Source organism: Cricetulus griseus, chromosome 2 (assembly GCF_003668045.3).
Source record: "Cricetulus griseus strain 17A/GY chromosome 2, alternate assembly CriGri-PICRH-1.0, whole genome shotgun sequence".
In the NCBI taxonomy this organism is placed as follows: domain Eukaryota; kingdom Metazoa; phylum Chordata; class Mammalia; order Rodentia; family Cricetidae; genus Cricetulus; species Cricetulus griseus.
In genome coordinates, this window is record NC_048595.1 from 48,338,309 (window position 1) to 48,626,666 (window position 288,358).

General features: G+C 42.9%; 2 protein-coding genes and 1 non-coding gene across 5 annotated transcripts; 1 reads left to right on the forward strand and 2 right to left on the reverse strand.

The window, feature by feature from the left end:
- Positions 1-43,162: 43,162 nt before the first annotated feature.
- Jak1 (Janus kinase 1) lies at positions 43,163-162,344 on the forward strand. Of its 2 annotated transcripts, XM_027400501.2 has the most exons (25): positions 43,163-43,373; positions 117,920-118,001; positions 120,289-120,487; positions 123,308-123,431; positions 128,231-128,384; positions 130,425-130,588; positions 131,916-132,255; positions 133,970-134,155; positions 136,957-137,114; positions 139,524-139,647; positions 142,334-142,520; positions 147,590-147,696; positions 149,704-149,847; positions 150,533-150,620; positions 151,495-151,622; positions 152,580-152,715; positions 154,286-154,437; positions 155,467-155,617; positions 155,726-155,820; positions 156,631-156,823; positions 157,486-157,610; positions 157,955-158,127; positions 159,437-159,554; positions 159,974-160,084; positions 161,156-162,344. In XM_027400501.2, exons 2-25 carry the CDS (start codon positions 117,996-117,998, stop codon positions 161,249-161,251), a joined length of 3,459 nt encoding a protein of 1,152 aa, XP_027256302.1. In that variant the 5' UTR covers positions 43,163-43,373; positions 117,920-117,995; the 3' UTR covers positions 161,252-162,344. The 2 variants fall into 2 exon arrangements, with proteins under 2 accessions (XP_027256302.1, XP_035295666.1); XM_035439775.1 differs by lacking the exons at positions 43,163-43,373; positions 117,920-118,001 and adding an exon at positions 118,722-118,740.
- Positions 125,889-125,997, reverse strand: LOC113834009. Its single transcript, XR_003482259.1, has one exon. It is a non-coding gene; the product is annotated as a U6 spliceosomal RNA (small nuclear RNA).
- Positions 162,345-162,351: 7 nt separating the features above from the next.
- On the reverse strand, positions 162,352-242,711 carry Raver2 (ribonucleoprotein, PTB binding 2). Of its 2 annotated transcripts, none has more exons than XM_035439777.1 (13): positions 242,496-242,711; positions 217,246-217,312; positions 210,458-210,927; positions 207,420-207,611; positions 192,327-192,453; positions 191,360-191,362; positions 184,294-184,376; positions 180,743-180,808; positions 180,489-180,600; positions 178,120-178,388; positions 176,601-176,709; positions 175,028-175,164; positions 162,352-164,396 (listed from the first exon to the last, which is right to left on the reverse strand). In XM_035439777.1, the coding sequence occupies exons 1-13, from the start codon at positions 242,709-242,711 to the stop codon at positions 164,250-164,252; spliced, it is 1,998 nt and encodes a 665-aa protein (XP_035295668.1). In that variant the 3' UTR covers positions 162,352-164,249. The 2 variants fall into 2 exon arrangements, with proteins under 2 accessions (XP_035295668.1, XP_035295667.1); XM_035439776.1 differs by having other exon boundaries at positions 180,743-180,847.
- Between the last annotated feature and the right edge of the window lie 45,647 nt (positions 242,712-288,358).

A 288,358-nucleotide genomic window follows, 5' to 3' on the forward strand; every position in this document is an offset into this window, starting at 1 on the left:
TAAGGTGCCTGCTGTCAAACCTGATGACCCAAGTTCAATCCCCAGAACCCACATGAGAGAAGAAGAACCCTAATTCCCACAAGTTTCCTCTGACCTTTCATGAGCACTGTGTTCTCAGCAAATACACACACAGACACACACAGAGACACACACACACACAACACACAACACACACACACACAAGTACACACAGAGGCACACACACCTATACACACACAGAGTCACACGTACAAACACCCATGTACACAAACAAAACACACGCACAGAGGCACACATACACAAACACAAATACACTCATACACACACATGCATAAACACAAGTGCATATACACACACAAACACACTCACACACATATAGTAAATAAGTAAATGTAAAAGAAAGAGACAGCCATTCTCCTCTAGCTCGGGTCTAGGCATCAGAGACAGAGTGTCTGGTCCCAGTTGATGTACCAATGATGCAAACTTGGGTAGACATCTCAAATCTGTTTGCTTTTGGTGTCCTCATCTAGAAATATGAAGCATGAGGAAATAGTCTTGAGAATTCAAGATCCTTATTCCCTAACCTGCCATGCCTAACTTCTCTCCTTTTTAATAAGCAAAGGTGGGAATGTAAGGATTCAGGCATTATTCTGGGCTGCCCCTGTCACCTGGCAGAATGCACTCAGGCAGTACTCTGGTCAGCCCAGGGTTCCATGAGTGCTAGTCTGCACGAAGGTGTAAAGGATGCCTTTAAGAGACAAACCCCCGCCCACTCATGCTCTCTTCTCTCTCTTACCCCCTTCCTTTTGCCCTCTCTCTCTTCTCTTTGCTCTCTTGCCCTCTCTCTCTTCTCTTACTCTCTTTGCTTGCTCTCTTGCTCTCCCTCCTTTAATAAACTCTATGGTTAATGTAAAAAAAAATATGAAGCATAGTTGACATAATTCCAAAGAAATGGAAGCTAAGCTTTCCTCTGCTCCCTTCCTCAGCCCATATGACTAATTTAGAGAAGGGTTGCCAGGTCCTTCCTAGTAAGTAGTGGGCTGCTACATTTGGGGATGGGTCTGGGTGGCCTTGGCCCTGTGATCTGGACAATGACAAGTGCAGCTGCGCAGTAAAGCATGATTGTTCGTGTCTCAAGCCCGAATGCAACGGAGTTTGGGCCTCTCTAAGCCTGCTTGAGAAAAGTGAAGCAGAAACATCCTTACCCTGGCACAAGGTGGGGTGGGGGAAGACACGTCCAACTGAAATGTTAACAGAAGTGGGAGAGAGAGGAAGAAGGCACAGGAGTGTCAGCATGATCTTGTGATGAGCTACAGAGGCAGGGCGAGGCTAGCCTGGCCCTGTGTTAGGCGGCCATCTTTTCCTCTACCCCTCCCTCTATGTTAGAAGAGAAGCCCTGCAGGTGGTTGCTGTTCTGACATCAGGTAGGAATGTTTCCAGCTCCTCAGCCCTTTAGCTGAGTTCTGTACCATGCTGCACTCGTTGTAGGTCCCCAAGAAGCCATATCAGTAGCATCTCTGGCTGTCTAACTTTAGCTGTCTTCAGCAACAGAATGCACAGACAGCTGATCAGAGGAAGGAAGAGAGGGAAGGAAGGGGAAAAAAATCAAATTCGTCCTTCTCCCATGTCATGGGCTGAGTCCACTCTGCCACTAGTCACCATAGCTCTTAACTAGACTCTCCCTCCACTATAGCACATCTCCTGGTTCTAATACCGCCCCCCCCCCTGCCAATTCCCTGTGGGTGGGAATAGTAAGCCAGTTTACCGAAGTTAGGCTATTTTACTGTTGCCTTTGAGTTTCTTATATCATGCCCACCTGATCATAAATAGTTCCTGTATTAAACCCTTCTCAATTGCCAAAGTTGTATAAGTGATTTCTTTTCTCTTGGAGCCCTAATACACAAGTTTCCAACAGGAACCACAAACACAATTGTCAAATTACCTTTTAGGTCATCACCATGGTTTTGAGACAGGGTCTCTCTGTGTAGACTTGGCTATCTTATAGGTCACATGTGGCTCAGACTACCCTCAGACATGCTGTGCTCCTCCTACCTCAGCCTTCTGAGTTCTGAGAACGCAGAAGTGAGTCACCACACCCAGCCTTATGTAAATTGTCAAATTAGTAAGATCAAATAAGAATTTAAATGAGCCAATGAAACTTTTAAAAAATGAGTGTCATGTTTCCCTGAAGACTATAAATTATTAAAGGCCAAATGAGTCACATGTAATACACACAGAAAAGCACCAAAATAATGTGTGTGTAGTCTAAGGAATAATTATAAAATGGTCCCCCAAATATGCTGTGCTATTCAGACACAGAAAGTCGCTGACTCCTCAGAAGTCTCCCTCTCTATTCCCCTCTCTCCTCACCCTCTCTGTAGTCTCCTTTATCTTGACTTTTAAGGTAATGATCACTGTTTTCCTGTGGTCCCCAGTGACTGTGTTTGATACAAGACTCACGCATCTTTCAAGTCATGTAATATATTGTCTTGTTCTTTGATTCTTGCTGATTTCATGCTAGAGACTTCTGTGTCCTCTGGGCTATTGTGTTCTTTGTTATTGTCATTGCTGTGCACACTTCCTATGTAACAACAATCAACTCTTCCACTGTTGGGCTGTGTCTGGATTATGGTTTTGGGAAAATGTGGAGGAAACGAGTCTCGTGCTTCTGGAGCACAAAGACTCTCTCTCTCTCTCTCTCTCTCTCTCTCTCTCTCTGTGTGTGTGTGTGTGTGTGTGTGTGTGTGTGTGAGTGAGTGTGTGTGTGTGTGTGTGTGTGTGTGTCTGTGTGTCTGTGTGTCTGTGTGTCTGTGTGTCTGTGTGTCTGTGTGATATACATATGTGTGGAAGCCTGAGGTGGATGTTGGGTCTTTCCTCAATTGCTCTCTCTACCTTTATTTTTTGTAACTCAAAATATAAAAGACCCGGAGACAGATATTGGGATTCAAACTTCAAGCTGAAGATCAGAAAAGCAAAGCAGTCTGCCACTAGCTCTTACTCTGCCTCAGACAAAAAGGCAATCTTGGCTCCACCAAACCTCAGATTACTGCCTCTCCTCAGCATGGCTGCAGAATCCCAACTTCAATGTCTTCTTATCCTCAATGTGGCTGGAGAATGAATGCTCTCTCTGAGACCCTGTTCTTATCTTAAATACCTCTCATGAGTCCTGGGATTAAAGGCGAGTCATCCCAAGTGCTCAGATCATCTTTGTGTGAGCTGTTTCTCTTTAGGACTGGATCTATTTCTTGGAGCTCAGTGTGACCTTGAACTAACAGAGATCTGCCTACCTCTACCTCCCAAATGGTGGGATTAAAAATGTGTACCACCACCGCCTGGCTTCTATAGCTTGTGGCTGACTTTGCTTTCTGAATCCTCAGGCAAGTTTTAATAGAGCATAAACAATATAGCACCACAACGTTTCTGTTTTTCATATGTGTTTATGTGTATGTTTGCATGCATGTAAGCATGCTTGTATGGTTACAAATGCATATGTGTGCAAGAACATGTGGAGGCCTGAGGTTAATGTCAGGTCTTATTCCTCAAGGCAGGATTTTTCAGTCAAACCCAGAGCACACCAATAAAGTTAGTCTGGCTAGCCAGCTTGCTCTGGGGATACCCTAACTCTGCCTACTTAGGTAGGAATTATGGGAGAGTTTAGGTGGATTTCTGGAGATCTGACCTCCCAGTTTTTATACTTGCTCAGCAAGCCCTTTAAGAACGAAGCCATACCTATCCATCCATCTATCTATCTCTATCTATCTATCTATCTATCTATCTATCTATCTATCTATCTATCTATCTTTTGAGACATGATCTCAAAAGACCCAAGGCTGGGGCGGTATGTGCTGCCCTGCTTGATCTTGTGTGTATATATATATATATATATATATATATATATATATATATATATATGTTTTGCTTGCATATTTGTCTGTACACCATGTGTGTGCCTGGTGCCATGAAGGCCAGAAGAGAGTGGCTGGAATTACAGATGGGTGGGAGCTGCCATGTGAGTGCTGGGAACTGAAACCTGTTCCTATAGAATGGCAGTTGGTGCCCTTAACCAACGAGCCGCCTCCCCAGCCCCATGCTTGACTTTTTATGCAGGGTTTGGGGATTCCAGCTCATGTGCTTATGCTTACACAGCAACCCTTTACACATACATATACACAATAAATAAATAACACATATAAACATTTTCATTTTAGATGGCAATAATAATCCATTACATTTTAACTTAAATAATACTTTAAATTTAAAACTTGTAATATTGGGCTGGAGAGATGGCTCAGAGATTAAGAGCACTGGCTAATCTTCCAGGACTGGGTTCAATTCCCAAGACCCACATGGTGGCTCACAACCATCTGTAACTCCAGTTCCAGGGGATCTGACACTCTCTTCTGGCCTCCTCCAGCACTGTACCCATGTCATGTACAGACATACGTACAGGTAAAACATTCATACACATAAAATAAGAAAAGGGGGGGTATTAAAATAATATCAAAGAGTTTTTATGACTCTGGTATATATAATTCATGTATAATATAAAATAAAAATAATGATAAATTGGGCTAGAATAAAGAACTTCTATTCGTGAAATAATATATAGAAAATATGAGTTGCAGGGCTAGCAAGACATCTCTACAGGTAAAGTTATTTTCCATTCAATCTGACAACCTGAGTTTGATCCCTAGGACCTGCTTGGTGGAAGGCGAGAACTGACTCCCTCAAGTTGTCCTCTGACTTCCTGTACATACACAAATAGTCAATCCATAAACGTCATGAGAATTTATTTTAAAAATGATTTTAAGAAAAAAATTGGCTAAAGACTGTGGAGAATAGAAATAAGCATGTATTGTTGACATGGGTACAACCATGTCAAGGACCCCAATACCTCAGACGCATGGGATTGGCAAAGCTTTCTCTTGTGAGGCTTGGGGGAATTGCAAAGCCTTCCTCTGGTCCTTGTATGAGTGTTTACTAACCGTTGACCATTGTGTGTACAAACAAGCAATTGTAGCTTCCTGGGACTTTGACCTTAGACTCCTTTCCTAGAGATATTCCTCTTACTGAGACTATATAACTCCTTCTTCTGGTGCTGTACATTAAAAAATGGGTGTTTATTGGGCTTCATAGTAGGTGCCCTCCACCCAAGTGTGCACAGCCCACCCAATTCCAGTTTTTCTGTATGTATGTCTGTCCCTTCTTTAGTGTTATTGTTTCTTCATTCCCATGTCACCCCAGTCAAATTTCCAGAACCAAGCCACCAGGGATGTAGCAAAAGATGTAACTAACAAAGACTTGAGTCTAAAACTTATGCAATCTCGGTATCCATATGGATCCGTAGAGCCACATGAAAAGTCAGGAAACCCAATAAAAAACACTGTAAAAGATCTGAAAAGGTACCACATAAAAGGACTCATTGTAAGCAACAAGTACACAGTGACCGGTTTCATCTCATCCCCCTCATTAATAAGGGAACACAACCCAAAAGCACAAACAACAACAACAACAAAAACACAAAAAACAAACAAATAAAAAAACACCATAGTTCATGCTAAGAATCTTGCCATGTAGTCCAGGCTAGCCTTGGTTTTATAGTTCTTCAGTTTCAGCCTTCTGAGTGATGGGATTCATTCATTGCTATGCCCAATTGAACACATTTTTAAATAAAAATCTGTTACCTGTTATTTCCATTGTGTTGATAACTGAAACAAATGCACTGGTAAGTGGCCACTGTTGGGAGCTTTGTCAAATTTTCTACATACATATACACTTATATGATGTAAGAAAAAAAACAGTTAGTTTTAATTATTAACCTGATTTTGTCTTCCTAGGGTAGTCTGGTTTGATCATATCTTCATGTATTGTTGTGTACAGATTGCCTACTTTTTGTTTTAGATTTTGTCACTTATGTCCATAGATTAACTTCCTTTTAATGTCACCTACTAATGTCCATGACATGTTTTAGTATCTTAATGTGATCTTGAAAAGTTGCTCCTTCTCTTATGTGCTATTCAAACACCTTGCTCCCTAACAGAACGATATCATTACATCAAAGCTTCTAGTTCTTGCATTTCCCACCATGAGTGGCTTGCCTTTTTTTGTATAATTTTAAGATTTGCAAATCTGGTTCAGAGTTTATTTTATATAGTTCATGTTTTCCAAGACATTGGCATTATGGCATTTATTTTATTTTATTATCTTTCCAGTCTGGCAATATATGGAATAATGTACCTACCTTCAGTCTTGTGATCTCTCTCTCTCCCTTTCTCCCTTTCTCTCTCTCTCTCTCTCTCTCTCTCTCTCTCTCTCTCTCTCTCTCTCTCTCTCTCTCTCTCTCCCCCGTGTGTGTGTGTGTGTGTGTGTGTGTGTGTGTGTGTGTGTGTGTGTGTGCAAAAAGGCCAGAGGTAACCTTAGGTGACATTCCTCAGACACCACCCATCTTTCATTTTTGAGACAGGGTTCCTCACTACTCTGGAGCTCATCGAGTAGGCTAGACTGGCTGGCCAGTAGGTCGGAGGCATCCTCCTGTTCACCTCCCCAGCAGTAGAATTACAAATTCTCCCTACCACTCTTGGATTAACCTCCCTTGCTGCTGCTACTCCTCCTTCTATTTGAGTTCTGGGGTTTGAAGTCAGGTCCTCAAGCTTGGAATCCCAGTCCCTTCTGAGCTATCTCCCTAACCCTCCTGGTTGTTCTTGTGTTTTCTTTCTTGTGCTTCAGAATGGCATCATCTAGAATTTCTTCTACTAGGGTCTGAAAAACAAGCAAAATTTTAAGTTGTACTCTCATGATGCCTTATTTTTCCATTTTTATTTTATTTTATTTTATTTTATTTTATTTGAGACAAGGTCTCTTGTGGTCCCAGGCAGCCTAAAGCTGATGATGTAGCTGAGGCTGACTTTGAACTTCTGATCTTCCTGCCTCAGCTTCCCAAGTGGTAGGCTTACAGATATGTGCCATGGTGATTAGACTATGTGGTATTGGGGATCAAACTCAGGGCCTTCTGCGCTGTAGGCAAGCTTTCTATCAACTGAGCCTCAACCCTGGCTTCATTGCCATTATGGAGCGGTCAGTGCTTGACCAAAATGATCTTGCTCTGATGATTTCTCTCCACCTGTATCCTCTCTTCAGCATCTTCATCTGTGCTATTCATTTGTTTTATGATGAGGATGAGAATGTGAATTCTTTTCTTCCTTACTTGAAATATGTTTGGTTTCTTGTGCATATGGACTCCTATCATTCATAGTTTCTATTGGCTAGTATTTCTTCCTTAAAAGTCACTGCTAGGTGGTTCATGGATAAAGCTCTCATATAAGCATTGAAGAGCAGAGTTCAGATCCGGGGACTTCATGTAAGTCTTCTAGGCTGGTGCCAGCCAGTAATCCCAGTGCTTGGGAGATGGAGACAGGGGATCCTGACACAAGCTAGCTAGTCAGACCAGCCCAACCAGTAAGTGCCAGGTTCAGTGAGAGACCCTGACTCAGCAAATAAGACTCATTCAAAGCAGATATCCAACAGCAACCTCCCTCACACACACCCATTGGCACCAGCATACATGTGGGCCCATACAAATGCACGCACACCACACACATATACAAGCAAAATAAAAACAAAGATCTCTGCCATCCAATCTTTCTCTTCTAGACCCCCTACTTATACCTATGTTTCCCTCATCCATGAATCTTTTTAAAGGATTATTTTATTTACTTGTGTGCATGTGGTTATAGTTGCACTCATGAAAGCCAGAGGCAACTTCAGGAGTCCATTCTCTCCTTCCACAGTGGAATCTGGTCATGGAACTCAGGTCATTTCATTTGCTGGGCAAATGCCTTCACCAGCTGAGTCCAGTGCATGTGCTGTGTCCTGTCAAGTCTAGAGAACTGACTCTTGTTCTCTAGTTGGTTTTGTTTGTGGCCAGCCACCACTCATGTTTGTTTTGCCTTTGTTTTCTATTACAGTAAACTCCATTTCTAGATGTTTTATTTGATTCTTCTAAAAATGTCTTGGCCACTTTATGCCTGTCTCTTATTCCTTTAATCTTAATGACTGTGATTATTTTATCATCCTTCCAACAACTCCAGCATGGGAACTCTTTCTGCTTCTGCTTCTATTGCTTCTTTTATGCTTCCCTCTACAGTGATTCTTGCTATGTGCCTAGTTATGTACTCTGCTCTGCCACTGACCTTGAAAATATATTTGTGTAAACACTTGGCTGTCCAAGATAAACTTGACTTCTTCAAATGGATTTGCTACTTTCAGTCTCTAGGGCTGTCCCCAGTATGGCACCAATTGGAGTTTATGGCTTGAATATTTTTGGACCCAAGTGATTATACTGCAGTAATGTCAACAAGCAACCACAGATGGTCAAGGATGGAGGTGCTGGCCCACAGTACTATTCAGCAGTGCACAGGAGTGTAAAGTCGGAAGTTTCAGTTCAGTTCTCTTGATGGGTTCTGACTGGCAAAAGTCATCAGCTTTCAGTGTGTGTCCATAAGTATGTGGGTGTGTGTGTGTGTGTAGAGGCAAGAACAGGAGGTCCAGTGTTTTCCCCTAGCAATTTTCATCTTACTGCTTTGAAAATGGGTCTCTCACTAAACCAGAAGCTCACAGTTTAAGCTGTCAAGTGAGTCCTTGGAAACTTCCCTGTCCCTGTCCCTGTCCCTACATACTGGGGTTATAGGCTCCTGAAGCCATGCCCAGCTTTTTACCTGAGTGCAGGGTTTTGAACTCAAGTCCTCTGCTTGCAAAGCAAGTGCTCTTGGTCACTAAGTTGTCTCCACAGCTCCCTGTACTTTGAAATTTTTAAAGTAAATTTATTTGAATATTTGAATTTTTTTTCTCTCCCATAAGCATTAGGGTGCCTGGGATGAGCTGTGTGTTTCTGGAACTCTGTAGCCAGAGTCCTTCGAAGTTCCCCAGGAGCTCTTTGTAGCTTGATGGGGCCTCTGTTGCTCAGCTCCACCTCTGAGGCATTTTATGGTATTTCACTTCTCCTATTTGATCAGGCTATGGTTGTCTGCCTCTGCTGACGCACACCCAGCACTTCTCTCCAGCACTGTGGGAAGCTCCCTTGACCTGAGCCTTCCTCTTAACTGGACAACACACCTTCCCTCTCTGGGAGTTAGTCCTGGGAATCAAGAATCCTCTTTGCTTCACTTTCCTAACTCCCTTTCCAGGACAGGGAAGAGGTCCAGACACTTGGCTTCCTCAGCATCACCTCCTGTTCCAGCCTGGGACATCAGGCTCAATGACAGCCATCAAAGGAAGGAAGAGTTGTCCCCTTAAACTGTAACAAAAATGTTGGGTCGCCATCAAAAATCCCATTTTCATTAAGAGAGGCTGATTTTTGGTGCTCTCTCTTTTTAAATTGTGTGTGTGTGTGTGTGTGTGTGTGTGTGTGTGTGTGTGTGTGTGTGTGTAGCTTTCTCGGACTGCCAGCCCCCAAATCATGGCAGAGACTCATAATTAGTTACCAATGCTTAGCCTTAGTTTAGGCTTGTTTCTGACTAGCTTTTTTTTTTTTTTAAGTTAAATTAACCTATTTCTCTTCATCTATGTTTTACCTCAGGGTGCTTTATTTTTCTTTCACTCTGTATGTCCTCCTTCCCTGCCCACTCTGTATCTCTCTGTCTAGAAGCTGCCTAGCTGGCTGGCCTTGGGAATCTCTCTCCCTTCCTCCCTCATTCTTTCTTCTCTCCTTACTTTCCAAGCCTAAATTCCTCCTCCTACTTATTCTTTATGTCCATCGGCCACACCTAGCTATCAGCCATTCTGTTATTTATTAGACTAATCAGGTACCTTAGTCAGGCAAGATAAAACAGCAATACATCTTCACATAATTAAACAAATGTAGCACATCATTACATAGCTAAAGTGATATTCCACCACTGTGTGTGTGTGTGCGTGCGCTCGCATGCATGTGTACATGTGCATGAGCACAGATACATGAAGAGTTCAGAAGAAAGCATCAGGTCTCCTGCAGCTGGAGATACAGGTGGTTGTAAGTCTGTGATGTGGATGCTGGGAACTGAACTCTGGTCCTCTGAGAGTACTACATTCTTTTAATCACTGAGCCATCCCTCCAGTCCAGCTCTTTTCTTTTCCTAAGCGCTAGTGTTTTATTGATTTTTTTTAAAGACATGATCTTACTCTGTTGCCCAAGCTGGCTTCTGGGGGTTATGTTTTTTTTATCTTGGTTTATTTTATATCTATAGATAGAGAGAGAGAGAGAGATTTGGTTTTTTTGAAACAGTGTTTCTTCTCCGTGTAGCCCTAGCTGTCCTGGAACTTGCTCTGCAGATCAGGCTGGCCTCAAACTCACAAGAGATCTGCCTGCTTCTGCATCTCCAATGTTGAAAGTAAAGGTGTGCACCTCCGCCATCACCACCTGCTTTGAAATTATATTTTAAATACAACATTTCTCCCTTATCTTTCATCCCTCCAAACTCTCCCACTCCACTCTCCTTCAAATTCATGGCCTCTTCTTCTTTTTTTTTTAAAGTATTTTATTTTTTTTAAAGATTTTATTTTATTTATTTATTATGTATACAGCATTCTGCTTCCATGTATATCTGCACATCAGAACAGGGCACAAGGCCTCATATTGGATGGTTGTGAGCCACCATGTGGTTGCTGGGAATTGAACTCAGGACCTCTGGAAGAGCAGTCAGTGCTCTTAAACTCTGAGCCATCTCTCCAGCCCATCATGGGCTCTTCTTTTTATCAATTGTTATTGCATGCTGTTTTAGTTCGGGTTCCTATTGCTGTGATGAAACAAAACGACCAAAGAAACTTAGGGAGAAAAGGGTTTAATTTAGCTTATACTTCCACAGCACTGTTCATCACCGAAGGAAGTAAGGACAGGAACTAGAACAGGGCGGGAACGTGGAGGCAGGAGCTGATACAGAGGACACAGAGGGATGCTGCCTGCTGGCATGCTCCACATGCCTTGCCCAGCCTGTTTTTTTATACAACAGTGCTTCTCAACTTGTGGTTTGCAACTCCTTTGGTGGTGAGGGTCGAATTACCCTTTCATAGGGGTCACATATCAGATATTGACATTATAATTTATAGCAGTAGCAAAATTACAGTTTTGAAGTAGCAACGAAATAATTTTATGGGTGGGGGTCACTAAACATGAGGAACTGTATAAAGGGTGGAAGCATTAGGGAAGTTGAGAACCACTGCTCTAGAACCTAGGCCCACCAGCCCAGAGATGGCATCACTGGAAATGGCTCAGGTCTTCCTGCATCAGTCACTAATTAAGAAAATGCTCTACACACTGGTCCCAGCCTGATCTTATGGAAGCATTTTCTTAACTGAGTTCTCTCCACTCAAATGACTATAATTTGTGTCAAGTTGACATGTTCAGCCAGCATACATGCATGTATATATTTGTATATGCATATACATTCTAAAATATAACCAGCGAGTCCATATAATGTTACCTGTATGCATGTTTTCAGGGCTGATCACTTGGCACTGGACAAGCAATTGGAGTGCTCTTTCCTGGGGAGGACCACCTCTCACCCTACCCCCAGCTTTCCTCAGTTGCCTTGAGTTCTTTATGTAGGACTGAGGCCTTATGGGCTTTCCCCTTCCCATTCAGTTGGGCATGTCTGTTGTCCTTCTTGTTGAGCTCACATTTGGGTGGTCATGTTGGTGAGACTTTACAGATACTGTGACTGATGTTGCTAGGAGACACAATCTCACAGCAAAGTCTCGGATCCTCTCCAGGTCTTTTTTTTTTTTTTTTTTTTTTTTTTTATCTTCTTCTTTAACAGTCCTAATCCAACCTCCAACATACTGCCCTCAAATCCACAGATGCTTTAGGCCAACTAAGGGAAATATCATATGCTGGAAAACACATTAATTTCCATATATATGTAATATACACGTATATACTTTTTAGTAAAGATATCCTGATACTTAGTGAATTTGGGAAATGATTGTTTATTACCTCACAGTTTCTGTGAGTCCTAAATGTGGAAGCAGCTCAGCTGGAGGACTCTGCTCAGGGTACTGGGTGTCACAGTCCAAATGAGAGCTTGTGGCTGTCATCTGAAGGCTTCCCTGATCTTGGAGAATCAACCTCCAAGCTAGCTAACAGGCCATTAGCAGGAAGCCTCAGGTCCTCTCCAAGTGTTGGCTGGAGGCCTAAACTTCTCACCACAGGAGTCTTTCCTGGTGGCTTGCTCTCCTTGGGAGCATCAAAGGGAAAGGGGCGAAGGAGGAAGAGAGAGAGAGGGAGACAGACAGTGAAATAGAGACAGAGAGGACAGAGAAAATAAAATGTTATCTGTGCCAGTGGTTCTCAACTTGTGGGTTGTGACCCCCCCAAGGGTCAGATATCCCGAGTATCAGACATTTACATTATGATTCATAACAGTAGCAAAACTACAGTTATGAGTAGCATCGTAATAATTTTGTGATTGGGGGTCACTACAACATGAGGAACTTCATTAAAGGTCACAGCATTAGGAAGGCTGAGAACCACTGGACTGTGCCAATGTGACTTTCACATCCTGCCTCCTAAACTCACATGCTACCTTCATTTCATTTTCTTCATTAGAAGTGAGTCACTAAATCCAGTCAATACTCCCAGAGAGGGACATTAAACTACGTCTCAAACTGGGTGTCAGAGAATTTGTGGGCACTTTTAAATAACCACATAGCATTCAAAATTGCCCATTTACTATCAGAGGTATCTTGAGAATAAAATAGATTCCTTGTATGATGGAGCTCAAAAATTTGATGGATCCATGAACTTGAAAAGAGGTATCTCCAAGTACTGAGAGATGAGTGCCAGCTTTCTCGTTGGTGACATGAGGGACAATAGCTACTTGGGGGTGAGTGAATAATACAGTGCTTTTGTATGGATGTGGTTTAGTACAAGTGATCAGAGCAGAGACTAGAGAAATTGGCTATTACATGCACATCTGTAATTCCGGCACTTAGGAGGCAGAGGCAGGAAGATCAGGAGTTCAAGGCCATCTTCACTGACATGGTGAATGAGTTTAAGGCCAACCTGGGTTACAAGAGACCCTGACTTCAAAAAGTCTTGTGACTGTAAACGCATGCGATGGCACATGCCTTTAATCCCAGCACTGGGGAGGGGAGCAGAGGCAGGCAGATCCCTATGAGTTTGAGGCTAGCCTGGGTCTACAGAGTGAGTTCCAGGACAGTCGGGCTACACAGAAAAACCATGTCATGAAAAATCAAAACCAACCAACCAACCAAACAAAAACCCTCAAACAACAAAAAGCAGAGATCCAGGGCCAGAATCTGGACTCTGCCACTTAGCATTAGGGTGATGACAGGCAGTAACATCCTCTCTGAGCCACAGTCCCCTGGTCAGTGAGATGTGAGAACTCGGGCACCCAGCCCATGGGGCCCTTTAAGTGTTGAAGGCTTATCTGTGCCTGCAGTACAGCAAGTACAAGTTGTTGAATGTAAACTTCAGCAGCAGAGTGGCAGGACTGTTATTCGAATACGAGACTCCATGTCCCTTTCCAATGTAACTGAAGACGGAATTGGATCACTTTGTAATTTAGTTTATAATGATGTACTGTACCTCCATTTTTCTTTGAAAGTACACAAACATGTAAAATGTGAGTATCGTTCTTTATCTCCCTCCTCACCATTAATGCCACTTCCTTCCCCTGAGGAAACCACTTTAACAGTTTCGTGAATGTTCTTTCAGACATGTTTCTACTTTTGTTTATTTTATTCTATATGTATGGACGTTTTGCCTGCATTATGAACACTGTGTACAGTGCCCATAGAAGTCAGAAGAGGATTCTCTGGAACTGCAGTTTACAGACAGTTGTGAGTTGCTGGTGGATGCTGGGAACCGAACCTGGGTCCTCTGGAACCACCAAGCCATCTCTTATAACAGCCTGGCTGTCTTGGAACTCACTCTGTAGACCAGGGGGTCCTCAAACTCACAGAGATCCACCTGCCTCTGACTTCTGACTGCTGGGATCAAAGGTGTGTGCCACCATGCCTGGCTGTTTATTTATTTATTAAAAGTGCATTATGCTATTTTGAGTAAAGGTGGAGAAGATGGAAAGGGGTGTGTGTGTGTGTGTGTGTGTGTGTGTGTGTGTGTGTGTGTAAGTACAAACAAACAATGCACATGTTTGTGTAGGCACAGATACATGGACATTCTTGTGGAGGTTGTGCCTCAGCCAGTGCTATCCACTGTGTGTTTTGAGACTGGATCTCTCATTGGATATCACTAAGTAAACTAGGTGGATTAGTAAGCAAGGCTCGAGATCTGCCTGTCTCACCTCCCCAGCTCTGTTTTCCAAGCTCACAGCACCACAACTCACTTCCTTTACTTGTGTTCTGGAATCAAAATCAGGCCCTCGAGAATGAGTAGCAGGCACAGTATGGACTGAGCCATTGTCCCAGCCCCCCAGCTTTCAATGTCCAAAACGCTATGAAGCAAACCATCTGGACCCGAACATATTTTCAATTAGAATATTGCTATGCAAAACATTTTAGACTGTACAGATGAGAAAGCCAAGTTCATGATTCAGTGCAAAGAACTTCGGGGACTGACAATCAGTTACCAAGTAGGAGTTCATTTTACCAAATAGCATTCAGTCTCCATCATGTGGAACTGGATAGTTTTGTTGTTAAATTGAACATGTGTAAAGATCTCTCTTGCTAGAAATATAATATTTATTATTTACTTTATGACTATATGGTCATAAAGGTTAGTGAAATAGACATAATTAGGGATATATCAACATGGGTGTAGCTACAGGCTTGAGAGAGCTCACAAATGTATTTATTGCTAAACTTACATGATGATTGTAATTGGTTTGGTTTGGTTAAAAATGAAAACTCCAGCTTCTAAGAGAAAACCTGCAAGAGGAAGTTATTGTTTGTTTATTTTTTGCCAACTTTGACTTTTAAAAAAATTAATTCCACTTGGGCTAGTGGATAAAGGAGCTTTGCTGTAAAGTTTGATCTCCAGGACCACATGGTAGAACGAGAGAATCAACTGTATAACAAGTTGTCCTCTGACATTGTGCTCACATACATATACACACAAAATAAAAAAATACAATTGCATTTTTCGTAGAAGAATATATAAGGCATAAATACATATATTAAAGAAGTAAAATTAAAGGGACTATGTCTGGCCTATTCCTAGAACATCATCCATGGAACAGCAAGTCTCTCAGAGACCTCAACTGCTCACCTCCCACCCTCCCACCCTGACCCCCTGCACCAAGGTAATCAATGTCCTGAAGTTTAGGATAATCAGTCCCTTCTAGGATAAGCATCACCTGTTTGGTTTTTCCTGTTTTGAACTTTGGTATAAACCAGTGGTTCTCAACCCGTGGGTCTTGACATGTTGGGGTCACATATCAGATATCATGCATATCAGATATTTACATTATGATTCATAACAGTTACAAAACTACAGATATGAAGTAGCAATGGAATAATTTTATGATTGGGGATCATCACAACATGAGGAACTGCATGGGTCGCAGCGTTAGGAAGGACAACTCATAGCATACATTTTCTTCTGACTTGCGTTTTCTAGCACTGCTTCTGTCACAGATGTTAATGATAGTCCATTACTTTTATACTCTGTAACATTCCCTCTTAGGAAGATACTATTATATATTCTACTCTTGGCAGATATTTGGATTGCTTTCAATTCTCTAATTATTAGGGACAATGGTGCTATAATATTAATGGGCATGTTTTTCCTCTCCTTTCTCTTCTTGTTTTTGTGGGTATTGGAAATTTAACCCAAGGCCTTGTGCATGCTAGGCAAGAACTCTATGGAGCATCTTCAGCCTCCTGTAAATGTTCTTAGTGAGAGAGTTTGCACTATGGTAGGTGACCAGGAACACATTATTTACATGCTGCTTATAGTAAGCAATACCAACTGTATTTCAGAGTGCTTGCACAAAGTCACATGCTCACTTGCAGGATACATGAGTTTCCATTGTTACACAGTATTCCTCTTTATTTGGAATTGTCTGTTAGGTGTGCAAAGATGTCCCTGTGAGGTGGAACTTAGCATTTCCCTCCTTACTTACATGGTTAAATAATACTTCATCCCTTACAAGGTTTCATGGTAATTTGGATTTCCTCTTCTGCAAAGAAACTATTTTAGTTTCTAGTAATTTTTCCTATTATGTGTTCCATATCCATACATGTATCTCCTTTGATGGCAGGAATTCTGTGAAATCTGTTGAATAAATGCCAAAGCTTTAATGTATTCCAGTTACTAATTCTTTATTATTTGTGTTCATTTAAGAATACACAAATGCTTAAGAGTTATACTACTCCAACACTACTTATTGAAGGATCCTTCCTTTCTTCATTCTCCAAGCCCTATTTACATATGTGTGGATATAGTTCTAGTCTCTTCAGATTCACTGATTCAGTTTTTTTTATCCAGTACCAATAAATATTATCTAAAGTTATTATTTTTACAAGTTTTTAAAATAAGTTTTATTATTGGGGGTGCAGGGTCTTGTATTTACACACCATGCTGACCTGGGGAACTTGCTATGTATTTTGAACTCAAAATTCTTCTGCCTCTGCTTCCCCAGTGCTGGGGTTATAGGCAAGTGCCACTGTGCCTAGGTCAACTTTACAAATTCTTTTCAGATTCATATTTGTTTACGTATATAGGGAGTATGCCTATGTGTGTTGAGACATCAGCAAGTCCAGAAAAGGGTGTCTGATCCCTAGAGCTGGAGTTAACATGTTTGTGAGCTGCCATCCCAAAACATGAACTTCTTCATGGGTAAGAGTTTGCATTTGGAGCTGGGTAGTGGTGGCACAGGCCTTTAATTCCCACACTTGGGAGGCAGAGTCAGGTAGCTCTTTGTGTGTTCAAGGCCAGCTTGTTCCAGGACAGCTAGGGCTGTTACACAGAGAAACTCTCCTCTCAAAAAGGGGTGGGGCTTATATTTGAGTTGCGTTATTATTGACTGAATTACAACTATCATTGCAGAAACGTTTTTACAACCCACAAACGATTCCCTTTATTTGTGATTACCACTTTTAATTTGGGTTCCTTTGATCCTCACATCTATTTGTTAGGCATCTGGTGCCTAACATTAGGTATAGTTGGTCACTCTTGAAATGTCAAAGACAACAAGCTAGCCTTCAAGCCTGTCATTGAAGTCCCCTATATTTTCACATGTCAAAGACAACAAGCTAGCCTTCAAGCTTGTCATTGAAGTCCCCTATATTTTCACAGATTGTGTGTTTCTAAAAGATGTGCAGCAAATCTATTCCAAGCCTGAATGATACAGACCAGTCCAGAGCAACTCTTGACAATTTACTCCTAGGCGGGCTGTGGTGACAAACTCCTCCAGCACTCAGGAGGCAGAGGCAGGAGGATTTCTGTGAGTTCGAGGCCAGCCTGGTCTACAGACGGAGTTCCAGGACAGGCTCCAAAGCAATACAGAGAAACCCTGTCTCAAAAACAAACAAACAAACAAACAAACAAAACCCAAAGACAATTTACTCCTCAACAAGCTAGTACATTGGCAGAACACTGACCATCTTAACCATCAAAGTAAGATCAGTAGGAAACCTGACATTTTAGATAACGATCTTGGAGAAATACTTGTTCAAGGTCCCTCTCTTTTTCTTTAGATACTTTGTATGCTTAGTGAGTATTTTCAATTCGTGGAGATAACTGAAGTGAGTTAACAGAGTTACTGATACCTTGCGGGGCATTGCTAGACTTACTGGTTTCTTTTAAGCTTCGATGTATGTGTGGCATCAAGACTTGCTGCGATTACTGTGGAAGGCATGCCGTTTTCGTAAAAGGGAAACTATTCCCCACTTCATCCTTATGAATATCAGACTTGTATGCATGCTATTCACATTAGCTAGGTGACTTCAGGCACACATTTAACCCCTAGGTTTCCTGTGTGTAAGGTGATGGCATGATGGTCTTAGGGCAGCCTTCTGAATGCTGCCTCCACACAAGCATGCATCACCTGTTGACTGGGAATCCACAGAGTTCTGGCCGCTTCCTGGAGAGCTCCAAGCTGGCTCTCTAGCACAGCTTCCCTCTTCTTCCTTTATGACAGGCGCCTGCTTGTACCCCAACCCCCAAACACGTGTTGTCTGAAATTGTACCACATAGAAGGGCCAACTCAGCTGCAGCCACCCGGCGCCAGCCTGGAGCTGGAGGGCCTTTCTTTGACAAATGCATTCTACATCTTAAAGTACGGCCCAGTCACCCACCCGAAGAAATAAGGCTTGGAGGGCGCCTGAGGTTAGGGCGGAGACGCCGAGGCTCTCTGCTAGGCTGGGAAACCTGGGAACCATTTTGGGCTGGGTGCAAGTCACGGGGCAATTGCACGGCAGGGATTGTGCAATGGGGCCGCGGCGGGGGACCCCGCAGGAAGCGGGGGAGGCCACCACCACGCCAACTCTTTCCATCTAACTTCCCGGCGGCTCCATCAGAGCGCAGCCGAAACTGGGGGCTCCCGTTCGCCCTCGGGGACTCTGTGCCACCTCCTCCCGGAGGGGCTAAAAAGTCCGCCTCCCTGCCACCATCACTTTCCTGGGGTGGCGCAGAGCCCAGTGCAGTCCCGGTGACTCATGCACGACGGCTCATGGGCACTCCTCAGGCTGTAGTCCGCCTGACGTACACGCTATTATTAGTTTCTCTTCTAAGTCAGGGGACAGGCTAGATATGGGACAGGCTGCTGAGATGCAAATGAATGGGGCATTGGCCGCGATGCTGCTTCCTGTGTCTGTGCGAGTGCTTGGGGCCCTAAATTGTACTGAAGTTGAATTTGTCGAAAGAGCTGAAAGGTATTTTCAGTAAGATGTTGGGGTCCAGAACATCTATTGAACCAGTTGTTGGAAGGGTTGCGGATTGTGGAAGCAGCAGGATTATCCCAGCAGCAGGCTGAGGCAGGAGGACTGTGGCGAGATAGACAGACACAAGCCAACTTGGGATACACAGTGAAACTGAGATACAGAGGAGAAAGGATGAAAGAAGTCCGGTTGAGATTACAGCGATTTTGCCCTCCTCGGGGGGGGGGGGCTTATTTTGCCTCCTTTTTGCAGCGCTCCCAGAAACATCTGGGCCCGGGTTTCTGGACAGTGACACCGGGCAGATACCTGACTGAGCTGGTCTAAATCAACACCCTCTTTTGCAGGCAGAAAGAAGATTGAAATTCAGTCACCAGGAAAATCACTATCTCAACTAAACTAACTAAAGACAGCCACAGCTCAGGGCTGTCTCTTGGTCCCACTCTTGGGCCCTTGTCAGTTCGTTCGTCCACATGCCACTGTCTCCCCTCACCGCAGCTTCCGAGCATCTCAGAGGCTGGAGCGTGACTTCTCAGTGGAGGGGTGGCAGTGGCGTGGGCGGGCACCTCCGGGAAAGCGAGCAGAGGAAGTGGAGTCAGCGAGCAGGCCTCCTGCCAGTGCGAGCCTGGGGACGCTGCGTTGGGCTGCCGAGCTGAGTGGGCCTGTCTGGGCCTCTTGCAAACTCCGGGAAGAGCTGCAGCCCAGGGCGCTGGTTCCAGCTGTGCAAAGTCCAGTAAATGTGAGCTGAGGGCCAGCACTCTCCCTCCAAGACGCCCTCCTGGAGCAGCTTCGGAGTGTGCTGGAAGTTTGGAGAGGCATTTTGTCTGTAAAGCAAAATAGGCTAATTAGGAGGTCCCCCACCCATCCTGAAACCTTAGAAATTATCCAGTCTGTTTGGATGAAACTGTTCACTGCAACAGCTATTTTCCCCTCCCGTGTTTTTGTTTTGGAAATTAGGCTAAAAAGTACCTGTGCAGACCAGGCCCCTGAGGCATCCTGGCATGTTGGGGATCTGAATATCCTGTTCACAAGGTTGGAGCCACAGAGGGAAATACAAGGAAAGGAAAGGTCTCGCTCCTTTAAAAATAAAACCCCCCTTTTAGAGAAAACATAAAATGATGGCTAGTAGATAAGTCAGATTATTTTTTTCAGAACCAGAATCTAAAACAATTGAAATGGCATCACCCAGACCCCACTGTCAACTGTCTGATTTAGTAACAGTATTACACGAACTCATGAGGACCACAACATTTTCTTCTGATCAAATATTACTATATATAAATGTGTTCCATACGTGGTTTTAATGATTAGTATTCATTTTTTTGTTTACTTAACCAATTGAAGGACTTAAGGTTGCTTATTTAAATTGCTATTTAAATAGGATTTTAGTGTGTTGCCTTGAAGCTCAATCTTTGAAAGCAATCCCACTATTTACATAGGTAAATGTCCTACAAGAAGTATATTAATCGAGGGTTGGTGAGCATTGTCCCGCCCACACCTGTGTCCACCAGTTTGCCCAGACTTTCTAGGCCATTTATTCACTAAGAATTTCTTGAGCTCCCATGGCACAACAAATATGCCAGGTGACAAAGTCTACCACAGCACACAGAAACCAATAAGCGGGGTTGACGGTCGCCTCATTAATGGTACAGCCTTGAGCAGCCAGGTCCCGAGTTTGAGAAGAGTCTTGAAGGAATAGTAGATGCTTTCAGACCTGTGGCAGGGTTCATATGAGCAGAAGGTCATTGGTTACATTACAGAAGGATGGAGAGGTTGCAGTAGAAATTCCAATGCAGAAGCATAGTGCCCTGAGAGCCTGGTGTGTCTTCATTGACTTGGGAAATAGTGTATTGTCTTAAGTCACTTCTTGTACTGAGAATTGACTAGGAAAGAGGACAGGGACTTAAGACAAAGAAGCAGCTTATTATGCCAGAGAGAGAGAGGGAGGGAGGGGGAAGAGGAAGAAAAAGAGGAAGAGGAAGAGGAAGAATAAGAAGAATTTGGACTACAGGTATAGCAGAGTGTCAGAGCTTATGTATGAGACCCTGGTCCAATCCCTGCGCCAGAATTAAATTTATGTTTTATTCACATAGCAACTAGAAAGAGTGATTTAGAGATGACAATGAAATTGGATTCCATCACTTAATCCACCAAAGATCTCTGACTTCGGAGGGCCCATAATGTTGTTCCTCCAGAGAAGAAACATGGGAGAGGGAAATCCAAAAAGGGAACATCCCAAAAGAGTTTGAGAAGTACAGAGAATCAACCGAATTCACTGGCACCGGGTACATTGCCCATGACACTTAGACAGTGTACAGTGTATGTCACATTAGTAAATGCATTTTTTTCTACTTAAAAAATTATTGAGGGGGTCTGGAGAGATGGCTCAGTGATTTTCCAGAAGATCTACGTTTAATTCCCAGCACCCAAATGGCAGCTCACAACTGTAACTCCAGTTCCATGGGATCTGGCACCCTCACACAGACATATATGTAGGAGAAACACCAATGCATACAAAATAAAGATAAATAAATTGTTCTTTATTATTATTGTGTATCTTAGAGTGCGAATGTGTATGTGCTTGTGCAACAACCCACAGGTATTCAGTTAGAGGTCAATGGCTGCATTCAGAAGTTGGTTCTGTCCTTCCTCTGTAGCTTCCCGGGATTGGATGAGTCCTAAAATGCTTGCATAGTAAGTGTTTTACCTAGCACAGGGACTGGGGTGTAATTCAGTGGTAGAATGCTTGCCATTGTGCAGATCTATGTGAAAGCCCCCAGAAAACTGTGAACTGATGCTCAGCAAGAGACAGACTTCTGGACTGTGATTAGGAAAAGATTTTACTTATAGACAAGGGGTCAAAACCCTAAATGCCTGCTGTGACTATGTATGCCGTTCCTTTCAGCAATTCTGAAAAATTCTCAACTATTCTCTCTGAATATTCTGTCTCCCACATGTATCTCAATGATGAATTCTGATTACATGTGTACGAGAGCCAGGTGACACCCAAGACTCAAATCTTTCTTTCTTTTCCCAAGATAGGGTTTCTCTGTGGAATAGCCCTGGTTGGAAAATCGATCTGTAGACCAGGCTGGCCTTGAACTTATAGAAATCTGCCTGCTTCCACATCCCGAGTGCTGGGATTAAAGCTGTGTGCCTTCACTGCCTGCCTTTAATCTTCTTTATAGTTTGTATCTCCCTGTAGGTTCTCTGGACTGCGTTTGGGATAGATTTAGGGTCTGCTATCTCCTTAAAAAATTCTTTCTTCAGCTGTGAGCGATCTCCTTTCCAACTGGTTTGAATTTTTAATCTCCATCTTTCTCTCTTTCTCTTTCCTTCCTAGAAGATCTATTGAAGATCTGTTTGGACAATTTCTGTAGTCTCTTGTTTCTTGCTTGAGTTTACTGGCTTTTATTTCTTACAACCAGTTTTCAAAGTAAGATGATCTCTCCTGGTCTCTGGGCTTCCACAAGAGGAACCAAGAGATAGCTGTATAATCTGTGCTTCAGATAAGAACACCCTTTCCCTACCTTGGCTTGGTCTGTGGTCAGGCACAAGAAGGGAGGTCACCCTCCCCACAAGTATCAATTCTAGCTGCCTGGCAACTATATCATCTCCTTGTAGGTCTGTCAGACAAGACCAGACCATATGGTTATAAGGACAGTAGAGATCCTCTATTACAGAGATCCTCATTGCCCTCTTCTAGATTGGTTTTTTATGTCAACTGCTGACAGACCGAATATTTTATTTATACATTTTCCTGGTCATCTTAAAATGTAATATTCTTGAGATCGAGGGGGCTTGTACTGTTGGTCACTTTATTCTCAGGGCTTAGAAAAGTTCTTGGTGAATAGAGGGTGTTCAAATATTTGTCAAATGGGTTAATATTGCATACTTTCACTTTGTATTGTGTGCCTTGTTTATTTATTTAGAGATGGGGTCTCATTATGTATCCCACAATTCTCTTGCGTTAGCTCCCAAGTGTGGGGGTAACAGATGGGTGTGTGTCACCATCCTCAGCAGTTTGGGTTGACTTCTAAAAATCCTGTGGTAGCACATGCCTTTAATCCCAGCACTCAGGGAGGCAGAGGCAGGCAGATCTCTGTGAGTTGGAGGCCAATCTGGTCTATAGAGAAAGTTCAGGACAGCCAGAGCTACACAGAGAAGCCCTGTCTCAAAAAAACAAAAACCAAAACAAAACAAAAAACCCAATGTTTGTAGACTTTCAGATTTCTTTAGATAATTTTATTTTTATGTAAAACTATAAAATTTAAAATATTGGGGAATGATTCACATTAGTGAATTTAGACTTACTTTTAGATACAATCTTGCTTTATAGTCCAAGTTTACCTAGAACTCACAAACTTCCTACTTTAGCCTCTCCTAGTACTGGGATAATAGGCATATGTTACCACACCCAGTTCAAATTCACTTTTATATTCTAGTTTATTTATTATTGTGTGTATGCACATGGTATGTATATGTGTTTGGGGGAGGGTGCATGTGGAGGTCAGAGGACTTTATGAAATCGGTTTACTCCTTCAACCATTATATGCTATGCTGGTTGGTTTTTGTCAACTCTACACAAGCTGTGGTCATCTGGGTAGAGGGAGCCTCCATTGAGAAAATGCTTCCATAAGATTGGTCTAGAGGCAAGTCTGCATGACATTTTCTTGATTAATTGATGTGGGAAGGTTCAGCCTACTGTGGGCAGAGCTACCCTGGGCAGGCATACCTGAGTTGTATTAAAAAGCAAGCTGAGTAAGCCAGTAAGCAGATTCATGGCCTCTGTGTCAGTTCCTGCCTCTAGGCTTCTGTCTTGAGTTCCTTCCTTGGCTTCCCTCAATGATGAAGTGTAATCAGGATGTGTAAGCCAAGTCATCTCTTTCCTCTCCAAGTTACTTTTGGTCAGAACGTTTTATCACAGCAATAGAAAACAAACTAGAATGCATGGGTTCCAGGGATCAAATTCAGGTCTCCAGGCTTATACATCAAGTACCTTACTGGTCTTTAACTTTATTTTTAAGCTAAAAAATCACCATAGACCATATTTTATATTTAATCTACTTGTGTATGATCTGTAGTCTATAATAGCTAAGTAGAGTCAGTTCAACAACCAACCCACAAGTAATATCTTGATGCATCACAATATAGTTTGAATGCATTTGTTGAATACAGTAATCATAGGTGTAGAGGGAAAAGCTCAGTTTTTGCGTTCACATACATATATGAATCTATGTCTCTCTATATGTAATTGTCAGATCATGTGTCTGGGTTTCTATTTCAGGAAATATGGTCATTGTATCTACTTCGTAGGGAAATATATCTAGAACTATATAAAATATATGAATACCTTTTCCTTAACAATTTCACATTCTTTGCAACAGTAGAAAATGGATGGCAGCATCAAAGGATGAAGAGAATCAGGGTATGGTGGCACACACCTGTAATCCTTGCACTTAAAAGGCTAAAGCAGGAGGATCATGTGCCTCAGTCCAGACTACATAACAAGGCTCCATCTAAAACTTAAAAAAGAAAAAAAGAGGCTGGAGAGATGGCTAAGCAATTAGGAACACTTGCTGTTCTTCCTGGGGAGCCAAGTTTCTTCCTTAGCACCTTTATTAAGCAATTCACAAAAACATGTTAAGATCCAGCCCCAAAGGATCCAATGACCCCTTCTAGCAACCATATGAATGCATGTGCTCTCTCTCTCTCTCTCTCTCTTTTCCTCTCTCTCTCTCTCTCTCTCTCTTTCTCAGAAGAGCTTACACAAAGAGTGTGTATACATATAAGTAAAAAATAGAGATTTGAAGAAGAATAACTAGAAAGTCACTGTCTTAGTTTGCTTTAAAATAGATTTTTAAGAAGCCTTAAATATGACAGATGTGATGGCACTAAAAGATAAGCAGCAGAGAGCAAATATTTAGAAGATGATGTTGCAAGGAATGACAAGTACAGAGCAAGAATAAGAGAGAGGTCAGGTGGTGGTGGCACCCACCTTTAATTCCAGCACTCAGGAGGCAGAAGCAGGCAGAGCTCTGTGAGTTCCAGGCCAGCCTGGTTTACATAGTGGGTTCCAGGACAGCAAAGCATTATCTTGATAATTTCTTGTTGACCTACATTCCTTTGTTCAGTGCCTGCCTTTGCCAGAACTTCTATATAATCCAGAAGGGAGGGGTATTCTGTTTGGATTATTTTTATAAAAAGAATTATTTCTAGAATGCCCTGTTTACAATACCTTTTCAGGTGATCTTGTCTGCCACAATTAAAACATTTGACATTTCAATTTTTCTTTAAACCCCTTGAAATCACCTCTCCTATCTATGTATCATCATTATGGTCATGAGCTTCAATCCTGTCTTAGATCCAATCCTCCAAAGGTGCTGATCTTGTTTGAAGACCTAATTATCCTTTTGCATTGGGCATTAGCGTTTTCAAAAACCATAGTTACAATTATTACTTTTCTAGCATCTGAGTCTGATATTGCTCTATTGATTGCTAATGATAGTCTTTGTAAGAAGTCCATGAATGCTTCCTTTGGGCCCTGTATAACTTTTGTAAATGATTTAATTTTCTTTCATGCTTCTCCAATTCTGTCCCAAGCATTCAAATCTGCTGCATGGATCAAATCAGAGAGATTATCATATTGACATTGCCTTTTTAAAGAAGCATAATCTCCTTCTCCAAGAACTTGATCTTGGGAGATGTCTCTACCTTTACCTTTTATTCAATATTCTTAGCCTCTTCTATGAACCAAGAAGTCCACTGTAATTGAGGTCCAGGTTCTATGACAGCTTTAATCAAATCTATCCAATCTATAGGGATAACCCTATTACAAACTGACCACATCTTTACCATCTGCCTCACAAATGATGAATGAATGCAAAGGAGACTACTGCTTCCCTAAATCTAACATTGTCACAGGCTTCCAAGTAGCTTTTATAGAACCTCTTTCATTTGGCATGTCTTGTAAGGCTACAGGATATATTAAAGGTGGTTCTCTTAAGACCTTTGAGTGTTCCTTTTTAACCTTAAAGTGCAATGCTGAATTTGGTTCTCCATGTAATTCTTCAGTTTGAGTTTGAATGTCTTAATAATCTATTTTACTGTGGCCTGCGTCTTACCACTCGTATCAACCAACATTTTTAGAAATAAATCAAGAATTATCAAAATGACAACAAAGATTATCAAAATGATAATTAATAGTATATCAATTCCAGTTGATTATCCCTTCATTTAATTGTTCCATTTTTAAACCATTTATAGCACGAAAAATAAAATACCCAGAGACAGATATTGGGGTTCAAGCTTCAAGCTGAAGATCAGAAAAGAAAATCAGCCAAGCCACTAGATCTTACCTCTACCTCAGCGCAGACCAAAGGGGAGATCCTCAAACTGCTCCCAACTTCACTGCTCCTCGGATTCACACTCAGACTGCTTGTTCTCCTCAAAGTGACTAGAGACTAATTCTCAGACTGAATGCCAGATCTGAGACCCTGATCCTGTCTTATATACCTCCCTAATGCTGGGATTAAGGGCATGTGATCCCAGGTGCTGAGATCACCTTTGTGTGAGTTTTTTTTTTTTTAGGACTGGATCAATTTTGTGTAGTTAGTGTGGCCTTAAACTAACAGAGATCCATCTACGTCTTAATCCTGAGTCCTGGAATTAAAAGTGTGTGTCACCACTGCCTGATCTCTATAGCTTGAGGTTGGCTTTACTTTTGGAATCTTCAGGCTTTAATAAATTGTAAATAATATATCACCACAAATTCTACTACCTCACTTCAAAAAAAGTGGAAGATGTAAATGAACAATTAATAAACATTACCGTCTTCCGTTGTCTTTAGTAAAAAGAATAAGATGGGCATTAATGTTTCTTGACAAGTCAAGATAGTCGCCTTCATCACTACTCCCTTGTGTTATAGAATTCTCTATAGGCCCTCTGAAGGGCTGCCTCCAGATGCTCTGTCTCCATAGCTGCAGCCTATCTTTAGACCTTACATCACTGGCTTCAGTGAACACAACTGGGGGAAGCATGCTCCCTTCCACTCTCTACCCCTCTGCTACCAGCAAATCAGGCCTGGAAAGACTTGCTCCTAACTGATAGGTTTGTTAACCTTGTGAGCTGCAGGGATGTGTCATCTCGCCTTGGCCCCCTGATTAACAAGGTGCTTTATCCAATGTTGGTCCTGCCTGATATCACCACTAATCATGCATTTCTCTGGAAAGTTTGCAAAAGTTTCTCAACCACCCTTGACTGGTAACAATTCTGTGAATGTTAGAATTCTGTGAATGTTAGAACATGGCTGTCCTTTTCCTGTCTTTTTAGATTCAGGCTTGGGTAGGATGCTTTACCTAGCAATATGGGTACTTGCACCCATCTCTAAAATGTTGCCACATGCTTAGTATCTATCCATTCATTCACCCACTCATCCACCCTGTGGCTACAAACACAGAGATGAAAGCCCGGGCCTTGCATTGTATTCACTTACAGCTGGGATGAGATTGTATAAACTGGCCAGAATCTATGTATAAAGGACAATTCTAAGATGTGTAAAATAATCTGAGAGACCAAGGGAGGCACTCTTCCTCCTGGAGGGATCTAAGGAAGTTTTTGTCAACTCCAGCAAATAATATCTGGGGAAGAAAACTAGGCGCAAAATTGTGATGGACTTTCTATTTCAGATGTGTCAACGGTTTCCCCAGCTCCCAGGGCCCACCCCCTCGCTTTTCTGTATCTTAGGGCTTAAAGTCCTAGTCTCTTCTAATAATCAACTTTTTATGTCTTACAACGTGGCAGATATACCAATTGTTACATATTTGTGATTTAGCTTAATTTTCATCACAACCTTAGCAAACATTATGGCTGTCATTTAGAAACGAGAAAACTGATTCTTAAAGTAGCATTGTTCTCAAACTCACACACCTGGGAATAGGAATAAGAGGTAAAAGTACTTCTGATCCACTACCAAGCCTGTGGTCTTAGAAACACAAGGTGACATCAGGAGTGGTGTACATCTGTAATCCTGGCACTCAAGATTAGGAAGCAGGAAGATTGGAAGTTTGAAGGCAATTTGGGTTACAGGGCCAGAAGTAAGAGGAAAGGAAAGGAAGGAAGGAAAGAAGGGAAGAGGGAGGGAGGAGGGAGGGAGGGAGGGAGGGAGGGAGGGAGGAAGGAAGGAAGGAAGGAAGGAAGGAAGGAAGGAAGGAAGGAAAGACAAGGCAGCAGGACTTGGTATAGTTGAGGAACTGGAAGAGAGGATTTTGCCACCCTAAACTCTTCCCAAATGATAGTAGTTGCTAAGGAGAAAACTTCAAAGGATGTTGACAATAGTACCAATTTACCTCCCAGGATGGTGGTTGCCTCCCAGGGTGACGTTGGGCCAATGGTTAATCTGCTCTTGTGTGAGTCAGCAAATACTGCTCATTTATGTAATATGTTTGCTGAATTAGAAACACCTGCTTAACTAATATGAATGTCAGACCTGTGTATTGACTTCCACTTGACACTGTGTAAAAGGAAGAATGATTACCATTTAACCCACAGAAGCTCCAAAGAATGGAATTGGTCTGTCTTTTCAGCTAGTGGCTAGAGTACTTATACCAGTGGCTGGGTATTGTGTGGCTGTTACTTCAGTGTTGACATCAATGGTGCTGAATTGTGTGAGCAAATAAGACCTTGAAGTTCAGAGACGTGAAGGCTCTTGCTTCAGTTTATTGAGTCGATTTTCTTTCTGCTACCCCATTCAGCAAACCTATTTGATTGGTATCTTAGTGAATAGCTGCCCATGTGAGTAGTGATGAGACTTTAAATATCCCTGAAAGGGCCTTACTAGTGGATGTGTGAGACATAGCCAGAAGAGCCAGAGCTTTGAAGTTTGTCAACCCTGCTCTGCCATGCGGTGACCTTTGACAAACACCTAATCTCTCCTCAGAAGTTGGTGGTGGGAATTGAAACAGATGGAAGATACCTTGGGGAACTTTAAATACATGTTTATCCTTTCCAGATCTTTCCTGGCAGGATGTGAATGGACATTTCTAGCAGTCTTAAGCGAACCGGTTAAAGACTCAGTGCATTGTTAGAGAAATTGTCATTTATTTTCACGAGAACAAATACCCGTCATGTGAATTTTTATGGAGGTTTAAGTATTATGAAGCTAGGCAAATCCTACACAGAAGACAAGTCACTGAAGTCCATTACCTGTGAGGCACACAGTGAGGCACAGTAAGAGTTGTGGAAGGAAGTGAGAAAAGTTTGCCATATAGGAGCTGTGAAAAACCTGTAGATAAAACATGCGTGCAGAGAGAGAAAGAGTAAGAGAAGACAGTGAAGCATGCGTGCTCAAGGAGTGATAGGGGCAGTCAATGTATGAATTCAGAAAAGAGAACTCTCCGTGACCCACTCAGCCATGCTTTCTCTGGAACAAGGTGGGGGCCAGCATCTCCTAGAATTCCCGGTTAGGCCAGAAGCTTCTAGATTTTGAAAACCTGGTTGGAAAGGTTTTCTTGCTTTGGTTTGTTTGTTTCAAGTGGGGATTTCTATGTGTAGTCCTGGCTGCCCTGGGTGGAACTCACTCTGTAGACCAGATCTGCCTACATCCAGAATCCTGGGATTAAAGGCATGCACCTGCACCACCTGCCTGAATAACTGGTTGCAAAGTTTTGGTGTAATTAATTAGGTTGGAAAACACTTGGGGTGGAAAGGTGTGGTGGGGGATGTTGCTGGGATCATGTGAGGGACAACTTACCTTGACCCTACAGGGGAACTTGGCTTCTTTGGAACAATCAGCAGTGGAATCTGAGTGACAAGGAACAGCTGGCTAAATGGCAGCCTTGTGATCCCTCCCTACACCTCCCTCCCTCAGCTCGGGGTTTGCTGCCAGCGCAGGCAGGCACCCTGTGAGTGCTGCTGCTGCTTAGAAAACCCAGAAGGTACACATGGCATTTATTTTCACTTCAACACCGCAGAGTAGAGTAGATGTGAGGTGTTGAAAATGGCCTGGAGAGGTGACCTGGCTTTTGAAAGGGCTTTCTTCTTCTACTGGCTTGGGGTCAGGGTCGGGGTCGGGGGTCAAACCAAGTTTGCTCATACCTTTGAGAGGCTCAGGTGACTGCTAGTCATCCTCTAATTCCTTTTTTCTCTTCTTTACTTTAAATCAGTGGTTCTCAACTTTCCTAATGCAGTGACCTCTTAACATAGTTTCTCATGTTGCAGTGACCCCCAACCATAAAATTATTTCATTGCTACTTCATAGATGTCATCTTGCTACTACTCTGAACCGTAATGTAAATAGTCGACATTCAGGATATCTAATATTTAATCCCCAAGGGGATCATGACCCACAGGTTGAGAACCACTGCTTTAAAAGCTTATGTACCACAGTGACTGTTGTAGAGTAGGCGCTCTATAAGTATATTTTACTGGCATAAATATGAGAACACAAGAGTATCTCAAAATCAAACAAGCAAAATAAACAAATAGTACACAGTTGTGCTTCCTTATCTGCAAGTTTTATACCTATAGAGTCCACCAACCACGAATTAAAAAAATATTTTTATGTGGTATTTGGGGTCTAGAGATATGGCTCAGTGGGTAAGACCCCTTGTTTTTTTAAGTGTGAGGACCTGAGTTTAGATCCCCAGCACCCATGTAGAAAGCTGGGTATGATTGCAAGTGCCTATAACCGCTGGGGGCAGGGGTGGGGTAAGGGGAGAAAGGCAGATCTGAAAGCTCACTAGCCAGCCAACCTAGCACAAACAGCTAGCTAGCTTCTTGTTCAGTGAAAAACTCTGTCTCCAGGCAATATGGTGGAGAGGGGTACAGGAAGACACTTGGCATCCTGCTTTGGCCTCTGAGTGCACACTCGAAGGTGTACATACATGCAGTCATGCCTGATCAGCTTTTAACATGGGTGCTGGGGAAGTGAACTCATGTACACACACACACACACACACACACACACACACACACACACGTCTATACTAAACCTATATTGACTTATTTTCATCATTATTCCCTAACAACTGAGCTGAAGTACTATATGTGTGTTCATATAATATATATTATATAACAACCACTTATATAACATTTATAATAGGTATGGTAAGTCATCTAGAGGTTATTTGAAATATATGGAGAATGTGCCTAGGTTACGTGTAAATACTATGTCATTATGTACAGGGACATAAACATCATCAGAACTTGGTGTCCACAGAGGAGGGACTAGGAACCCCCCCCACACACACACACACGCTGAATATTGACAGGTGATTATCCTTGTCATCATGGTATTTAAAATTGAGTGAAGGGGGCTGGAGAGATGGCTCAGTGGTTAAGAGTACTTGTCTTTCTGGGGACCTGGGTGCAGTTCCCAGCATCCACATGGTGGTTCACAAATATCTTTAACTCCAGTTCCATGGGATCTGATGCCTCCTTCTGACCTCCATGGCATTACTGAGCCTGCATGTGGTACACAGACATACATACAGGCAAAACACAAATAAATAACATGAATAAAAACACATTTATTTCAATTGAGTGAAGACAATGCATAGCTCATAGATAAAATGAAAAACAGTCTTAACAGTCCTCAGAAGGACATAAGTGTCTGTTATCTAAATAGCCCTGTTATGATTTGAGCTCATACATACCCCAAGACAGATGCGGTAAACACTTGGTCCCCAGCTGGTGGTGCTATTTTGAGAGTTGTAGAACCTTAGGGAGATGGAGTCCAGCTGGTGCAAGTAGGTCATTAGGGACAGGCCTTTCAAAGTTAGACCACGCTGCTGTTCCAGTCCCTCTTCCTGGCTCACTGTAACTGGAGGAGTGGACTATGTCCTAGAGCTGCCACATTCTATGCCTCAATGGGCTGTAATCTCTCGGAAACTGAACATGCCCTCCCTTAGGTGGAGGCACAGATTATGTACGATACATGGGACTAGGTTAAATATAGGTTAATTTTATTCAGGGAGAAGTCACTTACATAAGAAACTGAGGACCCAAGAGTGCCTACACAGTGGAGAGAGACTGAACTTGAGCAACTGCTGGAGGCCATGTAGATATGCATGGCCTGGTCTACCACCTGAGGCCATGTTGATGTTTGTGGTCCATGCTGCCACTAGGGGTGGTACACGTCTGAATTCATGGCCCTGCTGCAGCCTGGGGCTGTGTTGATATCCAAGGTGACCTGTGGCCTGTATTGCCTGAAGCCATGTTGCTGAGGTCTGTGGCACATGCTGATGCCAGAGGCTAAGTGGATGGATGTCCGTGGTACATCAGATAACATGTGGAAGTCCACGATAATGACTGTAAAGGACAAGGAAGCCTCTTCTGCAGTGCTATTGATGACTGCAGACTCAACAGTCGAGAAAGAGAGACATGGAAGGCTTCTGTGACAACCCCCACTGCAAAAGTAACAGCCTAGACAGGAAGCCATGGAAGAGAATTCTTAAAAATTGTGATAAGGCATGGCGGTGTACAAATTTAAGCTAAGCACTTGGGAGGCAGAGGCAGAGGCAGGCAGATCTCTGAATTTGAGCCCAGCCTGGTCTACAGAGTGAGTTCCAGGACAGTTAGTGTAAGTATTCAGGCATCTGTTCTGGCCTGCCCTTGGGATTCTGACACGCCCTCAGCTGCAGCTGAGCACATTCACTATGTTCCGTTTGAAAGGGCCCTGCCCATCTCCTATTTCTCTCTCTCTCTCTCTCTCTCTCTCTCTCTCTCTCTCTCTCTCTCTCACACACACACACACACACACACACACACACAACTTCTCTGCCTCTCTTTTCTCTTCTGCTGCTCCTGTCTCCCTCCCCTCCCTCCTTTCCCATTCCCTTTCCCCTAATAAATAAACTCCTGTACCCGAGCTCTGTTGCATGGTGTCTTTCTCTCATGTGCTGCTGTTTAAATTACAATAGCTAGGGATGTTAACACAGAGAAACCCTGTCTTAAAAAGCCAAAAAAAAAAAAATGTGATAAAGATACTGAAGTATAGTTGTCCACAATAGATGGCTACTGGCAGGGGTGGGGGTGGGGGTGGGGAAGGACTCACTTTTCTTTAAGAGTCTGGCCACCGTTTGGCCATGCTCCAGTGACTATGTAGACAACACAAATTGGTCTTATTTTATTTTATTGCATGAGGGGAGGCCACAAAAATAAAAAAAAAGTAAAGACACAGCATTTTCATGCTGATGGGCATCATACAATGTAATCCAGTGCAAGGAGAAAAGCTCAAGGGATTGTCCTAAGTTTTTTCCTACTGGCAAGCTTACCATCGTTGAGGACGCCAAACTTAGTTGACAGAGTAGCATGGTGTCTGAATTATTAATGCAGTATGCTAAGTCCCAGGGGCAGAATAAGACTCCTTGTTAATAGTCAGTGCAAAGTAATCTTAACATTCCTGTAAAACAACAGATCTTAAAGTCAAGCTTTCTTGGGCGTCCTGCCCTCAGAAAGAGCCATCAGTTATTTGTAAAAACAAATAAATGAATTTTTAGTATGAAGATTCAATTATTTCCCAGCTTGATTGATTGTTACAGTTCTGTTAATTACAGGAACCGCAAAAGCTTTCAATTTTATTAAGGCCATAATAGATATGATTAGTAACACTTTACTCTCTATGTGGAGTATTCTTAGAATAAACTGATGTTTCTCTTTCTAGACTTTAGTACATTGGTATCATGTAAGATAGCTGGTTTGACTCATAGTTTGGGGGCCAAAAAGCCAAGTGGACTTTAATGACTATTGGTGTTAACTATTATCAACCCTTAAGGCAACCCTGTAAAGTAGACATTATCATTATCCCTACTTACAGAAAAGATTTGGTGTCTTGCTCAGGATGACATCATAGAGAAACCAGGATTGCATGAGATAATGAGTGTGCAGTATTTAGCACAGAGCTAGGCAGACAGTGTGTTGAGTAAATGCAAGTAAATGCGAGTGAAGTGAAAACAAAGTTTAATGAGATGGAGCAGGTATAAAAACAGCACACACAGTGCAGGCCATGCATTGGCACATGTGTGATAGGTGTTTGATTAAAATGTGATGCCCAGCTGCCCAGTAGTCAGATCAGGGGGAGAAGTTTGGTCAACTATATAAATGACAAGTCACCTGACCTTGCCCAAGGGCAGTGTATCTACTTTTAGAGCACAGGTGTAGGGGCAATTCTTCAGGACACCAGATTCCAAAGGATGAGACAACCTTACCATGGGTGTGCTTAGAAGCGTGGGGAAAGGCCTAGGAAGACTCAAATAAAGTGGTAAATAAAGGAAGAAATGAGATTAGGGAAGGGGACATGCTAGATGTTAATCTCTCACAAGACAAATGTCTGTGTTCTATGGGAGACACAAACCTCATACCACTTAACAAAACCATTAAGAATACACTGCCTAAGAGGGCGTTACATGGCAGCCTCCTCTGCAGACTATGGCCCCAAGTAGGAGCATGATCCCAGAGCTGGACTCTGCAGGACAAAGGGCTCATCATAAGGACCAATGATTGAACATCCAGAAGTTAAGAGCTTACAAGCACTTCATGATGAGAGAAGAAACCAAAGGGGCGTGGCTGGCAGGAAGTGCTGGCATGGCTATTAGAGCACTGTGTCCTTAGGGGAAAATGTGCAGCCAACACGAGTACTAGCTAAAGGGCTGGAGGTATGACTCAGTGATAGAGCATTCTCTTAGCATCTGGCTCAATGGGTAAGGTGATTGCCACACAAGCTGGAAGACCTGAGTTCAGTTCCCCAGAAGCCATGCAGTATGCTTCTGCCAGCACACTGACAGGAAGTGGAGACAAGGATATTTGGAAGCGTGGCAGCTCCATCACTAGCATTTGGGGTGAGGTGGGGCATCTATGAAGCACACAGAGCCGATGGCTTATACATTTCACATACAACAATATACAGAGCAATTGGCTCTGTAGAAAGCTGGAGTCGTTTTTCTTTTCTTCTCATTCTGGCAGGTGTATGTGTATATATATACATATGTGTGAGTGTGTGTGCATGTGTAAAGGCAGTGGAGGATGCTAGGTGTGCTGCTCTATCAATCCCCCATGCCACCAATTGGTTCTCACCTTTAATTTTCTTTTGAGACAGGCTCTCTTGTTTTCTGTTAGCTATACCAGGCTAGCTGACCCCCCAAACATCCAGGAATTTTTGTCTCTGCTTCCTATCTCGTTACAGGAGCTCTGGGATTACAGATATACATTACTATATGGGTTCTGGAGACCTGAACTCAGGTGTAGTTGTTATTTGTTTGTTTGTTTGTTTTTACTTTTTGGCTCTTTGTGGGACCCATCACCCAGCTCCTAAATAAACCATATGGAGTCTTATTCTTAATTACAAATGCCTGGCCTTAGTTTGCTTTGTTTCTTGCCATCTTTTCTTTAATTATCCCACCTACCTCTTGCCTCTGGGCTTTTATCTTTATCCTATATATCTTTCTTTACTTCTTACTCCATGGCTTGCTATGTAGCTAGGTGCCTGACCCCTGGAGGAGTCCTCCGTTTCTTGCTCCTCAATCTTTTCATCCCAGATTTCTCCGCCTATTTATTCTCTCTGCCTGCCAACCCCTCCTAGCCTTTCTCCTGCCTTGTTATTAGCTGTTCAGCTCTTTATTAGACTAATCAGGTGTTTTAGACAGGCAAAATAATACAGCTTTAAAGAATTAAACAAATATGACATAAAAGAATGGAACATGGGGCTGGAGAGATGGCTCAGAGGTTAAGAGCACTGACTGCTCTTCCAGAGGTCCTGAGTTCAATTTCCAGCAACCACATGGTGGCTCATAGACATCTGTTATAAGATCTGGTGCCCTCTTCTGGTGTGCAGATATACATGGAAGAATGTTGTATACATAATAAATAAATAAAGTCTTTAAAAAAAAGAATGGAACACATCTTTGCAACATTAAACAAATATTCCACAACATAAACAAATGTACCACATCTAATATTCTACAACACTCTGGCTTGTACGACAATGACTTTACTCATTCCCTAACCTGTATATGTTCTTAAACATAGCTTTATGATAATTTCGTGGGAAACAATGGGCTGGATAGAGTCTGACTTTTGACACTGAAAAGAAGTGGAGGAAACTTCAGGGGTACAAGGCTGTGTCAGGGCTGAGCTGAAGTTCGAGTTTTAGTCACATTGCTACAAAGTCACCACAATTACTCAGCTGTGGCATGTTAGGCTGAGGGCATGGCCAATGAATGTCTTTTTTTAGGAGAGTTGAAGCAGTGAAGAATGAACTTCGTGTCTTACAGAGACCGGCTGAGAAAGTTCTCCAAATTCATATTCAAGATTTTCTTAAGCAATAGTTTGATGGTTTACCCACATGTCAAATTCATAGTAGTGGTGGCATGCCCTCAAATATTTTGGCTCAGGAAGTTTTAACATGAGTATTCACAGTCACGAATGTGTATGACTCACTGGCTTTTCATCTTTTCTCTTTCAATGATTTAGTCAGCAAATACCTTAGTACTTTTATTTCATGCTGTGCATGGTGCCTTTCAGGCAAGAGCTTAGTCAACAATTTTTACACTGGCTTGGAAGTTAGAGATCTGCTTGCCTCTGCTTCCCAAATATTGGGAATAAAGGCATTGCCACCATGATTGGCTCTTTAATCTTTTAATATGTATATGTGCATGTGTGGTATACATGTGTGCACATGTGTGTGGAGGTCAGATATTGACATCAGATTATGTCTTTCTGTATACTCTCCACTTTATTTTTTTGAGACGGGGTGTCTTCACTTAACCTGAAGCTCTCCAATTGACTATACTAGGTGGGAATCTGTCTGTCTCTCATACACACACACACACACACACACACACACACACACACACACACACACACCAAAGCTGGAGTTACTAATGAGTTATGGATGCTGGGCAGTGGTGGTGCACGCCTTTAATCCAGCATTCGGGAGGCAGAGGCTGGTGGATTTCTGTGAGTTCGAGACCAGCCTGGTCTACAAGAGCTAGTTCCAGGACAGCCTCCAAAGCCACAGAGAAACCCTGTCTCGGAAAACAAACAAACAAACAAACAAAAAACCAAAACAACAACAACAATAAAACCTAATGAGTTATGGAGATCTCAACTCGGCTCATCATGCTTGCCTAGCAAGCATTTTACTGATAGGGCCATCCTTTCAGCCTCTTGATTTTTACTTTTAATCTGCCATTAAATATTTAGATGGCTACTGTTTTCACAATACTAAGCAATGGAAAAATTCTCAGTCCAATCATTTCAGTATCAAAGGTGAAGCTGATGTAATAGGTTAGTAAGCACATTGAGAAGGCGCAACTAGTAACCACAGCTAAGCTTAGTTTGGTGGTTAAAAAGATAGCATTCGATTTTACTTTCCTTGTGTTTTAAGGGTGAGGTGAGAGAAAGAGGCTGTTTAAAAACAAAATGAAACAGAAACAAAGGTGAGGGTTGGAGAGATGGCTCATTGAGTGGATGAAGTACTTGCCTTGAAAGAATGAGGAACTGAGTTCAAATCCATGGATAGCTGAGCACAATAGTGAACATCTGTAATTCCAGCATTCCTTTGCCATGATGGGAGACAGAATATTGTGGCTTATCAGGCCACTTACTTGTTTCTGATGATTTTCCTTGTCAAGGAACACTTTCTGTCCTAGTTAGGGTTTCTATTGTTGTGTTGAAACATCATGACCAAAGCAAGTTGGGGAGGAAAGGGTTTATTTCTGCTTACACTTCCACATGGTGGTCCATCATTGAAGGAAGTCAGGACAGGAACTCAAATAGGGCAGGAACCTGGAGGCAGGAGCTGATACAGAGGCCATGGAAGGGGGCTGCTTACTGGCTTTCTCCTCATGGCTTGTTTAGCCAGGTTTCTTATTAACCTCAGCACCACCAGCCCAGGGATAGCCTTACCCATAATGGGCTGAGCCCTTTCCCATCAATCACCAATCAAGAAAATAATCTACAGGTTTTCCTACAGCCCAGTCTTGGGGGGCGGGTATTTTCTTAAAGTTATTGCCTTTCAGATGACTTTAGCTTGTGTCAAGTTGACATAAAACATTCAGTGCACTTTGTAAAAATAAAATTTTAAAAGACTTATTTCTATGTCTATGAGTGTTTGCTTGCATATACATATGTGCACTGTAGGCATGCTTGGTGCCATGGAGGCCAGAAGTGGGTGTCAGATTCCCTGGAACTGAGTTACAGTGGGTTGTGAATTGCCATGTGGGTGATGGGGACTGAACCTTGATCCTTTGTAAGAGTATCAAGTGCTCCTGACACTGAGCCATCTCTCCAGCTCCAAGGAACACATTTTGTCCTACTGAACTTCAGTGTTTATAGTCCAGAACAATGTGTGGCACACAGTTGATACATAGTGTCAGCTGTATCAGTTCATCTAATTTAAGATGAGCTGATCCTTTCTAAAGAGTCTCAGCAAAACCACAGCGCTAACAAAGGAACAACAAACCCCAAGGAAAGCTCAACAGCCTACAACGACCCACTGTACTTGACAATAAGAAAAGGAGAACCAACCACAAAAATAATGTTTTAGGCAAACAGGATGCCAAAAAGCTGAATGCCAAAATGTCACAGTGTCTTTATTAAATATTTCATTATTATAAGCTGACATGACATGCCACATCCCAGAAGGTGGTGGGCTAAGAACAAAGGCAGAGAATAGTCTACCAGTTCCCTCACATGGTCGTTGATAAAGTAAACTTTTTAGAAAGTGGAAATTAGTGAGAAAATACACAAACAATTGTCAGTCTCCTTAATAATCAGGGGAACTCCCAAATCAAACAACAGTGTTTTTAAAATGGTAACGACGAAAACCATTTTCAAAGTTATATTCACTGCTTGCTGCTGAACTTGACACCGCATGGATCTTTGAGGGTATGGCGCCTTTGTGAAAACTGCATGAAAAGTAACTTGTTAGTATGAACATATATGATTGCAGAATCTAAAAATGTGTATCCTATTTAACTCATTAACTTTTTTCCTGTGAATCTCCTTGAAAGTGACTATGCAAATATTCCATTTCATAATTGTTATTTAAATGCTACTTGCATACAGCCATGCGTTAGTTATGAAGACACCCATAACCACAAATTAAGCATTTGAGTTTTCTCGAATTTGGGGAACTTGCAGGCACTGAGAGGTGTCAACTCAAAGGTCAAGATTTGCCTGTAGGTTGTCATGATGCTTGGATTCAGTATGATCTTGTTTTAGGCAGGGCTTCTTAAACATTTTTCCACGTGCACCTCTTTTTGCCTGAGAAATTTTCATGCGATCTTGGATATGTGGATATACAGATCAGTACATCCAGAGTGCAATGGATAAGCCTTGACCTGGGAAAACTACCTTCGAGATCATGGTATCTCCCCTGCTGGGTTAGAAGTATAAGACCAAGTTCATTTTTATGTGGGTATCTGCATTCATATCACTTCCACCTGTTGCTTATGACACAGATAAAAACAAAAGCCACTACAATTTCCCATGCCATATGGTAAGCACCTATCTTAATTCTTTAGCAAACCCCCACAAGGGAGGCATTATCCCTATTTAATAGGCGAGGAAAATGTGCCGAACAGCATGAAGTGTACACAATGTGGCAGGCGTGATAAGACTTGCACACCAACACCCATGGTGCAGGCACTGAGTCCTAATGTCTCCCTGTTTGATTCCACCCAGGTCTTTGGCAGCCCTTCTCCTTTCAGAAGGCACATGGGAAATCATTTAGCTCGCTGCTCAATTTTTATGAGTAAGCCACAAATCATTTAGGGAAACACAGGTGGTAAGGTTGGTGTCAAACCTTAAATCCAATAACTTTAGACCAATAATGCTCTTTTCTCCTCCATAGTATGTCTTTCTCAGAACCCCTAAAACATCAAGTATGTCCAGCAGGGTGAATGGAGTCAGGACAAGTGTGTTGTCCTAGTCTGCAGTAATGTAAGGTGCAGAAATTCTGACCACACATGGCCTGGGAGGATTTTAGGAAGTGACTGGAGTGGCTTGAGCTTAGGCATGGAAAGATTCTGAACATTTAAAAGTGGGAATTGGAGAATTAACTGAGGGGCTAGAGTGAAATCACACTGGCAGCTTAAGAGCTGAACAAGGGTGGCTGCTTGGACCACATAGTGGGGATGCAGAGAAATGAGCTGCTTGAACAGATAAGATACCCAGGAAGAAAGATGGCCAAGATTTGCCTGTAAATCATCATGACTATGACTCTTGGCTCCAGTATGATCTTGTTTTAGGCAGGCCTTCTTGAGCTTTTTTTCCATGTTTAACTCTTTTTGCCTGAGAAATTTCCACGCAACCTTGGATATGGAGACATATAAATCAAACATTTACGATAATAAATTATAAAGCATTCAATTTAAAAATAATTCTTTCGCATATATATAATCACACACATATATAATTTTAATATTTATGAAAGAAAATGAATTTTCACACAAATTAGACTGATGTTTTCCTTGCTATGATAAATAAATTGTCAAAAAACAACTTGAGGGAGGAAAGGGTTATTTTAATTTATAGATTAGAATCCATTATTGAGGAAAGTCAACCTAGAGGTGGGAACTGAAGTAGAGAGCTTGGAAGAACACTATTTTCTACCTTGCTTTTCATGGTGTACTCAGCCTGCTTTCTTATGCCACCCAGGGCCATCTGCACAGGGGTAGTTCTACCTACATTGGGCAGGCACTCTGGCAATCATTAATCAAGAAAATACTCCACAGGACTTGCTATGGGCCAATCTGCTGGAGGTGTTTCTCCAGCAACTGGAGGTTGCTGGAGGGAACTGAGGTTCCCTCTTCCCAGATGACTGTATTTGTATCAAGCTGACAGGAAACTAACCAGAATAGATGTGCTTGCTTGTTTCTACATAAAGCATTTAATCTTGACCAAATATTTGATGCTGCAAACTCAGAGCACCTTTGATGTCTTTCCAAGTTGGCTGGTATTTGACTGTATTACCATCAATGCCAAGAATGCCACGTTGTACAGATGATATATAGTACAAAAATCATAGACATATGTTTAGATCATCTCAGAAACTGCTGGAAGTTCTGTCCTAATTGAAAGTGAAAAATACAATAAACTGTTTTTGGTGTGTCTGAAATTTGATTTTTAATTTACTTTTCACATTTATTTTTATTTGTGTGGTATGTGTGTGAGGGCCACTTATATGCGATGTCACACATGTGGGGGTCAAAAGACAACTTTTGGTGGTCAGATCTTTCCTCCCATGATGTGGGTTCTGGGAATTAAATCAGATTGTCAGGCTGGGCGACAGTCTTGCCATTTTGTCAGCCTCTAACCAGCCAATTTTAAAAATCAAGCATTTTTACAGAATCCAATCTAAGCACATACTAATTTGATGCATGGTGTGAGACAAGTGCAGAAATAGTCAAAGTCTTTGTCAGAAAAAATGTTTCTATAGCAATAGCATGCTTTCTATTTAAATAAATAAATAAATAAATAAATAAACAGTGCAATTCCTAGTGGGTGGATCTGAGCCAAGGTGCTTCAGGCATTGTTTGCTGGTGTGTGTGTTGTGACAGCACACACAGGTCAAAGTGCACTTGTGTATTCAGAACCAAGGCTGCAGTGACATATTTGGACACAGAATGGACAGGCTCTGCCAGAAATACCCCAGATTCATTATATTTGATTATTAAATTAATTTTTGTTTGTTACACATTTTAGGAATCTTTTACTTGATCACAATTTTGTGAGCACCCCCACACTAAATTATGAGAAGACCCACAGTTTAAGAAGGCGAAATTTAAGACACTTGAGCCATACTTTGTGTGTGTGTGTGTGTGTGTAGAATAAGACTAAACCTACTATGAAAGATGACGATTAGTGAGAAATCAAAAGCACTGGGCACACATTAGTGTAATGCAAATAATAAAAACCCAGAGACAGATATTGAGGTTCAAGCTGAAAATCAGAGAAGCAAAGCAGCCAGCTGATAGCTGTTACCTCTACCAAGCTCAAATGGAGATCCTATCTTCCCTGTGACTGGAAACTGAATCTCACATGAGACCTTTTGCTTCTTCCTTGTACATCTCTAGTGCTGGAATTAAAGGTGTGATCTCTGTTACTCTTTTAGACTGATTCACTCTTGTGTAGCCCAGGGTGGTCTTGGACTCAAAGAGATCCATCTGCCTCTGTCTCCTGAGTCCTGGGATTAAAGGTATGTGTCATCATTGGCCAGCTTCTATGGCTAACTAGTGTGGCTGGCTTTGCATTCTGATCCCCAGTGGCTTTATTAAATAATAAACAACATTATCACCACACATTAGATATCAGTGGACGTTAATTCTTAGTACTCTCTTCCATAGTTTGTTTCTCCTGCTCTTACACAGGACATATACTGGGCCTGAAGAAACTTGTGAAAGCCTGAGGCTTGATTTCTGGTTTATTATGATGGTTAGTATTGTCAATTTGACAATTAGAATCGCCCAAGAGGGAGTACATAGTTTAGATATCTCTTGGCCATGCCCAGGAGGATTATCTAGATTATGATCACCTAGAATACAGGCCTTGTGCATGCCTGTGAGGGATTATGTAGATTAGGTTATCTATGGGCAGTATCATTCCATCTGCATGGGTCCTGGATGGAATGCAAAGGAGAAAGCTAACACAAGCATTCATTCTCTCCTCTTCCTGAGCGTGTGCCCAATGTGATCTTCCACCTCAAGCTTCTGTCATCACGACTTCCTCCTCATGATGATGGTCTGTATGCCTTCAACTGTATGGTTGGTGGAATAAACCTTTTCTTCCTTAAACTGCTTTTGTCACATATTTTATCGCAGCAACGGGCAAAGTGACAGACAAAACTCTTGCCAAACAAGTCTCTCCTGACCTCTCCTCTGGCGTGGCTGGATGTGGGCGGAGGTGAACACCGTGGACAGGGCTATTGCCTCCAAGGGCACAGGTCACTTCAGCAGGCAGGCGAATTCTGATGATCTTATTCTCTGCATGAGTTCGTCTTCTTCTTCTCTTCCTTTTTTTGAGACGGGATGTCTCACAGAGATCCTCCTGCCTCTGCTTCCCGGAGTCCTGGGATTAAAGAGTGTGTCATTACACCCAATTCGAGTTCAACTCTTACAAAGTAGTAAGAGGAAACTAGTAGAGACGCCTGCGCGTGTGCGAGACCGGATGGGGGCGTGGCGGGCAGGCGGGGACGCAAACCAGGGTCCTCAGGCTTTGGCTTTGGCTCCTCCCCACCGTGGTGGTGGTGGGAGCACCTGACGTCACGGGAGGCGGGCCGGGCGAGGGGCGTAGTCAGCTGGGGCGGCCCCGTGGGTGGGCGGGGTCTGCGGCGGAGGGGCGGGGCGCTGGCGCGTCCCGGAGCAGAGGCCGCCGCAGCCGCCGAGTATCCGGCAGCTGCTGACGCGCCGCGGGCCCGCGCCCATCCCTGCTCGTCCTCTCGGTGCCTCTTCTCAGCCCCGGGTGTCCGCACCGGGCCCCGCACAGCTGGCCGAGTCGCCAGCCGAACGCCCGACCCGGACGGACGCTGCGCCGAGGAGCCGCGCGGCCCGGCGCACACGGAAGTAGTGAGTGTCACGGTGGGGAGGTGGAGACGGTCGCGGTCAGCTCGGGGACGGTGCGAGGGGCACGAAGCGGGGCGTCCCGGGCGTCCCGTGCGTCCCGGGCGGCCGGGGCGGGGATTTCCAGGCGGCGGCCGGGAGGGAAGGAGAGGGGAGGGCCGCTCTGCTAACAGCGGCCCGCGCCGCCGACATCCTGTTTATGGCCCCGCGGCCTGCGCGCCGACGGCCCCTTGCGCTGGGACAGCCCGATCGCGGGACTCGGCAGGAGTCGCCGAGGGTCGTGGCTGGCGTCCTACCTGGTCGGCTCGTGCAGGGGGACTTTCTGGGTTTTGGGACTGCGTGGGGCGCGTCCGGGAACTCCGGACCGCAGCTTGCTGGAAAGCAGCGTGATGGAAGGCCATGGGTGAATGGACAGGGCAGAGCCCTACCCAGAGGGATTCATCGAAACTGGGACTAGTATCCGTGTGGCTCCACAACTCCTTGCAACGTTTCCGTGCGGCCGCCCGCGTTGCCTCAGATGCAGTAGGAACCCCCCGGAGACACTCCCAGGCTCCTGGGATGAGTGTTTAGGGAGCAAGTTCTTTAGGGAGACTAGATCAGAGGTGTGGTTATCACCAGGTGCCTGTGTGCCCCCTTAGGAGGTGTATTCTCTGTGATTTCCGGGGGGAACAAGGACTGTGCCCTAATTGATAGTCTTAATTCACGGTTGTGACCTGTCTTCTGCTCCTGCTTGGATACATCAGTATCCATGCTATTAAAATTCCTCCCCAGCCATAGAGTTCAGTCGCAGGTACTTACGGTAGTATAAAATTGCCATTGTTTCTTTCACGGAAGAAGGCATAAAAACCTTGGGTCGTTAAATAAGTAGAACACGGAGACAATTAGATACAAGTATCTAGTCTTTGGGTGTTGCCCTCCCCTTTTAAAAAGAAAATATTTGAGTTATGTGTGGGCATATATACAGTGTTGAAAGCTTTTGAAAAAGATGAACATTTTATATTGATTAAATAAGTCTTTGTTCCTTCCTTTACAAAACCACATTTTGTGTTGCTTATTGCTCTTGATTTTGGAGACTGATGTTTTCCAAGTACTAGGATTTGGGGCGGTAGGAAGCAAGAGCTGACGCACCTCCTCACCCCCTGGCTCAATCAGTAGTGCCCAAGTTGAGAGATCATGTGTTGGGGTACAAGGTGAGAATTAAGATTTGGGGTGCTGTGTGGCAAATCATTTCATTCCTGGCTTCAGTTTCCCAGGATCCAGGGAATACTTTTTATTGAGAAACACAATTTATTATGATTGTGTTCCTTTGCACTTTGTGGTGGAGGTTAATGGGGACTACCAGCCAGCATTATAGACAGCTCTGGTATAGCATTCTTTGTAATATGAAGTGAATATCTCTCTTCTGTATGGATCTAGAGCATGTTGAAAGAAACAGATACACCATACTGGAGGAAGCGTGGGCATTATAAATAGTAATTACAACTTAAGTCGACGTGTCATATTAGTTAGGCACTTAAGACTGTATTTGTTTCTTTACACTGCTGTAATTTTTCTTTCTCAGATTTTACTGTTAGGCTTTGTATTGAAAACAGCTAGTTTAAACTGTTTCAACCCCATGTCACAGTATGCTATTTGCTGGCTTTGGGAAATGATGCTAGAAAGTGAATGAATATGGGTACATTATTCAGCATTTCCCCAAATGTAACCATGTTCTATTTTGCTGTAATTTCAGCAAGTGTTAGTGTCATTTTGGCTTACCAGGAAGACCATTACCTTCCTGGCTACTTGGTGTCCTCCCTTTACAAATTTAAGGTGCTAGGGGGCGTTAGCTGTAAAATCTTTAATTCAGGCAACAGCTATAAAAGCTAGTAAAAAATATAGAGTTTTGAGGATAGGGTTCTTTTATAGGAATATGCTTGCCTTTAATTACATGAGGGAACTTAACCTTGGGACTTCCAAAGAAGACCTCGAAGTCTGCCAGTTTAAACAGGCTTACTTTACAAACAGTAATGGTTCTAAGGAAGAAAGATCTCAACAGCACATTACCAGCTATGGATCTTAATACTGTCCAAAAGACATTACTCTGTTCTTCCGAAAAACTTGAAGAAACACATGTATTTTGAGAGAAACACAAATGAAACAGCTACTGAAAATATATGTAGATCTAGACTCACTTTTATACAGAGAACACTAAATATAAATAATTGTATTAATAGAAAACTTTTTACAGCCCAGTGAAGACCAGGCAGGACATGTGTTTTCTCTATTAAGCACACATATTCTGTATATCCTTAGTATAATCTAGTGAGATGATAATAAGCTGCTGGATTTGTTGTCTGAGATATTCATATTTGTGCAAAGAATTTTTCTTTTGTTTTTGTTTTCTTGAGACAGGGTTTCTTTGTATAGCTCTGGGTGTCCCGGAACTAGCTGGCCTCAAACTCAGAGATCCTCCTGCCTTTACCTCCTGAGAGCTGGAAGTAAAGGTGTGTACCACCCGCCTGGCTTGTGTACAAAGAATTTTTAAAAACTAATTTTCATGGAGCTAGGGAGATGGCTCAGCAGTTAATAGCACTGACTACTCTTCTAGAGGACCTGGGGTCAATTCCAACACCCACATTTCAGCTCATAACTGTCTTAATGCTAGTTGCAGGGGATCCATCACCTTCAAACAAACACATGCAGGCAAAACACCAAGGCACATGAAAATAAATCATCTGAAAAATTAAGAAAACTAATTTTCATGTAAGGAATTTCAGGTGGACAGGAAATGGGTTTTTGAAGCAGAATCTAGCTGAGCAAGCAACTTTTGATGTTCTCTCATGTGCTGGGGCTTAATGGTACATGGAGCCCTGCCACTGAATAGAGATGCTTGAAGGAGCCTTGATGAATCTTTCAGACCAGTGGTTAACAGCTTGGTAAAATTTCAGGCTCAGGGAGGCATTGCCATTCTCTGGGGAGTTTTGGAAGGTACACCCTGGGGGAAAGGTGACATCTGGTGAGTAGAGGCTGGGTGTACTGGTAAACACTCAGCAATGCACAGCCCTTCCTATAACAAAGTATGGCCGGCTCAAAATGTCATTAGTGGTCAGGTGGAGAGATCATGCTTGGGGATACCAGGTGAGAAAAAAGATATTGGGGCTCATGTTGTGGCAAGTTATTTCATTCCTGGCACCGGCTTTCGTGTTCTAGAAACAAATGAAAGCACCCAGCTTAGTTATTTTGCAGTCTAGTGGGGAAGCCAGGTATTTAATGCAAACATGATACACGGAAGCCCAAGGACACACAAGCTAGAGCATCTCTGAAGAAACTGCATAATGAATTGTTAGAGTGGAAGCTGGTGAGGAAGGCACTGAGTTCATGTGCTGAGTGTAGAACGGGGGGATAGTTTAATGTTACTGAATTATTATTTTTGTATTTGTAGTGAAGGATTCATTTAGTATGCTTAGCAGAACTTTTTTTTTTTGTAAGTTTTCTTTTTCTTTTTTAACACAAAGCTTATTTTCTCAAGACAAGGAGGAAACTCACTGTAGAAAAATTAGAAAATGTAAGAAACCAGATAAAAAAAATCCCCCATGCTCTATTGCTTTTCCCATTAAAGACAGTCACATTCTTACCACATTTCCTTTGAGCATGGTTAAAATTGGAAGCAGACTCACCATAGAGGAGAGCAGAGCTGTTGTTGGTGGCCCAGTGGGAGAGTGAACACTACCGTTGTTTTTAAAATATTTAATTTTATTTTATGTGCATTGGTGTTTTGACTGCATTCATGTCTGTGTGAGGGTGTTTGGTCCCCTGGAACTGAAGTTATAGACAGTTATGAGGGTCCATGTGAGTGCTGGGAATTGAACCCAGGTCCTCTGGAAGAGCAGCAGTCAGTGCTGTTAACCACTGAGCCATCTCTCTAGCCCTGAATGCTACTTATTTCTATGCCCTCCATTTTCCCTTCTTAAATAATTCTGACCAAGTGAGGTGGAGTGGTGAATGTCTGTAATCCCACGTACTTGGGAGACTGGGGCAGGAGGAGTGCTTGAATTCAGGAGTTGGGGATCAGCCTGGGATAGAAGTAAGAGATCTTTTCCTAAAAAATACTGTAACGCAGAGGTCCAGTATTGACATTGACTAATTGATGCTGATGTGTTTTGTACTAAGTACCAAGCCCTGTCCTTAGTCCTTTGGTTGTTGCTTCCTCTGCTTCTTGTTCTCCTTGGCCTCAGTGAGGTATGCCACTGTAGCTTCCGGTCTCAAAAACTTTCTGGTAACATGGTTTTAGACAGCTGCCATGTTGAAATGCTCGGGTTTCAGGGCTAGGAAACAAATTCCTGTGAATACTCTTCCCTTTGAAGTACACCTACACTTCTGGCAGTTTGTGGCAACCAGAAAGAATAAAACATAAGTTCCTTCCTGTGATACTTCCACTTGAGGTTTTACGGTGTCTGGTTCTTCAGATCATTCCCCAGTACTCTGAGTACATCCCTTCGTCTCAAGACAATATGTGCAATGGTAGCAAAAGGAAGAGCTGTTAATTGTTGTTGTTTTGAGTCTTAGTCTTCCTCTAACCTAGGCTGATCTGGAGCTCTGTATGTGGCCTCAGATGTATGCCACCCTCCTGTTTCAGTCCTCCCAAGTGCTGGGATTAGAGATAGGAGCCAACAGGAAAATTCTTTTAAGTGTACTCTGGCCAGAAGACAGCTGACATTTGTTGAGATATTCTAAATCTATGTAACTGATTTATTTCATATCAATTCACATGATACTTTGTTCAACCATTTATTAATTCAGTAAATATGTATTGACCTCTTACTAATAATAGTCACAGAGAATGAATAAACTGAATAAAATACACAGGAATCCATGCCCTCCTAGGGTGTGCAGTTTGGAAGGAAAACTTTGAGGGAGTAGCAATTTTGGTGGCATGGATTATGCAAGTAGACCAAGTGAGTGCTATGGTGTGATTTCAGAGTGTCCTGCAAACCTTCACAATATTAAGATTTAGGAGTAGCTTATATTTTTAAAAATATACTGCAATTTGTTCTTTTTTGTACACAAACATCTCTTGGTACCTGCTAAGTGCTTGCCAGATGACTAAAGGCACAGCTTATATGGAAATAAACTTGCTGTGTATAAATATACATAGCTTTTACAGTGTGAGTGGTGCTACAACAGAGGTGAAAATTAAGACTCTTAGGGTCTCTCAAGAGAGCTAGATCCTGCTTACAAATGCTTTTTAAAAAGAGATGGGGTGGAGTTGGGAGGTGGCTGAGTAGATGAAGTGCTTGTAGTGCAAGCATGAGGATCCGAGTGTGATCCTCAGCACTCATGTAAAGGACTGGGTGCAATGGCATGCGCTTGTAATTCCAACGCTGAATTGGAGATCCCTGGGACTTGCTGACCAGCCAGGCTTGACAAATATGTGAGCTCCAGGTCAAGTAAGAGGTGCTGTCTTATTTTTTTTTTGGGGGGGGGGCGGGCAGAGACTCTGTGTAGTCCTGGCTGTCCTAGGAACCTCCTGTAGAAATCAGTCTGCCTCTGCCTCCTGGGATTAAGTGCTGGGATTAAAAGTGTGTGTCACCACTCCTGGCCCTTAGATTTTTTTTTTTTTTTTCCAAGATACTCTCTTTAAATACAAGGTGGTGTATGAAAGTATGTACACTCTTCACACAGAAAGATGGGGTCAGGGTCTTTCTCCTGGGTTCAGCTACTCCTGCCTCAGCCTCCCAATAGCTGCTACTTGGGGCACACACTGCTGAACCTGGCAGGCAGCCAGTAGAAGAGGCTTCATTTGAGTAGGTCCTTGAATTCCTTTGTTCTGAGGTCGGATGGGATGCTAGGAAGACATACAGTATGAGCAAAGGCTTGAAGCAAAGGCGTCCATGTACAGAAGATGGGTGACAGACTTATTTGCATGCAACAATTAGATCCCAGCCTTCTCAGGAGAGAGCAGCAGGAGGTGAGACAGTTGTAAGCAGGGACTCTTGAGTCAGAGAGCAGGAAGAGGTCAGGACTATGGCCTCAGTCCAGAGGATGAGTAGGGAAGATGAGAGCATTTGAGGTTTTGAGCTCAAGAATAAAACGAGCAGATGTGAAGCACTTTGTGTTCTCTACAGGGTCAGCATTTACCCTGTGCCGCACCACCCTTTCCTTCTCCTCAGCAACAAAAATGCTGCATTTAGTCACGATTTCTCAGTTCTTTGGAGTCTACCAGGAAGCAGGAAAGCCTAGAGTCCAACTAGGTGGCAAGAAGTCCATATATGCTTTCCCTGGAGTGCAGCAAAACCCATTTTGAGTTGTTTTTAAAGTTATCAGGTACTCTGACAGTTTAACTGGTTTTCAAGTCAATCAAAGATTAAATACAAGAAATCTTAGAGATAGGCATAATTAGAGAATATGGGCAGGAATGTATATCCTTGGAAGCACAGGGCTAATTTTTGTCTTAGTGCTTGAGGAGTAAAGGGATTATGCAAAGTGAGACGACAGCCAGAGTGAAACAGCCTGGGACACTTACTGGAGAGAGAATCTGTGGTAAACAGTGTAGCAATTTGAAATTGACCAGTGTGGCTGATACTGGTTAAGATGAGTATGGCATCCAGAAGGGCTTATGTTGTAGGGCCTGAGTGAAATGGAGGGAGAGTTTAGGCCTGTAGCTGAAGAGGCCACTTCATATACCTTGCTCAGAGGTTGGCTGGTGTGCAAGTAGGGGACAGAAACAGGGTCAGATGCTGTTTCAGGGTTTCTCCAGGGCAAATTCAAAGAGGTGTTTCCTTAGAATGAAAATCCTGCAAGCAATCTCGGCTTTGCTGAGGCAATAGGATAAGAACTGCTGCTAGACAGGACTTTAGTGCCTAGAACCGAAGCTGAAGGTGATGGACTTGGCAGTTTATTACACCTCCACTCAGAAAATAAATCTATTTATTGCATGGCAGTCTTGCTCTTCTCCCTTTCTTTTTTTTCCCTGTTTGTTTCTGTAAAGATTTGTTTATATTTATGTGGATGCGTGTATCTGTGTGAATGTATGGCACTGAACAGGTGCCCACAGAGACCTGAAGAGGATCTCCTGAAGCTGGAGTTACTGGGGGTTTGAACTGTCTGATGCGGGTTCTGGGAACCGAACTCTGGTCCTCTGGAAGTACTCTTAACTAGTGAGCCATCTCCAACCCCTGTTTTCTGGTTTTGATAATCTGTTTTGGACACTCTGAACCCAGACTATGGACTTAGCTGAGAGCAAGTTATTGCTGTTTTTATCCACAGAGTAGGTAGAGACAGTATCTACTTCTAAGATTATTTGAAGATTAACTACTAAAAATTTTGGAATGAGCCGGGCGTTGGTGGTGCACGCCTTTAATCCCAACACTTGGGAGGCAGAGGCAGGCGGATCTCTGTGAGTTCGAGACCAGCCTGGTCTACAAGAGCTAGTTCCAGGACAGTCTCCAAAGCCACAGAGACACCCTGTCTCGAAAAACCAAAACCAAACCAAAACAAAACAAAAAAAATTTTGGAATGGTGTCAGGCACATACTTTGAGGTAAAACTATCTAGCCTGTTTTATTTTTTAACTTTAAAAAATGATTGGTATTAGCCGGGTGGTGGTTCATGCCTTTGATCCCAGCACTTGGGAGACAGAGGAGGCAGATCTCTGTGAGTTCTAGACAACATTAACACCACTGACAAAAGATTGGTATGTATGCTTTGGGTCAATTTTGAAAAGCTTAAGTTATATTCAGAATGTTTAAAGATAGTATGGCATGTCCCCAGAAGATGTCAAGCAGAGCACCTGATATATTGTATTTTTGAAAGATTTCTGTTAATAGTGGGTAAACAAACAAACACTGTTGGTGCTTAAGGAAGGCAGTTAACATTGATGAATTTGTTATGCAGGCAGCATGATAGATGCTAGATAAATTAAGTTTTTCTTTAGTTTTTAATGAAAAATGAGAAACAAAGGTGCTTTTCTGTAAGTTCTGTAGAAGCTGTCCGAGATACAGTTTGGGAGGAACATACTGCACATCCTGGAGGACTAGGGTAAAGGTGCTGTTCAGCCTCTATGACTTCATGTGTGTAGCCAAGAGCGGGCTGCTGGCATAGACACAGGCACACTCGTTTGTGAAATGATGTCTTTAGGGTTGTGTTAACATTAAACATTTTATAAAGGAGATAATACTCCAGGGAGCTTTGCTGCTTAAAGAATTATAAGAAGTTAAAGGAACTTTGAAATGTGTGTTGTTTCCTCTTCTACAGTTTCTGCTCTATGTATATATCATACTTCCCTGAAGCCAGATCTACCCCAAACAGAACATTATAGGGAGTCAGTCCTTTTTCCTAGTTATGTGTGTATGAACATAGAGATATGTGTATTTTAAGTGTATTTCATTCTTAGTAACATTCTTGTTGGACAAGTTTATTGAATTTAGGTATTGGTAAAAACAGTAAGCCAGGCACAGTCGTGTACACCTGTAATCTTAGCACTTGGCAAGTGGAGGCAGGAGGAAGAGCTCAGGGTCATTCTCAGCTATGGAGAGTTTGAGCCCAGCCCAGGTTACCCAGCCTCTGCCTCAAAAACAAACAGGCAAGCAAGCAGTAACAACCTCCTACTCTTCCCTTGTCAAAAGAAAGAAAGAAAAAGGAAAAAGAATGGTGGTTGGAACAGCAGTCTTGATACCATTCTTTTTTTAAATTATTTATTATTATTTATGTTATATGTGTTTTGCTTGCATGAATTTATATGCACAGTGTGTATGCAGGAGCCTACAGAGGCCAGATCCACTTACAGATACTGTGAGCCATCCTGTAGACACTAAGAATTGAACCCAGGTCCTCTGGAGAGCAGCCAGTGTTCTTTTTTTTTTTCAATTGAAAATATTTTTTGTTTAAATATATTTATTTTTTATTTTATATACCAACACCAGTTTCCCCTTCCTCCCCTTCATATCCCCCCATCCATTCCTCATAGGGGGTAATCAGCCAGTGTTCTTAACTGAAAATCTCTCTCTCTATTTCCCCTCCCTCCCCCAGAGACAGGGTTTCTCTTTGTAGCTTTGTAGACCAGGCTGGCCTCGAACTCACAGAGATTCTCCTGTCTCTGCCTTCTGAGTGCTGGGATTAAAGGCATGTGACACCACCACCCTGCTGCAGTCCTCTTCTTACCCATGTGCTTTGACAGCGAAGTACATGTAGACCAATCTTTTCTTGTCTTTCCATTTAAGGTTGAGAAAGACAGAAAACCCCATTCTGATCTGTGGGGAGCAGTGGTGCCAAGGGCCATTCACCTGACTCTGTGGAAAGACTGCCTGGAGAGATTTAAAGAGTGAACTAGGATGTAACATTTTTAGGTGCCTTGGGTGATGAGGCTTGTCTGACTACACAAAGTAGCAATAAGAACAATTTGTAATGAATGCAGCTATCATTTATTTTTAATAACATCTTAAAGAGCTTAAGGGTATTAGAACTGACAGGTTCACCAATTAACCATGATTATATCTGCAGGCTTGTTTACATAGTTAATACAGTTAATTTTCTCTGACCATAATGAGGCTATAATTTATAGCAATTTTTTTTCAATTAGTAGAATTTAAAATAATCTTTCATGCTGGTGGGTTGCTGGCAGAGAGGCACAGGCAGACCTGTTTGTAAAATGATGTCTTTAGAGTTTGTGCTGGTGGTGTATCTGAGACACACACACACACACACACACACACACACACACACACACACACACACCACCCACCCACCCACCCACACACCCACCCACCCGAGAGTGTGGGGCGATAACTTGCTAGATGTATTTCTTCCTGTAGAAATCTTGTTTTTAAGTTGATTTTTTTGGCCCCACACAGGAAGGCAGGCAGATACAATTTGCATTATAAAAATAATTTTCTTTTTGCCTCACACACCTCCAGCTACATTTTAGGATTAATTTGCATACCTTAGACTAAAGAAAGTAGCATATGCATTGCCTAAATTTTGCATACTGCTTGATTTTGCTCAGCTAGAGCTGCTCTAAAATGCTGTTTGCTGACCATTGTGCATCTGTTACCTCATTGGTAAACTCAGCTGATGTCTGATGGCACTTCTACACAGCTTCCTCAGTCTCGTGTTTACAGAGATCTTCTACTCAGGGTGCTTGGACATGGAGGAGGGGGTTGAATTGGCCTGAACGTAGATTGTAAGCCCTCTTGATGTGGCTTTAGGAAGTAGGCCATGTCTGATATGCAAGCTGGCCAATATAAAGATGCTCTCTGGTTTTTACCTTGCTTCATTATTTAGCAGCTCTATGTAGATCATGATATGTGAAAACAAACCTGGCCTGACTTTGTTCTTCAGGCTTCTTGCTACTAGAAAAGAGTGATTTAGCAGTTAAACAAATGTTTGTGATGTTTATGCCATGTGTCAGAATAGATGTCTCATTGGCTCTAAGACAAAGATGGAGCAATAAGAAGCAAGCAGGCTCTGGGCAGTAAGTTTTTGTACACTAAGATCTGAAAGGTAAAAGAGGCTGTGCTAAGAGGTTAAGAAACTTTTCTATCTCTGAAGATGCTTCAGTGTTTAAAGGGTTTGCTCCCTGAGGACCTGAGTTCCATTCCCAGAATCCACATGGTGGAAGGAGAGAACTCACTCCTGCAAGTTGTTCACTGACTTCCATCCCCTCTCTGTCTGCCGATACCCCCCCCCCCCCCGTGTGTGTGTGTGTGTGTGTGTGTGTGTGTGTGTTTAAAAAAAGAAAAGTAAGGTGGAGAATGACTGAGGAAGACATCTGATGTCAGCTTCTGGCCATAATGTACACATGGACATGTACACACACATGGACATGTACACACACATGCAGGCACACACACAGACATGTGCACACACATGCAGGCACACACACAGACATGTGCACACACATGCAGGCATACACACATGGATATGCACACACATATGCAGGCACACACATGGGCATGTACACACACATGCAGACCCACAAAATAAAGATTTCTGGTTAGAAGAAACAACATATGCAAAGTCTTTGACAGACACTCTGAAATTATATACAGAGAGGAAAAAGGGACTGGGTTGTGAGCTAGGTGGCCCTTGATCAGGCAGTGCACTGTGATCCATAATACTTTGGCTTTCTGGCATGGTGAACAGGAAGTCAAAGGTTCTAAATTGGGCAGTAACATGATGGGACTGGTATCATTTATTGAAAAAAGAAAAAGAACATAGAACTCCATTTCTCACTACTGTTCTGGGGGGTCCTCCTCCCTTCACTTCATCAGTTTGCTGCCAAATGTCTTGAAATCTTTCATTTTCTTCCACCCACTCATTCTTTAACCCTTTACAAACAGACTGCTGTCTTCATACTCCGGGTTGCTCCCTTGAGTTCACCTTTCAGTCATGTGTTGAACTCCCCCCCCCCCCCCCTTTGTTGTGTAAAACAGTTCCTTGATGGCAGATGCCTCCAGCCCGACTGTCTTCTGGTGCCAGAGGCACAGTAAGCACTCTTTTCTCTTGTATCTGTCACCTTTGTGGGTAGATGTGTGCTCCTCTTCTGATAGCTCCCCTTCCCGAGGGAGGTTCTCCTCAAGGTTCATGTGTTGTGTAAACCATATAGATGTCCCGTTTTTGCCTATGTCCAGTTCTTTTTATTCCTTCGTCTCTGCTCCTTACATTCTCAAACACTGGTTGAGCCATTTCTCTGCTGTTCGAAACATTGGGGACATGCAGCATAGGTACTTGTGACAAGGACTTGGGTGAAAGAGGCTTGGTGCCTGCCCTGAAGGAGCAAGCATGCTTAGATGTTAAACTTGTCAATAAATAATTTCAGTGTGGCTTCAGATGGTGGAAATAGGGCAGAACATACTAATGAGGAAATAGAGAATGTGTAGGGGTGGGAAATAGGCCACATCTCAGAGGAAGCGATGACTTGAGCTGGAAGGTGAGTATGAAAAGCCAGGCCCTGCTGGAGGAAGCTGATAGGAGGGGGAAGGGGGCGAAGGAGCAGAAGCAGCACCTGCACTCCAATTCTGGATAATTGTCACTTGACGTGCTGGATCTCCTGACCTGGTGACTTGCTTACACTGCACATTTAAGTGCCCCCAAACTGATGCCAGCTCTTTCTGACCCATTGCCATACTGATGGGCAGTTCCCCCGCTTTTCTTAATAACATGTCTCAGCTCCTGGGACTACACTGTGTGTGTTAAAACTGCTGGCCTCTGCCTGTGGGGCATTCCAGCAGACATCGGGCAGCATATAAACTAGCCTGTGTGAAGAAGGGCCAGTGTTTCACATTATATGTGGACACTGAATTTCTACTTGTCTTGAATGTGTAAAAGCCTGTCTGTTTCTGACTGTACAAACAGGTGGCAGGCCAGGTGTGGCCTTTGCTCTGGCTGATCTCTCCCTTCCCTTTTCCCCATCCTACCCTGGTGATGTTCCTTCCTCAAGATTAGCCTTTCCCCTCCTGTGACTCCCAGCTGACCGACTTCACAGCCTTCAAACTGGCTTTCCTTTCCTGGGTTGCTCATCTTTACTCCACCTCTCCTGTCCCCAGCCTTTGTTCCTGGTCTGTCTTCCATGCAGATTCCATGCTTGATTGAGGTCACAAGATTTCTGGGGCTCCAGGCCTTTGAAGCCCTGTTGCCTTTGGGAAATAGCTCCAACTTTTCCACCTAAGTATGTTTTGACATGACCTTAACTTACTTTTCTTTCTCTCCCTAATTTTTTTTTTGAAATCTTTCCTTTTTTTTTTTTTTTTTTTTGAAATAGGGTCTCAGTGTCCAGAGTGGCCTTGAATTCCTCCTGCCTTACTCTGTTACCTGCCTTCTGTCCCACTGTACCCAGGTTTTGGGTCTTTTGCAGACTTAACTTGTACCATCACAGGCTCCTGAGGAAGGGAACTACCTCATGGAAATACTCCCTTCCTTGACAGGTTTCCACGATTTCATTGCATAAATGCTAAACTCTATGTAAGATCATGAATATTATACACACTGTATGAGGAATTCCAAGAATAGGCATTTTACTGCAGGGAGTCTGGGCAAGTTAGGTGGTTCAGTTTTGTGAAAGTTCACAAATTATTTTATATCCTTGGCCCTTTTGGTGGCTAAAATAAATAAATTTCAGGTAAGTTATTAATATTCCTTCTGTGGAATTGATATGCTTTGATTTTATAACCAGAAAGAAAAAAGAAAAATGTGTTGTGTAATTTGTGTTTCCTTGCCAGCAAGCTCAAAGTTAAAATGGGCTTGTTTTTGGTTGCTACATTTTTTTTTTTTACAATAACTTTTGCATCAGCCTTTCTACTAGACTGTCAAATGTTAGATTCCCCCTTTTTGACTAGGTGCTCATGTGTGTGTGAGGGTGCCATTTACATGTGTGGGGGTGAATGCTGGTAGTCATTCTCCATAACTCTTCTACCTTATTCACTGAGGTAGGGTCTCTCAATCAATGCTAAAACTTACACATATGATAAGTCTTGGTAGCCGGCTTGCTCCAGGAATCCTGTCTCTGTCTTCTCAGGTTAGAATTACAGACAGGCCATCATGCTCACCTGGCATTTCCATGAGTTTCTGGGGATCTGGATTCCAGTCCTCATGCTTACACAGCAAGTACTTTAACCACAGAGCCATCTCCCCAGGCCCATAGATCCTTCTTTTCATTAGTGGTTGTTTTGTGTATGTCTTTTATATTTACAGAGGTATTTTCTGCTCTGCCTCCCCTTTTTGGTGATGGAATTATAAATAGGGCAGGCAGAATGTGTATTGGATTTGGGTGTAGGTGATTAAAATTGGGCACTGCAGAGTTGGGCAGATGGTGCTGACTTTTCCTGTCCAGCACATGGCTGCCCCTGTGGGCTGTGGAGTAGCTAAAGGCCTTTGATGAAATCAGTTCGTTTTTTGACAATGTGTTAGGACCCTGAGAGGACAGAGGGCAGTTAATGTTGGATTGTTGTCCTCATACCTTTTCCTTCACTGTCCTTTGTGTGTTTAGGTAACAAACAGATAAGAACAGACCAACTTTTCCTCCTGGGGAATCCTCACCATGTCTAATCTCAGAGTCCTGCTTCTTTCCACATACATGCTGGTAGAGCTCTTTCAGGTTGGGATGGAGGCTACAATTTAGCCATGTCAGAATCTCATGAGTACAGGACGAAAATGTCAGCGATAATCATTTCTGTGAGGATAGGCTGGGAGTAGACAAGAGATTCCTGTTACAATGAACTGACTTGTGTAACAGTGTATCTAATGTCTCTTAAGACAGAAAAGTGTGTGTGTGTGTGTGTGGGGTGTGTGTGTGTGTGTGTGTGTGTGTGTGTGGCGGGGGGGGGCGGGGGGGGCGGGGGGGCGGGGGGGGGGATCCAAGTAGTCTTTGCACCTTGGTTTCTGCCACCTGCACTAACAACATGGTGTTAAAGGACAAATGTCTTGGGTGAAACAGGCAATAGGCAGGCCAGTGAGTGCTTAGGGCAGGGCCTGTCCTCCAGCTCTGAGACTAGTCCTGTCTTCCCAGCTGCTGAGAAAGGGGTGTGAAGCTAAGGCTCCTAATTAGTGAGTGTGCCACTGTGGGATTTGTACTTTGCATTTGTTATTTAGTTTAATATTTGTAAGAGACAGAGAGTAGAGTCTTGATGGAATTTTTTTTTAGAGATGCAACCAGACCACTAGCTTGTCAGTTACAGGCATTGACATTTAAAATGGAACCTGTGACATGTGTTCCTAAAGTTTCTGAAGTAGTTGTTGGTCCTTAGAAACGATAATGTGTGTGTAGTGTTTTGTTAGATACTGTAGCAAAGAAGTGTTAAGATTCCCTACCCTTTTGGACAGTGGATCTATGTTGCCCTAAATTCCTGGGTTCAGTTTGTTTCCCAAGTATCTGGGGCTAAAGGTGTGTACTACCACCATTCCTGGTAGGACCCCTTTATTTTTCTCTCTTTCTCTTTCCTCTCCTCCTCCTTCATTCTTTGTCTTCCACTTCCTCCATCTTCCTACTCCTCCTTCCTCTTTTTTCTTCTTCCTCTTCTTGTTCTCTTTCTTTCCATCTCTCTGTCTCTCTTTCTATTGAGCAGGATATTTGAGTTCACTTAGCTGTCTTAAAATGAGTTTTGTCTTTAATCCCAGGACTTGGGAGGCAGAAGATCTCTGTGCATTCAAGACAGCATGTTCTCCATAGCTTGAAGACAGCCACAGCTACATAATAGAAAGATCCCTTCAAAAACAGAAAAAAAAAATAGGAAATCCCTTATTGTTTGCTGAATGTTTCTCTGTGTCATATACTCGGAGAGTAATCATCTCTAGTATGGGTGTGTAAATAGGTAGAAGCATTGAGCTTTGCAGTGTACTGAATCAAACAGGCTAACCTGACCAGTAGTCTCAGTTCCTGAATCATGCCTTCAGGTCCTGAGATCCCTTGATACTCTCTCTGCATACTCTTCTAGCTTATTCTCTACTGGCCTTTGAGATGACAAAATTACTCCTAGTTTTCTGGCTGTAACACAGTTTTCTGTTTTGGCAGGGCAGAGGTCTAGTGTTTCAGTACTTTCTGTGTTAATTTGGTCTTATTGTGTGTTGACTTGGGAATGTCATCATGTATATAGCAGTGTGTATTGGGGCAAAATGTCTTCTAACTAACAACCACTGAGGGATGAAGTTTCTAAAGTGCAGCAGTATCCTTAAGTTAAAGTCTGCGTGCGTGTGTGCGTGCGTATGTAGAGATGGCTCAGTGGTTAAGAGCACTGGCTGCTCTTTAGAGGACCCAGGTTCAATTTCCAGCACCCACATGGCAGCTCACAACTGTCTGTAACTCCAGTTCCAGGGGATCCAACATCCATTGGCAAAACAGCAGTGCACATAAAATAAAAATAAATAAATTATTTTTAAAAAGACTGTTTTTGTATGTGCTGCTTGCGTTGGCACACTTTAAAGACTTGGATGTCAGACAATCCAGCCATGTTCTGGCACCTATAATTGCACTGCTTAACTGTCATCTTTTGCTGGCCCATATATCTTGAACCACTGCCATTGGGTTTGGCATACAGTAGAAATCCTGTGAAAAGACTGTTGAGTCCTCTAAAAACCAAAGAAGGCTGAGGTAGGTAGAGGTGATGTGAACCCAGGAGTTTAAGACCAATGTTGAGAATATTACAAGAGCTCTCTCAGAGGAAAAAACCTGAGTGCTCATTTCCTTTGCTTAATGTCTGTTCTTTTTCAGGGAGGGAGAGAGAAAGGGAGAGGGAGGGAGAGGGAGAAGGAGTGGGGATGGGAGGTGGAGGGAGAGGGAGAGGGAGAGGGAGAGATGTTCAAGTGTCCTCAAGGGCGGGTTACCTAGGGTCTCACAGACTGACTAGGCTGGCAGGCCTCACCTCCCTAGCCCTGGCATTATGCACATGTGTCACCATGCCTCCTGGAGATGGAGCTCAGGTCCACTTTTTTGTATAGCAAGTTAGTTTACCAGCGGAGCTAGCTCACCAGCTCAGATATGGTTCAACTGGAGAACAAAACAAAAACCCAAAATCAATGGAATAGGAATCAGGCAACACCAAATGACTATTTCTACAAATTGCCACTTAGATGAAAATACTGCTTCTGCTAGGAGAGAAGGGGACATTTGAAGGGGCCTCCGCCAGGCATTTGTGACAGTTTTTATTGTTTTAAGAGATCATGAAGATGGCCAGCCTGAGCACATTAGTTGAGTTCATCAAAACTGTCTAGTAAGAACATTTAAAGTTATCAGCATACATGACCATAAGAATTGGAAGACATCAAAGTGCCAGGAAATGGGGAAAAAGAGTGGCAAGGAAGTGACTGTAGGACCTCTGTGGGCCAGTACTTTAGTAGGTTGTTGCTTTGTTTGACCCAGGTTGGCCTTGAACTTGGGATCCTCACACCTCAGCCTCCCAAGTGCTGTGTGTTACATCATGCTTGATTTGTCATTGATTGATACTGCAGTTCATAAAATAGCCACATGTAGACTTTATTAAAAATTAAGTACCTACCTGTTGAAATAATTCCAAAGAGGCTGAGATAGTTTTAAAGTTTTTAAATTATGTGTATATGTGTATGGGTACTGTGCATTCAGAAGAGGATGTTAGATCCTTGAAAATGGAGTTATAGATGGCTGTGGGTGCTGGGAATTGAACTCTGGTTCTCTGGAAAAGCAGCAAGTGCTTTTAACAGCTGAGCCATTTCTTTAACACTGAGGCTGTTTTATGGCCAGAAGACTTTGAGGTGATCTGAGAGATACTAGGATTCCTTAGGCTTTGTTGGCTAACTTAGATATTAATAATGACAGTGTCCTGTAAAAGACGAGTGATAGAGCTGTTTGTTTTGGGGCAGTGTCCTGGGTGTGCCACAGTCTGAAGGACAGGCTGGGTGGGCAGTGCTGAGCCCAAACCAATCCCAAGTTGTACCTAGGAATGATTAAACTTTTTAAAAATCTGTTTTAAACATTTTAATAATGACTAAATCTTTAATAAAAATGTTCCCTTTTGCCAGGCGGTGGTAGTGCATGCCATTAATCCAGGCACTAGGGAGGCAGAGGTAGGTGGATCTCTGAGTTTGAGGCCAGAGTGAGTTCCAGAATAGCCAGGTCTACACAGACAAACCCTGTCTTGGGGAAAAAAAAAAAAAAAGGAAGAAAAACTTTCTCTTTAGTGTTGGCATTTACTTGTGCATTAAAGCTATTGTTACAATAAACGAGCAATATTTTTACATAAAGTAACTTTACAATAAATAAAATTCTATTCCAGTCTTTGCCACTAATACATATATGAGTCTATATTATATAATTGTTGTTGCAGGCTTTATATAATTGGCTTTTTCTTACTTAAATATTTTAAACATTCTATTTCAGTATAGCCTTCATAAAATAATTTTAAATATCTGTTATTTGGGATAGGTATTATTTTGCTTAGATAAATCATCTATTACATAATATTTAAGCTATTTCTGCCTTTTATACTATGTGTTTATGTGAAGTGGCAGTTTCAGCACTGGCAATTATAAAATAAAAATATTGATCAACTTTGAAAACCATTGAAGACACTGTGTCCTACAGTATCAAATGTTCAGCCAAGATTTAATTCTTGATGTAAAAATAACCAAGCAAGAAATTGCTCTGGTTTTTAGCAAATGGTAAATGTATATTAAGAAGCTATTTTTAAAGTTTCTTTTTGGCATGGTGAGGAATGCCTTTAGCCCCAGCACATGGGAGTAGAAGCAAGCAGATCTTTGTGAGTTCAAGGCCATTCTGGTCTACATAGTGCCATCTGGAATAACCAGGACTATACAATGAGACCCTGTCTCACAAAAGAAAAAGATTTCTTTATGTTTTTCAATTAGTGTTTAATTTATGTTTCTGATTTCTATCCCTATATGTCCTAGATTGTGTAAATTTCTATGTGAAAGTGGTCATACCTGGAAAAACTTTGAAGAAGCCTTTATGGGCTAGAGAGATAGCTGGGTGCTAAGCACACTCACTGATGTTCTTGCAGAGGGCCCAGGTTCAGTTCCCAACATCCATATGGAAACTCATAACTGCGTGTGGCTCCACTTCCCAGGGGTCTGAGACCTCTTCTGGCCTTGTAGGCATCATGTACATAGGCGGTGCACATACACACAGGCAGGTAAACCCTCAAAAATTAAATAAAGTCTTTACAAAAAGCAAGCAGCAGCAGCAGCCCTGTTCTTGAGTACTTCTCTTTTCGTTCTTGTCTTCCCTAGCATGTTCATGCAACAGTTACCTAGTGCAGGAACCTGGTATACTAAGAACAGTAACAGTGAGAAAGGGGTGATGGGCTGGGGATGTGGCCCAGCTTGCTCTGAAAGCATGAGGGTCAGTCCCCAGCATCCCTGTAAAGAACTTGGTGTGGTAGTATGTGCTTTGGAATTCAGTGCTGGTGAAGTAGACAGGAGGGTCCCTAGGGCTCACTGGCTAGCCAGCCTAACCTAATTGGCAAGTCTCAGCAGTTTCCATTGAGAGACCCATTTCAAAACACACATATACTTCGCCACCACTACCACCACCAAAGTTGATGACACTCAAAGTTGACCTCTGGGCTCCTGTGCACACATGGACATGCACTTTACATAGGCACCCTGTCCCTCCCTAACATCCACTTCTCCAGAGGTTTGAAAGCTCCTGACTGATATATGCTTTGGTTTCATTTCACTTAAGACTTAAGGGAATTTGGGCTTAGGAGGTGAAACAGTTTCACACTTCTGGTCCCAAGCTCCATATGCTCCCATTGTGTTCTGTTTAGGGACCACACACCATTCTGTGGAGCCAGGCCTGTAATGCCGGAGCTGTAGTAGTCTGCCTGGCCCCCTGGCTCTGTAGAGCCGCCAGTAGCTTGCTTGTCTTCAGTTGTTCCTCTGGTCACTGTCAATTTTGGCCACGTTTGAGTCAAAATTTACCAACCCATACCTTGTCCTTGTAGAGAGTTCTGTTGTCAGCAAATTCTCAAGGTTGGGTGCAGCCTGAGCAGACAGTTCAGTGAAGTTATTTATGGCTGAGACCCTGAGGCAGAATTGTGTTGACTAAGACTTGGACCTGGACAGGGGTTTTTGTTTTCTTTTTCCTTCTGATAGTCTTTCCTTTTGCTTAATCTTTAAAAGCTGTAGGCTATGCATTTAAATTAATTGTAACTTTCCTATATTGTACAAGAAAGATACGTATTTTAGGAACTCTTCACTGACAGGTATGTTTGATCTCTACTGACATGACACTATGTTTTCTAAAATGTTGAATTGATTTTGTATAATAACTGTATGTTCAAAACATAGTTAGGGCTTCATTAGAATACTGTGCACCCATTGTTAATACCCTTTGAGAGATGTGAGGAGAAAAACCTAGTGATTAGTTCTTTCTAGGCAGTCATTGGGAGTTGCCATACTGCTGAACTGTAAACAATAGCAAATTTGCCTTTTAGAAAACTTAACAGTTTTTTTTTGTTAAGAGCTTAGTATGTATTAATTAATCTTTGTTTTCTGTGTTTATGAACCTATACATTTAAAAAAGAGTTTTTTTTCCTTTTGTTTTATTTTTGAGACAAGGTCTGGATACATAACCTTGGCTGTCCTGGAACTCACTATTGTAGGCAAGATTGGCCTCGAACTCACAGAGATCCACCTGCCTCTGCTTCCGAAGTGCTAGGATTAAAGACACGTACCACCACATCCCGAGAGAGAGAGAGAGAGAGAGAGAGAGAGAGAGAGAGAGAGAGAGAGAGAGAGAGAGAAAAAAAACAGAGTTTTCAAGGACATTGTAGCATATAGTTGTTTTATTATGTGACTTTTTCACCAAATGATTCCTTACCCCCAACTCCATAGTCATAACTTTTAATTGTATGTCACAACTTTTTATGATGCATAGTTTTTATTGCATGGATGAACCAGAGTTTAACCTAATTCTGGACTGTGGGGTCTGTATATTGCTTGTCTGATACGTAGTGCACATATAAACATTTATATCTCTCTCTGTATCTGATTATTTCCTTAGGATATATAAGAGTTATTGTCTGAAAGTTTTTTCCAAATTTTAATTACATGCATGATTTAAAAGCACACATTGATCTTGGGCTAGTGGCATAGATCAGGTGGTAGAGTGTTTGTCTACCACAAATGAAGCACTAGGTTGGAACTTGGGAGGTAGAGGTAGGAGAATAAGTTCAAGGTCATCCTCTGGTACATAATGAGTTCAAAGCCAGTTTGGACTAGAGACTGTACACACACAGAGTGGGGGGAGGGGGGAGGGGGGGAGAGAGAGCGAGAGGGAGGGTGGGAGAGAGAGAGAGAGAGAGAGAGAGAGAGAGAGAGAGAACTTTAAGAGAAACATCATAAATTTGCCCAGGTTTAATTTTTTTTTTGTAAAAATTATTTTATATGTATGAGTGCTTTGCCTATATGTATGTCTTCACAGCATGTGCTCCATACAGGCTCATTGCTGTTGGGGCCAGAAGAGGTCATCAGATCCCCTTCAGCTGGAGTTACAGTTGTGAGCCACCATGTGGATGCTGGGAATTGAATCTGGGTCCTGGAAGAGCATCTAGTTCTTTTAACCACTGAGCCACTTTTCAGCCCACTAGGTAGTTTTTTTTCATTCTTTTCATTCCTTGTTGTATATTCAGTCCTGTGGATGTCCAGAGCAGTGTTACCAGTGGTTTGATTTTTTTTCCCTCAGCCACCCTTAGCAGTCTGAGCTTTTGGATTCTAAGGTTTGGCCTGGAGGTTTGAGCTAGAAGCCACATTACATGGTTTACTGGAAGATAGTTCTCGTGTAAAGAAGCAAACTTGTGGCTACCAGGTATGTTGGAGTGAGCCTTGACAATCCTTCCACGGAAATAGGGGTAGCTTTTGCTGCTAGGATAGAAGTGTTGATTGCTCAAATCCTTTACGATGAACGGAGTCTTAGTATTTTCAGATGTGTCTTAACTTATGAGTACTTATGATGACTTCACATTTGTAGTTTTTTTTTGAAGTATGATTTTTTTTTTTTAAATTTCATATCTAGAAAACACAATCTTGCAGCATATTGGCAGGCCCTCTGGCTCTTACACTTACTCCACTCCCTTCCAGGATGTTCCCTGAACCTTAGATGCACTGCTTGTGGACGTATCAGTTGGGTCTCAGAAACCCATGGCCAGTTGTTCTCTGTCTTGTGACCAGTTGTTGTCTGTAATGGTTCTGTCTGCTGTAGGAGATGGATGCTTCTTTGATCCGGGGTGAGAGCTTCCTGTGGGTCCAAGGATGAGAACTTAGATTGTAGTTAGGAATTTACACTGGTTTAGGAAAGTGGCTGTAGCAGGTCCTCCTTTAAGATCTGTGACCTCACTAGCTTTGGGTACTGTACCAGGCATATTGCTAGTTTTGATGTTACTCAATTGCTCAGGTCTGTTTCAGTGAAATGGCTAACTTATCTTTATAAAGACTTGTGATAACAAGTTTATAGCTACACTCCCTGGGTATGCAGTTCATTTTTAGTATTTTGCCTCAGGCACCTCTGTGTGGCTTGATGCTTTGAGCCTTTCAGATTCTAGATATGAAAGTGGTTTGATATTAATTTATAGCAGGATAGCTTTTAGAGAGCTCTTCTGCATTAAGTCACAGTCAGCTGACTAGCGTCACATTCAATACTGGACCCCCTTTTCTTTCATTTGCCCCTTTTTGTGTGCCTCTTAATTCACATGAGAGTCAGTATACTTAGACAGTCAGTAAACATTTATTGGTTGCGTGGGGGTTTTATAAGATTAAACTTTGTGTATATTGAAAGTCAAACCCAGGGAATACACCATACATGGAGCTGTGTGTTGAAGAGCTGGTACATTGCAAAACACTTCAATAAGAGACTTGGATATAGGGTCTTATCTGTGCGCTTTGCTGCTGTTTTATGACATCATTGTTAGAATGTGCCTTGTAACTTGCAAACATTGGTCTTTCTAGTTGTTTCTATTTGAATGTCTTATGCATGACAACATATCTTCTTAACTATAAAGTATGCACTCAGATTGAGACTGATGAAATTTTTTCCCTTTAGCAGCAAGTAGCATTCTGAGCTAACATACTGATATTTTTGCCTAATGGAAAGAAAGATTACCTTAAATTTGAAATTGTGCTCCCTAAATTACAGAATCGTATGCTTCTGTTTACTAGATAAGATCCCAAAAGAGACAGGGACCTGTTGTTGCTTGTTAAAACTGATTTTCTAGAAGTTTGATGCCCAGCTTTCTTTTTTGTCCCCCCTCCCCCTTGGTGTTTATTTTGTGTAGCCAGAGCCTCTTAAAGACACAGGCAGAACCTGAGGCCTTCTGGTTTAGGGTCCTGGGGATATCTTCCCCTTTCTGGATCTCATTTCTTGCCACAGTGAGATTTTCTCCAGACTTCCCTAATAAAGACCTGCCACAGAATAATGGATGTCTGACCCTCAGTGGACGGTCAGATGTCCTGAGGACTCCTGCTTTTGTCTCCCTGGGTGCAGTAGGTGGACAGTGGTTGGTTGGACCTGAGTCATAGATGGGAGTCAGGCAGCACTCAGTGATCATTTTGTTAATAGAATACATGGCAGGAGAGGTTTCTAGACAGGGAAACTCAAAAATGTGTACTATATCTTGACCCAATAGTTCACAAAAAATTTCTTTTAAAGAAGCCATGGTAAAACATAATGTAAAATGTAAATGCTAACCTTCTAAAACTGTTAGGTCTGTAGTGTCAGTTGACAGTACATCTTCAGAACTCTTCTTATCTTGAAAGTGGAAACTCTGCACCCACAGTATCTGCACCCCCACCACCACCACCCCATTTGGTCTGCAACTCATATAAATGGAAACAGACGTACATATTAGTCATTTTATAAATGGTGTATTTTACTTAAATGCGAAATATGTTGCTGGGTGTGGTGGCGGCATACACCTTTGATCCCAGCAGTCAGGAGGCAGAGACCAGCATATCTCAAGTTTGAAGCCAGCCTGGTCAGAGTGAGTTCTAGGACAGCCAGGGCTACACAGAGAAAATTTGTCTCGAAAAAACAAAACAAACAAACAAACAAAACTCCACGAAGTATCTTCTCAAGGTGTATCCATATTTTTATATATGAGAATTTCATGTTTAAGAATGAATGATATTCTACTGTGCATATGTACCACATTTTGTTCATCTGCTTGTCAATTGACAGACATTTGGGTTGCTTCCGTCTTAACATAATACTTCGTGAACATGTGTACAAATATATGAGACCTGTTTTCAACTGTTTTGTGAATTGACAGTCCTTTTTTTTTTTTTAAAAAAAAACAATTCTAATGCAAACAAGTCCAAAACTATGTTCATCTTTCCTTTTAAAACTGCCCTTTATGTTAAGCCCCTGTCACATTGTTGAACACAAAGTGATGCTCCCTTGGGTGTTTTTCCTCATCCTGCCATAGGTACTAGTCACCAGGTTTTGATTTGGAATTCCTAATTATTCTGTCAGTTCATGAGTATGTTTCCTCTCAAGATGTTCTGTGAATAAGGTGTTCATGGTCAGATGAGTGGGAATTGCTGTAAAATTACCCATTTTCCCTCTTAGAGTCAGTCCAGAATGTGTGCTGATGTGTTCACAGCATGGGATGTCCTGTTGCCAAGAAGCTTATTTGCTCAGCCATTTTCCAGTCTGTCTGGTTATGGAACGGGAAGTCGAGGTTAGAAGGCAGCTTGAGGTGCTCTTTTCTTCCCTCACTCCATTCATTCGTTTGTTTGCTCGATTTATTTATTTATTTGATTGATTGGTTGTGCTGGGGTTGGAACCTGCAGCCTCCTGTGAGCATTCTACCCCTGACCCACATCCCGGCCGTCTACCTAGTCTACCTTTCCCAAAGCTTTATCTCTTGTATAGATTGTTGTACAAACCTGAAATCAGGGATTTCCAATCTTCCTTCATTTACTACTCTCTTTGGCAGTCAGTAGGGTAATAACATTTGGGAACGTAAAATTAAACCTGTACTATTATGAATCATTCATTGCTCTGCAAGGGGTTTGATCTTTTGATTCGACTTCATTCTGGAAGTTGACTAGAAATGTCAAGTGCAGAGATAGTACTGTAAGATGGGAAATAGCTTGGGCCCGTAGTAACAATGTTGTGGGGAGCAAGTTCTTTAACTTATCTCAGTTTACTCACATGTCAAATGGGGAAACAGTAGTATCTACCTTCTAGGTTTGTTGTGAGAATTGAGTCCTTGTGTTTAAAGCACAAACAGTGTCTGGTGTGTGTGTGTCTACATTGTGCATTACTACCCCCCCTTCCCTTTTTTCCCCCTCCTCTGACAACATTTCCTCTAGTTAATGTTTTTGGTGTTCTGAAGAAGAAAATACAGAAAACAGAACATTTGCTTTATTTATTAAGTGTGAATCTTCAAAGCCTAGAAAACAAAGAATACTAGAGGAACACTGGAAGGAATTGTGGTTACAAGTGTCTGGCTGACTAGAAGACTTAAATTTTTATTGAGTCTTTAATATGTACTCCAGAAAGTCTCAGCAGTTCTGAGTGTGAGTTTCAGTCATAGCTCCAGGCCTTGGGACAAGTTACTGTAAAGTCTTGCCAGCCACCATTTGCTTACTTCCAGAAATGGGGCCAGTTATACATCCGGGGTCTAATTGGAATACTAAATGAGATAACTTGCAGAATCCAGCCTGTGTCGGGCAGTCAGGAAAGGCCTTCCAGTGCATATTCCTTATGGGTGGTGAATCTCCCTTTAAGACCTCTTCCCATAGGGTGTGTGTGTGTGTGTGTTTTTCTTTAATTTTAGATTTATTTATGTTTATGAATGTTTTGCCTGCACCTGGTGTACATGAGGGTCAGAAAGGGTGTGGAATCCCCTGGCATTAGAGGTAAGGATGGTTGTGAGCCACCATGTGGGTCCTGAGAACTGAACCCAGGTCCTGTGCAAGAGCAGCCTAAGCTCTCAACCAGTGAACTATCTGTCCATCTCTCCAGCATATGATTTATTTTGTTGTTGTATGACTATAATTCTTTCCTAGTGTAGCACACTGCCACTAATGGGTAAATTTGAATTGTAACTCCAAGATGACAGCTCTGTTAAAATTCAGTCTTTAGCAACAAATGACTTCTTTAGCTTCAACTTTGTACCCTGAGCTTCACAAAAGGGCTCTTCAGCGGGCCCATGTTCTTCCTGAGGTGCTTCAGAGAGTTCCCACGATCATTTTCCTAACTGCTGAGCTGGGCTCTTGTTAGATTCCAGAGGGAGCTCTAGAGGCCAGAAATGTAGAGAACCATTGCTTTCTTTCTTGCCCAGTTCTTGGAAGTCATGCCTATGACCAGAGCTTCCTTGTATAATGGGACTAAGAGCTACGCCAGTTTCCTTTAGAGTTCTTAGAGCTTAGCACTAAGAAATAATTGCTCTTCCAGGACTGGGATGTAGCTTAATAGAATGTTTGCTAGCATATATAAAGACGAGGCTTTAATCCCTAACTCTGTGAGCACAGTGGCTCATGTCTAGAACCCCAGGATTTAGGAGACAGAGTTTAGGAAGACCAAAAATTGTAGCTTACTTTGGCTGTATAGGAAGTTCAAGGCCAGCCTGGGTGGTGGCACACACCTTTAATGCCAACATTTTGGAGGCAGAGGCAGGTGGATCTCTGTGAGTTTGAGGTCAGCCTGATCTACATAGGCAGGTCCAGGCCAGCCAAGAATTGTACCTCTATATACTCTCCTCCTTTCTCATCTCATGTAAAAAGCAAAAAAAAAAAAAAAAAAAAAAAAACCTAAGGAAGAAAAGCCTTGAAAATATTCACCATGACCACATATTAGGTTGGTCAAGATGAAGCATCCTCACTTTGACTTTTCATTTCTGATTGTTTAATGTGAACAAGAGGAAAGAGTTTCTAGGGACACTATTGCATTTTGTGACACAGTGCTTCCCTTGACATAAGAGATGATATTTTTCAGATGTAGATACAAGTTATAGCAAATTCTTGGCTCCCTTAAGTCCTTAGGGAAAAATTATTTTGGGAAAACTTAAGTTTTCTGGATATTGAGAATTTATTTTTATAATAACCATATTTTTTAAACTTTGAGAAAGTTAGAAACTGTATGTGCTTTGTCCTTGTAGTTCATGTTTTATTCATCAAACTCAGTTACGTACACACACACACACACACACACACACACACACACACACACACACACACACACACACACACACACGCAGAGGCATACAGGAACATGTCGTACATTTATGCAAATATAAGATTAAAAACACCTTTGCAAGAATTTCAGGTTGCCAGAAAGTTGCTAGAGTAGTATAAGGAAAGTCTCTGTTCTAGAATTAAACTTGAACATAAGCAAAAATCTTTTAAGTTTTAAAGGCTTTAGATGCATAAAAAACAACTCAAGATACTCAAGGTAGTGTCTAAAGCATCTTTTGGAACTAGTTTCTGAAAGGCTGCAGGTATGACTGGACAATGACTGAAATTTTGGTAGACTATGATGTGGTCTTCATGGAGGGATTTCCCTGGAAACCAGAGATACCACTGGGAGGATCCTGTGGCATTTCCCAGTGGTGAGGTTTGTCCTTTGAATGCCTGTGAGCCTCTTGTGGGATTAGGCTTTGGTGGTAGAAACAGTAGTTGTCAAAGTAACAGGTGGTGGCTGGGAACCAGCATGGTGTTTGAGTAGCTCCCCAAAATACCCATGGGTACTCAGGCTTCCTAAGGTTTTGAGACCAGCGTGGGCTGGGAGGGTTAGTCCCAGACTGACACCTGTCAGTTTCTTTCTGCAGTGTGGATACTTGAGCCTCTCTAGGATTCTGGACTTAGAATGTGCAGCTTTAGCTGGGTGTTGGTGGGGGACACCTTTAATCCCAGCACTCAGGAGGCAGAGGCAGACGGATCTCTGTGACTTCGAGGCCAGCCTGGTCTACAGAGCGAGTTCCAGGACAGGCTCTGTCCAAAACCACACAGAGAAAACCTGTTTCCAAAAACAAAACAAAACAAAACAAAAGTGCTGTTTTTACATTATGTTCATATCTATTAGATATATCCTAGTGAAACTTCCATTTTCCTTCATAAAATGTCAAATATTGGCAATTTCATACAATTGAGTGTTGTCACATTAAGAATTCCTTAAAGGTAGAGTAGCATTTTCCAAGGAAAGTGGCTCTACCTCTCATTTACGTATGAAGTGAGAGCATTTACATGTGTGAAGTGATTAAGTAACCTAATATCTTAATGGTCCTGTGCGGTGTGTACTAACTTTTTCGCATTCATTCATTCATTCATTCATTCATTCATTCATTCATATATATATTCTCACCCACACTCCTGTCTCTTTCTCTGTCTTTCCTGACCATGTAACCCAGGTTGGTTCAGAACCACTCACTGTGTAGTTCAGGCTGACCTTGAACGTGAAACCCTCTCAAGGGCTGGGATTCCAATTGTGTACTGCCCTTCCTAGTTTTCTCCTTTTCATAGATCACAGGACTGCTTCTCACTCCAAGTCCAGTCTCCAGGCTGTGGTGTTCTTAGCCCTTCTGTTTGCCCCCTTGTCTCTGAGTTATGCTTTTCAGAAGTCTTGGAGGTCCAGACAGTGACATGAGGTGCCTCATTTGACTGGATGGGAATATGAACTTATACAAAAATTTCATCATTGAGTATGTCCACAGGGAGATTGGAGAAAGACAATGGGTGACTTCCTCTTTCCCTGTCTGTCTTATTGCTTTAAGGCAGAGTCTTTGCTGGAGCCCTTTCAGCTCAGCTGGCCAGCTGGTGAGCTCTTTGGGTCTGCCTGTCTCTGCCCCCCAGTGCTGTAGCTACATGCACAGCCATGCTTGTTTTTTTCACATGGGTTCTAGGGATTCAGAGTCAGGTCCTTATGCTTGCAGGGCAAACACTATCTTCTGAGACATCTTCCGGCTCCTGATTTTTTTTTAATAATTTATTTAACTTTATTTTATGTGTATTGGTGTGAAGGTGTCAGATCCCCTGAAACTGAAGTAACAGACAGTTATGAGCTGCCATGTGGGTGCTGGGAATTGAACCTGGGTCCTCTGAAAGAGCAGCCAGTGCTCTTAATCACTGAGCCATCTCTCCAGCCCCCTGGCTCCTGATTTTTAAATTTTTTTTTTAAATTTTTAAAATCTTAAACAGGTAGTATTTTTATCTTAAATACGTAGCATAATATCTGTGTGCCTGCAATTTTTGGAAGTTAAGGATAAAGGTAGCGATTTGTTGGTTGCTCTTGTCTTGGAAGAGGAGGGTTGCTGCTTTCTCTCCTTCATTCTGCCCTCTATGTGGTTGAATCCTGTGATGTCCAGTGTGGAAAGAAGGGAAATGAATCACCTCATGAGGAGGAAATCTTGCTTAGAGGTCACTCATCAGCCTCTTGCTTGTTGAGTCTTCTCTTGATACTTGTGAAGACCAGGATGGGTGGGGACTGAGTGAAACGGACAGGGTGAGAGGTGAACTTGGGCCACCTATTTCTGGGGCAGTGTTCTGGTATCCACACACACAAGGTTCTAAGGTGGTCCCTCTGGGTCTTGTCCGTTTTATTTGAACATCACTTTTTACTCTTCCTCCAACCGCCCATCCTCAGCCTTAAAGATACCTTGGGTATTGTCAGGTCAGGGAATGCTGGATAGTCAGTGACTGCCCACTCAGCCCAGCTGGAGGGAAAGACAGGCTGTGGGGGACTTGACTTAAAATGAGTTACAGCCTGTCTTCCTGGTTTCACCCTCTGATTGGCAGTGGGAGGAAAAGGGCAGGAATGAGTTATATAACTGTTTCCAGCAGGCTCCTAGTCTGGTGGTTAGGTTTTGTCACAGGGACAGGAGACTGGAAACCAGTTCATTTTGTTTCTGGGCCAGGGTGAAGGATTTCAGGTGCATCTTTGGTCTCATTGCTGTTGCCAAAGGGGACAGAGTTCACTCCCAAGTAATCCATGCCGAGGATTAAATTGCTGTTAAAAGTGGATCATGAAACCCCTGCCAGCTGCTATAGCCCTGGGAACTCTGGAGTTCGTACCGGTGGATCTTCACTCATTTGATCACATGCTGGACCATATTCTAGTGACTCACTTTGAAGTGAGAAAACAAATAGGACCCAGCCTCAGCACTAAGTAGTCTGGTAGTGACATGAGTGTGTGTTTGCACCATTTATGTGGAGACACAGAGAAGAGAGTGTCCATGTTTTTTTGGGTAAGTCAGGAGACTTCACAGAGGGTGGTGAACTTATTGACCTAGAATGTTGGAGGATGAGCCAGAATCCTTAGTTCCAGTAGCTGGGAATATTTCCTGAGAAAACTCAGAAGAAAGAGCCTATGTGTCAGTCAGGTTGAGGAGATGTGAATAGATCCTTGACCTGAGATTGATCCCATCTTGTTCTGAAATGAAAATGCCAACTCCTCTGTTAGCGGTGGCTTCCCCTTGCTGTCCTTTGGTCTTGTTATGAGTCACCACAACCATTTTCAGGATGCCAGGTATTTCCAATGCAAGTACCACTCAGTGCTGTGCTGCTTGGCTGCTCTGTGGCTCCCTGGCCCTTGCTTCCCTCCTGGAAAAGCAGAGACACTATAGGCAGCTTCCCACAATGTGCCTTTGTGCCACTTAATGCACTGTTTGTTGAGCACGTTTCTGAGTTCCCAAGCTGGAAGAGTTTGGGGTATCTTAGAGGATCCAGTAACTTCTTCAGATCCCTGCTGGTGACCAGGAACAGGGGCTGCTTTTGGTCCCCACTCTCCTCCATGTGTTCTCTGCCTTCTAGGATACCCCTACCTCCTCCATTCCTTGTATCCATTCCTGGGTTCTGGTCAGCATTTACTTTTCTTCATGGTGTTGAGGTTATATTCTATGAATGTCCAGAGGACCCCCGTGTTTACATTCTTGAGGGTATATGTATTTTTACTATTTTCAGACCATCTGTAGAGCAGTGTGGTATCTGCACTTTTTTTTTTTTTTTTTTTTTTTGAGACAGTGTCTTCATGTAGTCCAGATTAGATTAGGAGTTAAAATTCCTGAAAAGAAGCTACACCTTACACTGGTTAGAACTGATTAGAGCATTAATAGTTGTGGAGAGGTTGGAATGTTGCAGGTCCAGAGACTAGGTATAGTTTATCTTGGGCTATCTTTACCCTCCTTAATCAGCATTTGTTGCCCACCACTGTGTTTTGTCTGACCCAACATCCTTATGACTATCATGTCATAAGGGATATATTAACAAACCACAAGCTTCCACCAACCCAAAAGCTTCCACCAACCCAAAAGATTGCCATCAGACAGCCTAAGACCTATAGCAGAGATTTCCCACTTGGACACAGCCTGCCTTCTTGGTGTACTCTCCAATGAATTTGAAAGGTGTCTTTACTTATGGCTTTGTTAGTATAAGAACTTAATGAAATTAGTAACTTGTTGGAACATGTAATTTGGGGTAATCTAAATTTGTGTTCTAAGACTTCAAAGTCAACTCTCACTCATAGCATTTAATATGAGAAATGTGTTATTCATCAGTAGACTGGAACTTGCTATGTGGTCCAAGCTGGCCTTGAACTCATGACCCTCTTGTTTTAGTCTCCTGATTATAGGAGACTATAATCACATTAATGTGCTCCCTACCGTGCTCAGTTTCCAGCAGCATGCTCGATGAAGGAAATAGATTGTATTTTGCAGTGCCAGAAATATACTGTTCATGTTTTATGCTAACTCCATCCTGGGGGGGCATACAGTTATACAGTCTTCTGGGCTAGTGTTAACCCCACAAGCCTGTGTTCAAGTTCCTGTGGAGGGGTCAGCATCAGCATGCTGCCCACATCACTGTAGGAGACAAGGGGTGGAGGATGGCTCCAGGTAGAGGTGTTACGTTCTTAGTGTGAAAAAATGAAGGTGAATGGACTTGATAGCCTGCTCGTAGGCAGTGTGCAGATCTTCTGAAGTCTCACTCCCCTGGAGTCCTGCCCAGAGAACGTGCCTCATCTTGTTTAGGCAAAAAAGTCTCAGGCTGAAAACTGCTGTGCTTAGGGATAGTTTGGCTGAGCTGGTGATTGTTCACATCTGATACCTGGATCATGACTATTGTTGCTAAAAATAGCTTCCTGGAATCTAAGAATCTAGAAGTTCAAAGCCACACTGAGGGGAACTCTGTGCTCTGCTGTGTCAGGAAAGGGGAGGCGTTTTTTTTTTTTTTGTTTTGTTTTTTGTTTTTTTTCTGTGGGAATTTCAGGAAGTTTGGCTTTGCATCTAGTTTGCTTATTTGTAAGATTGAGATCACAGTGGTAGCCACTTTATGTGTCACTGGGTAAATGAGTAAAATTTTTGGCATGGCTATCTTTGGTGTAGTTTTAGTTACATTTATCTTTTCTTGTTATTATTGTCTTTCCTTATTTTTTATTTTCCTGAAGTTCTGTACTTACTTAGAAATTGTAAATTTTGGGATATGGCCTAGAAGTAGAATTCTTAATTAGCATGAATGAAATCTGGGCTTTAATACTAGCACTGCAAAAAGTAGAAAACAGGACCCCCCAAAAGAAAACCCCCACATACCATAAAAAATATAGTTATGTTTTTCCATGGCTGCTGGCTATATCAGCAATGGCTTAAGACTTCTAACTACCCAGGCGTTGGTGGTGCACGCCTTTAATCCCAGCACTCAGGAGGCAGAGGCAGGCGGATCTCTGTGAGTTCGAGGTCAGTGTGGTCTACAGAGTGAGTACCAGGACAGCCTGGGCTATTACAGAGAAACCCCGTCTTTAAAAACCCAAACCAACCAACCAAACAACAAGCAAAAAGACTTTAAACTGGATTAAAGAACTTTTGGTTCATGGTGATAATGCTTGCTAGTCTTATGTCAACTTGCCAGAAGTTAGAGTTATCTGAAAGGAGGAAACATCAATTGAGAAAATGCCTCCATAATATCTAGCTGTAGGGTATTTCTTAATTAGTGATCAATGGGGGAGGGCCCAGCCCATTGTGGGTGGTGCCATCCCTGGACTGGTAGTCTTGGGTTCTATAAGAAAGCAGCCTGAGCAAGCCAGGGGAAGCAAGTCAGTAAGCAGCACTCTTCTGTGCTCTCTGATCAGCTTCTGCCTCCAGGTTCCTGCCCTGCTTGAGTTCCTGTACTAATTGCTTTTGTTATATGGAACTGTGAATGAAGTAAACCCTTCCCCCCCAAGTTGCTTTTGATCATGGTGTTTCATCACAGTAATAGTAACCATGACTAAGACAGTGATTCTCTCTGCTTTGCCCTTGGGATGTTGTAGTTAGGGATAGGGCAGAGTAGGCAGGGGTAATTAGAGATGCCTTGGGATTGTTTGATGATGGACAGATGATTTCACCACTGTGTAGATTTAAAAACCAAAGTAGCATTAATTAGTATTGGACATAGCTGAGCAGCTCTGTACTGTCTTCAAATCTTCTGTAAACCTTCAAAATAAATGCTGGGAAAAAGCTTAGGAACCAAACTGCCTAGCATCATGCCTAGCTTAATTAGCTCTTGTTGGTTGTGCTTACTAGCTGTGTAAATAGCCTTGCATTAAATTGTTTATGAATCGTAATTATATATATATTTTTTGACATGTTAACCAGTTTATTATAGGCCTGGCATAGTAGGGAGACTAAGAAAGAAGAGAAACAGGGTTAATGGCTGACTGCCATGGCTGGTCGCCATAGAGAGAGCTCGTAGGTGGGAGAAGAGAAGAACAGAGAAGAGTAGAGAGCATGAATGGGCAGGGTTGTCTTTTAAAGGGGTCCTTTGCACCTGCGTGCAGACTTAGTTCCCATGGAACCCTGGGCTGACCAGGGTACTACTGCCTGTTCCGCCAGGTAACAGGGGCAGGCCAGCATAATACCTGAACCTTTCAATCCCACCTTTACTTATTATTAAAAAAAGGTGGCGTGTTAGACATGGAAGAATAAGGAATAAAGGCGTCAAATTCTCAAGACTGCTTCCTGCTGATGTGTGTGTGTGGGGGGTTGGCCATCTTTGGGGGACCTGAAAAGGTTGGGGTGCTGCCACGTCCTGGGGTAGCTGGTTGTTTCATTGCAGTCCAGGCTGTATGGAACTCCCTGGTGTCTCTTAGACCTGTCAAGATATTGGCAGAGCAGAGGACAAGGTTAAATTTAGAAAAAAAAGTTTTTTCTTAAGTCGTGTCACTTGAGGGGAAGATTGTAAGATGAGGGAGGGGTTCCTGAGGAGTCCCACCATGAGGGAAGGGAGTCCTGGGACCAAGGAAGGATTGAATAACTGGAGTGAATCTGACCTGTTTGTTTGGATCCAATTAAGCTCCCTGGAACTTACAAGAATCCTTAGAGTTTGTGGAAACATAGGTATTAGAAACATTAGCAGCATATTCATATTAGAAGCAACTTGGATGAAAGCATTAACATTTTAAAATTGACAGATTTTTATTTGGACAATGAAAGCATCTTAATCTTAACCTTGTAGTTATGATCATATAGTGGTATTGTAGAACTTTACTGACTATGAACAGTAGCATGAGAAATAGAGAAATCAGGAACATATTTCATTCTTTTTAATGTCTCAACTCACTTAAGCCTTTTTATCCTCAGACCTTATAACTTTAATTCATACACCTTACATTACCATCTTAGACCTTCCATTTTCAGACCTTCATACCTTCCATTCTCAAACCTTCATAACTTACATTTATCCACCGTGTTAGACCTTTCCATCCTCAGACCTTTGTAACTACATTCCCAGACCTTCGTACACCTTACACTTTCCTATCTTCACATAGATAAACACTAAAATGCCTGTTCCTGAAATCTGTTTTGCTTTGAGCTGGCAAGACTACCAGTCGTCAAAAGCATCAGAGTTCTTAGAAGGATAAGATTTTACCTGAATTAATGATTAAAGAATAACAGAGACTTGCCAGCAGGCTGCATGAACAGCCAGACCCAAGGTCCTTCATCCATAGTAGCGAGCTGCAGGACATCTGCCTTCTTGCTGATAGCATGTGACCTGTAGATTATGGACTACAGGAAGACTCGCCTACCATTGACCCAAGCAATGCAGGGAAAGTCGATTCCACTGTCCTCTTGTCCACCATCTGGAGTACTTTGTAGCAGTTGAGGTGAAGGGCAGGGTTGCTCAGTGACCAGCGTTGTCACTGACTTGAGATGAAGTTTCTTCAGTGCCCATCAGTTTTCTTGAAGGAAATGGGGTGGGGCCAGCAGCTGGACTATCTCTCTATATAAAAAGCTTTTTAACAAAACATTTTAAATGCCATGTTCTCTAGATCTCTGAACATTTGAGGGCTGTCTGTTTAGTATCTCAGCAGTTAAAAATTTGCCTTTAGAGAAAAATCCCTTTTTATAATAAAAATCTGTACCTTTGTAAGTAAAGTGGCTTACAGGATGAACTTAGTGGTACAAATATCTTGTTAATTTGAAATAGACCTTTATGATTTTAAACTTTCATTATCATTTAAAGTTATATGAGTTAAATTTAAGTTGTATAGCTTTAGCTTATATTTTAAGTATAGTTAAATTAGACCTTTATGACTTTAAATGTTTACCATCATTTAAAGATACATAGCAATTTAGAAATATGAGACTTAGCACAGTTTAATTTAAGTTGTATATAGTTAGATAGGTATAAAGTTAAATTACAGGTACAGAGACAAGCAGGACTGGATAACAGTAAAAGGAGGATCCGTGCATTGTAGTAAACAGACAGCAGATTTAAAGGGACAGAGTAGACTTAAACAGAGGGCCCTGGAAAGGCATAGTATTCCATAAACGAGCCATGAGTAACAGGGCCAGTGAAAGAAGAAATCACAGACCAAAAAAAAAAAAAAAAAAAGCAAAAAGATCTGGCAGCCAGGTTTGCTAGCATTGGCCTCTGGAGTGGGTGTGCCTACAGGTAGGTCACATGACCAAGATGGCGGCGACCATAAGCCACTTTTTTGTCTGTTTACTTGCTTGTTAGCTGCAACCAGAAAGGTTCCTTATGCTTTTCCCACGGGTGAGGCAAGTGGAAAAACCAGCAAAAGCTCCTCTCTGGATGCCCGTTGGCCTGTGGGAGTTGCCAGGTACCTGGCCCTGAAGGTGTCACAGCTATCCCAAAACCGAAAAGGGCCCAGGGTCCAAACTGAAAAAGCAAAAAGGCACTGCTCCTGGATTGGGATTCCAAACCTGACCCACGAGAAATTCAAGGAATATCTTACCGGATTGTAGCGAACAGGCACATGAGTGGGTTCCAAAGATGCTTTTGAAGTGTACAGAGTTTTGGCATCTCAGGCCGCTGCAGGAGGAAGTGCCAGGAAAAACTGAGATGGAAAGTGGGTTATGAGTTCAGATTTTAGGATCCCTGAAATTTCCTGTGCCCCTGGCAGGAGAGGTTACAGAGAAAGCTGTGAGAGAGCTTAAAGAGAGAGCCTAAATCACGTGGGCGCCAAATGTTATTCTTTTGCTTAAATTAGAAATAAAAGAAAAGGGGGTGAAGGATGAGACATAAGATGAGACATATTAGACATATTAACTAGTTTATTATAGGGCCCGGCAGAGTACGGAGACTAAGAAAGAAGAGAAACAGGGTTAATGGCTGACTGCCATGGCCGGTCGCCACAGAGAGGGTGCGTAGGTGGGAGAAGAGAAGAGCGAAGAGAGAAGAGTAGAGCAATTTTATATTTTATAAAGTGATGTGATGATGTCTACCTCAAAGTAGTGTTGGTGTGAGCAGTAGATGAAATGAAAAGAATCTTATTAGTGAATCTACAATGTGATAACATTACATAATACAACTTATACTGTTCTAGAGTGGATTGTCTGGATATGGACCTTGAAAGCCAGTATCTATTCAAAAAAAGTATTTAGTTGCTTTTAGTCTTTCTTTTTTAAAGGAGAGAGAGAGAGAGAGAGAGAGAGAGAGAGAGAGAGAGAGAGAGAGAGAGAGAGAGATAGCGAATGAGTGAATTCCTTTAGAGCCCAGAGGAGTCAGATCCCTGGAGCTGGAATTATAGTTGGCTGTGAGTCACCTGATATGGAAGTTGGGCGTGAACTCAGGTCCTTTGCAAGAGTAGCAGGTACTCCTAACTACTGAGTCATCTCTCCAGCAGGGGTTTTTACCCCTATTATGAACAACACATGATTAATACCTAGACAGCTGGATCTCTATGTGTATATATTATGTGTTCTTAGGGTGCATTTCTGGGAGTAACACTGGTGCCTAATTTGAGTCCTTTATTCCTTTATCAGATTCAGATTGTCTCCAGTTAACTTTACTTCTTCCTACAGAAGTGGAAATAGGCATCTGTGGGAGGGTGTGGAGAGTGTGGAATTCCTGCCACCTAGTAAAGCTAAAGAGCAAGGGCTTCCTAAGCATTGGCCTGAGCTCGAAGAGGGTAATAACCTAGGATATATTGGCTGGGTGAGGTGGATTCTTGTTTTTTTTTTTTTTTTTTTTTTTTTTGCATTGTAGGTGTAGGAGGTAGGGACTTGACTGAGTCACACTGAGGCAGTATAGGTGCCTGTTCTAGGTATATGAAACCTCACTGTTGACAGGCAGAAAGGGATTTTAAAGTTTAAAAAAATGTGCTTGTTACTACTGTGTGTGCATGATGTGCCTGTGAGTGTGGCTGTTGCATGCACAGCAGACACATGGAGATGAGAGGATAGCTTCTGGTGTTGGTTCTCCCTTCCACCGTGAGTTCCCGGTATTGAACTCAGCTTGCACAGGTGCTTTTGCCTGCCGAGCCATCTCACCAGCCAAATATTTGTTTATTTTGTTTTGTTTTGTTTTGTTTTGGTTAGGCCCTCTTTCACCAGGAAGTGTCATCTTTGAGGTGTCAAGTCAATGGAGTGGGCAGCTAATCCAAGCCCATCTGAAAATACCTTCCTTTAGGAATGTTAGTACCTGCAGAATACCTAGAGATTTGTTGAGTTTGACTCTAGAAACCAAGAGCTCTGTTTCAAACCTACTGGAACCTGGTGTTAGGTCTCAAGGAAACTCAGGACAAATGGCTACTTGAGGTGCCTATTAACCTGTCTAAGAGCCTGTTGGCTGCCAGGCTCTCAGCATCCCACATACCTGTGACAGAGTTCTGGCTCCTCTCAGCTCTCCTCACCTCCAGCCCCCAGCCCTAAACCTCTCAGGCCCTGAGTTTCACTTCACTTTCCCCAGCCATTTTTCCCTATATAGCTCAGCCATTTTGACCACATGCTCTTTTGGCTCTTGGCTCCTGGTCCCCTTTCTTGCCCCCTACCTCTCTTCTCAAGGCCTGGTCTATTCTGTGGCTCTGTTCATTCTGCTGGCTGTGTTCAATCTACCCCCACCCCTCTCTTTGCTCTGGACTCTTCCGGATGCCTCTGGCTGTCTTCTCCCCTATATCTACAATAAAAACCGTCTTAACCATATCTAGAAATGGTTTTGTCCTCATCTTCATTCCCATAGAACCTGGTGAAATTCTCAGCAAGATTGTATGCTCAGACTTAAGAACCATATCCACTGAAAATAGTCAAGAGAACAGTTCAGGGTCCTGTCCCAAAAAAAATTGGGTTTGGGGGTGCAGACAGTCAAATTGTGTTAATGAACACTGAACTTTGGCTTGAGTTTTTAGAATACCTTGTGAGTTTAGTTTTGGTTGCAGTATATAAGGGGCTGATTTGCATGTATAAGTAATTGCTTATAAGAATGGTTTAGTAATTTTCCTTGCAATTTTTAAGGATGCTCTTTAAATTGACCTAGAAGCATGAAAGATGGATGGGGGAATCTTTGCTCTCAAAGGAGAGTCACATTATTTAAAAAGTGCTTTCATTTTCTGTCACAAAGTGCAAAATGGAGCCGGGCATTGGTGGCGCATGCCTTTAATCCCAGCACTCGGGAGGCAGAGGCAGCCAGATCTTGGTGAATTTGAGGCCAGCCTGGTCTCCAGAGCGAGTGCCAGTACAGGCTCCAAAGCTACAAAGAGAAACCCTGTCTCAAACCCCCCCCTCAAAAAAAAGTGCAAAATGGATGATTATGTGTGCTCACTCATCTTATTACAGTTCAACTTGTTAAAGATTCATCTGTTGTTGCATAATTAGCAGTTTCCTGTGATAAAGAGTACTAGCCAGCAGATGTGTCTACTTTGCCTGACATTTGGGTTGAACCTGCTGTAAGTATATAGTATACTTGATGGAGCAATTTTAAAGGAGCAGTGCCGGCTAAACTGGAAGTAATAGAGATACAGTCTCCTTTAGAACCAGTGAAGTATTAATACAGTCTTAAGATACAAGCTTAGAATTTCTGAGAATAGCTTTGTTCTTGGGTCTACAGAAAGCTGTGTGTAGGTATATATGTGCTTTCCCAGAGGATATTTTTCCCCTATAAAACTTAATTTGGTAGAGGCTTATTTAATCTGAAAAATTGAAATATATATACATATATGTATATATATTTCAGAATGAAATTTGAATGCATATGTAGATAGGTATAGCACCTAGGAATAGCGCCTAGAACCCTTTAGTTTCTCAGAATACAGGTTGAAAATCCTCATGTTACATATTACACACTCATAGCAATGCCTTTCTAAGCCATTTTTTTTTTTTTCTTTCTCGGCTGAGCAGTTGGGACTTCCTGGGGAGCTAGAAGCAAGGACACTTGACCTCTAGCCTGCTCTTGGTTTTTATATGTGCTCATGTGGGGGCATTGCACTCTATAGACATTACCCCACTCTATAGACATTGAGATGCTGGCTTTAGGGTAAATGGCCTGAGCCTACACTTGGTGGTATTCCTTCATCTGGAGTTTTTCTCCTCATTCAGGTCTAAACGTTCAGGTTCCTCTGCTTTGACAAGTAATAGATAGCACCTCATCTGATAAATGAGCTGGGTTGATGTAGTGAACTGACTGGCTACTCCGCCCTGGTTTTGTATATCATTAGCCTGCCTGTTGTAGAATGCTCTTCCCTCAAGTAGCTGTTTCAGGGACATGGGGAGCTTTAGAAGTGGGGTTGATGTTTTAATAGGGAGTCTTTTATGTTACTATCCCACAGTGCCAAACCCTAATCTTAAGAAACAAGAGTGACCATACTACTATTGTGTATGTTGCTTCTGTGAGTATGAGAAAACAGAGCCTTGTCTGGGTCAGGCAGTCTACACCAGAGACGAAGGCTGGCTGGGTTTTTGCCACCCCTCTTTTGGCCATTTTAGGTAGTGTACAGTCTCCCTGGGCTGTAGTTCTTCTGATCCTGCTTTTACCTTCCTGCAAAATACAGTGACCTTGTGTTGCTTTGCATTATATAGGTGGCATAAAGATCTGCTTACTGTGGGTGCTTAGTAGATGTTTGAATTGATTGCTAATTCAGTTGACCAAATAGGAAAAATGGTACTTTGTAAGGTGACAACTGTTTTCATAGTGGCAATGGCCCCCCACATGTTAATGTAAGGATCTTATGGTTGATTCATTTATTATTTTAGTTGGTACTTCTTAAAAACCACTGCAGGAGGAGGTAGGATGGTAGGTCATAAAGAATATAATATTGGGCCAAATCTAGGTTTTAAGTTCATCTTTTCTATTGACTTTCATTTATGATATTATGAAAACTACTAAACCTTTTTGAACATTTATCTATTCAACAAGTATTTAGTGAGCATTGATAACTCATAAGCTTGGCTCTTGTCTGAATGAAGATACATGGTGAGAAAGGCAGTCAGATGGTATAAAACACAAACACAGGGGTCAGAGGTTTAGTGTAACTCAGTGGTAGAAGGCTTGTCTGTTTAGCATTCCTACCTTCCTGGATTCAAACCCAGCACTTCAAAAGCAAAAGACAAATAAAATAAAACTCCTCCTTAGGGGAATGTCTCAGATGAGCATACTCAGATCAAGGTCACAAGGAGATGGCTGGCACAAAAAGAGAGGGTGAAGGCTATGTACCTGTAGAGGCTGGTCTTGCCAGGCCTCATTTTCTTTACCTGAAAAATGGAGGTAGCATGTAGATGAAACAAGATAATTCATATCGAGCTGATCTGACATCTCAAGCATTCAGAGGCAGACTGTGAGTCCAGTGGTTGTAGTCAGTACAGGGTGTCAGGTAACTAGGGACCTAAAGATGTCTGGAGGGGCTACATTCAGAATACTGTAGTATAAAAGTTGGAGAAGGGCCTTAAGGTAGGTGTGAATAAAGAGTGCTGTGAGGGCTCCAAAGTGGGTTCTTAATTCTCTGGAGCAGTTAGGAACAGCTTGAGTGAGCAAGGGGAGACTTGCAGGAGGAGCTGAATATTGGTAGGGGGCATTTCTCCTGAGCCAGGCCATAAGTGGGCACCTATCAGTGTGCTTAGAAACTGGAATACAGGGATGGAGGACCAAGCCACTGGCCATTGTCAAGGAGACAGGAGCAAACGAAGTACCTGAAAGATGATAGCTGGGGCCAGCACCCTATGTGCCTGGTCCCTTTCTGCAGCCTTCTATCTTCATGCATCAGGCCACTTGTGAGCCTGGTGTACACAGCTTGATAGAAAGACCTAGCTTGTGAGCTTTCTGAAGCCCCTTGGCTAAGCAAGAGACAGGTTTTTAAAAATGGTGAATGATTTTTTAAAATTTGTTGTGTGCTCTATGTGTCTGCCCACCTCTGGGGTTTACACACAGGCAAAGTATACTGGAGTAGAAACCTTTGTGACTACTCCTTCAGATAGAATTTTTTATAGGTGCCTGCAGAGATGTAGAGCAGACAGGCTTGGAGCTAGATTTGTGCTCACTTTCTAGCTTTTGACTATGAGTCTTAGATCTAGGTCTCATTTTAGTTCCAGGAAAAGTAGGAATTAGTATCTAGCCCTGTCATTGTTCGAGAGTCAGGTGTGTAACACTGTGTGCCTTAAGGCAGAGCAGCTACCAAAGTGATGGTAGTGGGGACTCCTGGATGCAAGGGTAGAACGCTCTGCATCCCCACCAGAAGTCTCCTTGAATATAATTGTTTTCTCCCATATTATTGAGGTCAGGAAGATTAGTCAGTTGGCAGGACTCATTAGAGTCACTCTGGGGTGGATCTTAAAGCCATTCCCAATTGTAGAGAAACCATGCCACAGCGTGTACTTTTGTTTGTTTTATTATGAAACTATCATCCAAAGTCCATTGTTGATACTAGTTTACTCTTGGTGTACATTCATGAGTTTGGGTGAATGTATCATAATGTATGCTATATCCTTACTGTATCCACCCTCCTAGTTTTGTACAGAGAATTTACGTTGTTTTCCCAGACTTTTGTGTTTGTCTATTCATCTCCCACCTCTCATGTATATTTTTCTGTCCTGGTCTTGGGTGTTCATTATTGGGCAGGAACAATAATAGCCTGTGGAGTGTCTGAGTGTGAGATGTCACATTCTAATCTGAGAAAAGCCATTTCCCTTTTGCTTGAAAGTACTGACTTGCAAGAACTATTTCTCAGTTTCTCAGATCTATTGAATACCTACATAGGGACCAAGTGTAGTCCTAAGGTTACTGCATGAAGTACAAGGCAACAAGATTGCTTGGCATCCTAGCAGTGCATTGCTGGCACAGTGACTGTTCTGCAGTGACTGTTTTGCAAGGCCTTGTTATTCTGTTGATGGGATTCAAATACCGTGATCGCTAAGAGAGCATGACCCACCCCCCCCAAGGATCCTGTAATGTACACAGGACAGCCCTGTGAAAGGAAGCCTTCCATTAGCTTACATGACTATCAGATGTCTCTTCAAACATTCTTGCAAGGAAAAAAATCCTGTTTACAATTGACAGAGCTGAATTCCATTTTATATAAAACAATTTTTATGGCATTTTGATGTACTTAAATTCTAGGAATGTGAGTATATGTGAGTGAATATACTCTATAAATTTCATGTTATTTTACTTGTAACTGTGTCAAAAGCTGTTGGATATTTTTGTAAATGATTGTATTTTTGTCGTCAAAACCAATGTGCCCAGATCTGTCTGCTGTGTTACAATTGCACTCATGGTTATTCTACTGTTGCTGGAAGTGAGGGACTTCATTCACTGTGCCTTCTATTGTCCTCACAGCAGAGCAGATAGGCTGGAATACATATTCTTAAAACTTTTTTTGTTAAATTCTTCTGTAGAGTTAATTTTATTGATTTCTTTGAAATTGTATGTATTGCCTGTATTGAACAAATTTAATTTTCATTGCAGGGAAGAAAAGTATTACAATAGAATAGAAACAGGAGTTGAGGGAACATTTGGAATCATTGGTCTAATGTATTGATTGCATTAGTTAGATATGGCCAAGTGCTAAGAAATATGTGGGAAGAATTTAAGTCATGGCATTTGTGACCTTGGCTATAAACTTTTTAGCTGATGGTTTTATGTGTTTAGAGATGAGGATGGTCTGAGTGGATGTGGATTGGTTCCAGTGCTTAGTCACAGTACTCCAAGCCAGAAAATCTTCAAGTCAGGGGCTCACCTTTGTGGCATACGGGGGTCCTGTGAGCTGAACTAAGCTGCTTTGCAGAGGACTGGAATGCTGTGTACTGTCTAACAAGTTAGTTTTTTGTTATTTCTCCAGTCACTGTTTTACCTGTTCAAGTCTCTGCAGTTCCATTTAAGTGGCACCCTGGAATCACTTGTAGAGTTGGTGTAATTAAACACTTCTTTTTTTGTGAGGTAAGGTTGGACCCCAGTGCCTTGCACATAGTAGGCAGGCAAGCTCTCAATGCCGAGCCACACCTCTTACTCCCTGATGTAGTAGATAAAGAGCTAAAATAACAAGAGTTAGTGAGACCCGAATTGAGAAAATCAAAGAGAAACTTTCTCCACAAGGCTTTAGATGGCTGCAGGTGATCTTGACACAGGAAAGCGTTTAATGAAGTGCTAATTACACTGTGTTCCTTTGAAGGCTGGAGTTGCTAAGGATATGCGAAGGAATAGATGAGAAGGAAAGAACTGTTGCCTACTGTAAATGCCCATGCTGTCATTACCCAAGTAATGTTTTACATTCTAAATTTACCCTTTTAGTAGTTAATAGATAATGTTTTATTTAGTACCTAGTGGATGTTTTCCTCTTTCCTTGGTCTTTGACAATAGTTAGATGAGAGGGAACTGGTATTAGAGGTGTGGAAATGTGAGTACTTAGAGCTCAGGTGCCCTGGGCCACACAGCCCAGAGTAGGCAGAGGAGGCTTTACACCAGATTTGATTGATGCCAACTGCCACTCTTGATTGTCTGTTCACCCATCATTTTCTACTCAAATCACAAGGTGGACCTCATCTGATCTAAGACTGGGAGATTTGTTTTTAAACCTTGACAAGTGATTTCTGATTGTGTTTTAGTGACTGGCTAAAAGTTTCAGCTCTCTAGGAATTTAGCTATTAAAAGTAGCATTTGGCAAGCATGGCTCCCACAAGCCTAACTCAAATTGAGTTTTTAAAGAGCGGAGGGAGGGAAGATCTTCCTATTTCTCAGCTTTGTTACTAGTCAGCTGTGAAATTGTTTGTAAACTGAGATGAATAGATAAGTGGCCTTTATGCTTCTGTCCGAGGCATTGGAAATCCCCCCATTGTGACTTCTTGTAAACTTGACTGGATAAACTGATAGGGGATTCCAGCCTTTTATATGTAACTAAAGGTAAGGACACAGAGTAAATTTCCATATCCCCAGCTACTATCAGTTGTAGCTGCTAATGGAATGGTAAATTTAATGAGAAATACCTTGATCCTGTACACTGGTGGTTCTCAACCTTTGGGTCATGATCCCTTTGGGGGGTGTTGAATGACCCTTTTGCAGGGTTTGTCTAAGACCATCTTCATATCAGATATTTGCATTATGATTCATAACAATAGCAAAATTACAGTTATGAAGTAGTAATGAAATAGTTTTATGGTTAGTGGGGTCACCACAACATGAAGAACTGTATTAAAGAGTCATAGCATTAGGAAGGCTGTGAACCACTGCAATAGAGGAACAGTTTCTTTAGTGGTTCTCAAGTAGATAAGCAGGAAGACTATTTTATGGTAAGGTTTGTTTTTATATTGTGTTTTCTTAGAACCAACCAAACAAGGAACCTAACACTACATTTTGATGCTTAGGGAATTTTTGTCTGAAGGGGCTGCAGCCAGCTGTGTTTCTTGGAAGGACTGGAATGTCTCAGGGGTAACCTCTGGAGAGAAGGCCAGGGCTGTTCTGCTCTCTATTGCCTGTGCAATCTAATTACTTGATCTTCTTGGCTGCACTGACTCCTTAGGTTGGAGCCAGTGATTTATGTTTGAGGGCGGATACCAAGCATTGTCTTCTTAGGCATGGAAGAGGGTACAGTCAGTGTCAAGCACTCATGAATATGCTGTCTCTCCTGTCTGGTACCTCTGCACACCCTGGTCTTTCTATTTGGATCATCTCTCTCTCTCTAGGCTTCTGTTCTTACTGCTGAGCTAGAGAAAAGTAACAGAAGGGGCTGCATTGAATTTGGGCACAGATTTGTCATTGCGCCTTGTTCCGATCTCAAAACAGACAGGGTTTACTCCCCAGATTTTTGTGGGAGTAAATTCTTATTTTCAGATCACAAACCAATTTGGTCAGAAATTGACACTTCTCAGCAAGAGAATGGTGGCATTTTTTTATGTGCTCACTGGCTTGATTCTTCTTTGCGCCCCCCTCCCCCTTTGCTCTTTTCTTTTCTCCACGTCTTCCTCTCTTTCTCTCCCTTCCCTTGTGGAAATGAGACATTAATACCAGGCTGTCTTCTCGAGTTACTTCTCCACCTTTCTTTTTGAGAAACGGTCTCTCACCGAGCCTAGAACTTACCATTTTGACTTGACTGGCTGGCCTGTGAGCCCTGGGATCTGTCTCCATGTCCTACTTCTGAGTTGTAGCCAAGCCTGACTTTTTAATGTGGGTGATGGAGATCTTAACTCAGGTCCCCATACTTGTACAGTAATCACTTTACCCATTAAGCCATCTATTTCCTCAGCCCTTGATTTTTTATTTTTTTGGGGGCAGGGTCTTACTGTTAAGACTAGACTAGCTCTGAATTTTGTATTTACAATGTAGCCCTGCTGGCTTGAACCTTTAATTCTTCCACCTCAATCTGCCAAATGCTGGGATTATAGTGCCAAGCCACCCTACTCTACTGTATCAGCTTGTTTTAGCTGATGTTTTCATAGAAAGTTGTACATCCACCAGCCCAGGGAACAGAGGAGATAAGAACGGGACAGGGAAGTCACTGTGCTTTTGAAAGGTTGAACTCTCCTCTTAGTAAAATAACAAACAAACAAAAAATGCCACAAGATTAGGTTTTGACCACTCTGTCCCTGAGCTGTACCCCTACCCCTAATTCTTATTTTCAGATCACAAACCAATTTGGTCAGAAATTGACACTTCTCAGCATTTGCCTACTGCTCAACCCTGGACAAGTCATTTAACCCTGTTTCTTCCCCTTACTGTCTTCCTAAGCACTGTCACAGGTTGCTTCGAATCAATTTAGTTAATAGACGTGAAGGCACTTCACAGATATCAGAGGGCCACACAGCTGGAGGGGTAGCTAGTGCATTTCAGGTGTCTGAAGTCTAAGCCACTGCTTATGGAGGTGTGAAGGAGGCACATTTTTGACTTAGGACCTTATAGTCTAAAGCCCGGAATCCCCTTTTAGGCTGCTTTCCTTCCTGCAGCAGTCCTGTGCTGGTTTCTGGAGTGCAGCCAGAAACGAGCTATACTTATTAAGAGTTTTGGCACTCCATAAGGTGGGATTACTGGCAGCAGAAGATGAAATGATAAAGGAGTGCCTCATTGTATTCAGATGTCTGAGTCATATACATTTATGAGTTACTTTAAAAATTGGAATCATAATAGAAGTGGGCATAGGTTCAACTTAAATTATTTTCCTTGGCTTTAGAAGTTTTCAGGTTAAACGTCACTGGGTATGTTTAACTGTTTTAAAGCATAACATTAAAAGCTTTTAGAACTGAAACTGTGTAAAAAAGTACGTTAATTTGAAATTGTGTCTCTTAAATTTCCTTACTTGCAGGAAGTTGTACCTTGGCTAGGTTTGTGCTCTACTCTGCCACTTCCTCACAAAATCAGAATGCATCATGATGTACTCTGCTAACCTTTAGGGAATTTCACAGTTATTTATTCTGTCCACTGGTTTCACAGTGGGGCAAACTGAGGGTCAGGGGTCTTGCCTGACCTACCCAGAGCAAGAGTAGATGGGTGTAGACAAGGTTAGAACCTCTTGGGCATATGTTCCTTGCCCAGGGGACAGGCCCACCAAGATTCAGTGCTGGACAAGAAGGCCCCCACTATCACTGTTCTACCCAAATTATACTTTATTTAAAGTCTGGTTTAGTAATTTTCAAACATTTCAAGGATTATCCTTGATACCACACCTCTTCTTTTGCCAACAAGTTTTGCTTGGCTCAATTAATTAGGAAATATCACAATGAATTTTCCATATGGAGCTAGCTACTTTTCTTTCTTTTTTCCAGTTTATCTATATTCAGCTTTGTTTGGAATTAACTGCCTATCAAGAGTGCTCACCAAAGGAAAAAAAATGAAAAGAGCCCTTCAAAAAAAAAAAATATTCCCTGGCAGCAAGTGTGTGTGTTGGGGGTACAGGACACCATGCGTAGAGAAGGAAATGTTCTCCAGGCTCTAGTTGGCATTTTTGTTAGTGACAAAGATGAAGCACTTCTGGAATACCTCTAGACATTCCCTAAGAGGTTCCGAGGCTCTCATGTAAGATGGCTGATGTGTAGTATTGGTCAGGGATACTCAAAGTCAGGAAGGCTGTCACGTAGTCCATGGAGTAAAGCAAGTGCTGGCCCTGTCTGCCATCTGGGAAAAGGGTCACATGATACAAGGTCCAATTTCAAAGGCAGTCAGCTGGGTTTCAACGTGTGAATCATCTGCTGCTGTGGTGGACAATTCATTTCCATTCTGAATCTTCTAAAGCTGCACCCTTTCCAGGATATAATCTGCACACTGTACAGTGTTCCCAGCCTCTCCAATACATAGGCCTAAGATTTTTTTCACTTATCTTAAAGATCTTGTCATTGTTCTTTATCTGGATGGTATTGCTGTGGGAGGGGATGAGGACACAGTTAGAGCCCTGGATGCTGGTGAAGTATTCCATGGTGGCCAGAAGTGGAAGGCTGCAGGTTCCACAGAGAGAGGGGCTTCTGGTCTCATGGGGCTACTTCTCTGCTTATCACGGAGGTCCTTTGTATCCACTTTTTCTCCTGTGGTTTCCTCTCCCCCTCCTTCCTCTCCTCACAGTGGAAAGGGACCCTAGTGAGAACTCTTTCTAGACAGTATATGTTAGTTAGACCCCGTCCCCATTTGCTTAGGAGGCAATTAAAGTCTGGAAGAGGGAAGCATCATTAGGAAAAGTAATGGTATTTTTTATTTTTTTATTTCTGTCCTCAACTTGTCCTAGGAAGCATACACTGTCAGTGAAAAAGAATAAACTGACAATTGGGGATTCTTGCTTCATCAGAGCTTTAGTGGATTTCTACCATTTAAGACCACCTTTAGTTAAACACAGTATTTTGTAAATGGAGAGGATGAGGTGATGATGTTGAGGTGTGTCTTCTTGTGGATTCCATTGAGTCAGGGCTTAACTATGCCATCTTATTAATCTCTTGGGGAGAGGGCTTTGCTGTGTGATCCTATTTTATGCTATTTTGTTTGAGACAGGGCCTCACTTTGTAGCTCAGAATGGCCTTGGATTCATAGTCATTTTGTCTCAGCCTTCCCAGTATTGGAATTACAAGTTATGCCACTATGTCCAGTTGGGAGGAAGTTTTTAAAATTTAAAAAATATATATATCAACGTACAGAAGATTACTTGAAGTATAACTCTACAATTAAAGAAAAATACCCACATGTCCACCAGTCAGATTAAGAAAAAGGATGTTGCCAGTACCTTAGGCAGTCACCAGGCATCCCTCTCTTTCACATTCCCTCTGATAGCAGCCATAGTTATTTCCTTTCTTAAGCAAGTGAAATCCAGAGTGTGTAAGGAATGGACTGTGTCCTTGCTAGATAGAGGCTCCTAGACCATCATGTCCCTGATGAAAGTCAGTACCCCAGTATGAGATCAGACTTGACATAGGGACCTTTTAATGAGGTAGCTATGGAGACAGGGCTCTTCAGAGTTAAGAGGGCTATAGCAGTTCAGCTGTTTGGAGTTGGAGAAGGTGTCTAGCCAAGGAGAGCGGCTGTGTTTGATTTTTTTTTTTCCCACCTCTCCATCATAGGCCAAAGCAAATGCGTCTATAAAATGTTCTTTGCAGAGTCAGAGAGTAGGCATGGAGAGGAGAACTAGAACTCTGATACTCTAAAATATAATAAAGAAAGGCCTTATTTAGTTCAGAATGTGTCCCGGAGCTACCTAGACCTTTGTGCCCCTGATACAGGCTATAGGGATCATGTTGATGACAGCCTTCAACATAACAGCCTCCTTACCCCATTCTTTCACAGAGTTCTTGTGTAGCCTAGGCTGGTTGTGAATTCTTGCTTCAACCTCCCAAGTGTTGTGAATACATGTGTATCATCAGGCTTGGCTCTCTCTTCAACATCAGTGTCTTATGTGTGGACCGGTTACGGCAGATGGCCATCACAACCCCCAGTGAGCAATTCCTGTATTCCCTCTTGCTTGGTCATTTCTGGTATTGACTCTGGTTGCTTATAGCTTCTTGGTAAATTACTTCGAGATACTCAAGAAATATTCCTTCATTTCCCCTTTATTCAACATTGGTGATTTGGTTGATTATAAATGTCTAGGTTGGAAATTTTACCTTTCGAATTTTGAGAGCACTGAGCACTGGATGATGGTGTGCTTGTCTTCTCTTCAGTGCAACTGTTTCAAGGCCTATAAGTATGTGACATGCTTTATTCTCCATAGGAATATGGCAGACTCGTTCCCAGTGTTCTGTGATTCTCAGGAAAGCCCATAGTGGGGCTGTCTTCCTCTCTTGTGCCAGCCTTTATCTTTGCGGCCATTTGTGACCTTCTTTTTTGGGAAATATTTCTTGCTTGGTTTTGCTGATGGTTTTCTACCTTCTATCTTCTCTTGTCTTTCCTTTAGGAACTCAGATTTGTCACTGTCTGGATTGGTCCTCTTTAAATTCTTTTCTCAAACTGCTCAAGGCCAAACTTTGACTTAACAATTTTCCGATAAGTTTGTAAAATTAAGGTATAATCTGTGTTCACTAGAGTGTACCAACCCAAGTAATTGTTCTCTATTTTGACAGTTGTGTACAAAACAGAACATTACATCAATTTAGAAAGTTTTATAAGGTCCCTTTCCAGTCTGCCTTTTCATTTCCTTTTTTTTTTTTTCCCCTTTTAGTGGTTGTTTTGTTTTTTGAAATGTAACTTAAGAAACTGCTTTTTCCTTCTTGGTAATTTTTCTTTAATCTTTGTGAAGAGTTTCACACACTCCGGGGAGCCTTTGTTTACAGTGAGTCACTTTTCTCTCTCTGTCTGATTGGAGGCTTTCTGTAGATAGTTGTTTACTTTAGCTGTTTGTGAGGGCTGGGTGTTGAGTTTGTGGCTATGGCTTCTGAACTTTGAACTTCACTGGAGTGACTGGATTGAACCATTAGCTGTTAGTATCCTGAGGTCTCTTCTGGTGAGATGGTCACATTCTTCCAGTTTCTAGAATTGGGTAATGGCTGTCACATCTTTGAGACCATAATGAAGGTTTAATTTGGCAGTACCCAGAGTGTATATGCAGACATTTGATGAGCTAGAGGTTCCTCTGGCTTGTCCTGGCATCTCTAGTCTCTATGTCTTTCTCAGAAAATAAGCCTGGAGACCCATTATGACCAAGCCACAGCTGCTAGTCACAAAGCAGTCATTAAACTTTGTTTTGTTTTGGTGTTAATGGTTGAACCCCAAGCATTGTTCATGTTAAACACATGCTTCAGTGACACTCTCAACCCTCATTTCATTTTGAATTTCTTAATATTTAGTAAGTCAGGTCTTTGGGCCAGTAGCCACATTTTCAGTGGCCAGTGGCCAGCCACCATATCAGGCACAGAACATTTCTGTTATTTTGGAGAAGTATATGGGCTGGTGCTGGTTTAAACTTTCGTCAGGGTAGAAACTGGGAAACAGTTCTTTTTCGTAGCGGTTTCTTCTCTTCTGCGCTTGTCACTGGTGTTCTGGAGTGTGCACTCCAGGTGTGTGCACTGAGGCCTTGTTGCAGACATTGGCTTGCTTATCTCTTTTGGCCATTGCCAGTCTGGCATTGTGTTCTCATGGGCTCACTAAGTCCTTTCTCCACACATCCATTTTCTTGCTTCCAACTGCTAGCTGCAGTTTCTCCTCCTGTCTTTTTTTTTTTATCACCCATTTATGGATTTGCTCCTTAAATAAATAAAAAAACCTTACTCTACTATTTTACATAGTTCTTTGAATAAATAACTTTCACTTTAGTGGTGGGATTTCAGGGACTAATATTGGAGACTGGTGTTTACTGACATTTTCACCAGAGATCTTGGCTCATTTATTCATTCCTAAAATAAGGTAGAGATGTGGTCATCTTCACTTTTCTATGAAAAGAGTCAGTGAACAAGTTGGCTCAAAAATCACATTCCTACTATGTGGGCTACAAACTTACATGAGAATTTTTTTTTTTTTTTTTGTAGCCTAGGCTGGCCTGTAATAGAATCCAACTTACTTCTAAGTCTAGAAGAGATTATAGTCTTGTATGGTGTGTTCAGAAAAGACCACTTAATTATTATAGCTATATTTTGAATATCTGTGCAGACATTTTTTTCTTTGTTCATCTTTAGTAATTTATTTTTTATTTTTTATTTTTTTTGGAATGGCTGTTCTCTCCCAACTGTTAGTTTCTACATTAGTCCATGGCTTTATGATTTCTAAAGTCACGCTAGCGTACTCCCTCATAGCTGTTGAAGTATTTAGCAGCAATAGCATTCCATTGTCTCTAGTTACCCTATTAGAATTTTTGTTGCCATTCCTGTCTTTTTAGTTGGACTTCACTGTCTGTAAGGCACTGATTAAGTTCTGTTCATCTTTGACTCTCTAATGCCTGGCTCAGCGTCTGAGCATTTCATAAATGTTAGGTTCAACTTAGAAAACTTCTTAAAAATCTTAAAAAGGATGTATGTATTTTATGTGTGTGTGTTTTGCCAGTATATGCGTGTATGCACCACATGCATGCCTGGTGCCTGCAGAAGTCAGGAGAGGGTGTTGAGTCCCCTAGAACCAGATTTATAGTTGGTTATGAACCACCATGTTCTGGGAACATGAACTTGGGAACTGAGCTGGGAACTGAACTTGGGTTCTCTGTAAGAACAGCAAGTGCTCTTAACTGCTGAGCCATCTCTCCAACCCCACATAATTTCTTTCTTTAAAAAGATTTTTGTTTATTCTTTGACCATTTCATACCTGTATATATACAATGTATCTTGTTCATATCCATCCTCTCCTCCCCTCTCCCTCTTCCCCTGGATCCCTCCTCCCACCTTCGTATCATTTAAAAGTTCTTTGTAACTAACTGAGTCCACTTAGTGTTGTCTGTATGTGTAAGGTGCAGGGCCGTCTCCTGGAGCATGGGTAACCAACCCACAGCTATGTCCCCTAAGAAAACTGACTTTCTTCACCAGCACTTACCAGCTGCCAATAGCTCCTCAGCTAAGGGTGGGGCCTTATGAGCCCCTCCCCTATTCATGCTGGAATGTTGACTGGCTTGATTTTCTAAGGTAACCCAAGTGGCTGTGAGTTCATGTGTGCAACAATCATGACAGGAACAGAAGACAGCAATAACCATCTAGTGCTGTTGGGCAACCTGACCAGCAGCATTTCTTATCTGGACCATTACGTTTGTTTTCTGTTTTGCTTCTGCTGCTCTTCTAAATGACCTGTGAATATGAAGGTTTCTTAAATTCATTATTCAATGGCCTCCGTCAACCTTTGCTTATAACATTCTCTTTTCTCAGCATGATTGAGAGTCCACTCTGGCCTGCCTCTTCCTCACTGTATTAGCTCTGGTTTTGGCCACCACTCCCATGTGTGCCCTACTGCACTGTTCCTCACTCACAGGAGGGACTTTTTGTGCTCTGAAGTATGTGTTTCTGTACACATCCTCTTAACTTCTGCCTGAAATATGTTATCTCCAGTCTGATCTGTTTTTTTTTTTCTGGTTAATATCTATTATTTTTCCGTTCATATCAGCCCCATGATATTTTTCCTCTGTGGAACCTTGCCCAATCCACCCTTATCTAGAATTACAGGATTGATTTTGCTTCCATAGCACTTCAGTTCAATATAAAATATCATCAATCCACACACAGTAGGCATGTAAAAATTATTTGAATGAAACTGAGTGTTGTGGAATATTATCTTAACTAGGCAAGATGTGTTACATTTGTTTATGCTGCAGAATATTACTTTAACTGTGTAATGGTGTTACTTTTGTTTATGCTGCATTTGTTTAATTATGAAAAGATGTGTTGCATTTGTTTCACCTTGCCTGCCTAAGGCACTGATTGGTTTAATAAAAAGATGAATGGCAAATAGCTAGGCAAAGAAAGGATAGGCAGGGATGGCAGGCAGAGAGAATAAATAGGAGAAATCTAGACTTGAGAGAGAAGAGAAGCAGGAACAAACAGAAGGAGGAGAACGAGGGACACGCCTGTGGCAAGACGCCAGGCAGCCACCAGCCAGCCAGACACAGAGAAGCAGTGAAAGTAGATATACAGAAGGACGAAAGATAATAAGGTCCAAGGCAAAGTAGATAAAGAGGTTAATTTAAGTTAAAAGAGCTAGCTAGAAAAGAACCTAAGCTAGGCTGAGCATTCAAAACTAATAATAAATCTCCATGTCACAACATTAGAGCTGGGTGGCAGGCTAAAAGACAAAAAAAAAAAAAAAAAAAAAAAAAAAAAAAAAAAAGGCCTGGTACATTTTGGCGAGCCTAGTTAGAATAATACTCTACAACAACTGTGTTTTAATGTTAAGTGAACCTCTGGCATTTGACTTCCCCTTTGTTTTTGAAATCTGCCATGGGCAGGGCATTCCACTTTTAAGTCTAATTTCCTGGCATAATTAGGATTATCACCCAACTTCACTTTGAAGTATTCTAATTTGGACTGTCTGCCCCACTATCCTGGGGAATCTGAGGGGAAGCCTGTTTTACCTCATGCAATGGAATAGCTAAAGAGTGGGAAACACTTGTGATGTAGGGTTGTTTTTGAAACAGTTTCTCTGCACAGTCAGTTAGGAAAGTCCCACACTACACTCGGGAACAGTCACTTTTGATAGAGCTTCAAAGGCTGAAGACTTCATTTTTCAGGTCTGTCCATTGCTTTCATAAAGAGCTGTTTCTGTTCTAGGCACTTTTCTTGATGCTGATGCGCACCAGTCCAAGGAAAATCCAAGTGTGTCTTGGTTCTTCTTCCATTGAGACTCTAGTAGATGCCGGCTATGTGTGCAGCTGGTATGGAAGCCGGACTTCTGAAGGCAGAAGGACTAGGAGTACTTTAGGTTACTTGGTGAATGTTTAGACTCGAGCTTGAGATTTAGGGTTCATGTTCTTTGTCTGCCACTTCCTAGCAGTATGACCTTGGGAAGCTTCTTCAGCCTGTCTCAAAATGTAAATCATGGATGGGGTGCCCACCTCACAGAACTAATACTGTGGTCTAACTCTTTCATGCACAGTGATTGCTCAGTAAGTAATAGGTAGTGGTATTGTCCAGCCATTCTATAAAGGGTTTTTTGTTTTGTTTTGTTTTTTTTTTGTTCCCTGTGTGTATGTATTTATGTGCACCAAGTGCTTGCCTGGTGCCCATGGAGGTCAGAAAAGATGTCAGATCCCTGGAATTTGAGTTATAGGTGGCTATGAACTACTGTGTGAGTTCTGGGAATTGAACCCAGGTCCTCTGCAAGAGCAACAAGTGCTCTTATAAAGCTCTGAGCCATTTTTACAGCCCCCATTCTCTAAAGTTTTAATTGTTGCTTTTAGCTCTAGATAGAGACTAGTTCAGAAGATGCAGGGCTCAGGAGTAGGCTCTGTCTTGCTGCTTTGTAATTGCAGAGTACAGGATCCTAGCTTCTTGTCAAAGCCGGATGCTTCTGCCTTTGGGAAGATGGAAAAGGAAATCAATAGGAAGAAGCCATGGGGCCACAGAAGAGAGAGGATGATGTAATTGTGGTTACTAGTGTGCTGTTACTTGTGCATCTGCCTTGGGAGTTTTGAGCTGGTTAGATTTGTTTCAGGATCAAGGACTGAACTTCAGAATCCCCTAGAGAGCTGATAAAGTATTTTCCAGGGTTTCTACCCTTGAGACACCCCTACTTAGTGGGTGTAAGGTAAACTTCTTAAGAGAGTCTGATGTGTAGATTTGATGATCATTGAATTGACAGCTGTTCTATAAAACATTTCAAATCATTTACTATTGAATGTAAGGAAAGTTGATAGTGTTATAATCCTTATTTTAGACATCAGAAGACAGAGGTGCATTATTGTAAATACATTAAAATGGAGATGGAGAGCTTAAATTATTTCAGTTAAATTTTATTAGTTCTAATTTTAAGCTGGTCCTGCATTTGTGCTGTTATCCAAAACTTTCCTATGCTTAGATTATTTGGAAAGACAAATAAAGAATATATGAAAAGGCAAGAAAAAAGTGTGTTTGGAAGTGGAAATGCTCCAAATGTAAACCTGTAGCTGGTATGGAGGCACATGACTGTAAACCTGGCACAATGTGGAATGATGAGGCAGGAAGATCACCCATGAATTCAAGACTAGCCTGAGCTACATAGTTCCAGGTTAGCCAAGGTACATAGGGAGATCCTGTTTTAAAAAGAAAGAAAGGAAGAAATAAACACATAAACACCAAACAAACAGATAAACAAAAATCCTTTAGAATAAATAAACAAAAAATCAATATATAAACTTAAACATTTCCATTTGAAGCCTTCAGGACAGTATTCTTCAGATATTTAAAAGCTGATTGCTGTTATTGTAAAAGAGAAAGGAATTCTGTCTGCCCTCATTGCTGTTGAGCTGATCCAGGTCATTAGATTAGTTAATAGTAGGGCATTTGGCTAGGGAGCCTGCAGACCTGACTGGAGTCTCCGCTTCCATACTAATTACTCTTTGTAAACTTGGGTGAGTTCCTTGACTCATCTCTTTGGCATGCATTTTCACTTCTTTTTGCTATATTGGGAGTTGAATGTAAGGGCTTTGCACATACCAGCATGCACTTGGCCATCGCACTACACCCTCAGTCTCTGGCACATACTTTCTTACTTGTGATGGAGATGGTACTACCAACCTCTATCCTATGTGATGTATAGAGGTACAGTGAGGAAATATGCAAGGTAAGGGTATGAAATAGTGATGAGCAGCTATATGGCCATATGTCCCTGTTTGCCTGGTTTCATGCCTGTGTTTGGGTATTAATAATAGCACCCCTTTTAACCCTTCTATCTCAGGTTGAATGATAAACTTTATCTTCACCTTGTTTTCATAATTAATGCCACAAAAGGAAGATTTTCTGCCCTCATTATTTTAGTCTCAAATCACTCACCGAATATAGTAGTATTGCTTAGATGCTTTCTGGCAGTTTTCTCCAATTTTATTTAAGTCTTATCTTTCCAACTAAATTGATAAGTGGATGAAAGTTGTTTCTGTTCTCTTGAATAATTTTCTTGATTTAGTGTGATTCAGTTCCATCAACCCTTTAATTGCCCATTTTGGCTAGTGTTCAGAGAAAGTAAATGCCAAGTGTAGAGAGAAGGGGAGAGAGACAGGCACAGAGGAAGAGGAGGGGAAGGGATAAAATATGAGGGGGAGAAGGGTGTGACTGTGAGCCACATACTCACATGAGCAAATGCAGGGGAATGGCTTTGTGGAAGGAAGCTAAGGCCAGGGATACAGTTTTCATCTTAGCCTGATGCCCTGACTACTAAATGGCCAATATTGATATTTCTGAGTGTACCATAAATCTCCCAGGTAGTCAAGAGACAGAGGAAGAGATTGGATTTCAGGTGCTCTCCTTACAAATATTCCTCAGAACAGAGGCCAGAAAAGTTTTTACTTTTTTTTTTTTTTCAGCGAGCAGCACCTCACACTTAAAAAACAAAACAACAGCAACAAAAAGTGTATTGCATTTGAGTATGGTTCCCTTTCTTTTTAACCCTTAAGAAATAAAGCTAAATTCATGGTCCATCTTTACTGCAAAGTTGTACCTGCAAGTCACTTTGTACTAGTCTTGACTTTTGGTCTTAATGAATTTTCTTGGTCTTAGACGCTTTTTATATATAAAAAAAATATTCTTAGCCAGGTGGTCGTGAATGCCTTTGATTCTAGTACTTAGGAGGCAGAGGCAGGCAGATCTCTGAGTTCTAGGCCAGTTTGGTCTACAGAACAAATTCCAGGACAGCTAGGACTATACAGAGAAACCCTGTCTCAAAAAACCAAAAACAAGCAAAAAGTATATTCTTGTTTATTAAAGGCACTTAATAAACTAATCTATAATCTTATGGGTTAATAGGCCCCAAAGAAGGCTCAACAGATAAGGGATCTAGGCACTGAGCTTGAGTTTTATCCCCAGAATGTACATGGTAAAAGGTGAGAACTGAGTCCTGCAAATGACCTGCCAACCTCCACATGCATGCTATAGCATGAACCCTTCCATAAATAAATAATAAGTGTTATAGACTTAAAAATAATCTTTTGGCTTAAGTCAGATGTTAAATTATAAATATGATATAAAGAGGGCACTGTAGTTTCAGCATTATTTTGATATAATTATTTGAGGTATAAAAAGAAACTTTGGGAATCCCAGAATTAATAAAGAATATATATCGTAACTTCAGTGAGGCTTTTGATGGTAAGGCTTCATGAGCCCTGCGATCTCATCAGGGAATTTTGTTTGGGGATTCAGTATGTGTTTGCCTTTGGGCTAGAGAATAGCCACACCTAATCATGCAACTTCTGTGCATAGAGGTCATATTTACAGATACAGTGTGCACTTAATGCTCACATGATCAAAGAATGTGTGTGTGTGCTTGCTGGGAACATATGCATAAAACTGTTTTCTAAAGACCGGGGTATCCTTCCATTTTTAATTGACTTGCAGTTTGTCCAATTACAATTATTTAAATAGCATTTTGCTAGTATGGAGACTAGGCAAGATAGGACTCTGTACCATTTTCCCTAAATGTGGGAGTTCAAGTAAAACATAGTTGATGATCCATTTTTCCTCATCTGCAGAGTGAAACTTTGACTAATGGAATAGAAGCTTGATTGTATTGAAAGCTTGAGCAGTAAAATATATAGAATGGAACAGCATATCTGGAAATGGTAATTTGGTAGAATAACCCTTGTCATGTTGAGATTAATAAGGTTATAGCCAAATGCAAGTGCCATCTTGAGAGGGTCAGTGCCATGAAATTGAGCACAGGAAACATGAGCCCTCTATTTGGCTTAGTGAAGGTTTTACATTCAGAGAGCTGTTAAGAATTGTGGATTGGTACATTAAAGTTTTGACCCGAACAGTACTTATCTGACTCCTCCACATTCTAGTACTCCCCAGAGAAGACAAGTGTGCTTGAAGTGTCTGCATTGCTCTTTCAGTTAGGGGATCAAGAGACCCCATTATCACCATCCTTTCTTTGCCTGTTTCACCTTTTGGAGAGATGGTGAATGGCAGATTCTTCTAAGCAGGTGTCAGGTTTGAACTGAGACCTAGAAGGACTTAGGATAATAAGAAAAGCAAAGTAAGCTTCGTAATTCTGTATTAATTGGCAAATGTAATGTTGGTGTGAGCAGAGCTTTGTTAGCTTTTTTTTTTTGTAGTCCTTATTGCTTGGTGTGGTTCTTTATTAAAAGCATCTTTCAATAAAGGATCATGTTTGCATGTCACTTTTATATTTGATTTCACTTAGAACCATGTCTTTTTAGGAGGTCAATTCTCTAAAGTCAAGAAGGTCTCAATGTGACAGGTCTGGGAGTATGCCTTACACATCTTACTGTGTGTTTCTATTGCATTTGAAAAGTGGGAAATTCAGAGCGAAGACACTGTGACAGATCTGTGAGTTTGGGACCCTGACTTTTCCTAAATTCCCTTTGCTCCAGATCTGAGTAAAGCTGAGAGGTTTATACCACTGTAGCAGTGTAATTCTTTGCCACAGAACATAGCCTTTTCACTTTCTGGTAGCTGTTCCTTTGTTGAGGACATGAGCAGAAATGCATGAGGACATTTATATACAATTGGTACATGTGTTTCTGCTTCTCTAAAACACCCGCTCCCATCTCTTTGTCATGTTTTGTTTTGTTTTTAAATTTCAGAATTGGGTCAGATGTACTGGCTCCTATGCTCCAGTCAGTGCTAGTCCTGTCTCAGGGTTGTCTCTTTGGTTCTGTGAAACAGGCTGGCCTGGAACTATATCACCCAAGCTGGAATGGAAGACCTCTTGTCTCTGCCTCATAAGCACTCACCCCCAAGCTTTATTCATCTGTGTGTCTGAGTATATGTGTACCTGTGTGGAGACCAGAAGAGAGAATCAGATGTCCTCGTCTATCACTGTCTGCCTGTTTTATTGAGGCAAGGTCCCTCCCTGAGTCTGGAGCTCACATTTTCTGAGATAGGATGGAAGCAAACAAGCCCCAGAAATCTTTCTGCCTCTGTCTTCCATGGAGCTGGCGTTACAGACGTGTGCATGATGGCCTGCTTGTTATGTGGATGCTGAGACTTGAACTCTGGTCCCTTGATCATAGAGCAGGTGCACTAATTATTCAGCTATCTCTTCAGTCTTCCAATCTCTCTTTTTTTAAAAAAGTAACATTTTCCCCAGAGCTGGAGACATGGCTCAAAAGTTAGGAGCACTTGTAGCTCTTGCAAAGAACCCAAGTTCAATTCTCAGCACCCACATGGAGACTTAGAACCATCTGTGACTCCAATTCCAGAAGATTTAGCACCCCTTTCTGACCTCCTCAGGCACCAGGCTCACATGTGATGCATAGACTCAGATGTAGGAGCAGGGTTCCCTCTTTTCAAAGCTTCCAGAGGCAGTGTCCATACTAGAAGCAGCTTTCTTCTTAACAACTGAAGATCTGGGTTCAGGACCTAACCTTTCCTGTTGTCTGTTCTGAGGCAGTATTCACATAGTCATCCCTATTTGCCATTTATCAAGCACTAGTCACAGTTTATCAAGCTGTGTGCCAGACGCAGCAGATCCAGTAACACAGCCATCATAGCTCCTGCCTTTTCAGTGCTTGTGCTGAGACAATGATGGTGCAAACTGTTGCAGTGGTGAGAACTGTTGGCTGTAGAGCTAATACTGATGGAATTAATAATAGTTCAGATGTGGGCTGTGAGGACATAGATGTGTCAAGACTGACCTTTGTGGGTTTGATCAGACAGTGTGGTGAACACTGGCATTTGAGATGGTGACTGCTGGTAAGGAGGGAGGAGGTGGTGTTGATGCGAGCTGTAAGCAGAGATGTTGAAAAAGTAGTGAACGTTTGAGATCAGAGTTTTGAGATAAGTGGTCTTTACATCACCAATCTGGATATAGTTGTCAGTGTGAATAGAGAAAAGGTGAAGGTTGACCTTTTAGGTCACCAGTGTCTGGGGGTGGGAAGTGGGGAGGCTCCGACCTGAACACTTGAGTGAACATGAGCCACCAGAACCTGACTCTTCTCCCCTTCAGCTTGTAACAGGAGTCAAAGAGAGTTCACACCTAAGTACTCACTTGCCCCATTTCTTGCTTAATTGTATCCATCAAGACAGGAGTAGGTAGGTTGTATACAGAATTGATTTTTTTTTTCTACGTGAAATTTCTTCTGAATCTGTTTGTGATATTGTGGGAGAGTTATGATTTTGGTATGTATCAGAGGCTTTCAGTATGTACTTTGTTCAACACTGAGGAAAGTAGAGGGGAACAGGAATGTTTGGGAAACGTAACAGTGTCCTACTAGACAGTACTATATGCATTCAATACAATTTTCTGTATTTTAGTCTAAGAATGTTCAGAAGGATCTGTGAAGCCTGTTACTGTGAGGAAAAATTGTTGTACTCCGGACAATATAAGTGCTGTATGTGGAGATAAACACATTGTCAAATATGTGTGTACTGATTTTGAATTGCATGTAGTGGTAGCATCTGTTTTTGTGAACAGATGCATGCTTTGGCTCCCAAATCCCTATAAGCTGTTAGAACTTGCCATTTCCCCACTCTGCTCTTCCCCTCTCTACCATCCTCTGGCTCTGGAAACCAGGCGGGGTTTCCTGAAAAGTGGGCTCTGTTCTGGGAAGACGCTGAGGCTCACTGCCAGTATGTCATATAACTCAGCCAATCACGTGGTGAAAAGAGAAGACTTGCAGAAAGATAGGGGTAGAAACAGGAAAATCAAGTAGGTCGAAGGAGAAAAATAAGGTCTAGGCTAATGGAAGCTGAGATCACTTGGGAGGGGCTTTTGGAAGGTCCCCAAACCTTGGGCACTTTGTCTCTGTTTCCTTGAGCTTCTTCCTTTGTGCCTACCTGCTATTGCCAGAATTGCAATGATTTGTCCTAAGGAATTGGATTACCTGTAACAGATAAATGTAACCTTCCCCAGACATTAGTTTTTTACTTGGCGTAACAATATAAAAACTTCGTTCTGCTTACTTTTGAAGTCTGATCTGATAGCATTGCAATCTTAGATTTGACCTCCTGCTCTGTCTGTATAATTTTAGGATGTGTTAGGTGAACAAGAGAGGGCTGGGGGAGAGGAAAGAGATGGATAGGTGTCATTTCTAGAAATCTACATTTTGTCGTCTACCCAGGAAAGAAGGCCTTCTGAGGTGGTGTCTCAGATGAACATAGGGAATTGGTAAATGCAGGAGTGCACAAAGATCATCTGATAGAGGTTCTTTCAAATACATATACCATCAAAACAGAGGGCCCTAGTATGGTGACACACACCTATGGTGGCACACACCTAGTACTCAGGAGGCTGAGGCAGGAGACTTGCAAGTTTGAAGCCAGACTGTGTCTTAATTCCCCCTCTCCAGAAATAGGTTTCTTGGTCAAATAATTTGGCAGAAGTTGAACACACACTCTATGTGATGTCAAATACTTGTGAGCCCTTGCTGTTAAGAATTATTTGACTCCCTGGGTGGTGATGGCGCACACCTTTAATCCCAGCACTAGGGAGGCAAAGGCAGGTGGATCTCTGAGTTTGAGGCCAGCCTAGTCTACAAAGCAAGTTCCAGGACAGCTAGGACTGTTATACTGAGAAATCCTCGCTTGAGAAACAAAAAAAGAATTATTTAACCCTAGTTGTCCTTTCCCCCATTTTTTGAATGCTGTGCCATAACACAGTCACCACTCCACCCAGGTACAAAGAGTTCCAGAAAACATGGTTTGGGATGCTTCTTTAGTTAAACCATTGCATTTAAATTAAGCTTGATATTTTATTTCTTATGGTCCCTGTCCTCATTTGTAATATAGTAGGTAGAATGAATTACTCATTAACGTCATCAATAGCTGTGGCATTTTCTGACTCTGACTCACTAATTAAACCAACTTTAAAAAGTGTGTTTCCATATGAAAGGCTTTTATTCCTTTTGTTCTTGGTTAAGTGCCTGCCATGTAATATCATTTTAATAAATGTTGAATAAATACATACCTCGGGTTCAGGACATGGGACTACCTGTGCTTACAGGTGGCAAAATAAAAAATGATCCTGTTTGTGCCCTCAAGAAAATTTCCCAGGAGACTGGGATGTGCCATGGAGAGAACTCAGATGACTGATCATCTGTGGGAGAGGTACTCGGCAAGGTCTTTGGGATTAGAACAAAAGTGGGCTATGTTACATAATCTTCACATGGGGTATCATTTAGTTAGGGTCACCATAAAATCCTCTTTTCCCTACCATGACTTTATGATACAGCTAACACAAAAAACAAGTTAATATTGGTTTTTGTTTTATAGATAAAGGAGTGGAGGCATAGAGATTTAGGGAGGTGTCCAAATTAACGTTACTTCTAAGTTTAAAGCCACAGTTAGGACCCACATGTGTGATTCTAAACCACGAGGCTCCCTGACCCTTGTGGTGCATAATGTCTTTTGTCATCCCATTCACATGAAAAGCTGTCCTCAAGCTCGTGATCCTCTTCTTTCAGCCTCCTGGATAAGATTACAAGCATGAGTCACTGTAGCTAGATAGCTTTTCCTTTGTTTTGTTGTGCTACATCAATTAAGATGAAAGAGAAATTAAGAGCATTTAAATGATGGTGGAAGAAGGGAGTCATGGTGAGAGTGATGGTCTGAGAGAAGGAATGATGCCCTACTTACTATTCCTGCTAGGTGGGGATGGCAGAGATCCCTCCACTTCTCCAAAAGTCACTTTTATCTGTGCACAAGGATGTTCTCAGTAACGATGGCACCGAGGGGCTGTGCAAGTAAGTTCTGGCCATCCAGACATCGAAAGAAATGCAGCTTCTTTCTGGAGGTAGCTTCTGGCTTTTGCCTTTTTCTCAATCCCTTCTGAGATCTATAGCCTGGAACAGGGGCGCTGCCAACTGGAATGATGAGGACAAAGACCGTAGCCAAAGGATGAATCCGGTGGGGACATCATGTTTACTCAAAGAGCTGGTCCTTTTTGAATAGGTTACCACATTAGTGGGGGATCATATTCCTTCAGTGTTTTTGTGTGTATCAAAATGGACATAAAATTATCAATTCAGACAGTGTATGTAGGTTGTACATTTAAGTGTGTAATTTATTGGCATATTCACAGTTATGTAACCGTAAAGACCTTTCCCTTCCAGAATTAGTTTATTGCCAAGCCATCTTTCCTTCATTCCCTACTGCCCAAATCCTATGGGTGCCTCAAAACTTGGCTCTGAATACTTTAGATAATTAATTTAAGTAGAGTTATATAATATTGGACTTATTTCACTTAGCCTACATAATTTTGTAGCATTTTATCTGAATTTCATTATTTTGCATGGGTTAATATTCAACTATATACACATCATACTGTTTGTATACTCATCTCCTGGTTATCTGTTACCAGACATTGAGTGTCTCTACTTCCTCAAGACTAGCTTGGCAATTTAGTGAAATCCTGTCAAATGTCTAGCAAGTGTGAGGCCCTAGGTTCAATACTCAGTATTGCTATGTATAATGCATATAACTGCATTAATTGATTTTTGCATTTGTCTGTGGATATGAACAGTTAAGCTTACCTTGCTCTTTGATGGTCTGTTGGAGAAATGCTCATAAGTATAAGTGCCTTCATTAGTACTTGTTTTGGTGGCATTGTGGAAGTTCTGAAATTTCTTTTAGGGACCTGGGTTTGTGGCACACATTTACCAACTCTGTACACAGCTGCTTATGTGGGAGGTTTATGAGGCTTATCCAGCCTCGGTGAGAATCAGAGGATCATCCCTGGGCACTCATTAGAGAGCCTGGTAAGTTGATGAAAACTTCTTACAGGCTCCTGGAGACTGAATGATAGGGTGGGGAAATTGCTGTGAAAACTCTTATTAATTGCAGCCGTACTCCCTCCAGTTCTGCTCAAGTGAAACTGGCCAAATTCTAAGGTTAAGACCTGAGAAGGTCTGAGAGGGATTCTGAGTTATCAAAGATAGACAAAATTTCACTCAACATCATTTTGGTACACACAGCCGTTTTCGGAGACCCAGAAAGATACAAACCTCATGTCTATTGATTATCCAGAACACTGAATTCTGGGTAAGAAGGATCAGGTCTTTGTGAGCAATACTGCTGCATAATAGATGTGTTCCTGTCATCTGACTTCGGGCTGTATCAGGATAACATGTTGTAAAAGTAATTCCACTGACTCCTAGGAGCAGCCTCTGAGCATGTCAGCTCTGCAATAACAGTGGACGTTGAATCATCAGCTTTGGATTGCTGATTCCCTGCACTATGTCAGTCCAGGTCCCAGCCTTGCTCTTCAGTCAGGAAAAAAGTTGTGGGAAAATTCTGACTCGTTTACACTTACACTGTAATTTACAGAAAACCTCTAGCTTCTCATTTTATGCAAATGTTTTGTGAACTTGAGTGAAGTTAATTCGTAAAGTTTGGATGTATGCTCAAATGATTATTCAGATATTTGAGGTTAGGTTATTTGTTGCGTTCACTTTTGTTGTCTTGGGATATTCACTCTGGGGCTGGAGCCAGGGGTGGGGAGTGGGGTAGGGGGTGGGAGGGCTTCTCAGCCATGGTAGCCATCCATGCCTCTGTCGGTGATGTAATATTTGGAAAGCAGCATGTCATTTTCATACAACTGACCTTTAAGCATCCTGTTCATGTACCTTCCCTGTTACCTTCTGTGTCCCTGCCTTCACACAGCACATGTGCACAAATGAGGTTTTCCCGTGCCGGAAGGAGTTACATGTTCTCAGGAGATGTATCTGCAGAGGAAAGGCCAGGCTACTTAGTGGGTACCTGTATCCCCCTGGAACCCAGGGCAACCCTCTTCCTTAGCTCTGCTCTCTGTATACCTCCGTTCAGCCTCCAGTCAGGGGTTTACGATTTACCATCCTGCTGTCTGTTTTTTTTCTCTCTCTCTCTCTCCCTCCCTCTCTCTCTCTCTCTCTCTCTCTCTCTCTCTCTCTCTCTCTCTCTCTCTCTCCCTCCCTCCCTCCTCCCTCCCTCCCTCCCTCCCTCCCCTCCCTCTCTCCCCTCTGTTTCTCTTCTCTCCTCCTCTCTCCTCCTCCTCCTCCTCCTCCTCCTCCTCCTCTTTCTCTTTCTCTTTCTCTTTCTCTTGTTTGGAGTATTTCTTGTAGTCAGCTCCTAATCTTACAGTGCTTATATCCCCCACACCCCTAAAGGTCCCACTCACATTCCATTTGTTTTGTAGTGGTCAGAATATTGCGTGCCTTTTGCAGGCCAGGTGTTGTGCTAGGCATGTTTCTCTGTCATATGTATCAGTTATCTGTCTATCACTTATATACCTATCATCTCTTTATCTTTTACAGATAAATAATTAAGAAAATGTATAAAAACTTAGTATTGTCCAGTTGCAGAAAGTTGAAAGTGCCTTGAACCTAAGCTGCTGAGGTTGTTCTTAACCTGACCAAACCCACCATGCTGGTTCTCCCTTAGTCTTCCAGGTCTATGTCATGCTCTCGGTGCTCACTGACAGCATGCTTTTTGCCTTGGTCAGGTGTGTACCACATTTGCAATCACTTAGCTTGTGTCATTCTGAGGTGCTGCTTTGATGATTCTCTTACCATTTTCTGTTCTTCCCACTAAACTGCATACAGGCTTTATATGATGACTTTGTATTTGTGTTTGTGCTACTTAAAGATATCTAGGAGTCAGTTGAGTTATTTCTCCTGCTGTATTTAGCTCAGTTAATCATTTACCACTAATAACTAAGTATTCTTAGCAAATATCCTTCATATTTCTCTTTTTATACATTAACACAAGATGTACTGTGGCTGAGGTTTGTATCCTCTTCCTGCTCTGTCCCTCATCCCCAACCAAATAGCATAAAAAGTAAAGGGGTGTCTAAGCAGTTGAAGGGTTGTCTGTCAGACAATAGCTTTGACAAGAGTGATAAAGGTGGGAATGCTGTAGATTTGTGTAGAACCTCATCTCAAGGACTTAAAGTGTCTCATTAATGTGCTTTTACCTTTTTACATGTAGAATGGAAAGTGTCTTGATAAAGGACAGCTGTCTCTGGACACCCTTTCTAGTTAGTTGATAAGAAATAATTAAAAACTAATTGTGATAGCACTTGCCATCCAGAATGCAAAACTCAATGACCCTTCCCATAATTCCTGTTGATAGACACACACTAGATTTTTTTCTCCCTTTACAATGGAGATATGGTTCATATATGGTCAATTTTTTGACCAGATAAAAAGTAAACACCTTGAAGTTTGAGCTTAGTAAGTTCTGTGGAGACTCACTGGGAAGTGTGACCATAAAAGTAGGTCCCGGGGCTATGGAAATACACCATGGGTAAGGGTAGGGGTAATTGGCAGAACTTAAAATGGGTTTTTGATGTGTAGTTTGTAGCTTTTTGTGGAAATATGGTATGACCCTAGGAGGTAACTGTCTAAGATGGGAACACTAGTGAAGACTAAGTTCTCCTGTGGCCACTCTCTACCCATTTTCATTTGTGAACTGTGAAATCTATTTTCAGGCATTAGCATTTTAAATGTATATTAGATGGAAGAAAATAGGGTAGCATAGAAAAATAGTGAATGGCACCTAGTGAGGATAAGACTCTTTTTCTGTTTGTTTGTTTCTTTTTGAATTTTTGAAGCAGGGTCTTTACTGTGTAGTCCAGGTTGGCCTCAACTCTTCACTATGTAAGAAGGGGGAGCCTCAGACTCATGGAGCTCCTCTTGCTTCTGCTTCCTGTAGGATTGTAGGTATGAGCCATTTCACCTGACAGAGGTTTCTTTCTGTGAAGCATGTGGGTATTGTAAGATGTATTTCTCACTGCAGTCATAGTCCCTAAAGAGTGAATGTGAGACTGTGCTGAAGGAAATTGGGTGGGGATGGGTAGAAGAGTGGTCTCAGCTCTACCTGCTGCTCTAGTCTGCTGGAGCCTTGAGTGTGTTCTGTATTGCACCACTCAGAGCTCTGCCTGCAGTTGAAGGGTGGCACCTTGGGGTGCATGTGTGGTTCAGTGGTTGTGTTTGCTTTGACAGGGTGATGCCCTGGGTTTATCTCCAGCCATGAAGGAAAAAAAAAGGGGGGGGGTGGAATCCCTGTTAATCGTACAGGTTGATCATGATTTCTTAACTGAGAAGTGCTGGGAACTCTGTAGGGAAAACTTTTTTGTCCATTTTTCTCTTAACTTTTTTTCATCCAAGTATGTTTTGAGACAGTGGCCAAATTACTTTAGATCATAGAGTGGTGATGTTTGTTTGGAGTTCTGTGGCTTACTTGGCCTCCTGAGTGGTCTTCTATGAAGCTGTGGGGCTGAAGGGCTCTGACTCTCTCCTTCTGGGTACTGAGGTTTTAGGGAGTTGTGCAGGAATGAGAGTCCCTACCTGGTGATGGTTTGTGACCCTTGCTGGTGGTGTCAGCATGTCTACCATCCTTTCATGTTCATTCTCACCCTGACTACTCAGATAAGAGACTGGATTGTCCCTGGGAATGCCAAGTGGGTAAAGGGTAAAGATGTCTAGGATCCATGTAAATGGGTTTTTGTACAAATTTGTACAAAAGAAATTTGTACAAATTTTAGAACACACAAATAAATTAGCACAAGTTAGTAAGGGGTGTCAGGGACCTCAGGGTCACTTCTTAATCACCAGAGTTGTAGGTTTCCTTAGGCTTTGTCAAGAGGTGTGGGAGCCAGCAAGATTTCATGACATTGCTGGAATTACATTAGTGAAAATTTGTGTCAACTTAGGGACAACATAATTTCTCACATTTGCTTTACCTGCCCCCCCCCCATGTATATCCTTATTCATTTCTATGTGTACATTGTGTGTGGAGGCAGGAGGTTAACTTCAGGCATCATTTTACCTAAGCTGTCCAGTGAGCATTCCTACTGTACTTGTGTTACAGCTATGCACTGCCATGCCCAGTTTTGACATGGGCGCTGGAAATCTGAACCCAGGTTCTCATGCTTATGCAGTAGACACTTTGACAACTGAGCCAACCCCCTTTAAATCTAAACAAAAACAAAAAAAGTTAAAGCCTTGAGTAAATTTAATAGAAAGTGATCTAATGGCTGTAAAGCTTTTAATTTTAGCATAAGATTAGGGAACTCTCCAATCATCTCAATCTTACAAAGTAGTCAGTTTTATAGTTACTGTTTTGTATTGGAAACAGAAACTTAGAGAGGCTAAGGTCGCACAGAAAGAAGTAGGTCTGAACATTCAACCCAGGTTGGGGTGACAAGAGGTCCAGACTTCTAACTGCTTCCATCTGTAGAGAGCCCTAGAGATCATCTAATACTTTTTCACTATGCAGAACTTGAGTCCTGAGCGTTTAGGAGGCTTGCTCAAGAGCATGCAAGTCCTGGCCATTTGTCATACTGGGACAGACTGGCACAGACTCTTTTGCACCCTTCCTCATTTCTCCACAACATCTGCTCTTCCCTGTCTTTTTCTTTTCTTTTTGGTTTTTGAGACAGGGTTTCTCTGTGGCTTTGAAGGCTGTCCTGGAACTAGCTCTTGTAGAACAGGGTGGTCTCGAACTCACAGAGATCTGCCTGCCTCTGCCTCCCGAGTGCTGGGATTAAAGGCGTGCGCTGTCAACGCCCGGCTTCCCTGCCTTTTTCTATGTGCTCTTCCTGGTCCTCCTGTTCCAAGCACCTGCTGGTACCATGCTGGGGACTTCCCTTTCTTCTGGCCCTTTTCTAAAACAGTTGCATACCCCTCCCCCACTTTCAATCTTGATTTCTCCAATCTGGCAGCTGCTCCTCGCCTAGATGGCTTCCTAGCCCAAGCTTCACACTATGCCTTCTTGACTGCCCAGTCCCTACTGCCAACTATTGGTGCCCGACCACATCCCGCTCCAGAAGCTGATACTCTTGTTTGTCTTACCAGCTGGAAATAGACCTGGTGTGCATGCTGAAGTCTCTGTTCCCTGTTATGTGTGGGGATTCCTTGCAGCCTGCATCTTTCCCAGAAAGGAGCAAGATGCCAGCAAGGGCACCAGACAAGGAGTTGTGCCACTCACTAGCAGTTGATCATGGGTGTGTACTATGCCAGGTCTTTTCATCTGTGGAAGGGGCTGTGAATCCTGAATATGGTCAAAGATTTGAAAGTCTCTTTCAGGTACAAACTGTGTAATAAATGCTAGGTTTTATTGTTTGTCATGGTGCAGGTCTTCTCAAGTCCTTCAGATGGATGTTTAAGAAGTGCTGACTGAAAGACAGGTGTCTGTTCTGCTCATCATCTGCCCTCCACTCCTTCACCTGTTTTAGAGACAAGACCCCATTATGTTGTTCAGACTAGCTGGGGATTTTCTCTGTAGTGCTGGCTGGCTTCAACATCATGGCCCTTCTGCCTCTTCTTCCTAAGTGCTGCAATGATGGCTATGCTGCCAGGCCTGGCCCTGCTTCCCTCTTCTAAAAATCCACTTCTGCTACTATATTTTTGATCCAGAGGAAGGCAATGGGGATGGCTTCACTAAATCTTACCATGGTCTCCTTAATAACATTATAGATACATTAACGGTAATTAGTTTAAAAGAAGGGAAAGTAAAGAAGAATTGAGCTGCCCAGCATCTTGGTACAGTGTGGCTTTTAGGAAGACACTGCCTTTAATTAAACAGAGTACTGTTTGCTTTGGTCAGAGACCTCCTCTTGGCTAAAGCAGGCTCTTTGGGAACAAGACAGAGTCCGACCCATTGACTTGGCATTGATCATTTGCTAACCCCTAGAAGTTTATTGTAAATGAAGCAGCTTTTACTATTGTGGGGGTATTCCTGGAATCGCTGCTATAGTTAGAAGAGAGTGCTTCTATGTGACAGGAATGGCATATAGAAAAGCTATAATTCTGACTTGGCTGACAGGAAAGAAATTGCAAGTTTTGTATTTATATTATGCCATTCTTTTAGCTGGAGTCCAGCAGCTTTACAGTATCTTGCTGTGCTCTCAATAGAACGTAACCCAGGTCTCAGCAAAGTGTTAGGGTCTAAGGAGAGGCAGTCTGGGGGTGCTGTTGGTGGGAGGCATAGGTGGTGTGACTAGAAAACAGCAGATGGTTTTCCTGATCTTCGTGAGGACCTTAAAGTTCCATGTCCAGGCAAGGTAGGCTTGTGCTGAATCACCAGCACTTCTCCCACCCCGGGGGGGGGGGTGGGGGAGAGGGGTGCTGCAGCTGTGACCGGAGAACAGTCAGGGTGGGCAGTTTAATAACTCTCCTGCTCTTGTTTGTTTTGAGAAAGGGTCTTGCTTTGCAGACCAGGTTGACCTCAAATCCACTTTGTAGCCTAGGCTGGTCTGGAATTTGTAATCCTCTGAACCTCCTGGGTGCTGGATTATAGGCCCTCACCACCACCCCTAGCTTCATGGCTTTCTTTCTGACAGTTTCAGAAGGCTTGTAATAAGATCAGTGCTCTGAGAGATGTTAGATGGAAGACTACTAAAAAGCTAGAGGAGACAGGGGTAATGGTAACTGTAGGACAGTCTCTGTGGAAAGAGCAAGGCCCTCCAATCAGCAGCCACACATTTGGACTCCTGTCACTCACACTGATTAGGCCAACACAGCTCAGGCTTTCTACAAATTGAAGTGCCAGTGATTTGCTCTGTCATAAACTGTAAAGACGTGTTGTGAACTCGGGGCTCTTCCTTGGCTGGAACTGTATCCCATACTTGTAATCAGATGAACCAGAAATCACGGTCCTGAGAGTGGCAAGTCTGTTGGACCCTCTATGTGTGATATTTAGCTTTTGCCAGTCTGTGAGGTAAATGGTATTTTTACATCCCCACTTGCACTGGGATTATTGAGGTTCAGGGATGTTAAATAATTTCCCTGGGAAGCTAGATTGAACCCTAGGTCAGTAGGACTCCAGCCTTTGTACCTAACCCTAAGCGACTGGACTGCTGTATGGGACCCGGCCTCTGCTTACTCTGTGGCTCTTCCTGGCTGGTTCCCAGCCCAGAGTACCCAAAATTATAAAGTCTTCTTTTCCTTTTCTCTTGAGTGTGTCCACATTTTATCACTACTTTCTGCTTTAGAAATAATTAATTGTAGGTAAGATAGTATCTTTTTGGCCTGAAACTCAGTATGTACAATAGAGTAGACTACAACTCAAACAGAGACTCCTGCCTCTACCTTCCAAGTTTTATGTTTAAAAGGCATGTATCATGGCCCCTGGCAAGATGGTGTCTTTAGTGAAAATAATCAAGTACCTGTGTTGTTTATTTAGATTCTTAGCATTGATTTGAGCCATCACTCAGGTTTTGTTTTGTTTGTTTGTTTTTTCTGCACAATCTTGTCTCAGACACTCTGATGATAACTCTGGGACATTAGAACTGTGTTCTGTTTTGCCCTCTATCTAAAATTTAATCATCTGCGTATCCCTTACACAAACACAAGTACTTCAGGAGCTGTCTGGATGGTCATGGAACTTTGGCTGGAACTTTGCCTATTTGAAAATAGTTCTAAGTTGGCCTCATTCTGACTCATAAGCTGCTTTGTTTTACTTGTCCATAAGTCAAAAACTATCAGAGGTGCTTGCCACTTACATAAGACTGTGACAAAGATTTTGAGAAATCTATAGACCTTCTCTGATTTCTCTCCTGCATAAACCAGCACCTACAGACTTGGGCCATACAGTAACCCTCTGTCACTGAATGAAACCTATTTTTTAAATCTTTGCCAGTATAATAAGGGGTAAGAGTTCATTGCTTTTACCCAGACGCTATGGGTTGTTCTTTATTGTTCCTGTTTTCTAAGCTTCTTAACATTCACTTGAAATCCCCAGTGAAGTGTGTCTTTTAAAGGCTCTTCACAATTCCTGCTCGTCTATTCCTCTGGCACTGCAGACTTGGTTTTGTCATAAGAAACTTGACTTGGTTTCCAAAACCAAAGAATGGCTTTACTCCTTTTGTACTTTCTCTACAAGTGATCAGGTAGCATATTCTGGCTTATTATTTTGACAGAAATGTGCCTTGGATGAAGCCATTGTACAAATGTAACACCAAAATTACTTGTCATCTTGAACAAGGGTGTCCATCCTTTCTTGCAAGTAGATCTAAGCTGTTATTTTTTAAGAGCTTAGCACAGGTCCTAGCATGTTTTTTAAATGTTATGTATGTTATTTTTTTATTATTAGAATGTTGTTTTTCTGAGAGCTTATTATATTAATTTAGCACGGAAACATCAGAGTAAATTGTGTATTGTCTAAGAATCGGGTAGCTAACCTTGTTTTTCAGAGTTCAGGCTAAGCCTCACAAATCAGAACTGTATTACTGTCTGCCCAGCTATACTAGAGGTTAGTCTGAAGATGAGATACACTCATTAGGGATAGTGCTGTTTGCAGCAGATAATGAAGAATGGGAAACCAAACTTCCCATGGTTATAGGTTGCAATGATATCCTGTTGTAGGAGCAGATTAGTTAAAGAGTTTACAGCTTGTGTGAGGCCCAGGAAGCTCTGACTCTTCAGGTTAGGTACTGCATGACCTAATGGTATATATTAAAAAGCTTCAGGGAGTCCTCCAGTTGAGGGGAGGAAGGATTGTAGTAGCCAGAGGGGTCAAGGACACAAGAAAACTCACAGACTCAACTAGCCTGGTTTCTTAGGGACTCACAGAGACTGAACTGACAACCAGAGAGCCTGCATGGGACTGACCTAGACACTGCATATATGTTATAGTTGTGTAGTTTGGTCCTCTTGTGAGACTCCTAACAGTGGGAACAGGGGCTTTCTGTCTCTGACACCTTTACTGCTTTTGGGACCCTGCCCCTTATTCTTGTCTCCTTGACCAGCCTTAATACATGGGGAGGTGTTTTGTCTTACTGCAACTTGATAATGCATGTTTTTTGATATTCATGGGAGATCTGCCCTTTCCTAAACAGAAATAGAAGAGGGGTGAATAGAGGGGTGGGAATGTCGGGGATTTGGAAGGGGAGCTGGGAAAAGGGGAGGGAGGGGAAACTGGAGCCAAGATGTAAGTACTGAAAAGGATTATGCAGTAGCCCCCATGGAAGGAACCTAGGCCTAGTGGGACTAGTAAAATCTCTTTGTTCTTTTAAAGGGCTCTGAGTCTATGCCCCTTTCCTGGTTTGGGGCAAGCTTCTTTGTGTTTGAAAGTGGCATTCCTGGTCAAGTTTGTCCTTGGTGAAGGCATGCAGCTGTGCTCATAGAAAGTTTGCTCATGCCTGGTATAAGAAGAAAACGGAGAGGCTTCCCCAGCCTAGTGCTTTTGCTCCAGAGCCTTTACACATGCTGTTGCTTTTACTCAGACTGTTTTCACCTGTTGGTTTTTTTTTTTTTTAACCTTTCCTTGCTCACCCCCTGCACATTGATTACATCTTAGTTCTGTGTTACTGCCTCCCTGAGTCCCAGGCTCTATCACACACCCAGTCTATCCTGTCAGTCTCTATCTCTGTTTGGTTCTGCTGTTCCTACAGGTTATGAACTCCATGTGGGCAGGGACCACCTTGCTCTTATCCTCAGCTAATTCATTTTATAAGATGGAGAGCCATGCAAAGTGGATGGAAGATTCTTAATGTAGCTTTTGAAGTCCCACTTCTACACAAAGCACAGCATTATTATTTTCTAATGACTGTTGTCATATGAGACAGTCTTTAAGCAGTTGTCATGTATTCTTATGTATTTTAAAATCTGAAGGCAAAATGGTTTGTTGTTTGAGTAATTTTGAAGGTACTTGTATCCTAGATGCCAAACCAAAGTTGTCACATCAAAATTCACACTCATATTTCCTGCCTGACCTATTGTTATTACTTTTTATAAATGTTTTAAAAACATTTTCTCTGGATTGAATATTTTTCTTGAGTATACATTTGAGCATTGTGTATCTCCCTTAGATCTCAGAAAAAGGTATCAGGTCCCTAGGATCTGGAGTTACAGATGGTTGTATGACATGTGTGTACTGAGAACTGAACCTAGGTCCTCTGCAAGAACAAATGCTCTTAACCACTGAGCTATCTCTCCACTTCCTACCATCATTACTTCTAAGAAAGGCTCAGCCATTGCAGAAAGGGTTCTCTTAACTATCTCTAGCCTGACACCAAATGGGTTCAAGGAATATAGAGGTCCTGTGGTACTCTTGGTTTTGGGTTTTTATTCATGCTGTCTCCCATGGTGATGGTGTAAGATGATGGGAACTGCTGCTAGCCCATTTTCATCTCTTGCTTCCTAGTCCATCTCTGCTGTCCAGGGCACATTCTGATGAAATGTACTCAAAATAAAGAGAAGCCAAATTTCAATCCATAAGTTGGTAGGTGTTTCATTGGCAAAAACACCTTTAGGTATCTGAACTGTCAGTCACAGGGTCAGGAGAGGTTCTTAGGACAGGTTCACCAGGAAGCAAAAGTTCTGGTTTCTATTCTTGGAACAATGAAATATCTTTGATTTTTTTCTTTTTTTATACTCTAGGTGTCTCTGCTTTTTTAATGCCTCAGTCACCCCCCTTCCCTCCAAATGCATTCTCCTTCCTATGTAGGCTTTGCTATTTCCTTAATGAAAATACCGTCTCTTTTCAATTCTAATTACCTCGGAGTTGATTGATTGATTTTTGTCTTTAGATCAGCTCTGAATGGGATTTGGAAAGTAAAGAAGAAAATCCTGTCTGCTTTTCAGGGACACTGGACAACCGAATAAATGCAGGTATGCACTTTTACCTTTTGGGTATTTTCTTTTGAGACAGGGCTTTACTTTGTGGCCCAGACTGGTTATGAACTTGAGATCCTCCTGCCTCAGATTACCCAGTGTGGTGATTATGTCTTCACCATCACACTAAAATGTGATCTTCAGCCTAGAGGACTGTCTATATTCTGTCCTCTAATTCTAAAATATCTGTTTATTATTTATTCCTAGTGTTGTGTGTGCTGGCCTAAACAGTCCGTGCACACCAAGAATTCCAGGGAGTAAAGTTAAAGTTCCCTGTAACCCTTCCTGGATAAGCCACTACTGTTAGCTGTCCATTGTCTATTCTGGGTACATTACCCAGAGAACCCTAATGGACCTCTTCTGCTCTTTGACTTTGGGTTGTCCAGTGTTGGTCATGTAGCATTGTGTCTACATTTTCAACAGCTGTGGTGACATCTTGTATGGTGGACCCTCTCCTGTCAGAAGTTGTCAGTGGGAATTTTCTTTCTGTTGCTAATAGTGCTATGCCTTTTACATGGACAGTTTTGTATAACTACTTGATTGTTTCTTTAGAGTTAAGGTATAGCTGTCTTTGAACTCTTCCTCTGTTGTGTCTACAAAGAATCTCTAAGACAGAGGTTTGTTTTGTCTCACGTTGTGAAGCAGGCTTAAAATAACTGTTCATTTCCATCTTGGTTTTTCAGTGTGGTGTTAGGCTTTAAATGCTGGGCCTTTGTTTGCTTATCTGAACTGCAAGGTGAGTCATTAGCTTAATCTTTCAGCCCAGTTTTAAATAGATTCTGGTTTTTAGATTTATTTTGGATACTATAAATTAAAACTGGATGCCTTTGATTTATAACAGTGAGACCCATTTAAATTATCTCACTTCCTATCATCATGACAGCTAATATACCAAATAAATGGATTTGGTGCTAAGGGTTATGTAGGACTTTTCCTGTTTGGGGACATCCGTGTATCCTCTCCTAAGTGCCCACTGTATGCAAGTCTCTGTGCTTCTTACTGGGTATACAAAGGTGAACACACTCAGGGAATTCACAGCAGACATATGCATGCATACAATGACCATAATACCTTGTGGCTGGAGTGGTAAGTTTAGTAACACAGGAGAGATGGCATCCAGCATAATGGTACAACTGGACTCAGTGAAGGCTTCTTGTAGGAAGTGCTAGTCTGAAATGGTTTCTGAAGAAGATTGAACTTTGCCATGAAAGCTAAGAGGTGAGAGTATATTTCAGTGGTGGAATCAGCACATGTGAAGACCACACATGGAGCAGAATGGGTGGGAGTGAGAGCGAAGGGATACTCGGTGGCCTGAGTTTTAAGCAGCTAGAAGTGAGAACATATGAGGTGATGGGAACAGCTAACTGGGAGATAAAGAGCTGTTTCAGTTTGAGACTAGTCTGCAGATAAAGGGCAACTAGTGGATGATCTCATCTGTGTTACAGAGATAATACTTGGAAATTCAAGTGAAGCTTAGATTGGCAGGAAGGAAGGAAATAGTTTGAGGGCAGGAAAATGGTTGGGAGGTCATTGGTGTTGGGCAGGGGCTGGAAGGATGTGTGGGATTCCCCTTGCTCTTTTCCTCCATTGGCCTTGCTCTGGGCTCAGTGCCTGGGTCTGCTTTGGTCCTGTGCCACTTGTTTTGAAGGCCCTATGAGTGATTTTCTTGCAAAGAATTTACTTGTGAGTCTTACCCTACACAAGATGCCTGTCTTTCTCTTCCCTCGGTTGATAGGGACCTGTCCTGAGTCATCTTCTTTCATGGCCATTCCATGTGATTTATAAGAGTGCATAAGTAGTAGTCACTTTGTGTACACTCCCTCAGATGAGGACATAAGCACAGAGACAGCATGGCCATGTCTTCACAAAGCTTGCTGTTCTGTAGGGCATAGACGTAGAATGGAAAGACCACGATTCTTTCTGTAGGTTATTTAGAAGTTATGTGATCCCAGCAAAGACAGCAATATTCTAATTATGCATCAGTCCTTTAAAACTATTGGCTCTAAACAAGAGCTTATTTTTCAACTGCAACTAGTGTGCAAATAGAGAAAAATTCAAATCATGCCTGAGATTATTCTGATTGTTGGGACTATAGTCTGATTGCTTAGTTACCATACATAACTAATTATTTCTATGGTTTTATCTCTTGTAATCCCTGACCTAATTGGTATTCAGGGTGGAAAAAGGTAACAGTTCTCATCCAACACCACAGAGGCCTGCTTGCATTCCTTCATAGCAAACAGCACATGGAATGACTACGTTGTCATCTTTTCCTCTCCTACAGTATCTAAACATAAAAGAGGACTGCAATGCCATGGCGTTCTGTGCTAAAATGAGGAGCTTCAAGAAGACTGAGGTGAAGCAGGTGGTCCCTGAGCCAGGAGTGGAAGTGACCTTCTATCTGTTGGATAGGGAGCCACTCCGCCTAAGCAATGGAGAATACACTGCAGAGGAGCTGTGCATCAAGGCCGCCCAGGAGTGCAGTGAGTACTAGCTGCAGGGCTGGGAGGCTTCAGGGCTGCAGTCCAGAAGCACTTTTGGACTCTTTCCTTCTTTTATTTCTGCTGAGAACAAGGTGTGTGTTCTGGAAATCAGAGTTCTGCCTCATTTTCTAATCCTGGATTTTACTACTCACTGAAACATGGCGTATTTCTCCTTTATCATTAAAGAGCTAGCTATAGAATACCAAGGAATGACCCTTACCTTCTGTGAAGCTGTCTTGGTGGCAGACTCATTTTATAGTTAAGACTGTTCTAGAACTCCATACATAGCTCAGGCTGGCCTGAAAGCTGTATTCCTCCTGACACCCAAGTGTGTGCTGGGTTGTGTGCATTCACTAATCTCGTCCAGCCAAAGCTTGATTCTCTTTTCTCCCACATCTCTATAATTGGAATTACATCAGCACTAGTTGGGCTGCTGTATGAAGCACCTAGCACAAGAGTGAGTGTGAAATCAGCAGTACTCTTTCCTAATGTGTTAGTGATTATTTTAACTCCATAAGTTTGGCCTGTCCTTCTGCTATCTGGTTTGTTCTCCTTTGGGTGCTGGGTTGAAGTGAGAATCTTAGGGTTGCCCTGTGGCTTTTTCATGCTAGATGGTGAAAAGGACTTTAAGGCTGCTCATCGTCTCTTTTTTAAAAGTGAGTTTTGTTTAGAAAAATACATATATATGAAAATGTCATGGTGAGGCCCTTGTGTGCTAACTTGAAACTTAATAATAAAAAAAAGGTAAGACTTGTTTTTACTTAAAGTTAGCCTGTTACTTTGCTAGGGTGAGAAACCAGAACACAACAAAATAAATCTCTGTTCATAATCCTTCCAACATGGAGGTGTGTAGTGTTTGCCTATCTAATTTTAGATGGAAAGTAAAGCCATAGAAACAGCCACATATCTCACCCACTTAATTTATTGATGTTCATTGGAATACACACTTAACAACAGGTGGATTTTATAGTTGTAAATTGTATTCCAGTAAAGCTGTGTGGAAAGGATTGTAGTAACTCTTCTTTGGGTGATGAAGTAACTCGAAGTGATACTGTAGAGCCTGGTCTGTGCCCTTAGCTCTTGAGAGCAAAATCGTGGGGATGTTGTTGATAGTTTAAGATCTTATTAGTAATGCAGCTTGTCTGGAGGCCCCATTTACTTCCCAGTACATGTCTTCCTACCTAAAGTGCTTTAGACACCAGAACACCAACAAAAAGGGAGAAGGGGCTTATGTCATGGGGAAGAATATGTCATGGGCTCTTGTTTCCAAAAGAAGATGTTCTTGGAAGTAACTAAAGGGAAGACTTTCCTCTTTGTTTCCTTTTTCTGTCTTTGTATTTGTGTGTATGTATGCATATGAACCCACGTGTGTGGAGATCAGAAGACAACTTGCAAGAGTGGGTTCTCTTCTTCTACCATGTGGGTTCCAGGGATTGATTGAACTAAGCTCATCATCTGGCTTGGTGGCTAGTGCCTTTACCTGCTGAGCTATAACTTCTAACCCAGGGTGACACTGGAAGAGGCTGTGAGGGTCAGGAATGGCCTGGTTAATGCCACTGTTGTTTCAGAAGAAGCACCCCTTTTATGAGGGTGGGAGTGGAGATGTTAATTTAAGATTGCCATTTCTTAAGTTGTCTCTGGCTAGAGCTAAAGATAACAGTAACTACCGATCATTGACACTCATATCCCTTCATTCCTCTGTTTGGAGTACGTGTGTGTGTGTGTGTTATTTCCTGATGGTTGCAGAAACAAGGCACTTCCTCATCTGGCTTTCCCACCATGCTAGTTATTTTTTAGAGAGCAGGTAGTGGAGTGGGAAGGCACAGCACTATTGGGCTAGTTTTGTTAAGTGATTTTTTTTTTTTTTGCTAGTTAATGCTAATAAATACATTTACGATAGTGTAAAGATTACTTAAGTATATTTAATCATTAATGAAATACATTTTAGTCATTAACAAAGTCACTTTGTTTATTGTTTATCCTAATGTGCAGTTTGTATGGTGGCCAGGAACTTCTTTGTGTATATGATATATTGTTGCTGGAGTTTCTTTCCAGCCTAGTCCTGCAGCCGATTAGCCCCAAATAAACACACAGATGCTATATTAATTATAAACTGTTGGCTCATGGCTAGGACTTCTTACTGGCTAGCTCTCTCTTAATTATTAATCCATAACTACTGATCTATGTATTTTGACATGGCCTTATCTTACCAGAGAACACCTGGCGCATCCTATCTTCCCAGTCTCTACATGGCATCTCTCTCTGGTAGCCTCTCTGCCTCCTCTCCCCAAAATTCTCCTCGTCTCATAGCCTCGCCTTTACTTCCTGCCTGGCTAGCAGCCAATCAGTGTTTTATTCACCAACCAATAAGAGAAACATATATACAGAAGGACATCTCCCATCAGTGTATAATCACAGTGTCAGAATTGTTTACACAAATTATAGGAAGCAGATTAAGGAAGTCCTACATTCCTCAGATATTTCTTGCCTTGCTGTGGTCAAAAAGGTGTATATCAGGTAGGATCTGTGGACCTTGAGATAGTCCTTTTATTTCTTAATTAGAATTTGGTAAGACCCCTCTAATGAGAAATGTCACAGTTACTTTAATTTGGTATGCCAGGAGCCACAGTATATGTTCCTGAGGAGCTGTGATTAAAACTCCCTGAGTGAACATAGTTGAGAGTTGTATCTGCCTTGAGAGGATGAGGTGACCTAGATTGTTTCTGGATGAGAGAATTCCTTATCTTTGCATATGTTGCTCGTTGGAAGCAGGTGACCAAATGCAGCTGCCTATAACTTTCTGGTGTGCTCTTTCCCTAGATATTTCTCCTCTTTGTCACAACCTCTTCGCCCTGTACAATGAGAGCACCAAGCTCTGGTATGCTCCGAACCACACCATCACTGTGGACGACAAGATGTCTCTCCGGCTGCACTACCGCATGAGGTACAGCACACAGATCTGGTGCCAGCCAGTTTCTTCATGTAGCCTGGCAGTGTTTGGCCGGGAGCCCTGAGTCACTAGGAAGAAGTACTGTAGTCACCAGAGTTTGTAACTTTTGTATTTGCTTGTTATGAGAAAGGACATCTTCCATTTTGGAGTGTGGTGAATTTAATCACCTCAGTCACATTTTATAAACATGATACAAAGAGTGTTTGGATAGAATCCAAGCCCTCTAGCAAAGTTTTCCACATGATGAGTCTTGATTATAAGTTTAACATAGTTGGTTATAACCAGAACTTGGAAAAAATAGAGGGAAAGAAATAAGAAACCATATGTAGATATGTATCTCCTAAGTTCATTGTATTTTAAAACCTATGAGGTAATACATACATATACATATATATATGTGTATATATATATATATATATATGTGTGTGTGTATATATATATATGTATGTATGTATGTATGTATGTATGTGTGTGTGTGTGTGTGTGTGTGTGCTGTATTATAAAATATATTTTCTACTAAAGGTTGTGGCTAAGAAGCATTCTGTATACTACCTGAAGAGGTAACAAGAATAAATTCTCAGTCTTAAACTCTCTGGGAGTGATTGCTGTGATCCTCTGAGGACTCTTGGTGCTCCTGGTTTTATGCTTTTTGTTCTGATGAACACTTACTTAACTTTTCCCTATGTTACGAGTTTTTAAGTATCCCAAGGCCACATAGACAGCTGGTGCTTCCATCAGTGTAGACTTTTGCCTTTGAGTGTGTTCAGTAGCTGCTGTGGAATTGAAAGCATTTCAGATAGCAGTGAAGCACAAGTTCACGTGTGGTTAGCCTTGAAGCTTGAAAGTAGGAGGCCTTTTTGAAAAGGATCTTGATTTTTAGAAATCTGCTTAAATCAGTAGATTAGCTCAGATGCTAAGAGGATGTCAGTCCATGCTGGAAATGCCTTGCAGAATCTCAGGGGTCTCTGTAGTGCCCCAGCTGCTGCCCCCTTTGCAGTTTGGTTGTATGGCACCATTCCAGTCTGAGAGGCTGAGTTCTCCTCTTCTGGTGTTCACCTAAGTTCTCACCTTGTTGGAGAGCTGTGTGCCTCTTGCCCCAGATTTTGGGGACTCTTTAACCCTCCCAGCTGACTATACTCTGATTGTTTTTCTCACTCTGATCTTATTTCCCACAGCCAGGGGGCTGATTCTCTGACCAGAACTATGAGATAGACCTGCAGCTGGAAGTCTGGACAGAGACATGCCCTTGAGTTCTGATTCTTTCCAGGCAGACATCTAGACTTAGATCAGAATGCAGTGAGGCAGCATTTAGCATTTACAAGAGACCTGAGTTTGCCTGCTCAACTCTCCCATTTTTCCAGTGGGAAAGCTGATGAAGTTCCACACTTTGTAAACCATCTTGGCAATGCTGCAGGTACTTGTCTTCATTGGCCACGGGGTTGCATTTACCTTTTGTGTCAGCTGTCAGGAAGCACACAGAAGCTTTAGTTCTGTCACCTCAACTTTATACCTGCCAGTGTGCTCCAACAGGATATTGCTCTGTTACCACAGTCTCTTTGAAGTTGGAAAAAAGATACCACCCTAAGCTCAAACATTTGCATTAGAACAGTCTACAAAGAGCTTGAAAGCTGGTAATCTAACCACTGAAGAAGATGCAGTAAGAAAACAAGTGCTGGTGACTGTTTCAGTGACATCCTGGCTCTATTTTAGGAAATATTCTTTCACTTTAATTGTGGTTTTCTCTTTTTACTTAAAGGTTTGGATAGTTATTTATGATATGTGTTAATGTAAGACAACCATACTCTACTTATTTTCAAGGAAAAAAAATCCTTATAAGTGAAAATCACTGATTTCAGTAAATTCTATAGAAACTTAAACTTTCATTTGGTACAGTGTTTAAATGCAAACTCAGAATGTGTAGTCATCTCTAGTATTGTTTTTCAGGAATTCCCCCCCCCCCCAACCCTTAGTCAGGGTTTCTCTGTGTAGCCCTGGCTGTCCTGGAGTTCGCTTTGTAGTCTAGGCTGGCCTCAAACTCATAGAGGTCTTCCTGCCTTTGTCTCCAATGCTGGTATTAAAGGTGTGCACCACCACTGCCTGGCAAGGAACTTTGAAGGATGATCTGTTGCTCTCTCCTTCTCCATCATTCTGAAGAGGAGAATGAGCTGTAAGAACACCACACTTACTCCCCACCCTGTTTTAACTGTTACCAGATTGTTAGGATTTATGTATGGTAAGTTCAGTAAGCTGCTTGGAAGTTTTTTAATTTTGGAGAATTTTATAGTTATACTGGAGCTGGCCCAGACAGTAAAGTGCTTGTGAGGACCTGAGTTTGAATCCCCACCTAGCACCTACATAAAAAGCCAGGCATAGCGACATGTTCATGTTTCTAGTTTTATTAGTAATTGGGAAGGTGTTAATATTGGTAATCATCTTTTAAATTTAAGCATGGAACACTTCACAGATCTGTCATCCCTTGCATGTCATCCTTGCACTGACACCATTCTAATATTCTGTGTATTGTTCCAAATTTTAGTATTTGTGCTGATAAAGTGAGCACCCCACCCCCCCACACCCCAATGGTATCTTGCCAACTTGCCTAGGTTGGCCTTGAATTCCCAAATACTGGAATTGTGGGCAAACATCACTACCTTGCTTATCGATTCAAAGATGTTTAATCCTAGATGAATAGGTTGGATTGGTTCAGAGAGTACCTGTCTCAGTGCTTCTCTCAGCAAGCTTGCAGGAAACCTGCCATGTTGAACATGATGCTTGTGGTCCCATCATAGTTCTTCTGTAACACTAGGCGGGATTTACGAGACCCATATGCTCTTCAGAGCCCCGATTGAACCTTTGTAGCAGGCCAACTGAACAGGCCAACTTAGGAAGCATGGAGCCTCGCTGACTCCTCTCTGCTGTGCTGTTCCCTCGGTGAAGAGGACTGTAAGGCCTGGGCCCACAGAAACACTTGCTACTGCATTGTGGCTCCCCGTGGGTTCTTATTGTAACCAGAATGTGGTCTCCTAGAACATATGTGGAAACCAAGGGGATAATCTGTCATCTGCTTTGGTGACCTGGTGTAGCTTGTGCAGCTTGTGGTTCTTTCTGCATGCAAAAAAAAAAAAAAAAAAAAACACTAAAGCCCATAGTCAGTCTCCCAGTTCCTTTCATGATCTACAGAGACGATAAGCTGTGTGCAACCACTGAAAGCTGCAAAATACTGATTTTTACCTTTAAAGTATCCATCCTTTCCTCTCTGTGTTGACTGCTACTCTTTGAGTTTGTTCATCACTTGTTTATATGTCAAGCACATATTTAGCACCTTTTATATTGTAGGCTCTGGGAATTTGGTGCTGAGGAAGACAGCTGTGGCCTCTGCTGCCAGGGACTCTCACTTTGCCCACATTGTTTAAAGATGTACCTGCTTGTTTCCTGGCCAATTCAGCTCATCTTGTCCTTTCAAAAGCATCTCATCTCATCTCATCTCATCTCATCTCATCTCATCTCATCTCATCTCATCTCATCTCATCCATATACCTGCTTGCAGTCTGTATTCTAGAGCCAGGACTGTTCAGCCTGTAGCCTGCAAGTTGTGTGCATCCCAGAATAATTTATCATTCTGGACAAGTTACCTATTAAACACAATGTTAACAGCTTATAGTCTTATCAGGGGTCCATGAAATGTTTATATTTTATTTAAAATCACAATTAACAGCTTAAATCTAAGTATTGCAAAATGTAGCTCTTCACAGATATTTATAGAGGAAAAGAGAAGTATGTGGGGACTGTGAAAGCTGCAGTGTAGTTCTGCTTATGACATGTGTCCCACTTCCTGTTGTTTTGTATTATTGTGGGACAGAGAACTCACAGAGGGCAGAGACTAAGCCTGAGAGCCCTCTGTATCCTGTCCTGGCTCTTTTGTTTTCTGACTTTAATAGGAGCTCTTTAATTGCTTCTCAGTGACATGGTTTTCTATCACCTTATTGGCCCATTTGGGAGAGAGCCCCAGACAGAGCTGAGTCTGCAGCCTAGAAACAGCTGGGTCAGTGTAGCTGGGCCACTTTCCCACAGCTCAGAACCCATCCTGTTTTCCCAACAGGTGGCAGGCCAAAGTGGTAATGAGTCAGGCTTGGAGTGTTAGGTCACTTCGCCCCAGTGAACTTCAGTTTTCCTCATCTGCACAAGGAAACAATAAAATCTACCTAGGGTATTGCTCTTAAGATAAGGTGGCATACAGCTTTAAAGTACTCTTCACTTTCATCATGTCAGCACAGCTGATATTTTTGTATTTCTCTTTTGTGGCCATGCTCATTGTAAAAATACATCACCAATTGAATAACAGCCATCTGGGACCTAAGAAGCACTACCGTATCAGTGTTGACTGTGGGGCAGAGCTTGATTTTAGAAATGGTGGGACCAAGAATAGAAAGGTCTTGGGTTGAGGCAGGGCAGCCAAGCAGGGCTAGAGCAGTGGGGTAGCAGATAGTTGTAGGTGGCAGGTGTTCTTACCTGGGGAGGTATGCTTAGTGTCAACAGCTGTCACAAGAGCTGTCCTGTGATCACTAGGACATTATTCTCCTGACCCAGAGGATGTGTTGAAGGTACATTGTGACAGCACATTTGGAAGAGTGAGAAAGGTGTTGGCTCAGGGTGATGAAGGTTTTGGTTGCAAAGCTTGCATCTTGGATTTCCTCAGTTCAGCTTCAGCATGGGCCTGTGAGTAGACACCTCTTCCAGGCCAGCAGTCCAGGGACTCTTCTGCCACCAATGACATTATTCTTACTGTCTTTTAGGTTCTACTTTACCAACTGGCATGGAACCAATGACAATGAGCAGTCGGTATGGCGGCATTCTCCAAAAAAGCAGAAAAATGGATATGAGAAGAAAAAGATTCCAGAAGCAACCCCACTTCTTGATGCTAGTTCACTGGAGTATTTGTTTGCGCAGGTAGGAAGCTTGAGCCGGAGACCTGCAGTTTGTGGGGAGAGTGAGACCAGGTGGAGCTCACAGTCCCTGTGCACCTATACTTGGTGGCACTTTATGGCCTGTTCTGTGATATTCTTGCCTAGGTGATTGGGAAAGTCAGGTAACTGGGGAAGGTAGTATATTAACCAAAGAGCTGGCTCCCAGCTAGGGGTTTTCCAGACTATCAACTTTTCTTAGCCCTATTTTCTGCTCCTTTGCTGCCTTCAAATCAGTTCATTTATGTAACACATTATTTACTGGATGTCTGTGTCTTGTTTGCTTTATGCAGTTATGTTTGCCAAGACATTGGATATTTGGATGAAGCAACATGGTTTCTGTGTGCACCATTGAATACTTAAGCCGGATAGTAAGAAACAGTAGTTTGTAAATGATACATAGATACTGCATAAGAAATCATGAGGGCCAGGCACAGTGTCTGACCCCTGTAACTCCAGCACTTTAAAAAGACTCATAATGTGAGTTTGAGGTCAGCTTGGGCACCTCAGTGAGAATCTGTCTTAAAGGAACAGACTTTAGTGACAGATAGGAAGAACTCGAAAAGAGAGGAGGAGTGTCCTGCTTCAGGGATGACGTCATCCCTGCTTTAGAAGCTCATCTTCCTGAAGTCAGCATCTCAGCATAGAGTTCCTTGAGTTAGTTGTAAAGAGTGTTCACAGACACTTACAGGTTCTTCCTTCTCCAAGATCTCAGCTTCAGACTTTTTCTGCTCCTCAAGTATTGTTGGCATAGGTTCTTGTTCTTTTCCAAAACTTTGTGGAACTGATCAGTGACCTTTCTTTACCTGAAAGAAAAAAGTTCTATATGGACAGAGGGGTAACTGCAGCACCCCCACCCAGTCCCCAACAAAACAAAACAAAACAAAACAAAAGCATGAGACTGAAGTGCTTTCAAAGAAAGTGTCTCAGTAGAAACCACTCTCCCAGACCCATCTTTGTCCAGGCAGAGTAGCTGGGACATCCACCTCCTTGGAGTGGGAATACCTAGCAGAGAGTTGGTGTGGCTGCTGCAGTGTTAAGGAACGGTGCCCTGGAGTCATGGTCAGGGTTAGCTCAGCCCCCAGTTCCCATGCTATTCTTCTATTTGAATTTCCTTTTTTGAATCATCTAACATTAGTGATTCCTATTTTCCATCTTCAGAATGGATCCTCCATGAGGTCAGAAATATGGCTTCTCTATTGCTAAGTCTCAGTGCCTAGGAGAATGCCTTGCTTGTTACTCGATTCCTTCCCTATCAGGGAAGGCTGTTGTGAGGATAAAGGTGAGGTAAAGTAGTGGCTCACATGTCTGGCAGGGAGGTTAGTGTTAGTGAGTGTGAGCCTATACTGGCTTATTGCTCTGAACAAAGTTAGTTGTGGGTACTGGTTTTTAGTCTTGTTTTATATTTTGTTTTTAAAGTCCCCGTTGGCTTGTGGAAACCTTCTCCCATCTGTGAGATAGAATATTGAGATAGAATATTCTGGTGACATTTTTCTCTATTGAAAATGTGAATAACATATGGAACAGACTGATGGTTTGTGATAATGATACACTGTGGAATGTGACTCCTTACCCTTTCCCCAAACCCACATCTGAAAGGGAGCTGGTGTCCTGCCAACTCCAGACACACAACCCCTATTCTAGGCTGGATGATACATGTTTTTGAAATTAATGCTATCCACCAGTGCCATTTGTCTTGTTCTGGTGCAGTTCAGACACTGTGTATAGGCGTTGATTAAGTATTAAGCCCCATGATGGGACTTTGTGAATTTGTGCTCTTCACCAGCACCTTGACAAGTACTCAGTAAACACTCACTAAATGAATGAATGAAGTGATCTAGAGAGAACATACTCTTTCTTCACTGCTTTGTACCCTGTTTTAGTGCAAACCACCTTGATATTGGAAACATACTGATTTCTTTCCTTGCTGGGTGCTGTTTTGACCATCTTGATCCTTTCAAGATCAACATGAGTGGCTCCTGAAGCTTAGATGGTGGCTCATTTTTTTCTCTTCTCTGTTCCCAAGGGACAGTATGATTTGATCAAATGCCTGGCTCCCATCCGGGACCCCAAGACAGAGCAGGATGGACATGACATTGAGAATGAGTGCCTGGGGATGGCCGTTCTGGCCATCTCACACTATGCCATGATGAAGAAAATGCAGTTGCCAGAACTTCCCAAAGACATCAGGTAAGCCTCCTGCTAGCCTGAGTGGCTAGTGGGGATGTGTTGCTGATTTGGGATGTTAATTTTGAAGCAGGGTTTTGCTTTATGTAGTCCAGGCTGGCCTGAAACTCATGATTTTCCAACCTTAGCCTCCCAAGCACTGATATTACAGGCATGTTCCACCTCATCAAGCTGTAATATTATTTTACATTTGTTCATACTTTTTGTTTAACTGCTGCAATGTTTTTCTGACCTCTCTCTGCATGATTCAAATCTTTATCTGTACAAAGTAGCATCTTAAAATTGGGGCCTGTTTTTTTTTTTTGTTTGTTTGTGTGTTTGATTTTTGTTTTTTATGCTAGCCAATAATCTCAGAAATGTGAACTAGAGTGAAGAGTCTGGGCATATGAGTGATCTGCATGCCCTCCACGTGTCCTGCCGTTCCCACAGTGGCATTACTGTCTGTCTTTTGTAGCTTGTACTCAGTGGCCTGGGAGCTGGTACTTATGATGTGAGGGATGATCAGTTATCAGTTATAGAAAATTGTATTAAGATGTGGTTTGAGATTAATATTTAGTCTCTGTAATTTCAGCCCATCTGTGAAATTGAATTGCTTTTCCACTCACTAATGAGCCATAAAAGACAACCCCAGCCAGGCATGGTGGTACATGCCTTTGGGAGGCAGGAGCAGAGGCAGGCAGATCTGAGTTTGAGGCCAGCCTGATCTGTTTAGCAAGTTCCAGGATAGCCAAGCCTGCATAGTGAGACACTGTTTGCAATAAAAGTAGAAACAAAAAAGAAAAAGACAATCCCGTTTTTAAGAGCTTATTTGTAAGAGATAGAACTTAATGCTGGAGTCTCTTGCCCACCATGTATGAGCCCTTAGGTTCATCCCAAGTACCACAAAAGAGGGATAAACCCTCAGATGTACCCTCCAATATGAAGGGAGGATTTTTTGTGGCTGTATTGTTTATGATAGTGGCATAACATCTCATGAGGTTACTTCTGTTTCTCTTTTTTAATTTATTTTTATTATATGTACACTGGTATTTTCCCTGCGTGTATGTTTGTGTGAGGGTGTTAGGTTCCCTAGGAATGGAGTTACAGACAGTTGTGAGCCACCATATGGGTACTGGGAATTGAACTAGTCCTCTGGAAGAGCAGACTTAATCACTGAGCCATCTCTCCAGCCTGGGTCTCTCTCTTTGTAATTGTTTACATCTGTGATCCTCTTAGATTAGATCCTGTTTCCTCACTTGCCTATACATATAAGGAAAGTCATAGAGGCATATTTCTAATCATTTCTTGCTAACTTGTATGTTTAAAAAAAGTTTTTTTTATTTTCTTTTAGCTACAAGAGATATATTCCAGAAACATTGAATAAATCCATCAGACAGAGGAACCTTCTTACCAGGCTGAGAATAAATAATGTTTTCAAGGATTTTCTGAAGGAATTTAACAACAAGACCATCTGTGACAGCAGTGTGTCCACACATGATCTGAAGGTGAAATACCTGGCTACTTTGGAAACTTTGACAAAACATTATGGAGCTGAAATATTTGAGACTTCCATGCTACTGATTTCATCAGAAAATGAATTGAGTCGGTTCCATTCAAATGACAGTGGCAATGTTCTCTATGAAGTCATGGTGACTGGAAATCTTGGAATCCAGTGGCGGCAGAAACCAAATGTAAGTGGCTGTGGATGTCTGATGAAGAGAAGATCCTGTGTCACTGGAGTGTGCCATTGAGCCTGTCAGAATCACCTGTTTGTATGACCTCACCCCATAGGCTAAATGAAATCAACTTGGCTGGAGGGCATGTATTACTCATCCCTCACATCAAAACTATGGCACAGTTGAGGCAAAAACTGAACCTCAGCAGGCTTTCAGCTTCACCAAATAGATAATTGCCTTTGTGTTATGAAGCTTTATGGAGGTGTTTGTTTTGTTGTGCTGGGGGTTGAATCAAAGGCCTAGAGCATGCTTCACACCCCTCCCCAACATTTACTTGTTGTCATTACAATGATGGAATCAAATCTAGGGACTTACGTGTTTAGGCAAGTGCTGTACTGTTGAACTATAACCAAAGCTGTTTGTCTTTGCCAAATGAGGTAATAACATAAGTTTAAACCTAAGGAGACATGTTTAAATTCCACCTCCACTCCTTATGTGGCCTTAGGATTATTGTACCCATATAGGTGTGTAGGACTCATCTGTTAAGGGAAATTCTCATCTGTTAAGTTGTCCCTTAGTTCCTGGAGGCAGATATTATCTAATGATTCTGTCTGTGCATGTACCAAAATCTGTGGGTACTCATTTCTCATAGATAATGGTAGTACTTTTATGCAACCTATACATAGTTTTCTGTATGCATTTGTTATATGTGGATTGCCTTATAATACCTAATATTATGCAAACACTACATAGATAGATACACTGTACTACTTAGGGAACAGTGACAAGAAAAGAATGCATGTGGGTACAGACACAGCATTACAGGCCTGACATTTGGTCATTGGCTGTTCAGTCTGTGCACACAGATTTGGTGAATGTAAAACCCATGAAATCAACGGGCTGACTGAAGTTACTGTTGTTGAGAGAACTGAAAGGCATGTGGGCACAGAACCTGACTAATAATAACTATTTACTGAATTACTCTCGCTGCATAGTTATCACTGCAAGTAATGATATTAAATGTAAGATTTCATTTTCTCCCCCTGCCTGATTTCCATGCTAAAATAATAATAACAAATTACCAAGGGCTTTCTGCATAGTAGTTAAAGTATAGATAGGCATGTGCCTAATCTCATGAAGATTAAAAGGTGATATTTTATGTCTGGGGAAATGATGACTCAGAGATGACCTGACTAGTTAAGTAACTGGCACAGACAGGAAATTAATGTGGAATCTCCTCTGCAGAGCTCATGCTAGTTAACTAGATAAACTCATGCATCTGTGTGTCAGTTATTGAAATAGGAATTCATGTCATCTCTTGAAAAGTCTCACTATTATAAAGTCAAAACATTTGCAGCAGGAGGAACCTGGATTTTGCCTATTCACGTTTGGGAGGATCTGCTCTCTGCCTGGGTTGAAGCCCACTGCCAGTCTGGAAGTGAGGATGCTTGTGGTTAACATCCCCATTATGTCCTCTCTAGCATCAACATGCATGTTGTAACTCGTGTAAGGACTTTAATCTGGGTGCTCATTAAGGATGCTTGGAGAATGAAATCTCAGGATTCTGATAGGGCTCCATTATTTGTTTTTAAAGTTCTCTGACTTTAGGCATGCTGACTTTCTCTTCCCGTGGGCTTTGGCCCTGTACAAAATTGTTTGAAGCACTGACCTTTTACCAACAGAAGATGAGAAAACTAACTAAATCCTGTCACTTTTGTTATCTTATCAGGTTGTTCCTGTTGAAAAGGAAAAAAATAAACTGAAGCGGAAAAAACTGGAATATAAACACAAGAAGGATGAGGAGAAAAACAAACTCCGGGAAGATTGGAACAATTTTTCCTATTTCCCCGAAATCACCCACATTGTAATAAAGGAGTCAGTGGTCAGCATTAACAAGCAGGACAATAAAAATATGGTAAGCCTGCTCAGGAGCTGCTCAGTCTGGATGTGCTGATGAGAGAGAAAGACACTGCTGAAGATGGCTCTGTGACTTCCAGAGTTCCTTCCCCAGTTAAAGGTCTGGAGATGGTCCCTTTTAAGCCAGATGTCCAATTGCCAGTCTCTGTCAGTGTGTGCTTCAGGGTTATGCTGGCACATCCCAGTGCTGTGCTTGGTTCTTGCAAATGTCCATCTGCTTTAGGGTTTTTAACCACCCAGAGACATTTCAGCGTCAACATTTACTTTACAAAAATAAGTGGATGTGGGCCAGAGAGATGGCTCAGCTGTTCAGAGCAATGGCTATTCTTTCAGAAGACCTCCACATTCATGTCCTGTAACTCAAAACCAGCTCTAGGAAATCTGATCTCTATGGGAAACTGCAAACTTATGGCAGACACACACACACACACACACACACACACACAGACACACAGACAGACAGACAGACACACACACACACACACACACACACACACACTCGGTAGATATGAAAGAAAAGGAGTTAAATCATCCCTTTATTTATTTTACCATGTTGGTGTGGTAGACAAAAATGCATAGAGGTCTGCCCTAGACAAAAGCCTGCTGTGTGATGGTCCTACCCTGAGACTGGTACCGGAGTTCTTCCCTTAGATTGCTTCTGCCAATCTAATATCTCCCAGTCTCCATCTCCCTAGAGAGTCTCTACCTTTCAGGAGTCTCCTAAGACCTTGATCCCCTGCACAAATGGACCCATGCCCAAACCCAAGAAATACCAACTTCCCACCTTCTCAGCACACTGGACAAGGAGCAGTAGAGGGAGAGGAGAGGGGGCTCTACAAGGACCAAGGTGCCTACCCACCATGCTCATGTACTAGAACTCCATGGCAGAGTGGATCCAACACCTGGCCTCTTTGCCCTTTATTTTTTTTGTTTTCTGTCTTTCTGCTATCTGGACTACTCTTGTGTATCATCAGTCTGTTCCTAAAGTTTATTACTGTAGACTCTGGTCCATCTCCAATCTATCTCATACTGTTAACCATAGATTAATCTCTGATTTTAAAAGGAAGAGATAGAGCTCCCAAAGACTGCCAGTCAGCTGCTTTGCTGAGCTGGGTGGGTCATCTGAGATGAAATGGTGGGAAGCCACACTTAGCACATGATTAGACTTCAAGCAACTGGCAGGCCACAGGACAGCCCCATCAGGGTGTCAGGCACACCCAGGGACTCTCAAACACCAGAGAAAATGTCACCTCACTTGAGGACACAGCCTAGACAAGTGGGCTAGTTTGGAAGGGAAAGTGGTAACTCTGCCAAATAAACATGTTTTTGTTGTGGGAAGTCACCCCTGCTATCATGTGTTGAGGACAAGCTGGTATGACAGGCATGCTTACAAAGTGATGGGTATCAGCACCAGGGAGATACCTTGTTTTGTCAGAAAGATAATGCACAACTCAAAGGAAGAGCCTGGTGAAGATGCTTAGGATGCAGGGTCTCACACACACACTCCTCTCTAGAGGCTGCCTTTCTGACAGTCTTTTGGAAAGCACATTGACAGCAGATGCAGAACCTTGAGAGTATTCCTGTGGGTCTCCATTTAGGAACCAAGGAACATGTTTTCCAGAAACCATGTGAGATGCAGATGTGGCTTATAAGTTCAGTTCAGCGGTATTTACAGTGTCAAAATACTGCAAACACCCTAGGTATACAAATAGGAGTTTGGGAAAATGATCAGTTCACCCGGGGAGTGGAATATTACATAACCAAACTGTTAAAACAAAAACAACAAAAAAGCTCTATAAATGCAATAAAAACAAAATGTAAATATTGATCTACAAGCTAGTACTGATTTATCTTACCAAGTGTTTGGAGGTTAACATATGTGTGCACATGCCCTTAGAACAAACGTTTAATCTTCACAGCCATTTGTTTGTAGTAAGATTATGAGTGGCTTTCATTTTCTTAGTCTACCTTCCTGTTTTTCAAACATTAGAACTAATAACTTTATCAGGAAAAACAATGTAGTTAAACGGCTGGTGAGATGGTTCAGCAGGTATAGACACTTGGGCCACCAAGCCTGATGACCTGAGTTCAATCTCCAGGAACCACATACAGGTAGAAGGAGAGAACTGACTCCAGAAATCTGACCTCTGACCTCCACATGTGCACTGTGGCATGCATGTGTTCACACACACCAGCACTAAGGTTGTGCCAGGTATTTCCTCCACTGTTTTAATTACTATGCCAACTCTGTGGTAGGAGCCATCCCTATTTTACGGAGGCACTAAGGGGTTAAGTAAACCTGTTAAGGATACACAGATCCTTGGTTAAACAATTTGAAATTGCCACTAGTTGGCCACTTTGACCTATAAAAACAGTGAGTTGATTATTCTCGAGCCCAGCAGCAGGTGGAGATGCTGTGACCCAAAGGAGCAGGCTGCAGAGCCTGTGATCCATTGTTGTGCCTTCCTCCCACCTGAGAACATTCTTGCTGTCTGGATCTCCTCTCTTCAAATGGGCAGCACTTGGCTGCTGGTCTTTCAAAAAAAAGCAGAATGCCAGCAAGTTGCCAAGTCTTGCTTTGATTGTCAGTTCTCTCTGCATCTCCCATACACCTCTCTCATGCTGCTCAGGTTTCTGCTGTCTGGAAACTGAGGTGCTTGTATGCCAGGTGGTGCCTGCTTCAGCCAGCTGTCTCCCTACTCTAGAGCATTTGAAATTTGCTTTTCCAAGGTATCTGCAGGTAGGCTCCAGCCACATCAGAATAGTGATGTAACTGTGGTATGTCTCCTTTCTCACCAGGAACTGAAGCTCTCTTCTAAGGAGGAGGCCTTGTCCTTTGTGTCCCTGGTAGATGGCTACTTCCGGCTCACAGCAGACGCTCACCATTTCCTCTGCACCGATGTGGCTCCCCCACTGATTGTCCACAACATACAGAATGGCTGTCATGGTCCAATCTGGTTAGTTCCAGGATGTTCTCAGTTACCTTTGGTGTGAAAAGAGTCCCGGTTTTAGAGGTAGAAGGTCTAGTCCCCTTAGCTCCACTTGTGCCAGTTGTTGAGACTGGGGCATTTGGCCACTGGCTAGCACTTGGAGGTGCCTTCTTTGCTCATGGTGCTAACTGATCTTTCATCAGCTCTTTCTGTCATTCCCTGCTATACTCCTTACAGCATGCCCTAACTACTCCCTTAATTTGCTTTCTGCTTCTCGTAGTTTAACTCCTTCACTTCTACCTAGACAACTCCTACCATCCTGTCCGATACTGAGCACTTCAAGGGAGACAGGATGCAGAGCTTTGAATCTTAGGAATTATCTTCGCCTGTATTCCATATGACATGCTTTCTCTGAAGGCAAGGTTGTAATGACTTTGCTAAACCAAAGATAAATGATAAATGGGTGTCTATTGGGGAATAGTTACACAGAAAAATACAAAGAACCATGGGAGCCCTTCCCTGCGTTTCCTGCTGTATCGGCTGACCTACCAGAAAGACTAAAGGAAAGCCACACCTCAAGCTTCCCTCCTCCTGCTTCCGTCCACCTGAAGCCACACCCAAAGGGGTGTGTCTTCGTTACAGGTTCACAGACCATTGGCCTACATTTCTCCTTTCTTCTCTTCTTAGTCATATGAGAGATGGATAGTTTGGTGGTGCATGGTCACTGGCTGAGAGAGGCTCACAGCCTTGGGAGACAGGCACATGAAGAATTGCAGAGCAAGGAGCTGGCCACCCCAAAAGCTCCTTTCTCTGGTGTTCCAGTTTCAATCGAGCCTCCAGACACTGGCACTGGTTTTTCCTGATATATGGAATACCCTTCCTCAAGGGCAGTGGTTTTTAACCTTCCTAATGCTGCAACCCTTTAGTATAGTTCCTCACCTCTGATGATACTAACCATGAAATTATTTTATTGCTACTTTATAACTCTAATTTTGCTACTGTTATAATCAAAATGTAAATATCTGATACGAAGAATATCTGATAATGTGAAACTCCCCAAATGGGTCAGGATCTACAGGTAGAGAACCAGTGCTATAGGGTTTCCACAGTGCGCCCTCCCTTCCTGTGTTAGCTACTGCCTTGTCTGAGAAGTCTTCTAATCACCTTATATAAAGTGATAACATTCTGTGCCCTCCCTGTTCCTCCTCCCTGAACACTGTGTTCTGCTTTCCTTCAGTGGTGTTTATTACCTCCTTACCACCAATGTTTAGTTTATGTCCACAGTTTGACTTGCCTCTCTTCCCAGATAATGAGCCTCCTAATGGCAGTACTATGTCTGCATTGCTTACTGCTATTTCAGCATATACAGCGAGGGCATTGATCATGTTTGTGAGAGGCTGAAATCTACTACTTGGAGTAGGTAGTGTTCAAATTGGATTAAGCATTGAAGAGTCAATGATGGCTTGTCATGTCTAAAAGAAGAGACAAGGTGTGCGTGTGTGTGTGTGTGTGTGTGTGTGTGTGTGTGTGTGTGTGTGTGTGTGTGTGTGTGTTCAGATGACAGATCAACATGTGTGAGGGTATGGAGAGATCAGTGACCATATGGCACAGTGGCTCTGCTTTTCTTCTTTTTTCTTTTTTGCGTGTGGGTGGGGCTTGGTTTTACAAGGCAGGGTTTCTCTGTGTAGCTCTGGTTGTCCTGGAACTCACTCTGTAGACCAGGCTGGCCTTGAACTCAGAGATGTGCCTGCCTCTGCCTTCTGAGTGCTGGGATTAAAGATGTGTGACACCAATGCCTGACAAGTCTGTGACCACACCAGTCCTCTTTCACCAACTCTTGTCAGCATGCTTACCAGGCACTGGTAAGCATTTAGCCAGTGCACTGGGCAATACAAAGGTATATAAGGCATGTTCTTCTCTAATGATCTTTTACACATCACCGAGGTATTTATTCAGCTTGTTACTGATTAAGCACTTAACTGTGAGTGAGACCTGTTGTGGTCACTGAGGACTCAGCAGTAAACAGAGTGGCCCCAAATGCCCTCCTCAACAAGGCTCCTTTTCTAGTTAGAATGAGGGGCTGTAGAGGGTCCAGCGTGGGACTCCTGCTGCTGGAGCCTTTGCAGCTTTTACTCACCAGTGTTAGGGGACACTCTTCTGGTGAGGCACAGAGACAGTGTCTTTGGAGAACTTGGGGACAATCAAACAGGACTCTGTGTGTTGGGGTCAGGAGCTGAGTTCTTTTCTAGGCATTGGGAAGGTATCTCAAGTTCCTCCATAGCATCACCTGCTACATGTCTTGTCAGAGAGGACTTTAGCGTCCTGGCAGGTAACAATATGGTACGGGAAGCTTGCATTAGTGCAGGCAAGTGGATATCCCTGGGAGTTGAAGTGCTGTGGTGTGAACCTTTGTCCCTTGCCCACTTCTCTCTCCAGCACAGAATATGCCATCAATAAGCTGCGGCAAGAAGGGAGCGAGGAGGGGATGTACGTGCTGAGGTGGAGCTGCACTGACTTTGACAACATCCTCATGACCGTCACCTGCTTTGAAAAGTCTGAGGTCAGTCAGGATGTGGGTGTGGGCCAAGAGATTCAGCCACAAGATATCTGTCCATTGCCACCCAGCCCAGGAGCTATGGTGGAGAACACCTGGGTCTATGAGCACCTCCTTGGTAGTCTGGCAAGAATATCCTGCCTGAAAGGACACTCAGTAGCCAAGACCTTGTGTCCTTCCTTATGGCCAGTCCTCCCTTTCTCTCCTCTCTCTCCTTTTCTTCTCCGTCCTTCCTTTCCTCTCTCCTGTTTTCTACCTCTTTCCCTTCTCTTCTGCCTTCTCTTGGCAGGAGGGCTGTAGCCTTGGAAGGTGGAACATGACCAGAAAATTGCCTCCCATCAGACACATGTGAACTTTATCATAACTTTCTAGAGTGGCTTACTTTATATCCAATGACAGGATCATCAGACATAGAACTGTGTTTGCCTGTGGCACTCTCTGGTGTAGACTAGTGTCAAAAAGCCACTAGTCTACACCACATGGCCTGTTTTCCCCAGCAGTAGCTTTGGGCATTTTAACATAAATTGCTGTCCCAAGGTGTGGACTACATAAGCATCCAGATGTGGCTTCAAACCAAGAATGGAGTCAGAGAAAGGAAAGCTTTAAGATTAATTACTCATGATCCCTCAAGTGCCTTTGCTAGTCATGCAGCTTTTTCAAATGCTAAGTGGAATACGCTAGAGGATAGTGATTTTGTTTGTTTGGGGGTTGGGGTTTTTGTTGTTTATTTGTGTTTTTGAGACAGGGTTTCTATGTAGCCCTCACTGTCCTGGAACTTGCCCTGTAGACCAGACTGGCCTTGAACTCAGGAGAATGGTGGCCTCTGCCTCCTGAGTGCTGGATTAAAGGTATGTGTACCATACCATGCCTGGTGAAGACAGTGACTTTTCCAGTGTTAGTCTACATTAAGTCTACCAGGAATTAGGGGGGCTCACCTAGACTGGAAAAATGAGTAGAGCCTACTAGATGGAGGCCAGGCATTAGCATATGACAGAAATCAGATACAGGAGAGAAGGACAAGAAAGCCCTGTCAAAAGTAGGAGGAGGAAGTCACATAAGGAACCCAGTGCTGCCAGATGTCCTGGATAAAGTTCCTGGAGTGTTCCTGAACAGCGGGACCTTGGGGCTGACTGGGGCTCAGGGGCTCAGAACTTGTCAGGATACCTTTTTTCATTTACTCATTGGTCATCGAAGGAAGTTTAATAGAATGGATTAAGATAAGATAAGATAAGATAAGATGTGTAAGATAGCTCTGCCTCTTAAGGTAAAATGAGCTTGTGAGTGTCTGAGTAACACAGCCCTGTTGGTCAAGTTAGCTGGGGGAAAGATCAGTCATAAAGAGGATTGCTTTATTCCATCCAACCAGACACAGGGCTAACAATGGGATAGCAGCACTGTCATATGGCCTCTGTAATCTTTAACCAACTGGTGCTGCTATCCCATTGTATGGATTTGTATGGATGAAGTAACCTTGTAGAAATGGATATTTTAAATATCATGATCCAGTTTATACCATAAGGAGATCTTCTTGGCTCAAATTCATGATATCTTTCTTTGTATAAGAAGGGCCCATGGAAGAAAGCTAATCAGACTCTTTTTGTGGAGTTGTGGACAGCCAGACACCAGTTCCCAGTGTGCCCCTTGGGCTATGTAGCCCTCACTGTCCTGGAACTTGCCCTGTAGACCAGACTGGCCTTGAATGTATGTCAGGGCTCACTCTGAAAGAGTTCTGGGTGAATTTAGCTATCACAAATCTTACTTCATGCATAGTATAGTATAATATTTAGAAAGTATTAAGACTTTTTCTTCTAAAATTATCATATATTATACATAATAATGAATTTATTATATTTTCATGTATGTATATATTTGATCATATTTACCTCTCATAACCAACCCTTTCTCCTTTCTTACCCCCTCCAACTCCTGCCATTCTCTTTCCTTCTCAGAAAGTCTTTCTTCCATTGTCATGTCTTTTTTTGGAAGGGGGGTGACCACCTGAGTTTAATTAGGATTGTTTATAGGAGCAAGGATACTTGTAGCTGTACCATGAAGTTATACCACGTATGCACTGTACCAGTATCTATTAAAATACCACAAAAGAGAATGCATCTTTCTTCCCCAGCAGCTGTTAACTGTATTTATACCCTCAGGAGGGATGGAGTCTTCTAGTTCTTCCTCCCTCCATGATAAAATGTTAACCACTCAGTCTTGTCCTGATAATCACAACTACTCAGAGGTCCAGAGTGCAGCAACTGTGTTGTGCCAGGAAAAAAGTGTCCTATAACACTCTACCCCTCCTCCTCTTCTGTCCCTTCTTCCATCATGTTCTATGAGCCTGAGAGGACATGGCACAGATACCCATTTAGGGATCAGCTTTCAACAATTCATATTCTAAAAATCGTCAAGTTTTTTTTAAAAAATACCCAACAATCCTATGACATTTTATGGCCCTCACCTTACAGGTCCTTTCTGTAAGATGTAATGACCCTTATGCAACTGTAAGATCTTTGTCTGTTGATGTAGTGACTCTCTTTATCGGTGCCTTTCCCTGGCACTTTTCATTATTGACTTACTGGTTGCTTAATTGTTGGTTGAGTTTATTTGGGGATATTTCTAGACTTGCTTAGTGCCCCCTAACATTAACATAGCCCGGACCCATTCTAAACAGGGTTGTTTTTCTGAATGGCAGGTGTTGGGTGGCCAGAAGCAGTTCAAGAACTTTCAGATTGAGGTGCAGAAGGGCCGCTACAGCCTGCATGGCTCTGTCGACCACTTTCCCAGCCTGAGAGACCTCATGAACCACCTCAAGAAGCAGATCCTGCGCACAGACAATATAAGCTTTGTACTGAAGCGATGCTGTCAACCTAAGCCCCGAGGTTTGTCTGTGCTACAGCCAGTCTGTGTCCCTCTGAGATGCTCTCTGCCACTTGTGATGCTTTACCCATGTGGATCAAAGGATGCTGTTTGGGTTAAAGAAACTGTGGTTCTCCATGTTTTTCTTTGAGCTCTGTTGCAAGTCTGTTCCCATGTCAAGTTTCATATCTCTAGTGAAGCAGTTCTCAACCTGTAGGTTGCCATCCTTTGGGGGTGTTGAATGACCCTTTCACAGAGGTTGAATATCAGATATCCTGAATATCAGACATTTACTTTATGATTCATAAAAGTAGCAAAATAGCCAGGCGTTGGTGGTGCACACCTTTATTCCCAGGACTCGGGAGACAGAGTCAGGTGGATCTCTTTGAGTTCGAGGCCAGCCTGGTCTACACAGGGAGTTCCAGAATAGGCTCCAAAGCTACACAGAGAAACCCTGTCTCAAAAAAAAAACAAAAAAAAAAGTAGTAAAATTAGTTATGAAGTAGCAATAAAGTCATTTTATAATTGGGGGTCAGCACAACATGAGGAACTCTATTAAAGGGTCATAGCTTTAGGAAGGTTGAGAACCATGTACTAGTGCCAGTGTTATCTGTAGAACACACCTCTCCTCACTACCCCAGTGAGACTGCAGAAAAGAGAGTGCTTGGGATTAATTGGCAGGGATTTCTTTGTTCTCTGAGTGAAGTAGCTTGAGAGCTCGTCTGTATGAGACAAATTTTCCTGGCATGTCTGTGGGCCATAGAGCTGTATTAAGTGGGAAGACACAGACCCTGATCTCTGAGGTAACATTTTCTGCCCAGTGCAGAAAATGTCACAGATCACCATCAATAGTCAATGGGTGACAGATACTATATCCCTGGGTGAAAAGAAATAGTTAAAATCTGTGAGTCATGAGGCATGACAGTGAGGCTAAGTGTTGGTGATGAGAGGGAGGAGTCAGGAAAAGGCCTACCCAATGTTGTTGCAAGTATGCATGAAACAGTGTGGCAGGCCAGGGCAGGTGCTGTAGAAAATATCTAGAGGGCCATTGTGAAGCAGAAAAGGAAAGAAGGAGAAATGGGACTAAGGAGAGCAGACTTGGGTTTAGGAGACCTTGGCTGCCATACCAAGGAGCTGGGAGCTTTTCCTGCAAGCACAGGGCCAGATAGAAGGATCAGGAATTAAAACCCAGGCAAGGGGCCAGGAACTCACCTGCTTTTGGTTACAGTCTGAGAGTAGTGTGACTCATGTCCTTGCCTCACAATGTGAGGTGAAATGTGTGAAATTTCAGAATGTGAAAGTGTGCTTTGGAGGTTGCCTGGCCAAGGGCTCATCTTACAGAATGAAATAAATGAGTCATGGTAAATTGGTACAAATGCTAGATCCCCATACATTGGGGTTTTTGCTTCTCCACCCCAGGATGCTGCATTGCCTTTGCCAGATCCATTCTTGGAAGTCTCAGGCCTTGAAGAGGATGCAGCGCATTAGCTCTTGACACTAGCCTTGGAGCAGGCTATTAGAGACTATCTTGTTCTTGAAAGGAATTACCTTTGAGTCATCAGGAAGGATATAAAGTGCCTGGGTTCTTTTTCTGGAATTGCTAGAGACTGAACCCAGGGCTCCATGTACACAAGTCAGGTGCCTGTACTTCACCTGAGCTACACTTCCAGCCCAGGGCTTTAAGTTCCCAATGTGTGAACTATATCTTAGTCTCAGCAAAAGGCGAGTTCCTGAATTTGGTGAAAGAGGAAGGACTTGTGTTCTTGTTTATCAGATAGGGTTACCTGCCAGCCTCAGAGAATAACTGCAGCCTTTGTTTTTATGCTAGACGGTGTGCCACAAAGAGCAAAAACAAATCTGCCTCTTGCCCATGAGACCTCAGAGCTCCTTAGGGCCTTGAAGCCCAATGGTCCTATTTATTCATATGCCCTTCCATCTGGATCTTAAAACAGATCTTACTTCCCTAGGGATCATGGTCCATGGGAGAACACAGCATCCACAGGAATGGAGAAGGCTGGAGACTAAGATGTGCTTTCCTTGTAGGGTCCCTGTACAGAGTTCTGATGTAGGTATTACCCCAAACAGCATAGCTCTGGAGGGAAGAGTGCAGGAACAGAGATGAACAGCACTTGCGTGGCTTCTCCTGAGGCTCTTCTGAAACCGAGCACTGAGGGTGTCTCCTGTTTCTTTTTTCACTTGCTTATAAGTAAGACAATGTCTGGGTTTCACTCACCGCTCTGAGACTCATGGGAAGTCCAGGATGCACACCGAATCATGTACTGTTCATCAGGTGATAATTTTGGAATAGCTTCCACTCTAGCAGTATCTACTCTGTTCCTGGTAGTTTAGTGACTATTCCATTATTTTTTCCTACATAGGAAGCTGGTTTCAGGGATATTCAGTGCCTTGCCCAAGGCACCACAGCTAATGGCATCAGTAGTTGTTAGAGTAGTACAGTAATGATAATGGCTACTAACAGTAAGTGTCCAGTTTGCCTTACATGATGTATGCCATTTAATTATCAGAATAATTCGGGATGCCGTTGCATTTGGCCAAGAGAGGAGATTTGACCATACACTGTCTCACTTGAATCCATTGTTTTTTTTTTTTTTTTTTTCCCTCTCCATTCCATCTTTGTACACTTTGCAGAGGGGCAGGTACCATAGTGAGCCAACTCTATGGAGTGAGATAAAGGTTGAGGGAACACATTGTGGAGCTTCCTCATGTTGGTTTTCAGAGCCTGCTTTCTTGCTTCTGCCACCTGCAAATTGAAGAAGTGGCCGAAATCAGGAAAGTGTGACTCAAGAGTGTCATTTCAGGTTGCTCAGTTTCTCTGCTTCCTTAACTATAGGGTTTCCAGAGCCAGACACCTTGACCTGGGTTTCATACTGGAATATACAATTCTTCATGTAATAAAGCTAGGGGAAAGACAGCAGGCCAGCAAGAAGCATATCACAGATATGTGGTTAGGCTTGGTTAGGCCCAGTGCCCAGTTCTACTCTTCATGGAACCTGTCAGTACCCTTCCTTCTGCATCCTTCTCAGTACAGGTATGCATGCTGCTCATTTCCACTCAGTTGCTCCTTGTGGAGGACAGTGCATTCTGATGCACAAGGCTGGAGCATTCTGGTGAGAGACAAGGATGGTGGGTGATTGTGACAGTTGCTTCAGGGGTGGAGCCTTTGCTGCATACTAAAGGAAGCTCTTCTGGACATGGTCTCATCTGTCCAGCTTAGCAACCTGAGGAGGGCAGTTTTCTCGTACAAAATATGTTCATGGTGGTTAAATGCACCCCTCCCCAAGGTACATACCCAGATAAGCAAGCCATGAGCCTGTCTAGATCCATGCTTCTCTGAAATTCCCAGATGTATGCCAACATCCTCTGCCCTCATGTCACCAGTCAAATAGCCTCATTGCATTGACACCTTTCCTTCCTTGGGACAGATGTACATGGCCTGTTTAACTGTGTTTTACCAGGGAATAGGCTAAACTCAAGAGAACAGTGGGAGGAATGGGCCCAGAAAAAGGAAGCACCCAGAAGATATCTGAAGTCAGTTTCTGGTACTTAGATTGCACCTCAGGGTCCTGAGCACTTTGTGAATCCTTCCTCTCTGGCTTAGGGAGCCCTGTAAAGGTTATGTTATCGATTCCCTTTGAGCTTTTGTTCTGATGTGGAGGTCAGACAAGGATACTGACAATTCCTGCCTCTTGTACCCCGCATAGAGAAAACAGAAAAAGTGAGAATGTAAACAGAAAAAAGCAGGAACTCTATTCTAAGGGAGAAGATTTGCGTAACCTTATCGTGGTGATGTAACTAAGGTAGTAACTAGTGCTTAGTAGTTTATTGCCACTCAGTATACATGTGGGCACTGTGGACTGTGCCTTGAAGGTTTTACAGATCTTTTGGGAACTTTCTTAATCAGAATCCAAGAATCAGGACTCCCTGGGAGAATATTTCTCTCTGAACTTATTACTGTCTTCCTATGCAAGAAGGTAGAACAGGGAGACCATCTGTGAGTTGTCACTTTCCCAGTGGTCCTAGTCCAGCTGAAGGAAATAGATGATGTGTTCAGGGACTATGTCAGCTCTGCGTGGCTCCCAGAGGGTTCTGTACTATGTCTGAATTTGGAAAGTTATGTTGCATCATTATTACCTTGCAGCTTGCAGAGGATACATTCCTTGTGACCCATGTAACCCTGATCTGGCAGACCTGGTCATGTGTTACGTTTGCTGTTTAACTTAATGGAGCTTGGGGAATTGCTCACTCCTAACCCACATGATTAGAGGTTGTAGCTTTATCCAGCAAGATTTCTAGGACACTCATCCTAGGTTGCTTTCCCCCTCTATCTGCATAAAGTTTGTGCTTCCCTTTCTCAAAGGGTTCCCTAGGCTCCAAGCATCGACCTCCACAATTGGTGAACTGAACTCATTCAGTTCTCCTCCAGTGCTTCCTACATTTAACAAATTCTCATAGGAGCTGGTGGATAGAGCACTTGCCTAGCATGCACAAGGCCCTGGTTTTGATTCCCAGCACCACAAAGTAAACACAAAACTAAGTAACTTTTTGAGTACTGATTATGTTCTACGCTATAGAAATAGAGTAGAAAATGAGGCAGACGTGGTCCCCAGCTTCTTGAAATTTAGTTTGTGTGTGTATGTGTGTGTGTGTGTGTGTGTGTTTTAATTCTTTTTAGGACAGCACAGGCTGTTCTCCAACTAGCTAGTTGGATCTAACCTTGAATTCCTGTTAATTTTGTTACTTCTCTCAGGTGCTAGGATGACAGGCCTGTGTCACCATACCTAGCCATGCTTAGATTTAAATGTTCATTTCCTAAGGGAAACTTCCCTCACCTCCTTTACCAGAACAGATCCTGCTGTGTGAACCTCAGTAGAGCTGATTCATGTTGACTCTGTCATTAGCCTGTGAGCTCCTAGAGGGTATGAATTAAGCATCTACTAATGTAGATTTGTTGAATGATGGAACTAGCAAACACATGTGTTCTGTGAGCCCCATGGCTTGGCATACATTGGATGGCCAGGATCTAGGTAGAACCTGCAGAATGACATTCAGAATTCTCTGATCTCTTCCACAGAAATCTCCAATCTGCTAGTAGCCACCAAAAAAGCCCAGGAGTGGCAGCCTGTCTACCCCATGAGCCAGCTGAGTTTTGATCGGATCCTTAAGAAAGATATTATACAAGTAAGTCTCCACTACAGACCTTTGTTTAGCTTTGATCCCAACTCCCAAAGGGAACCCCTGGAGATTTGAGGGGGAAATAAAGTCTGCTTTGGGGAAAGTCTAGTGGAAAAAGAAGTAAGAGGTTCACTTCCTCAGGTAAGCCCACTCAGCCACACACCCCATTTTACCCAGTACCCTACTGATGGCCATCCCTTGTACCCTACTGATACACATCCTTGGTGGATGTGTTTATCAGTAGGGTACTCGGTAGAGGTATGGGAGCACTGACACGGGAATAGAGGCTGGTCTCTGTGGGAAGAGTCTAGGCTGATGGTCTCCACCCCACAAAGGGTTGTGAAATAGTACGTCTGGGGCTCAGTCCTGCTTTTTCGGGGACTTCCAAAAGTAATAGAAGAGAACAAAGACTATAGGGCAGGACAAGACAAGAACTAGCCTCAGAAAGGAACCCTCCTGGGGGATCAGACTATTGTCCCAGCCTTTGCTGGGGCAGCTTTTGCTACCTAGAATCTCCAGATTTAGCCAGGCCCAGAGAGGTAAGTACTTGCATTGGCCAGTGTAATTGGCATGGTGGATATGCAAGATCTGGTCTTGGAAGGGCGGAGCTGGTTTCCCAGAGATGGTGGGAAGGACATCCAGAGTCTCAGAAGGTGAGTCGCCAATCTCTGCTCAGACAGGGAACTGTGTGCAAGGAAGCTGGAGTGGACACTGGCCTTTGCAGGTTTTGTTACCTAGCCTCTGGAATCAAGTCATCCTTCAGGGGAAGAATAATTATCTTGAAATCATACGCCTTTTATGGAATGTTCTGGGAACACAGCTTCCCATAATGTTGATGGATCACCTCATGACAGATGCAGCTCTAATGAATAGTTGTAGGACCTTGCCAAAATGCAGCAGACAGGGAGGATGAATAACCATTCTGCTGTGACAGATGACAAATGGTGGTATTTGTGTAAATTAATATACCCGATTAAGAGTGATGTGTTTTTCTGTAGAGAACAGCACTGACTTCCTAGGTATTGACCAAAAATCCATTTTCTGTATTTGCAATATCTTCTGTAAGAGTGCTCAGAATCATGGAAAAACACACTCCACTTTATCAATTTTGTGGGGCTAATGTTAGCATCTCAGTGTGTTTCATGAACCATGTTTTGATTTCCAAATGTGAAAATTTAAAAATCTGAAGTATTGAAACTCAGTCTGGAAGGGACCTTAGAGATAGACAGTTCATTCTGGTCATGGTGGTCTTATGATCTTCTTCCTTCCTTCCCCTGGGAAAAACCAGCTCAGTCCCCAGCTTGGCTGGATGCTGACATGATTTGCACTTCTCAAGTGTTGTAAAGGGTGGGGTGGGCCATGGGGGTAGAAGTCCAGTGTGAAAAGAGCATGGACTGAAAGGCTCTGAGGTAGAACACATGGGCTCATCAGGTGAGTTTCTGCACACTGGGTGTCAGAATCTGTACGAGAAACCTTTATTCCTAGGCTCCTTGCTCCATCGATTCTTACTACAGGTTATGCTGCAGATGCAATTATTACCCTATTTACAGAGACTGGGCCAAGATTAAGCACCATGAAGGAATGCATCTTAATTAAATGGCCAATAAGCATCAGAATGAGGGGTTAAAGGCCCCTCTATGTTGTCTCCTAGCCTAAGAATAGATAGGCCACCTGGCAGAGCCCTCCTTGAGTCTGCTCTGGAGCCCTGGGTGACACTGATATGCCTGGCTGTTGGACACTATTCACAGGTTTGTGATAGACTACAAGTACAGGCTAACCCTTGAGATGGAAAAGAAGCTGCTTTTCAGGAAAGGGGCTGGAGCTGGGGTCCAGAAAGTCAGTGCCGTACATGCCTAGGAATTCTGTGTTTTTGTGGAGACCTGATGAGGATAAGGCCTTGTTTGCCTTAGCCTCATCCTACTGTGTTCAGTGTCTCATTGAGGACTCAGCCCTGACTTGAGCCATCATGAATCTGCAGAGAGGGGGCAGCCAGCTTTCTGCTTCCTCCTCCAGGGTGAGCACCTCGGCAGAGGCACAAGAACACATATCTACTCCGGGACCCTGCTAGACTACAAGGATGATGAAGGAATTGCTGAAGAGAAGAAGATAAAAGTCATCCTCAAAGTCCTAGATCCCAGCCACAGGGACATTTCTCTGGCAAGTACACCCTTTTCTGGAGCCAGGAGAGTGAGTTGGCTGGGGAAACCTCCTTGCTTTGTTAAAGGCCATGTGGTTCCCAGGCTTCTCTTTCAGTCAGAATCCCTCCCTTTAGTGCTGTCTTAGGCAATCTGGCTATGTGAAAATAGTCATGGAAGGTTGCTGGTGTGGAAGATACAGGAGGACAAGAGTCCTGTCCAGTCTTGTCCCCCTTCCCTGCCATCAAAGGCCCTGTGTGATACTGCAGATCTCTGGGACAAGCAGAGTGGTCTCAAAGCTCTGAAGGGATTTCCCAGGCTCCCACACATTTGGGCCAAAGGAGTCAAATGACTTGACCAGGACCTCTCAGTCTGTTAGAGAGGAAAGTGTAGGTGGCTTCCTGCTTATTATAACAGTTATAAATATTGATTTCATGGCATTTAGAGGATGATAGTAAGGCAGGCCTGAGAGGCTGATGGAAAAATTGGTAGGTAGCTTATCCCATCAGCCTTACTGTGCATTCTTGGATTTTCTAAATAAATCCCATACCTTGGCTAGAGTGGCCCAGAGGTTAAGGCTTATTTGTGCTACTGGACAACCAGGAAGGCAATTTTCAGGGCCGGGAGTAGCAGTGGTGATTTTTCTGGGATCCTTGACGGTCCATTAGCAGATCAGCCTGAGCCTTTGTTCTTTTTTTTCCCCACAGGCCTTCTTTGAGGCAGCCAGCATGATGAGACAGGTTTCCCACAAACACATTGTGTACCTCTATGGCGTCTGTGTCCGAGATGTGGAAAGTAAGTTGGTTCTCTCTTGCAGAGGACAGCTGCCCAGCTGGGGTGGGTAGGTACTATACAGACTCTTGGGCTTCTTGACTTTTGTTTTACAATGGGAAAGTCAAAGTATTTTTCAGGTCATTTGCAGAAGTCAGTGGTGGCCATGGTTTGTTTTTTACTTATTTCTAGTTACTCCGGGCCCATGTGGTAGACTAGAGGCAGGCCACTGAGGAATGGTAGGGCTTGAGGGAGGTGATAAAAGTGAAACCTGAGCTAGGGCTGGCCTGCTGAAGAGACTCCTGCCAGTAAATTGGAGCGGGTTCTGACCTCTCTGCCGTCAGCTTGGGCTGTTAGCTGCTCAGAGAGGTGGCTTCTACTCTGAATCCCTCATAGGAATATCCAGGAAAACAAGTTTTTTGTTTGTTTTGGTTTGTTTTAACCCAAGCTCTTTGATTTTATGAACTCTGTAGTGCTGGCTACTCTTGTATTCACATGGGAGACTTGCTGTGGTGAAGTTCTGTCCTATGGGTGGCCTGAACTCACTCTGTGCTGTAGTATATATTGATATAAAGTATAAGTGGTGGGTGATGGCCACTGTTCTGAATTCTTGTTTTCTGTGTTAGACACTCAGCCAAGGCCTGTGCCTTGTTTAGCAAATCTCCCTCCTCCCACGGTCCCCTGGAGAGGTCAATATTGTAGTTTTGCACACACAGATGAAGGCTGAGGCTCAGGAGAGGCCATTCTTCGCTGGAGGCCATCTAGATTAGAAGTAGAAGAAGTTGGGGTTAAGCCAACTTGGCAGCTGAGCAGTCTATAAGAGAGTGCTCTTCTAAGGGTGAGACAAATTCCCCTAGACAGACAGAAGGTTCCAGATGTTGCTGTTCTGTATCTGCAGATATCATGGTGGAAGAGTTTGTGGAGGGAGGGCCATTGGATCTCTTCATGCACCGGAAAAGTGATGTACTTACAACCCCCTGGAAGTTCAAAGTTGCCAAACAGCTGGCTAGTGCCCTGAGTTACTTGGTAAGAATGCTTTCATGTTGTTGGTGATCACATCAGGACCTAGAGTATTCTCTTGGGTTTGGGGTGAGTGGGGATATTGGAGTGCAAGCCAGAAATGCTGGTAAGCAGGTAGAAGGGGCTATACCAGGTTCCAGGTGCAGAAGAAAGAGTTCTGTGTTGGTGCACTGGTGTGCTCTGTGCAAATAGTAACTGTGCACTGTTCTGAAGGCTTAACTAAAACTCCTGTCTAGAGGAAAATGGTATCATGCTGGGGACTGACTGCATTGCATAACAAGAGGGGGAACAAGACTGGTTTAGTTTGTTTTTCTGTTGCTGTGATAAAACACAATAACCAACTTGATGAGAAAAGATTTATTTGGGTTACAGGTCCATCACTGAGGGAAGCCAAGGCAGGAACTGAAACAGAGACCACAGAGGAAAGCTGCTTACTGGCTTGCTTCCTCTGGCCTATTCTCATATCTGCCTTTCTCATATCTGGCTAGAGATGGTACAGTCTAAGTACACAGTGGTACCATCAATCAGCAATTAAGAAAATGTCCCACAGACATGCCCACAGGCCAACCTAATGGAGGCAATCCTCAATTGAGCTTCCCTCTCTTTGCTGTGACAATCAAGATCAGCTATCATTGAGCACACCGAATGAATAAGGGAAAATCCCCGTGTCCATCAGAGCTAACATTGTGGGGCATATTACCAGGGGCTAGCTTTTGCAGGCTTTGTATATTCTAATGTGCACAAAGCCTGTAAGTCATGTTCTGCTATTATCTCTGTTTCACTGATCTAGTACATGCAGCTAAAAGACATTATAGGATATATACACGTCAAACAGAATATCATGGGTGGGCTGTTGGGGTCCACTGTGGCTGGAATGGGGAGAGCTGGTCTGTGGGGCTAGGGTTGGAAACAGAGGGTGTGCGCAGAGAAGACAAGGCCACACTGATCTTTTTTATTCTGCAGGAAGATAAAGACCTGGTCCATGGAAATGTGTGCACTAAAAACCTCCTCTTAGCCCGTGAGGGCATTGACAGTGAGATTGGCCCATTCATCAAGCTTAGTGATCCTGGCATCCCGGTCTCTGTGCTGTCCAGGCAAGGTGCGTATCCTGACCCCTTTCCATCCTCAACCATCTCTATTGCCTCTTTGTGGACCAGACACTGATACCAGCAGCAAGAAGATGCTGTGCTGTGCTTTTCTTTGGAAAGGTACAGAGTGCTGCTCTTGTGACCTGGGTAGGCTATATAGTACAGAGGGAGGGTAGTTCTCTGACAGTCCAGTCTCAGTGTTTTCTTGTCCTTATTGTAAAGGTACTGTGTTCAGTGACTGGGGTAGCAGAATCCATGAGCTCTGGGAAATGGTCAGATAGATGTCAGAAAGGAGTCAGGATAATCTGGGTCCTCCACTGCCATGTTCTAGAAACCCGCTGTAGCCATTGGGCAGTTTGGAAGGCAGCACATTAGCTTTAACCAGGAGATTGCCGAGATCTCTACCCTTGCAGTAGCAGCCCCAGCAGTTCAGAAAGAAAGCTAGTGCTGCCCAAGCTGTGCTCAGTACCCTGGTAGCCACAGAGAAGGACCAGCATGCCCCAGGACCTGATGCTAGTGGTCTGTTAAAGCCTCAGCTGTCTTCAGCACTGAGTTTTAGTCAGTTCATCACAGTGAATTTTAACTAAATAATTGCCACTAAAGAGAGTGGCAATTATGAAGAAAAATAAACCCTGAAATGGTCCTACATATCCATTCCTTGGAGGGGGAGCAGGAATTGTTTTGGGGGGCCTGATTTATGGCTATTGTATGGCAGTCATCCAGTCGTCCTTGGACACCCCTGTCAAGGATCTTGTCCTTTGTGAGTCACTGATAACTGTAGTATAAACAGAGGCCTGGATTCCAGTGATGTCCATAATACACAGTTGATTTGGGGACAAGACTGTTGGCACTTGATTTGGGGACAAGGTCTCTGAGGTGGTGCTGGCAGGGCACTGATGCATGCGCCGTGTAGAAGGCAGATTGAGAGGATTGGGAAACACCTTGAGTCCAATATTAGGCCTGGGGCCACACTGCTGCTCTGCCTTCCTTGACACCTAGGAGGCTGCTCTATGGAGGCCATTACATTCGTCAAGGACATTTCCAGGGGACATAGCAGCGGTATTTTTGAGATTGCTGGCTCTGACCTTGGTTAGAAACCAGAAAAAGAAGTCTGAGAGGTCACTGAGAGAAAGAGATGTGGGTTTTTGTTTGTTTAACCTGTTCTGTCTTTTTGAAAAGAAGGAAACCCACACAAAATTGACACTGTGTGAAGCCATAGAGTAGGATATATTTGGGCAGCTGCCTGTCTCTATATATGTAGGACTTCTTTTCCCCCTCCTTGCTTTCTCTTCCCTAGGCCTTGTTTACATGACTCCTGCCATTCCATGGTGGCTCTGCCCTGTGGTGCTCTGATGCTTTTGTACCAGGTTTTAAAAGATGGCTCTTCTGGGATTTATGGAATAGGATCTGTGTGCTAAGCAGGCCCTGTTCAGAAGCACCCAGTCAGGGACTGGAAAACTGCTGTCTGATGGGCTCACCACAGGGCTTGTGTGGCCTGCCTTTCTGGCTGCAGTGGCAGTGCTTGGTATACTAGATGGTTCCAGGAGCCAGTCTATAGGCAGGTCTGCTGCTTTTCTCCAGAGTGCATAGAGCGGATCCCCTGGATTGCTCCTGAGTGTGTTGAAGATTCCAAGAACCTGAGCGTGGCTGCTGACAAGTGGAGCTTTGGAACCACACTCTGGGAAATCTGCTACAATGGCGAGATCCCCCTCAAAGACAAGACCCTGGTGGAGGTGAGCAGTTGTTTCCAGGATGAGGCGGGTGAGGTGTCAGGAGCTCATGGGCTTTGCACATGGATTTCCCCACAGGCCTGCGAGCATTGTCATCCTACAAATGTACCTTCAGCTTCATTGTTTATAAAATGGGAATAAACAGTGATTCCCTTGTAGGGTTCTTAGGAAGATAGACAGGCATCCAGCTGTTGCAATGTTAGCCTGAGGTTTTAAATGCCTCTTGAGCTCCTGGCGTGTATTGTCCTAGACAGGACTGACATTTGGGCCTTGCCTTCTCTAGAGGACTGTTGTGGGGTGGTGGGAAGGTAAGCTCAGTGAGGTTGTGCTTATGTCTTTGCAGTCCAGACACGGCATGGAAACTGGAAGACAGGGATTCACTTATTTAAAAAGTGGTATTGGTTATGTCTGATCTTAAAATAATGAGGAAAAATTAGGGGAAGGTATTTTTTTAAAGGTCATCACTATGTCATCCCTGACTGCTAATACTCTAGCATAGTGAACATGTAGCTTTTAAATTTAATGTTGTGACCCCTTTCCTGTGGGATTGTTAGAATTTTTATAAACTTACTGAGTTAATTGTCTTATTCAGCTCTGACTTACTTACATTTGGTATTTACACTGTTCGCTCTCTGTGATTCTGCTGAGAATACATTTGTATGATAAGCTTTGGCACATGTGGCTTACTTCTGAATCATGCAGTAATTGGAATTAATGAGTCAGAGTTTGTAGAATTGGAAAGCTCTTGCTCAGGTTGCCACACTCTTCCAGAAAAGCCACTGGGCTTCCCTAGAACACAGCATCTTGGAAGTGGGATGTGCTACCTATTCTCCTTGAGTTTGGGTTATTTCACTATGGGGACTGAGACTTCCTCATGCTGGAATAAGGCCTCTAAAACCCCATGTTGATCAAATCTACCTTTTGGCAGAGATGTTGGGGATTAAAACAGGGATTGGCCATTGATTATGATGGTGGGGAATGGAGGGTCTGAGGGTGGGCACTGGGTCTCTCAAGTGTCACTCTTTTTTACAGAAGGAGAGATTTTATGAAAGCCGCTGCAGGCCAGTGACTCCATCTTGCAAGGAGCTGGCTGACCTTATGACTCGCTGCATGAACTATGATCCCAGTCAGAGACCCTTCTTCCGGGCCATCATGAGGGACATTAACAAGCTGGAAGAGCAGAGTAAGTCTGAGCCTGCATGAACCCTAGCCTCAGAGAGTGGTGGGGCAGGGAGAGTGCAGTCCTGATTATTGATTGGTGGCTAATCTCTTTCTTTGTCTCTTCGGTTAGATCCAGACATTGTTTCAGAGAAGAAGCCAACAACAGAAGTGGATCCCACTCATTTTGAAAAGCGTTTCCTGAAGAGGATACGTGACTTGGGAGAGGCAAGTTATATTTGGGCTCTTGCATATCGCCTGTCTGCACGTAAAGCTTTACTCCCCTTGTCCTGCATCAGCGTGTATTAAGAACCTTCTTGTCCTGTGTGGGGAATGTTTACCCTGCTCTCCCTGACACTAGGCCAGGTTATATGCATTTACTTGCACATGACACCATGATATGCACCCAGGATGGATGACAGCTTTCTTGATAGCCTTGACTTCTCTCTATGGTACAGAAGAGGGCCAAGTACAGATGTGGTCCAAATAGGAAAATCTCTGACTCTCCCATTTTATACTGTGTGACTCCTTAAATGAGTGCCAAAATAAGCGTCATGGCTTTTCTTGTGGATAACAGCTAAAGTGACCACCGCAGTTCCCAGAATTTGGGTTTTCATATAGATATACTCTCCATAGTTCACTTAAAATCATGACTGTTGGCTGGGTTAGCAACATCTGTCCTGGGCATTTTCACAAGCAGTCTATAGTCCTCATACTGTTTAAAAGGCTTCTCTGAGATTTGAAGGTCCCTTATGCAAATATGCTCTTCTCAGCCCCACTAGGGGCCCTGCCCTATAGCATGGGCCTGTGACTGTGAAAGAATGCCTCCATTGTCCCCCAGAACCAGAGATAGCCACATTGCTTGTGAAGTATGTCTTAGAAACCACGATTGATAAAGTGGTACCTTAGTCACCTACTGCTTTCTGAGTCTTAGCTCAGTGGCAGAAGTTAGGTCAAATGAGGGTGTGCTTGGGTGAATGGGAGTCAGTGATCTAGCTTGTCTGGGCCTCTCTGATAGCAGGGTCACCTTCCTTCCAGGGCCACTTTGGGAAGGTCGAACTCTGCAGATATGATCCTGAGGGAGACAACACAGGGGAACAGGTGGCTGTCAAGTCCCTGAAGCCTGAGAGTGGAGGTAACCACATAGCTGATCTGAAGAAGGAGATAGAGATCTTACGGAACCTCTACCATGAGAACATCGTCAAGTACAAAGGAATCTGCATGGAAGATGGTATGTTGTTACACTGTGCTCAATGGGTCTCTGGATCCTAAAGGCCACTGCTGGTAGGCAGCCTTCAGCCCCATCTTTGCCAGCTCCTGTGGGCTGTCAGGCTTCCAGGTCTCACACTGATGTGGCCCTTAACAGCTGCAGGCCTTCCGGAGGCTACCTAGACTCTCTCCCAGCCACTGATTGGTTCAGCTGTCTTTCCAGGGATCCATGCATAATACTGGGAACAGGACTTTACCAATCCAGATGGTCACACTGATACTATAAGGAAGTGACAATTACTTTCCCTACCCCCTTTCTCGGTTCTGATCCAGTACTACCCAGGGCATTTTGCTTTACCTAAGCCAAGGTAATTGTTTGTAAGGCAGCCCATTATGCATGCATTTGCTTTAAAACTGGTAGTGAATGGGTATGGGCTCTAATTTTAAAACTGACTATTTGCCTGGTGGTGCACAGAGCACTAGGGCTGTCTTATCCTGCTGAGCTTTGTGCTCCAGACAGGACCTGGCAATGTGACCCTGTTCACGGCTTAACTGTCTGTATGCCAGGGGGCAGGCTCTTCCCCATGCTTCAGAGGCTAAGCTGAAACCTCCAGGCCCTCTCTGCAGAGCAACATGCGCCACCCTGTCTGAAGCCTCATCCTGATGCCAGTTTCTCCTAAACAGGGGGGAATGGTATCAAGCTCATCATGGAGTTTCTGCCTTCGGGAAGCCTAAAGGAATATCTGCCAAAGAATAAGAACAAAATTAACCTCAAACAGCAGCTAAACTATGCCATCCAGATTTGTAAGGTAAAAACACACAAACAGAAAGATTGCATGTTTAAAAAACACCAGACATGTACAAAATGTCCTGGGTAATTGGTTAGTAATTAGACCTCAGTGGGAGTCTGTAATCATTGGACTGAGTGTTTTCTTCTGCACCGTTATATGAAATACGAGTCTCCGCTATGCAAGAGAGTGCATTTCTTAGGTCCAACAGCTTCAGTTTGGATAAAAAGTCCAATCTTAGAACAACAAAAACTGCTAGTGATATGGGAATAAAATGACTTTTTTTTTTCTAATTGTGAAATGGAAGATAGAAAACACAATCTGAATTGACTTTTGAAATGGGCCTGACCACACTTCTCTCTTAGGGGATGGACTATCTGGGTTCACGACAGTATGTTCACCGGGACTTAGCAGCAAGAAATGTCCTTGTCGAGAGTGAACACCAAGTGAAGATTGGAGACTTTGGTTTAACCAAAGCCATCGAAACTGATAAGGAGTACTACACAGTCAAGGATGACCGTGACAGCCCGGTGTTTTGGTATGTGCATCATCTCATCCATGCCTCATAGGCTATAACACTGTTAAAGGACTCCGTCTAGCCATGCTTGGGTGCCCATCCCCCGCTCTGGCAAAAACTGAGGTTTGCTGGCACCAGCTTTGCAAGAGTGGGAGAGGTCTGGCCATGACCCCCTCACCCTCAGTAGCTTCCCATGAGCAGCAGTACCCACCACAGTTCTCACAGCTTTGTGCAGGTTGGGGATGCTGGCTCATTCATAAAAAGCATCCATGTAGAAAGGCCTGGTATGCTCACAGGGCCACAAGGTACACACTGGCCGGAGTCAAGGAGATCCTGGAGGAAGGGACATTTGGCTAGGCTTTAGGAAGCACACACGGATCACGATCTCTCAGCCTGCAACACTAGCTGTCTGTGCTTTACAGCTCACTCTGGTGCCCCTAAGCAGACACATAGCCCTCCACACCTGCAAAGCCTGTACATATACTTATTTCTTGTTTAAAAACAAAGACATAGTGTTTTAAGACCCTTGTTTTTGCCAAGGCTGGAGAAATGGTGATCCAGTCAGTGGATCCCAAGTTACGGGTGAGGCAGCCAACTCTGTGGAGCAGTGGCACAGCCTTCAGGCGCCGTGGTGGAAGACTCACGGCAAGTCAGGTGGAGGGAGACCTGTGCTGTGCGGCTGGCAGCAATGAGAACTGAAACTGAGAGGGTCATTGGGCAGGTTTGTAGAGGGTGGCTGAGTCAGCTGAGGAACCTGCGTTTGGGAGCCAGGACTTCATCCCAGTTGAAGCCACCAGAGTTGAAGTTTGTGCTGAAGGTCACCATGGAAGGGAACAAAAAAGGAACATGGGAATCTGGGTCAGCTGCTTCAGCAGCCCAGGTGGGAGCCACACGCTGTGGGGAGTAGTGGTTGGGACAGTGGCAAGTGGATTCGTTTGAAGACTGTTCAGGAAAGCAATTCTGGGATGCCTTGACACCTGGTATGGACCCCTCGGCATCCTTTACCAGTAGTGACACTGGGACGATGCCGACTCTGAGCTTGTGGGACTATAACCTGGGGGTGGTCTTTATGGTCTTCTCCCCAGAAGACTGTCTCCTGGGACATGAGGGACACACACATTTCATTTGAGGGCAAGTAGCATACTGTGAGCCTCTAGGCTGCTGCTTATGTCAGACGTGCACTTTGGCAGCAGGATGGACTGGCACTCCACAGTTCACTGAGATGCACATGTGCTTTCAATTCTGAAACCCTCCCGAAAGTGGCTGTCCTGAGGCAGGTGCTCTGTCAGTTTTGGAGCAGATAAAGGCTTACTCCCTGATTTCCTTTCAGGTACGCTCCGGAATGTTTAATCCAGTGTAAATTTTACATCGCCTCGGACGTGTGGTCTTTTGGAGTGACATTGCACGAGCTGCTCACCTACTGTGACTCGGATTTTAGTCCCATGGCCGTAAGTGTTAATTGCCACCTTCACCTGGGGCCAGGACCCAGGGGAAAGCACTTGCTCTTCCATTGAGTTTTGCTCTTAGTGGAGCACGTTGGTGTGCTGCACAGAGGGAGCCATCTTCTTGTCTCTTGATAAGGTCTGGCAAAGTTTGCCTTCACAAGTGCAAAATTCTGTAAGATGATCCAGATTGTTAGGATGAGGGGCCATCTTGAGAGGATGATATGATTTGAGCATTGGGTAGGGGCTTTGTTTTCACTTAACTGATAGCTGTGGTTGATCCCCACAGATGTCGATTATAGACTGATCCTCGAGAGCAAATAAGGATTTTAGATTTTCATTGAATTTATTGAAGAGAGCTTTGTTGTTTTAGTTTCTAGTTCTGGGAGCTTGACCTTAATTTTGTTTGGTTTTGTTTTACATAGTTGTTCCTGAAAATGATAGGCCCAACTCATGGCCAGATGACAGTAACACGGCTTGTGAACACTCTGAAAGAAGGAAAGCGCCTGCCATGTCCTCCCAACTGTCCTGATGAGGTAGCTGTGTCCCCGTCATGGAAATGAACTTGCTTTTTCATGTTTTTACAGCTTGGCTTAACAGTGGGGAGGGGAGAAGACCCTTAAGTTGAGATGGAGAATTGGCTCTTGGCTATGAGTACTTGCTACTCTGTCAGAGGACTGAGGTTGTTTCCATTATCCCCATCAGACAAGATATTAGAGAACCCTCCTCCCCATGGGTTAGATGATGCTCAAGCAAGGCTCTCCTTGTAGAGCTGTTCTCCATCCTCTGCATGCTGGTCTACCTGCCTTCCCAGAAGGGCACCTGTGACCAGGGCTTAACATAGCTTGTGCAAATGGATCCCACTTACCAGCATTTTAAGTTTTATATATTCTAAGATGGATTGAGCCTTTCAGCTCTAGGCTATTCAGATGGTCAGAGTTAAGGCACCATGTTGGTGAAAGGGGTTATAGTTTATTGCTTTCTATATTTTAAATTATTCAAATACTCCATTCTTTATTCCTACTAAGTTTGAAAATGTTAGGAAACTGCCTTTTCTTTATTTTTTGATAATTCTATGGGGGGGGTGTCTTTCTGTGTGGTGTGCATACAAGTATACATGTTTTCAAATGTGTGGGTCCTTGTGGATGCCAGAGACTGATGTTGTTGTGTCCTCCTTGGTTGCTTTTGTTTCCTTAGACAAGGTCTCCCCCTGAAGCTAGTAGCCCTCATGCTTCTGCTAGTCTGGCCTTTTTGTTTTGGTGGGGTGGGGGATAAGGTTCCAGGCAGGGTTTGGTTTCTCTGTGGCTTTGGAGGCTGTCCTGGAACTAGCACTTGTAGACCAGGCTGGTCTCAAACTCACAGAGATCTGCCTGCCTCTGCCTCCCGAGTGCTGGGATTAAAGGTGTGCATCACCATCACCCAGTTTTGTCTGGCCTTTTTAATGTGTGTGTGTGTTGTGGCTCTGAACTTCGGTCACACACTTGTGGGGCATGTAATTCATCCACTGAGCCATCTCTCCAGCCTGTTTTTTTTTTTTTTTTTTTTTTTTTTTTTTTATCTCACTAATCTGACATTATTTGTACTGTTCTTGCTTTTATTTTTCATAGGTTTATCAGCTCATGAGAAAATGCTGGGAATTCCAACCATCTAATCGGACAACATTTCAGAACCTTATTGAAGGATTTGAAGCACTTTTAAAATAAGAAGCATGAGTAACATTTAAATTCCCATTTATCAGGTCCTTCTCTCCCAAGCCAATTAAAAACTTTTTTTTTTTTTTTTATGAAAAAGTTTGTATTCTGCCTAAAAAGCCACTCAACAAATACTTGAGTACATGTATATGTCGCACGGGAAATTTAGTGAAAAATGTTGACAACCAAACTAGAATGTGCCTAAGCACTCCTTTTGGAAAGATTATATGATCAGTTGCATAGCAAAGGACTTTTGGCGCTGTTTTGCTTGCAATATTGATCTTAGATAAAAACTGGTGGACTTGGCTGAAACTCTCCCTTGCTGTGAAATCTCAGTATCTATACAGTGATAGTCCAATTGAGTAGGTACCATTTAGTATACTATTTTGTTTCTATTAAAAAATGAGTCTATTCCTGCTACCCAGTAGGACTGCAATTTCAAGCTGTTTGTGCAGAGGCCCAACTGCTGTTCTCTTGGCTCCACACTGGTACCCACTGTGGGACAACTGGTTCTGCACAGGGAGATAACCTGGCAATAGACACTCTGCATGTTACTTCTCGAGAACTAGGCCTGTGCCCATGCTCTCCTGCACAGCCTGCTTTCCTCAGACAGACTCCTTTGACCTGGATGCTATTCCACCTGCCTTTAAGAAATGTCACTGCATACCCCCTCATAACCACCTTACTGTGGGCAAGCTGTCACAGTACTGCAAACAGAAGGCAGTACCATCTACAAAGGTTAATCACTACTTTGACCATCCACCTATACTGCACAACTACCAAGACTCAGCCCAGGGGCACAACAGACTGAAGTTCAGAATTCACTAGGCAGTTTGTCAGTTTGCTTGGAGGTAATCAATAATGTTCAGTTTCTGATTCAATGTGAACCACGAAGTTCTCCATGACCAAGAGTTTGGCAAACTTAATAATGCTGTTTGGTATTTTTTCACCTTTTGAGCCCCGCCCCAAAGAATCCAAGATCTCTTTAGTAGCAACTGTACAGTTGCCATTTAAATTTCTTTAGTTGCTGTACATGTCAAACCTGTGGCCTGCTCTATATGCACTTTGTTTACTCTTTATACAAATAAACATACTAAAGACTTCACATGCATATGCCTTTTAATATTAAGTCTGCATTTTGAAAGCATTTCAAACCATTAGCTAACATAGAAAAATAACAGCCTAGATTTTGGGGGTTGGTAGTAATGACCTTGTACTAACATCACTCTTCTGGCCACAGATAATGGGTGCAGGCTGGTATGGAGGAAGACCTTGTGCTGTAATGCAGAGTGCTTTAAGTTTTCAGCTCCAGTGTAGCAGTCACTATCCTCCCTATGTTCTGTTTGCACAAAGTAAAACTATCACTAAGTGCTGAAGAGATGGAATACAGCAGCAAAAGGAAGGGCTTCTCTGTGCAGACTTGGAGAAGCCGTTAGTCTGTGCTATGGCCGTTCTGATCGGCCATAGGTAGTATGCTTAGGATTGTCTTACCACTTTAGCTGTCATTTTCAATGAAAGCTGGTATATGCAATAAATTAGACCACGTAAAATTCTTTGTAAAGTGTATAACATATGTACCAGTTTAGACTCTATAATTAATGCTGGAGATTTATATCATAGTCAAAAATAAGTCAAAATACCTCAAATAAGGTATTTTAATGATCTGATCCTATAGAGTGGGATCACTGAGATCCCAAAATCCATCAGCTGTAGTCTCTTAACAAACAAACAGACTTCTAGATGGAAAGTGGTTTCTCTAACTCATACCAAGGTCTTCAGAAAATGGTGAGGCCAAAAGTCACATTAATAAAGACATTCTTTCAGAAGGAACTTGGATTAAATAGCTGCAATCTTTCAGCTTAACTCCCAAGGAATGAGTAAGAAACCAGAGTGAGGTAGAGCTTTATTAGCTCAGAACTGTCCCACACACTGTCCATGGACTCCCTCAGAAATGGCTGTGTGGACTGTGCTGCCGAGTTACAACCTGGTCTAGTGATTAGATCTTCACTCCTTGGCTCCTTGCATGTGCCAGTCTCTCAAAGGTTAACCTTCTAACCATAAGATAAAAGCAATAGGGAGAGAGGTCAGCAAACCTTACATATAAAGAAGAGAGTAAATGTCCTAGGCTTTGCAGGTTCTGTGGTTCTCTGTTGAGGCTACTTGGTTCCTGTAGTGATACAAAAGTAACTACATAATATGTGTATGAGTGAGCTTCACTGTGTTCCAAATAAAATCTTAGGGACACTAAAACTGCAGTTTCATGTTCTAAGTTCTCCCCTACCCCAGGCATTTAGAAGTGTAATCATGGGCAGCACAAAACTAGGTGGTAGACTTCATGTGGCCCTAGTGTGTACTTCACCAACCCTTGTATTATGTAACCAAAGTTACTTTTCCTGAAGTACTTTGTTTCCCAAAAGTATAAATGGTAAACGATACCTTGGAAGTCAAGCATCTGAAGTGACCTGACTCTCACTCTGCCACTGGGTTGGTATTTCGTGGCTGGTGTAGAGCTAATGGAGTCTCCATGACAAGTGTCTGTGTGGTATCACCATTGCACGGGTTGTACCCACACCCTTGCTGTTGGAGGAAAGGTCCTTAAAGACTACGGATGAGATTATTCTTAGGGAGAGTAAGGTAAATGCACATTGGCTTATAAGAAATTCATTCTAAGGCTAAGGAAACAAAACACTGTTTCCCATTTATTGCTTCAGATGGTACGATGTCAAATTGTTCCCAGGCCCGAAACAAGGACTATTGGAATGCTGATTCTCCAGTGAGCTGAGCTGTTATCACATGTATTAAGACACATCTAATGCTAGTGGAAAATGCCCTCAACCAATGACGTTTCTTATTGCTAGTTGGGTATTTGGCTGATCTGCCTGCTGCATGACAGTTCCTTCTGGGAAGTCAGACACCCGTATTGAAAGGATATGGCTAGTGAATGAAGTTAAGGCAGCGATGAGCAGCAGGCACTGCAGCGGACTGCAGCAGTGGGCAGGAGACAGTGAGCTCAGTACACACGCTTCTTTTTCAAGTAGGATTCTGTGTAGCTCACTCCTGTGTCCTGAGGGTGCTGGCCAGCGAGTTCTACTGGACCCCCTTCTGGGGCCGAGATGAGATAGGAGGAGCCTCGCTTCTCATTTCTCAGAGAGGACACCTGTGAGAAAGTAAGGGTGTCTGTAAGGAAAGCATGCTGAGGAGGTGACTGCAGAATTGTAGAAGGCCGAAACTGAAGAAATACAAAACCGCCTTTGATACAGGAAATTAAACTTTCAGTTCTTTATAGAAGTCACCTGTGGAGAGCTGGGGGCATGGGTCATCTGAAGAGCAGCCTCCTAGCATGCAAGAGCTGGTGTTGCATCCTGGCCCCACAAATAAATCAGTCACATCTAGGGCCTTTACAGACTACAAGGCAGACTTCTGAGCCCTCACCTCAGTTGGGACACGGGAGAAGGACACTGGCCCTGTTCACACCTGAGTCTGAATAGCAATATCAAGTGTTTGGATGGAGGAGCAGAGTTCAAAAATGGACCTGTGCACGGAATCAGCAAGTCTGCCTAGCAGCTGGGAAGGAGAACTGGCTGAGTGACGTCAGGGAAAAGTAAGAGTAAAGAGAGTAATCAGGTCTCAAAACTTTGGTGCCCCAAATAATCAGATTGCCAGATTTCTTTCCAGAGACTCTGGTCCAGAAGGAGCCTGGTGCTTCCCACAACAGAACATTGTGATCGGTACAATGGGATTGTACAGCATAACCTGGGACCATTCCCTACATAGTGTAAGGTGCTTGCTGAGGCAGTTACACAACCCAGATGCACAGTGTGAGAACAGCTGATGGGGAAGTGGACAGCTCTTGAATGCTCTGGAGCTTTCTCAGATGCCATGTCTTTGAATCAGCTATCATTTTTAAAATCTTAGGAAAGAGGCTGCTTCACAGGGACAGGCTTTGCCCCTCTATCATCCCATCAAGAAAAGACTCATGGGTCACCCAGTGGCACAGCATTGGGTTGGACCCTGAATGACAGAATACTGAAAACCTGAGCTCCCTCTGTTGGTACTTACTCTCACAACCTTGGTCTAAAGTCAAACACTCATTTGAATTTGCCTGGAAATCATGAGGGGCGGGGGCAGGGGCAGGGGCAGGGAGGAACACAGATGAAACTAGATGTGTCTGTTCAGATTGAGAGCTGCGAAAGCAGGCAGCTCTTCCCTGGCTGCCTCCCACTGAGCCTCAGCATCTCTCCCAGCACCTTTGTCCAAAGATACTTGCTGGTTGCTGGACCTTAGCCATTAACACAGCTAACCCTTCAGGTAGCATCAAGTTCTTTCTTCCTCTTCCAAACCATCAACTATAGTAGGAAATTACCAATACGGAGTCAGGTAGAAATATAAGGGTATTTAATAGGGAAAAGCCTTACTTACAGAGCAAACCAGCCAGCCGGTGATAGTCTGTACAGCAAGAAGCAAAGAGAGAAACCGAAACGCAGTCCCCCTACTCACTCTGACCACGCCCTCACAAGCCTGCTCAGGTACTCCTGTAGCCAGCCCCTAAGAAGGCGTGGCTACAGCTTCCCCTACAATTCCCCTTTTAGTCTAAAAGAGGATTAAAACTTAACAGTATAAAGGTAAAATGTAAGAAGATACAACAATCTGCTTATGTCACCTCCTAACTATCCATTTTAACTAAACCCTAAAGTCATCTGAAAGAGGTGTCCAAGCCTGAACACCTCCTTCCAAACTGAACCATAAACAATAGGAAGCTATTCCTAACTAGGTATATACACTATCCTAAGTGACAACAATGGGGAAAGGGGGCGTAGCATTCTCCAAGTTACTTCCTGCTGAAATGGGACGATGATAGTCATGTGGGGTCCTGTGGAAAGAAAATGTTAGTATCTAGTCTATGTTAGATGGGATTCACTTGATTGAAGATCTCGCTTGAAATCCTCAACTTGAGGGCTGGCTACAATCAACCCATTCTTTAAGATTTTTCCCAAATACGGGGCATGAAACAAACACCTCTCAGAGTGGGCAGAACTCCACTGTACCTCCCTCCCTGCATGCTGCACGGTAATCCATGTTTCATCCTTATTGTAAAACAAGAGCCTGAACTATCCCCCTTCTAGAGCATCCCTATTCTCCCAAGCCAGGTAGACTCTGGATATTTTTATCCAGATAGTTCTGAATGAGTCAGAGAACTAACAGAAGAGGTGAGCATGAATGTCAGAGATGCACAGAAAGACACGAGTAGGAATGGCAAATGAAGAATGGCGGTGTTGTGGCTTATACAGCTGTGTGAGAAGGGTAACTGATACAGTACATCAAAGATGGCAAGCTCTGTAAGGACTGGTGAATGGGGAGTAAATAGCTGAGGGTTTTGAAGCAAAGCTCAGTACTCTGGGGAGAAAAAAAAACTCAAAATGAGTAAGAAGGACAAAAAAATAGCCACAAAGAGAGCATATGAAGCAGCTTCATGTTATCTGTCCCCACACACTTCACCTTGAGGCCCTGAGCCCTGGGCTTTACCTAGAATGAAATGTACACGTTACTTTCCCCATACTTGTATCACAGGGCTTTCCTCAAACACTGGAGAGGGTCCAGTTGGATGGCCTAATGGGAAAAAGACACTTGCCATCAAGACTCATGACAGCTTAAAAAAACATCAAATGCACTTGAAGCAGAGCTGTCTGTCCCAGGGATGCTGCACAGCTGCAGCTTTGGGAGACAGTAGCTCATCCTGAAGATGCCGCACACCCAGGTAATTTGTGCACATTAGCTCATTTCAAGTTAGAACGGCATCCCTGGGCAGCAGAAAATGTGTGCCCTAACCTGCTAATGCAGCACTCAGGGCAGAGGCAGGGGGACGTCTGAATTTATGACTACAAGGGGGACATGGTAGGATCTTGTCTCAAAAACAAAACAAAACAAAACAAAAACATTGTGGGCTAGAAAGATGACTCCATGGTAAGAGCACTTGCTGCTCTTGCAGAGGACAGAGTTCAGCTCCCAGCAACCACAACAGTGGCACACAATCACCTGAGTGCAGTTCCAAGGGCTCTGATACCCTGTTATGGCCTCCACAGGCCCCTGCATCCATGTAGTATATACACCTATAAGCAGACACACACACACACACACACACACACACACACACACACACACACACACACACACACACACACACACACACTCACACACACACACACACACACACAGTATAACCTGCTGCTTTGGTGAAATTACACTGGGATGTATACATTCCCCATCAAGATGTCCCACAACACTTTAATCCCTAGGCTTCACCTCTTCCAAACAATCATTGCCCAACAGTGTGGACACTCAAGGAAATATCCACCTTCAGCAGGGCCCTCCCCAGGGTGGGGAAAAACTGCCTCTTGTTCTTATGTTTCTTCCCAGGTTTCTGATCTTTGGAATCATGATGCTAAGCTGAGACTTTCTAAGCATAACTGTGGTTATGACTTCAGGAAGTCACCTAGGGCTTGGGTAGTCCCAGGTGGAATTATTCTCATCTCCCCTCTGGCCTTCCACAGGGGAACCCAGCACTCTTAGATGTTTCATCTATTTCATCAAGAAAATGAGAGATCCAGAGTGATGACTGCTGGGCTCCTTCTTTAGCCTCATTCCTTGTTGATCTCAACCAACCACATAATTTGTAACAAACAACACAAATTTGGCAGTTCCCCAAGTGTCGCCCTCCCGGCACATCCAGACTTGCATGATGACCAAGCAGCAGTGAACATTATCCCAGACCAGTCATGCAAACTCAGCTTTCTCCCAGCCCTCCAGACCCCATTCCATCCACATCCCTACCCATCTGAGGCAGTGACAAGTCTATTTTTCCAGGCTCCAAACCTTGGGCCATCCAAACTACCCTCAGCATACTGTTTTCTCCATGTCCTCAAACTGCTTTGCTCCCCCAGTCAGCTGTTATGCTCCAGAATCCATCCAGCATCAGTTTTCTCTGCATTGCAACTGCCCTTGCTATGTTCTGCAGTCACAGTTTAGAATACCACCCTAAGTAAATGCAAGGGTCTAATACGGTCCTAACCTGTCTGTCCTGTCCCCACCCACTGTGACTTCATTTTCCATGTTGCTCTGGCCTCTCCTGCCTAGGCTCTCTCCTCCTCTCTCCCCTTGTTCCTTTAACATGGCAAGCACATTTGCCTCACACATCTCTGTATTTGCAATTCCTACTCTGGGAACTGTATGGCATATGTAGACAGCTGTGTGGCACATTGTCTGTAATTGTCTTTGGCCCCAAATCACCTGCCAAGTCATTGTGCCACATTTTAAAAATCACCCAACAGGTCTCAGTGGCCACCAGCTATGAAAGTTACACACCTTAAGTTCATTTAATGAAGGAGTTTCCCTGAAAGGTCTACATATGCTGTTGTTGCAGGCCATACAGCATGATGTGCTTTTGCACCATTTTCCCACTAGGTGGCAGCATTGGGCTCTCTTAAGGAGAGACCCAGCCTCCTCCAAGCCTTTGTTCATTTTTGGGTTTGTGCCCGCCCCAACTCATTATACATTCTGTGTCTGATTCCCTAGGCTGGGCAGCCAGCTTCCAGGCAGCAAAGATCCCTGTAGCTAGGGAAACACAAGACTACAGCTTGCAGTGCAGAGGACTCCTGCCAGCGAGCCAGGCTGCTGCCAGCAAGCCAAGTGTGGAAAGGAAAACCCAAGTCACAGAAAACAGTGAAGGAATTCCTAAATTATCCCTCATATTACTGAAACTAGTGATTATGTCATGCTGAAAAGTCACTGATAAGTGTAGACCTGCTGTTTTTTTTTTTCTACTTGAGTAAAATGAAACACAAAGGAATATTCTTTTTGTCAGATTATAATTATAGGTTACACTCAGGTATTAAATATTTAAAAAGCTGGCCCATAGTCTCCTGTAACATGGGCTTCTACCGGCCATCTGATGTAGACAGACCTGTTCATCTTTACCCCAAAATCTGAAATTTCAAACTGTATGGAGGATGTTTCATATTATAATACAATTAGATTTTAAAATAACATGTTTCTGAATTCATTTTTTATAGTCCACTTCAAATACTTAAGACGTCTTTTTTTTTTTTTTTTTTTTTTTTTTTTTTAGAAAAACTAGCTATGTCTCAGTGGTGATTCTAATGATTATAACCAGGGAAATGGGGGAGGAGAGGCCATTTACAGTTGGCTTCTAATTAGCTCTAGACTGGAAATCAATGCTTGGTTACCGGTACATACTTTGCAACCTCCAAAACACCAAGTAAACATGCAGAGTATAGTTGAGGTTTGTTTCTAAAATACTAGAGTCTGGGGGCTGGCAGGATGGCTCAACAGTTAAGAATGTCTACTGCTCTTGCAGAGAACCCAAGCTCAGTCCCCAGCACCCACACTGGAGAGCTCACCCTGCCCAGAACTCCAGCTCCAGGAGACCCAACACACCCTTCCAGCCTCTTTGGGCACCTGCTCACATGCACACACCCTGACATTTAAACATGTCGAGAGTCCCGTATTCTCGATGCACAAAACTGTGTGACTCTCACAATCTAATTCTAGAGTATCCCATCACTGTGCCAGCAGCAGGCACACCGATTTTTTCCTTCCTCTGAAGCCCCCAGCAATCATCTTATTCTGGGCATTTCACATAAACAAAATCACAGACATGGCCTCTGGCTAACTTCACTTGGCATGGTTTTTAGGTCCATCTGCTAAATAATATTCTACTGTTCATTTGTTTGTTAACTGGTGAACAATTGGGCTTTTTCCTTTTGGTTGATAGCAGAGAATCTGCCATAAACACTATATGTGCATACACTGGTATGTATGTGGACATATTCAAATTCTCTTGAGCATATATCTAGGAGTGAAACTCTTGATCAATAGGAACTTAAGATTTCGAGGAATGCTAATTTTTATTGACGTTTCACCACTCCCTTGCCCACACTGTTATGGCTCTTTCCCCTTCCTGTTTCTCAGTTTGGATCATCTCAAATGACCTTCCATTCTCGTCACTCTTCTCCCTTCTGATGTCTACTGCTATCCCCTAAGGACGTTTTTACCTCACTTTATTAAAATTTTTAAACTCAAAATTTCCATTTGACTGTTTTATAATCTCCTCTGGTGATACTCTACTTGGTGTGACATGGCTCTCACACTGCCTAAGGTCTTTATATGTGATTCACTTTAATTCCTTGGTGTTGTTTCAGATCATTGTCTTCCAAGTCCACATCCAGGCTACCTTATGGCCATTTTGTATTACCTGTTTCTCCTGTGCACGGGTGTCTTAGTCAATGTTCTATTGCTGTGAAGAGACCACAGCAGCTCTTATAAAGGAAAACATTTAATTGGGGCTGGATTACTGTTTCAGTGTCTTAGTCCATTATTGTCATGGTGGGAAGCATGGTGGCATGCAGACAGACATGATGCTGAAAAAGGAGCTAAGAGTTCTACATTTGGATCAGCAGATAGCAGGAAGACAGAGACACTGGGCTGGCTTGAGATTGTGTAACTCCAAAGCCCACCCCCAGTGACACACTTCCAACAAGGCCACACCTCCTAATCCCTATCAAGTAGTGCTACTCCCTAATGGCCAAGCATTCACACTTATGAGCCTATGGGGGACATTCCTATTCAAACCACCACAATGGGCCACATTTCCTGATTTCTTTATATGTCTACTGATTTGTTGTTGTTGTTGTTGTTGAAACCTGAGGATCTTTTAAAAGAAAAGGATATGACTGGCAATAAACTCCTCTTGTCTGTTCCTGTTCATTAGCTTTTCTGAACTTGTGACAAGTCCGTGCTCCTTGTTACATGTGGCTATTACAAACTGTACTCTGTTGGTTTATGTAGTCAGTTAATGTTTAGACAGAGTTCCTTCAACACCTAGATCATTTTGTAAAAATGTTTTAATTTTTTCATTTAATATACTTGGATCAAATGTTTTTAGAATTCAACTGCAATGAAACTATTGACATATTACCTTAGTTCTTTGTCATCACATTTCACTTGCCCCACACTGTCCCTCACATTAGTGTTGTAAAGCAACTGTCTGCATGCATTACAAAGCCAACGATACTGTTGTATGATTTTTGTTATTAAATATATCAAGAAATGGGGAAACCAGTCGTTTATTCTTCACATTTCACCAGTCCTAACAGTGGCTATCACTACTGGAGAGTCAGGTGGGTACAAGACAAGGCTCCTAAACAACATGGGGATGTGCAGGGAGGTTCCAACAATGAATTACTCAATCACAGATGTCATTGGTTCTAAGGCTGAGGAGCCTCTCAAGACAACATGATTGCTGTTCCCCAGTTACTTTCTAGATCATCTCTTCTCAAATATGACTCCTGTGCACTCTCATGTGTTGACATAAAACATTCCTGCCTCACAAGGGGAGACTCTATGCCCATTAGATCTCCAAGTCTTTCTGAAGCAAGTTTTGACCATTAGTTTTTTTAAATATTTTAGATTCCATGTGGTAGTCTGAATGTAATTAGCCCCCATAATCTCACAGGGTGTGGCTTTGTTGAAAGGGGTATGGCCTTGTTAGAGGAAGTGTGTCACTTTAGGGACGGGATTTGAGGTTTCCTACGCTCAAGATACCATAGTCAACTGTCTCAGTCAACTTCCTGTTGCCTGCAAGATGTAGGGATCACAGCTACTACCCCTACCCATATCGTTTCCTGTTCCAGGACCTCTCACTTTACAGCCTTGCCAAGAGTCCCAAGGCTTACTCTGTATCTCTTCAAGCCTGGAAGACTGCAGATTTTGCATAGAGAGAAAAATCAAGCTACAGAAACATGGCTGCCATTCAGGGGAATCCCCTCTGCCAGGACCCAATTCCCTTCAGTTTCTACTGGTTATTCTCCAATATTTTTAAATAGAAACTACTTTTTTTTTTCAAATGTATTCCAGATTTTTTCTTTTGTTTTAGTTTTTTGTAACAGCCCTAGCTGTACCAGAACTCACTTTGTATACCAGGCTGGCCTCGAATACACCTGCCCATACCTCCCCAGTTCTACTCCAGATTTTATCAGGGGCTTCTGCAAATAACTTCACAGTCATTAGAAACAACAACTATCAAATTCTTAAGTGTGATGGCTTTATTAAAAAGAGAAATTATGTCATCTAGTATCTGACACAACCATCTTTCCCAATCCTTCAACAGAGTTTCTGGGAGATACTATAGCAACATGGACTTTGCAGCCTGTGAAATCATTCACAAACTGTAGGAATGTGAAGGATTAATTAAGCCTTTGTACTCTTCCACTTGCACCACAAAGGGGATAGTTTAACACTCACAGACATGGTGGAAAGATTAAATGTTTACATAGTCTAACATGAATAAGATCTGAAGTGCAATCCCTGTACTGTTTTTTTTTTTAAAAAAAAAAAAAAAGTTTAAAAATTGAGTTGGGATATAGCTCAAGAGTAGCGTGCTTGCCTAACATACACAGAGCCTTTGGCTCTGTCCCTGGGCGATGATGATGATAAATGCTTATACTGTGTCCTGGTTAACTTTTTTGTTGTTTTGGTTTGTTTGTTTTTCGAGACAAAGGGTCTCTGTGTAGTCTTGGCTGACTTGGAACTCTCTCTGTATATCAGGCTGGCCTAGAACTCAGAGAACAGCCTGCCTCTGCCTCCCAAGTGCTGGGATTAAAGGTGTGGGCCACCAACAGCCCCACCTAGTTAGTTTTTCTTGTCAACTGGACAAAACCTAGAGTCACTTGGGAAAAAGGAACCTCAACTGACAAATTGCCTAGGTCATATTGGCTGGTGGCCAAGTCTGTAAGACTCTCCTGACTAATGATTAATGTGGGAGGGCCCAGTTCACTGTGGACAGCACCATCCTTAAGCAGGTGGGGCTGGGCTGTATAAAAAAATCTAGCCCAGCAAGCCAAAGAGTAAGCAGCATTCCTCCACAGCTCCTGCTCCCAGCTCCCTCTGGCCCAACTTCCCTCAAGGATGGACTCTGATCTGAAGTACAAGCCAAGTAGACCCTTTCCTCCCCAAGTTTGCTTTTGGTCTTGGTGGTTATCACAGTAACAGAAAAAGCAAACTATGACACATTGCAAAGTGATGAGTGTTAAAAGTACAGAGATGCAAGGGTCCACCTGAGAACCTCTCCACAGGAGAGTAACCGGCTCCGTACAGGCCCTGCATGTATCAGTCGCAGTCACCATAAGAACTGAGAAGGCAGAGTCAAAGAAGACCAACTTCAAATGTCATACTCAGAGAAGCTTGGTACAGAAATGAACTTTCTTTGATGCTGAAAATACATTCTTTTGCTAAATTCTCAAAAATGTATTGTTTCTTCTGCTTTGAAAAGTAAACATTGTTCTTCTATACAAACTATATTTTATGACTTATTTTATCAATGGATTAGATTTAGCATATGTTTACACATTATTTTACATCATTTTAAATTTTCAAATTGTATTTACTGATAAAAACAACATAATTTGCTTACTCAGTCTTAGTTGAATGTTTTGGTTATTTCTAATCTTCACAACTATATATTACCATAAATGACTTTAATTTCCAATAATTTAACTTTGTCCCTTACATATAATCCATCTACAGTGTGTGTATCTGTCATTACTGAACACATTCACAAAGATGGAACCTTAGGATGCAAGAATGTCTTCCTCATGACATCAGCTCTAACCCCCGTTTTTTAAAATAAGCAGGTCACTACCTCATCATACCAATATATCTTCTGAACATAATTTATAATAATACTCCATGTTCATAAGTTCTGTAACCATACATTCAATCAACTGCATGTTGGAAATCCTTGAAAACTGCACCCACACCAAAAACACGAAGCTTTTCTTTGTTATCATTCCCTAAGCAACAGTGTATTTACATAGCATCTCCAATACATTAACTGTTATATGTAATCTAAAAAGACTCAACGCATGAAGGAGATTTGCCCAGAAAGCCTGACACACAAGACACCATACAGATGAGATCTGAGCAGCCACAGACTGCACACATGACACCATTCACATGAGATCTGAGCATCCACAGACTGCACACATGACACCATACACATGAGATCTGAGCATCCACAGACTGCACACATGACACCATACACATGAGATCTGAGCATCCACAGATTGGGTATCCAAAGGAGCCCTGAAACAAACCTCCTATAGATCCTAAGGGTGGGTCTTCTTTTATGCTATGTGACTTTGGTAAACAGCTGGGTGTGGTGGTGCACACATACAAGCCCAGAATTCCAGAGGCTGAGTTACTGTGAGTTTAAGGCCAGTCTGGGCTATCAAATACCCTATTAAAGTTAATATAGGAATGCCTATAAATGTGAACATTTCCTCCCTCTCTAAGTAATGATGAAGAATGGAGGGTGTTTCCCTGCCCTTCCTGGGTTTCTAAGGTTTACATTCATGTCAAAAATGGTCAGCAGAATCTTTAGTAAAGAGTCAGGTAGTTAATACATAACCTTGTAAGCCGTGTAAGTCTGTTCTATTGAGTATGGCAGCACCATAGAAAAGCAAACGGATGTGGCTAAGTCCAACCAAAAAACTGGGTGTGGTCCAAGGGCTGTAGCTTGAAGATGTCTAGTAAAACTGTGAGGAAAATATGTGGTGTAAAATAATATTAAACAATTTCTTGAACCTATTCCCAAATTTTAAATGATGAGCAAGAGATTTATCCCCTGTGTTCTCACAGTGCTGAAGCAGTCATGATTTATCATCAGTGTAGAACTGGACCAATCTCTCCCTGTCATCATGACCTAGCATCACTTACCTGGGCATAATCCTCGAAAGGTGGAGAATAAGTGATGCATTTCTCCAGTACGTGCTGGGACTCATTTCCCTGAGAGATTGCATCCAGAATGTTGCTAGCAATTCCAGTCTTCTGTGGTGTGCCTTTACTTGCAGTAGCTAAAGACAAAAGTAAGACCCTTCAGTGATTTGTTAAATTATAAACAGCGTAGAACACATTAACTCAGCCTGTTACAAATATGTTACTAATATACATTCGTATTTATTTTCTCTAGGAGGAATTACATATCACTTCATTTCAGCAACTGAAAATGGAAGCTTGCCATATAGGTAAAATTATGCTGGAAACCTCCAAATATATTTCTGTACTGAGAATTGAAACACAGCTTCTATAATGCTAGGCAAGCACTCCACTGAACTATATACCCAACCCCATAGATAATTCTACATCAGTGGTTCTCAATCTTCCTATTGCTGTGACCCTTTAATTCACTTCTTCATGTTGTAGTGATCCCCAACCATAGAATTATTTCATTACTACTTTATAACTGTAATTTTGCTACTGTTTTGAAATGTAATATAAATATCTGGCATGCAGGATATCTGATATGTGACCCCAAAGGGGTCATGACCTACAGGTTGAGAACCACTGGTCTACACTAAGGCATATAAAATGCAAATTAAACACCCTTATTAAGGCAATAGTTGTCACTGTCAATTTTCAGGTGAGAGCAGTGTGCTGCAGGAATACTAGAAGAACACTCTTTCCTAGATTTGGAAAAATTGTAAATGAATGCTCAAGAGAATACTTTGTAAAATGCCAAAAGTGTATATTAAAAATTACACTAATCTTTAATCCTTTCCTTGTTTACAGTTTCTCAGATTTACATTATGTGTTTGCACAAAGCACGTGCCTGTTCGAGCAGAGTTTTAAAAGCAGAACTGCAATTGTGTGACACTCATTTTTAACTTTTTCCATTTAAGATCATCGTTAGAGACTACTTCATAAATGAGTGATGCAGACAACTTCTGACTATTATTGTTTCTTTATAAAGGTCACAGTGTCCCATTCTGTGTATCCAGCCTCTTCCCTGCTGGACAGCATTAATGTGTTCTTTGGTTTTCCCATTGCTGACTTGTTTTCAGGACTGTTGAGTAAGAGTTGACTCATACCAATAAAGGCTCCATTTCTTCTGATTAGCAGTCACATATTTAGGGTCTATGAATGCAATGGCTACATCATCTAGAGGCTTCAGTCTCTAGTTTAGAACAATGACTCTACCTACACTGTAAATGACTACAGTGATTCCAACAATTTGTTGCCTTCATTATTTTTTAATAACTGAATAAAATTATTTTGCCCTTAATGAAAATACAGTTGTAAAGACTTCTTAAAATGTTTTAGTTCAAAAAGTGAAGTGTTTTAATTTTCTTTTTGTTAAAATAACGGGATTATTATTAAAGAACAGGTCTATGACTTAGGGCTTAGTTTTGTCAATAGGCATTGTGAGTGTCAACTGATTTAAGACAGAAGTCAAAGTCATTGCAGAATGTCTTCCAGGAAATCTCACTGCTGATGCGGAGTCCTCACTTACATAGGCACACACTGGGCAACACACTGGCCAAATTCAAATAAGGATTTTTACTGAGCCGAATTTCTTTTGGTGGTTCTCCCAAGAGTGAAGTCTGATTCTTAGAGGCAACCTAGTCACCAAAAACAAAACATGAGAAAAAGAATGAGGAGTGTCACAGAACATCATACACACACATGGAAAGGTCACAAAAAGTCACAACAGAATCTTTCACTCCCTACAACTAATGAGTGCTTATTTAAAACATTTACTAAAATTAAAAAATGCAGAAAGATTTATTTTTCAATGTATCTTGTACAGTGTGATCATTTGTGAGCCCCAGCTGGGCATAGTGGCTCATGCCCTTAATCCCAACACTCAGGAGGGAGAGGCAAGCAGATTTCTGTGAGTTTGAGGCCAGCCTTGTCTACATAGCAAGCTCCAGGATAGCCTGGACTACACAGAGAGACCCTGTCTCAACAACCCCAATAAAAACCTAAATAAATAATACATTCTAACCACAGTATTCTACAAGTGGAATAGAGCCTAAGGCATCTTGTGTCTTCTCATTTGATCTCAGAGAATTCATCTTGGGAAGAAAAAAAAACACAACTAATTCTCTATCTTATTTCTAGAAATTCAGGTATTAACATTTATTATAAGATTTAAATTTTTCATTATATGGCTAAAACCAAATGACACAAGTGACGTTTGTTTATCTCTAGTTCTAAAAGTAATGCCAAGTCAGAGAAAGACAGCATTCATGGACTGACTCTTAGCTCTTAGATGACAATGGTAGACAGGACACTGGAAACACAGACCCTACTATTTTCATATACTTAGTAGGAGCAAAGACTCTAACACATTGAACAGAAAAGGATAGAATGCAGGACTGAGCTTTCATTATGCTCCATAGTCTCCTGAGAGACGGCTTATTATTTGCTCACTGGTCAAAGGCTTTTAAAACCACAGTTAATATAGGTAAGACAAAGCTAGCAGCTTAGTTTTCTTTTCAAACAGAGATGTGTGTGTGTGTGTGTGTGTGTGTGTGTGTGTGTGTGTGTGTGTGTGTGTGTGTGTGTACACACAATGAAGAAAGCCACTCCTGAGTGTTCATTTCTGTATGTGAGAGCCACAGTCCTTTATGCTCCTGATGCTTTCCTGGCCAATACTGCTGTGTCTGGATAGCAGAACCAGTCTCAGACATCTTTGTTAGCCTCAAAGAAATCCAGGTTTGCTTGTGACATGTCTATCACATGGCCATGTATTCGCTCATTCAGTTTATGGTTGCTGAATAAATGCTTACTATGCTCCAGGGACTGGTGACATCCAAATGAGTAGGAAATACAACCCTTAACAAATTCACAGTAGCTCAAGAGAAATCTTGACTGGAGCTACAACTTAGAAGATGTTGAAACCATTACAGTGGAGACAATCACCAAGAACAAGCAACTGACAGAGGTATAACAATGCCACATTTCAGGGACAAAAAGGAGAGGAAAGGCAACCAGGGGAATATCCACTTCTCTGTGTGCTTCCTTGCCCTTGAACCTACCTCTGCGCCTTTTGGCTGGCTCTGTTGTGTTTTCTGGTGGCCTGTCAGCGGGCCTCCAGCAGGAAGGCCTGGGAAGGTCTGCAGATACTGCTGCGACCCTGAGAAACTAGCTTCGGTGATGCCCGCTGAGGCTGACTGCTTCTCCTGAGTGGTCCCACGGCCCAGCCCAGCTTGTCCAGCAGTGAGCTGGTGTGGGAAGAATGGCAACATGCCCAGCCCAGCTGCCAGTGTTGTTTGAGTTGGAATCAGATTGGATGCTGTAGTGAATGAATCATAGAGGCAAAAGAACCCTGGTTATACAAGACATAGTAGCCCCTTCTGTACCTATCAGAGAACTGTGAAATCCAACAGGTGAGGTCAGAGGTTGTAAGTTCACAAGAAAACAAAAACTGACAAATAATGCCTTTAAAATTCTCAAGAATTTCTAAGGTAACCTCAACATCATATTTTAATGATACATTTTATTATTATTTTAGAAGCTTGTGACTCTATTTTGACATTTCAATTACTTCAGTACTTAAAAATGTCCAATCATTGCAATTTGGCTGCTTCCATATTTGAAGAGAGTAATTGGGTCTGGTGTTTAGTGTTCAGCATTTCCTCAGTTAATGGTGGACTCAGCAGCAAGCCTTGTTAGCTTGTCTCCACCTACTATTGAGAGCTGGCTGCACCCACCTCTTCTCAGCTTGAGCCCAGTGTCTTTATACTGGCAACCTGACCTTAGCAGTGGCTTGTTTGAGGATTTACACATAGAAACCCCACAGATACTATAAATCAACACTATTTTTAAGTGGAGAGATCTGGTTTTTAGACACGAGTGTGCCACTGTTGTCTTTGAAGTCAATACTTGGGAATACAAACACTATATCAACAAAAAAATTATATGTTCTTACTTATAGTAAGTAAAATCCTGAAAAGAATATGTTTTCACAGGAAAATTCAGAATCATTTTTAGCAATCAGGCCGTAGGTCAGGGATAGTGAGATGGCACGGCAAAGAAAGGTGCTTGGCTGTAAGCAAGAGTTTAAATCCCAAGACCCACAGGACAGGAGAGAACCAACTCCCACAAGTGGTCCTGTACATTCCACCTGCATGCCATAACACACGTGTGCCCTGCCCCAATCAACAAACAAACAAACAAACAAACAAAACTGCATGGGTGAGCCAGGCATGGTGACATGCATCTCCCAAATACTCAGGGGCTAAGGCAAGATCACGTGAATTCATAAGCTGATTCAAGACCAGCTAGGCAGCACAATAAGACCCTGTCTCAAAATAAACAAGTAAACAAATGGAATAAAAAGCTTACAAGAGGCCAGAAAGAAATTAAAACACTTAATTTTGATGACTAAATTAAATTCCCATTTTACAAATTCACCAGTTTCTTACTTTGAGAGTACTCACTTTGGCTCCACTATCTTTTAGAATATATTTATTTAGACAGTGAATTTGCAGGGTTCTTAGGGCAGCACAGAGAACAGCAAACTATGTATTACTTAACATTAACATGAGGAAGACACATTTTCATAGCTCTTAGTCATGGAAAGCCAAAGCTTTTAGGATGACAGACTCCCATCATACTAGGAAATTTCTTGGCAATTTAATCATCGTCAGGATCGACTGAGTTATTTGGTCACTTGATTAGCCAACTGTGTGTGTAAGACTAAATGTGTTACTTATGTTTACGGAACTTAAATTACCATTGGTGTTATTTTCACTCTACATGCTCACATCTAACTCTTCAGTCAAGCTTCTAACTGGAAGCACTTTTCTAATTTACAATAAAATAAGAAACCCTGGTACATTTGTAGCTTTCTAAAACAAAAATGTCCAGCCTGTCACGTGCCCAGAGCACATATATCAGTTTTCTTTCAAGTAATAATTTGGAGACATAATTTAAAACTGATTCAAGTCAACAGGACTTAAATTCACAAACTCTAGCTATTCCTTTTATAAGGGCTGGGGCTCCTTATTTGGTGGACTTGAGACGGAGACCTGAGGCCTGCGCTGTGAGCCCAGTGGGCAGCATGTCAGCGTCAAATGGAAGCTATGTCTTCACCTGGCACTGCTGTGAGCCCAGTGGGCAGCATGTCAGCGTCAAATGGAAGCTGTGTCTTCTCCTGGCACTGCTGTGAATCTGCATGAAATATTAAAACCCCTCCAGCAGGGCCCGTCTCCTCTTGGCATGGAGGCAAGCCCATTAATAACGTATCAGACAAGGCCAACAGGGCTCTTGAAATTTTAAATGACCAAGATTTAAATTTAATCATCCTAGAAATAAAAGAGGAATAGAGATAAACTATCTTCAAGTCTCAAAACTGACTATATCTGGACTTCTTGGCAAATAGGTTATTTACCTTTGTGTGTGTCTCCATGGTGTCCCAGGTCGGTTTTCAGAGGCAGTGGTGGCCCTATTGCCAGTGCAGGCTGCAGCACCATGGTGGGAGGGTCTCCCAGCAAGCCAGGCTTCTACAAAAGAAGGGGGTGATGGCAGATGGTTCCACATGGTGGAAAAAAAACCAGAGCCCAGGAAAGACAATGCGTGTGTGAAATTTCACCCCCACCTCCCCGCATCCATGGGCTGAGTCCATGAAAGGGTTGAAATACTTACATTATTAGTGTGGGTATTTTCAAACTTCATCAACTGCTGCTGTACCAAAGGTAGGTGAGACAGATTCTGAAGGAGTAAGGGTGCCGCACTACCCACAACCGAGCTCTGTGGAATTAATACGACATGAAGTTAGTCACATTTGCAAAACTATTGGTGGGATAATCAACTCATCTCAAAGTTCAATTCTCAAGTAAGTCTGAAGAAAGAAAGAAAGAAAGAAAGAAAGAAAGAAAGAAAGAAAGAAAGAAAGAAAGAAAGAAAGAAACCACAACTTAGCCAGGTGTGGTGGCATACACCTTTAATCCCAGCCCTCAGGAGGTAGAGGCAGGTCGATCTCTGAGTTCCAGGCCAGCCTGGTCTACAGAGTGAGTGCCAGGGCTACACGGAGAAACCCTGTCTTCAAACAAACAAACAAACAAACAACAACACTTCTTAATACAAATAATCTACTTTCACCCTCAGGTAATATTGCAAGAGGTAACCAAGCAGTTTTGAGACCTATTCTACATTCTTTGTCTTCCTTTCAGCCCCTCATCCCCTTCCTGGCTTTAATGATGGTGAAATATGAATTTATTGACTTAATCATTTGACAAGAATTGTTGCACGCTTTTTATGAATAGGACAGTGTGCTACCTAGAGAGAAATGCAGTCTGATTGGCCCCTATGTATCATATCCCTGGGGGAAGGGGACTTTAAATATTAAAACAAACAAGACTAAACATGGCAATTCTGTGAGGGAAAAATACAAGCAGATACACAATCAAACACTGGGGAATCTTATTTTAGATTCATGGGAAGACTCATGGGAGGCATTCTTGAGGCCCTAACTTATGTGCTGAAATTTAAAGGTTGTTTAGGGAAAGCCTGGGCCAGTTACGTGGGACACTCAAGAGGAGTGAGGAGGTCCTTTTGGGACAGTGAGATGCACTGAGTTCAGGAGACAGAGGGACTTGTAAGCCTTAAAAGCAAATACAACATCTCTGGTCTTTCTCCTAACAGAGTGGTCCTCAACCTTCCTAGTGCTGTGACCCTTAGTAGACTTCCTCACGATGCAGTGACCTCCGCCCTCGTGCTAGGTGCTGCAACTATTATGGCTACAGCTTTGAACAAAACATCCTCATAAGGAGTCTGAAAAGTCAGATGTGATGGCTCGGACCTCTAGTCTCAATACTGGATGGGGGGAAGGAGCAAGGCTGGAGGACTGCTGTATTTAAGACCAGACCAGGCTACCTAGTAAATTTTAGGTCAGTCTGGGCTACAGAGTGAGATTGTGTCTCAAAACAACAATAAAAACCCAACAATGAAACAATAGGAGCAAACAATCAAGTGTGAACATTGAGAGTAAGGGAGAGCCAGAGCATTGATAATATCCCCTTTGTTTTAGGACAGTGGTTCTCAACCTGTGGGTCTCGAGCCCTTGGGGGAATGATGAGCAACTTTTAACAGGGGTCCCACGTCAAATATCCTGCATACAAGATATTTACATTGCGATTCATAACAGTAGAGAAATTACAATCAGGAAGTAAAATGAAAAAATGAATGAAATGAAAATGTAAGCAATGAAAAAACTATATAGCCTGGTCTGGTCTTAAATACACCAGTCCTCCAGCCTTGCCCCTTCCCCCCATCCAGTATTGAGACTAGAGGTCCGAGCCATCACATCTGACTTTTCAGACTCCTTATGAGGATGTTTTGTTCAAAGCTGTAGCCATAATAGTTGCAGCACCTAGCACAGGTGCCTACTCAATAAAACACATGGAGTGAGTGAATGAGTAAAAAGCACCAACGTATAGGATACAGGAGTTATGAATGAGATAGCAAAGATGTGTTAAAAAAAAAAAAACCAAAAAGATGGTGTGGTGAATAAAAAATGTTCCTTAAATGATGGCATGATTTGGAACCTTCAGAAGGTGGCCCACTCCACTTCCTGTTCTTTTCTTTCTCTCTGCTTCCTGTATCTTGATGAAATATGAGCTATCAGCTTCCTGCTCCTGCCACCATGCCTCCTCTGACCAATGGTGTCACGCATTCCACAACAGACAGGCTCTATCCTTTTGAACCCATAAGCCAAAACAAACCCTTTTGCCCAAGTGGTGTTCTGCCACAGCAATAGAATAACTGCTGTGGGTGTGGGTGGGGCTCTTTTTCTCCCTTTAGAAAGCTGGCTGTATAACCTGGAGTGGTGGCACATACCTTTAATGTGTGCCTCTGAGATGGAAGCAGAGGGATTCTGAGTTGGAGGCCTGCCTGGGCTACTTAGCAAGACCCCTGTCTCAAAATAACAAACAGCTGTCTTTAGCACCACACATTTCTTCCATCCTATAGGAGTAATAACATAACTGATTTGTGCATAGGTCTCTTGTGTATTTAAATATATTCTTAAATTAACAAGTAGTGTCTATTTCCAATATGGCAAATACTTATATCTAAGTGCATATTTAAAACACTTATGTGAAAACGTAAGAGAAATATTCCTTGCTCTCACAAACATGAACTATTTTATAACACTGATTAAAATTTAAAGGTTAGGAGCTATTGCTCATTTCTTTCAAAATTTGTTTCGAGTTAAGACTGTACAAAATGTTTTGTTTTAAAACTACTGCCTTAGGACTGGGAGATGATTCAATGGGTAAAGTGTTTACTATGCAAGCATGAAGACCAGAGTTCAAATCCCACAAAGCCACAAAAACAAACAAACAAATAAACAAAAACCCCAACCTGTGATCCCAGCATTCCTATGGGAAGATGGAAGGTGGAGAAGGGAGAATCCCCAGAAACCTGTGCCTGCTAGCCTGGCATATGGTGCAGTGAACAGCAGATTCCCTGCCTCAAATAACAGAGATGGAAAGAACTGACACCCAAGGCTGTCCTCTGATTGCCATATCCATGGCACACAGTCTGCCCATCTACCCCAAGCCCTCCCACACATAAACAGGGCAAAAAAACCAAAACAAAACAAAAATCTATTGATTATCTAGCAAAAATTACCACAAAATAAGCATTCTGTTCTTAATACTCTACAAGTGGGAGTTAGTAAGTTTACCTGTGTGCTGTTTTCATCAGCACTAGGTTATACACACTCATCTTGTGAGGCTATGGAGCTACCTTTATTAAAGGGTGTTCTCTGCACAGGCCTATAATTCTAGCTACTCAGGAGGCTGATGCAGGAGGATGACAAGCTCAAGGTCCACCTGTCTACAGTAGGAGTTAAAGGCCAGCCTTGGCAACTACAGTAAGACTCTATGTCAAAATCGAAAGTTAAAATAAAGAAAGCTAGGGATGTCAGGCAGCGGTAAATCACTTGGCAGCATCAATAAACTCTAGGACAATCCCTTATACCACAAAGGACGGAGGGCAGGCAGGATGTTTTTTAAAAAGAACAATGCTTAGTTAACTTCTTGACCAGGCCTGGCACGTTTGTAATCCAGGAGATAGAGGCAGGAGAATTGGGAGCTCACAGTCATCCTGGGCTACATAAGATCCTGTCTTGGGGTCGGGGGAGGTGAAGTATTCACTTGTGCTTCCTTCCATACCTGGTGTTGTGTACAAACCTGCTGTGCTTTACTGAAGTGTAACAGCGCGGAGGGGAGGGAGGGACTCAGCAGATGAGACAAGCTGGGTGCAACTCCGAGAACTGTTTCGAGAAGATCAGAGTCAGTCCCAGGTAAACCCATAAGCACATGACTTAAGAAATTAAAAATACAGCATGTTCCAAAAGCATTTCTTTCACAACCTTTAACCTGCACAGGAAGTTTCATCATCTGCTGGCTAAGAGTGGCAGCTTCTTTCCTGGAGATTCAATCCTGGAAGTTGCTTTGGAACCCCAGCCCTTCTGTCTGTAAATGTCAAGCACCAAACACAGGCTTGCCTGTCTCTAGCACTCAGCACAGCTTGTGCTGGCAGCGCGGTACTAACCGAGGCCTTGGTAGTGGCTCAGGACCTTTTATCCATGGATTCGAGTGTTTTGCCTGCACATATGTATATGAACCATGTGAGTGTCTGATGTCCAAGGAGGTCAGAAGAGAGAGTGGGGTTCCCTGGAACAGAGTTTACCACCATGTGGGTATTGGGAACCAAAGCCTGGTCTCAATGAGACCAGGGGTTTTTAATCACTCCAGCCCCCTATTCCTTATCAGGTATTTAGCAGAATTTTGACAGAAGGTAGGGCGAGGGACAAGATGCAACCCTCATCCTTGAAAATCTTATGAAAAATTCTTTACAGAGGATAATATAGATGTGCAGAAATTCTTATGTCATAAAAACTAAAAAGATGCAACCTAACTACACATAACGGGGCTGAGTGATTCATGTCTTGAGTTCTAGCACTCAGAGGCAGATCCAGGCAGATCTCTGAGAGTTTGAGGCCAGCTCTGTCTACCCAGCAAGTTCCAGCCCAGCCAGAAATACACAGTGAGACCCCGTCTCCAAAGAAACAAACTAACTGTACATTGAGATACGAGGAATAAAGGGTAAACTACACTCTTGATTCTGAGCCCAAACACCACATACATTTCAGAAGAGATATTTTCAGATTAGACATATACAGAGAAAAAAGAACCATGAAATATAAAACACATGATTAATTTTGTCTAATATATACATACACACACCTATGCTCATGTGCTTGCACATGAGGGCACGCGCACACACACACTCACACAGACACACACACCAATTACAAAAAAGCATTCAAAAAAGATCCTGGCATTAGCTTTCCATACTGTACACACAATAGAACAAACACTAAGTCATGTCTGTATTCCCAAATAGGTAATGAGTCTGTATCCCAAAACAAGAACAGCAACACAACAAGTTAACATATACCTACCCACTCTACAGAAAGGCTCAAATTAAAAAGTACCATACACAACAGTGAGTCAGGGTGCTGAGCAAACTGTCGTCTATAACTTTCATGTACACTTGCCTCATAGCTCAAATCTACAACCAGTCATTTATCCAAGGTCATAAAAGTGTAAGTGTAAATAAAAACAAATTCTCATTGCAATTTTACCTCAATCTGGAAAGGACCTAAGGTCTGCTAATGAGGCTGGGGGGTGCAGACTTGGCTTCACTCCCCAGCACCCACCCACTGTCTAAGAAAATACAAAAGTACAATTGGCATGCCTCCTCTAGCTTGGCCTGTGCTCACTGAAGTGGAGACTTAATCTTCTTCCTGACCCGCCCAAACAAAGACAAAGCCAGGCACAAGAAAAATGTCTCCATCCGTGTAAAAAGTAAAACATCTTAAAATAGAGACAGTAACATTACACATTTAAAAAGCATATTCCTGGGACTGGAGAGATGGCTCGATGGTGCAGGACACACAGCTCTTGCAGAGGACCAGAATTTGATTCCCTGCACCCACATCAGGTAGCTCATAGCTGCCTGTAACTCCAGCTTCAGGGGATCTGCATTTATGTACACATACTCATCCCCTATAAAAATACTTTTTAAACGAAAAAGTCAAATCAAATCTAAAGAGCAAAACAAAACCACATTCCTCTATGACCACAAACCAATCCAAACAGAAAAGTGGAGTGGAAATATGTAGTGTTGAAGGGACAGAAATAACAGTGGGCAGAGTTACCAAAGATGCGCACAAAGCCAAAGGTGTAGGCAACACTCTTCTAAAAGACCCGCTGGCACAGCACATGTCCTTAACCCTAGCACAATCCTGAACTGCGTCGGGAGAAATGCTGTGGTAATAGGAACGAAGACTACTGCACTGTCCAATCAATAACCAACCAACAGGAGGTTGTCATGTCTGTAAACACCATGTTTTAGGACAATCCAGAAAATCTAGAGGTAATACATTAGGGCAGGTAGGTGTGTGTGCGTGCGTGCGTGCGTGTGTGTGTGTGTTTCCCATACAGTGAAAACTGCCACAAAAGTTCCAATTCCTAAAAAGTTCCTGTATGGCTGGAAAAAGATGCTCCCAGAAGCTGTTGAATTATTAATCAAAACCTTGAATGCCAAGGCTGAGGTACCTCCTTGTGCTAGTTAGCATTTTTTGTTGTTGTTTTTGTCAACTTGACACAAATTGGAATCATCTGGGAGAGATTCTTTCAACTGAGAACATGCTTCCATTAGATTGTCCGGTTGGCAAACTCGTTCAACATTTTCTTGATTGATGACTGATGTGGGAGGGCCCAGCCTAGCGTGGGCAGTGCCATCTCTGGGCAGATGGTCCTGGATTTTATGAAGAAGTGAGCTGAGGAGGAGGTGAGGAGTCAACCAGTAGGCACGTTTCTCTATAGCCCCTGACTGTGCTTATCTGTGGTCCCTCCGTGGCCCCTGCCTGAATTTCTCAATGGTCCCTCTGTGGCCCCTCCGTGGCCCCTGCCTGTGTTCCTCTGTGGTCACTCTGTGGCCCCTGCCTATGCTCCTCCATGGTCCCTGCCTCCGCCCCTGCCCTCACTTCCCTCAATGATCAACTGTGGGAGGGTCCTGTCAAACCTTTCCTCCCCAAGTTGCTTTTGGTCATGGTGTTTATCCTAACAATGGAATGCAAACTGTATACACCACACACCCTGGATACATGACATAAGAAAGCCAAGCTAGAACTGAGCCGAAGCTTTGTCTCTGCTGCTGGTTTTCATAGTTCTGAAAGGAGCCATGCAGGCTGCTGGGGGAGAGAAGGAATCAATAGTCTTGCCCAGATGTAACTTCTGTGAGCTACAAGACCAACCTGGAAGGCAACACAGGTCTTGCACAACAGCAGCACTCCTGTTATGGGGTAGCCAACAGTTTTCTGATTAAATCTGAGATTTGATTCATGGGAGAGAATCCATGCCTGATTCTATACACTTGGTCAAAAATGCACAGCCAGGGAGACAATGAGCCCTAGAGTGGGAACTGAGTACTAGTATTTTTTTTTAATTGTTTTGTTTTAGCAAACTGGCATAGATAGTGTCAAGCTACTCTCTAAATATTTATGTTTGTAGCCACAGGAAAATGCTGCTCTCGGCTTTCATAAGAGAAACCTCTCCTTCAAGTGAATAGTGGTGAATGCAATGCAGAGACTCACGGCCCACAAGGTATAGAGAAAAGTAACTGACCAAAGCTCAGCCCTAAAGAAGACATTTATACCATTCCCCCTAAGGTAAGGGAACACTGTGGGGAAAGGAGGAGAAAGAATGTGTGAGCCAGAAGACAGAGAAAGGGGCTGTGAAGTCCATCTCCTGGCTAAGACACAGTCATTGCAATCAGTCTCATAGCAGCCATAGATGCCTGCACTGGGTCGGCACAAGAATGACCACTAACCATCAGTCATAGAAGATGGGCTCAGGAGGCCCTCCCAACCCCTAGCTGAAGAACTGTTTGCTACTGATCAATTCAGGAAGGAGATTTGTTGGCTTAAGCTGGTTACTGGTTACTGGTTACTGGTCACTGGTTACTCCTCCAGGCTCCAATGGAGAGTCTCAATCCAATGGTCTCATGAGTGGCCCCATTAAACTAAATGGGTCATAAAGCAAAACCAAAAGTCATGAGTGTGAGAAAAGGACTGGTACAGATGGGATGTGTGTGTGTGTGTGTGTGTGTGTGTGTGTGTGTCAGGGATGGGATGTGTGTGACAGGGATGGATGTGTGTGTGTGTGTGTGTGTGTGTGTGTGTCAGGGATGGGATGTGTGTGACAGGGATGGATGTGTGTGTGACAGGGATGGGGTGTGTGTGACAGGGATGGGGTGTGTGTGACAGGGATGGGATGTGTGTGACAGGGATGGATGTGTGTGTGACAGGGATGGGGTGTGTGTGACAGGGATGGGGTGTGTGTGACAGGGATGGGATGTGTGTGACAGGGATGGATGTGTGTGTGACAGGGATGGGGTGTGTGTGACAGGGATGGGGTGTGTGTGACAGGGATGGGATGTGTGACAGGGATGGATGTGTGTGTGACAGGGATGGGGTGTGTGTGACAGGGATGGGGTGTGTGTGACAGGGATGGGATGTGTGTGACAGGGATGGATGACAGGGATGGGGTGTGTGTGACAGGGATGGGGTGTGTGTGACAGGGATGGGATGTGTGTGACAGGGATGGATGTGTGTGTGACAGGGATGGGATGTGTGTGACAGGGATGGGATGTGTGTGACAGGGATGGGGTGTGTGTGTGACAGGGATGGGGTGTGTGACAGGGATGGGGTGTGTGTGTGACAGGGATGGATGTGTGTGTGACAGGGATGGATGTGTGTATGACAGGGATGGATGGTGTGTGACAGGGATGGGATGTGTGTGACAGGGATGGGGTGTGTGTGTGACAGGGATGGATGGTGTGTGTGACAGGAATGGGATGTGTGTGTGACAGGGATGGGATGTGTGTGTGACAGGGATGGGATGTGTGTGTGACAGGGATGGGATGTGTGTGTGACAGGGATGGGATGTGTGTGTGACAGGGATGGGGTGTGTGTGACAGGGATGGGATGTGTGTGTGACAGGGATGGCATGTGTGTGTGACAGGGATGGGGTGTGTGTGACAGGGATGGGATGTGTGTGTGTGTGTGTGTGTGTGTGTGACAGGGATGGATGTGTGTGACAGGGATGGGATGTGTGTGTGACAGGGATGGGATGTGTGTGTGACAGGGATGGAGTGTGTGTGACAGGGATGGATGTGTGTGACAGGGATGGGTGTGTGTGTGTGTGTGTGTGTGACAGGGATGGGATGTGTGTGTGACAGGGATGTGTGTGTGTGTGTGTGTGTGTGTGTGACAGGGATGGGATGTGTGTGTGACAGGGATGGGATGTGTGTGTGACAGGGATGGATGTGTGTGACAGGGATGGAGTGTGTGTGACAGGGATGGATGTGTGTGACAGGGATGGGGTGTATGACAGGGATGGGGTGTGTGTGTGACAGGAATGGGGTGTGTGTGACAGGGATGGGATGTGTGTGTGACAGGGATGGATGTGTGTGACAGGGATGGCATGTGTGTGTGACAGGGATGGGGTGTGTGTGACAGGGATGGGATGTGTGTGTGTGTGTGTGTGTGACAGGGATGGATGTGTGTGACAGGGATGGGATGTGTGTGTGACAGGGATGGGATGTGTGTGTGACAGGGATGGAGTGTGTGTGACAGGGATGGATGTGTGTGACAGGGATGGGTGTGTGTGTGTGTGTGTGTGTGACAGGGATGGGATGTGTGTGTGACAGGGATGTGTGTGTGTGTGTGTGTGTGTGTGTGACAGGGATGGGATGTGTGTGTGACAGGGATGGGATGTGTGTGTGACAGGGATGGATGTGTGTGACAGGGATGGAGTGTGTGTGACAGGGATGGATGTGTGTGACAGGGATGGGGTGTATGACAGGGATGGGGTGTGTGTGTGACAGGAATGGGGTGTGTGTGACAGGGATGGGATGTGTGTGTGACAGAAATGGGATGTGTGTGTGACAGGGATGGATGTGTGTGACAGGGATGGGATGTGTGTGTGACAGAAATGGGATGTGTGTGTGACAGGGATGGATGTGTGTGACAGGGATGGGTGTGTGTGTGTGTGTGTGTGTGTGTGTGTGACGACAGGGATGGGATGTGTGTGTGACAGGGATGGGATGTGTGTGTGACAGGGATGGATGTGTGTGACAGGGATGGGGTGTGTGTGACAGGGATGGGATGTTTGTGTGACAGGGATGGGATGTGTGTGTGACAGGGATGGGATGTGTGTGTGACAGGGATGGGGTGTGTGTGACAGGGATGGATGTGTGTGTGACAGGGATGGCATGTGTGTGTGACAGGGATGGGGTGTGTGTGACAGGGATGGGATGTGTGTGTGTGTGTGTGACAGGGATGGATGTGTGTGACAGGGATGGGATGTGTGTGTGACAGGGATGGGATGTGTGTGTGACAGGGATGGAGTGTGTGTGACAGGGATGGAGTGTGTGTGACAGGGATGGAGTGTGTGTGACAGGGATGGATGTGTGTGACAGGGATGGGTGTGTGTGTGTGTGTGTGTGTGTGTGTGACAGGGATGGGATGTGTGTGTGTGACAGGGATGGGATGTGTGTGTGACAGGGATGGATGTGTGTGACAGGGATGGAGTGTGTGTGACAGGGATGGATGTGTGTGACAGGGATGGGGTGTATGACAGGGATGGGGTGTGTGTGTGACAGGAATGGGGTGTGTGTGACAGGGATGGGATGTGTGTGTGTGTGTGTGTGTGTGTGTGACAGGGATGGATGTGTGTGACAGGGATGGGATGTGTGTGTGACAGAAATGGGATGTGTGTGTGACAGGGATGGATGTGTGTGACAGGGATGGAGTGTGTGTGACAGGGATGGATGTGTGTGACAGGGATGGGTGTGTGTGTGTGTGTGTGACAGGGATGGGATGTGTGTGTGACAGGGATGGGATGTGTGTGTGACAGGGATGGATGTGTGTGACAGGGATGGAGTGTGTGTGACAGGGATGGATGTGTGTGACAGGGATGGATGTGTGTGACAGGGATGGGTGTGTGTGTGTGTGTGTGTGTGTGTGTGTGTGTGTGTGTGTGACAGGGATGGGGTGTGTGTGACAGGGATGGGGGTGGGTGGGAGGAATGGGGTAGGTGATTAAGGAAAGCAAAGGGCAATCATAATACTTTATCGTCAACAACAATATTAAACAAATAACATGCTGGAAAGTGTCATGACCTGCTACACAGAGAGCCCCGTGTACTAAGTGCCTTCATTTGCCTACTCCTGCTAGGTCCTTCCTGGAAAAATTATGATCATAAATATGGAGCTGTCCAGAATTCTACAAGATATTCTAGAAGAATACCAAACTGAAGGGTCTTAGCTACTCCCAAATTTGTATAGCTCGTTAGTCAGACGTTCCGGTAGCCTAGAGAACCTTTAACTTGTAGTCAGGGACTTAAGTGGGACAGCCACACAGAGGCAGTGCCCTTAGTCTGAGGGTCTATGTTGCTTAGTGTGGAAGCTGGCATCAGGTCAGTTGGGACTGAACTGGAATAAACAAATTGAGTATGCTTACACTAAATATATTTACTCTAGACCCCAGCATTTCCTCATAATGCTAACACAGAAATCCTGTGTACGGAAAGTTGTTTGTTTCAGAGGAAATACCAGAAAAAGAATACCGAATAGCTTGATAGTCAAAGTACAGTGACAATATACAGATCTAGATAATTAGAGGATGATGCTTTTGTCATCTAGCTCAAAGGGAAACTACTTTGTTCTCTACAACAGAGAAAGATGAACACAAAAGAAACAAATCAGCATATTTTACAAGGTAAGTCCACTAAAATGACTAAAAAGAAATGCTCCATGCTCTTGGTTCACTCAGGCAACAGAGTAGTGAGCGGTGTGCCATTATTACCAGGTCCACCGCAACAAAGTTTAACTGAAGGTTTAATATTTAACATTTGCTAATGGTACAGAAAACGGAAACACAAAAGCAGATTGTACCTAAAAAACAGCCAAGACATAGTACCATTTCAAATAACCAATTTATGATCATTAATAGTTCTTAGAAGAGAGTCAGACAAGCGTGAGTGCGCTTTAACCTGTAGTGTGCTTCTTACATTTTGCGTACAGTGCATGCAGCGTGAGTACTTCATGCCAACATGGGGGCTCAAGAAGGATGATGTGTGGCACTCACCTGGCTTAACTGCTCGTCCGCACAGCTGGGGCTGCAGAAGAACTTGTAACATGGCAGGATTGTTCAGACTTTTCATAATCTGGACAGGATTTGGCTCTGGCAGGAGTCCCTTTTGACTACTGTTCATCTTCACCATGGACAGAAACACACATCAGAAGAAGCATAAGTGGAAAAAAAGACAAAAGCCCCAAGGGGTTTCTCCTGCCTCTGGAGGAACCTAAGACTTACTTTCTGACAAAAACATTTGCTTTATATCATGAACTTACTGTGAGCTTTTTCCCACAGCTCTTATCTACAATGTTCCATGTCCTATCACACATGAGACACAGGGTCCTCATCTAACATCTGTCCAATCTGGCTTCGAATGAACTAACAGTTTAATAGAACAAGTCTCATTTAAAAAACACAAACAAAACAATGACAAGGAGATAGGAATTTCCTAGCAAAGCGATAACTGGCTGGCACAATGTCAGTACTCCCACACTACAGGAAGCCTTATTAGACTGTTGATTCAAAGTGAGAGAATACAAGCTGACTTTCAAACACAAATTTCTTATTCTGAAAGTTTATTTCATTCACTTAATCCTGTAGTGTGGAACAAAGATGAACCAAGCTGCATAGCTACCTAAAAAACGTGATTGAGTTTTTTCATTTAAAAAAAAAAAAAAGCATCCTGACAGGTAGGGAGATGCTCCATAGGTAAAGTGCTTGCCACATCTGTGAGAGGGGGACTGGAGTTCAGAACCCCCAAGACCTGCAGGACAAAAGTTGGGTGATGCCAGAGAGATGGCTTAGCAAATAATGGCGCTTGTAGCCATGACTGACAACCTGAGTTTGGTCCCTAAGACCCAAGTGGTAGCCAGAACTAGCTCACCAAAATTGTCCTCTAACCTCTATAATATACAGCAGCATGCACAAACCCCCATATAAACATAGACATTCTCTGTGTCTCAATGAATGAATGAACAAATATAATAATAAAAGCCAGGTAGACATGCAGTCTACCTATACTCCCAGCACAGGGGAGGGCAGAGCAACCTGGCTAGCCAGACCAGCTGAATGGCTGAGCTGTGGGTTCAAGTGTGAGACTATGCCTCAATACACAAGGCAGAGAGTGATCAAGGAAGGCACCTGACAGTAACCTCAGGTCTCCATCTGCATGAGCATGTGTACCCTCATACACATGTACGATATATGAGTACCATGCATACATATGTAAAAAGAAGCCATATATGTAGATTTCATTATAGGAACAATGTGAGTAGAAAGAAAGAAAGAAAGAAAGAAAGAAAGGAAGGAAGGAAGGAAGGAAGGAAGGAAGGAAGGAAGGAAGGAAGGAAGGAAGGAAGGAGGAAGAAAGACAAAGAGAGAATTGACAAGGACAATTAGGTTCCTCTCCTAACACAGATTCTATAAAATTGAGAGGGAAAGAAATATGGCCTCAAGAAGCAGACATGGAGCTGGCAAGAAGCCCTGTTGGAATAGGTGTGCAGGCAGATACATGCAGAGAGCAAGAAAGCCTAGGTCCCCAAGAGAATTCAGGCAGGGCTACGGCAGATGGCACTATGCAGCTTTTTCTACCATTCCTTCAGGGGAGTTGGGCTCTACTGGCAGCAAAAGCTATACAGAAAGAGCAGGAGGGCCATGGAACCAAAGATTTAGCAGCAGGTGGTATTATGCACACAGTGGAGGGCAGGAACCAGGCAGTGTTGGTATGGGCAGGTCACTGGCCACCTCCTTTCCATCTAGCAGGTTTCTCAGCTCCTCACACCCACAACCACAGTGAGGTATCAAAACTGAGGAAAGCAAAGCCTAGAAAACACAGGCCTGGACGCAAGATGCAGAGAGAGGCACTGCAAGGCAGTGTGCCCAGTATGGTAGGGAAAGCCCAGAGGATAGCAGGCCAGAGCTCTCCCTGCCTATCTTCCCTAAGCCCTACCAAAAACCAGTCTTTCCCTTTCCCTATCAAATCCTTATGGGATATATATATATATATCCCATATATATATGTGTGTGTGTGTGTGTGTGTGTGTGTGTGTGTGTGTGTGTGTGTGCATGTATATACATGGTGTATGTGTATGGGGACTAACTCCAGGGCTTTTGAGCAGCACACCATTCAACCATTAAGCTGTACAGCAACCCTTTCACTAACTTATAAACACTGACACACAAGGAAGCTGACAACCACCCACCCCCAGAAAATATGCATTCAAAGAAAACAATAATTTGACATCTGGAGACTAGGGCCACTCAAACAAAGACAACAGGTTGGACTGCCTGTGACAGTGAGAGAAAGCACAGGCAACAGACAGGAAACTAAGAACGCCAACATGACAGATGTTCCAAAAAATATAAGTAGCCCTAAAAGAGCAGTGGGTTGTTTTTTGTTTTGTTTTGTTTTTGTTTTTACTAGTAACATGAGCAAGGGCATTTAGTCATAAAGGTCCGGGCAAAGTGCTGGCATGAAAAAAAAATATGAAGAGAAAACCAACCCCTGCTTACTATAAACAGTATTGCTCCAAGTGCATCACGTGGATTAGGTCCCAAACTGTCAAAAGCAAGTCCATAAACTGGCACAGATATACCTATCCTACAGACAAAAGCTTCAGAAACTCACAGAGCGTTCCTCTGATCTGTATCTGTGCTTTAACAGGTGAGTTAGCTAGTATGACAAATATGATTCAAAACAAACTGGTGATCTAAAAGATCAGGTCAAAGAAATAGAAAATTCAAGGAAAATTAGTAAGAGCAAAGTGAGGGTGACAGGGACACATGTCAAGGACCACAACCTGCTCAACAGGAGCCCCTGCAGGAGAATAAGAGCTGAAAGGCATCTTTAGAAACAATGGCTGAGAACTATGCATTATTAAAGAGCACAGAAACAACCACCTGGTATCCCAAACATGCAGCTGGGGAGAACACACACCCACTCATAATTGTCATAAAAGTTATAAATACTAAAGCAAAAATCAGAAACAAAGTCAAAAGAAAACAAGGCTATTAAAAGCTCCCAGTGAGAACATGCCTCCTAAGGAGTGAGGAGCCCACTGCAACCAACGTCTTCTTAGATACACCAGTCTAGGGGACAATGAATTAATATTTCCAACATGGTAAGGGAAAACCTCGGAAGATACGCTTAACAAGCAGCATAGTACTTCAGTATCAGAAGAAGAAACTTCTGTCCAACTGCCCAAGTTCTGAAAAGTTTTCTACCACATGAATTCCTTTATTCAAAACTCCCTGGGAGGAAACACTGCAGTGAGAAAACGGGCAAATAAATGCAAAAGTTCTATGTTATATGTTGAAGTAAAAGTGCACTATCATAACTTTCTAAGAGGCCCACAACACAGAAAATATTCAGGGTAATTCTAAAGTAAAGAATTGAATTTGATTATCAAGGTAAGAAGGGAAGGAAGGAACAAACAGAATGGTGGTGGATGAGTTAAGTGGGAAGACTAAGGAAAGGGTGTTGATGAGTTAGGGACACCCCCAGTAGGAAATGCAGCCTGGGAGGATGGCTCACCTAGTAAAAACACTTGTCACAAAACCCTGAAGACCTGAGTTCGGACCCAGATCCCACATAAAAAGCTGAACGCAGACACATGCATCTGTAAGGCAAGCCCAGAGCGGACAGGAGGTAGAGACAGGAGAATTGGTCAGAACGCACAGGCCACCTAGCCTGGAATACACAGCATGGTGGGTGGCAGTAACAGTAAAGGAGACTGCCCCAAAGCAAGCTGGAAGGAGAAATGACTCAAAAAAGTTGATCCCCCTGCCTCCATTGCATGCGGAGGCACAAGCGTGTGACTCTCCCACCGCCTGAGCTCACTCTTAAAAGATAAGGGCAGGTAGATGGCTATTGGTTAGGAGCAATGGCTACTCTTCCAGAGGACCTGGGTTTGATCCCTAGCACCCACATGGCAGCTCACAAAAGTTTGTAACTATTTCCAGAGGACCTGATGCCCTCTTCTGGCCTCCATAAGCACTGCACGCATGGGGTGCACAAACATACAACAGATAAAACAACTATACACACACAATTTTTAAAACTGAAAAAAAATTTCCAGGCAGTGGTGACACGTGCCTTTATTCCTAGCAGTCAGGAGGCAGAGGCAGGTGGATCTCTCTGAGTTTGAGGCCAGCCTGGTTTATGTAATGAGTTTCCAGACAGCCAGGGCTACATCGTGAGACCCTATCTCAAAAAACAAAAAACAAAACAAACAACAACAAAAATAGAAAAGAAACTAAAAGATAAAATGTATAGCAGGCAAGTTCACATTTATCCAACAGTTAGAAATATGAAGAAGAGAAAGAAGGCAAAAAAACATTTAGTTAAAGTGTAAGGGAACAGATTGCCGAAATGCCAACTGAACAAAAAAGCAATACATGCACTAAAAGGTATTTAAAACGCACCAATAAAAAGACATGGACTTTCATATATGATTTTTTAAATGGTAGTTATCAAACACACACATGAAAGAAAGAGAAGGGCGGAGACAAAGGAATAACAAATACAAACCAAAGGAAGCTGAAGGAGCCAAGTAACATCAGAAAGGAATCCTTTCCAAGACACATATACTGATAAAACAATCAGAATGATTATCAACAGACACCCATCTAAGAATGTACTCTTAAGTCTGGAGCAGCAACTACAACATATGTACAAGTAGAAAAACTGACTCTTATAGAGAAAACTTTCTGCTCTAAGACACAAATGAAGAAGATAAAGAAAGAAAAAAGCAAAGATGAAGGGATGTCTAGTAGTAAGACCAAACTATATTCCTATACATGTGTACATATGACTTTAGAACCCTCAAGCATACCACATAGGCCATTTCCAAGCACACACGGCACACTCAGAGAAATTGACCACAAAACAAGACAGGAAACTCACAGCATTACCTTACCTCCAGAACAGCAGCACAGATTAAGTTTTCCAACCATAAAACAACTAAAAACCCCCAACAGAAAAATAACTTTTGAAAACCTGTAGCAATATAGCAGGCTAGAAGCTGACCATGAGAGAGAGCACTGAAGAAGAAATGTCAAGGTAAGAAAAAATAGACTCTACTCCAAAGAGAGAGAGAGAGAGAATGCAAGAATGCTGAGATCCAGGGACAACAGGGCAGCACCAGAGTGTAGAAAAACGCAGGAAAGAACAAAACAGAAAGACAGAAAGCCAAGCTCAGTACAACTGCAGTGCTGTGGCTCTTGTAGGATGAGGCTTCTGTTAGCTGACGGATGTAAAACAAGATCCAACTAGCTGTTGTCACCAAGGAACACACCTCCCTGGCAAAGACACCAACAGACTATGAGACAAAGGCTGAAGAAGAAGAAGTGGAAGATAAGCCAGCAGAGTTACTGTGATGCCTGATAAAGGGACTGGAAACCAAAATAAGAACAGCCACAGAAGGCCACTGCACACTGAAAAAAACAATTCATAGAGTCAACTGCAAATCCATCATACGCTGGGGCTCCCAATTTCATAAAAGATCAGCTAGGAAGGACCTGATGCAGTGACAGCGTGGAATTTCAGTACCCCACTCTTATCTTTAGCTAGGTCCCACAAACTGAAAAGTCAAGGGAGAAACCTCAGAGTTAAGCTATACCACAGACCAGATGGGATTAGCAGATCTAAAGAACAGTCTAGTCAACAGCTAAAGACCACCTTCTCAGAAGTCCATGTAGTAAAATAAAACTAGAAATCAGTAGTAAGAGATGACACAGATGCTACACCAATACTTGGTGAACAGAGACTGGTCAATGACCCCCCCCCAAAAAAAAACAAAAAAAAAAACAAAAAGAAAACAACAAAAAAAAAATGGAAGAAACTTAAAAGTTTCTAGAAAAAAATGAAAATAAGAACATAACAAACCAGAGCCTTTTGGCTACAGCTGAAAAAAGGTATAGTTCGAAGTCTTTACACTAAAAACAGCTAACTGGATTAGATAGGGTTCTGTGTCTCAGTCAGATGATAGGATCATGTTTATCAAGGTCTTAGAAAAAAACAGAACAAGGCAAATCCCAAAGCAGTTGGATCACAAGGAATAATGACCAGGGCAGAGATCAATGATGAGTGACTTTCACTGCTTAGAAGCTACAGGAAGAACAGATAGCAAAGAGTAGAGTCTTTGACAAAGTAAGCATGACTGACAAACACCAAACAAATTAACAAGAGGGGAAGCCAGATTAATAAAATTAGAGGTAAAAATTTGGAAAATACATGAGTCCAATGGAATACAGATGATCACTAAGGATTTTTTTTTTCTTTTTGGTTTGTTGAGACAGAATTTCTCTTTGTAGTCCTGGATTTGTTTTGTAGACCAGGCTGGCCTTGAACTCTGAGATCCACCAGCCTCTGCCTCCCAAGAACTGGTTAAAGGCGTGCACCAACACTGCCTTGAAATATTTTTAAATTTTATAATTAAAAACCTGGTAAATATAAGAAAATGTGTCAGCTCCTAGACACTGATTACCAACAATAGGAAATCAATAGGAGCAACACAGACAGATAATAAGAGAGCCAGGCTGAAGTAGTAATACCAAGTTTCCTAACAGAGAAAGTCCAGGACTGGATTGATTGGCTGCTGAAGTTCACTAAGCCAGCTAATACGGGTGCTCCTAAAACTGTCCCATCAAACAGAATGTGAAAGAACACTGCCAAACTCTCCTACGAAGTCAGCATTATCCTGATACCAAAACCCAGGAGGGGAAAAAAAAACAAAAATGAAAATTTCAGACTCATTCCCCTAAAGAACACAGGTATTAAGAGTTCTCAATAAAAAAATCTGTAGTTCAAATTCAAGAGCACATTAAGAATATCATAACACCAGGGCCAAGTTGGCTTCACTCCAGGGATGCAAGGATGGTTCAACATATGCAAATGCACAGATAATACAGCACACATAAAGATGCCTCAGGACAGAAATCGAATCACTATTCAATTGACATAGAAAAGCCCTCTGTCACAGGCCTAGATCCTAGTGATGAAAGCCCTGAAGAAACTAGGGAAACAGGAGGAATGTGACACAACATAATAGGGGCCATGTGACAAACCTGGAGCCATTACACCAAATGTGGAAACCTCCAAAAGCGTCTCCTCTGAAAGGAGGTGTCCACTCTCTCCACTGTGATTTAAAGAAGAGTGCTCAAAGTCTTAGCTAAAGCAGTAAGAAATAAAGTGATTCAAATATGAAAGGAAGAAGTCAAGGTATTCCTGTTTGCATACACAATCCTATTCTTTAGGAGCCTCCAAATACCAGAGAATTTTATATCTGATAAGTGCTGTTAGCAAAGTAGCAGGATATACACCATATGCAAATTTATAATTTTAATATATTAGTAACAAATTTGCTAAGAAATAAATGTTCTTCATAATACCTTTTAAAACACTCAAGAATAGCCTAACCAAAAAGCTGAAACTTTAAGACAATGGAGAAAGAAACTGAAGACACCAGATGATACAAAGAACTTCTGTGTTCATGAAGTGACAGAATTTTGAAAAAATGACCATGATACCAGAAGCAACCTACAGATTCAGTGTTCCCCCCATTGAAATCCTGATGGTATCTGTCACAGGCCTAGAGGAAGGGAGGAAATCACCACAAAATTCAACAGGAAGTAGAAAGGATGCTGAACACCAGAGTGACCCTAGGCAGAACTGCAATGCTGGAGGTGCCCCCAATACCTCATCTCAGTAACTAAAACTACACAACACTGGCACTAAACATAAACACAAACTAAGAGGGCAAAGGAGACAATCAAGAAACAAACCCATGGAGCTGTAGCCACTTAATCTTCAAGAAACCTGTCAAAAACATACACTGGGGGGAAAGAAGCCACCTCTCCAACCAATGGTGCTGGGAAAACTTAATATCCACATGCATAAGAATGATGACCTTATCTCTCTCTCACTCAGCACAAAAACCAACTCAAAATGGATTAACCTGAAACTTGGAAACTGTTAGGGGAGAAGAGAGAACAATAGAGGCACAGGGAAGAAGTTTCTGGAAAGGAATTAACAGGAAAGAACTCCCAGAATACACAAGTGAGATTGCACTGAGTTCAAAGGCTTCTTCATAATTAAGGCAATAACCACCAGCACAGCGGGACATTCCACAGAATGGGAAGATGTTTTTAACAACACATTAAACAAGTGGTATCTAGAATCTATAAAGAACTACAAAAACTTAACGTGTGTGTACACACACACACACACACACACACACACCAAAACACTCACTCAAACTATCCAATCAGTAAATGGGTTAAAGGATTTGATTAGACAGTTATCAAAGGAAAAATAAAAACGGCCAATGAATTTGAAGCGTTCAGTATCTTTGGTCATCACATGCAAATTACAATTGATTTGAGACTTCTGTCATTGCTGGTGAGGATGTATGAGAAGGAAATTCTTTTTTATTCACTGCTGGGGGCAGGGTGAACTGAGGAAGAGACCCTGGACATCTGTATATACAGAGGCTCCTCAAAACCCTAAAACACAGAAGTAGCATATGCCCGCTCTACCACTCCTGGGTGTATACCTGAAGGGCTCCATGTCAACATACCACAGTCACAGTTGCACAGCCATGCTGGCTCTTCTAGTAACATCAGCTAGGTTATGGCATAAACCTTGATTCACAACAGACAGTTGGATACAGAGAATGTGGTACACACACATACATAATGCAACTTCACTAAGTTATCAAGAAGAAGGAAATTATGCAATAAATTTTAGGAAATTTTCAGGAAAACAGATAGACCTTGAATTGACTTTGCTAAGCAAAATAAGCCAGGTTCAGACAAATACCACATATTTTCTCTCATTCAGAATTAAAACTGAAATATGTATGTATACATTAAAAGTATATTCGACATAAAAGTCAAATGGGGACTGTGAGAGGGAGGAAGTTCGAAAGAGTGGGGAAGGAAACAAGAGGACAATGGAATAAATGGACATGGACACGGACACGGACACGGACACGGACACGGACAGACAGACAGACAGACAGACAGACAGACAGACACACACACACACACACACACACACACACACACACACACACACACACACACACACAAACACAAACACACACACAACCCAGAAGGTAACTATTTGGGGAAGGAAGCAGAGCCAATTTAAAGGAAGAGGGCTCATGGGGCAAATAAGAACATATGAAAATATCACAATTAAATAGTTTGCATGCAAACCAAACAAAGCAAACAAATAGGGGCTAGAGACATGGCTCGGTGGTTAAGAGCACTGGCTGTTCTTCCAGAGGATCAGGGTTTGACTCCCACCCAAATGGCAGCTCACAGCTGTCTGAAACTCCAGTTCCAGGGAATCTGACTCCCTCTTCTGGCCTCTGTGGGGAACCAGACATGCTCATGTACCACATACATACATGAGAGCAAAACCTTCCTGTGCATAAAGTAAAATCATCTTTTTTTCATTAAAAAATCATAAAAATCAAAACATTCACCCCTCAAGATTTATGACATATGAATATAGTATTTGTTAGAAGGAAACCTGCAAATGTACTTATCTTTATTATTTATTCCTTATGGTTTTTGAGACAGTCTTATTATATAGCTCTGGCTTGTCTGGAATTTATGTAGCCTAGGGTGGTCTAGCACTCACAGCAATTCTCCTGCTTCAACCTCCCACACTATCATACCAGTCTATAAATGTACTTATCATAAAATAAGAAAAAAAAACTAGGGGCTTGGGATGTAACTCAGTGGCAGAGTACCTGTCAAACATAAGACCCTGAGTTCAATTCCCAGTACAAAATACAAACAAGCAAACGAAAACAAAACATTCAGAAAATAAGAGCTAAGCATTGACATCAATAAAGATAGTAAAAAAATTAATCTTGCTACCCCCAGTATCAACAAAAAGAGAGGGAAAAGTAAATGCTAAGCAGAAATAAGGAAATTATAAAGATAAAGGCAGAAATAAGCAAAATAGGGAAATTTAGAAACAGTGAGAAAAACAAAAGCTGGTACTTTGGAAGGACAAACTAGAACACTCTTTCCTAAGACTGATGAAGACAAAACAGAAACTGCAGATCACACAGAATGAAAAGGAGGAAAGTGTGTGACATCTTAAAATACTAAGAGCCTATAAATCTGTACATAGCAAATGCTGAAGACATAGATGGAAGGGGCAGACCTGTACAACACAGTGAAATGTAGCAGAGAAAGAGGAGGAAAACAAACATCCTCAGATGGAGTTCAGATGGAGCTCAGAGGCTCAACGGCTCCCTTTGGAAGAGGCCCAAGGATGGTCCACCTGGATCCACAGAGAGACACTCGGCTTCCCGAAGAGCAGACAGCCTTACAGCACACAAACTGATCTTGAAATAGACAGGGAGAAAGAAGATGCTAAAACCATCCAATGACAGTGTGGTCAGTGTTGTCCCAGTCCCAAAATTAAGTAGTGATTGTGTTTTAAAAATTAAGTGCCCGCCACTTCTGAGAACATCTCCAAAAGCATGTCAGATAAAAATATTATTAAATCAAATTATCTAGTGACTCTGGAAAAAGCTGTGACCAACTAGGGTTAGAGCAAAAAAACGAGAAATGAGTGTAGAAGGGGGACCGGGGGAAGAAAGGGGAAAAGAGACAAAGAAGAAAAACACTGCAAATTTTCTTCCATATGGGGCATCTAAATTTAAACACACATGAATGAATGAATGAATGAATGAATGAATGAATGAATGAATGGATGGATGGATGGATGAACAAATGAATGAACAAATGAAAGGAAAGCAGAGGAGGGACTAGGAACAGATGGGGGGACATGAACAGATGTGGAAGATGAGCAAAATACAATGACACACATAAGAAAATGTCATAATGAAACCAATTGCTTTTCCTACACTAAAGAATTTTAATTAAAAGGATGGCTTCCATAAACAAATCTATTAGTGATTCCCCATCTGTGTGTTAGTTTTTCTGTCAGCCTGATACAATCTGGAGTCTTCTGAGAAGCAGCAGCTCAATTAAAAAGACACCTCCATCTTATAGGCTTGTAGGCAAGTCTGTAGGGCACTTTCTTCATTAGTGATTTATGTGGGAGGGCGCCCTCTGGGCAGGTGGTTCTGTGTATAAGAAAGCAGGCTGAGCAAGCCATGGAGGGCAAGCCAGTAAGCATGACCACTCATGGCATCTACTTTGGTTTCTGCTTCCAGGTTCCTGCCTCCAGGTCCGTGTCTCCCCACTCCCCCGTAGGCTGTAAGCAACTCGTCCCTCCCCAAGTTTGCTTTTGTTCATGGTATTTATCATGAAAGCAAAATAAGACCCGGTATCAGTCAACTCAGTGTAAGTCACATGTTCATCTCAATTGTTACAAAAATACTTTAAAAATTTAGCACCTCCTTGGTTTTTTTTTTAATTCAAATTTCAGATACTTGGTAAAAGATATGCAGCAAGAGCCCACAGAACAAACAAAAAAACAAAAAAACAAAACAAAAAAAACCATATCCATACAGCTTACTTTTAACATTTAAAAGAAAAAAATAACTGGGTAGTGGTGGCACACACCTTTAATCCCAGCACTCTGCAGGCAGAGGCAGGGGGATCTATGTGAGTTCAAGCCAGCCTGGTCTACAGATTGAGATCCAGGAAAGCCAGGACTGTTACACAGAGAAACCCTGCCTCAAAAACAAAAAAAACCAAACCAAACAAAAAGATTTAAAAAAAAAAACAAAAAAAAAAAAACCAAAGCTCTCACTATTCTCACTAAACCATGAGCATGACTGCTCATGAAGGTCTCATATGTCACTCTGAGATACAGTATGCACCATTAAAGGACAAGAAGGAAGAGTGATATAATCTAGTCTAAGGGGAAAGGGATCACGCTTGTGCCCCATGGATTAGAAGGAAAAGATTAATGGCATGGGGACCATGGAGGACATTACTCTGATGATAAAGGGGAGAAGATGCAGCTGTATTTGGGGTTTGCTGAAGGGGCCAGTGATGAATAACCGGGTAAGAGCTTCACAGTTTGTGTTCTACCATATCTAGTTATTACAGAACACTGAAAAGTGAGTGTAAGAGAAAAGCAATTTTCCTTAGAAATGCTGAGACTGAGCTATTGATTTAATGTGGCGGTAGGTCATTGTCTCAAATCTTTTCAATCACTGGAAATACAGACTGACTGATCCACCAACAGACACATGAAATTTATCATTAATGAGTAGTACCTGGAGTCTATGAGAGGAAGAAAATGGGAAAACTGAATACAGAACCCACTGATGCCAGCCTTCAGGGGCAGAATCAAGTTAGGTAAGAACAGACAGGAAAAAAGAATAGTGTGCCAGGATTCATGGTAGAAGGAAGTTTTAAAAATATTGCAGAAACCTCACAACCAAACATTAGAGAGTACTTAACAGACCTGCATATTAAGAAGCCCCTACTGGGACTGGCGAGACTAACCTGTCATGTGAGTATGAGGACCGAGAAAGGTGGGCACAATGGCACACACCTGCAATCCAGAGCTGGGAAGGAGGAAGACAGGGTACCACAGGGCTTGCTGGCCAAGCAGCCCAGCTTCACTGAGAGATCCTGCCTCAAAAAATAAGGTGGAGAGTGACTGAGGATCGAGGAAGACAGTTGCCGTCAACCTTTGACCTCCACACACATGCTCACACATGGACACACATGAACACTTATACACACAGAGAAATCCCTTCATGAGAGCAACTTACTTGAAGATGGGCTCTATCCTGCACTAGGCTGAGAGGAGATGGAAGATTAACAATTGGTGACAACAAGCCCTGTTAAAGAGACAGTCGTTGTAAAGGAAGCTATCTAAGAAAAAGACAAGATATTTTGAAACAAGTAAAACCAGGCAGAAAGCAGGGGACCAGGATCCCCTGACTGGGAACACTGTCAGGAGCCCAACATGGCCAAGAAGAAGCATCGCCCTTCCTGTGAACAGGGAAGGGGTAGTCTTTGCATCTCTGACCATGTACATCTTGGCATTAAGTGTGTGCTTGTTCATGCTACAGTGAGAAGGAAGAAAGCAGTGATGAGGTGGGTGGATGGCTAGACCTCACAGCCGCCTGGTCTTCATAGGAACCACAGTCATCTGACAGAAAGAGTGACGAAAGCATGCTCAAGGTACAGGTACAGGTTGTTGGTTTTTCCCTGTTTGCTTTTGCTTTTTGAGACAGGGTTGCTCAGTAGCTTTGGCTGTCCTGGAACTCACTCTGCAGACCAGGGTGGCTTCAAACTCACAGAGATCTGCCTGCCTCTGCCTCCTAAGTGCTGGGATTAAAGGTGTGTGCCACCACTGCCCGCAAGTACAGGTTTCAGAAAATTGAAGGAGAAAACAGGAAACAAGAAATGAGGGACAAGTTGAAGACTTGTGGGGGTCAGCAAAGCCATATGCCACTCATTTGCAGGGACACCAAGCCACCCAGCTGTCCATTTCACATCCATGATGACACAGTGTCCTGGCTTCAGAAATCCGTGACTGGACTGGTTCAGAATTGCAAACTCAGCAATTCCAATTGCGGAAAAACCACTAGTTAAGCAGAGGGAAGGAAACCAATAGTGAACAAATGGCTAACGTAGTGGCTTTTGGGGGTAAGAACCCAAGGACGCCAACTCTGGAAAAAGAAAGAAAGGATCCAAGGTCATAAATAAAGTCAAGGGGTAACAGCTGCCTCCCACCCCACCTTCTCCTCTGCTTTTCTCTCTCTGTTCATCTCTAACCTACCTGGGGCTGGCTTTCCCATGGCTTGACTGTCACCTGTCACTCCCACATTTATTTATCCATGAGTTCTCTGGTGCTAAACTCAATCTAATTCCTTTGTCCTCGCCATACTCTTTAGCATCAACCTACCGCTTGGCTGTACCTATCTACACAGGCAGTTCAACCTGAACACTTACCCCTCTCCAAACAGTTAATCCAGCTCAGACTATGGCTCCACCTACAGTAACTGCTCAGCCTGCCTCCTCAGGGTCACAGATTCAACGAAGGGCACAGAAGTTCAGTGAAACTTGGAGCTCAGATAATGAATAATTTTAATAGGAGTATGTGTCATGCAAAATCTGTTTTTATTTGGCAATCCTATCCTCCACCCCCATCAACACATGTCAGTATCTCACCCATTCCTTAATGTCACACTCAAATGTCATCTTCATCATGAAGTTTGTCTAGATTCTTTCCAAAGAGTATCCTTTCCTTCACTAAGCCATGAAAATGTGTGCTGTGCTGAGGTAAAAACTGTGGAGGCCTAGTCCATATCTAAAGGATCCTCAGGCTAGAGAAAATCACAGGAAAGAGGTGAGAGTTCAGTGCCATGTGAGCAGAAAAGAGACAGACATCTTCCTAAGCTCGGACTGTGGGGACCACACACCGTGGGGCATCACACACTGTAGTGGGGATCACACCCCATGGGCACCACACACCATGGGGACCATACACCATGGGCATCACACACTGTGGACACCAAACACTGGGGGACCACACACCATGGGGAACTATATTATGACAACTTCTGGCAAAAAGAAGCATGGCACTCAAAACTTAGAGCAGGCAGTAATTCAAATACTTGCTGAGTGAATGAAATTCCCTCAAATATTACTCTAGATAGCGGCTTGGAAGATAAAACACCTGCAGTGTGAAGACTGAAGTTTGGGTCCCTACAAACACATGTAAAGGCTGGGAATATGCGATGGCTGCCTGTAATCCCAGCATTTGGGAAGCAGACAGGGAGCCCCAGGACAAGCTGGCTAGCCAGGCTAGCTGGAATGGGTACACTCTGGATTCAATGAGAGCCTTTTGACTGAGAGAGAAACCTGACATCTGCCTTGGATTTACACATATACACACACATACACACTATATGCACACACACACTACTCCAGACAAATACATTTTCATAAATTCTATTTCTCCCGTAACCTCCGGCTTAACTTTACAGATACCACTTGGCTAGCTCTTTAAAAAATACACTTCTTATTTTAAAAACATGAATTCCATGTAATGGAAACGACCGTCCAGGGAATGATGGCTAGCAGTAGACAGACTTGGAAGGTTAAGATGGTATTGGATTGTGTAAGCAGCAAGCCACTCACCACACGCTGAGCAGCTATGAGGGCTGCTAGAGTGCTTCGCCCTGGTGCTCCTGGGGCACAGAAGGACAGTTGGACTTGGCTCCCCTGGACGGTAATGCCATCTGCCACTTGCTGAACCTCTTCGGCATGCTCCGCAGTGCTATACTCAACCACTGCAAAGCCACCACCATGACCTCCTTCATCCTGTGCAAGCTGATACCACACAGCACATTAAAAAGAGATCCTGAGATTGACTTAGGAACATTTGTTTGCAGTGATCATTTCCAAATCCAACAGCAAGTCCCTCGGCCTGTACTGGTGACAGTATTAAATTTCTTCTCCAACTTGCTTAGACACAGTTGTTCCCTGAAGACAGGAATTTTGACCCAACTTTTTCATTTTATAATTTAACAGTCACCAATCTCCTACTTATTAGGAAACATATACACACACATACAGTAATTAATGAGAAAATATAATTAATTATATTAAAGCTTTCTTTAAACCAAGTCACCAGATTCATGGACAATGAAACACTGATTATTTGACTATATATTAATGAAAAATAGTGTTACCAAAAGAAGATGGGTGGGAGGAGCCACAGTCTACTTTTATTTCAACATACTAAGCAAATCTCTGGAATCTGGTCAAGAACACCCAGATAAATCTCATTTATGAAAGGCATGCCTAGCTCCATGTGCCATCACTCACAGCATACAGCCTTCACTTGTGAGGGTGGGTGAACAAGCTGTAGCACATGGGTTTATTTCTACTGCCCACTCGCAGGCATGCACAGGTGACAGTAAAGTCTTAGGGTGCTATAGACTTCCACAAAGAGTGGAGGGAAGAAGGAATACATCATTACACAATTCCATGATTCAAACACATCTGAATGATCTTAATAAATATGCTTACACTCCAAGGTGACAGATGTGACAAAAATCAAGCTTGCGTCTTTGAGAAGTCAAAAAACACACAACCCTATATGATATGGGTTTTATATTTCCTGCTAAGGCTACAAATAAACACTTTTGAGTCCTTCATAGTATTTTTTGTATTTTAAAAGCTTAACTTTTACTTTCTTATTATACCCAGGACAATTTTCCATTTTTCCCTCTTCAAGATCTTTATTCCTTTAAACTGTCCCAAAATGTGTTTTTTGTTTGTTTGTTTGTTTTTCAGAAAGCTTTTTCCAAATGTGGAGGGCAAAGGAAAAAGACCCACATCTTGCAAATATTCCTCTAAGACCTCAACTCCTCCTCTAATTCAAACCAGACCTTCAGATCAGAGCCGTCAAAGCCAGCAGTCCCTTTGGTCTCTTGACTGCAACTGTGTCTCCAGTCCAGAGCCTGAACTTGACAGACCCTTGGATAAGAGGCTATGCAGAGGTAGCCTTAATATATTTCTGAAGCTTTAAAACTACTGCTGCTACTCCTGTTTCAGTGGGATGGCTTTTTGTGGTGTCTTTGTTTTGGGTTTTGTTTTTGTTTTTTGAGAAAGGGTTTCTCTGTGTAGCCTTAGCTGTCCTTGAACTCAGAGATCTGCCTGCCTCTGCCTCCCGGGTGCTGGGACTAAAGGTGTGTGCCTTTAGTCCCACTGCTGCTCAGCATTCACTTTTATCTAAAGCATATCACCTGAAGGCTTCCAAAATAAATCTCTTTAAAACCACACCAAGTTTTAGAGTGGGGCATCCAATTCAATACCAGAACTATTTAAAGAAGTTTCTGTTGTTCTGAAGCATTTTAGCAGAAGCTAGGGGTCACTCAACACAACAGTAGCACACAGATTCTACCATCACACAGCTAGACAAGGTGATCTGTAATGCTCCTGCCGACTCTTGGGTTCACAGTTCAGATCTGCTGTGTGACACGTGGCTTTGTCCCCCACATTTGCTCCAAAGGGCTCTGAAAAGCTACAGAGAACTAGGGACAGGCACGGAGTGACACCACGCTATAACTCTCAGAATTCAACAACATCAGCACATCACTAAGCCAATCCACTCCAGTTACTGAGCAAAGATTGGGTCAAAGGTTTGTTACAAAACATTCTAATTTTGCATAAGTCTTAGGTGGTTTCTTTATTGCTTTGCTGGGACAGGAGGAGCAATGATAGAAGAAAAGCAAGATGGTGCCTTTTGTCTAACATGTGCATCCAGCTGCATAATCTCCTCACATGCAGAATCTGAAAGGGCCAAGCTCGAAGAAAGGAGGAAGCCGACTGGCAGTCACCAGTGGAGAATGGAGTCACCAGGAGGGAAGCTGGTTACAAAGCATGAAATCTGAGTTAGCTGGTAAAACATAAGTTCGGGAGATTAAAATGTGTGCCATCACAGTTAATAATACACCATCTTCCTGTAGAATTCTGAGAGTGGACACTGAGCATTCTCATCATGGGACATGGTGACTCTGAAGGGCATGCATGGTCAGTTGGCTGGCTTTAGGCTCCCCAGCATGTGTGCAATACTACACAGCACCATGCTAGACATTACAAACACCTACAACTTTATCTATCCATTTAAACACACAGACACGTACACAGTCCAACTCCAAAATTTTCATTATACCATACGAATTTGGCAAATGCTGGGTGGGAGAAAAATAAGAAAAACAAGAAAGGGAAGGGAGTTAAGACAGGGAACATGGAAGTGAAGGGAGAGGGCAAAAAGGAGGAAATGAAGGGAACAGAAAGAACGGTCGGCTGCGCTGGGGGAGGAGTCACACCGTGCCGACTCTGTGCAGTTATTAGGATTCATTTACTATAAGGTGCATGGAAATGCTTCCTAGTACAGCCAGGATCTTCTCTACATGCCCCCCCCCCACAGGCCCATTCAGACAGAAGTAGGTGCTTGCCTTACCCTTTATCCAAGTTTTCTATGCTCTCATGGGGAATTTGCAAGTATTTATTCACTTGTCACTCATCTACAGACTAAAGCAGAATCAAAATCGCCACTGTGATATTCACATGGATACAAAGGATAAACAGGTATTCGTAGACACATTGGTTACAGATGTATGCAACTGTTTGTTACCTATCTCAAATGAGCCCTTAGCAATACATACCTCGCAAAACACAGGTTTATGGATACCAGAGAAAAGTTGCAAGAGCTCTTCTGAATCCCTGTAGTCACTGGGCAGTTTATCTATACAAAGGCACTTAGAATGGATGAGCTCCGAAGCCAACAGATTAACATCCATCCACTGTGCAAAGAGTGCCGACGCTCCCATCTGCCTGCCCAATAACTCCAGTCTAGCCTTGGCAGCGAAGTCTTTTTTCATGTACTCCACAAACCCATAGCCTTTGGAGTGGCCAGTAACTTCACTGTAGACCAAAAAACACCTCTCGATGTTCCCATATGCTCGGACAAGTTCTTCAAACTCTTCCAACGTGAAAGAGATGGGCAGGTTGGTAATGCACAACAGAGCATCTGTGGGCTGCAGCTGCACTATTAACTCTCTGCCTCGGAAAGAAAACTGATGAAACCGCTGAATCGCGCTCTGTGCTTGCTCCCCATTCAGTAACGTAACAAAAGCTGCAAGACAACAAAGGTAATTGAAAAGCGTTTAGGTCAGTGTGGTCTTTTTACTGCTGTCACCCACAGTAAGTTATGCCTTCTATACCTAAGGCTCAGCGTATACACAAAGACATATCTTTTTCCGAAGCAAAATTATCACAAAATATACCCCTATTAGATGCAATGTTCCCTCTTTTTCAAGATAGAGTCTCACTATCTAGAGCTTGATGATCCGGAACTCACTATATAGACCAAGCTGACTTTAAGCTCAGATTCAGCTGCCTCTGCCAGCGCCTCCCCAGTGACCAACTCTAACGCTCCCAATTTTTGTTGTTATTGTTTAGAAACTGCTTTTCATGTGTGTGTGTGTGGGGGGTGCACATGTATATATGCAGATTTATAGGTCGGCAGGCCTGTGAGTGCACATGGAGGCCAGAGGAGGGCACCAGTGTCCTCCTCTGCCACTCTCCACCATATCCCTTGAGGTGGAGTCTATTCTCTCAACCCAGAGCTGTAGTTTTTCTCAGCAGCCAGCAAGGCTACTGTATCCCCCCACCCATCCGCACCTTCCTGGTCAGAGCTACAAAGCATGTGAGCCCATGCCTGGCTAGAGATGTAGGTGTTGAGATTCAAGCTCAGGCCCTCATGATAGCTCAGAAAAGGTCCGTAAACACTAAGCCATTCTCCACCCCAGATTTGTCAATTCTAATTTACTGTGTTTGTTTGTTTTTAGAAAACAGTCTTTTTAAATGTTGATCCTAACTAAACAAATTTCCAGGCCATTTGCTGAAATAAAAATTGAGTAATTCTATTAGGAATTCCACTGTAAGATCCACCATATGCTGAGGGATTTTGTTTTGTTTTGTTTTTTCTTTTCTCTGAGGGATTTTGTTTGGGGGTATTTTCTAACCCTCAACAACAATGTAAAGTTTTATGAAGCCTTTATAAAAACCCTCAACAGAAGTTAAAATGAGGTTACAGGATCTCTTCCCCAGAAAGATTTAAAAGATTCTCATAGGAAGTACCTGAAAAACCGAAAGTACAGTAAAAGATGCCAAAATGCCTGAAGGAAAGCAGTTTTCCCGACACCCTTTTCATAGTATTTAAATCATTAAGACAGCAGAATGGCTCTGCGATGCCAAGTCAGGAGTGAGCTCATCCCCAGGACCCAGAGGGTAGAGGAGAAGAACAATTGCCACAGCTATCCTCTGATAACATGGGCATTTGGGCACTAACATGCACACAAAATAATCAGTGTCACTTTTAAAGAGATAGCATCAGATTGGTTAGTGTCAAAGAACCCATGTAGAGCAGGCTTTTTCTTTTGGGCCATCAACCAGCTCCCAAATCATAACAGAGACTTATTAATTTTGAATGCCCAGCCTTAGCTTAGGCTCTTTTCTGGTTAGCTCTTTTAACTTAAATTAACCTGTTTCTCTTTATCGACCTTTTACCTCGGGGCTTTTTACGTTTCTTTCCTTCTGTGTATCTTAACTTTCACTGCTTCTCGTGTGTGGCTGGCAGCTGCCTGGCTTCTTGCCCCAGGGTGTGTCCCTCTTTTTCTCCCTCATTCTCTCTCTCCTCCTCCTCCTCCTCCTCCTCCTCCTCCTCCTCCTCCTCCCCCTCCTCTTGTTCTCCATGAGCCTAGATTTCTCCTACTTATTAACTCTCTGTCCAGCTAATGGCCATTCAGCTTTTTATTAGATCAATCAGGAGCCTTAGGCAGGCAAGGTGAAACAAATACCACACATCTTTACATAATTAAACATACATCCTTATATTGTTAAACAAATACAGCATAAACAAATGTAACACACCTTTTATACAGTTAAATATCCCACAGCATAAACAAAAAATAACACAACTTTGCATAGGTTAAATATTCCATAGCATAAACAAATGTAACACATCTTTACACAGTTAAGGTAATATCCCACAGCATAAACAAATATAACACATCTTTACATAGTTAAATATTCCACAGCATAAACAAATGTAACACATCTTTACACAGTTAAATATTCCACAACACCCACGAGTGTATATAATTTCACATACGACTCTGATAAATAAAATCAAATGAAAAGATACACGATTCTGATCTTGGACAAATATTTTAACCTTCAAACCCAATAAAACAATTTTAAAAGCTACCTAAGCTATTTCAACACCAAACAATAAAATGTATGGAATTTTAAAAAGTGACATAGCCTGCCTGGCTGGTCATGAATGCCTAGAATCTCAGCACATGTGATACAAAGACAGGAGGACCATAAGTTCAGGGCAATTCTAGGCTACATAGTTGAGCCAGGGAGACTCTGCCTTAAGCAAACAAACATTTGACACATGTGAGTTGCAAATCAATTAAATATACGGGTTAAAATTAGGGTGTGAGGGTGACCTGGCTGCGACATCTGTCACCCCTTGATCACCAGGGTTGACTCGGCTGATCTGGCTGGCTAGGAGGATGTCCCTTTCCTCCCTCACTGTTCCACATGTGTCCCCCAGAAACCGCATTGTCTCAATCTGAACAAAGCAAACCAAACTTCAACACCGTAAATATCTCAGTGTTCAATATCTGGGATTCACTCACAATCTTTTGGGCTCCTCCAAGGGGTTTAAGTCACTTCTCCAGCTCTGCCCTTGGCAGCTTTGCTCTCCGTGGCTCTGTCCTCTGTAGCACACAGCTTGTCTTTCAGGCTCCATTTCACCTCTGCTGTTCTTGGTGGTCATTCCATGGTATTGGCATCTCAAAAACTCTGGGCTCTCTCGCTGCAACTGAGCAGCACTTTTCACCAATAGCCTCTCCTGGGATCTCTTCATGGCGCCAAGCTTCAGCTTCTCTGCATGACCCCTTCAGTCCTGAGCCTTCAACTGCTACTGAGGCTGTGTCTTCACCGGATGCCCTCTCCTGGCCTCTCACAGCACCAAGCCTCAGCTGCTTCATGACCCCTTCATGCCTTCAAATCCAGTACCACCTGGGTGACTCTTACACTGCCAAGTTTGGCTGCCAGCTCTAGGGACAACTTTGGTCGCCCCTGGAAAACCACTTCTGTGTTCTGACTCTCGAGAAACATTTCCCACGAGATTTCACCTCAGCGACGCTGGTCTCTCACTCATCAGCGCTGATACCGCGGCCCCAGCCAACCGGCATCCACGTCCCAGTAAAGCAAAGGTTTCACTTCAATAGTGATGTTCTCTCGTTCATCATTAATGATTCTTCACCCCCAGCCTCCAGAACCACAGAATCTTAATTCAAAATAGCAAACAGGCAACGGCTCTGGCAGTTTTTAAGTGATGTTTAAACTTCCCTTTGGAACTTCAAAAGTCAGGCCTCCATGGTTTGCATTGCTTTCAACATTCTTATCTTCCAAGGTCCCACAGAACAGCTCACCAAGCTTTGAACACTCAATGGCTTCTCTCACCCAAAGTTCCAAAGTCCTTCCACAACCCTCCCCAAAACAACATGGTGAGGCCTGTCAGAGCAATACCCTACTATCCTGGTGTCAATTCAATTTCTGTTTTAGTTAGGGATGCCATTGCTATGATGAAACACCATGACCAAAAGAAAGATGGGGAGGAAAGGGTTTAATTGGATTACACTTCCATACTGTAGTCCATCATCGGAGGAAGTCAGGACAGGAACTCAAACAGGGCAGGACCTGAAAGCACGAGCTGATGCAGAGGCCAGGGAGGGGTGCTACTTACTGGCTTGCTCCTCATGGCTTGCTCAGTCCACTTTTTAATAGAACTCGGGACCACCTGCACAGAGTGGTACCACCCAGAATGGGCTGGGCCCACCTGAATCAACCACTAATTAAGAAAATGCCTTACAGGTTTGCCTACAGCCCAGTCTTATGGAGGCATTTTCTAAACAGAAGTTCTCTCAGATGACTTTAGCTTGTGTCAAGTTAGCATAAAACTACCCAGCATGCACCCCAAGGAAAGGAAGTTTTATTATGGCTCACAGTTTAGGGCTACAGTTCATCATGGTGGAGAAGGCGGGGTGGCAGGACCTGAGGCAGCTGGTTACACACCTTCCAGTCAGGAAGCAGAGAGTAACAAAAGCTAGAGCTCAGCTCACTTTCTCCTTTTTATACAGCCCAGGACCGCAGGCGATGCAATGTGCTGCCTCAGTTAAACTACCAAGATACTCCCTCACAGTCATGCCCATTACAGTTCTCTGCCTCCCCAACCCCACCAGGCTGATCTGTAACATCACCAAACTTATTCCCAATACACACAAACAACAGTCTGTGAAATATGAGGTATAGTCTATGTTAACCCGTTAAATTGTGAGCTTATGCTGCTTTATGTTCCCTATGTCCTCTTTCCTGAGTCTGCACACCTGTCTGTGCATCTTTCCTGACTGCACACCTGTCTGAGCACTCTTTCCTGAGTCTGCACACCTGTCTGAGCACTCTTTCCTGACTGCACACCTGTCTGTACACTCTTTCCTGAGTCTGCACACCTGTCTGAGCACTCTTTCCTGACTGCACACCTGTCTGAGCACTCTTTCCTGACTGCACACCTGTCTGTGCACTCTTTCCTGACTGCACACCTGTCTGTACACTCTTTCCTGACTGCACACCTGTCTGTGCACTCTTTCCTGACTGCACACCTGTCTGTACACTCTTTCCTGACTGCACACCTGTCTGAGCACTCTTTCCTGACTGCACACCTGTCTGTGCACTCTTTTCTGACTGCACACCTGTCTGAGCACTCTTTCCTGAGTCTGCACATCTGTCTGAGCACTCTTTCCTGACTGCACACCTGTCTGAGCACTCTTTCCTGAGTCTGCACATCTGTCTGAGCACTCTTTCCTGACTGCACACCTGTCTGTGCACTCTTTCCTGAGTCTGCACACCTGTCTGTGCATCTTTCCTGACTGCACACCTGTCTGAGCACTCTCTCCTGACTGCACACCTGTCTGTGCACTCTTTCCTGAGTCTGCACACCTGTCTGTGCACTCTTTCCTGACTGCACACCTGTCTGAGCACTCTTTCCTGACTGCACACCTGTCTGAGCACTCTTGCCCCAGTCTGCACACCTGTCTGAGCTCACCTTCCACTTCCTTTTGCCACACCTTCCTCTGCTCACAACTGAAAGATAGCAATCTCTAGGGTTCTTCCTGGTAGAAGAGTCATGAGACCAAAATTCAAATACCCAGAAGTTGCAAGCCACTGAATCTCTGCTCTCACTCTACCCCACTGCCCTGAGAAATCAAGTCCTTCTTACTTATTCAGTACTATGCCCAGTCACAGATAAGGTGCTGGAAGAGCACTGCTGTTCAACAATGTGCTCAAATTCCAATTGGGGATATAAGATATTCAACTGAGAGTCACAAATGTGGAGTTTCCAAAGAGGAAGTGGGAGGGGCTGTGAGACCAATCAAATTAAGCCAAGTAATCTACTCTGAGGGCATAAAGCCATATGCTGGCACTGAAATCACCACCTAAAGGACACACGCTACATCCACTATCATTTTATTTATGAAAAGACACATGTGTCCTCTCATGACCCCCAGAAGGGACAACAAAAGAGTTTTATCTCATGCCCAAAAGAACCTGAACAACTAGGGATGACCACACTATACTCCACAGATGGGAAACAGATTCCTAAGTGCTTCCCCCAGGTGGGAAATGTAGCCAGAGTGCCGAGAACTGGAATCCCTCTGCATCTGGGAGGCTTTTGCTGTTTTGGTGTTTGTTTTTGAAGGTCTTTTGGGGGGTGCCTCCAGCTTTCAAGATAAATAATTTGAAATGGAATACACATACATATAGCAGTTTTATCATCATGCTGTATTTTATCATATAAAAATGCTCATAAACATGTATATATCATATGCCCATAAAAGAACAGAGTTCTGATCTCACAGATATGAAACTAATACTCAGAAAAACTAAGCAAGTTTCCTAATTTGTCCAACTAAAGGTCAAGTTACACACATTGTGTGTTCACAGAACCCAGTAACATATTAGATAGAAGCACACCAGGCCCTTAAAGAACACATAACATTCAACATTCATGGTATGGTTAAAAACCATACCTCTAGTTACACTGTATTTGTTTACTGGTTAAAGTTCAGGACATTAATATTGTTCTCAGAAAGTAACCGATGAGTCATACTGATAGGATTTCACACTTAGGAACTCCATAGCTGACAGGGAATAGAGCCTGGTGGAGGGATGCTTGCCAGCACCTGCAAAGGCCCTGAGTTCAATTCCTAGCACTAGCAGAGGACAGATGAAAAAAGACAGCAAGCTTTCCTGCTCGGTAGTAGCTTCATGCAAAAATCAAAACAAGATTATGTGCTTGAACAGAAGGCAGGCTCACCTGTTCGCTTATTCCTGTCCACATAGCAATACTTTAGCTCATAGTCCTGTAATAAGTCATGAACCTCCTGAAAGATACAAAGCCATGAAAAGTCAGTAAGTACATCAGTCCGGTTAGTGGTTAGTGGCTGACCCAGCTCAACCACCACCCTTGCCAGTCACACTGCCACTCCCCGTCCCTGGCATGCTGCCATCTCCCCTCCACACTGCTGTCTCCCAACACACCCCATCTAACACTCAAACTGAGCACTTCCTACCCCGTGTGAACCTGCATTTCACTCTGCGTTTCTGCTCACACTTGCACTGGATCTAGCATCATTGAACTAGTCACCAAAGCTGCCCAGGCCACCTAAGGTCACACTGAAATCCCAACTCCAATGCTCTGGGGGAGCTTTTCCTCACATCTTCCCACAGAATGTGCTCTCATGCCAATCGCCATCATGCCCTGATCTATGCCTCTCTTGGGGAAATAGCTTTATATTAAATTAGTCCATATGCTGCCATTTAGGCAGGAAATATACCTGTAAATGCTTGTAACAAACATGAGAAAAAACAAATGTATATTGCATGTACTGTGGTTAAGTAAATTGTAGATTTCAAACTTATAACTACATTTAAACTAAATATTTTTATAAAAAACAATCAATGTAGCAGAAACAGTACCAGTTGAAGTCGGCCCTTCTCAGCATACAATGTACGAACTCATTTTCTACTTTTAGATTTTGCCTGCGATACTTTGCATGAGATAGGCATTTGAGTCCGTACCAAAGTGAATAGGATTTGTTTTGAATTAGCATGTGGTACTGAAATTTTTCTGCATACTTTTTTGAGACTGGGTCTTACCATGTAACACTGACCAAGGTGGTGTCCTGGGGTGGGCACAAATCACAAAATTCTTAACAGATACAAAGCACTCAAGATTATCACACAGGTGGGATTTTTGACCCCATCCTAGAGAATGACAAGCAATCCATCGGAGAAAAGAATGCATGTGGAGAAAACACAGGTGTCAGTACTCAAGTGTTTAACTAGGTGAGCTCTTACTACTGCAATTATTATAACTAGTTCTCCTCTACCTTTACTGGGTAGAAGATATGAGGATTTACTTATATGACAAATCAGAAAACCTGGGACTAAGGGAATGACTCCATATATAAAATGCTCGTCAGGCAGTTTCGAGGACCGGAGTTTTGATCCCCGAACCCATGTAAAAGACAGGCAGGTGGCAGCCAACTCCCTGGGGCAAACTGGCTAACTAGACAAGCAAACCCTGGGTTCAGCGAGAGATGAGAGACTATCTTGATAAACAGAGTGGAGAGGGATCAAGGGAGACACATGATATCAACTTTGGGCCTCCACACATTTATTTGTGTGTACACAGACATACACACAAATGACTTATCTATACACAAATACATATCTATACACTGTATGCTTAAAAAAAAAAAAATGCCCAGAAACCCTGAGCTGCAGGAACTCAAGTACAGTGAGTGATGTCAGCAACTTATGAGTGGATCCTGAGCGGCTCCAGGAAACACACCCTCATTCCACCCATTATAAATTTCCAAAGGACATCATCAAGTAATCATTAATAGTTAAAAATTGACACAATTATAATTTGTACAGTTAAGAGCAACCTAGGAAAGGAAGATAAAGAACAGGATGGCCACCCATTAGAAAGAAAGTTTCCCTGGGGCTGTGGAGACAGCTCAGAGCTCTTCCCAAGGACCCAGGCTTGTTTCCTAGCACCTTCATTGTGGCTCATAACCATTGGCAACCCCAGTCAGGGGTTCAGATGCCTCTGTGGACACCAAGCACACACATTGTGCACAGACACATAGGCATGCAGGCAAAACACGAGTCTACATAGAATTTTAAAATCTGAAAAGGAAATTTTTGAGTTTACCTTTGATTCCAGTGCAAAGGGGAAAGAAGAGTACAGCTAAAATAGGCAAGTTATAAAAACATAAACTGGGTGAAAATACAACAATCATCGGTCACATAAGACAGGTGAAGTTAAGCATCTTTTACGGCCTGTTAGTAAGATTGTTATAAATGCCTAAACATACACATCAGCTTTGTGGAACAGTTTGCTAACTAGAGCAGTTCAGATGCTAGTGTGGCTTATCTTGAACGCTTGGTGTTTTCTCAGACTTGGATGTGGTGCTAAGAAAATCTTAACTTCTCCATTGCACAACCACACTTCACAGAGACAGCTTTATTGGAGGGATCAAGTGTATTCTGTTGGTGGCACAGACTCTAATCTTTCATTTGGCTGGTGCGCAGCTGTTGAGTGCTAGATAAAGAAAAGCGATACCACTCAGCACGTTATCAAGTATCTGTAAACAAATGGCATATCGTGCCTTTCCTTTAGCCAAGGGAATTACCTAAGGGAAGCTTCAGGACCAAAGATGCATTCTGCAACTTAGAAATCTTATTTTCACAACATCTGTACTTCTAATCACAGCTCCTCTGTACATTGGGTGTGGGATACCGTCTGCAACTGGAGAAGCCTTAAATAGCTTGCAAGAGAGAAAGAACCAATGACCTTTCTCTTTGCCCTAGCGGTGAACCCTCTCTCTGGGCCTCAGCAAAGAGACCAAAGGAGAAATTTCAGGCCTTACAGAGCGTCCCAGGAAGCATTTGCCAACGCTTCCCTAGGCTCTGCCACACAGACCTGAAAGAACTGAACTTACAGCATCCCGGAGCTGCCCTGGCTGTGTGAGCAGCGTCCTCATACACAATTTGAAAGCACTCTATTCAGCAACACCATTCACAAATTCCTTAAAGCAAAGAAGCCCGGCAGCCTGACAGTTTGTGTTGATGTTAGTGTGATCAGGACAGGTTCATTAACACCCCTGAACCTTTATGAAAGCCTCGTAAAAAGTTTACAGCAAAGGATAAACAGCTTTCATTACTTACACAGAGAAACCCTGTCTCGAAAAACCAATCCCCCTCCCAAAAAAAAAAAAAAAACAAAAACCCAGCTTTCATTACATGCAGCCAGTGGCACCCTCACCAACTGTGGTAGTTTGAATGTAAATGGCCCCCATAAGCTCATATGGAGTGCCATTATTATTAGGAGGTGTGGTGTTGTGGGCCTGGGTATGGCCTTGTTAGAGGAAGTGTGTTACTGTGGGGGCGGGCTTTGTGGTTTCCTATGAACAGGATACTGCCCAGTGTCAGACTCTCAGCTACTTCTCCAACACCATGTCTGCCTGCATGCCACCATGTCCCACCATGATGATAATGGGCTGAACCTCTGTGTAACAGGTCTGTCTTTGGACCACTAGCTCCCAAATAATGTCATGGAAATTTCTTATTAATTATGAAATTATTGTTCCCAACTAGCTCTTATACTTAAATTAACCCATTTATATTAACCTATGTTCTGCCATGTGGTTTGTGGCTTGTGGTTTGTTAACTCTCCTCCATACTGTACATCCAACTTACTACACATGTCTCTGGCAAATTCCACCTCTTTTCTTCCCAGAGCTCCTATCTCTGCCCAGAAGTACTACCTATCTTCTCCTGCCTAGCTATTGGCCACTCAGCTCTTTATTAAACCAATCAGAAGATGCCTTGGCAAAGACACATCTTCACAATATACAAAAAGATTATCCCATAACACCCCTGAATTGTAATCGAGCTCCCTAATTGTTTTCCTTACAATAAGAGTCGTGGTGTCTCTTCACAGCAACAGAAGCCCTAACTAAGACACCAACCAGGCACAGCTGTTTTTCTGCACTCCTTCCCATGTGGATGACACAAACCTAAAGCACAGGTTTCCTAAGCTCTTCATTGTAACAATAAGTCTTTCTGCCAGGCCACCCATGTTCTGCCTGCTGCCACATTAAGGTCCCAAGTAACACAAAAAGACTTATATTAGGTACAAATGCTGCTTAGCCAAAGACTAGGATTTCTCATCTGCTAGCTCAGTCTTAATTATCATAAATCTATATATTTTATAAGATTTACCTTATCAAGGACACCTTCCACTGGTGCCCTCTCTTGCCCGGTGGATCACCTGGCGACTCCAGAGCAGAGAGCAGGAAGAAGAGAAAAGGGAAGGACTCCCTTCTTGCCCTTGCTTATATATGAGTGTGCCTGCTATCTCACTTCCTGCCTGGATCACAAGACTTCCTTTTACTACATTTCCCAGAATCCTCCTTGACTCCTAGTCCCACTTAACTTGCTGCCTCATTGGCCAAACAGTGCTTTATTTAACAACTAATAAGAAGATAAACATACACAGAAGGACCTCCCCATCACTTCATGGATATAACTTCATTTAAAATTGTTTCAAGAAGGGCTTTTGGGCCAGCAAGATGGCTGAGTAATAAAGATGCCCACCACCAAGCCTGCAGATCTGAGATCAATCTGAGGGACCAACATTTGTGGAAGGAGAGAACTGACTCCCAAAAGTTCTCCTCTGACTTCGACATGCATATCATGGCATATACACACAAATTAATAATTTTTTAAACAAAGGCTTACACAGATTGAAGCATACCACAATAAAGTACACTATTTTTAAATCCCACTAATTAGGATTAAAAGAAGAGACCAAGGGGCCTGTGAGATGGCTCAGTAGGTAAGAGTACTTGCTGCCAAGCCTGACAACCTGAGTTCAATCCCTAGGACTCATATGATGGAAGGATTTATCCTCTGACCTCTACATGCACACAATGGCATGTGTGCATGCACCTACACACACATACACATGCACACACACACACACACACACACACACACACACACACACACACACACACACAAACGTAAAAGTAACTCTGAGAAAAGACCAAATGTGTCACTTTAAATTGTAAGCAACTGGAAAACATCAATATTACCTATAAAGCAAATCTAGACAATCCTTTTCCTCGTTCCATAGGTGTCCCTCTGGATAGATGGACAGTCCCAAACAATAGGTTATTATATACTATGATGGGCTTTTTCAAGTGGCATCACATTATACTTTTTAAGATCGCCAGGGCCTTGACGCTGAAACTCAGTACTCCATTTCTAATGCCTGGTTTGTTTCCGGGCTAATGTTATTTTACTCTTTACACTTTCATTAGCTATTACATTCTTATAAATACTACACATCTCCTGGCATTCATACAAGAGAGGTCCCATGAGAGAGAAATCCATGTGGGTATGGGTGCATGAGTGTGACACAGGGTCTCACTGCACAGACCTGGCTGACCTGGGACTTGCCATATAGACTAGGTTGGCTGCTAGTCTGCAGCAATCCTCCTGCCTCTGCCTCCCAAATGCTGGAATTCCAGGCTGCGTCACCACGGCCAGCTTCAAGTCATTAACTTCATAAGAAACTGAAAACGTGTGTGGAGGAATGGGTGACAGTTACATCCTCATCCACAGGACACATAGGTCCTGCTGAGCCACATTCTTTCAGTGCTTGGTGTTATCTGAGACTAAGGCATTGTCAACTTGTGGATATAAAACTGTGCCTCTTTGTGGTCTTAATTGGAATCCTGTTAATAAGGGGGGGGGGCACTGCAATTGCTAATTTCAGGTGTCAGTTTAGCTACAGCATTGAGCAATTTAGGCAAACACGAACCCAGTGTTGCTAAGAAGTATTTTCTATATGTGGTTATATCTCCCACTGGCTGGCTTCAGGAAAGGAGCCCTTCCATGCAGTGGGTAGACCTACTCATTCAAGTAGTGAGGTGTTAGCAGCCAAGCCTGCAGATTCCTGATGAAGATACCAGCTCAGGACTACAGCATCCACCTGGCCCGAGTTCCCAGCGTTTGGACATGCCAGCTCACAACCATGGAGTCAATTAGTCAAATCTTGGTTGTTGTTGTTAACCTTCTTTTCTTTTATTGAAAATAGATTTTTTTTTCATATAATATATTATGATTATGGTTCCTCTCCCCCTACTCCTCCCTACCTCCCCTCTTGCTGGCATCCATACCCTTTCTGTCTCTTTTTAGAAAACAGACACCTAAGGAATAATCACTTAAAAAAAAAAGATTAAACAAAACCAAACAAATCAGAGTAGAACAAAACAACCAGAAAAGAAGCTGAAGAAAAAGCACAAGAAACTCATAGAGATGCAGAAGACACACCTGTTGGCATCCCATAAAAACACAAAACTGGAAGCCAGAATGTATACACAAAGGGCCTGTTTAAAAACAAGCAAACAAAACTGCCCTGACTTACCATTATAAGACAAAGAACCTCCAAAGATGCCGCTGAGTTAGTTTTGTGTTGTTCAACTATTGCGGGGTACCGGATCTATCCTTAAGAGAAGTTTCTTTCTCCAGTGAAACTCCCTTGGGGAACCAATGTTTTCATCAGACAGCAAGTGGCTATCTGTTGGAAACAGCATCTGGGTCAAGGATGGGGAGTTTCTTTTATTCTCCTTTCAGCTCTAGGTGTACCTGGTGCAGACCTGGGCAGGCCATGTGCATGCTGCCCGTCTGTGAGTTCATGTGCACCAGCCCTATGGAGTCTAGAAGGCCTTCTTCCTTGGTTTCCTCCACCCCTCCTGCTCTTACACTTTCTGCCTCCTCTTCATCAGAGTTCCCAGAGCCCTGAGGGGAGGGATTTGATGGAGGCATCCCTTTTAGGGATGAGTGTTGCAAGGTCTGTCACTCTCTGCATATTGTCTAGCTGTGGGTCTCTGATTTGTTCCCACCTACTGGAGGAAGAAGCTTATCTGATGGTGGCTAAGCAAGGCAGGAATCCATAAGTGCAACAGAATGTCACTGGGAGTCATACTGCTGTGTTCCTTTAGCAGAAGAGTGATATTTGGTTTTCCCCTAGGTCCTTGGCTTCAGGATCTTGGCCACTCAAGCAGTATTAGATATGGGTTCCATCCCATTAGTGGGCCTTAAGTCAAATCAGATGTTGGTTGGTTACGCCCATAGTCTTTGTGCCACTACAGCACCAATGTATCTTACAAGCAGGTCACCATTGTAGATCGAAGGGTTTGTAGCTGGGCTGGAATTTACTTCTCTTCTTTGGCAGCCCGAAGGATACCTTCCAGTACCATGAACACCAACCAGTCCATAGGGGTGAAGGCTCTAGGCAAGCACCAGCTCAACTTCTCTGCGCCCAAGGAGTCCTGTAGTCACTGTCTTCAGCTACAGACCTTTACTGTCAATTTGCAGAGAACCACCTAGCTTTGGCAGTTGCCTGGGCTGTTTGGGGGTTCCCATCGGACGCCTTTGGACAAGAACTTGATTAGATGTAACCCATTCCCAGTACTGGAAGCTTCATTTGATGTGGAGGGATGTTCAGTAGGGGGGCTCTGTCTGTCCTGTCATTTGGTGATTTCATTTAGATCACCTTTCAGAGGTACCTCTAATCAGGATTTCTCCCTACAACCTACGTATTGTCTTTTAGGAAGCTTCTACTATATTAGGTTTCCAAATAATCCCTCAAAATTGCCCTTAGTTTTAGCTGTCCCTCCCCATATTAGAAATTGATTAAATCTTTACATGTACATATTTTATTACATACAGGTATTGCATGTGTATTCTACTGGACTTTTTCTCTGTAAAACCCTGGCTGGTCAAGGCATCTTATTACATTTCTCTGACATTTATTTCTTCTTCTGAAAAACATTTACTTATTTCTATTGCCTGCTTTTCTATTTTGTTCCCCTGCAGTGACTTTTAAAACACAGTGACTTTTAAAACACCGTGACTACTAGCTCTTTGTCATTAATAACTTCACAAATGTATTCCCTTAGTAAATGTCTGATGTTCTGCTCAGTTGAGAGAGGCTTTTCACTGAAACAAAGTCAAGCTTATGGCTCCTTCCCCCTTAAAACTTGTGAGGTCTATGCCTTAAGAAGTCTTTTCACTCGGGAGGTGGAGACAGAGGGATTGAAAGTTCTAGGTCATCCTCGGCTACATAGTGAGTTCATTCAAAGCCAGTCTGGGCTACATCAGAAAAGAGGAGGAGCAGGAGGAGGACAGGGAGTGCGGGAAGAAGAGGAAAGGGAGGCAGAGAAGGATTCTTCCTAATCAAGTATATAAAATTATACATTTCAGTTTCTAGTCACTTAGGAGTTGGCTTTTTGTCTGCTTATTATTTTGTTTGGTTGGTATTTGAGGTGGGAGGTCTCATAGCTAGCTGAGTCTAGTCTGGAACTCTTGATGCTCCTCCCTTCATTTCCTAAATGATATTTCAAGCATGAACTTGTAGTTTAAACAAGTGTGGAGGAGGAATTTGGTTTTCTCACTTGGGAAATGAACTTCACTTTCTCCCCAGCTGGATGACCCACTGTCAGGCCACCGCTGAGCCACTCTGTTAGTTAGCTCTCACATGACTGTGACAATGCCCAACAGGAAAAACTTAGAGAGGAATTCTTTCCTTTGGCTCATGGTTTCAGAGGGTTCCCCTCAGTGATGTGGGGAAGGCTTTCTGGGACAGCTCAATCTATGATGTCAGGCCTGTGTGGTTGAGGTTGTTCCCACTGAGGTAGGACAGGAAACAGCATGTAGCAGGAACCAAGGGCTGAACATAAACTTCAAGGCCTGCCCACCGTCATCTATTTCTGCCATCGAAGCCAAGTCTCCACTTCCAGTTTCCAGAAGCTCCCAAAATTATGCCATGAACTGGGGAGCAAATGTTCAAAACATGAATCTGTGGGGACAGTTCAGACACAAACCATAACACTACCTCTCTCAGACAATAAGCCTCCAGATACACATAAACCAGTGTGTTATCCCATGCCTCTATCCCACTGGACATCTTGTCTACCCTGTGCTGACTGTATACTGTCTTAAATATGCATAAATCTTTGGTTTGGTGGGGGGGGAAAGATTCTCTTTATTACTGTTGTTTCTAGGTTGGGGCTTTTGAGAATAAAACTAGGAATAAAATTTCTGAGTAAACCATACATGAGAATAAAACTGAATTATGTGGCATGGGCATTCTAAAATGTGAAGGTTTGTCCCCTCTAAAGCTCTCACTGGAGTTTAACTGCCACTGAGGTATTAAGAGGGAAGAAACTCAATTTGATTGTGTTTGGAGGTTAACTGGGGTTATGTAAGGTCATCAAGGTGGAGCCCCAGCCATTGATTACTGGTGGACGTGTAAGAAAGCAACAGAGACATGAAGGATACACATGAATGCCCTGCTGTCTCCACCTGATGGCCTGTGCTGCAGGGGACCATTGCCAGCACAGTCACCACCACATATGGGTCCTTGACCTTGGACCAGAACTGTGAAACAAGTAACTTTATAGCCTGGCCAGACTGGTGTATTTCTTCCTTTTTTAAAGAAAGAACTATATATAGCCTATGTTTGTCCTTGGTAGAATCTGCCAGTTTCTGAGACCTTTGAAGCACTTGACACATTCACTAGCAGAACATGACCGTCAAGTGCTCCACACCCGAGCCAACTTGGAGAGTCACCTGTCATTTTATTTTTACCCATTCTGGTAGGCACACAGGTAGTCAACTGTGGTCTCCATCCGGATCACCCCTCACAAGTAACTGAGTCCCAGACCCAGCCATTTATTTGCTCACTGGCTGTGTGCATTTCCCAAACAGAAGTATCTGTTCTAACCTATTTTTAAACTGGTTAACTTTTCTATCTAGTTTTTACATTAGTTTGTATTTTGTGGGAAGAGAGGGGCCGTGCTAAAGTGAATGTGTAGAAGTCAGAGGACAATGTGTGGGAGTCAGATCTCTCCTTCTGCCACATAGATTCTGGGAAGTGAACTCAGGTCATCAGGCTTGGCAGCAAGTGCCTTTATCCACAAAGACATCTTGTTAGGCCTTGCATCCTTCTAACTTGTAACATATCTGTGGTTTTCCTTCCCTCCCGGAACCGCTCACACCTTTTCTTCCTTTTAATAGAGTCTCTGGGCAGGGCATGGTGGCTCACACCTTTATGAGACGAAGAGGAAGGTGGCTCTCTATGGGTTAGAGGACAGCCTGATCTATGTATCGGGTTCCGAGACAGCTAAAACTACTTAATAGAAAGACACCTCCCCCCACCCAATCTGGTCAACTACGACAACAAGACAGTCTTACTGTGTGTAGTCCAGGTTATCTCACTATGTAACTAAGGCTATTCTCAAACCCACACTTCCTTCTGTCTCAACTTCTCAAATGCTAGTATTACAGGGGTAAGCTCCCATGTCCAACTTAGCATTTCCTTATAAATTCTGCACATTAGTCCTTCATCAAATGTGGAGGATTTTCTTTTAGCCTATTATATACCTTTTGTTTTAATTGTGTCTTTCTGAAGAGAAGTCATTAATCTTAACCAAGTTCTATGTATCACATTTTCTCTTCTGGAAAATGTCTTGTGTCCCGTCTGAGAAGTCTTAACCTACTTAAGGTCACAGAGAGATGACTATTCCCTAACATTACCCTCGGGTTATGACTCACCTCTAAGGAATTGCTCTGAGTGGTGTTAGGTATCGGTCAACTTCAGACAGAAGAATTTGCAACTTCCCTCAGGATCCTTTATTGGAAGATGTGATTCTTGGCCTCACTGGGCTGCTATATCACATGTGGGTTAATTCTTGGATGTTCTAGTCTACACCACTGATCTATTCATCTGATTTTTTTTCAAATCAGTGTCACTCTATTAAGTCATTACAGATTTATAATAATTCTTGAAATCTGGTAGTGTTGGCAATTTCTTCACAATTACCTTGGCTATTCAAAGCTCTTTGCACTTCTGTATAAATATTGGATCAGAATATCAACTTGCAAGAACAAGACCTACCAGGGTATTAAGTGGGATTGTTTCAAAGGCTCGTGGAGGTATTGAAGGCCTGGTTCCCAGCTGGCTGGCTGTAGCTGGTGAGGCTCAGAGGGGCCTACTGGTGAGAGAGGTGTCTGGAGACAAGGGTTTCTCACTGAATCTGGAGTTCACTAATTGGCTAGACTGTGGAGCAGCAAGCCATAAGGATCCTCCTGCCTCATCCTGCTGCTTGGATTACAGCTTCATGTTGTCATGTCTAGCTTTTCACCTGAGTGCAGGAGACCCATGCTCGAGACCTAATGCTTCTACAACAATCGCTTTACCAACCTACCTGTCTTCACAGCCCTCCATCAGCAATTCTTTTTTTTCCATTCATTTATTTAGCTCATAAAGTCATGCACAATTATGATACACAATACAGTATGCTCACAATGGCATGGCTAAATTAAACTAATTAAACCAATTATAACACACATATTCATCATTTTTGTTTTGAGAACACTTAAAGTATACTATCTCACAACTTTTAAAATATAGCCTATTGTTATCAACCATATTTAATCATGCTCTCAGTAGACCTCAAGACTTCACAGAGTCCATGCCTCTTGTCCAACTGCAGTTTTATATCCTTAAAGCAATTGTTTCCCCATTGTTAAAAGACCCACATTGAAGCCAATCTCATACAATGCAATCTCCAAATCTATTAATCTGACACTCAGATGCTGAGAAATGATGATAGGAAAATATTACAGGTCCTACAGTTAGAGTGAATAAAAATTTTAAGATAGGTAGATACATCACTTCAGAGCTGTCTACCTTGGTATTGTTTGTTTTTTTTTAACATATTTTATTCAGTCTATTTATTTATTTGTTTGTGTGTTGGGGGTGCCATGGCGTGAGCGGAGAGGTCAGAAGAAAACCTGTGGAGTTGGTCTTCTCCCATCATATGGGTCCTGGAGCTAGAACTCATGTCATCAGGTGTGGCAGCAAGCACCTCTACAACCCCACTGAACCCTGGCCCACAATGTGTTCTAATTTGAGGCAGAGTCTCTCCCTGGAACCTGGGGCTCAGTGATGGGCTACACTGGCAAGCCTCAGGGAGCTTCCTGTCTTTACTTCCCTAGTGCTAGGATTATAGCTAAATCCACCATGCCTAGCTTTAAAAATACTAAAAAAGACGGGGTGCTGGGGAGTGATCACAGGTTTTCACACCTGTACAGCAAGGAGTTCATCAACTGAGCTATCTCCCAAGCCCTGGATTCCAGGTTTGAAGTAACAGGACTTTCTGACTCAGCCTAAAGAAACTTACAAAGTTTCATCATTTGTCTTAGCAGTAAACAAACGGAAACTGTTGGTTGTTTACTTCAGGCCAAGCACTGTGTGGACAGTGTTTTGTTTAACCCTAACACCACAGCAGCTGGTTTTTAAATCTAGAGTTTAAAATGGGGATCTATTTTAAGTGAGGCCTGGATGTAAAATGACTTGCTCAGAGAGCATGAGATTGAGCTGGGATTTCACTCTGGCTGGCAGCAAACACAGTGACCCACTAACTACACTGTAGTATCTTACATATCTCCCTAAAACAACCACCCCGTGAAATCAAGAAACACTCACATCCTATCACATTCCTAGAGCCTGCGGCTCCCTGACCTGCTAACCTTAGAAGAGAGATCAAGGCAGGAACAAGGTCAGGATGTTCACCTTGCAAATTCTTTGGAGGCAAAACTTAAAGTCACTTGGTTCTGGCAGCTAAATGTCTGGCCATATCACTCCCTTAAAATAAACACTCACTGCTTAATTTGGCTGATTAACTCTTAATCACCTAGCCTTGCCTACTGACGGTCTCAGCCTAGCATTTTATTACTACCCATTTCAAACTCCATGCCTTGGCCACAGGGGACCAACTCTGGCCAGTTTTTTCTTTAGGAAACTTAAATCCAGGTACACACGCTCTTTTTGACTTTTGGATATTTTCTGGGGGTGGTGGTGGTGGCATGTAAGTGTGTAAGCTTGTGAATACGTAGGTGTGAATATCCATGTGTGGGCACGTGGAGGCCAGGTCAGACTATCAGGAGTCTTCCTCTCCCACTCTCCACCTCATTACCTAGGCAGGGTCTCACACTCAACCAAGGCTGGCTGGCCAGGGAGCACTAGGGATTCACCTGTCCCCACTCTGCAATGTTGGTTGGGGTTGCCTCCATGGCCAACTTTCCACCTGGATGTTAGGGATTTGAACTCGCGGGTGCTCATGCTTGCAGAACACTTACATCCTAAGCCTTCTCCATATCCCTGTAATTTCTACTGTAAATCTACAACTTTTCCAAAACAGCAGAGGAGACATTTGAAACTCCCACTATCCAAACCTAAGACCACTGAAACATCAAAGTAATTACAGCAGTGGCACACCCCCCTCTGGACAGAACACCTTGTGTCTGTACGGATGTGAATTAGTAACTGAACACATCAAAAAAGAACAGGGTGGTTAGTCTCAAAAAGTATCTCCCTGAACATCTTTATCATTCTGAAAGGAATACGTTCATGGCCTGGCACATGAATCAAACAAACCGAACTTTATCAATGTGGGAGGGAGGCGGAACTTAAAGTGTCCAACGACATACAACCCCAGCCAAAGACACGCAGCTCTAACCATGAGGGAGCAGCACACATACCCAAACTGAAGAACACTCTGCAAAGCACCTGGCCTGTAATCTTCAAAAGGTCATGGACAGAACTCGAGCAGTCATTTCAGACGAAAGGAGGCCAAGGAGACAGTGATTAAGCACACGAAGTGACAGAACTATAAAGGACATGATGGGCAACTGGCCAGACCAGACACAGCCTGAGGTTAGGAGGCACCACGGGGACCTTGATGGTGATGGCGGTGTGGTTACATCAGATGATACCCCACTTTAAAAGAAATGCATGATGAAGTACAGCCATGTGTCATATAATGATATAGTCAAATACCGTCTACGAATGTAACGACACGGTCCCTGCAGGGAGGGAGGGTGTGTGTGTGTGTGTGTGTGTGTGTGTGTGTGTGTGTGTGTGTAAGTTCCTATCACATACCAGCCCCATAGCTGTGGTAAGGTTGAATCACACTCACACATCCATGGCGATCCTGGTATAAATAGCACTGCCAGTCATATTAAAGCATAGACAATATAATTATAGACTGCAGAGTGTTTGACATGCAGCTAATAGTCAACAACAATGCTACTGGTCTATGTATTCACTCTAGCATGCTTCTGAGTGTTTCACAGATCACCCTGCATTTACAGTCATGCAGGTCTGTGTGAGTGGATTCCATGATACCCACACAATGGCAAAACTGCTCAACTGGATCTCTCCACACACACCACCTAATTAATCGATGGCGTGACTGTATCGGGGTGTGTGTGCACTGGGTCGGTGCACTGCAGCAGTTCTGGAGAGGGACAATTCACCGTTTTGTGTTTCAAAATCTAAAGCACCCTGTCTTCACTTTCTTGTAACAGTCACCATTTCACTCTAGCTCAGGCTGCAAACACTCCTAAAGTCAGGGAAGTGGAGACTAATTTGAATCTTTTTTTTAAAGTGGTTAAACAGGCAGGATAATAGAAGATCCAAAGTCCAGGAAATAAAAGGCAAACTAAGAGCAGATAATCAGAGCAGCTGGTGGGGGTGGAGTGGGAGGCTCTAGAGGAAGAAAAGAGTGAATGCAGGCATGAACACAGGTTCAAACAACTCCTAGTGGCTTCGGATAGCATTTTACTTTTCAGGTGGAAACAAATGCTTAACAAAGAAAACGACAAACAAGGGTGAGGAGGGAACAGTTCACAATCTACAGTAACTTCACACAAGAACACAGTGCCCAGAAAAGAAGTTCGGGGGCTCAAGAAATTGCCCCAGAATCTAACGAAACAATCATTTTTCTTATAAAGAAATACCAAGATAAGGTTTTTGACACACTTATCTTTAAGGCCAGGCAGTGATGGCAGTGATGGTATATGCCTTTAATCTCAGCACTGGGGGGAGTAGAAGGGGGAGGGTAGGAGGGTGGACAGAGGCAGGAGGATCTCTGTGAGATCTAGGCCAACTTACACAGAGTGAATTTCAGGACAGCCAAGTCTACACAGAGAAACTCTTACCTAAAGAAAAAGAAACTATCTTTAATCAATTGGCATATTTGTGAATGTGTATATGTGTGTGTGCAAGTGGGCATGCACGTGTGTATGGACATGCATGTGTGTGTACAGGTGTGCATGCACTGTGTATGGACATGCATGTGTGTGCAGGTGTGCATGTACCTGTGTATGGACATGCATGTGTGTGCAGGTGTGTGCAGGTGTGCATGTACCTGTGTATGGACATGCATGTGTGTGCAGGTGGGCATGTACCTGTGTATGGACATGCATGTGTGTGCAGGTGTGCATGTACCTGTGTATGGACATGCGTGTGTGTGCAGGTGTGTGCAGGTGTGCATGTACCTGTGTATGGACATGCATGTGTGTGCAGGTGTGTGTAGGTGTGCATGCACACGTGTATGGGCATGCATGTGTGTGCAGGTGTGCATGCACTGTGTATGGACATGCATGTGTGTGCAGGTGTGTGCGGGTGTGTGCAGGTGTGCATGCACATGTGTATGGGCATGCATGTGTGTGCAGGTGTGCATGTACCTGTGTATGGACATGCATGTGTGTGCAGGTGTGCATGTACCTGTGTATGGACATGCATGTGTGTGCAGGTGTGTGCAGGTGTGCATGCACATGTGTATGGGCATGCATGTGTGTGCAGGTGTGTGCGGGTGTGTGCAGGTGTGCATGCACATGTGTATGGGCATGCATGTGTGTGCAGGTGTGCATGCACTGTGTATGGACATGCAGGTGTGTGCAGGTGTGCATGCACTGTGTATGGACATGCAGGTGTGTGCAGGTATGCATGCACTGTGTATGGACATGCAGGTGTGTGCAGGTGTGCATGCACTGTGTATGGACATGCATGTGTGTGCAGGTGTGCATGCACCTGTGTATGGACATGCATGTGTGTGCAGGTGTGCATGTACCTGTGTATGGACATGCATGTGTGTGCAGGTGGGCATGTACCTGTGTATGGACATGCATGTGTGTGCAGGTGTGCATGTACCTGTGTATGGACATGCATGTGTGTGCAGGTGTGTGCAGGTGTGCATGCACACGTGTATGGGCATGCATGTGTGTGCAGGTGGGCATGCACTGTGTATGGACATGCATGTGTGTGCAGGTGTGCATGCACTGTGTATGGACATGCAGGTGTGTGCAGGTGTGCATGTACCTGTGTATGGACATGCATGTGTGTGCAGGTGTGTGCAGGTGTGCATGCACTGTGTATGGACATGCATGTGTGTGCAGGTGTGTGCGGGTGTGTGCAGGTGTGCATGTGTATGGACATGCATGTGTGTGCAGGTGGGCATGTACCCGTGTATGGACATGCAGGTATGTGCAGGTGTGCATGCACCCGTGTATGGACATGCATGTGTGTGCAGGTGGGCATGCACTGTGTATGGACATGCATGTGTGTGCAGGTGTGCATGTACCCATGTATGGACATGCATGTGTGTGCAGGTGTGCATGCACTGTGTATGGACATGCATGTGTGTGCAGGTGTGCATGCACTGTGTATGGACATGCATGTGGAGGCCAGCAGGATGACAGTAGGTGTCTTCCTCCATTGCTTTCCATTTTATTTTATTTTATTTTGCCAGTGTCTTCCAGTAAGCCTGGAGTTCACTTCAGCCAGAAGCCACTAGGATCCTCCTGTCTGTCTCCGCAGCACTAGGATAACAGGTGCAGACCATATCCAGCTTTATGTGTGGGTGCTAAGTTGCAAGTCTCCGGTCCTCACAGTTACATGGCAGGAACTACACTGACTGAGACATCTCTTCCTAGCTTCTTGCCTGCTTATTTCATCTGACATGTCCTCATGTATGTAGCCTCAAGCAGGCCTCCTCTTCCTCCACCTTCTGAGTTTGGGGTTTACAGGAGTGTGCCATTACACCCAGTCCTGCCCCCACCAAAAAAACTCTTAAAAAAATGTTGGCACACATCTCTCTGTGCCAGCCACAGTACCTGAGAGTGATACACTAACAGCAAACATGATGTTTCATGACTGACAGTTTCAAAAAGAACATTAAGAAGTCCGATTTAGCCGGGCGTTGGTGGCACACACCTTTAATCCCAGCACTAGGGAGGCAGAGGCAGGCAGATCTCTGTGAGTTCAAGGCCAGCTTGGTCTACAGAGCGAGTGTCAGGATAGGCTCCAAAGCTACACAGAGAAACCCTGTCTCGAAAAAACCAAAAAAAAAAAAAAAAAAAAAAGAAATCCAATTTACATTATCGCCCAGAGGAGCTACCATCTCCACACACAGGTCCCTTACAAAAGCTCTCAGGAGCTGTGCTAGAGCTTTACACCAGGCATGGTGGCACAGGCTTGTCAGACTGGCACTCTAGAGGCTGAAGTGGGAGGCTGTAAATCTGAGGCTAGCCTGAGCTACTCAGTGAAACCATTTTTTTAAAAGTAAAAGAAGATGAGAAAGGGATGGAAGGAGGGAGGGAGGGAAAAGGAGAGAAAGAGACAGAGAGGGAGGGAGGGAGGGAGGGAGGGAAGGGGAGAGACAGAGAGAGAGGAGAAAGGAAGTTGAGTGGCTTTGGGTCACCACGGAGTCTGTGTTTACCTTGGCTCACCATGTGGGAGCACAGACCATCATGGAGAAGGAAGGGCAACGGCAGACTAGACAGGAGGCAGGGCATACTATAAACTGTAAGGTCCACTTCCCCAGAAAGGCTCCACCTCCTAAAGGTTCTACAACCTTCCAAAACAGTGCTGCAAACTGGGGGACCAAGAGTTCAAACACATGAGCCCATGGGAAGCATCTTACAACCAAACCAGAACTGGTCTAGACACAGGTGATGTCCCCAGACATAATCAAAATGGCACCAGTCACCAACAGCAGGTTCAACCTGGCCTACAATCCTCTAGTGAGATCAGGGATAAGCCACAAGAGACGCAGAACACTTTGAAATTTCCACGGTTATGAATAAGAGCACTTTCTGGAGGGAAGGAATGTATAGCTTTCAGCAGACTCAGAATTGAGTAACTTTAAGTGAATGAGACAATTTCAGTCACACACTGTAGCAATCATCATCCAATCTGTGTGAGCTTGTTGGGCACATTAACAGACATGCAGCATTTCAGAATAAAGCAGGTAGGTAGTCCCTGTCTGTTCTGCATCTTTTGGCAGCTTCTAGGTTAAACAATACTGACACCAAGGTACATATGACAGGATCCCTGTCCTTTGAGTTTGTGGGAAAGGATTTATGGTGTAGCACTGTGTGAGATAAGAACACAAGCTTTGGAATCAAACAAGATGCTAGTTTTCCACTCTACCCCTAATTAGCTCACAGGTCTCCAGCAACTTGTTCGATGTTAAGTTTATGCTTGTTTCCCTATCAATAAAAATGGGAGTAAGCAATTTTGATTGTACAGCCTTGAAAGGACATTCACAGACAAACTGTCTAAGTCTGTGATGGTAAGCACACAAAACTTTTAACCTATTATTATCACAGAGGAAAGAGAATTCTAGGGGCTTCTCAATCCTATGAGACTCAAGCTGGGGAGTCACATTTTAAGAGACACTGTAGCAAAGGGGTGATGGTGTGTGTCCGAGAAAGTAACTAAGATGATCAGGAAACTTGGAATTATGTCCTAAAGACACTGAGCTGAAGGGTACTAAGTTACTAGTTAAAAAGGGATCAATGGTCACAATTCAAAGGAAACAAAGTTTATATACTCGATACAATGAAGAAGTTTATAATAAAGGAAGTTGTCTGGGGTGGAGTAGGAGTCCTGTGAAACAAAAAGTGCTGACAATGAATGTGCTAGACTCACGACAATGGGATGCCCATGATGGCTCAGAGGGGAAAGGTACTTTCTGCTCAATGCAGGTCAAGGTAGGGGGAGAGGACTGACTTAACAAAACTGACCTCTGACCTCCACATTAACACATACGATAATAATTTATAGAACTTATATTTTACTAGGGATAGAGAGATGAGTCAGCAATGAAAAGTGCTTGCTGCTCTTCCATAGGACCAGAGTTCAGTTCCCAGGAGCTCCACAAAGCAACTCACGATCTTCTGTAACTCTGGGGGATATGATGCCTTTGGTCCCCAGCACCTGCAATCACATGCATGTATGTGCATGCAGACACACACCTACACATAATTCAAAATAAACTTTTGAATTTTATTCAAAGGGATGAAGTGCTAGCATCCCTTGTGACAGCCTGTCCTCTGTGTTGTACCCAGCTACACTGATCACTCTGGGGAGGGCTCTACCTTGCCACAATGGTCTGAGGTCCAGTTACTGCCTGGTTTTTAACCAGTTCCTCAGGCAGAAGGGAAGGATCAGGTTCTTTGGCTTTTGTCACTTCTCGAAGGTAAATAGAGAGGAAGCCCATCCACACCATAGCGTGGGAGAAAGCCAGGTGCGCTAGGAAAGGTGAGAGGGAGTCTGGTTAGGCAATAGCATCAGTTTCTCAGCAAGAAACAGCACATTGAAAGGCTAGTGACTGTATAAGACATGGAAGGGGGTCCATTGGGAAGAGGAAGGGGCCAGTGGCATGGACAAGGAGGGAAGGATAAGGGGCAATTATTTGGCTCAATGGATATGTACTAATAAAATGAACGTAAAGAAATGCAGATTTCTTTTTTTACTTTTTTAAAGAGACAACCTACAAAGGATCAAAGAAATTCTGCGGCCAGCCATGATTCCCTAAACCTCTGAGCATAAGATGACAAAGGGAATGGTTTGATGATCCAGCAAGCTTAGAATACCCGAGAACTTGGAAAACATGACTCAGTGGTTAAGGACACCCAGAGGACTCAGGTTCAGTGTCCAGCACCCACATGGTGGCTCACAATCATTTGTAATTCTCATCCCAAGGGATCTGATGTCATCTTCGGGCCTCATGAGTCATCGCACATATGTGAATATGCAGGCAAAACACCCCAAACATAAAATAATAAAAGTAGCTAAAAATTTAGCCCAGGGACACTGACTGGGAAACAGCTAACACAGTCAGCCCCCTCTGAACTGTCAGATGAGCATATCTCCTGATCATTCCAGGGTAAGCAGCCAGAGCAGAGAGCCTTGTTAACTGGACCAGCAGTCTTGAGCACAAGCTAGCCACCCCTCTCATCCCCCACCACCCTGGAGTGAGAAAAGTGGGGGGCAGATCTGAAAAGCAAATGCACATATTTGGCCCAGGCCCTCAGGGCAATCCTGCAGGAGAGACAGCCAAGTGTTCTACAGAGTCTGATCTCCCCACTGGCTGCGTCCCTCCCCTCCTGGTGCACACTGGCCCCTCCAAGTAAGGCCACTGTGTGCAGACAAACAAAAACAACTGAATGTATCAAGTCAATTTTTTTTTAATTTTAGCATTCTTTGTCTTGCCTCTTTCCACCATGCTAAAGAGAACTAAACATAACTACAGAGAAGAGGTGGGTTGTGGGTTAGCAGCAGGAATTCCTTTGAACACCACCGCCCCTATCAGGGTTGATTTTATTTAGCTACCCCTATTTCCTAGAGTCCTGTCCTCATACACAGGCTCACCTGTGACTGGCAGCTGAAAGCCTGCTGTGGAACCAAGCTGCTTAGATGTCATTGTGCAACGGGTGTGATCCTGCCTGCCAGAAGCAAGCAAATGTAAACAGATGCTAAAATGCAGACGTGAAAAACAAAGTATCTCCCAACATATTCCTTCTGTAGAAAAGATGGATGCCAATAGAGAAGAGTCATGTGTAAGCATTAACCTACTCATTAACCGGGGTAGGCTCTCTAGATTACCTGGGACAGGCTCTCTAGATTACCCGGGACACACTTTATAGATCACATGAGACTTTCCGGATGTGCAGGTCACAAAATACTATTCTAGAATGTGGCTTCAGATCATAGAACAGCATTTCTGAAACACTTTTCAAGAATTTTTGCCAACCCTCAAAACTTGAGGAGACTGTGATGTCCCAGAAGTCTAGAAATATGTCTCTTTAACTGTTGTCAGTGGCCTTGCTACACTGGGACTAGAGTAATGGACACCAAGCAGCTAGAGCTCACAATTGAACTCTGTTTAATTACATCAGAAAAATAAATGTAGCAGACAAACTACAATAAATATGTAACTTAAAGATATACAATCTCTTTGTAAAAAAAAAATTTTTGTTTTACTGTGTGTGTGCTTGCATGTATGTATGTATGTATGTATGTATGTATATATGTATGTATGTGCACGAAGTACATGGCTGGAGCCTGAGGAAGCCAAAAGAGGGTATAAGGGATTGGAGTTATGAATGGTTGTGAGCCACCATATCAGTGACAGGAACCAAACCACGTCGTCTACAAGAGTAACAAGTGCTCTTAAGCACTGAGCCATCTCTCCAGCCTCCTAAAATACAATCTTGATTAAAGAAGTGTAATTTTAAAATGAGAAAACAACCCAATACTGTCAGGAAAAGTGAATTAAAAAGGTCATTATTATTGACTCTTTAGGGTTTTTCTTTTAACAGCACTTTTTAAACAAGTTAAAGGCAGAAAGTATATGAGAAACTCCCACTGCTTTTATCCTAGTACAAAAAAAAGGGGGGGGGGTAAGTAGCTCTTCAAAGATCAGATCAACCAGCAGGTCCAATACCTTCAGGTCTGTGAGGTCAAAGAGCACACAATGGCTACTGCACAGCTGTCAAGTGGGCCTCTTTGAGACAACAGTCAAGCCTCTCCACTAACTACCATCAGGGCACCTTGAAATAAAAGTTTATGACATCCAAAGTGAGAGGACACAATATTTTCTCAACTGCCTTGCACATGTGAAGCCCTCCATGTTTGATGCCCCAGCACCACAAATAAAAGGAAACGAGAACCTGGTGTTCATAGCATTATTCACTAAAGGTTATTTATTGTGAATAATTATAATTGCAGCCCACTAGAAATTATTCACCATCACTAATTTCACTCCAAAATCCTATCATTGGAATATGTAACTACCAACTCACAGTGGCTGAAGTGCTAGGGATCTGGGGAGCGTGATAAAGCTAGCCTGAAATCCAGAGCACGACTAATGAGAATGGATCTACAAACGTAGTCAGGGCCGAGTCACAAAAGCCTAAGGATCTCAGATTTCCATCCTATCCTGTCCAACTATTCGGAGTTCATCGCTGTGAGGCTGGAAAGATGGCTCAGTAGTTAAGAACACTTGATGCTCTCACAGAGAACCTGGATTTGGTTGTTGGTACCCACATGGCGGCTTACAACTAACTAACTGCCTGTAACTTCAGTTGCAGGGGACCCAACACCCTTTTCTGGCCTCCATGGGCACCAGGAATGCACACAGTACACATACATGCATGCAAGCAAACACTCATACACTAAACTAAAAATAAAAAACATAGGAGGGAGGAAGGAAAGGATATAAATTAAGGTTGGACTGTATATTTAAAGACAAGAGAGAGGATGCTGGGTGTAGTGGCATGTCTTTAATCCCAGCACTCAGGAGGCAGACACAGGAGGATTTCTACAAGTTTGAAGCCAACTCCATCTCCACAGCAAGTTCCAGGACAGCCAGGGTCACACAGAGAACCTGTTTGAAATACCCAAAGCCTCTGGCCTCTACCTGCATACACAAACATGCACATTCACCAGTGTAAGTGTGCGTACACACACACACACACACACGCACGCACGCACGCACGCACGCACGCACGCACGGGCGTACACACACATCAATATGCACACACACATAGGAACATAGGAACATGCATTGTGATATACTTACTCATAATAAATAAATAGATCTTTAAAAAATAAAATCAGACATTGTCAAGGAAAGTTAGTAACAAAGCCCAAAAGAAAAAAAGAGGTCATCCTGAACACGTTCATGAAAATACAACACAAAAATTGAATTTTACTGGTAGTAAAAACAGCCATTATTAAACAAAAAAAAAATCTGTTGGATTTTCTTTTCAATTTTTAATATACTAAGCCTATTTTACTTAATTGTATAACATTGGCCAGTCATTGTTAGTTATGAACCTGATCAGAAAACTGGCAAAGCTACTACAAGTACTGTGTATGGGGGGAGGGGAAGGAGCTTGTGGTGAAAACAGGGGAGGGACAAAGAACATGTTCCAATGTACTTTACATGTAACCTAACACTGATCTGTTTAGATTTCAAAACTGTGTATCAGAACTATCAAAGCATTGTATTATACACATTACTAGAGAAAAGACCAATGCCAAAGGAAATCTTTGCTTAACCACTGACCAACAGTTCTGTTTTGACTTTTAGGTGAATCCCTTCAGCTCTGAAAAAAAAAAAAATAGTGGAATTTAGATGATTTCACCGAGACAGCTTAAACCATTTTTTTTTTTTTTTTGCTTGCAACTTTTACAGAAAAACCTGAGACTTAGAGTAATCATAAGTTTATAATGGAGAAAAAATATGTCCCCTCCAACTCCCCAAACAATCACAGATGCAAGCCTCCAAAAGCCTTCTGTCATTGTAGATATGAGGTAGGACTGAAATAGTTCCTAAGACCCTCCAGTTTATTTTTCATCTCTTTTGGGAACACAAACGCAAAAGATAACAGCGAAGCAAGAACAGGCAGAACTGACTTGAATTTGCATTAAGTATTTTTAGACTTCATGCAGGGAAATGTTAGAACAGAAATAGTTGACATTCTACAGAGGAAATCCAGACATTTCTCCATCTTCTGCTAGATTGTCTATCAGAATCGATACTTGTCTAATTTGTTTTGTAGAAATGCCATCTGCTTCTCCCAAGGCCCTCTCCTGAGCTTTATGGGGACCTTCAAGATTCATAGCAGGAAGGTTGCCTTTCCATTGTGGAGATCCTTCAGGTGGTGATACAAAACATCGCCCCACAGAGGAGAGCAGGCACTGAGGTATATCTTAAGTGGAATGATGAGTCGTTCCCACCTACATATGTTATGAAGTTGTAGGCTCATGTTTATTGTTTCTACACAAGGTCTACCAACAGTAATGAGACAGGCATTTGTCATATTCTGTGAGTCACAGAGAACATACAACTGTCACTAGCCAGTCCTCTTGTAACTCTGTGTATGGACCACAAAAGGAATTTCATAAATCCTCCCTATCAGGATTTATGGAATTCTTTTTGTGGTCCTACCTACCAGGGCAATTCATCACATTTATTTTACATAGTCAAATATCTATATATGAAAAGTTCAAGCATCTGCACATGTAAGAAACATAAAGAATATTAATGTTTCATTTTGTTGTTAGTTTTTCAAGACAGGGTTTCTTTGTGTAGCTTTGGAGTCTGTCCTGGAACTCGATCTGTAGACCAGGCTGGCCTCGAACTCACAGAGATCTACCTGCCTCTGCCTCCGGTATGCTGGATTAAAGGCTTGAGCCACCAACACCTGGCTTGTTTCGTGCTTTTGATTTAAAAAAAAAATGCATATGCATACATGTACACAAGAAGAGGGCGATGTAGCTCAGTTGGCAGAGTGCTAGATGCATTCATAAAGTCTTAGAAGAAACACACACACACACACACACACACACACACACACATACATTTTGCTGAGTGTGTGATGCACACCTAAAATTTCAGCACGTAGTAGGTGGAGGAAGGAGGATCAGGAGGAGTTTAAGGCCTGCCTGGGATAATTGAGACACTATCTCAACAAAAAGAGAAAGTGAGGGAAAGACAGAAAATGGGGGTGGGGATGAAACTATGAATGAGAATGAATGAATATGAATCCCACATAAAACCTCCAAATTTTCCAGCTCTCCTACAAAAAGCATGTAACTTTTGCAATCAGAAAATAAAAGTTAAATCGATCCAGGCTTTCTAATCCAGAAGCAACAGTTAATCTGGATTAAAGACACTGAGTAGTTTAAAGTCCGCGCAAGCCACTGAAGAACAAATCCTGCCATACTTGGTTTGGCAGAAGGCTGCAAGACACTCCCGGCGCAGTATCAACCTCCGTTTCTCTGCGGCCTTAGCAAGCGGAGCAAAGTTGTTTCATACAAACTTGGTCAAGTGCTCCTGCAGCAGAACTCTCCCAGCTTTCCCGTGACCCCGCCCCCGTGGCAATCCAAGTCCCCAACACCCTACGCGGGACCCCTTTCTACTCGTGAGGCTCCGGAAGCCAGTCCCCTAAATCTGAGCTCCCCAGATCCTCCCCATGCGCCTTCACCTACAACAGCCGGGGTGGGCTGCAGGGAACACAAAGTCCCAGCCAGACGTGGTGGCAGCCGCCCCGGATTCCCCTGCCCTTGCACCAGCGGCTCCGCCTTTCCCAGCCTCAGTTTCCCAACATGCTGCCCTCGCAGGCAGCAGAAGGGTTTCGTCGAAGCAAAGGTTTCTGGGCTCCGCGCGCATACCTTCCTCCTCTCCCTGCCTCTCCCAGGCGCCCAGATCAACATGGACTTCTCTGGGTTGCAGTGTCCCTAAGCCCGGTCCGGTCGCCCCAGCTCGGTGCCCATACCTGGGAGCTGCTGTCCTGGGGCAGGTTTTTCACCAGGATTTTCCGCCGGTTGCTCAGCTCCCGCCGCATCCGCTGCAGCCGCGCGGCCACCTCCTGGGGGTGCAGCGCGGCCACCTCTCCCGGGCGCAGCGCGGGCTCCGCGGCCTCCCCCGCCGTCCCAGCAGAGGGTCCAGATCCCAGGCCCGCGCCCCCCGCGCTGCCTCCCCGCGCCGCCATCTTCCTGGCGCCCCGCTGCAGACTCGCCGAGGCCGGAGCGAAGCGGGAGAGAAAGCGGAGAGGCCGCGCGGGGGCGAGGCGGGCCGGACGCGGAGCAAGGGCGCGCGGGCGGGGGAGGCGCCGCAGCCACCGACGCGGGAGGGGGCGGAGCCCGGAGACACGCCCAGCCCAGACACGCCCCCGATGCTTCGCCCCTCCTCCCCCAATGACACCTGCCTGAGCTAGGATGCAGTGCAGTGGTGGGACTCGAACCCTAAGCGATGCTACCCTGACTCTTGGCGCTTGGCCTCGCCTCCCAAACCCGGGGGGCCCCAGGCACCACTGCGCAGTCCAGAGAACTCCCAGCCTCAATTCTAATATATCAAGATATGCGTATTTGGCAAAGTTTAAGTTATCCACATAAAATAACCGAAGAGATTTGTCTCAGAAGAAAAGATTTGGGGTGGGGGGGAAGGTTTGGATCTGAGCATAAAAAAATTTCTTATGTATAAGAACTAGGTCCCTATGCCCCTCCCCCCCCACCTCTTCCCTAAGATGGAAAACCTGGCAGGTTGTGTTTGCAACACAAATCAAAGCAAAAACAAAAATTGGAAGAATTATGGCAGAGAGAAGGAGAATAAGTCCCTGGGTTATTTGACTTGAACCTTGGAAGGAGAAATACTGTGTAGAGATATACCTAGTTAAAATGAGATCTACACAATCTAATAATAGCCTTTGACTGGTACCAGCTGGAATGACCATTAGTAATTGGGAACACACATGTTAAGTGTATCCCATGAAAATACACACACACACACAAAAAAAAACCTGTATAACACCAGCATGTAATGCATCAAAGGAAAATGTTTTAAACATAACCAAAATATGTAAATGGAGGGGGGCTTAAAATATCATGAAGAGGCTGGAGAGATGGAGATACCGTTCAAACCTTACAGGAACTTGCTGCTCTTGCAAAGACCACAGCACCATTCCCAGTACCCAAGTCAGATGACTCACAATCCCTGTAACTCCAGCTCCAGGGGATCCGATGTGCTTTTCTGACTTCCATGGGAACACACACAAACACACAAATCATAAATTCAGTACTTACCAGGAATCACCCACATATTTCTAAGTATGTTACAGTATTTCACTTAAAAATACAATTTGGCAAGGTTTATTTTCTACATGTGAAGAAATGGAATCTGGTTTGATTAGACTCAATGTGCTAAATAATATAAAATAAGTCATCTGTAATCACTCTATCCCAAAATGATGGTCACTAGTCCTCAAACTGTTGTCAAATACTTATCATTAAAATGATCTGGGGGTGGTGGCTGGAGAGATGGCTCAGTGGTTAAGAGCACTGGCTGTTCTTCCAGAGGACCTAGGTTCAATTCCCAGCACCCAGACAACATCTCACACCTTTCTGTAACTCCTGTTGTGGGGATCCAACTCCCTCATATAGACATAAATGCAGGTAGAATACTACCAATGTACATAAAATTAAAAAAAAAGAATTTTAAAAAGATTCAGGGCAATACCCCAATATTTATGCAGCCCTATTCCCACAGACATAGAATGAAGAACTAATAAGCCCACTGCAGTATGAACACACAGTGGGATATTTTTCATCCATAAAAGGAAGGTAACCACTGCCAAAAGGTAGGTGACCCTCCAAACAGTCCAGAGAAAATTCAGAATAATGGTTAAGTCTTGGATGGAGTAGTTTTTGAGGTTGGATCATCACAGCCCAGCCTCCTTGAAGTTGTTCTGGATGCAGAACTCTGAGGAAACTGCAACATAGGCATTTTGAGATGCCAAATCACCTGGGCCATTTGGGTTCATTGGTATCTGGTTGTCCTTGCGCTGAGAATTTATAAACGTTTAAGTGAAAAAAAAAAAAAAAACTAGAGACAGCCGGGAGTTGGTGGCACATGCCTTTAATCCCAGCACTCGGGAGGCAGAGGCAGGTGGATCTCTGTGAGTTCGAGGCCAGCCTGGTCTCCAGAGCGAGTGCCAGGATAGGCTCCAAAGCTACACAGAGAAACACTGTCTTGAAACTAGAGACAATGCCATATACTGTATGATTCCATTCATAGAAACATCAGGAAAATGTACACAGGGAAACCAGGAGTGGAGCAGACAGGAGCTGGGAAGAACATATCACTGAAAACAACTGCCTCACAGGCTCACATGTCCCTCTGAGGCAATAAAAATGTTTTGGGACTAGAGAGAGGTGGCTGTTGGCAAATGCTGTAAAAATACTCAGTATTGCCTCTGTTTTTAACTGGTTAATAATGTGAAGTTCACCTTATAAACACTTCATTTTGTTTCTTTTCCTGTTTCTGTGATCATTAAAAAAAAATACTTCAATGAAAGCAACTTAAGGGAGAAGAGGCTTATTTTAGTCCATGGTTCAGGAACAGAGTCCATTCTAGCCACATTGTGGCAAAAGCTTGAAGCAGCTGATCATACTGTTTCCACAATCAGCAGCAAAGAGCAGTGAGTTCCTCTCACTCTCAACTTACACACTCCAGGATCCCAGCCAGGGGGTAGGGACAACCACAGGGGAAGGGTGTGCTGGTCACTATTTTTTAATGTTTTTGTTAAATTGACATAAGCTAGAGTCATTTGGAAAGAGGGACCCTCAACTGAGGAATTGCCTCCATCAGATTAGCCTGAAGGCAAGGGCATGGGGCATTTTCTTGATGAATGATTGATGTGGGAAGGCTCAACACACTGTTGGCAGTATCAGCCCTGGGTAGGTAAGCTGAACAAGCCATGGGGAGCAAGTCCGTAAGTAAAGTTCCTCTGCGGTTCTGCTTAGTTCCTAGCTCCAGGTTCACTTCCTTTCAGGATAGATTGTAAGCTAAAAGATGAAATAAAACCTTTCCTTTCCAAGGTGCTTGGTCAAGATGTTTATCATAGCAACAGAAAGAAAACTAAGACATGGGGTCTTCCTACCTTCATTCATAGATTCAAGATAAACTCCCAGAGGCATGCTGTGGTGGTTTGAATGAAAATTTCCCTCATAAGCTCATAGGGAATGGCACTATTAGGAGGTGTGGCCTTGTTGGAGGAAGTGTGTCACTTGGAGATTTCAGATGTTTAAGCCAGGTCAGTGTCTTTCTCTTTTCCTGCTGCCTGCGAATCTGGATGTAGAACTCTCAGCTACCATTTTAGCACCACATCTGCCTGCGTGTTGCCTTGCTTCCTGCCATGATGATAATGAACTAAACCTCTAAAACTGCAAGCTAGCCCCAATTAAATGTTTTTCTTTATGGGAGTCAACATGGCCAACGTGTTTCTTCATAGCAATAAAACCCCAACTAAGACATATGTCTATAGGCTAACCTAATCTAGATATTCTCATATAAGGATGCCTGGAGGCATGCCTTTTAGGTAACCCAGATCCTGTCAAATTGACAGGTTAACACCAACCACAGTCTATCATATGAAATCTTTTCTTTCTCAATATTTTAAAATTATTATCATTGGGGCTGTATATTGCTCTGTGATGAAGATTACTGATTGTTCTTCACTAACTTTGATATAGTAGACTTTTTAATCTACTGTAATCTGCATGGGTTTAATATCCTTGTATCTATATTTGGAGACCTTTGCCTTTCAGAGAACAAAGGATAGAAGTGACTTCTGGCCTAGGAGTGAACATATTTTAAAGATCTGGAAATGTATCTCGGAAGTGTTTTCTTCAGTTTCTCCTGTCATGAGCTCTGCAAGAAAGCGCTTTGCTCTCAGCTCCCACCCACAATATTCTGATGTCAAAACTATCTCACTTTTATTTTAAACTTTATTCCTTTGATTTAAATTTCATGCATCTTAAACTTAAATGGAGCCTGGTTTCATAGAACTGAGGGACTTTGAAAGGGATATTCTTCAAAGTGGGCAAGAACCAAAAATAGCCTCAGAGAGTGCTGTATCCATACTCCTTCATTAAGGTTCAGAACATATATTTATCCAAATGAATACTGTTTCCTTGACAAACATCTATTAAAGGTCGGTTATGTTCTAGACAATAGAAATATAAAAGCATTGAGAATACAGGGGAAAAAAAAAACACACAATAAATGTCCTGGCAGACAAGGGCCAGGCCTCACTAGGAGAGAATTATATAATGATTATAATTAAGTGTAATTAATAAGTGTGCCAGCAGAACTTCAGGGACAGCCTTAGGAAGCAGTGAGTGACCCGACTGACTCCAACGACACTGCATATTCATGAAGCCTTTCCCCAATGGAGGATTTGCTATTGACTTCAAATCCTACAGCAAATTATTCTAAGTGAAGCGGTGTTTGAAGTCAAGTCTGGCGAATGAATCCTCTCTCTCTCTCTCTCTCTCTCTCTCTCTCTCTCTCTCTCTCTCTCTCTCAGCTGTGATGACAGTTGTCCAGGTTTCAGATGCAGAGAATGTGGAAAAAATAAGGGTGTACTGATTAAACATTTTAAAACTGAATTAATTGCTCTTGCCACATAAAAAAGAGAGGAAGAGAGATGAAAGTTACAAGGACTTGAGAGTTCCAGTCTTTAGACTCGAGAGAGGTCCTTTCATTGCAGGTTTTAAAGCTGACTCTAAATTGTAGCTTCCACAGAAAGAAACAAGGACACTCAAATCTGAACTCTCCATGGAGTGTAATTATCAAGCGGCAACGGATTTACCGATATCCATGGGTCATTATCATGATCTATATAATTACCTTGTTCTTAAAATATGAGCCATGTGCTCACTTTAGTCTTTTTAAAAAATATGGATAGGCAAGTTGCAATTGGGAGAAAACCTTGCAGAGGTGTAATAAGCCTTACAACTTCTAATAAAAATAACTTCTTGTATTCAAACATTATAATTATATATTATGTTAATAGGATTAAAATAAGTTAAGTAGGGCTGGGGAAGTAGCTTAGCTGGTGGAGGACTGGGTTAGTATGCAGAAGCCCTTGGTTCAATCCTCAAACCACGTCACTCAGGAGGAGAATCAAAGTTGGAGATTATCTTTGGCTACATTGTGAGTTTGAGGCTATTGTGACTGCCAGGGGGAAGAAAAAGAAAAGAGAAAGAGGAAAAAGTTAAGTGTGTTAATTATTAGAGTGTTACATTTGACTATCCTATAATATATATCAGGTGTCTACAATGTATCAGACATAACAGGGCACTGGATTTGATTTTTATTCAAAAGTGGATTTTCCCTAAAGTAAGTAAGTACATCTCTGGAATTTGCAGCTCTGCTTGGTTAATGCTGTTAATAGCATGCTCAGTAGCTTGGGTGATGGCTAGATTTTGACTTGAGGACACCCTGAGAAGTCAGGTCTTGAAAAACAAGAGGTTTTGCGTGGGGGGAGAGGCACACAGGACACCAATACATCAGAAGCAACGGGGCATGGTGCTTATGATTCCAGTTGTAAGAGGTTAATTCTGCTTTGAGTGAACACTCAGTGTGGCATCAATGTCAAGTCCAAGGGGAACAGGAATGCAGATGCTTTTTCAGCAGAGAAATGGCCCAGTGAGTTCAGCTTGTTGCAAAGCAATTCTGAAAACAATGGAGGAAGTTGGTACATTTTATGTTAGCAATCCTGTGAGACAAAGCGAAAATGTTTTACTGGAGTTCCTATGGGGAAGAATAATGACAAGAAGAGCCATGGATCCATGCACTTTAAGTAGGCTATCCAAGCCTTTATTCTCTCTCTCTTTAATGTCATGGTGTTTGAACCCTATAACTGACCTGCCATATAGTTGAAATGTACCTTTTTGCCAATGAGAATGCCAGACAGGGAAGGCAGGGTACATTGTCAAGGACACAGCAGGTGGGCCACCAGGCTCCAGTGTAAAATCACCTACTTTTAGGACTCAGATGTATAATAGTGTAAAGCTGTAACCACAGGAATGGTTGAATTGTGAGAGAGATGGACACAATAGAGTTAAATTCTACAGAAACAAGAGAGCAGGATCCAGAGTCCAATGACCTCAGTGCAATTTTGTGTAACTGGAAGAGCCACTTAAAAGATGAGAAAAAGCCACATGGGGTAGTTCCATGTCTGTCATCCCAGCATTTGTGAGGTCCAAGCAGGACAGTCAGAAATATTAGTCTGGCCTAAGCTACATAGAAACCCTCTCTTAAAATAAAATGCATGAGAGTTTTTTAGTTAAATGTATTTATTTCAGTGTGTGTGTGTGTGTGTGTGTGTGTGTGTGTGTGTGTGTGTGTGTTTGGAAGCTACAGAATACATGTGGAGGTCCAGAGGACAGCTTATGGAAGTCAGTTCTTTTCTATCTAGTGGGACTCAGGCACGGAACTCAGGTAGTCAAGCTCAGAGCCAAGCACCTTTACCTACTGAGCAATCAGAGACCATGAGGCAATATTTAAATGTTCTAAATTTCAGCCACTTTGTCTTGAGACACACAAAAGTCTGTTATTAAAGGCTATTGGGAGGATTTGCTGAGGGAATATACACAAATATGCTTAGCAGAAGGCTTGGCCCAAGGGCTATATAAATGCGAGTAATGCTAAGGGATGCTTTGCATTTTTAAAACTCCTGGTGACACATTCAATTGTCAGCAGTGAGAACAATATTCCTGATCTAAGGTAAGATGGTGAGGATGCTACAAGTAAAAGAGGCAGGTGGTAAAGACTAGCAGTTCAACTTCTACAGCTGACTGTCAAGCAATGCAGGACCCACAGGATAAGTACTGGCAGAAGATGGTCTAGAAAGTGTGGACTGAAGATGATATTCAAAGACTACCGAGGATGCATGTGTGGACTGAAAGAGAAGTTCAAGGACTAGAACTTCACCAAATGACTCGAGGTCCAGAAGAGGGAGAAAGTACAAAGTGCTTGGCTCTTTGCTCAGACACTGTACTTAGTGAGCCCATCTTCTGAGACAGAGCAGGTGAAAATTAAAAGACACCAGGCAATGGTAATTGGACTACACAATGCACTGAGCGGGCGTCCTGCCTGCCTTTTCAGGAGTTGGGGCGGGGAAACAGTGATCTCCAGCCTGTAAGCTTTGCTCTTGACATCCATCTTGGATCACTAACTGAACCAGCTTCCCAGTTGTGGAGCTCTGTCCTCCTGGTATGACACAAACCCGTGACTTACAATCAGAGAGCCTGTGAATGCCTACAGGAGACGCTCACAAGGCTGGGATTGGTGATAAGCCTTTGTGAAAGGGGAGAGGGCTCATGGGCTTGTGAGACCCCACCTCTCTCCCAAGATATATAAGTGATTAACAGCTGCTGGTGGGGGCGGTGTCTAAAGAGTTGTTGCACTTGAAGGTTGGCCGTTTTCCTGTAGGTAGCCCCTAACCTATGCTTTTATAAATAATGCCAATTAAACTGCTCCATTCACGGAACTGGATCCAGTACCACGTGCTTCCACCCTCTCTATCTGAGGTGACTAAAAATTGCCTCCCCAGGAAACCTCACTGCCACACTAGCAATTGCTGCCGTCTTGTATCCCATGTCATATCAGCTATAAAAATGAATAGGGAAATAAATTTCAATACTCAGAAAAAGATAAAAGATTGCGCTGTCTTTGTTGAGACACACCCCAGAGTGTGGTGTGTATGTGTGTGTGTGTGTGTGTGTGTGTGAGAGAGAGAGAGAGAGAGAGAGAGAGAGAGAGAGAGAGAGAGACAGACAGACAGACAGACAGACAGACACACACACACACACACACACACACACACACACATACACGGCGGGGGAACTCCTGTGGGCTGGCCTTGACCTTTACCTAATTCTTTACGCAGTCTCCCACAGGCTGGACTACAGGTGTGTGTGCCAATGTTCCTGGTGGCTCTGACCATTCTTTAAATAGGCATATCTCTTCCTGCAGTCTTGCTCATGCCAATTGCAACATTAAGCCAGTTATCTACACCCATACACATGTAAATAGAGGTGAAATGTGCACATACCTTTGCCTTATATTTATTGCTGTCACACAATAACTATGTATATTTATGGGACATAGTGTGATGAATCGATACCTGTAAACATTACATAAGAATTAAAGCATACCACTACTTTGTGGTGAAGACACTATTTTGAAGTATGCAATGCATTATTGGTAAGTAGTCAGTCTACAGTGCATCAGAACACGGAAATCTATAATCCTACCTAATTGAGTGTCCTTGCTTATTACCCATCATGCTTCTTGGCCAGCTCCCATTGCATTGTGCATTTGGCCTTGCAGCCTTGGCTTCTTTTCTTTCTGCTTCTGTGCTTATATTTGCTTGTGGAAGTATTACTCAGATCTCTGTCCAAGGGAGCATGCTCTATGAAGTGTTGTTGGCTAGCACCCTCTATAACCAGCAGCTATCCTCCAGATCTGCACAACCACACTCGGGCCATTCCCTCCCCACCCACCCACTCTGTTCTCAGCAATGCCTGAATGCAGTGGAGAGGGCATTTCTGACGGACACAACGTTCCTCTAATGCTCAGTCTTTGCCAATTGCCCAGCCAAGACATTCTCAGAGTGCCACTGCAGCCTGAGCCCTTCCTAACTCTCCCTCCCCTCCCCTCCCGTCCCCTCCCGTCCCCTCCTGTCCCTCCCCTCCACTCTCCTCCCCTCTGCTCTCCTTCCTCCCTTCTCCTCCCCTCCCCTCCCCTCCTCTCCCTCCCCTCCCCTCCCCTCCCCTCCCCTCCCCTGTCCTCTCACAGCTACTGATGTGGTTCATAGTGTGCCTCCCCCCTCCTGTTGCTTTCATCTTTGCCTTCACCCATAATTTCTCCATAACTTCTTTTACACACTTGATTTGGGTTTGCTATCCACTACTCGGAGCTAAAAACCGACACAGTCAGGGGAAAACAACAACAACAACAAAAAGCAAAGCAAAGCAAAGCAAAGCAAAACAAACAAACAAACAAAAAACACAGGAAGAAATGAAAACAGGCAGTACAACTAGACATGAAACCTGTTCATCTGATTTTGGCATGAGGTTTGACACACTGTTGTTGCCGGTTAGACTATTGGGAACTGAGCACAACCTGGTTGAAGAGGACAGTCTTGTTATACTGAGGTGTTTGGAGAGTGTGACTGCCGTTTCAGAGGATTGGGGTTCGGATCCCAACACTCACATGGTGGCTCACAACCATCTGAGCTCTATTCTAGGATACCTGACACCTTCTTCTGGCCTCTGTAGGCTCCTGCACACATAGAGTGCACATAAACACACACAAGCATGTATACATACACATAAAAAAGTATATAAAAATGTTCCTTTGGGGATTATAGAGGTGGCTGAGTGGTTATGTGCTCTTGCTGGTCTTCCACAGGGCCCATGTTTGATCCCCAGCACCCACATCTGGCTTCTCACAACCACCTGTAACTGCAGCACCTGTGAGCTGCCAAGTGCAGGTTGGAATGCAATGTCCTCTTCTGTCCTCTGCGGGAACCAGCACACATGGTACACATTCACTCGGACACATACACATCAGTAAAAAAAAGTAGCGTGAAATGTTTTTTAAAAGAATAATTGTGTTGGCGCATTTCAATGTTCTTGCCTTTTTAAATGGTTTGTATGTGTGTATGCACGTGTGGCATACATCTGTGTACATATGTGAGCACATATTAGTACACATGCATGTGGAGTCCAGATGTTGATGTTGGTTGTCTTCCTCAAATATTTTCTAGCTTGTGTTTTGAGACAGGGTCTCTCACTGATACCAGAACTCAGTGATTTGATGAAATAGACTGATCTGATGAGGAAGCCCCAGGAACACCCCTCCCCCCCCACCCCCGTTGTCCCACCTCTGAAAAGCTGGGATTAGGAACACATGCTGCCACAGCCTGCTTTTCACAAGGGTATGATGGTCCAAGCTCTGGTCCTCATGCTTGCAGGGCCAGTGCTTAACCTACTGAACCATCTCCTCAGCCCCATTTTTTATTTATTTCTTTTTTCTTTTTTTATTCTTTAATTACTACTCATATTTACATATCCACCCCCCATTCCCTCGCCCTCCCATACTCCCATGTTCCCCACCACCCCCTACCCCAGCCCCATTTTTTAAATTTTTAATATTTTCAAATTTATTTATTTTTATGTGTATTGATGTTTTGACTGCATGTATGTTTGTGTGAAGGTGTCAGATCTCGGAGTTACAGGCAGTGTGAGCTGCCATGTGGGTGCTGGGGATTGAACCCGGTTCCTCTGGAAGAACAGTCAGTGCTCTTAACCACTGAGCCATCTCTCCAGCCCCTATTTTTATTTTTTAAAGACCTACTTATTTATTATGAGTAAGTATATCACACATGCCACGACTGGTCCTTGAAGAGGCCATAAAAGGGATTGAATGCCAGGAAGGGGTAACCTGCCATGTGGATGCTGGGTACCAACTCCAGGTCTGTAAGAGCAGCACGTGTTCTTAACTGCTGAACCTCTCTCCAGCTCCCGTTTTTATTTTTTCAGTGCTGGGGACCAAACTCATGTTAGACAAGTGCTCTGCCTCTGAGTCACATCCCCATTTTTACGTCAGAGTTCTTCAATGTTCCACAGAGGGATGAGAAAGAAGGATGATGAAGCAATAAAAAAACAAAGAGACAGAGAGAGTCTATTTATTTTGAAACATCTTTTGGGGCTATAGGATTTACCAGGGTTGTGAGGACAACTGTATTGTGTCTCCCATGTGCCCAGGGAAAGTGATGGCCTATGGTGGATGAAGGAAAATTCTGGAGCTACCATGGCAGGTAGCAAAGAAGAAATCTGTAACATATTCCTCACACAATGTCGGAAAGCCCACCAAAGGCATACATTGCAGGAGATAGGCCATTCTCCAAGGCCATTGTGGCACTGGTGGTGGCTGTCCTTATGGACCAGGGATGATGCTGTCACAAAGCCAGAGGGATGACAAAACCCCAAAATGACAGAGGCAACAATGCTTAACACCCAAAAGCCAGGTACCATACTGTAACTACCAAAAGACACAGAGATGGTTCGTAGAATCTGGTGTCCCTAGGGGGTGATGGAAGGCTAGGTACTGAGTGAGCACATTTTTTAACACTTGCAACCAGAAACAAACAGGAGAGAAGCAGAGGACAAAGATGGTTCCTCAAATAAAAGTGTATGTCTCGTTGTTCAGTTTCTTCATCTGAGGAAACAGTCCCAGGAGGCAGTGACTAAGCAATGGCCATGTGCAAAAGAGAAGACTCCAGCAAATACACGGTATTAACAGTCAATAGTCCTAGGCTTGTACCAAAAGGGTGTTCAGGAATAACCATTCATAGTGAGAGCATTTTGGCAACTTTCTGAGCTAATATTGTTACCAGAAGACCTAAGATGCCTTCCTGGTCCTCTGTTAGGGTTGGGGATTTGGACCTATAAGATGCAGGTTGGCTAAAGTCCAATTTATAGAGGATTTTCTGTCCATGGGCCCAATCCATCCTTAGTGTGAAAAGGAGGGGCCCCGCATGGCTTGACCCGTTTAGACCCTTAGCTAGTTCGGTAAAAAGAATCTATTTGTGAAGGTCAAGATATAGCATCTGCAACTGTCACTTCCTGAATGAAGACAGTGACTCAAAAATAAAAATCCCATCCCAGAAATGATGTCAGATACTCTGGTGATTAACTCATGCCTCAGCTTTGTTGGGCTGCAGTGCCCAGATACTCAGTTAAATATTATTCTGGTGTTTTTATGAAGGCACTCTAATAGGATTTATATTTTAAGCAGGTACATTTTAGTAAGGCAGACTGCCCAGTATAATGTGGATACCTCATCCAATCAGCTGAAAAGCTTGAACAGAACAAAAGGCCCATTTCTGCTAGCCAGAAGGATGTTACTCATAGACTCCTAACTTCCCCACAATGTCTGCTCCTCCTGGGCCATCAGCAGACAGCCTTTGCACTTGAACTAGCCTCTAGTCTACCTCTCTCATCATCATTGGTAAGTCAAGACCATGTGGAGATACACAGATTAATAGAAATAGGTTAATAATTAAGAGGGAGCTAGCCAATAAGAAACCTGAGCCATTGACCAAAGAGTTTATAATTAACATATGCCTCTGTGTGTTTATTTGGGACTAAACAGCTGGGGGACCAGGTGGAACAGAAACTTCCATCCACCATAGTAGTAGTGTGGCTGGACACACACAAGTAGGCATGGAGTGTGAGTATTTTTTTTTTTTGTCTTACATACAAGTATCCATCATTCACATCTACTTTGGGAAGACAGAAAATCCAAATAGTCAAAATCATAAACCTTGATGTTTGCCAGCTGTCCCCATTCCCATTACCAAACTGATGAAATGAATACACAAATGGAATAACGATGATAAAGATGACATCTTCTTGTGTTCCTATATACATGAATACCTATGTAGGTAGGTTCATCTCTGCTGACCTATCAATGCTAGAAACTTGCATGGAGACCTGAGAGGAGACTTTCTTCAAAGTGACACAAAGCCTTTGTTTTTGTTAAGTTCTGTCCTGGAATGGCTGATGGTTTGTCATATAGGGGTAGATATTTATTCTAGGAGTGGATTTTTCCTTTATGCATGTCCTTCCTCCAGGCTTTAGAGAACAGTCAGTTCATAAATATTGCACATATAACATGACATTGTATCTAGGTCCCTTTTAAAGTGAAGGAGATTTAAGAGTGGTCTCTTGAGTATGGGTCTCACTGATCCCTCACTGTTCCAGGGAAGCCATCTTAATGAAGGATTGTGATGACTTACTGAAGGACAACAAAATTCCAGCTCATTTAGGCTATTGCAAACACATAAGACCAGAGACCTCTATGTGGCTCTGGTTTTCCAAGTGAAAGAAAACATGGCTACAGAAACCTAAAGGCAGAGTAGCTGTGCTTCACTCATGATTACTCCCAGGAACCTACTAGGGGTCATTTTTGCATCTTGTTCCCAGAACTCTGAGCCCAGGAAGAGTGAGGTTCTTATTCCCAAAGTATCAAGGTCAGGGCTAGTGACAAATGTTGCACTTCATTATGAGTTATGGCTATGGCTTGAGTATTTTGTGTTCTTTGTATTCACTGACATGTGGAAAAGCTGCTCACTAAGCCAGGGCAATGCATCCATGACGGTGGGAAAAACAGGGTTGTATTTATGTAATTTGATATACCTGGGCTCCTCCGTTCATAATGGTTCCATTCTACCCATGAGAAGACGGGTCTTGAGAAGGTATGGTTGCTAAGTAATCTCTCAGAAATGAAGGGTTGGGTCATACTAGTGCATGTAGGCCACCAGCATCAGCTGAGGTGATAGTGGAGAATGAGATGAATGGAAAATGAACAGTCCAGGAAGGAGATGATAGTTTGCGACTACAGTTCTGAGATCAGCTATAGCATCCAGGGATACTGTTTATTCTACGGACCTCCCTTTCAGGAATAGAGGCTCACAGGAGCCATGGAGGATTTGTCCTCTAAAGGTTCCTGGGGAAATTCATCTGTGGAACACAAAAGATCACATAGGTCACTGGATGTGCCACCCAGATGTGCCACTCTCATTCCAAGCTCCTGCTGATTGAACATGCCCAGCTACTTCATGTTCTGATCTACCACAAAATTTATGCATAGCCATGCTGCTCCCAGCCTCCTAATGCAGGGCTGTTCTTCCACACTGTAGCATAGGGCACATGCATTGGCCTTGCTATGCTGTAGTTTAGAACTCTTTCTACAAGGTCCTTTCTCCTTCCCTAGGGACTGCACTGTGTCCCTTTTTATTCCTACCTTGTCCTTTGCAGGCATTCCTTTCCATGAATATCTTACCTTTCAAATTTTTAGTTGGTATCTTTCTTCTTGGAGGGCTGAACCAAGAGAAACCATCTTTCAAATTTTGATCCCGAAGTTTTGGCAAAAGTTGATACATGCCCATTCTTCTGTCATCTTAGACACTGCCCATCAGTTTTATCTCTTTAGTTAGCACTCAGACTCTGGCATGTTTCCTGACTATATGAATCTATAGTGAAGTATGGCATTTGAGCATACATTTAGATCAATTATCTGAGTCCCAGAGGCAGTCTCATCAATGATTGGTAGTGAATTATAGTCTTTGGGCAATTGCTGCATTTGAAGCCAAGCTAGCAAGTGGTATCTATCATCAATGCATAAATTATCTAGACTAATAGGCAATTTAAAATATTAAGCTTCTCGTGTTAGACTTTCTCATTGCCATAATCAAATATGTAAAAGAAACAACTTAAGTGGAAGAGTTATTTGCATAACTCATAGTTTCAGTCCATAGTCCTTATCTCCACTGATTCTAAGCCCACAGTGAGGAACAATATCATGACAGCAAGAGCATGTGGCAGAGGCTACCTAACCCATGGTTCATGAGCAGAAAGAAAGTGACTGAGACAGCCCTGGACAAAATATTGGCCACCAAGGATGTGTCTCCAATGACCTACTTCCTCCAGGAGGTTTCACCTCCTAAAGTTTTCAGAATCTCCCACAGTAGCCCCATCAGCTGGGAACAAACCTTCACAGTCTTTGAGAGCCCATCATATTCAAACTGTAACAATTTGACCTTGCCCCCACCCAAGGCTCATGTCCATCTGAAAATGGCATAATCATTCAGTCCAAGAGTCCCAGGTTCTTAATAGTTTCAGCATTGCTCCAAAGTCCTGGCTCCAAGACTCCTCCAAGACGAACTCTTAGCCATGAGTTCCTATAAACTAAAATGCTAATTACTCCCCAGTACAGTGGCAAGAGTAAACAATCATGTTTGAAAAGGGAGGAATCAGTATGGATAGGGTGGTAGAAAAGAAGGTTTAGACAAAAGCAAGCCCCAGATGCTTCAAAGCAAACATTAAATCCTATGTCCAGCATTGAGGGCATATGGTGTGATGGTACTACCGGAGCGCACAGGCAACCTTGCTGATTGCATCCCACAGACTTTTCTGTTGGGCTGGTTCTGCTCGCCACCTGTAGCTTTGTTTCTAAGATGTCCTATGTTCTTGGCTTCTCTGCCTTCCTCAGCTCTATGCAGAAGTGAAGGTCTCACAGCTTCACACACCACTCTCAGAGTCAGCTCTGAGGGACTCAGATCCTGTTTTACACTACTGGACTTCCCCCTTTGAAATTTGGAGGAGCTGCCATGTCCCTGGTTTTGCAAAATCCCAAGGTCTATCACCAGCTTCAGTGGCAGCAACCACCTCACAGCTACACTGGCCTCTGCATGACTGGGCAGCTGTGAATGGCCAAGCAAATCCTGGAAAACCACCTTCTTCCAGGTGGCGGAATGATCAGTTCTGGTTTCCTCTTTTGGGAAGGTCTTTCAAATGAGTTTGCTATTTCATATATTTGAACCTGTGACAGGCGAGGTCTAGCCAGTTCTTGAGATGTCCCAAGGCATCTTATTCTCCTGATGAAAATTCCTTGCTTCTTTTTAACACTCACATCCTCTATGCTATAACTTTAAATGTTATTTTTATGGCCAAACTACACTGGTTTTTTTTTTTTTTTTTTTTTTTCACAAGTCTCCCGTGGCCCCAGGTTGACCCAGAACTCCTTAGGCCGTTGAGAATGACCTTGAACTTCTGATCCTCCTGCCTTCACTTCTGTGTGCTAGGATTACAGGTATGGACCACCAACCATATCCAGTGTATAAAGTGCTGGGGATGAAACCCAGGGCCTCACAAATACTAAACAAGCACTCTACTAGCTGAGTTACATCTATAGCCCTCGTGGCTCAGTAGGGAAAGGTGCTTGCTACCAAGTTTCATGACTTGAGTTCCATGCTGGGGACTCACTTGATAGGAGAGAACCAACTCGAATAAGTTGTCCTCTAAACCCCCCCACATAGAGAGAGGGGGGGGAGGAAGGAGGGAGATAGGCTATACTATCTCTCTTAGGCACTTCTCAATCCAATAAAATAAATAATCAAAATTAACCAAATGCTGCTAAATTCCTTCCTTTAGGGAGATGTAAATGACATCTACTCCCTCCTCCTACAGTCGAAATGGAAAGCCATGGTGGATTCTACCAAACTTCACTCTGGGAAGCCAATGAGTTATGGAGCTTACTTACAGGGCGATGAATGAGGGGTTATGGGTGACTGTAAAGCGGCCACTCTGGAAAGTCAGCGCCCAGCCTTTGTGAGGAACGCCCCCTATGGCTGTGTAGATGGAGTACCTTCCCCTTATCATCTGCTAGCCATTCCCAGAGATGCCTATGCCATGTGCAATTAGAGTAGAATTTTATACTGCTGGTTGTGAAGGAGGCTGGATACTCAGGTGAGAGTCCTATGACCTTTCTCATCCCCTCCTTCCAAGAGATAAGGTCAACAGTCAGCAATCCCATCTTTGGCAAGCAGGCACAGTTGAACTCCTAAAGATGGCCTCAGTTTGACTTAGAGGACAGGCCTGTTTAACACTAGTACATGGGGCTGGAGAGATGGCTCAGAGGTTAAGAGCCTTGACTACTCTTCCAGAGGTTCTGAGTTCAATTCCCAGCAACCACATGGTGGCTCACAACCATCTGTAATAAGATCTGATATGCTCTTCTTGCCTGCAGGCATTCATACAGACAGAATGCTGTATACATAATAAATAAATATATCTTTTTTTTTAAAGAGTACTTACTGCTCTTGCAAAGGGCACACAGTTGGTTCCCAGCACCCACATTGGGCAGCTCACAACTGCCTGCAGGACTAGCTCCATAGGCCCAGATACTTTCATCTTATTTCCATGGTACCTTCATACAAGTACCCATACCCACACAAAGACACAGAATGTTTAAAACTAAACTAAATCTTCAAAATTTGCCTCCATGGATATAAGTTTTCAATTTAACTCTTCCTGTCTCTTCCAAAGTATATTGCTGGATCTATGGTCTTAGGATTCTCTAGTTAAACCGTGTAAAATCATTACTATTTGAGCTGCTCCGTCAGAAGGCGTGCTCCTACAACTGTCTCTGTTTTTAGCTAATTTTGCATTTCTTCATTCTGCCGTATTTGAGTTCTCGCCAGGGTTTCCAACTTCTTTTCTGCTTGTAATATTCCATTACTTCTGTTTTTGTGCTCAATTGACCATTTACGGGCAACACTTTCATTTTATTCATCCGGTAACAGGAACCCAAACTTTGGAGCTAGATGATTCGAGAATAGTTTTCACATGAGCACAAGTCCTTCTTTTGATACACTTTCAAGCGACCGAACTTACTTCTAACACAGACAAGGATTCCAGGGCTGGGTATAAAGGGTTTCAGTGAGTCAGGTTAATGTGAATTCCATACATACTATTGAAACTTTCCCAGGTGCCATAACCATAGGAAACTATACCGCTCAGGCAGATGTACACGTGGTACTTCTGTAAATATTTCCTTTGTACTAATTCACAAAGCCCAACCAAGTTTCCATCCGATTGAGTCTTAAGAGGCTAACCCATCATGAGCATGTTATAGTCATTCCATAATGATGTCCTTAAAGCATCAGATGCCTGGACAGAGCTAAAGCCAGCTCTGCTGTGTCCTCCTGCCTTCAGACAGAATGGGCATAGACAACAGGAACTGGACAAGAAATTAACAAACTCATCTAGACTTTAACAATGGGTAGTCAGGAATTTCTTCTTTAAATATAGTAATCCTTATGCTTTGGCTCAAATGCATTTTACAGTTAGTCTGATGTAGAAGTTAAAAATCCTAATTGTGTGTATTTTCCACAGCTCGTGAACATATTTCCTCCATTCCAACAATTTATTTCTTATACAGTTTCATGCAAATGACCATTTTCTATTTTTATTAAAATAGAACTCATTTATTCAACACTTTCCAACCTCGCAGCAGCACTTAGCAATTTTGTATCATCCACCATTTGAAAGTCACTACAGACTCACACAGAAACTTTGACAGGCTCAATATCTTCTGATTACTTTGGTCATTTTTTGAGAAAAATGAAATAATTTTTATTTATGCGTACATGTTTGTGCCTATGTGAGTTTATATTTATCATGTGTATTCAGGAGCTGCTGAGGCTGGGAGAGAATATCAAGTAACCTTGAATTGGAGTGATTGGGGCTGTAGGCATCCATGGATAATGGGAACTGAATTTTGCAGTGATCTGCAAAAGTTCTAAGTACATTTAACTTCTGGGTCATCTCTCTAGCCCCTACTTTGAATTTCTACTCTCCAAGGACTGGATTCTACGTCTTTCTTTCTTTCTGTCTTTCTTTCTTTCTTTCTTTCTTTCTTTCTTTCTTTCTTTCTTTCTTTCTTCTTTCTTTCTTTCTTTCTTTCTTTCTTTCTTTCTTTCTTTCTTTCTTTCTTTCTTTCTTGTTTTATTGATACAGGGTTTCTCTGTATAACAGCCCCACCTGTCCTGGAACTTGCTATGTAGACCAAACCAGGATGGTCTTGAACTCACAGAGATCCACCTGCCTCTGCTTTCTGAGTCCTGGGATTGAAGGTGGGTACCATCACTATCTGGTTGGAGTCTTACATTAACACTTATTTTCTAAAACCTTTAATTTTCTTTTACAATAACAAGATGTGTTGTTTTAGTTACTTTCAATGGCTGCAACAAAATACCATGACCAAGGCAACTTATAAAAGAAAGCTTTAATCTGAAAGCTCGAAGTTCTAGAAGGCATGACAATCATGGCAGGGAGCATGGCAGCAGGTAGGCAGACATCGTGCTGGAGCAGTAGCTGAAAGCTTACATCTGATCCACAAGTATTAGGCAGAAAGAGAGAGGGAGAGATAGATAGATAGATAGATAGATAGATAGATAGATAGATAGATAGATAACAAGCACTAGCTGGAAATAGCATGGGCGTTTGAAACCTCAAAACCCACCCCCAGTAACACACCTCCTCCAACAAGGCTACACCTCCTAATCCTTCCCAAATAGTTCTACCAACTGGGGACCAAGCATTCAAAAATATGAACCTATGGGAGCCCATTCTCATCTAAACCATCACAATCTACTCCCTGGCTCACATAGGTTCATGGCCACATCATAATGTGAAATGCATTTAGTACAACTTCAAAGTTCCCATAGGCATCAACACTGTTGAAAAGTCTAAAGTCTCTTCTAAAACTTAAGCAATCTCTGTCTCTGTCTCTGTCTCTGTCTCTGTCTCTGTCTCTGTCTCTGTCTCTCTCTCTCTCTGTCTCTCTCTCTCTCTCCTCTCTCTCTCTCTCTCTCTCTCTCTCGTTTTTTCAAGACAGGATTCTCTGTATTGTTTTTGGAGCCTATCCTGGAACTCGCTCTGTAGACCAGGCTGCCCATGAACTCACAGAGATCTGCCTGCCTCTGCCTTTGGAGTGCTAGGATTAAAGGTGTGCACCACCAACGCCCGGCAAGCTATCTCTTAATTGTAAAATCAAAAAGCAGTTTACATTCTTCTAGTATAGAGTATCACAGACTATACATTCCAAAAGTAAGGACTAGGGACAAAGTGAGGAAATACTGGGCAAAAACAAAAAACGAAACCCAGCAGGCCCAAACTCCAGAACCTGTAGCTCTCTGTCCAAACATCAAAGGGCTTAGATAGCTCTGCACTTGCAGCTGTCTGCAGCTCTCCTTGGCAGGTATCCCATTGCCCAAGCATCTCCAATATCTCCAACCCAATCCAGCTTCACTTTCACAGCTTCATACAATGGCCTTTCTGGGTCTCCATGAAGGGACTTCTCTGCTACACACCTGGCCTCAGCAGCTTTCCTTGACTGCAGAGAAAGATTCCACAACCCCTTTTCTCCTGTATCCTTCATGGATCTAAAGCTAGAACTACATGGCTAAAGCTACCAAGTTTTGTCACCTTCTTGGGATGGAACCTGGCCCCATCCTTGAATTCATTTGCATATGTGTTGACTTGTTGATACTTTTTAAGACTAGAAAATCTCTCAGGCCTCTTCCTTTTACAAGTTGCCTGATTAGCTGGGTGGAATCTTGCACTAAGGGTACCACTACGCAGACTCCATTTCTTCTGATCCTTTTCAGCACAAACCAAGGCTCCAACATTAAATTTCCTGATATTCTTTTTCTCCTCAAACTGTACATTTTGTATTTCTTTTTGTGCCCACTTGCTCTTTTCTATTGTAGATCTGCATGAGTGATTACTAGTAATCAAGTGATACTAGGCTGTCTTAAAATCTTGTTTACCAATGAAATTAATTCCAAATTCTTTAATTTAGCCGCAGGCAAATTCTTAGGACAAGGGTAAAAACCAACTACATTCATTTCCAAAATGTCACAAGAATAGTCTCTAGTCTAGTTGCTAATATTGAGCCCTCTGAAACCTCTTGAGCTGGACCTCCATCATCCACATGGCTCTCAGTACTATTGCCTTCCAAGTTCCTTCTAGGACTGCCTGTTAAGCCCCACTTATAGCAGTTGACTGCTTTCCTAGTCCAAAATCCCACATTGCTCAAAAAAAAAAAAAAAAAAAAAATCCCAGCATGGTCAGTCAGGCCTATCACAAGAGTTGCCCATTTCCTAGTATCATCTTTTACTTAGTTTTTATTGCTTACAAAACACCATGATCAAGTCAACTTATAAAAGGAAGCATTTAATTTGGAGGCTCACAGTTTCAGAGGGTTAGAGTCCATGACCATCATGACAGGGACTATGGCAGCAGGTGGGTAAGCATGGTCTGGAGCAGTAGCTGACATCTTACCTCTGGTCCACAAGCACGAGGCAGAGGGAGACTAACTGGAAATGGCATGGGATGTTGACCGCAAATCCTATCTTTAGGCTTTGTGAAATATCTCCTCCAACAAGGCCATACCTCCTAATCCCTCTCAAACAGTTCCATCAACTAGACACCAGGAATTCAAATATAAGGGCCTATGATAGACCTTCTCATTCAAAACACAATTACCCTCCTTAACATGTCTGACCTCACAATTCCTATACAACCCTGGTGCTCTTATAGAAGAAGAGTGAGTGAAAAAAAAAAAAAAAAACAGAGGTCTTTGGGGTCCATACCAGTGTTTTCTTGTGAGTACTAAAAGTAATTTGAGTTCTATAAGGGAAACAGAAGTTAGCCAGGTGCAGTAGAGGGCCAAGGAACTTTTAGGCATGGAGAAGACCCAGGAAAATTAGACAATGGTTAGTTTGGCATAATAATGTGTGCAATATGATACAGAAGAGGAGGACATTGGCCAAGGAAGCATGTCACAGTAACACTTATAGGCTGGGAGTGAGGGTGGTTGGTGAGGCAGGCTTTCTGTACAAAGTGCCTAATATTTAGGTATTTGGCATTACTTCTTGCCCTTTCGCATCTCCTAACTAATCCAGGCCATGTAGCTAGCTACTAAATAGAGCAGAAGTGGTATGTCATTTTCTGGCTGAGGCAGTAAAAGACTCTAATTATCCATTTCCTCTCTCTTTCTCTGAGATGATGCCAGCTCTGACATGGGGATCTCCGAAGGACTCTCAGAGGCACAGTACTTCTCTGCTTACCCACAGCCACTGGGTATAATAATAAGTCATAGTGGGGCTGGAAAGATGGCTCAGTGGTTAGGAGAACTTGGTTGTTCTTCCAGTGGTCCTGAGTTCAATTCCCAGCAACTGCATGGTGGCTCACAACCATCTATAATGGGATCAGATTCCTTCTTCTGGTGTGCACGGAGACAGAGAACACTCATATACATAAAATACATGAATAAATAAATCTTTAAAAAATAATAAATCATAGCTTATGTTTCCCACTGTCAGATGAGGGTGTTGCTGATTGCAGTGGCAAACCCAGCATTTTTACAATGAATGAATGCAGCCTCACTTCTCCCTCATCCACCATGGGCAAACTTGATCCTTCATTGTTTGCCAAGGGCAGAAGAGCAGTCAGACATCAAGATACTACATTCCTACTTAAGCCAACTCAAAAAACCACCAGAAAAGTAAACTTTTGTGTCATCTATCAAGGAAGTGATCTCTTAGGGAAAAATATAGTGAATAAAAAAAAAAACAAAACCTATGCTTTGGATGTAGCCCAGGGGTAGAGCATTTGCTTAGTATGTTACAAGTCTGTGGTTGATGTATGGAGACATAATATGCTTTTCATTCCCCAGAAAGTTCTGGAGGTTATTCAACTCCTTATTACAGTTAATTTTGTTTGCACATGATTCTTCTCCTAAGGGCATCATTAATATGGAAGGAAGGCGTGAGGCCTGTAGCATGGAGATGGGAGTGTCTCCTTTACAACCCAACCTAGGCAGATCCTTAGGTTCATTTCAAGCATGTGATGCAAAAGCATAAACAGATTATAGTTTATTTATCTTTGTAATTTTCTGTGTTGGGGATCAAGTCTTATAGGCAGGCATTCCACTACTAAGCTATTACTTCAGCCCATCCCATCTGCTTTTTCATTACTGACTAAAGCCCATTCGCCTAATCCTACTGAATAACTATACTGTATTTCCACTAATGCAACACAGACATACCATCAATGTACGTACACACACACACACACACAAAAAAAAAATCCTATGGATATTTTACTGAATACTCACAGCTTCTGAATCCTTTAACTCCTGGCATGGAACCTGTTCTTGGCTTGATATCTGCTTTCTGCTCACTGAGTATAAATTTCATAAGGAAGACTCTGGTTTATAGGTCTAGGTTTTTTGTTTGTTTGTTTTTAAAGGAGATGGATATTGAGTCTTAGCATGCTAGGTAAGTGCTCTATCATTGATCTATACCCCTAGCCCTAGGATTTTGTTTTATAATTGGGATACTATCCCCAGAGTTTAGTGTTAAGTTCTGGCACCCAGAACATGCACTACATTTTTGTTTTAAAACTTTTGTTTTATAAGGATACCAACAAAAAGAACCCACAAAATGTCACCAACAAGAATAGTCAACAAATTATCTTAGAAGCAAAGAATACAGGTAGAGACCACTGTAGTACTTCAAATGAGAGGAAAGGATGTCTTGGCCAATAAGCCAAAGTAGTGAGAATGGAGAAAGATGAACTGATGTGAGACAAACTTAGTAATCAAGTCAGGGGCCAATAAAAGTACTTGCTGCCAAGCCTGATGACCTGAGTTCAATTCCCAGGCTCCATACATTGTTTTGTAATTGTCTTCTGACTTCCACACATGCAGACACACACAAAGTAAACAAATGTAATTTTAAAATATAGTCAGAGGACCAGGTGGTGGTAAGCACTTAACTCCAGTGCTTAGGAGGCAGAGGCGGGTGGGTCTCTGTGAGTTTGAGACCAGTCTGGTCTACAAATGAATTCCAGGACACCAGAACTGCACAGTGAGACCTGTTTCAAAAAACCAAAACCAACCAACCAACCAACCAAATAATCCCAAAATGAAACAAAACAATAGCAATAAAACAAAAACAACCCCCAAAACAAAATAAAAAACAATTAGAAAGCAAGGTAGAGCGAACTTGGTGCTTAAATGTTTGGAGTCAAATGGCAAAAGTCGAATTTTCCTCCTTAAATGATGAAATAAACAGCAATCCTGAAGAGGGATAGGTTTAGAAATACAGAGATAGGTGTTAAGTCAGCTGGCGAGGAGTCCCATGTCCCATGAGCTCCTCAAGTATCCATGCCCAGTTGTTACTTCCTCAGCTCAGAGCAGGAGACAATGGCCATGCCTGACGAACAGGTTTGGGAATGAACACCACACAGAAACCTGAAGCCAGCATGTAAGAAGATGAAAGCAAGCAGCCTGCGCACTGTGAGACTTGGAGAAGCCATCCGCCCCCCTTTCCCCCCCCCACCCGCCCCGGCCCGCTTACAGCTTACATGAAGTTAAGTCCCTAAATCCCTCCCTGCTTTTCTTTTTCTTTTCTCCCTAGGAGTCAGAGTTTGCTTATTACACTGATTGGACACTAAAAAAAAAAAAAAAAGTTTCTGGGACAGCATAGCTATTCAGATTTTCTATTTTCACATATAGAAAATATTGAGACCAATGTAAATTAAAATTTCCATGTTACGTGGAATCTAAATATTTTTTACTTTCAATCATCAAATGGGGGGATATGGTTTATTTGTCAACCTTTTTTTCCCCCTTCATATTTCCTTCCATTTCCTCTCTGGTTCTTGCTTTACTCTGGTTAAGGTATGAATGTAGGGGTAAGGAAAGCACAGGCAGAGCATGCATTTGGGAGTTAGCTTTCATATGTTCCCTGAATGACAGATAAAAAAAAAAAAAAAGAAAAAAAAAGGTCTACTTTTTGTAGGGGACCTGGGAAGCTCTCCAGGACACCCATACAAACTACAATCAAGACTCAGAAAATCATTATCTAACCAACCTCTCAGAATTACCCTCAACTCCCATTTTTACCCCCCAGCTGGGGCAACTAGCCCCAACAGATCCTACTTCTTGGATTAGGGTCCTTGCAAGATGGTGTTGCCTTCCTGGATTGGTCAGTTTGGGTGAGGTCATGCCACAACAGTTCCTGAATGTCAGTAATTTTCCCTCATGTCTATCCCAGGCCCATGGAGTGAGCATCAAGGCTCCACTTAGCATTGTCTGTCAGAACTCTGACTGATTGAGAATCAGTCTCTTGCCCAGCTCCTGTGATGTGTACTGCGTGTGAGAAACAGGAATCCTGCCCCACTTCAGTCTCTTGAACTGAAGTGTGCCTCCCTTCCTGTCCATACTTCATGGACCAAGAGCTGGCTACATACTCAATTTACTGCATAAGATGAGAGTGTACAACTCACACATCAGGTGGAAAGAACTAGAATCTTTTGAACAGTCCTACAGACATACTCTAGATGACCCTTTGGTCCTAGGCTGTTCCACTATTTCTCCCCCTCCAGCCAGCATCTGCTTTCAGCATCACAGACTTTTCAGCTCCTAGAGTATTTCAGGTGCTCTAAGGTCTTGTTTCTCTCTGGCCAAAGACATTGCTCAAATATCCAGTTAGGGGTCAGAGGTCAGGGCCATCAGCCTTTGATGACCCCGAGTACTGACTTATTGTTATCTTCTGGGGGATAGGACAAAGCGCTGACCCCTTCTTTACAGAGAAAAGCCATAATACTTCCTGCTTGGCCAGCAGCAGCCTATCAAGATAACTCTAGTGACACGCCCAGGTGACCAAGGGGTACAGGAGATTGGCCCTTTCCTAGCAAGTCACAGTTTTCCTGAATATGGTACTTTACTTTAGCTTTAGTTTCCAACTTAGAGACACCAGGCAAAGTTCCATTTAGCGTTTTATTACATCTTTAAATAGCCCGGACCAATTACCAAAGAGGTAGAAGAAAACGCTTGGCTTGAATGCATGCTCTAAGAGCCAAAGGGAATGTTTTCACAATCTGCTGAAAGCAATAAAAATAAGGACAGAGTGTCCATTGAGTTTTGGGGAAAGTGATGGCCTTGCCATGAAGGCATCACTATTAGGAAAGATCTGGAAGAGTTACCAATAGTTGCTGAGTGAAGGGGAGACAAGAAAGCCAGGTCAGTGGTCACAGCGACACACATGGAACAGTGTGGCTATCAGGGAAAAAGAGGGGTCCAGGAGTTATCAAAGGACATAAGGCTAAGAGGAATGCTAATTTTGTAAATGAAAGAATTAATCATTCTGAACTGCTAATACAGTTTTTTTTTTTTTTTTTTTTTTGGAGAGAGATAATTGGAAGGGGGTTTTCAGTTTTTTTTTTCATCTCAGAAGGAAAACACACCTACATAACTGATGTTAAAATTCACAGCGGAGATGCCGGCTGGCAACAGGAGCTGGTACTGGTGCAGGGATGGGTAAGGGGGAGGAGGAAGGAAGAGGAGGAGAGGTAGGGAAAGGATCAGAACATTGTCAGTGTGGATCATATTGGTACTTAGACAGCTGTGCTTTTTCATTCAACAGAATGGGTATGTTTATTGGGCTCTGGAATTTTATAAACATCTTTGTGCCCGCAAGTGACTATATCTGTGTTCTTGGTGGGGAAGAAGAGGCTTCTAATTTGTCCTCTGGTGCTATTCATATTAAGGTAAGTGTGACTGACTTCCATGTTCATCATAGCAAAATCCTTGATGGTGCTGGTTGGCACTTAGGTGTAAGGAACCAACTGCTAGGTGCCATGCCTCCTCCAGATGCCACTCAAGGACCGGCTGCACTGGCAGCCTATCTCCCTTCTGCAGATGCAAACCTTCTGATCTTTACACATTTTAAATTATTTTATATTTGGATGATTTTATAAAAATCCACTTCCTGTGGTATGTGCAAAAAAGATGTTTCCACACCTCCATGCAAAATTGCTTCCAAATTTAGACATGTGGCTTACTAAATCTGATCCAGAGACACGGATGCCTGTCTTCTAAAGCAGGTCACCATTTCTGTCTCTGTTTCCTCCAGCCTTCTTCTTTTTTGTTGTTTTGGTTTTTGTTTGTTTGTTTTGAAACAGGGTTTCTCTGTGTAGCCCTGGCTGCCCTGGAACTCACTCTGTAGACCAGGTTGGCCTCAAACTCAGAGATCCTCTTGCCTTTGCCTCTGGAGTGCTGGGATTAACGGTGTGCGCCACTATCACCCAGCTTCTGCCAGCCTTCTCTTTTTTTAAACTTTTTATTGATTCTTTATGAATTTCTCATCATGCATAACAATCCCACTTATTGCCCTATCCCTCCATACCCGCCCTCTGCCCTTGCAACCTCCTCCCATAAAAGAAAATAAAAATCTTGCTGTGGAAGCTGCAATGTGTCATGGTGAGTCACAGTATACCCTTTTGCCCAAACAGATTTACTTACAAATGTTCATTGCACTGAGTTATTGGTCTGGTTAGAGGCCTCTGGCTTCTGCTACACTATCAAAGAAGAATAAAATGTGTATTTTTTACAGAAAAAAATTGGTAGAACTGAAGATCATTATATTAAACAAAATAAGGCAGACTCATAAATACTGTATGTTTTTTCTCTTATGTAAAATATACATGTTTTTAAAAATACACAAAGGACTGGGGAGATGGCTTAGCTGGCAAAACGCTTGCTGTGCAAGCATGAAAACTTCAGTTCAGACATAAGCAGCATATACTTATAATCCCAGCCTGAGGGGCTTCTTGGCCAGCTTGTCCAGTTCAAAAAAACTCTACGGTCACTGATAAGAGCCTGTCTCAAAAATAATGTTGAATGCCATCAAGGCAGATAGATACCTTAACATTGACCTCTGACCCCACTTCCATGTGCATATATGTGCAGACACAAATATGTGTACATTCACACACCACGTTCAGACACACAAAGAAAAGAAAAACATGGAAATAAAAGGAGACTTATTGGGAGAGGGGGACAAGAGAGGGTGTAGGGAGGCAACAATATGATCAAAGTATGTTGCATGTAAAAGCCTTGTGATGGAACTCCCTACTCTATAAAAAAGATTGAAGGGTAAGGAATTATTTGTGGAAGCTCAGTATAGATAGGTCCCCTTCAATCCTCCCAATGCCCAGATAAGCTAGGAAGTCACTTGCACTGGTTACCAAATCTGTGTCCAACATTCTGCTTTCTGAACCCATGCAGGATTTCTCCACTCAGACCCCATGGAGTTGACCATGTGAATTGTTTGAGTCACTGAACTAAAAATTACCTGGAGCCTTGTGGCAGCCAGCACAAAACCCTTCATGTCTCTCTCCATACCCTGGCTAACAGCAACGTTCCTGAAAGTGGCTGTTCCCCTCATGCAGACAAGGATGTCACAGAGTGGAATCCCAAGCAGTACATGTGCTCACAGAGCCTGTGTAAGTCAACCTTCACTGGTTTATAAAAGTGGGGCTTGGGGGCTGTTGGCTACTGCACACAGCCCAGCCACTTGTTGCTTTACTTGGACAGCTCCCCGCCTCTTGCTTAAGATCCTTAAGGGAGACGGTTATATGCAGTGGAATCCTCAATGACTATTTCCAGGAATGTGACTCTGACATACATGTTAAAACCTGGCCACTTTGGATATCTCAAGACCATTCTATTCCTTAAATGAGTGAAACCTCTTCTACTTCTTTTATTTTCTTTGTAATACATGTGGTCATGGGCTTGCAGGGCATCACCCACTTTGTAGTGGCACCCCAGAGGCTACACTGAGAATAACATATCCTGGATCAGCAATTTTATGGCCCCACCAACTAGAGTCCAAGGAACCTCACTAGAAAATTATCTTATACAGTTTGTCTCATAAAGAAGTTACAATCACATATAATAGTGAAGCATAACATAAACTCTTAGCAAATTATTAACTCAATTAATGTAGTTATAACAATAAGATTTTGATATTGAAGGCTTGCTTTTTAGACCCACATGATTTTTATTAAAATGTTCAATATCATTTTTTTTAATTCTGAAATTTTAAACCTCAAATTCATCAGGGGAATGAAGATAGGAGGAATACTTGTTAGGATTAGGTCCTGTTGTGGGATATTTGTATGCTGTATGAAAATGTACTGTTGCTGTTGGTGTAATAAAAAGCTGAATGGCCAATAGTCAGGCAGAAGGTATAGGCAGGACTTCCAGGTAGAGGAAGAAAGTAGGAGGAGGAATCTAGGCATGCAAGAGATGCCAGAGGATATGGAGAGGAAACAGGAGGTGCGAGATGGAAGAGAGTCAAAAAGCTATGAGGCAAAACATAGATTAATACAAATGGCTTAATTTAAGTTACAAGAGCTAGTGGGACAAGCCTAAGCTATAGGCCGAGCTTTCATAATTAATAAGTCTCTGTGTCCCAGACCTTTAGTCTGTGCCTTCATGCTGTGGTCCAGAATAACTGTTTAGGTCAAGCCATCACATCTATTTCATTTGATAGAACATGACAGAGAGAGGAAGAGCACATGGCTGCTTCTGATTTGGTTTAAGGACTCAGTCACACCATGCTTCTGACTGTAGTTTGTTGGCTAGGACTTGGTTATGTGACCATACTCTTAGTTGCCTGATCTACTTAAGATAGTATTACTCAGGGATGAATACAGAACAGACCTGGGGCTATTTAGCAATCTGAATCACAGTTAGTGTAGTGGGTTAAATAGTGTGCCCTCCAACCCATTTGTGTCTACCTCAAACTTCAGACCTTAACCTAACTTATCTGGAGACAGTGTCTGCATGTGTAATTGGTTTAGACTCCTGAGATGAGGTTATTCTAGATTCAGGATGGAGCTTATTTCCAATGACTGGTACTCTAGAGCAGAGGACACTGAGGTCGGAGAGGAGGCCATATGAAGGAGACAGACACAGCAGCTGTCCCAACAGCATGTGGGAAAGGCAATGAGGGATCGTTCTCTAGAGCCTTCAGAGAGAGCCTGCCCAGCTGCCACCTTCCTTCCAGAACTCTGAGACTGTCCTCGGGGTTTCCAGCCACCAGACATATGACAATGCGCTCTCTACGTGACAGTTTTCTCTCTGTCGCTTACTCGCACTGATTCCTAAAACTGAGGACCAGCACTGTCACCTTGACAATGTGCTGGTGCTTCATATCAGATGTCATTCTTGTGGTCATTCAGAGGCTGGCTGGGTTTGGGGTAGGCTATCTGTGGTTCAGAATCTGGCTTCTCATGGACTTCAGTTCTGCATGGAAGAAAATGGAGATGGAGCATGCAGACAATTTTCACATTTATCACCTTCTCTGTGGCAGGAGCCTTGCACAAATTTTCTCACTTAATCGTTACAGTTACCTTAAATGGATGGCAACTCCTCCACATAACCAGTGGAGAAGCAGCATGAGAGAGGTAGGTGTCTATCTGTGGATGGCAGAGACGATGTCTAGGCCTGGGTCTGCCTGGCTCTCCAGTTCAAATTCTTCCCCACAGGGGTGATCCGGCTCAGGATAACCACACTATTTATCTAGCAGACCACTTCATGCCAGAGGTCAATTCATTCACAGAGGGAATGAAGCTTTCCCACATCCCCAGAGTTGGGTAATTCAATGAAGATAAACTCAACATCTTTTCTGTACTGGGCAATGAAAAGGAGATGAGCTATGTGAAACCACCCTCCTCAGATTGCCTGCCATTGTTAATTGTCTGCATTGGCTAGGGATGAGGAGACTGTAAGAGACAGTATGAGAGTCTGTGAACACTGGCCCCGACACATGTCACATAACACAGTCAGTTGGGAAAACTTTGAGAGATTCAGATCCCTAGGCTCCACCCTAGTCTGTGGAAGCAGAATATTGAAGAATGTGCCCCAAGATTGCATTTAAAAATTCATTCATTTTTATTTTATGTGTGTGGATGGGTATTCTGCCTCTATGTATGTCTGTGTACCCAATGCAGGCAATGCTCACAGGGGGCAGAAGAGGGCAGGGAATCCCCTGGACCCTGGAACTGAGTTATATGTGGTTGTGAGCTGTTGTGTAGGTGCTGGGAATTACACCCAGGTTTTCTGGAAGAATAGCAAGTACTATTAGCCACTGAGCCATCTCTCCAGCCCCACAGACTGCATTTTAAAAAAGCTCTGTAGGTGATTCTTATGCTGAGCTACCAACTAGATAGCTGAATCCAGTGTTTTACTTTCCTTATATAATACCTTAAACATTAGTAATGAATGGAAATACTACATGGAATAATAAGGTTAAATGTTTTCTTAATAGTGTTGCATGTTACATATAATTGAGGAGCTCACTATAGGAGGGATGTTTAGGCAGGGTCCATGTTCAGACATTGTCCTCCTGGAGAAAGAACAATGCTTTCGACTCCTCCAGTAAATATGACAACAGATGGTAAAGAAGCCATATAGTGTTGTTTGTTTTTGTTTTTTTTTTTTATCACTGTTCTGTTTCTTCAGTAGCCACACACAATCCATCTCAGGACCTGCTGTTAGCTGCACCTTTAGCCTAGGAGGACTGTCTCTGAGGTTCCCAAATTGAGTTTGTTCAAAGCTCTCCTGCTCAGTGAGGCTACTCTGACCACGCTGTTTCTATAGTTTCCCTGCAGCCTCTACCACTTCTCCATCCCATAGACTTCCTAGACCCCTTTCTTTTCCACCAGGAAGGAGTGTCACATGGCTGAGACCTTTGCTTTGTTCAGCATTGTGTTCAAGCACCAAGACACAGAATGCTCAACAAGTAACTAAGCATCACACTTTCTGTCAAGTGTGGAATTAGCATCAGAGCCTTCCGAAAAGTTTATATGAAAAATACTTTAATGGCTTATTTGCAAACACTTCTCATCAGATTTGTCCTGATAATATTTCTCTGTTTTGATAACAGGTTGAGCTAGGTATGCTTTAAGGTGTGTCTCATTTTGGAGAAGAAGAAGAAGAAGAAGAAGAAGAAGAAGAAGAAGAAGAAGAAGAAGAAGAAGAAGAAGAAGAAGAAATTCTGCAACTAAGGTCCACAAACCAAATCACAGCATTTTACATCTTCCTTTAATTTGTTAAAGTTATATCAACAACTTTGCACCATCACACAATTTAATGCAGACTGACTAGAGATTTCTGTTTGGAAATAAAGCTGACAGAATTTTTTTTTAAAAAAGAGATGTGTCTGAGATCTTTTTTTATGGTGAGGCCAACTGCTGAGAAAATGCAGGCTCCTGAAAAGAAAGCCTGCTATTCCCAGCTCCTAAGAGAGAGGCTATGCCTCACCAGGTGAGACAGCACCAGATGGGCCTGGTGTCAGGAGTCAAGGCAAGCATGGGCAGGGGGCTTTGATGCGGATACAGTAGAAAATGAAAGGCAAGGTGGCATAAGCAGACTCAGGTCTGGTTATTTTTTTTAATATTTGAAAGACTCTTCAATACAGGGCTGGGCCCCTCCTTGTCCTGTATGTACCTGGTCCTGGGGTGACTTAGAGCAGGGGGATGGGGACCTGTACTGCAGAAGCCTGGTGAAAGGGGTTGGTTAGGAATATGATTCTATCCTTTGGACTATCTTACAAAGGCCAGCTCACAGGCACATGGTTTGCAACTTTTAGAGATTTTAGAGTCACAAGATGTCAAAACATCCACCATAAAAAATAAAAGCACAAGAAACAGTAGCTCAAGAACTGTCTTAATTTGCTTTCTCTTACCTGGAACACCTGCCTACCTTCTTTTCCCTTTCTTACCCTTCAGATCCCAATTTGAAGGTCATCAGTCGAGGAAGCCATGTGGGTGCAGACCCTGTCCTCTTACCAGTGGCCAGCATGACATCTGGCATGCATCCAAGGCTCTGCCAATACTTGCATGGCTCTAGAGAGAAATAGGACATAAGGAGGAGCTTACACCTTATAAAGCTCAGTTTGAGCAAAAATTAGAAGTTGGTGCCATGAGTGTTAAAAACTGTGCATCTTAAGCACATGGTGGCTACATTTACAAAGTCTCTGTTTTCTTGCCATGGAAGCTTTACTGAGGTCGCAAACAGGCCACAGTAGAGGCTAAAAGCCTGACATTGTAGCCTGAAGACAGTCTGTGACACAATTTCCCAAGAGGCTTTAAAACCTCTGATTAGATTTTGTAGGTCAGACATGAAGATTTCACACCGATACAGCACTGAGCGATGCTGTTGAGACAAGTGGCTTCACAACTTCAAAACATATGTTCCTGTTACCACAGTCAGATTGCAGAGTTGTTGAAAACTCCATCGACTGACCTGATTTCATCACTCTAAAAGCAGCCAGAACTTTTCTAAGTGACCCTATTTATACACCGTACTCACTTTATGCCATGGTCTTGGCGGAAGTGACTCTGCACTTTCCTCTAACTCTAGATAACAGTTAAGGTAAAAAAAAAAAAAAAAAAAAAGCCTGGCAGTACCTTGTATGCTATGGCTGCTCTTGAACACTGGAACAAAGGAATAATACACAGTAGGAAGTAGCCTTGATGGTATTTACATGTCATTTGCAATTAAGAGCCACAAACCACAGCTAGGCAAATCAGTGAGCTTCAGATTGGGTAAGAGACACTGCCTCAAAATATAGGGTAGAGAGGAAGGAATTGAGGAAGATACAATATATATATATTGTATCTTCCTCAATATATATATTTTTTTCTTTGATGGGTATGAATGTTTTGTCTGCATCTATATGTGCATCCTTGGTGCTCTGAAGGCCAAAAGAGGGATCTGGATCTCCTGCAACTGGAGTTACAGACATTATGCGCCTCTGTGTATGTATTGGTTAGTTTTTTGTTTTGTTTTGTTTTTGTAAATTTGACACAAATCTAGATATATCTGGGAGGAGGGACTCTCAATTGAGAAAATGTTTGTATATGATCAGCCTGTAGGCAAACCTGTAGGGAATTTTCTTGATTAATGATTGATGTGGGAGGGCCTAGCCCACTGTGAGTAGTACCGCTCTTGGGCAGGTAGGTGGTCCTCAGTCGTGTAAGAAGGCAGGCTGTATAAGCCATGGGAGCAAGCGAGAAAGCAGCATTCTTCCCTCATCTCTGCTTTAGTTCCTGCCTCCAGGTTTCTGCCATGAGTTCCTGACTTGACATCCCTTGTTGAAGTCACAACCCCAGAGTTGGAAGCAGAAATAAACCCCCTCCTTCCAAGGTGCTTTTAGCCATGGTGTTTTATCATAGCAATGGAAGCCCTAAGACAATATGGGTGATGGGAATTGGGCCCAGGTCCTCTATAAGGACAAGTATTATTAACCGTCTCTCAAGCCCCCAAATTCTTTTCCCTCAAGAAGAAGCTTTCTGTGTGTTCGAATGAAGTCTTTGAGCACTGAAGAGCTTTCTCGTCACATTCAGCCTACCTACAATTACATTTGCATCTGGGTGCCAATGAGATTACTGGGGAATTTCCAGCCACCTGTATTGAGTCTTTTTCTTATAAAATGAAATGGGAGGAGGATTATAAATGTCCTTCTCATCAACCCTGCTCTGTTCTTCCTAATTATTAAATAGAAAGGTAGAGCAAGTAAAAGCAAAGGTAGAGTAACCATTCACTCACTCACTCATTCATTCATTCATTCATTCATTCATTCATTCATTCATTCATTCTTCTTACCCATCAGTCAGCATACTCTGTAGTGGGCACCAGCTGCCTGCTCAGAGGTTGGCTAGGTGATTGGAACTGAGTTGGAATATACCATCCTTGTTCTCTCAGACCGGTATCACTCTGAAAGTCTCTTAGTGAACCAGGTCTCTACCCTTATCTACACAATGATATTTGATATTTGATAAATTTGATATCTAAGAAACAAAAGCTCAAGTTGGGTGTGGTGTCTAATGTCTATAATCACAGCACTAGGGAAGTTAAGGCAGGAGGATTGCCTGAGTTTGAGGGTAGCCTAGGCTATATGGTGAGTATCAGGCTAGTCTGGGCTACAGAATGAGAACTGGTTTCATAAAATAAAATATTTTTAAAGGAAATAAACAGCGGGGCCATGGTGGTCCACACCTTTAATCCCAGCAGTCGGGAGGCAGAGATAGGTGGATCTCTCTGTGTTCAAGGCCAGGCTGGCATACATAGCGGAGTTCCAGGACATCCAGGGTTATTACACAGAGAAACCCTATCTCGAAAAACAACAACAAAAAAATGAAAAAAATGAAATCTAATTGATTCAGATTAAATACAACATTTTGTTCCTTTTTATGTGTCTGGTGTATAAATGTGTTCGTAGCATGCCAGAAGTGCATTGTGTGTCTTCATCACTTCCTCTTTACCCTCTATTTTGAGGCAGGATCTCTCACTGAACCTGGAGCTCACTGATTTGTCTAGCCTGGTGGGGCAGCAAGTCTAGTGTATCCTTCTTGTCCCCTACATTGGAGTTATAGGGCCTGCTGCCATGCCCAGATCTTACATGGGGAGTGGGATCTGAATTCAAGTTCAGATCAGTGCAGCAAGCACTGTACTAACTAAGCAAGTCTCCAGGCCCAAGTTTTGTTTCTTATAAGACATAAATATTCCAGAATTTAAGTGTAGAGCTTCACGACTTCATCGAGGACAAAGGAAGTTCATCTAGTTGTCGTGGAAACTGGGTTGTGTCTTGGTCCCTTCTCTCTCTTCACTTTTCACGTCAGCACCTTTCTCTCTCCTCTGAGTCTACCGTACTTCTTAGTCTACAAGGCAGAGAACATGGCTGTTCTCCAGCCCTCCTGTTTACTTCTTCCATTCAAAGGGATTCCTCACTAGGAAATCATTTTACTCTGCAAATTGTCAGGGAATGTAATTGATTGGCCTAGCTTGGGTCAAATGCCTGGTTATACACCAATGAACTGTAGCTAAGGGGATAGGGTTATTTTGAATTCTCATGGGTAGGGGGCACAGAGGTCTTTATGCTCACAGACATATACTAAGGGAACCTGGAATGTTAGGCACACAGGGTTTTCCTTCAAGGCATATTCCTCCATTCAGAGGGTTGGGGATGACAAGTCATGGTGGCCTTTGTGCAATCTGCGTGGCCAAAGGCCTTCCAGTACTGGACCCTCTTCCAGACCCATTCTCGTAAACTTGTTTTTCTCAGTCAATCTGTAGAACCTATCTTTATGGAAAGTGGCACGTGTGCTTTATAAAGAGTTTTGATGGTGCCATGTCTGATTGAAATACCAGAAATCGTTTTCTTTGTTCCTCAAAGAGACTTAGGTATGCTTTGTTAAGTGTGGGGGACTGAGTTAATCATCACAAGAATAGTTTTCATCATATTGTGCTGTCTTTAAACACATTTAAAATAAACAGCTCAGAGTCAGGCTTCTGAAGTTTGAACAAACAGTGGCTATGGAGTCCTGTTGTGTTAAACCACTTTTTGCCTCCTGCAGCTCATCTCTGCTACCTGTGAAAGTCCTGGAGATCCCCACGGGTACCAGCCGTCACTTCTATGATGCCGTGGATTTAGGGATGGAGTTTAAGGACGCTTTTAGGCAAGCTGTCTAGATGGCTAGATAACCAAAATGTATCCCAAATAACATTGCAAAATAATTTTTTGTTTATTAAACTAAGAAATTGAGACAAGTATGGGAAATAAAGATATGGAGATATGATGGTTACTTTAAAATTTTAACTTATTATTTATGTATATGGGTGTTTTGCCTGCATGCATGTCTATAAACCACAGTCATGCAGTGCCTACAGAAGCTAGAAGAGCTCACCCAGGTGAGTAACTAGAGTGACAGATAGTTATAAGTTGTCATGTAGATGCTGGGAATTGAGCCTGGATCCTCTGGAAGAGCAGCCAATGCTCTTAATTGCTGAGTTATCTCTCTAGCCCAGTGATACCCACTTCTAATTATCAACCTGAATCAACTAGGAAAAGAGTCTTAATGAGGGACGGTCTAGATCAGTTTGGCCTAAGCACAGGTCCATTGGGGACTGTTTTGATTGCCTTAACTGATGTGTAAAGACATGCCCACTGTAAAGAGCATCACTACTTGGAAAGAAGATCCTGGACAATGGAAGTATAGAGTGAGTGCTGAGTATGAGGCAGTATGCACGTATTTATCTTCTTTCTGCTCTTGACTGTGGTGATGATGCGACCAGCTTTCTTAAGCTCTTTGCTCTGTGACAGCCCTACAGTGATGGACTGCAACCTGGAGTGTTGAGCTGATAAACCTTTTCTTACTTGAAGGTGCTCTCATGAAGGTGTTTTATCACAGCAGCAAACTTGAAACCAGGACAGTAGAAAGAACACTAAATATCTGTAATGTTCATAATACAACTTAAAAAGCCACTGTCAACACACACAGGCATTTCACTCATTTGCTTATACCAGCTGATATATGTGTGTGTGTGTGTGTGTGTGTGTGTGTGTGTGTGTGTGTGTGTGTGTGTGTGTACATATATATACTAACTCTGACCTTGAACATATAATATTTGGGTTTTTTCACACTTGCGCATTTCCCTCACATAAGTATATATTCTTTGGAAGAAACTGAAATGTCTGTAAGATATTCCATCACAAGGTAATTTCTTCCTTTTCTTTCTTTATATTCCATTCTCTTTTGTGGTACTGGGACATAATATTTCCTGAATCAGTTCTCTGTAATTCCTTGTTTATAAATTTTTGCTTCTGAAAATGTTGATGTAATAAGATAATAACATCTTATAAAGAAGCCTCGATTATTTCTGAGTTAGTCATCTCTTTAGTCATTGGGGGACAAGAAGTAAAGTTTCAGTTTATGGCATCATGGAGAGAGCAGGATTGACCAACCAGGCTTGCCATCACTCAGAAGCCACATTCCCAAGATACTGAAGGGGAGTGTAGAATGCTGGGATGGTACTGAACATCTGCCCAGCTACCTCATCTTCATCCTATGTCTGCATCCTGTGACTTTTAAGACGCATCTCATTTCCCCTAGCTCTCCTGGCTTTTCTTTGGTGAAGACATGTTCCCACTGTACAGTTCCTCTTCTTTGTATTTCATATTTTTTATTTTTATGTGTCCTGATGTTTTGTCTGCATCTATGTCTGTGTGAGTGTGTCAGATGCTCTGGAACTGGAGTTACAGACAGTTTCCACTGTACAGTTCTATCTCACCTGAATGAGGCACCATCTTTCTGGGAACAGTTACAACACCGTTGTACATGTATTCCCTGTATTCATGTTCTTTATGTGTTTATAATACCCAAGAGCTTTGTAGACAGCATATGATTAACACACCATACATATGTTCATGGCCCATATCATTGATCTACAGGTCAGTCAGCAAGCTGGAACTCAGGAGAGCCAAAGGTTTAGTTCTAGTACAGGCCTGAAGAGTGCTAGGAGAGCCAGGAAGCTCAGCACCCAGGGAAGAGCCAATGTTCTGTTTCCAATCTAAAGCCAGAAACAAAACAACCCAAATACAATCTAGTTTTAATGTGGTAATGAAGGAAGAAGTCTGTCTTCAAGAATTGATCTATACAGGTTTTTAATCAAAAATGTGTTCACAGACACACCCAATATAACATTTGGTCAATATCTGGGTACCCTAAAGCCCAGTTAAACTGACACATAAAATTAAGCATCATACCCTACAAAGGCTTGGGTATGAACCCATTCATCCATGAAACACTGATGGCATGTCTGCCCTGTACTTTTAAGCCTTGGTAGGTATATGACATCTATATTTTACCAGTCCACCTGGGTATCTGGAAAGAGTAGGGGGGAGGATGAGATGGGAACACAGTAGAACCAGCTCTCCTGCTGCCTGAACTCTCCATTAAGCATCAAGGAGCCTAGACCTGAGTTCCAGCCATGTCATCATCTAGCTAGGTGACTTTGAGTAAAACCTCTCTGAGTGCCATCAGTTTCCTTATTTATACAAATTTGGATGAAATCTCCAAATTCTTCCTAGCTCTAACACTTAATTACAGAACTATGTTGCAAGTCAGGGAGGTGAAAAGTATCTGCAAACTGAATGAAAAGAAAGTTTCAGAAATAAATGGTGGTGGTTGCACAACATTGCAGATCCTTTCAGCACCATAGAACTACATGCTTAGAAAGGCTTAAGTAGCATTTTTTAAAGACAGGTTTTTTTTTTGTGTAACTGCCTTAGATGTCCTGGAACTGGCTTTGTAGACCAGGCTGACTTTGAACTCACAGAGATCCATTTGCCTCTGCCTGGCAAGTCCTGGGATTAAAGGCATGCACCACCATGCCCAGCTTAAGTATAGCAATGGGAATACATTCTGAGGAAGAAGCCCTTTGGTGATTCTGTCATTGTGTGGATATCAAGGAATATACTTACATAAATTAAGAAGGCTATGACGTCACTAGGATTTTTAATTTGATGGGACTATGGTCATCTGTGTGGCCATCATTGTGTGGTATATAGCTGTTTACACATAACAACAATGCTTTTTTTTAAATTAAGTGCTCACATAGGTTTGGACGCTATTTTGACATTAGAGTCATCCACAAATAAAAGAGGCTTACAGATGGGGAGGATTGGAGAGAATGGCCGAAGCTAGAGTAACTTTAAGCTGTGAATGGCTGGGATACAGGTGCAAGCTACAGGACACTTCCCATAGCCTCTGACTTGCATGCTGACTGCTCTAGCTGCTGGTGCAGCAGGCATGGGCTGAGTTCCCAGCCTGTCCCTACCAGCCACCTCTCACTCAAAGGAGGAAACACCAACCTGACGACAGTGTAGAAACATTATTTCTCTCTCTTTCTCTGCCTGCTGAGAAAGAATGGTCTCTTAAAAAAGTAAAATTAACTAAGAAATGTTTGCAAAGCCCTTGCTCTGCAACTCAGCTTGGTCCTGTTCCCATCTCATCCTCTGCTGCTTCTCCTCCTGGGTGTGGCTCACTCCAGGCTGTTTAATGCTGGGCAATGTTAATGCATGAATTCATGAGCTGCTCATAGCACTGCCAAGTGTTTACAATTTCAGCCTTACACTTCACTTGGCTGAAAGTTCCTATCCCTTGTTTGGAATTCCAGTCGTCAGCCTGGGATGAGGGTTGCTATCCTGCCCCTCTCCCCACCTCCTGCGGGCTTCTGTCCTTGCCAAACACCTCACATTTGCATCACAGTTCTTATATGATTAGAAGAAAAAACAATCTGAAAAGCCATAGCCTTTCCGAAGCCAAGGAGACCACAGTGCAGAGGCTGTATCGTTCCTTCCCAGCCTGCATGCCAGTTTGTTTTGTTTCTATGCCCTTTCCATCTTTTCTATAATTAAAGGGCTGAGCTGGTGTCCTTTTCCTGTTCATCTGCTCTGCTTCCCATCTCTGTAAACTGATTCCTGATGGCTGAACATATGCCCATCGGTTAGCAAGCAAGCGATGCACATTAGGTAGCTTTGTCCCGTGGGTGGGGTTGGCCTTGTGGCATTCCAGTTCATTCTCCCACAAACAAAACTCCAGCCAATTGCCCACATCGAACACATTTTGCAATTTTTTTTTTCCTAGAAACATGTTCAGGTGTATGGATAGGGCTGCCTGGCTACCCTCCAGCGGAGACTTGAGTGCCTGAAAAAAGACTAGATGCAGAGATGGAAAGTACAGGATGAGATGTTTAATTAAGAATGGTTAGGTTAATTTAGGGCAAAATTGATTTCTAAGACATTTAATCATGAAACAGCACTCGGCACTTAACTTTATTATTATTTTTTCCAACTCTTTTTATTTGAATTAGAAACAGGATTGTTTTACATGACGATCCCAGTTCCCTTCTCCCACTGGTCCTCCCCTACCCCCCCCCACTAAAACCCTATCTATCACATATCCTTTCTGCTTCCCCTGGATGGTGAGGCTTTCCAAAGGGTGTCATCAGAGTCTAACTCATCCTTTGGGATAGGGCCTAGGCCCACCCCCATGTGCCTTGGCTCAGGGAGTATTCCTCTAATGTGGAATGGGCTCCCAAAGTCCACACCTATGCTAGGGATAAGTACTGAACTTCTACAGGAGGTCCTGTAGATTTCTGAGGTTTCCTCACAGAAACCCATGTTCCTGGGGTCTGGATCAGTCCTAGGCTGGTATCCCAGCTATCAGTCTGGGAAGCAAAAGTTCCCGTATATTCAGGTCAGATATTTCTGTGGGTTTCACCAGCCTGGTCTGGACCCCTGTGCTCTTCACTCATCCTTCTGAGAAGGGGAGAAGAAGAGGGATGCAGAGGACATGAGGGAGCAGAAAGTTTGAGTCAGGGGAAGAATAGATGATAACAAGAATGGAGATATAATAGAGGGAGATATTTTTGGTTTACAGAGAAATCAGGCACTAGGGAAATGTCTGGAGATCTACAAAGATGACACCAGCTAACAATCTAAGCAACGGAGGAGAGACTACCTTAGATCCCCTCCCCTGATTATGAGATTGATGACTGACTTATATGCCATGCTATAGCCTTCATCCAGCAGCTGGTGGAAGTAGAAGCAGACACCCACAACTAATTACCGAATTGAACTGGAACCCAGATGCAGAGAAGGACGAGTGAAGAGCACTTTATTATTCTTTTAAGACAGGGTCTTATTATGCAGTCTTCCCTAGCCTAGAACTAACTCTCTTTGTAGGCCAGGCTTGCTTTGAACTCACAGAGATATACCTGCTTATGCCTCCCAAGTGCTGAGATTAAAGGTGTGTGCCACCAGGCTCAGTTAGTTAATTTTTTATTTTGTATGTGTGGAGGGTAGTCTATGATAGCCATGGATTTTGAGTGACACTGGAATAGATAGATCATGACTGTTCAGTTTGTTTTTGTTGTATTAGGAAGCGAGGCTAAAGTCTCTTGCATGCTAAGCAAGCTCTTTAACACTGGGATGAACTTCCAGGCTCCAGAGCTAGATAATTTTAATAAATGACTTCATACCTATGGCCCACATCATTATATCACCCAGTGCCTCTCAACAGTTGGTCATCCCTCTCCTGATGGGGGAAGTGCTTCTGTGTATGGTTTTGTCTTATTGGATGATAAATAAAGTACTGTTTGGCCAATGAGGCAGCAAGTTAGGTGGGACTAGGAGTCAAGGAGGATTCTGGGAAATGTAGTAAAGAAGTGTTGTGAACCAGGCAGGAAGTGAAATTGCAGGGAGACCTGTATATAAGCAAGGGCAAGAAGGAAGTTGTCCCTTTTTCTCTTCCTCCTTCTCTCTGCTCGGCAGTTGCCATGTGACCCGGGAAGAGGACACCAGCAAAAGGTGTCCTCCATAAGATAAGTCTTTATGGTTGATACTTAAGACTGAGATAGCAAATAAGAAATCCTAGTCATTGGCCAAGCAGCATTTGTACCTAATATAAATCTTTGTGTGTTATTTGGGACATTAACGTGGCAGCAGAACTTGGGCGGCCTGGTGGAAAGCCCCCATGAGGCAGCAGGACTCAGGCAGTTGGAGTAAAGATTTATTGTTACATTTTCCTTCTCACACAACAGAAAAATAAACTTAAATGCTTAGTGTTGTGCCATGAATGCATGCTTTAAGAACAATTTTTGCCCCGAATTAACCTAACCATTCTCCACAAAACAGCTCATCCTCTGATTCCCATCTCTGTGTCTTGTCACCCACATCTCCATGGGAGGGTAGCCAGGCCACCATAGCTGTGCACCTGAACATGACTCAAGAAAGAGAAAAACTATGCAACGAAATCAGCTTGCATGTTTTGTTCTCCAGATTCACCTTGCATGTTCTAGATGTTTAACTACATGGATTTACGCCCTCCAACCTCCTCACCCTGCTTTTGGTGCTGGCTTCTGTACTCAACATCTAGGGAATTCATCAACACAGTTGTATATACAGTTGCTCATTACTTCTTATTGTGAGGCATTTAATGTTCTCATTTTCAATTTATTTTTAAACTGGTACATAAACATTGAAAGCTAATTGAAAGTAAAATTGTATAACTACCCTTAGTGGGTAAGAGCACTACTATATTGTTTAACTGCATGGATTATATGAATATGGCCGCTGGTAGGACTCTGTGTGGTGTTTCTGACAAGCATGTATTGTGTCATGCTGAAGTCCGGTTACTGCTGTGTTTGTTTGTCCTTTCTTTCTGGTTAAGATCTCCTAAATTCTTTCTAGCTCTCCCACCCCCTTTTAATTTTTATGAGACAGGGCTTCCCTGTGTAGCTCTGGCTGTACTGGAATTCACTTTATAGACCAGGCTGGCCTCAAATTCAGACATCTGCCTGCCTCGGCCTCCCGAGTGCTGGGACTAAAGGCATGCGCCACCAACACCCAGCTTGTTCTAGCTTTTGAAAAGTGTAATTCATATTCTCTCTCTCTCTCTCTCTCTCTCTCTCTCTCTCTCTCTTTGTTGTAGGTAGGTAGGTAGGTGTATGACCTTATATAGCAAGCACCTTTCTCCACTGAGCCACCTAGCTGGCCCCAGAACTTCTCATTCCTAGCTAATTATAAATCAGTAACCATCAAACAACTTGTCTCCCCACCTCCCTCCACTGTCTCCTACCTTTGGGAAGCAACCATCTACTCCAGCTTCTATGAGATTCACTGTTTCAGATTCCACATATTAGTGAAATCATAAGCTACTTAGTATTCTGTATTTGGACTTCATTGTCAAACTTTCTTTGGGACTGCCAGCCCCCCAATAATGTCACAAAGACTTATCAATTATGAAAGTTTGGCCTTTAGCTTAGGCTTGTTCCTAGTTCTTATAACTTAAATTACCGGGTTTCTATTAATCCACATTCTGGCATGTGGCTTTTTACCTCTCTTCCATTTCTCTGCGTCTTGGTGGTGTCGCTCCTGCACCTAGATCATAACCCCAAGTTCCTCTCTCTGCCCAGAAGTCCCACCAACTCTCTCCTGTCTAGCAATTGGCCACTATGCTCTTTATTAAAACAGTCTGAAGGCACCTTTCACACAGTGTGGTCAAATATCCCAGAACCATATTCTGTAACAGGCTTTTTTTTTTTTTTGAGCCACCAACCAGATCCCAAATCATGACACAGAGACTTATTCTTAGTTATTAATGCTCTGTTTTCTATTAGCTCTTGTTTTAATGTGTTTCTACATTTTGCCTCAGGGCTCTTTTCATTCTTACTTTCTGTATGTCTTACTTTCGTGTTAAGTCTGGCTGGCTGGTGGCTGCCTGGCTTCTGGCCCGGGGTGTGTCCCTGTCTTTCTCCTCATTCTCTTCTTTCTTCTTCTCTCTCCTTCTTGTATTTTGCCTCCTGCTTATTCTGTTCCCTCCAGCCCTGCCTATTACTCTCCTGCCTACTATTGGCTGTTCATCTTTTTATTAGGCCAATCAGGTGCCTTAGACAGGCAAGGTGAAACAAATGCAACACATCTTTATGTAACTGAGCAAATGCATAATAAACAAATGTAACACACCTTTACACAGATAAAGTAATATTCTGTAGCATCAACAAATGTAACGCATCTTTGCCTCGTTAAAATAATATGCAACAACAGTATTCTGTAATATTAAGCATTTTTTATCCCCTCCATATAAAATGTTCTCCTTTTTAATGTCTGAGATAAAGATGTTAAACTGTGGGAAAAAGCTACATACACACATACAAGTACACAAATATATGCAAAAAGAAATTTAGTCATTAGGCTAGTAGATCTGTGAGTGTTTTTTTGAGCACATCCTATTGCTAGATGAGATACATACAGCAAGCCAGAGAAGAAACACATGATTCAGTTTTATCAATATATAATATGCTAAGACTATAAAGCTGGGAATCTGAACATTAGCATTCTTGGGAACTATTATAGCCTGCTGACTATTCATAAGTAACACAGGATTAAACTTATATATGTATATGCTCCTATGGGCCAACATAGAACAGGGGTCTTCGTTTGAAGAATTTAAAAAATATTTTTGGAAACAGGGTTTCTTTGTGTAGCCCTGGCTGTTCTGGAACTTGCTCAGTAGACCAGGCTGGCCTTGAAATCACAGAGATCCACTTGCCTCTGCAATGGGATTAAAGTCATATACCACCACTGCCAGCCAGGAATTCACTTCTTTTTCTCAGTCATATTTCTGGTAGGTACAGTGATACCTATGCACAGAAATGCACACTGACTTTCACACTGCTGCCCAATTCTACATTACAGCCATCCCTAGGATTGTTTCCAACTGCTTCCTACTTCAACATGTGCTGTACTAGAAATACAATTTACCTCAGGGTTACAGGCATGAGCCCCATACCTGCTGTAGAAGAATAATCCTGCCTCATGTTTATGTGCACATCAGTAATTTAAAAGGTTGTCCTTCTGTGCTATCAGCAGCAGTGTGTCTCCCTCTCACTGCAGAGACCTTTCAGCCCAGCTTTCCTGTTGGATCATCTCTCCCTTGCTTGATGGGCTACAGGGATTGGCTGACCTCTATGGGACTGTCATTGTCAGTCTTTGTCCTATCTTTTTTTTTGCAAGTACCCCCCCACACACACACACATTTGGGGAAGTATTTTTGTAGTACTGAAGTTTTAACTTGAGCCAGTCTCTGAGTTGTGCCTATTGAAGAAATTCTTCTTTAGCCCAAGGTCATAAGCATAGGGATTTATTTCCTTCTGATGTTCTTGTAGGTTCATGCTGAGGTGCTTCTGGGACATTCTGATAAGTAGGCAATTCTAACCTCTTCCAGCCCTTTAATAAGAAAACCTCTCCTTACTGCTTCCAGCATCTTGAAATTTCTGCTATGTCTTTCACCCAGTGTGTATGTAGTAGGGCTAAATAAGCATTGAGATGGCTTTATTTTGGTATTTTGTATTTGTGAATGTATATATGTACATATATATACATATACATATATATATATATATATATACACATTTTACACACACATTTTATATTGAAATCCAACTGCAAAGGCAGTTGGGGAAAAAATTCAGTCAGTTCTCATTCTCTGCCTGCCTGGATAAGTACCAGTACCTGTTAAGTATGCAGGTAAGGCAGGCAGCGGACAACATCAGCTTGCTGATGGTGAAGACACGAGTGCTGGTGCTGCCCTGTGCCCAGGTGGTGCTGAAGACAAACTGTCCTTGGTGACTCGGAAGTTACTTTTCCAAGATTTGCATACTCATATTTTGCCATCTTTGGTCTAGTTAGGCTCTCTTTAGCCCCTGCCTTGTGCTCTCGCCCTGCAGCTGTCCCCTTTGGTCATTCACTCTAGGGTCTTGTTTATAAAACTTCAGGGAAGCTTTGGGAAGATAGGGCATTTTGTGTCAGCCAGACATGGGCACATAGAGCTCTCCTGTAGTCACTGTCACTGGTACCTGTCTGTATTTCTTGGTCACCTTTCTCTGTGCATTCCTGGGTCTCTGTGCCTGGTGTCACCTTTCTGTCCTCAAGTTTCCAGATGTCTTCTAACTTCTTGCATCCCCAGTCTTCTGGGGACTCCCAGCTTGTTACAAAGACCAGCTTCATGGAGCAGCTACATCCTGGATCCTTCGCAGTATGGGGAGAGTGGCACTGTGGATTTCTGTTTTCTTCTGTGGGTGGGAGAGGCCAGTGCACAGGAGAACTTTCTTTAGTAAGAATGGGGTTACCCTCTCTCTGACCGCCATATTCAGTTTTGCATCTTAGTA

What these genes read in the sequence shown, in the direction of transcription:
- Jak1 (XM_027400501.2), top strand. An exon ending in CTAGTGCCCTGAGTTACTTG is followed by an intron (nt 151,623 to 152,579) that starts GTAAGAATGCTT and finishes TTTATTCTGCAG; the next exon opens with GAAGATAAAGACCTGGTCCA. An exon ending in GGATACGTGACTTGGGAGAG is followed by an intron (nt 155,821 to 156,630) that starts GCAAGTTATATT and finishes CCTTCCTTCCAG; the next exon opens with GGCCACTTTGGGAAGGTCGA.
- Raver2 (XM_035439776.1), bottom strand. Translation starts at nt 242,711, where the DNA reads ATGGCGGCGCGGGGAGGCAGCGCGGGGGGCGCGGGCCTGGGATCTGGA. An exon ending in ACTTCAGTAAAGCACAGCAG is followed by an intron (nt 180,848 to 184,293) that starts GTTTGTACACAA and finishes TTAATTCCACAG; the next exon opens with AGCTCGGTTGTGGGTAGTGC. An exon ending in CCATGGAGACACACACAAAG is followed by an intron (nt 178,389 to 180,488) that starts GTAAATAACCTA and finishes CATTCACTACAG; the next exon opens with CATCCAATCTGATTCCAACT.